The sequence below is a fragment of the Siphateles boraxobius genome, unplaced genomic scaffold (genome assembly GCF_051911475.1).
Source record: "Siphateles boraxobius isolate OS27281-9 unplaced genomic scaffold, OSU_SipBor_1 130, whole genome shotgun sequence".
Classification (NCBI taxonomy): domain Eukaryota; kingdom Metazoa; phylum Chordata; class Actinopteri; order Cypriniformes; family Leuciscidae; genus Siphateles; species Siphateles boraxobius.
In genome coordinates, this window is record NW_027508734.1 from 36325628 (window position 1) to 36569420 (window position 243793).

At 39.9% G+C, this 243793-nt stretch overlaps 9 protein-coding genes and 3 long non-coding RNA genes across 13 annotated transcripts; 6 read left to right on the plus strand and 6 right to left on the minus strand.

Moving 5' to 3' along the window:
* Positions 1-33480: 33480 nt before the first annotated feature.
* Positions 33481-53565, minus strand: shcbp1 (SHC SH2-domain binding protein 1). The gene is made up of 13 exons (XM_077229297.1): positions 53244-53565; positions 52804-52992; positions 52605-52720; positions 52266-52474; positions 50314-50409; positions 49609-49839; positions 49096-49273; positions 48042-48162; positions 43579-43710; positions 42257-42375; positions 41914-42000; positions 41058-41199; positions 33481-34413 (listed from the first exon to the last, which is right to left on the minus strand). The coding sequence occupies exons 1-13, from the start codon at positions 53437-53439 to the stop codon at positions 34067-34069; spliced, it is 2163 nt and encodes a 720-aa protein (XP_077085412.1). The 5' UTR covers positions 53440-53565; the 3' UTR covers positions 33481-34066.
* A 631-nt stretch (positions 53566-54196) lies between these two features.
* On the plus strand, positions 54197-59542 carry pop4 (POP4 homolog, ribonuclease P/MRP subunit). The gene is made up of 7 exons (XM_077229298.1): positions 54197-54289; positions 54472-54524; positions 54912-55132; positions 55253-55330; positions 55436-55497; positions 55652-55753; positions 58065-59542. Exons 1-7 carry the CDS (start codon positions 54283-54285, stop codon positions 58199-58201), a joined length of 660 nt encoding a protein of 219 aa, XP_077085413.1. The 5' UTR covers positions 54197-54282; the 3' UTR covers positions 58202-59542.
* A 2088-nt stretch (positions 59543-61630) lies between these two features.
* On the plus strand, positions 61631-63075 carry plekhf1 (pleckstrin homology domain containing, family F (with FYVE domain) member 1). The gene is made up of 2 exons (XM_077229299.1): positions 61631-61736; positions 61942-63075. The coding sequence occupies exon 2, from the start codon at positions 61951-61953 to the stop codon at positions 62821-62823; it is 873 nt and encodes a 290-aa protein (XP_077085414.1). The 5' UTR covers positions 61631-61736; positions 61942-61950; the 3' UTR covers positions 62824-63075.
* Positions 63076-71035: 7960 nt separating this feature from the next.
* LOC143737625 (protein C19orf12 homolog) lies at positions 71036-74519 on the minus strand. 2 transcript variants are annotated; one of them, XM_077229344.1, is made up of 3 exons: positions 74308-74519; positions 73871-74053; positions 71036-73076 (listed from the first exon to the last, which is right to left on the minus strand). In XM_077229344.1, the coding sequence occupies exons 1-3, from the start codon at positions 74372-74374 to the stop codon at positions 72808-72810; spliced, it is 519 nt and encodes a 172-aa protein (XP_077085459.1). In that variant the 5' UTR covers positions 74375-74519; the 3' UTR covers positions 71036-72807. The 2 variants fall into 2 exon arrangements, with proteins under 2 accessions (XP_077085459.1, XP_077085460.1); XM_077229345.1 differs by having other exon boundaries at positions 74326-74515.
* Positions 74520-76826: 2307 nt separating this feature from the next.
* On the minus strand, positions 76827-79042 carry LOC143737626 (protein C19orf12 homolog). Its single transcript, XM_077229346.1, has 3 exons — positions 78922-79042; positions 78518-78686; positions 76827-78414 (listed from the first exon to the last, which is right to left on the minus strand). Exons 2-3 carry the CDS (start codon positions 78675-78677, stop codon positions 78149-78151), a joined length of 426 nt encoding a protein of 141 aa, XP_077085461.1. The 5' UTR covers positions 78678-78686; positions 78922-79042; the 3' UTR covers positions 76827-78148.
* Positions 79043-86362: 7320 nt separating this feature from the next.
* Positions 86363-87326, minus strand: LOC143736649 (protein C19orf12 homolog). The gene is made up of 2 exons (XM_077227313.1): positions 87154-87326; positions 86363-86841 (listed from the first exon to the last, which is right to left on the minus strand). Exons 1-2 carry the CDS (start codon positions 87311-87313, stop codon positions 86576-86578), a joined length of 426 nt encoding a protein of 141 aa, XP_077083428.1. The 5' UTR covers positions 87314-87326; the 3' UTR covers positions 86363-86575.
* Positions 87327-89152: 1826 nt separating this feature from the next.
* On the plus strand, positions 89153-99570 carry LOC143737611 (uncharacterized). Its single transcript, XM_077229302.1, has 4 exons — positions 89153-89306; positions 90615-90779; positions 97961-98096; positions 98764-99570. Exons 2-4 carry the CDS (start codon positions 90650-90652, stop codon positions 98990-98992), a joined length of 495 nt encoding a protein of 164 aa, XP_077085417.1. The 5' UTR covers positions 89153-89306; positions 90615-90649; the 3' UTR covers positions 98993-99570.
* On the minus strand, positions 99568-105565 carry LOC143737610 (uncharacterized protein F13E9.13, mitochondrial). The gene is made up of 6 exons (XM_077229301.1): positions 105067-105565; positions 104914-104996; positions 102256-102436; positions 102008-102158; positions 101768-101895; positions 99568-99801 (listed from the first exon to the last, which is right to left on the minus strand). Exons 1-6 carry the CDS (start codon positions 105137-105139, stop codon positions 99611-99613), a joined length of 807 nt encoding a protein of 268 aa, XP_077085416.1. The 5' UTR covers positions 105140-105565; the 3' UTR covers positions 99568-99610.
* A 16-nt stretch (positions 105566-105581) lies between these two features.
* On the plus strand, positions 105582-113772 carry ccne1 (cyclin E1). Its single transcript, XM_077229300.1, has 12 exons — positions 105582-106027; positions 106487-106540; positions 106680-106767; positions 106859-106921; positions 107853-108016; positions 108165-108300; positions 110954-111100; positions 111258-111353; positions 111450-111584; positions 112409-112520; positions 112641-112798; positions 113015-113772. Exons 2-12 carry the CDS (start codon positions 106524-106526, stop codon positions 113129-113131), a joined length of 1233 nt encoding a protein of 410 aa, XP_077085415.1. The 5' UTR covers positions 105582-106027; positions 106487-106523; the 3' UTR covers positions 113132-113772.
* A 3399-nt stretch (positions 113773-117171) lies between these two features.
* LOC143737628 (uncharacterized) lies at positions 117172-230806 on the plus strand. Its single transcript, XR_013203685.1, has 3 exons — positions 117172-117286; positions 124352-124533; positions 230580-230806. It is a non-coding gene; the product is annotated as an uncharacterized LOC143737628 (long non-coding RNA).
* LOC143736650 (uncharacterized) lies at positions 181028-182473 on the plus strand. The gene is made up of 2 exons (XR_013203533.1): positions 181028-181296; positions 182306-182473. It is a non-coding gene; the product is annotated as an uncharacterized LOC143736650 (long non-coding RNA).
* LOC143736651 (uncharacterized) lies at positions 227477-229833 on the minus strand. Its single transcript, XR_013203534.1, has 2 exons — positions 229494-229833; positions 227477-228906 (listed from the first exon to the last, which is right to left on the minus strand). It is a non-coding gene; the product is annotated as an uncharacterized LOC143736651 (long non-coding RNA).
* Positions 230807-243793: the final 12987 nt, after the last annotated feature.

The following is a 243793-nucleotide window of genomic DNA, read 5'->3' on the forward strand; positions in this document are numbered from 1 at the left end:
AGATTAGTTAGAAAGAAAGAAAGATTAGTTAGGAAGAAATAAAGATTAGTTAGAAAGAAAGATGGATTTGTTAGAAAAAAGGAAGATTAGTTAGAAAGAAAGAAAGATTAGTTAGAAAGAAATAAAGATTAGTTAGAAAGAAAGATGGATTTGTTAGAAAAAAGAAAGATTAGTTAGAAAGAAAGAAAGATACGTTAGAAAGGAAGAAAGATACGTTAGAAAGAAAGAAAGATAGATTCGTTAGAAAGAAAGAAAGATTAGTTAGAAAGAAAGAAAGAAAGAAGGATTAGTTAGAAAGATGGATTTGTTAGAAAGAAAGAAAGATGGATTAGTTAGAAAGAAAGATTAGTTAGTTAGAAAGAAAGAAAGAAAGAAAGAAAGAAAGAAAGAAAGAAAGAAAGATGGATTAGTTAGAAAGAAAGAAAGAAAGAAAGAAAGAAAGAAAGAAAGAAAGAAAGAAAGAAAGAAAGAAAGAAAGAAAGAAAAGTTAGAAAGAAAAAAATATTAGTTAGAAAGAAAGATAGATTAGTTAGAAAGAACGAAAGATAGATTAGTTAGAAAGAAAGAAAGATGGATTAGTTAGAAATAAAGAAAGATGATTAGTTAGAAAGAAAGAAAGATTAGTTAGAAAGAAAGAACGATAGATTAGTTAGAAAGAAAGAAAGATATATAGATTAGTTAGAAAGAACGAAAGATAGATTAGTTAGAAAGAAAGAAAATATGGGTTAGTTAGAAATAAAGAAAGATGATTAGTTAGAAAGAAAGAAAGATTAGTTAGAAAGAAAGAACGATAGATTAGTTAGAAAGAAAGAAAGATATATAGATTAGTTAGAAAGAAAGATAAATTAGTTAAAAAGAAAGAAAGATAGATAGATTAGTTAGAAAGAAAGAAAGATTAGTTAGAAAGAAAGAAAGATGGAATAGTTATAAAGAAAGATAGATTGGTTAGAAAGAAAGATAGATGATTAGTTAGAAAGAAAGATAGATTAGTTAGAAAGAAAGAAAGATAGATTAGTTAGAAATAAAGAAAGATAGATGGATTAGTTAGAAAGAAAGATAGATAGATTAGTTAGAAAGAAAGAAAGATAGATTAGTTAGAAATAAAGAAACATAGATAGATTAGTTAGAAAGAAAGATAGATTAGATAGAAAGAATAGATAAGTTAGAAAGAAAGAAAGATTAGTTAGAAACAAAGAAAGATAGATAGATTAGTTAGATAGAGAGAAAGATTAGTTAGAAAGAAAGATGGATTTGTTAGAAAAAAGAAAGATTAATTAGAAAGAAAGATAGATTAGTTAGAAAGAAAGATAGATAGATTTGTTAGAATGAAAAAGACAGATTAGTTAGAAAGAAAGATAGATAGATTATTTAGAAAGAAAGTAAGATAGATAGATTAGAAAGAAAGAAAGATTAGTTAGAAAGAAAGAAAGATATATAGATTAGAAAGAAAGAAAGATTAGTTAGAAAGAAAGAAAGATAGATTCGTTAGAAAGAAAGAAAGAAAGATTAGTTAGAAAGAAAGAAAGAAAGAAAGAAAGAAAGAAAGAAAGAAAGAAAGATGGATTAGTTAGAAAGAAAGAAAGATGGATTATTTAGAAAGAAAGATTAGTTAGTTAGAAAGAAAGAAAGATGGATTAGTTAGAAAGAAAGAAATAAAGAAAGATGGATTAGTTAGAAAGAAAGAAAGAAAGAAAGAAAGAAAGAAAGAAAGAAAGAAAGAAAGATGGATTAGTTAGAAATAAAGAAAGAAAGAAAGAAAGAGAGAAAGAAAGAAAGTTAGAAAGAAAAAATGATTAGGTAGAAAGATAGATAGATTAGTTAGAAAGACGAAAGATAGATTAGTTAGAAATAAAGAAAGATGATTAGTTAGACAGATAGATAGATTAGTTAGAAAGAAAGATTAGTTAGAAAGAAATAAAGATTAGTTAGAAACAAAGAAAGATAGATAGATTAGTTAGAAACAAAGAAAGATAGATAGATTAGTTAGAAAGAAAGAAATATTAGTTAGAAAGAAAGATGGATTTGTTAGAAAAAAAGAAAGATTAGTTAGAAAGAAAGATAGATAGATTAGTTAGAAAGACAGAAAGATGGATTAGTTAGAAAGAAAGATGGATTAGTTAGAAAGAAAGAAAGAAAGATTAGTTAGAAAGAAAGAAAGATAGAAAGATTAGTTAGAAAGAAAGATAGATTAGTTAGAAACAAAGAAAGATATATTAGTTAGAAAGAAAGATAGATTAGTTAGAAAGAAAGAAAGATTAGTTAGAAACAAAGAAAGATAGATAGATTAGTTAGAAAGAAAGATTAGTTAGAAAGAAATAAAGATTAGTTAGAAACAAAGAAAGATAGATAGATTAGTTAGAAAGAAAGAAAGATTAGTTAGAAAGAACGAAAGATTAGTTAGAAAGAAAGATGGATTTGTTAGAAAAAAGAAAGATTAGTTAGAAAGAAAGAAAGATGGATTAGTTAGAAAGAAAGATGGATTAGCTAGAAAGAAAGAAAGAAAGAAAGATGGATTAGTTAGAAAGAAAGAAAGATTAGTTAGAAGGAAAGAAAAAGAAAGATAGCTTAAGAAAGATTAGTTAGAAAGAAAGGAAGATAGATAAGTTAGAAAGAAAAAAGAGAAAGAAAGATAGATTAGTTAGAAAGAAAGATTGATAGATTAGTTAGAAAGAAAGATAGATTAAGTAGAAAGAAAGAAAGAAAGAAAGATTAGTTAGAAAGAAAGAAAGATAGATTAGTTAGAAAGAAAGATAGATTAGTTAGAAAGAAAGAAAGATTAGTTAGAAAGAAAGAACGATAGATTAGTTAGAAAGAAAGAAAGATATATAGATTAGTTATAAAGAAAGATAAATTAGTTAGAAAGAAAGAAAGATAGATAGGTTAGTTATAAAGAAAGAAAGATTAGTTAGAAAGAAAGAAAGATGGAATAGTTATAAAGAAAGATAGATTGGTTAGAAAGAAAGATAGATGATTAGTTAGAAAGAAAGATAGATTAGTTAGAAAGAAAGAAAGATGGTCTGAAGTCTGAAGGTCTGACCCGAGTTTGGAGTTTGTAGAGTTAAAACTCTAGGAGGAGTTATAGTCAGAATATTTTGGTTAAGAAAAAGTTGGTTAGAACCAAGGTGAAGTACTTAAACATCAGTGTACCCTCTGATTTTAGGGAAAAGTTTTGGGTAGGGTTAGGTTAAGGGGTAGGGATTGGGTAAGGACTTCATTTTGGGACAGGAATGTTGATCCAGGATCAACAAAATATGTTGATCCAGGACCATGTCTAACTTGGCAAAATCATGGTGACCAAGAGCACACCCAGGTTCCTAACCGAAGACGAGGACTTGACAGAGCAGCCATCAAGTGTTAGACAGTATTTTAGGTTATTACGTGAGGACGTTTTTTGTCCAATAATTAGAATCTCTGTTTTTTCTATATTAAGTGGTAGGAAATTACTAGTCATCCAATTTTTTATATCAGCTATGCATTCCGTTAATTTGGCGATTTGGAAAGTTTCGTCAGGGCTTGAATAAATATAGAGCTGAGTGTCATTGGCATAACAGTGAAAACTAATGCCATGCTTCCTAATGATATCTCCTAAGGGTTCCATGTACAGAATGAACAGCAATGGTCCTAGTACTGAGCCTTGTGGTACGCCATACTGAACTTTTGATCGACAAGACATCTCTTCATTTACTGCTACAAACTGATAATGGTCAGATAAGTATGATTTAAACCATGCTAATGCAATTCCACTAATGCCAACATAATTTTTGAGTCTATTTAAAAGAATGTTGTGATCAATAGTATCAAATGCAGCACTAAGATCGAGTAACACCAATAGTGAGATACAACCACGATCAGATGATAAGAGCAAATCATTTGTGACTCTAATGAGAGCTGTCTCAGTACTATGGTACGGTCTAAATCCTGACTGAAAATCCTCCCAGATACCATTTCTTTCTAAAAAGGAACATAGATGTGACGATACTGCCTTTTCTAGTATCTTTGACGGAAAAGGTACATTTGAGATCGGCCTGTAATTGACTTATTATGTAGGATCAAGTTGCGTTTTTTAAAAAAGTGGTTTAATTATAGCCAGCTTAAAAGTTTTCGGAAAACTTTATTTTTCGTCAGATTAGCAACTGTTTCGAATAAATACCTAGGGTTTTGTTTATTTTCTTCTAATAGGGTTGAAAAATAAGCAGATCTAGCAGTTTTTAAGGCCTCCCTGTATGCAATAGAGCTCTCCTTCCATGAAATACGAAATACCTCTAGGTTTGTTTTCTTCCAGTTTCGCTCCATTTTTCTGGCTGCTCTCTTAAGGGCCTGAGTGTGCTCGTTGTACCACGGCGTAGGACTATTTTGTTTGATCTTCTTTAAGCGCAACGGAGCAACTGTGTCTAAAGTGCTGGAAAAGTAAGTAAGTAAATAAGTAAGCTTTATTTCTATAGCACCTTTCACAGACAGAAGGCCACAAAGTGCTTCACAACAGAAAAATTACATCACAAATATACACATAATATAAAAAAGAGAGAGTTAAAAGTTTCTGTCGCAATATTGAGTTCTTCTAAGCTATCTGGGATGCTGAGATGATGAAACTGATCAGGAAGATTATTAATAAAGCAATTTTTAGTGGCAGAAGTGATAGGTCTAACATATTTGTAACACGGAGTCGGCTTTCCAGCCTTGGCTAAATGAAGTTTACACGAGACTAGATAATGATCTGAGATGTCATCGCTCTGCTGCAGAATTTCAACGGCATCAACATTGATTTCATGTGATAATATTAGATCTAGAATATGATTACGACAATGAGTAGGTCCTGACACGTGTTGTCTAACTCCAATAGAGTTAAGAATGTTAAGAGTTAAGAATGTTAAGAGTTATAGATTAAGAGTTAACGCTCTGGGGACAAAGCTCTTTTTGGTCCGTTTTCTCTATTTTTACATTTGGGCTTATAAACTATATGTAATGGAGATGGAACACTATGTGTTTGGTATCTATGGATTCAGAAGACCCTAATCTAACATAAGCACTCATGTAATATGTTTATAAAGGAAGTATGAGTGAAAATGTATTATAAACTAGAGAATTTCAAAAACGGAAATTCGATTTTTGGCATTTATTTCTGAAAATCACACATCACACAACAATAGTGAATAGTTTTTGAACAAAAAATAAATTTGTCAAAGCCTTTGCTTGACAGACATGTGTAATTGTTAAATAAAATGTGTAAAGAACAATGAAAATTTTAACTTTATTTACAAATAGTCCCAGGCGTTTTTCTTAGGAATGCTTAGAATTTTCTAAGCAGTGCTTTCTCCCCGTCACTCTCCAGTAATTGTTCCAGAGCTTGTTCGACCTAAATCGTTTACTCCTTGCCAACATAAAAGTGTTAAAACAATAAATAATTCTATAATTGTATGTGTATGTTATAATTGTTCTGTCTCTCTCTCATATCTCTGTGTGCTCTCGCTCCGTAAAGCCTTGTTTATGGTCGACGCGTCCGTTCGCTTTCTGTAGTCTCTGCCACTCAACGCTGTTTGCGTAATAGTATATAGTACCACCCCTTGCACGGCTACAGAGTCCTCCGATTTGCTAGAATACGTCATAGTAACCTTCCTCTGATTGGGTAAGAAAAATATTCCTCCATCGGCAATTTTTCCATTGGTTGTTGCTCGTGAATCTGCCAAACCACATCGATTTCATTGGCCTTTGAAGTAGTGGTATTGCGCAACAAGGAAATGTGTATACAAGCCGGGTAAGTTTGTTATCACTGTTTTCAGCGGAATCTGAGGAAGACGGCAAAAAAGGCCGCACATCTCTATCATTAATAGTTTTTAAGATAATGACACATTTGTAAAAGTATGCCATTTTGGGCGGTACCGCCCAATCCGTCCCCAGAGGGTTAGGAAGCACTACATATATTTACATTAAGCACCAATATTTTTTTAAAATATATTTTAATTATATTTGAAACTAGATGTCACAGGTGACAAAAACGCTTAGCGAGCGTAACCCCCTTGATGAGCCACGAGTTTCCCGAGGGAACGATTTGTGTGCGACACATCCCACTCCGGTTCCGGGTGTGGCCGAATCATTGCCCGGCCTGATTAGCGCTAATGCACTACAGGTGCGAGAGAGAGAGAGGAGCGTCGTTTACACGAGCTGTTTGCTTCATAAGCCATAGATAAAAGGGCTATTGAGAGAGCATTGTGGTAAGGTTGGTCTGTTGTTGGTCCCGTGCTGTTCTGTGGTTCTGTGGTTCTGTGGTTCTGTGGTTCTGTGGTTCTGTGGTTCTGTGGTTCTGTGGTTCTGTGGTTCTGTGGTTCTGGGTTTCTTGGAGCAGTGGTGGACACAAGCTTATTCTGGGAAGTTGCCTGGGTGTGGAAGCTGCTCATTGAAGTCTGCTGGATTGGAGTTCGTCTGTGGGAATCTGCTGGACTGAGTTATCAATTGAATCTGCACTGCGAAGGGAGAGAGAGAAAGATAAGTGAATTGGTTTCATCTTACGAATATTCGAAAAGCTCAAGGAGGATGCAGTGAATGTAAATCCGACTGTTGGAGAAGTTATGTGTTCAGAGTGTGCTGAGGAGGAACTGAAGAGTAAATATCTCCCCCGAGAGTGTAACGAATGGATTGAAGCCTCTGATCGGCCCTATTGTGTGAGTGAATTGCAGTGCTTTTGCCTTATTTATATACATTGATTCATTGCTGTGGGTTTGAAGTGAACACGAGTGTGATGTGTTTTTGCTGAGAAGTGGCCCAACCCCTGCTTACACGAGTGTGGCCAGTCATTATATCTGCTCTCTATCAGATGTCTAGAGTGATACAGCTGAGCGGACGAAAGTATTCTGTACAGAGAAGAATCCTTACTTTTCTACTTACCGTCTGGGTCTGGAAGTATGCAGCATCGCTGGTGAGGTAAGCTTTTAAACCACTGTTTCACTATTGTGTACCGACGAAAGTATTCTGTACTGAGAAGAATCCTTACCTTTGTACTTACCGTCTGGGTCTGGAAGTATGCAGCATCGCTGGTGAAGTAAGCTTTTAAACCACTGTTTCACTATAGTGCACTGACGAAAGTATTCTGTACTGAGAAGAATCCTTACCTTTCTACTTACCGTCTGGGTCTGGAAGTATGCAGCATCGCTGGTGAAGTAAGCTTTTAAACCACTGTTTCACTATAGTGCACTGACGAAAGTATTCTGTACTGAAAAGAATCCTTACCTTTCTACTTACCGTCTGGGTCTGGAAGTATGCAGCATCGCTGGTGAAGTAAGCTTTTAAACCACTGTTTCACTATTTTGCACTGACGAAAGTATTCTGTACTGAGAAGAATCCTTACTTTTCTACTTACCGTCTGGGTCTGGAAGTATGCAGCATCGCTGGTGAAGTAAGCTTTTAAACCACTGTTTCACTATTGTGTACCGACGAAAGTATTCTGTATTGAGAAGAATCCTTACTTTTCTACTTATCGTCTGAGCCTGGGAGTATGCAGCATTGCTGGTGAAGTAAGCTTTTAAACCACTGATTCACTATTGTATACCGACGAAAGTATTCTGTACTGAGAAGAATCCTTACTTTTCTACTTATCGTCTGAGCCTGGAAGTATGCAGCATCGCTGGTGAAGTAAGCTTTTAAACCATTGTTTTACTATTGTGCACCGACGAAAGTATTCTGTACTGAGAAGAATCCTTACTTTTCTACTTACCGTCTGGGTCTGGAAGTATGCAGCATCGCTGGTGAAGTAAGCTTTTAAACCACTGTTTCACTATTGTGTACCGACGAAAGTATTCTGTATTGAGAAGAATCCTTACTTTTCTACTTATCGTCTGAGCCTGGGAGTATGCAGCATTGCTGGTGAAGTAAGCTTTTAAACCACTGATTCACTATTGTATACCGACGAAAGTATTCTGTACTGAGAAGAATCCTTACTTTTCTACTTGTCGTCTGAGCCTGGAAGTATGCAGCATCGCTGGTGAAGTAAGCTTTTAAACCATTGTTTTACTATTGTGCACCGACGAAAGTATTCTGTACTGAGAAGAATCCTTACCTTTCTACTTATCGTCTGAGTCTGGAAGTATGCGGCATCGCTGGTGAAGTAAGCTTTTAAACCATTGTTTTACTATTGTGCACCGACGAAAGTATTCTGTACTGAGAAGAATCCTTACCTTTCTACTTATCGTCTGAGTCTGGAAGTATGCGGCATCGCTGGTGAAGTAAGCTTTTAAACCACTGTTTCACTATTGTGCACCAACGAAAGTATCCTGTACTGAGAAGAATCCTTACCTTTCTACCTACCGTCTGAGTCTGGAAGTATGCAGCATTGCTGGTGGATCTGAGCCTGAAAGTATGCAGCATCGCTGGTGAAGTAAGCTTTTAAACCACTGTTTCACTATTGTGCACCGACGAAAGTATCCTGTACTGAGAAGAATCCTTACCGTCCTACTTACCGTCTGAGTCCTGAAGGAAGCCATATTATGGGTGAAGTCGCCGTCAGGGCGAAACTGTGACAAGTAATCAGTATCTACCCGTAGCTGAAGAAGACCTGGAAGACACGGAGGTCTATTACGTCAATGCTCATTGATATATTGTGTTCAATAAAGATTGTTATTCCTTTGAAATTATCTCTGGTCTCATCATCTATCTGTTTCGTGCCCGTGGTGTCGGCTCCTCACGGTGGTGTGCAAGGCAGGGGCAGCTGGTCATCCGGGCCCGCAACGGTGACATAAAAGTGGCGTAGTCGGCAGGGTATCCCACCGTGAGTTGTAGCGGCCACGGGTACGCGATGGTGGATGAAGAGGCACCAGCGGCTCGTCCGCAAGTCATGCCAATCTTTATGGGAGCTCCTTGGGCACAGCGCTATTGAGGGCCAGGATCGGACTTGGGCTTGCATGAGTGGAAGGCGCAGACAGAATATCTGGCCGGATTACAGGGACTGAGTGCATCACAGCAAGTACAGTTTGTGTTGGGATCTTTGGAAGGAGAAGCCAAAAGAGAAGTTCTTGCTGCATCGGGAGCCACACGGGCTACCGCGAAAACTATCTTCGACTTCTTGTCCGGGTTGTATGGAGACCCGACCCCGGTGGCCACTCTTCGTGCCCAGTTTTTTAACTATCAACAGGGGCCTAAGCAGACTCTTCGGGCATACTCCTTGAAATTGCGGGAGCAGTTTGGCCGGTTGAAAGGACGGCAGGACCATGGATTAGGTGAGGGAGATGTCTTGTTACGAGACCAATTTGTCTTGGGGCTCCGTGAAGGGCTGTTACGTCAGGGCATACGACTCCAGCTTCGACGAGACCCCACTGTGACCTTTGAGGCTCTGCGACAAGAGGCCTTGGCGTTGGAACTAGATCAGGGAGAGACGACTCGTACACCGGTTTGTGTGGCAGCAAGTAGTGCCAGTGGACCCGCGCCTGTCGAACCGAGTGATTGGAAACAGAAACTGAGAACTGAACTATTAGAGGATGTCAAGGGACAGATGGCGGAACTATCTCGGAACCTGTTGGGTGAACTTCGTCGGGGTCGAGTCGAGGCGGATCGATGGTGAGAGAGAGGTCGTACTCGGAGGAGGGGCGAGGTCCTGTACGCCGCCCCCTACGCCCTGTGGGGCCCCGGGTCCAGTGGGACGACCAGGGAAGGCCCATTTGTATTAATTGCAAATTAATTCTCGGGGTTCTCAGGGGGGTTTTTAGTCCCACCGGCCACTGTGGGTCAAGTGGCCGGGACCCCTTTGTGTGACCATTTTTCTGTCCCCTCCTTTTATCATCTAATTTTAACTTCAGCAAATCAGCACAGTGCTCAAACGCTTGGATTACTACAAAAAAAAGCAGAATTATTTTATTCGACCAGCCTCCCACTGAAAGCTTACATTCCGGGGAAGAGAAAACACAGCTGCCTACATTCATAAGGATAAGAAAATGCCTCCTCTGGAATCTACTTGCTGCTCCAACTGCCACAGACTTTTACAAAGGATTGCAATTCTTGAAACAAAGTTAATTGCGGGACCACCAAACCAGAGGGAACACGCAACAGAGCTTCGTCATGGACGTCCTCAGCATACAGCAGGTGAGTCCCATGAATCTAGTGTTTCTCGACCGGCCATACTGACTGTAGAGAAACAAGCCGATCGTTTTACTAATCGATGGCACAAACAGGGTGCGAGACCCAAAGGCACTCGAGACATCAGATTGTCACGAGCATCACATATTACTGCAGTAGCATCCTCTACCCCAGATACGGCTCTGACAAGGACTGCAAACACTGGTCTCCTACCACCGCCTATACATCTTGAGAACAGATTTGAAGTATTAATGAATGAGGAATCCCCAAATTTGATGAATGTGATCGCACACAGACTGAATCAGCCAGTAGCTAACACTGATGCTAACTGGGGCTCAAGGTCGACCAGACAGCGGCACTCAGCTCACAGTGCAGCCGAGCCCAGGACTCTGATAGTGGGCGACTCCGTAATCAGAAACATTAATAGCAGGGATACAACAACGTGCTGCCTTCCACAAGCAACAACATCTGATGTAAACAGGGAACTTGAGAACATTCTGATGAAACATAAGACTGCAAATCGACTCATCATTCATGTGGGGAAGAATGATATTCATAAAGAGCAGTCGGAACTTCTTAAAAAGGATTTCAATGAACTTTTTGAAACACTTAAAAGACTGAAAGTTCAAACATTCATCAGTGGACCACTCCCAGCAAGAGGAACAAACAGGTTTTCACGGTTGCTTGGGCTTAATACATGGCTGCAAAAAAACCTGCAATATAAAAGGAGTGAACTTTATTGACAACTTCAATCTTTTCTGGAGTCAGAGGCAACTGTTTCAACAGAATGGCCACCACCCAAACAAACTTGGTTCAAGAGTGCTAAAGGACAATATCTACTTCTCCTTCCGTCATCCTTCTGCAATGTGTGCCAATCCACTCAACCTGAATGGCACACACACACCTGGATACAGTATGAATGACCACAGGATTTCACTTCAGCACCTGAATGGACATGCGGTTGACACATCACACAAGGACAGTGATAACACCACTCAGCCACAACAACCTCTGCTCACGGACACAATCTCAGCTGAGCCCTGCCCACAGAGCTCACCACAGACAGACTGTGACATACCAGCACGGCTCCAAGATACAGCACCCAAGGACGACTTTCTGGAAAACAGCCAGGGAAACCAGGACAGCATATTACAGCCTCCAATAACACCAGAGCAACAATCCCTCTCACCGGAAACGTTATCACTCTCTCCAGCATCTCCACTTCTGTGCTTCTCAGAGAAAATGGAACAACTGGTGCATGCTGGAACTAGACTATCCCACTCTTTTGCTGCGAGCCCCCAGATACCAACCAAAAAACGCCAGGCCCCACAACCACCAAAGCCTACGGGCCCAGCTCGCCCGCTCCCTCCCCCTGTGAGAGCTCTTCGGCCTCTGCCACAGCGCCAGGGCCCACACCCTCCTCCAGCGGCTCGAGGTGAACCAAAAACAACTGATACCAGCTCTCAGTGATATGTGTCGGGTCCCCGCTATGATAACAATAACTTTCTCAAATGTTTACAGAGCAAGCGGGAACCCAGTGTGCCTGTATCTTTTTCTATTGCTGTTAGATTACATGATAGAAAGTCTAAGGCCTTCAAAAGCCGTACAATAAACCCATCTAATCTGGTGCCTATTACACGACATACCAAGATTGCTGTGGGGACAAAAAGTAAGACTGTTAAGTTAGCACTTTTAAACATCCGTTCACTTAAAAATAAATCACTTTTAGTCAACGACTTAATAACCACATACAACCTGGATTTTATGTTGCTAAATGAAACTTGGCTAGAAGAAAGTTGCAGTGCAACAGTCCTCAATGAAACAGCCCCTCCTAACTTTACTTTTATGAGTGTCTGCAGAGCTGTCAGAAGAGGCGGAGGTTTAGCTGCTCTTTATAAAGATGTCTATCAATGTAAGCAAATATCATTTGGGAATTACCCGTCTTTCGAATATCTGGGTATTGTGTTAAAAGGTGCTCCACGCATTTTACTTATCATTGTTTACAGGCCTCCAAAATACTCTCCAGCTTTTGCTGAGAACTTAACAGAACTGTTATCAACAATTTCCTCAGAGTTTGACTGCTTTGCCATTGCTGGAGATTTTAACATTCACATAGATAATGCAGAAAATGTTGTGGTTTTCAATCTTTCCGAAAAACAACTTTGCAGAGATCTTTGATGCCAGAAATAATTAGACTTTATTTTCGAACGCCGTCCCGTTCCATAGAACGGCGCTCTAACGCTCTGGCCCACCGGCCCACTGGCCCTCTGGCCTTCCAGCGCGCTCCCGAGTACATTTTGGTTCAGAGTTATATACATGCATCTTCTTCCAAAGAAGGTAACACACCCTATAGATAGTTTTGGGTAAAGGTCTTTTACCATGTGACTTCTCAGAATAGAATTTTCTGCAGCAAACAACATTCCATTCAAGGTCTTTCACATACACAGAGGAAATCCAAAGTCACAGACAGAAGAAATAATTGTGTCCAAATATATAGCAAAATTACTTGTTTTCTAAATAATAAAATCTTCGACATTCCCTCCTCTGAGGCTTATTAAGCCTCACTTTCACTAGCCTTTTCCAGAGTGTAGTTTCAAAATCCAGCTCCCTCAGTTATGCTACCTAGTGACTCATTTGAGTCACTCATTCTCCTTTCCAATTACTGGATTAAGCCACCACACTCCGGAGGAGCATTCGAGCCAAACATCTCTCTCCATTTTCTTTCAGTTTTTTTTTCTTTTTCTTTCATTGGAAAGAGTAAAAAACTTGAATTCTCCTTAATCAAAAATTAAACCAAAGAATAAGGCAGTGTTATAAGTGTGTATACATTTGGTTCAGCATTGCCTGTTATTGACACAGTTATGTAGAGCATATCAAACATAAAGTTTTCTTGCGGTGTAGATATCCTCTAGGGTCTGGCTCATCAATCATCTTCTTCGTCCTCATTCCTCATTTACTGGAATCAACATCCAGGGTTTGTAAATATCAATTTGGTTGCCCTCTCAAATTAGTTTTCATTATCTTTTTTCCGCATTTCCATTTGTTTAACCTTGGTTTTCCAACTAGTGATCTTAATATACAAAGTACACAACAGAATATTAACCCACTTTTAATACTGCATCTCCAAAAACATCTCTAATTGAGAAAATCATAATTTTCCAGACTTTACATTAAGTTTTCCTTAAGTTCTGCTCTTAAGGTTTTTTAACTCAATCGTAATCGCTAAATTTTTCCTCCCTGCGCAATATTATTCAGTAAAAGTGCAACACTGATCTTTAAGCATAAGTCATTCTACTTTTTTCACATAATTGTTTTTCTCCAAATGCAGACAAATCATTATAATAAATCTCTGCTTATTATAGTAGTCTAATTGATTTATTATGCATTTTTGTTTTGCATGATCCATATGACTATTAATTCAAAATATGGCTTGGTAATAATCGCTTTTTATGAAGGAATATCAATTCTTAAATTCGAAGAATCCATCTTTTAGTCAGTCAATTTTTGTGAACAGAACACTTACACCTATCTAATAAATTGCAATACATTTCAATTACTGTCTATTTTATTACCAAATTTAAACAATAAATACCATTTTGACCTTTTTAATCTTGCATGTTGCTTCCTATTCTCATTGTAGCTCCTCAGTTCAAGACTAAACTGAATAAATTTTCTTTGTTTCTACTAATTTCTAAATAAGCTATCATGAATAAACTAATTATGTCTCATGTAATCACTCTAACTAAGAAAGCTTCAGAGCAATGTTACATTTATCTCATAAAAGTCATTCAATAAACTCATTAGACAATTAGAAAAATAACTCTAGAAAATAACTATTTGCACTATCTTACATATTCCTTATATGTACATTTCTTTTTCTGTATATCTAAACGTTTTTCTATCAACCATTTAAACCATTAGCATTATATCTTAATTATTAATAAAACTTCCTTTTGTTCGTATGCAACTTATTTTCAATCTTCAATACTTCTGTTTAGTTGACATATAATCTGACTTTATTTCTGATAGACTTCCAATCCAAGGATTACTTCTCTGTTAGAAATTTAATTTCTGTTCCTGCCCCTCCTCTGTTGATTTCATTGCTTTTACCCATCTATATCATGTCCACATAATCCATTACAAAGTGTTTTAATAGTTCTTCTGGTATACTGACATATGGCCTATTTTTGTCGCTGTTCTTTTCTTAACTTTGTTTTTGCACAAATTTCACAAAACTTTGCAAAAAATGCATTTAATTTTAACTTCATTTTAATTTAATTTCCTTATTCTTAATTAATTTTTGCCTTAATTTGAATTTCCTTACTCCCCCCTTTGCGCACTGGTTTAATACTATTGCGCATCTGGATTGAGAATATTCAAAATTATTGTTGGTTCAATAATCTGTCCTTCATGTGAAATGCCAAATATTTATTTTTGACCCCCCCTCTGGTGCCATTTAGATTGTTCATAAGGGCTTGTTTGTTACTGAATTTCAATAACTTCTTGTAAGTCTATAAACTTTCTATAAGTACTACTTAATATTAGTCAATTGCATATTGAATCAAATCTTATAAATTCAATTTTGACATTGAATATTTGTTAATACCCAGTGTTAATACTTGCTTTAATTTCAATAGCCTTAAATTAAGTATACCCTTGTATTGACAAGTTACATCTGAGTACCAATTAAGATTTATTTAAAAGTTCTTTTTAGTTCTAATTTTTTCCTTCATGAATTGTCTTAATTCCCACTATGCTATATCAATTTCTTAAAATAATTGTTAACATTATTTTAGTTTCTTTTCTTTTTTTCATTATCATTGTTTTCTATGTTGCTTTAATATATTTTTCTCTTCAATCATTTTTGTTATTGTGGGGTTATTAAGTTGCTACTGAATCTATTCAAGGACTGAACATCCATTCATAGGAAAGTTGGTTGATGTTGACTATTGTTTGAGCTTGTACTCATCTGTGTTGATTCTCTTTTCTTTGCACAGTTCTTCTCATTCCTGTGTTTCTGGTTAAGATTGTCTTTTCTTCCATTCATGATTTGATCATTCTGTTAACCTTGTCATCAATCATTACATCTTTCGCCAGGGTGTCTCCGGTGAGTCGTTCATTGCAATGGACTCTCTCTCATTGTCAGTATGTCCTTGATCCCTCACTTCAGTTGTGGGGGGTTGCTGAAGTTGGTTGGTGTATTTTAAGTTGGACTCAAGGCATGGACTCAAATGTCAGTCTGTTGATCACTTCCTCAGAAATTACAAAGCACAGTTACTGGTTCATTTTGTCAGACTCGTCCCAGAATCCTTCCTGGAATTGAGCTGCTGCTATCTGTAAATTAAAGCTTAATTATTTTTGTTAGTGAAAATAACATGTGATTTCAATCATCTGCTCATCTGTCCCATTGTACTTCTCGATGTTACCTGTAGAAAGGTCATGTGGGCTGAGTGGTGTCATTTCTGCTTTTATTAACAGCAGTGCTTTAATCCATATATTCTCATTTGTTTTTCATAAATTTGACTTTTCATCATTATTTGCAACTTTTTGCATTTTTCTCACAATAAATGTCCAATGTACTCTTAAAATTAGTCAATTCAACTCAGTTATCTGATCTCTTTGTCTTGAGTTCCACTATTAGCACATTATTTATTAGGCATCTTGGACAATACTCAACCCACTTTGACAAAAGTTACAAGACAATATTTCATACTTTTGACAAAGATCATCTCCATCATGAATGATATGCTGAAAAGAAAGTCAGACGTGTTATGCTTCAAAGAAAGTCAGATATGTTATGCGCTGCGCAAATGTGACACTGGTTTTTATTTTTATTTTTCTCTTATCATTCTTTGTTTTTTCATATTGTTACTTCAGTTCCTGACCAGGAAATTTAACCAAATCCATCCATGGTCATTATTTTATTGGGCAGAATTTGCCCTGTGGGCCCACATGTTAAATTTTAAATACAGCTGTATTGGCAAAATAATTGATTTGCCTTAGTGTTTCTTCAAACACCATCTCTCACTCATTCACACTCAGTGTCTCTCTCACACACACTGGCCAGCATACACTCTTGCAGGTTGTGCTCTAAATGTGGCATCCTATAATTTTAGCCAAGGGTTGATCAGGTCAACACAGCTATGTCAAACACTATTGAGAAGTGTCAATGATCATAAGGTTTAGTTTAACACCATTGTTATAATCCTTTTGTTTCTTTTTACAAATTCTAATAGACTAAGTATTTTAGAATAATAGGCCTGCCAATTGTAATTTTTCAAATACATTTTGTCATTTGTTTTTCTGATTTTTCCTATTCTTTTTGTTTTTTGTTCATGAGCTGCTTTAAGAAATAAATTGGAGATCTCTGCATAATCTTGGATCCATGGCCAACAACATTTCCATCTCATTATCCCAGTTTTGACAGCATTTTTTGCGATTTCGTAATTTTGGAGTAATTTTCTCCAATCTATATCTCTAAAACTTACCAAAACAAAATGGAGTGACCAGTATCATTGTTTTGCAAACAATAATAATAATCTTTGACATTTTGCCTCTATCTTTTTCTTTTCTACAGATTAATTTTTCTCATGCTTTTAGCCCTATAGTTGTTTCATATAATAGCCCTCACTATACCAAATCCAGCCTCAGTTTGAACTATTTAGTGAGTTGAGCACCCACTTGTCTCTTTCAGTGTATTTTCTTTCTTTTTTATATGGCTGGACTTGAACCTACTGAAAAAGCAGAGAGGGTTAGTTTAGCAGAGAATATAAAGAATTGCTTATGAGACCAGTGAATAATCAGAATGAATAAAGTTAATCTAATGATTAACTAAATTTGAAGCAGTCTCTATAGAGCGATCATTGAAGTTGCCACACCTGTGTTGCCTGTAAGGGAAGGATGTCGGTCGGTTTTACTGTTTTGAGATTATCAGTCTGTTGAAGCTTCTTGGCTGTCGCTCTGCATGTGTCGTCAGCCTGTCACTCAAAGGCTTGGTGTAGTAGACTGGAATATAGGCTCTGTTGTTTCTCTGCCTCTTCTGAGTTTGGGCTTTTGATAGATTTTGCCTCAGCTTTGCATCTCAGGATTTTCCTCTTGTCCTCAGGAAAAAGTCTCCAGTGAAATAGTGAAAGTTTCACCTTTTCCAGTATTAAACAGTCTTTCTCCATGCTGAGTTTTCCAGAGAGTGGTCATCTTCTGAAGGGGAGCTGAAAGCCCCTCACCCACTCTTCTTCTTCTCTCTGCAGTCGTCTTTGACCTTTGACCTCTTCCATTCGACACTGAAGCCATCTGAAACTTGAACACTCCGAGAGCTGCATAGATCAAATTAATCTTTATAAATATTTGTTCCTGAGCTATTAGCTTTTTTTTCTTTCTAAATTCCACTTTTTAACCATCTTTTTCCTAGTTCTTTTATAGTATATAATAATCAATGGTTGACAACAGCAGTTCTCCCATTCTGTTTTTAGTAAAGCAAGTTCTTCGTTGCAGGAAAAAGCAAGCTATCTCTTCTTTGCAATATCAGCAATAATCTAACTTTTGACTATCTGAGTATAATACAATTAAATAATTTTCCCTATCATAAAATCAGACTTCAATCTTTCTCCTATATTTGCATGCTGTGCTCAAAATAATCTAACATGGTGAATACAATTTTGCTCAGCCATTTCCAACAATTCCCATTACTACAATTCTAAGATTGCTGTAAATTATTTATGACTGTTGAAACTTTGTCACTCAATCTTGTTCACTTTTAGCACACTGCACAAGTTATTTTTTCCTTAGCACAAACTTAATTATCTACAATGGAATCATTTTTCTCTCACTTTGTCTTCAGGGATAATGAGATACAAATTTTAGACGTCTTCAGATATAAGATATAATATATTAAGCATGTGCATTCTTATTTATCATTATCTATTCATATATATCATTATATCAGTCCATTTATCAATTAAATATATATTTTATACTTTAACTTATTTCATACTACAATAATCTGCAAGATTATTATATTGAAACAATTGTTTTCTTTTACTATTTCCTTTATTTTATTACCCATCATTTATACAGTACTTGTCCCTCAAGCTCATTCACACATTCCTTGTCTCCTATTTTTAACCACAGGCACAGTCAAGCACACACACAGGATCCCACATACACACACACACAAGCTATACTCTACTTACAGTGTTACTCACTGTCTTTATAATCAATACATCACTGATACACTTCCCCAACACAGTGAAAAATAACTATATAAAACTTAGCCTACCCGAGCAGACTTTTGTCAAACCTATGTTTGACAAAACGGTAACCGCAGGCTATTAGCTTCCCCGAGCAGTCTCTTGTCAAATCTTTAACAAGACGGTAACCGGAACCTAAACTTGATCTGTACGCATGCTATACTTGTATCCGTCCAGGCCCTCTTACAAGTAAACACAGATCAACACTGATATCTTATCAGTACTTATAATCCTCTGTGTACATGCTATCTTATTATCCGTCGAGGCCCTCTTAATAAGAAACACAGAAAACTAATACTAAACTTCATCTGTGTACATGCTATCCCACTATCCGTCAAGGCCCTCTTAATAGGAAACACAGAAACCTGATACCCTATACCAGTTTACTTAAATCTATAAAAAACTGATAACCTCTACCAGTACACTTGTCATCCTCAAGGTCCTCTTGACAAGAAAAAACAATAACTGTTAACCTTTAACAGTAAACATAAATTCTTACGTACATACGACAAAACCTTTAGCGGCACATCAGCATCCTACCAATATTCATACAATCTGCATCAGATTATATAAACACAGGCAAACACTAACGGGAGCTCCGCCGCGCTATAACACATTACTTGATATCGTCTACAACAATAGACACTTATTTATAGAATCAAAGATCCTCTTATCAATTTTATAGTTCTTTAAACTTGGAGAAGCATTTTAAAGGGCCTTACCACTCTGGCTCACTGGTGACAACACAGCAAAAATTTGCTCACCTCAAAGTACAGTGGCCACTGTTGTCTGTGTCGGTCACCATAGTCGCCTTTCGTGGTTCCTTCTGCTTCAAAACCCAAGCCCCACGTTGGGCGCCAAATGTTGTGGTTTTCAATCTTTCCGAAAAACAACTTCGCAGAGATCTTTGATGCCAGAAATAATTAGACTTTATTTTCGAACGCCGTCCCGTTCCATAGAACGGCGCTCTAACGCTCTGGCCCTCCGGCCCACTGGCCCTCTGGCCTTCCAGCGCGCTCCCGAGTACATTTTGGTTCAGAGTTATATACATGCATCTTCTTCCAAAGAAGGTAACACACCCTATAGATAGTTTTGGGTAAAGGTCTTTTACCATGTGACTTCTCAGAATAGAATTTTCTGCAGCAAACAACATTCCATTCAAGGTCTTGCACATACACAGAGGAAATCCAAAGTCACAGACAGAAGAAATAATATTGTCCAAATATATAGCAAAATTACTTGTTTTCTAAATAATAAAATCTTCAACAAAAACAACATGGCAAAAGAAATCAAAACTGTTTTAAAAACTTTTGATCTGACTCAGCATGTACATGGACCCACACATAATCGTGGACACACTCTAGATTTACTTATCAGTAAGGGTCTAAACATTTCATCAATTGTTATTAAGGATGTAGCACTGTCTGATCATTTTTGTATTTTCTTTGATATATTGATCTCTCCTGCCATTGAAGCTAGATATGTGTCTGTCAAGAAGAGATGCTTAAATGAGAACACTAGTGTACTATTTATGAAGGCTGTATCTTTAACACCAAGCATATCTGCTGACTCTGTTGATTTTCTCCTTGATTCTTTTAACTCAAAAGTTAAGAGTGTAATTGATGATATTGCTCCTGTGAAAGTCAGGAAGAAGAGTGGCAGACAAAAAGCACCTTGGAGAAACTCAACAGCAGTGCAAAATATGAAAAGACAATGCAGAAAAGCAGAGCGCATGTGGCGGAAGACAACACTTGTAGTCCATTATAACATCTACAAAGACAGCATCCATGCTTTCAATAAGGAACTAAGCAAAGCTAGACAGACTTTCTTCTCGAAATATTATAAACAGCAATATAAACAACACACGCACTCTTTTTGCTACTGTAGAGAGACTGACAAACCCCCCAAGCCAGATTCCCAGTGAAATGCTCTCAGTGAGAAAGTGCAGTGAGTTTGCTTCTTTCTTCTCTAAGAAAATCAATAATATCAGAAAGGTGATCTGCTCATCCTTGAGTTGCGCTGGGGTCAGGCAGATCAGACAACAGCCTGAGAAAGTAGCTACTATGTCTGATTTCGAAGAAATTGATGGCAAAATTTTGGAAGAAACCGTACAGCACCTAAAAACATCAACCTGCGCCCTTGACGCACTTCCCACATCATTTTTTCCCCACATTTTTTCAAAAATATGTTACACAGCTTAGAAGCAGATCTCCTAGAAGTGGTAAATGCCTCACTTCTCTCTGGGAGTTTTCCGACCTCCCTGAAAACTGCTGTTGTCAAGCCCCTCGTGAAAAAGAGCAATCTGGATAAGACCATATTAAACAACTATAGACCGATCTCAAATCTTCCTTTCATAGGCAAGATCATTGAAAAAGTTGTGTTCAATCAGCTGAACAAATTCTTAAGCTCGAATGGATACTTTGACCATTTTCAATCTGGTTTCCGACCGCACCACAGTACAGAGACCGCGCTCATAAAAATAATAAATGATATTCGCTTAAATACTGATACAGGCAAATTATCAGTGCTGGTACTACTCGACCTCAGTGCTGCATTTGACACTGTCGATCACAAAATACTTCTTGACAGGCTGGAAAACTGGGTCGGGCTTTCTGGGATAGTCCTAAAATGGTTCAGGTCATACTTAGGAGGCAGAGGTTATTATGTGAGTATAGGAGACCATAAGTCTGAGTGGACATCCATGACATGCGGAGTCCCGCAAGGCTCAATTCTTGCGCCACTCCTATTCAACCTGTACATGCTCCCAATGAGCCAAATAATGAGAAAGAACCAAATCGCTTACCACAGCTATGCAGACGACACACAGCTCTACTTAGCCCTATCGCCTAATGATTACAGCCCCATTGACTCCCTTTGCCAATGCATTGATGAAGTAAACAATTGGATGTGCCAAAACTTTCTTCAGTTAAACAAAGACAAAACTGAAGTCATTGCGTTTGGAAACAAAGATGAAGTTCTCAAGGTGAACGCATACCTTCAGTCTAGGGGTCAAACAACTAAAAATCAAGTCAGGAATCTGGGTGTGTCTCTAGAGTCAGACCTTAGTTTCAGTAGTCATGTCAAAGCAATAACTAAATCAGCATACTATCACCTGAAAAATATTGCAAGAGTTAGATGCTTTGTTTCCAGTCAAGACTTAGAAAAACTTGTGCATGCTTTCATCACCAGTAGGGTGGATTATTGTAATGGACTTCTCACTGGCCTTCCCAAAAAGACCATAAGACAGTTGCAGCTCATACAGAACGCTGCTGCTAGGATTCTGAGCAGAACCAGAAAATATGAACACATCACACCAGTCCTCAGGTCTTTACACTGGCTGCCAGTTACATTTAGGATTGATTTTAAAGTATTATTACTGGTATATAAATCATTCAATGGCCTAGGACCTCAATACATTGCAGATATGCACAGTGAATATAAACCCAACAGATCACTCAGATCATTAGGATCACATCGGCTAGAAATACCAAGGGTTCACTCTAAGCATAGCGAGTCTGCTTTTAGCTACTATGCAAGCCGCAGCTGGAACAAGCTTCCAGAAGAGATCAGATGTGCTCCTACAGTAGTCACATTCAAATCCAGACTCAAAACACATCTGTTTAGCTGTGCATTTACTGAATGAGCACTGTGCCACTGTTCGTCCGACTGTTTGCACTGTATTTTATTTTATGTTTTAATTATTCTGATTTCATTTGATTATTTCTGAATTTTATCTTTTATTCTAAACTGTTTTAATTATTCTGATTTCTTTTGATTATTTTAATTTCTTCTATGTAAAGCACTTTGATTTACCATTGTGTATGAAATGTGCTATATAAATAAACTTGCCTTGCCTTGCCTTGCATTCCAGGCTGACTTTACGGGGGGCGAATGGCCTGGACATCCTCTATACTGGGTACATCGTGGTATACTTTCTGGTCCGAGGGGTCCCCGTCCAACAGAAAGGGGTCGTTATTGTCCGAGATCATTGCTTGGGCATTCATTGAGCACTCCTAGGGATGAACGTTATACTGGATTGCTGGGAGGAATTGTTTCGGGGCCGGCCGGCTCGAACGCCGCTGTCATCTGCGAAGGGGGACTGGGACCGAATTCTGGCCGATTGCCGAAGAGTGCACGCGACTAGCCAAGTGGAGGAGAGAGAAGGCATCGGTCGAGTTGTCTGTCGGTACGCTATGTCTGTCCCAGCCCAGAGCGAGACCGTTCTTTGGGTCCGAGTGCCTGCAGGACCCTGTGGGTCGGGTACCTGCGTCTTGGTGGAGCCCCATGAGGACTGTCAGCCCATTGAAGTGGCTCACGGGCTGGCGGTTATCCATCGAGGGCGAGTTTCAGTAAAGGTATGGAACGCCAATCCTTACCCTGTGCTCCTTCGTCGACACCAACGTCTGGTCCGAGTTTCCTCGGTACGCCCTGTCCAGGTTCATGAGCATCAGGACGTCTGCTTCAGGCAGGTGAGCTCTGCGGTGGTAGAAGTCGCCGTCTGCCCAGTGGAGGCAGAACCAGGCCCTGTGGGAGGAGGGGTGCCGACCCATTTGATGGGAGAATCCCTGAAGGGTGAGAATCTGGAAGAGGAACAAGGGTTACAGCTCGAGGAGTTCTTGAGAAAATGGCAACATGTTCTCGACCCACGAAGAAGACTATGGCTGCACAGGGGTAGAGAAGCATCAAATACCCACCGGTGAGGCGACGCCTAGCCGAGAGCGGTACCGTCCAGTGCCACCCACCCTCTATGCCGAGGTCCGCGCTCTGTTGAAAGGGATGCTGGAGGGAGGCATCGTTTCGAGAGAGCAGTAGTCCGTGGGCGGCGCCAATCGTTCTGGTTCAGAAGAAAACGGGAGCTTGGAGGTTCTGCGTTGACTACCGCAAACTTAACAGCGTAACGAAGAAAGATGCATTCCCGTTGCCACGGATTGAAGACTCACTCACCAGTCTCACCCAAGCGGCGTGGTACTCAACATTGGACCTGGCGAGTGGATACTGGCAGGTGCAGGTAGACGACCGAGATAGAGAGAAAACAGCTTTCACCACCCCGTTTGGGTTATCTGAATGGGACCATATGTCGTTCGGCTTGTGCAATGCTCCCGCGACCTTTCAGCGCTTGATGCAGCGCTGTTTAGGAGGACAAATGGTCGACTCAACACTGGTCTACCTGGACGATGTGATTGTCTTCTCCCCAGATTTCCGCACTCATTTGCACCACTTAGAGGAAGTGTTCAGGGCCATGGAGAAATATGGGCTGAAGCTTAGGCCAGACAAATGCCAGTTATTTCGGAAGGAGGTACAGTTCTTGGGGCATCGTGTCAGTGCTGCAGGGATATCTCCCGACCCGGAGAAGGTGGCGGCAGTCCAAGGGTGGGAGCCACCCCGGACCGTGAGACAGGTGCGGTCGTTTCTGGGGTTTGTGGGATATTATCGACGCTTTATAAAAGGATTCTCTGGGCTTGCTAAGCCATTGAACCAACTTCTTGCTGGTTTCGGACGTGCCCGTGGCAAAGGCTCCCCGTCAGTGCACTGGGATTCCACCTGTGAGACCGCTTTCCAGAACCTCAAGCAAGAACTTTTGAGGGCTCCTATCTTGGCCTACGCTGACTTCACCCAGCCGTTCCTTCTGTATACTGACGCCAGCAACGCAGGTTTGGGAGCCGTGTTGGCCCAAGAGTACCAAGGAGTGGAGAGAGTGATTGCATACGCAAGTCGAAGTTTACATCCCGCAGAGCGGAACGCTGCAAATTACAGTTCCTTCAAAATCAAACTACTGGCAATGAAGTGGGCCATGACGGAGAAGTTCAAAGATTACCTGTGGGGAGCCAAGGTGACGGTGATTACGGATAATAATCCGTTAGTACACTTGCAGACCGCCAAGTTGGGGGCAGTAGAACAGCGTTGGGTGGCACAACTAGCAAATTATGATTACCAGCTTAAATACCGACCCGGCAGAGAACACGTGAATGAGGACGCCCTGTCCAGACTCCCAGTCGCCTAGAGGGACGACCAAGTTCCCCTTTGTACCCCTGGCCCCGAAGACGAGTTGCTGGTGGCAATGGTGGAAGCTCCCGGGACCCTGGGGGCTGTTCCGTCCAGTTGGGGGTGGGACCCCGAGCGGTGGAGAGGGCTGCAGCAGGGAGATGCAGACCTGTGTCAGGTTACGTTGTACCTTAGACAGGGATACATGCCGAGGGCAGAGGAAAGGCGGGCTCAGACGGTGGGAGTACAACAGCTCCTAAGGCAGTGGAAGAGGCTGCGACTTCGAGAAGGGGTAATTTGCCGTTCGATACGAGATCCCCGAACGCAAGAGACAGTACACCAGGTGGTGGTACTGGAGGGCCAAGTCTCGGAGCTATTGACTGCATACCACACCCTTACTGGCCATCAGGGCCAAGAGAAGACGCTGTCACTGCTGAGGAGGTATTTCTACTGGCCTAGGATGGAAAAGAAAGTTGAGGAGTTCGTTCAGAGTTGTCCACGGTGTACGTTGTTCAAACGCAGGAAGGAAGTTCAAGCCCCATTGGTCCCCCTACGGCCCAAAGCCCCTCTGCACATCATAGGAATCGATTTCCTGACGCTAGGTCGGCCGACGGATCAATTTCAAAATATCCTGGTGATGATGGACCTATTCACTAAATACGCCTGGGCCGTCCCCACTGTAGATCAGACGGCAGTTACCACAGCCAGCATCCTTTGAAGGGCAGTGATACAACCCTTTGGCTGCCCGGAGACCCTACATTCAGACCAAGGTCCGAATTTTGAGTCCCGAGTCATCCAAGAGCTGAGCCACCTTTATGGGTGCCGGATGACCCATACGACCTCATACCATCCTCAGGGTAACGGGGGGTGCGAAAGGTTCAATCAGACCCTGTTGGGGTTATTGGGGACCCTAGAGTGAACAACAGGGCCAATGGGCCGAGAGTCTCCCCTCGCTGTTGCAAGCCTATAACAATAGTGTGCACAGTATCACCGGGTATGCTCCTTCCTACCTTATGTTTGGGCATGGCGCTCCGCTTACCGGTGGACTTGCTCCTGGGGACCGAGGCTGCGGAAAGAGGGTATAGTACCACCGACTGGTTGAATCGGCACCACCATCAACTGCTCGATGCCTACCGACGAGTCTCAGATCATCTGAGTGCAGCAGCCGCCAAGAACAAGCGGCTATACGACCGGACGGCCCGAGAGGCCCCTTTGTTGCCTTGGTAGCGAGTGCTGGTAAGGGACAACAGGCGCTCAAGGAAGGGGAAGCTCTGCGATGGCTGGGAGTCGGCGCCATATGTGGTGGAACGACGACAAGGGCCTGATGCTCCAGTTTACTCGGTACGGCCCGAGGGGAAACCAGGACCGATACGGGTGCTCCATCGAAAGTTGCTCCGTCCCTGTCCGAACTATCCGCAGCTAGCGGCCGAGGCCCCAAGTGTGCCACCCGCCCCAGAGGTACCCATGGTAGGGTGGGCTGTGGTCCCGAGGGACCCCGAAGTTGAAGCCAGAGTGGCTCCGCCCTCGCAACCCCGACGATCTCAGCGGGACACCAGAGGACAGCCACCTGAGAGGTATGGCGAATGGAATTGAGGAACACCGGTTCTAGGGACTAGAACCGATTGGCAGGGGGGGGATGTCACGGGTGACAAAAACGCTTAGCGAACGGAACCCCCTTGATGTGTCACGAGTTTCCAGAGGGAACGATTTGTGTGCGACACATCCCACTCCGGTTCCGGGTGTGGCAGAATCATTGCCCGGCCTGATTAACGCTAATGCACTACAGGTGCGAGAGAGAGAGAGGAGTGGCGTTTACACGAGCTGTTTGCTTCATAAGCCATAGATAAAAGGGCTATTGAGAAGGCGTCGTGGTAAGGTTGGTCTGTTGTTGGTACCGTGCTGGTCTCGTGCTGTTCTATGTTCTGTGGTCTGAGCAGTGGTGGACACAAGCTTATTCTGGGAAGTTGCCTGGGTGTGGAAGCTGCCCATTGAAGTCTGCTGGATTTTAGTTCGTCTGTGGGAATCTGCTGGACTGAGTTCTCAATTGAATCTGTGCTGCGAAGGGAGTGAGAGAAAGATAAGTGAATTGGTTTCATCTTACGAATATTCGAAAAGCTGATGTGAATGTAAATCCGACTGTTGGAGAAGTTATGTGTTTCAGAGTGTGCTCAGGAGGAACTGAAGAGTAAATATCTCCCCTGAGAGTGTAACGAATGGATTGAAGCCTCTAATCAGCCCTATCGTGTGAGTGAATTGCAGTGCTTTTGCCTTATTTATATACATTGATTCATTGCTGTGGGTTTGAAGTGAACACGAGTGTGATGTGTTTTTGCTGAGAAGTGGCCCAACCCCTGCTTACACGAGTGTGGCCAGTCATTATATCTGCTCTCTATCAGAAGCCTAGAGTGATACAGCTGAGCGGACGAAAGTATTCTGTACTGAGAAGAATCTTTACCTTTCTACTTACCGTCTGGGTCTGGAAGTATGCAGCATCGCTGGTGAAGTAAGCTTTTAAACCACTGTTTCACTATTGTGTACCGACGAAAGTATTCTGTACTGAGAAGAATCCTTACTTTTCTACTTATCGTCTGAGCCTGGAAGTACCCAGCATCGCTGGTGAAGTAAGCTTTTAAAACATTGTTTTACTATTGTGCACCGACGAAAGTATTCTGTACTGAGAAGAATCCTTACCTTTCTACTTACCGTCTGAGTCTGGAAGTGTGCGGCATCGCTGGTGAATCTGAGTCTGGAAGTGTGCAGCATCGCTGGTGAAGTAAGCTTTTAAACCATTGTTTCACTATTGTGCACCGACGAAAGTATTCTGTACTGAGAAGAATCCTTACCTTTCTACTTACCGTCTGAGTCTGGAAGTATGCGGCATCGCTGGTGAATCTGAGTCTGGAAGTGTGCAGCATCGCTGGTGAAGTAAGCTTTTAAACCACTGTTCACTATTGTGCACCGACGAAAGTATTCTGTACTGAGAAGAATCCTTACCTTTCTACTTACCGTCTGAGCCTGGAAGTATGCAGCATCGCTGGTGAAGTAAGCTTTTAAACCACTGTTTCACTATTGTGCACCAACGAAAGTATCCTGTACTGAGAAGAATCCTTACCTTTCTACCTACCGTCTGAGTATGGAAGTATGCAGCATTGCTGGTGGATCTGAGCCTGGAAGTATGCAGCATCGCAGGTGAAGTAAGCTTTTAAACCACTGTTTCACTATTGTGCACCGACGAAAGTATCCTGTACTGAGAAGAATCCTTACCGTCCTACTTACCGTCTGAGTCCTGAAGGGAGCCGTATTATGGGTGAAGTCGCCGTCAGGGCAAAACTGTGACAAGTAATCAGTATCTACCCGTAGCTGAAGAAGACCTGGAAGACACGGAGGTCTATTACGTCAATGCTCATTGATTTATTGTGTATTAAGATTGTTATTCCTTTGAAATTATCTCTGGTCTCGTCATCTATCTGTTGCGTGCCTGTGGTGTCGGCTCCTCACGGTGGTGTGCAAGACAGGGGCGGCTGGTCATCCGGGCACGCACCGGTGACAAAAGACTTCTTAGTAATTTTTAAAATATTACTATAAATTACAGCAACACCTCCCTCTTTGCCTTTCAGATGAGGTTCATGTTTATAACAGTAATCTTGCAGGGTGGACTCATTTAAAGTAATGTAATCGTTTGGTTTTAGCCAGGTTTCTGTCATACACAGCACATCTAGGTTATAGTCTGTAATTATATCATTAACAATAGGCCTAAGTGCTTTTGAAGTAAGGGATTGAATATTCAGCAACCCAAGCTTTATCATTTGTTAATTTGTATTATTTCTGTTTTTTAATTGTTGAACATCAATAAAAATTTTACCCTTAGATGGGTTTGGAAGTTTTTTGTATTTCCTAATTTGGGGAACAGACACAGCCTCTATATGATGATATCTAGGTGAAAGAGCCTCTATGTGATGGGATTTATCTGACCTTGGTGACGTGAGACAGCTAGCAGACGGTCGGTTCAGCCAGTTTGTCTGCTTCCTGACCCGAGCCCCAGACTGTCATGTTTGAGCTCTAAGACTATGTGCCATATTACTAGAGAGAAGAGCAGCACCATCCCAGGAGGATAAATACCATCTCTTTTCAACAGGTCAGGTCTGCCCCAAAAACTTTTCCAATTTTCTATGAATTCTATATTATTTTGCGGACACCACTTAGACAACCAGCCATTGAGTGATGGCAATCTGCTAACTATCGAACAGGGGGCCAGAGCAAATTAAAGTGCCTGCCACCGTACTTGTGAGTTCACACACCTCTTTAACATTAATTTTAGTGATCTCCGACTGGCGAAGTCGAACATCATTAGTACCGACGTGCATAATAATCTTAGAGAATTTACGATAAGCATTAGCCAGTACTTTTAAATTTGCTTTGATGTCAGGCGCTCTGGCACCCTGCAAACATGTGACTATGGTGGCTGGTGTCTCTATTTTCATGTTCCGTGTATTTGAATCGCCAATAACTAGGGCACATTCAATATGATTCTCAGTGGGTGTCTCACTGAGAGGGGAGAATCTGTTTAATGTTGTAATCGGAACCGAAGAGCAGTGTTTTGTCCCGCGACTACAGCGCCTCACCGTCACCCAATTGCCCTGCTGCACGGGCTCTACTTCAGCTAGAACCAAACAATGTACAGTGTTCTCTAAGCTAGTCACATCCAAAGCAGAATCTAAAGCCCTTGCACTCTTACAATTAACCTCAATTAAAGTTTGGATGCCTGTCTCTAGTTCTGAAATCTTCTCAGTCAGCCTGACTATCTCCCTGCATTCATCACATGTAAATCCTGTGCAGACAGAGAAGGCTATACTATACATGTTACATGAAGTGCAAGTCACAAGAAGAGGAGAAGATGACATGACTTACCGTGTTTGTTGACTGATTCTACTTACCACAGCTTTGATGGATTTGTAAAAGGCGCGAGCTAAATAAATAAATAAAGACGGCACGGATGGCACGCTAACAAGCTAGCGAATTAGTAGCTTGTTGTCCTAGCAACGATTTAGACTGAAGCTAGCGATGTCAGGTTAATATGTGATGTTGAGTAAGTTGTATTTAGCAGTATAAACAACAGGGAATGGTAGTAAATTATGATTCAAAACAAAAAGATATACGAAGCTACAAATTCAATGAGCCTATAACAGAGCTGCTTTTTTTTTTTAAAGTCACTCACACATACAAAAACAAATGAATTGAATAAGCCAATGACTGAACCTTTTTTTTGTATGTTCAAATCAATCACCTGTCCATGCACACACAAACAAACAAACAAACACATGATCTACTACTTTGTCTTTTCCTTATAGTATGGTCATATCTGTATCCTAACACAGATATATATATATATTTTAAATGACAATTTTTACTTGTGATAAAGTCAAAAACTTAAGAGGTTAAATTCGTAATTCGTAATTCAGCCTATATGCAGCCATTGAGTACTACAGCCATCTGGTGGCTACTGATATTATTGCTTTTTTGTTAATTTTATACCAACATAAGACACCAGAAGCAAGTTTATTTATAAAGCATAATGCATAAAGTGGCAATTCAAAGTGCTTTACAAATAGTCAGATGAAAAAACACAGAGAATGTGCGGTAAAAGAACATAGAGAAATAAAAGATTAAAGTGGGCCTATTATAATGATAAATAAAAGATGCCTAAAGACTTGCCTTACAAGGCGGTAATGTTAGCAGTGAGCTAAACCATCTCTCTCAGTTTCAGCAACATTCAGTATACAATAAGTGAGCTGAGGCATGGAAGCTCATCCTTGTGCTAGGTTGGATTAATGTGGTCTGTTCTTGTTCTTTACTGATTGGGTGATAACCATAGACATCATATAGATAGGCGCCCTATCGACCGCTACTGCCTATTGGCGCAGACGAGCCGTGGGGCCGCCATCTTAAACCGGTCACCCGCTCCGCGTAATCTGTTTGGCAGGTGCAATTAGCTGTCTCACTGAATACCGAACTGATTTTCATGCGCGTTGTTTTGCTGCAAAGGTCATACATGTAGCTACGTACAGGACACATTGAATATTTTATTCACAAATACAACCAATAGTACGGTAATGTTAAATGTTAAATCTTACTTGTGAAAAGTAATCCTCGAGTGATGGTCCGCCGATTTGAGCAGGAATATGCTGCACAGTGCTCTGGCATCTACTGCTGCTATGCAACGCAAATAGGAGTATGACCAGTTTAAGATGGCGGCCACATTTCTTCCGCCATAGCAGCCAATAAGGCGTCTAGCTCTATATGATGTCTATGTTGATAACAGTTCAAAATTATTGGCTTTGGAAAAGACAGGGTGGAGATCATTATCATTTACTACGCGTCTTGTGAAGCGTGATATACGCGTCATTGGGGACACTGTGCCCCGTAAAAAGCGGCGTTACATGAGCATATAGAGCATCGTTTTTTTCATAAAAAGCAGCGTCCTGGTCATTCAAACGGTGCTTTTTACGGCATTTTTTTTACAGAACGAGGTAGGAAAGTGGCTCATTGTGAGCCTTTTAGTGTTCCATACTATAATGCATGATTGCCGTGTGTGTATCTCTCGCGTGCATTCGTGTATGGAAGGCCAAGGGTATGGCGCTCGGAATGTTCCATTCGGCGACAAGACTGACAAGCACGACAGATAACGGAAGGCCAAGAGGGCCAAAAACACATGAATTTTAACGCGTTAATGCATATTTCCATATTATTGTCCTTACTCACATTGCTTTGCTCACAATACACAAATGCTCATCTGTACCTGTAATTTCATGCACAGCAAATCATGAGTATTTTGCATTGGTGTTCTGCCCCATATGCTCTTTTGTATCTGTGGAATCTTTTGAGACTGTCGTTCCGCGGCCTTGATTCACAAATGTACACAAGCCTATCTGTCCCCATTACCTGCAAAGATGCGATATTGTATCTTCCTCCAGAGGGCGCTAACCGGACTTCGAGCTGCATCTTTCAAAGGGCTGGATTCATTTTGTTTTCTGACTTGGCGAGACAACTGAAGTCTAAACATTTTTCACTAAATATCATATACTGTACAAAAATGCAAATATAGAGTATTTGAGGACTGGAACTAACTGTTGTATAAAATGTTTGGGGGTCATTGCAGCAAGAAAGCAGCATTGGTACATCAAGTGTGTGTAAATACTTTACTAACCTAACACTAGATATTGTTGAAAACGAAAGTAAAAGCATGACGCACGCTCATTGTTTTACCGGGAAATGAGAGTTCAGTCTCCTTATTAAAATATTATTTTTTTTCTTATATTTATTTAAACATAGTAATGATGTAGGCTACCTCTAATTCACCCGCAATTCATTGGAATATTATTTTGTAAGTCTCTATATGATATCTATGGTTCAACCCCTACCCCACACGTGATTTTTTTAAGCTGTTATGTGTCTTGAAAAAGGCAGTTGCCTTATCATGCAAATTGTGCTCATAAACTATTCTAATTCAGACTTTCTGGGGAAGCTTATTAATGGTGACGTTGATGTCATGGGACCGTGGTGTAGTTAATTTATATCCTACCTTTCGCTTTTTACTTATGGCGACTGCATTTATGTTTCAAAATTCATAAAAGTTGTGTTCATCTGTGACAATTATCTTGATGGACAAAACGTGCAATCACAGAGCTTGTTTTTTTGCGATAATCCAACAGCCTATAGAAAAATCATATTGTTTTTTGTTGTTGTTGAGGGAACCAGGGTTATAATAAACTGCCGATTGGCCTACAAAGACGTCATACCTGCACCACTTAGGTCAAGCAAGAACCCAAAACAAAAACTATCTGACAGAATTTTATTAATGACTTTTTCAGATCTGTCACTCATATCCACACTTCTTGAATCGCTCTAGCTCCTGTTTAATACTTATGTCCAGTGTAAATAGAGTTCAACAAACCTTTATTTTGGTCAAAACTTTATATAACACAGCCTCTCTCACTGTTTTTAAACAGTGTATCCTAAAACTCCAACCTCACGAGAAGGACAATGCTCCTTGACATATAATAAACAGACAGCACTGCTAATTAACAAGACTGTATTCACCACTATCTTGTATTTAAAGACTACAAGGGCAGCTTGTTACTCTAGCATTCAAATGCACCATCACAAACTTTGGAAGGTGAAACGCTCATTGTCATAAATTAATGAGCAACTGGTATGTTGTAGGTCACCTTAGTATTGAGGCAGAAGACAAGGTGAAAAACAAGGAGAGGGTGGTGGTTTAGTCATAGCTCAAACTTACTGCACCTTCAGTGGCTTTGACAGTCACCCTTACCCTGAACAATAGATGCCATTGTTCCCTAGACCGCATGCCAGTGTGAAGGACACGACTTCAAAATGGGACACTTTCTAGAGTCATCCATGGCTGCAAGCTCTTGCTTTAGTCTGTCCAGAATGTGACACCTCACTTGAAGATAAAACAATCGCCACAAAAGAGGCCTGTCACTTCTTTTCTTTTCCCCTCCATTTCTAAAATCTAAAATATGCCAGAAGAATCAGTAGAAGGAAAAAAAAAAATCAATAACCCCCAGGTCCTTTTTCTCCTTCAAAAAGAAAGGTGTGTGTGGTTGTGTATCTCATCGATTCCACTCAAAGACTTTGACCTATACAACACAGATATCTTGTGAAACTAAGAAAAACTTATGAATGGGTTATAAACAGGAAAATGATTCCTTAATTCCCATACGTCTCCTTAAAGAGAATAGGCCTGTATGCTGCAGTTTAAAGCGACAGTTAAGTATAAAAAGTAATTAGGATTCATAAATAAATTTTGGTGTAATACTTAAATTGACATGGAGGGTATAAGGATGAATAACTGAACAGACAAACCATTAGCATTCTTTAATTGTTCTCCATCTCATTTTATTCAATGAATTTGTATTGTTATATTTCACATTTATGCACTTCAAATATCTCATAATGCTTTTTTTGCGGTTCATTTATTTCCCCATTTAAAATAAATTAGTCTCACTGCTGGTTTTAGAGAACAAGTTTGGCTAATGCAGTTCAAACTAGCTCCTTAATTCAGACTTAAAACGTAATAAGGTTTACCTTAAATTTCTGAGAATTATTAAAAGTTTTTTTTAATCAATTAATTGGAATACAATTTCTAGTCACAAAAAGAACCAGCAAAACCAGTAACTTACTCTTCAATGCTTTTTTTATTTTTATAAAGTAGACTAAATAAAGCAGATTTTTGCCATTTGGAACAATAACACTATTTCTACAAAATTAAGAGACAATTAAAAAAAAAAAAAAAAATACTGCTTTTGTCCTTTACTTTTCAGAGACCAAATGCTTTTTAGAGCTTATTAGTAACAATAGTAACCATTAAACTATAGTGTGGACAAAACATGAACTGTGAACTCTCAAAAAAAAAGAAAGAAAAAAACAAAACCAACGATTATTTTGTCTGTGAACATGTTTGTTCTAAAACAAGTTTTAGAAAATTCCCAAGGTGCTGCTCTTTTTGTGTTATATGTACACGTGTTTCAGTGTTAAAAACTTTGATAATCAAAAAATTAAATCCCCAAAAAATGCACAGGTTAAAAAAAGAGACATTTTTAAACTCCTACACGTTTTAGCACACATTTAATTCATTTTGCATTTCACTCACAATGAAATTATTAAAAATCTCTCAAAGTAAACTTGTAGCAAAATTGAAGAAATAACAGAATAAATAGTTCAACAGTAAAGTGTGTCTGTGCATGTCTGCTATAGAGAAGCCTTCAGTATAGGAAGGTACCAAAGCTGCCTTTGCCATTGAGCTTGAATTGATTTCCATGAATGGAAATAAACATTTCCTGTGAGAGTAGATTCTCATCAGCCTGCATGGCCCCTAGTGCCTTTATCCGGCTCCTCTGAAGCCCATGTTTTTTGGCTGACGTGGCAACCAACTCTTGCTTGATGGCATCATTTCCCTCAGTGAAGTCTGGAGGGATGGAGTGGCCATGTTTGATGGCTGGACACTCTTCCTCCACCACAATGATGGGCACATCACAATCATCATCATCATCCTCGTCCATATCTGCCTCTGGTTTTACTCCTGTGTCCTCAGATTCTTCCTCTTTCTCATCTGACAAAACAGAAGAGACAGGCTTCAGAATAGATTTGGTTGAAATTGTTTTTGGTGATAGCATTTTTAATCTAAAACCTTAAACTTTAAAGAAAATGTGATTCATAACTAGATATAACTGGAAAAAGTGTGAAGTGTGTATGGGTTTGAAACAACATAAGTGAGAATGAATGATAGAATATACATTTTTGGGCAAAATATTCCTTTAATTCCTGACCAAAAAGCAGGCACCTCAAAATGATGCATCAATACAACATGCTCTCATTCAACTTTACAGCGGAGAGCAATATGAATGGTTATAGTCAGCCAGAAAATGATAGGGTACAATAAAAGGATGTGTTTGATACATCTACGACTCTGCCCTAAATGGAGGGCTTTTGCACTAAAACTGAACCCTGCTGTTCCTGGAAAAACAAATGACGCAAGGGACAATTTTAGTATAATACTAGACAGAGAGAGACTTTATTTTCCTATATTCTAGGGAAAAAAAGAAAGCGTCTTTAGAAAAGCCAGCTGTTACACTACGAGCAGTGTAAAACTTTTTCTTCACGCATTGCTATATAGATAGAACTTAACATAACCTACTTTTTCCTTCCAATGTTTTATATCCATTTTAGCTGGACTGAATAAGATAAATCTATTAATTCTGAATTCCAACTCTCAAACAAAAACACTCGTCGACTGAAATGCCTCTCTTACATAAAAAGGAGTGCTATTTAAACAATGCAGAACAGAAAGTCCCTATGCCAATGCGTCCATTAGACAAAGGCAGATTGTTAGAGGCAGAAACAAAGGAGCCAGAGGGAGAAGTAGGGTCTACTTGTATTTTGAAGCCGAGATGCCTTCTGCAAAGTATTTTGAAGCCGAGATGCCTTCTGCAAAGCATTTTTCAGAAATTAAGCACACTACATTTACAGCTGCCCTTCACTGAATGTCAAGCGTATTTCCATTCTTTCCTTTTCTCAAAACGGAGCTGGCTGAGAGAGGGAAAAAAGCCAATCATGCTGAAGAAAAGTACCGTGGGGATGGCAGTCATTACGGACAGGCCTTCCAACAGCCCCAGGGGGGCATTTTTAACAAAAATTTTATGCAAGTGAATATATTTTCACAGATATTACCGCAGGAGAAAGTAGGGCACTTTTCCCATAGTTGGACTGATTCCTGCGGGTTCCTTCATGATCTATATAGGCTTGTGATGTACGCAGGCACACACAGAACCATTTACATCAATGGGGAGAGTGGTCGTGGCCTATTCAATTTGTGGCAAAGAAGACGAGATGTGTGAAAGCAAAAAAACATCTAGGTTACAGTATTGCCCATACAAAAAACACCAAAGACACAAAGCAGAAAAAAAGGAGTGGATTGGCCTTGGACACATGAATGTATTATTTGCAAGTTGAAGCACATTTTCGTATATTTCCCAATAAATTAAAATAATTACTGCATTTCAAAATTCAGTATAAAAAACATGTGAATGAATCATGCTCCTATTATGATATTTTAAAAGTTCCTAATTTTGTTTGGGAGGTAAACAGGTTAACATGCATAAAAGAAAACGCTTTCATTTTCTCATAATACTTTGCACCATCACCGCTTTTCTCACAGTGTCTAAAACTGTTCGATAAAGGATAAACCTCTCCTTACCGAGAGCCTACACTGCTCAGATTGGTCAAATGACCCAGTCTGTTGTGATTGGTCGACCGCTTACAGTGCATGTTGGAAACGAAACACTCATTACCAAATCTGAATTTCAGCTCTGTAGGCTTCAACAGTAACGATAGCATTGGTTTTACCGTGTCAATTCAAGCCGGAGTCCTCATCCTTTGGAAGCGCATGCAAAGTGGATTTGTTTTCACAGAGCAGGAATCAGCGTCTTCTCAACATGCCAACAACACAAACCAAACTGTTCCAGGCCTCAGCTACAACTACAGTGTTTGATGGCGGCTAAAGGTAGACACTGTTTGCAGGCAACCAATGAAGACCATAGAATGGCATTATGCATATTTGTTACAAGCCTACAAAGAGGAGGGCCGAGAGTTGTGGGAATGGAGCAAGGCCGGTGGCATGAGTGATAATGAGCGTAACCTGCGCACCACACCGGTCTCAAGTCCCATGGAGGAGCTCCGGAAAGATAAAATGAGGAGTGACAACAGAGCAGGACGCGAGAGGACCAGGTCTGGGACATTTATGTTGCGTTAGTTTACAGTATATGCAGTCGTCCATGAGGGTTTGCCGCTTTACTTTTTTGTTGTTTGTTTATTTTTGGATTAAAGTTTGTTTAGCGTTCTACGGTTCCTGCCTCCTCCTTCCCTGACCCTTTAACACTCATGTGGTTTCAAAATCAAATGCAGTTTTTTTCTGTGAAACCAAAAAAAAAAAAAAATTATCTATACAACGACAGTTCATGCTGACCACTTCTATCAAGATCCAAAAAGGTCAAAAAAAATTTTTTTTTATAAAAGTAGTCCATACAAGTCATCTCTGAAACCATGTAGTTTATCTGGTTCACGAATTGGACTGGACCCAATGACCAGTTGCAGTGATCTGCAAATGTATTGTTAAATTATTTAAATATTAACAGAGTGTATTCACACCAGGAAAGTACGCTATAGTTCACTTGCTTTGGTCCGGACCAAATACAATGTTGATTTTTTTGTTTGGTCTGGTTCGCTTTCACACTGCCCTTTTTGCAAGTGAACCAAAATTTGTAAAAAAAACCACACTTGTGCTAAGTTCATCCATTCATTGGACAGAAATTCTCAAGCAGGGAAAAGCAGGAAGTGCAAAAACAGGCTAATCATGGAGATCTTTTGTAGGGCAATTTCTATTCTTTTACTGATTTGGTGTTATCAGCTACTAACGCAATATGAAGAAACTTATGAGTATCATATGATACAATGTCATCTATACAATGTTGAATTAGGATTTTGCGAAGACGAAGATGTGCTGTAAAACGGTTCTGTAACTTTGCTTTTCATTTATTACTTAAAGGTGCTGTAAAACATCTATGAAAATGCTAACTTTAGCCTGATAGCAGTAAAAGCGTACGTCAAAACCTCTCTGCAAACCATCGTCCAAAGCTACGCCCCCTGAAAGCATGAACGCGCACAGCCATGAAGACCGGAGACAACGTTACTGCAAATCATGTGTCATTCACCAGTGAGAAAACTGTACAGTACAGTGAATAACACTACAATACCAAACGTACACAAATTCTAAAAAATAGAATTAGATGCAGTAGGGCTGCAACAACTAATCGATAAAATCGATTATAATCGATTATGAAAATCGTTGTCAACGAATGTCATTATCGATTAGTTGGTCTGCTTACGTCACGGGGAGCGTTTACTGGTACGCACACACACGCAAGGTCTCTCTCCCTCAGGCGCTCTGCCGAGCGCGCGCGCTACACGGTTTGGAGCAGTCTCTTCTGTCTCGCTTGCGCGATTTCGGGAGTTTGAACTAATTCGCGGGCATCAGGGAGCCGCAATCAATATGCGGGAGACTCCCGGGACTTCCGGGATCTTGGGATGTCTGTATTTTGTCTCGAGCATCAGGTTGCGCAATCAGTTCGCTCGCAACGTAAGTGATGGATTAAAATAGCGCTACCGCAGAAATAGGTTAAATTAAAACGGTCTTTACAAAGCGAAGCACTAAATATAAAGGCAGTTAATAACAGCAGCAGTAAAATATTGTTTTTTAGTCACTGTACTCAGTGGTTTTCAGCGAATGCTTGTGCACTAATGCATAATTTCTCCTGTCCTTTACTCAAGCCTGGTAACGTTACCTCCATTCCGTTCTCTTTTTATAGCATTTGTCTACTAAGTTTTAATTGTTTTTCAAACGCGATCTACTGCGGCTCTACGTTCACACAATTGTTTTCAGTCTTTCTATATTTATTTAATCAATTTATCCTTATATTATTCTTTTATATATTATATATAATATATATTATATTCTTTATCCTTATATTCCTTATATATAATTAATTTTAAATAAAAATTAAATGAATTAGATATTTTAGATGTTTTTAGTTTGTTTTTAGTTCAGATATTCACATCTGAACAACATGTCTGTGTAAATTTGTTTTAACAAAAATTGTGTTAAAACATAATATGTTGGATATCATTTTTTTAACAATAATCATGTTTGTCAACTTGCCATCAGCAATTATCATTAAAAACAATGCAAATATTGATATTAGTAAAACTCAATGTGTGGCTTTTGCACTTTTTAAAGTACACTTTTACACATAAATACCCTGATTTACGGTTTTATTTAGTTATAATAAAAAAAAATCTAATTTAATTTCTATCCGATTAATCGATTAATCGAAAAAATAATCGTCCGATTAATCGATTATCAAAATAATCGTTAGTTGCAGCCCTAAGATGCAGCAAGTTTTCGGTTTGTTTAGCTAGCAAAACTTGTCAGTGTGTAATCATATTTCTTGCATGACAGGGTTTCCACAATGAGAGTTTGCCTGTTTCAGATGAAGATATATAGATTGTAGATACTTTGCCAATGCCACTTGTTGTCGGTTCAAAAGGAAAGTTAGGTTGTTGCTGCTTGCCTCCCATTCTTGCTCTGTCTGCACAGCGTACGTGAACGCGCTGATGACTTATGTCTGCATGAACAGCCTGCACAGTGGTATGCAAACACACATTTAACGACATGGAACACATGCAATAGGACCGTTCGGACCGAACGCAACTAGTGAACGAACATTTTATGGTCCTACTTCTTCCAAAGACGACACATTTATAAAAATGCATTTAGACCGCTTAACAGAGTGATTGCTATCAGGCTAGAGGAGACTTTCAACCAGGATAACAAAAAAAAATTCTGCAGAGAATCACCTACGGCACCTTTAAAGCTCGAAACCACATAAAAAAAAACTACTAGCCTAACTGATAAAGTAGAAACATTCTTAAAAACAAGTGAACAGTCAGTAATAAAATAAGAACAAATACCACAGCTGACAAAATAAAAAAAGTTTAGGAATTACTGATGTGGAGTTTAAAAACTTTAAAGATTAACTTTTTTTTTGGCTTTTTTAAAATATCGGCATTGGCCGATAAGTTTTTCTGATTGGTAAACGGTGACAATGGCGTCGTTTGGTATTGGAAGTGGGACTTTTATTTTGGAGGCGCTGCAGACTTATTTTGACGGGCGGCACTGAGAACACCACACCTGAGAAGAGAACGGCAGCGCCGGAATCTGATCACACAGCGCTCACTCACATTCTCCGTCTCTCTGTCAGTCATATCTAATAGTTTGTTAGACAGAACCGGTGGCTACAGAACTGGTAATCAAAGAAAGTAAATGGTATGTGAAAAAGTAATGCGTTTGCTTTTATATTATTTGTAACCGAAAAGCCAAACAATCAGGCTAAAATACTTTCTCATTTACAGTCAACATTCAGCAAATGCGCATCTACATCATTTAAACAAATCTCTGAATATCTAATAAACATTAAATTTCACAAACCTTGCAGATTTAATCGAATCCAACTGTGATATCTTGTGAAGTGTGCATTTGTAGCCTGCATAAACGTGTTCCTGCGAGTGACGGTCCGTGCGAAGCGAGTAAATGTGAACAGAAGATCAGCTTCACATGAGACACGATCGAAAAACTTTAAATCCTTCATTTTAAAATATGCTGTGCTATATCCAGTTGCCCACTGTGTCACATTCATGTCGTTTTCACTGTGTGCTGTATGTAAAATTAGCGTTTGCCTACCTTGTCAAAAGTCAAAGTAAAAAAAATATGATTATCAGTGCGCATGAAATTACCAGATTACTGAGTGCCCTGTTACAGTTTACTTCCTTTTTATTCACATATTCATATATTTTTAAACAATTACTTTATTTGTGAAAAATACAGTAATATGATTGCAGATTCAAGAAGTTGCCATCTGAAGTATAGGGCCTAAGCATGTTTATTTTAAGTATTTATTAAATTTATCCAATTTATTAAGTATTGATTTAAATAAATATAAAGTGTGTGTATATATATTATATTATATATGTGTCTGTGTGTGTATATATATATATACACATGTTTGATATATAAATATAAATATCGGCTTTATATCGGCCACCCTGCTCTCTAAGATATCGGCAATCAAAAAACCCATATCGGTCGACCACTAACTTTAAGTGAGCATTTGATAATGGGATTTAATGGCAATTAAATGTAAAAATAGGGGAAATGAGCATGTGTACTATTAAATATCCAATATTGACCAACACCAATCTCTAATATCAGCTAATAATTCAAATATAATCTATTTATCATGCTTCATTCAGTGCTGTCATTTTTGAAGCTTGACAAGCTAGACATTATCAACGGTAGTTGTATAAAAAGAGCTGTGAGAAGATTCTTCAGAATTGTACTTTTTTGCTCTAAGAAAGTAAAGTAACTTTACTTTCGAACCAAAAAAGGGGGACATTTTTATTTAATGCTTGCAGCAATTTGTCTGCATAAAACCTAGAGCAGATGTTAGCGTTTCTACATTTTCAGGTGTTGCTAGGTACTTCAAGATTACCGCTCTTTAATGAACTAGCTGGTGTTAATTTGAGAATATGCCCTGCTTTTGTTGAACTGAAGCGGCAGGAGCAGACAGAAGAAGAGAGAGGCACCTGCGGCATTGGGCTCTGGGGGCAGATCAGCCACGGTAGCGTCACCTGGCTTGACCAAGATAACGCCGTAGCCTTGATTGTTGTGGATCACGTTATTCACCATGGTGATTTTAGGCATGGCATCCAACTCATCTGCAAAATCCTGCCAAAGGGGAAACAGAGGGTGGTAAACACGCAGCATGCCTACACAAATGAACATGCATGCATGCACGCACACACTCACATCTCTTTTTGGTCTTAGCGACGTGAGGAAGAATGAAAGACTGAGGTTGGGAAGGCGCAGCATGTACACAAATGCACAAAAGCTTTAGGAAGGTAGATAAAATCCAATTATCCCGCTAGAGTTAATTACGGAAAAAAACTTTTGGGATGCTGCTACCTGTGTGTGAATCTAATTTGCTCTCAGGTGAAACACTAACACTGACTTGAGAAAGCTATCACATAATACATCAGCTCATGAAACACTTTCTCAATTGAAGCCGATCTGCAAGATTTTCCACAAAGATGTGTCTACAACTGCAGGGTGCTCACTGGCTTTTCTAAACTTTCCTCTGAACTGTGTGAGCGTACTGACCTCTGGTGACACAGCTTAGAGCTATTACCATCAAAGACGCCCCATGGCGGCCAGTGAAGTCCCACTCCACTAATGCATTAAAGGGGCTAACTTCCCTGGAGGTCTTCTAAATGCATTAATCCACTAAGGACATTAATATGATACCAAGACAGCTCTAGAGTCCGCCACTGTTCAGCAGGTAAAATACTTGCTGTTGCCTGGGCAACGATTAGCAGTAACCAGGAGCTAGACGGGCTAATCCATAGGCATTTAGAAGAGCAGAAGCTCATCCATCTTGCTCACCTTAATCAGGATCCCCTCCTTGCAGTGATGGATGCCGTTGCCCACCAGACTGCATACGCTCCCAGGGTAGATTTCCACACCGGCCCCCTGAAGCAAGCGCACAGCGACCATCAGAACAAATGATAATGGTATTAGTAAATGAAGAAGCTCTTTAGTAACATGGTTGGTGGTAAATCTGTCAAAGAATGTTGCTGGCGTGATCTTTCACACCTGTATCTCATACTGTAATGACTATTGTAAAGGATAGATGATGGAGCTATACATTCAAATGATAATACGCATTTCAAAAGTGAAGAAGTAATTTTATAATTTACGTGAGGTACCTTGAGCCAGTGCAGCTTACCTTGGAGCCGTACAGGTCACACATGTTCATGGAGAGCTGGGCGGCCGATCGCACAATAACACCTGTGGTCTCACACTGCATCACACAATTTTCCATTTCCAGCTTCCCCTGGCGAACACCTGATGAAAGATAAAGGGTGACAAATTGAAAAGACATTGGAAGACGGTGGCAGGACATGCAATGGTTTCCGGTCACATATAAAGGTTGAAAATATTGCTGGGATATATTGACAATATAAAATTAAACAAACTTGACATCACAATGATTTTTAAGACGTTAGATTAGATCCATGATCTTGACTTGTGAGTATGAACGTGTTAAGACAAATTTTTAAATTGCATCTTATTTACACTTTAACTGCAAGAATGGCAGGTTTTATTCATATATGGGAATCAGTTCAAAATGTCTGTTTTGATTGATACAAAACTTTGATTCAAAAGTTTGGTTCAGAAAAAAAATAAAAATAATAATAAAAAAATGTCATACTGTAAAAAATTAAAATAAGCATTTTCTATTTTAATATATTTAAAAATGTAATTTACTGTAAAAAGAAGTTGAATTTTCAGCATCATTACTGCAGTCTTCAGTGTCAACTGATCCTTTATTATGATCAATGTTGAAAACAGTTGTGCAGTTGTTGCTGCTTAATATATTTGTAGAAAACATTAAATATATTTCAGGAATTTTATTTTTTGATAATAGAAAAATGTCAAAACATCAGCATTTATTTGAATCAGCATTTATAGAATTTTTATATGTAAAAGTATTTACTGTCACTTTTGAACCAATTGAATGCATCCTTGCTGTGCATTAATTTCTTTGCTGTGCTGTGTATTCATATATATATATATATATATATATATATATATATATATATATATATATATATATATATATATATATATATATATACACACATACACACACAAGTCTGAAAAATAGTGATACTTTTTTTTTTTCGCTCTCTCCCAGACTTAATACTGTAGGAAACATTGTTTTGTAAGCAAGCAGGATATCTAGTAGATAATAAACATATCTCTAACATTTCTCTGACCACATCAGAAATCCCGCAGGAAACAAACCTTTAGTGTAGCTGCACACGGGGATACAGATTTAAAAGCTCCCTAGGCTAGACATGCCAGAATGGCTCACCAATGAAATGAAAAGGAAAACACAGGATGACTCGTCAATGGCCAAATGAATGCACATCAGGTCTCGGGTGGATATACTGCTGCCCATTCAACAGCAGCAGTCCCACAAGACTCTTTGACAAACAGCTGGAAAGAGGGGAAAGGGACAGGCCAATTTTCTTTAAGACTCACACAAGATGCCTTCAATGGCGTCGCGCTGTATGAACTTTAGATTTGAGAGTTTTACGTTTGACCCCGTTGACTCCACAAAAGAGTCACCCTTGTTACGCTTCTCGATCACCACCTCATCCGGCAGACCGTATCCTGAGGAAAGACAGGGAGAGAAATGGTTTAGGAAAAAGTGCTTTTAAGACCAACCCTTAGATATTTGGCAGAATGAAAAGTATTTAAAAAAAAAAAATAGAACCAAAAAAGATTAAAAAAAAAAAACAACAACACAGCAGCGAGATTTTAATGTTTTTATGTCTCTTTAATAATCTAAAATACCCTTATAAAACAGGCCAGTGATGGCATATTTTCGACAGTAACAAGAACCTGTTAAAATGGCACTCTTTGAATAAAACATTTTCTGAAGCTGCATGACAAAAACGCAGAAGAGAAATTGACAGGCCCTTAACCCTGATGGATCACTGTCATTTACCACTATGCCTACCATCCAGCAAAGAACATCTCATTATAGAGCCTATAATGGCCTCTCCATAATTTCTATGGAAATTAGACCGTCTCTCAGTCTAGACACATGGTTTCCAGGTAACAATGTGCCTAAATGATCATCAACTATCTTGTTGAGTCTATTGGAGTCTGATGACTGAGAGGTCAGCTTAGCACCATCTCAGTTTGAGATAGTGGTGGCAGGTCAGCGAGAGCAGCGGTTCAAAGCCGCAGAGCTTGACAGCCCGGCTTCATTACACACTGCTCTTTGACAGATGGTCCTGAAGCAGGTTTCTTCCAGAGTTTTCTAACAATGCTCAGATGAACTTCAGCAGCCAGGTCAGCTCTCACACACTTCTTTCAAATGCCAAAGGCTGAATATAGACCAATAAGGTCACAGCACCATCCACACTTCTACGTCTGCAGGTAATAAGAGTGATTTGATGGAAGATCTCACCGTAATTGACAGCAGTGAGATGCTTTAAATGGGGAAAACACAATCACACGAAACACTGTCTGTTGCAGGTCTCAATGGATCTTTTCACATTTCCAGGATTATAAGAAGCGGAAGTAGTCATAGTTGGGTATAATTCTATAGTGGTAAGAAGAAAAAATACCAAAAGATTGATTATGTTGGCAAGAAGAAAGCAGCACTCACGCAGCAGCGCTAATGTGCGTGTGTGTGTGTATATATATATATATATATATATATATATATATATATATATATATATATATATATATATATATATATATATATATATATATAATATAAAAAATTATATAAACAGCTAAATGTATGCTATTAATAACTGGAAATGCATCATCAGTCTGTGAAAATGGTCTTTATACTCTTATAAACATGCAAAACAATTTACAGCTCCAGGGCTCCAGACTGCGACCAATTGGTCGCATTGTGCAACCATTTTTCCTGCCGGTGCAACCAAACATTTATTGAAGCGAATGCAAACAAAATGAAAGCGGAACGAAAATGCGCTACTCATTTATGCTTCACGGACCGTTCATTAGTTCGGACCAATAATAGACTCGAACTCACCAGTCGCGGGGCAGATCTCAATTACGCGACACTGTTACTAGGAGATCCAGTGAAGAATTCGCCTCAGAATTAATAACATAATCGCACCGAGATCCAGTGAGAAACATTCCGATTCGGTGCAGAGTTCTCTGTTATAAACCATAGATGTCAGATCAAACAGCACTGACATGGAAACCAGGAGAAACACTTAAAGAAGGCTTTCAGTCCACAAATCAGCAACATTCACCATGGATTTAGGCTAATGTAGTAACTCAGACCATAACAATGGTATCGTGACAGAAATAGTCAATCGCTTACAAGTACTATACATCTTTTTTCCAGGATTTCAAGACTATATCATCATATATAAATGTTATTTCTATTGTGCTGACCAACACGTTTTTTTGTTCATCCTTCAAAGATTGTCCTAAAACAAAAAATTTTAAGATGTAGGAAAACTCTTATTTAAAAAAAATGAAAATAAAAAATTACCATTGTAAACAGTAGGATGCATATTGGATACGTTCACTCCCTAATATCAATTTTTTCACTCGTTTTGCTTTTTAACTAATATTAAGAAATTACGAATGATAATAATTAAAGTTAATTTCATCTACACCCTAAATTAAGCTTAGTGCTTTATTGTCAGCCCCAGTGCTTCCAGATATTTTTTGTAGAACTCAGAACACCGGAGCGGTGCTGCTGCCCTCAAATGTTAGTCTGGAGCCCTGTGAATTTAAAATAAAACTGCACATTGTAATATCTATACATTAACTATTTATTATTAAAGAATTTGTCAGTATTAGTTATTTTGGGGGAAATTTGAATAATTGCATTGCTAGCTGATTTAAAGTGTTGCCCTAAATGTTCTGCTTCCGCTCCTAAAATTTTCAGTCAGGGGCTACAGCGTTCCTAGTAAAGAAAGTTAGTCTGGAGCCCTGAGCTCCTTCAAATAATCTTGGCGATAAAGCCATAGCCTGAGACACAGGCACGTGTGACATTCTCGCTAAATACCAAAGAGTTCTTTTATGGTAATCTGGCAGTGGTCTAATTGAGTTGCTCTTCTCCTGTAGTAGAGCCAGCAGCCGGCTGTGTGTTATCTCCTCTTTCAGGGCTTCCCTGACGCTGCAGGAGGGGCTGCCAAGCACACAAAACCTCCATATTTAAACAGCGGCCTCCAGGCCTCTTCCTCATTTGACTTCTTCACTATCTGACTTTGCAGGTCAACCATTTGCATAAAGAGACTCGACCCTGACCCTGTGCTCTCTCTGCTCGCTTGCCTCCACATTCCTCATGAATTGATTTCCTCCCCCCATCATTGGAAGATGGTTATTGTTCCATCAAGCTCCATTACTTCGGAAAGCTTCCTAATATCATGCACCGATTGCGGTGTTCGTTTTATACACGTCCAGGGAACCATTTTAACAAACACGGCATGGTGCCATACTAGTGACTTACTGTTATGAAGCATGCTGTTTCACAAAGCTTTATTACAAGGGAAAAGAATAGAACAAAACACAGGTGATTTCCTCTGATTTTTAGATGAAGGTGGATGCAAAAAAAGTAAAGTACCAACTTCCAATCAATTTGGATGATAAAGGTAAATGTCTCTACATCACTGCAGCTAAAACTGGCCAAACCATTGATTTCTGATCACTAATGTCACCAAATTTTAAAGTGATGGTACATCTATAAATCAGGTGCATTTTATTGATGGCATTTTGAATGCACAGAGATACCGTGACAAGATCCTGAGGCCCATTGTTGTGCCATTCATCCACGACCATCACCTCATGTTGCTGCATGATAATGAATGGCCCCATGTTGCAAGGATCTGTACACAATTCCTGTGCTGCGTTCCAGTCCAAAATTGACATGCCCTTCACTCGCTAACTTCCCTCTGTCTCGTTCACTCGGATGTGCGTCATTGCTTACGTTGCACGAGTGTCCACTTCTGGCGGAAACTGCAATGGGCTGAACTGGAACGTCCTAAGCCCTTGATCACTTGGAATCAGCTATGGAGTCGATTTATTATTTTTTTTTTTTTTCCATTTACGAATTTGTTTAATGCAGCATCCAAATATATATAGGTGTGTTTGGATTATTTTATATAAAAAAATTTAATTAATATATCAGAGTTGTTTGTGGTGGTGGTGGTGATCAATTGTACAAGTGTGAAGTGTGAAGTGTACATATGAAGTAGACTCGCTCCCTCAGTCAAAATCGAGGGAACGAGTGTCTGTCCATATAAACTTCCCTCGTCCACTTCACGAAGTGGAACGCACTTCAAAATGGCGGCAGGGATTCCCCTGAGGGGAAGTGCTTAGGGAAGTTCGCAAGTGCATGTCTAAAGGTAGAGTGGAACGCAGCACTGGAAGCTGAAAACATCCCAGTTCTTGCATGGCCAGCATACTCAACATACATGTCCCCCACTGAGCAAGTTTGGGATCCTCTGGATCGGCGTGGATACGACTGCGTGTTCCAAGTCCTGCCAATATCCAGCAACTTCACACAGCCATTGAAGAGAAGTGGACAAACATTCCACAGGCCACAATCAACTTTTTGCGAAGGAGATGTGTTGCACCGCGTGAGGCAAATGGTGGTCACACCATTTTTTTTATATCATTTCGGAACTTTTTTCATTGAACTTTAATTTCAGTGAATTGATTTTCAAATGAACCCCAATCATTTTCCATTAAATTTGGCAAAAATCAGCACAATTGAAAAAAAAAACATGTAAAACTGAAAACCTCTATTGTGGCTTGAGAACTAGAGAAGCCTTGCACACATCACCAGAGAAGTCTGTAGTTTTCACCAGAAGGTCCAGTTATGACATTTTGATAAAACATTACTAGGTCAGAAATATATATATAAAAAAAGAAAATGAACAATTCATCTGTGAATACGTTTCAAAAAGATCAATAACACGGTGAGTCACGGTGATTACCTTCAACCTCGATAGAGTCGACGAGACTGATGGAGCTGTTGATGATGTAAAGGCCTGGGCATATGATGACAACATCGCCCTCATAGCACGCATTGACCGCAAGCACCGGGTCACTGTGAAACTGGGATCAAAACACACACACCACATTAGTCCAACTCATCTTTATCCTGAAGAGAAAGCAATGAAAACTGAATTATAAATCACACAGAGTAAAAACAGTCTGACACACACACACACACACACACACACAAACACACACACACACACACTTAAGTGGGGTTGAACAGAGGCATGCGAGCACACACATCTGCACCATTTTAACAAGTTCTTGAGGGATAAACTGGCTCACAGAACAAGAGAGATCAAACATGAGCTAGTACATGAACAGTGCGCTTTACAAATCCTACATTACAGCACCTTGACACATCAGTGATCATATCGTCCTAACAACTGCTTTCCACACAAACCGCTCTTTAATCGCACTACTCGAGCAGAAGATGACGAAGCGAGCACACATGTAAGATTTTACGGGCCAAACCATTCACTGAGACCTAGCAGGCATAGAATTATACTAGCACAAATTAAATCAATGATTTTTTTTTTTAAGAGCTCTGAGGCGGCCAGAGCGCTCTTACCCAGATATTAACCTTTAGGAGGTAAACCCAGGAAATTAAAAGACAGTGATCAGAGGCGATGGGAGAGGGGGGCATCAATATCACCATTTGTGCAGGATTTGCGCGCAACCTGCCTTGTCTGAAACTACTTTATTTAAAACGATCAGACCATCCCCCATCAGGATTCAGCTCTTGGAATAGGGGAAGTGACCTTTTCCAATTCAAATACCATATTTCCCACCCAAATGACCTGTCATGGCTTAAAACGAAGAGGGTCTCCCATTCTTTCAGTCCAGATATCAGATAACTCCTCCTAAAATCCCCAAATACAAAGCCAGTACAGATGAAAACAATACCCTTATCCTGAAAAACTGAGTGCTACAAGGTCTTCTGACAAGCATGACAACTGCACCCTGAAAAAGAGAAAGGGTTATACACACCTGCAATTCAAACTCTTCACTCGAATAGTGGGGCATCAGTTTGTCAGTTATCAAGCTTTGAAGCTGGTGAACTGTGGCCGAGGCAGATACCAAGTGGACCACATGGCCGCCGGCAGGACGTGGCCCCTTTGCCCTGCATGACTGCTGACCAGAGTTCACCTTGTAGCCCAGAACATACCTGCAATAGATGACCAGGTAGCGCGGGTAAGCAAATCAACGAACTAATTGGCACACATGCTCAAACACAGCTGTTCAGATTAACACGTCTTCGATCCCAGTAGATCTGAAATCTGGTAACTAGGAAAGACTGATGATTAATTATGGAGCAGCACGTATGGATCCACAGGTTTGGAAAACGTCAATACTTCAAAAACCATGAATGCCTGATAGCAATATTAATCACATTTATACTCATGTTCCTCTCCTGATTAACTTGGGGGGTTGAAGAAAAAAGGTGGGCACAAATATACATGACACTTCTCAATCTCAAACACACACAGCAGTAATAATAACCTGAGCAGTGGGTTTTCGATAATACGCAGCTTGCGCTTAAGTGCTTCCAGCTGCTCGTACATGCGCAACCCTTCCACCATGGAGACGTTGTCTTGTTCAGACTCGGAGTCACTGTTCAGGTCACTTCTCAGGCTGGAGAACTCCTGAAACTTCCCCGAGCAGAGTGCCAGCACCGAGTGATACTCAGCGACAAGACCAGCTGGAACACGATCTTCCAAGATATCATAGTAACTGAGGAAAATACATGAAGGGACAGATGGGGGAAAAAATGTAAGAGACAGAAAACCATGATCTTATTAAGGGTGATGACGCATTTCTGTATTACAAGGGGAACCATTAAAAATTGCATTCAAACTTAATAAGTTCAGTAAGTCACAGGTGTGCCATTAGACTAATTTAATTTGTCTGACATCGTATCCACTATTTTTTATGCCAATGTGAGTTTAAAACTAGATGTCCCATGCTTAAATTAACATCTAATTTCATAATAACTTAAAAAATTCCAAGAGTGAATATATTTGGATTGCTCAAAGGAATTTATAGTGTTGTCTTATAATGAACTGGTTATTACTGAGTACACACTGCCACCTGGTGGTCACAGATCTTTTATAACTAAAACAGTGCATGGGATACTACAAGACTTTGATGAACTCTGTGTTTGTTCATGCTTCAGGGGAAGAGACAGGAGACACAGAGGACACTTACAGCCTTAGACGAGGCTCCACACACCGAACAAAGTAATCAAAGTCATCATCCTCATCTTCCTCATCCCACTTCCTCCAGATATGCTTATAGAAAAACCTGTGGGGATTAGACAGAAACGTGCAAGAGTGAATGATGGGAGGGGATGGGGAGAGAGACAGTGTGGGGGAGATGTGAGTAACAATGACAGGAAAACCTGTTTAACCAGTCAGTTCGGTATAACAAAAGGAACCTCATCAGAATCACAAACCAAACTCGTATACAACAGCATCAATGTTTGGATGCACAAAATATGGCAGATTTGAATATCAAATGGCACGATCCATTAAATATTTAAACGTCCCTTTTGCCTACAGTACCTCACCGGCTCATGGTCACTAAACCACACGTTTGGAATATTTCAAGCTGTGTAATTAATATTAATGTATTAAGAACAGTGCTGGGTAGAAACTGATTACATGTCATCTGGATAACGTAATCGGATTCCAAAAATTAAGTACTTAACTACATTTTAAAATACTCAGAATCAGACTAGTTACTTTTCTACAGATTAGATGTTGTTCTCACAATGGCAATAAATGATTCATAATTCTGTGTTATATTTTAAAATTTCCTTTCTAAAAAAGCCTATTGTTTATATGTTCAGAAGGTCTTCCAGGTTTGTGGAATTGCACACACAGACAAGATAATAGTGATTTCTGATTTACAGAAATCATTTCACTTTTAAGAAGTTTCTCTCAACATTGCATATCTAATCAACTCCTGACACTCTAATTATTATTTTAATTATTACTCAGTGAATCATTTAACCATGTATTACTGTCTTCGGAAGGCATTAAAATACAAATTCATATAATTTCATATTTACATGCCACTTATCCATGCACTTCCATCACTGTCTGGTTTGGTTCAGCTACCAAATCAGACATCAGGAGACTACAACGGACAGTCCGGACTGTGGAGAGGATCATTGGTGCGAACCCCATAATCTGTAAATGTTTATTCTGACAAAACCCAACTGTGACCATATATTTTTATAGTATTTTCATTTTTTTTTATAATTTTATTTGTAGAATTTGTATTACTATGTTTCTTGTTGTATCTGTATTTGTATATGTGCACTGGAAGCTTCAGTACCAAGGAAAATTCCTTGTGTGTGCAAGCACACTTGGCAATAAAGCTCCAACTTTTTTGTCAGCTGAACCACTTTGACCTTATATATTTACTTGAAGTAAGAGCTTAGATTTCAAGTTAATAAGTTAGGTCAATAATAAAATTAAGTCAATAATAATAATAAATGATAATAAAGTTCACGGTTCGCTGGTGTCGTTTAAAGGGATAGTTCACCCAATAAATGAAAATTTCATAATTTACTGACCCTCAAGTTGTTCCAAACCTGTATAATATTTTTTTTTTCTTCTGCTGAACACAAAGATGATATTTTGAAGAAAGTGTGTAACCAGGCGGCTTTGGGGCACCATTGACTTACATAGTTGGGAGGGGGGGAAAATACTATTGGTGCCCCAGAAATGTTCAGTTTCCCACATTGTTCTAAATATATTCCCTTGTGTTCAACAGTACAAATAAATTATACAGGTTTGGAACAACATGAGGGTGAGTAAATTATGACAGAATTTTCATTTTTGGGTGAACTATCCATTTAATAGTCACATCACATGACACTGAGGTAAACAAACATTTGTAATATTTGTTTTAAGTTTTCAGTATTCAAGCATAAGCAGATGCGAAAGAGAACCCAATCCAGTAATTGTAATAATTGTTTTCACGGCACGCATGCACTCATTCGCACATGGGGAAAAAATGTGGGTGGGAAAAACACATGTAAATGATCAACTTTCGTGACAACACAGCACAGGCCCAATCGGGCAGTCTTTACTGAAGAGCCCTGAAAAGGAAAAGAAGAAAAAAAAAATGCCTTTAATGGGTTAACTAACCTGAGGTGTTCCAGGGCCAGAGCAGTCTGATCAAAGTCCCCAGACTCATCATAGACAACCGAGAGCTCTAGAAGAGGTACTTTATGAAGTGTAGCTTCCAGCAGGGACTTCATGGACTCTTCAGTAAGATCACAGCTTCTGGTCTCACACTCCATCGGTAGCACCAGCTCCACCTTTGCCTTTAGCTCCTTACAATCAACGTCAACAACCTACAACAACAATCCTCAGCCTTTTAAACATCCTTTTGTGTGAATGCTTCAAACATACGCATTGACCTTTTTGTTTCTTGACAGTAAATACCCAAAAAGCATTTTCCACCATATGCTTCAATGAACTTACTTCAACCAGCACGTCAAACACATCCGTGTGCCATATGGCCTGCCAATCACACGGCTCCACTATCTTCTCCAGGTACTCAGCGGTGAAGGCTTTTACTTCAGACGTTTTACAGTCACCTGTCAAACATTTCAGGTTTTTAAATACACTTATTGACTCGTATATTGTTGTGGATGACTTTCAAACGTGTTTGAATGGTTACCAAGCATGTAATCTTGATATGCCTTGAATCTCTCATAGTACAAAAGATGATCTGTCTGGAAGGTGTCCAGCAGTTTTCCATGTCCTGGCCTCTCTGCTCGCCTTAAATGAGTAAAGGGTCTTTCATCACAACTCAGATAATGGGTGCCGCTGTCGTCGTCATCATCTTCTTCTTCTGTCTGAAATAACTCTGAAAACATCAGCACTGTTAGTTCAGTAATTTGCTAGACCCACGCAAGTGACACAACCAAATGTGTTTTGGCCTATGTGATATTGTTAAAATATCAGTGTCAAAGTCAAACGTGTGACATTAGATTAACTTTTTTGGGGGTGTGTGTGTGTGAATGGCACATGGTAACTTGACATAATGGAGGATTTCAATGCAAATTACAACAAAACACACAGTCAGTCATATAACGTTAGCGTATAAACATCACAAACCTTTAGAAACTCGACTATGGTTTGGTCTGATCTCAGTACAGAGAGTCTCTGTGTCTCTTTCAGTCTCTTGGTTGACATTATGATCATGATCGTTTAGTGGATTTTCGCTGGTCAGTTTGATGATGATTTCAACGTTGTTTTCAGTCTCAGCGTCTCTCACCTCCTCCGGCTTTGAACACACAATCTCCTCTGACATCACTAAAGCTTAAAACTTTAATTGTGCTACAAAAAACGAGGTAGATATAAATAAAATGTATTTTGTTAACTAGGTTAGTAGCCAACTGACGGTCGGTCTCCACCCTTCTCTTGTATTTTCAAAAGCTACCCGGGCTGAGCAAAGAGCCCAATAAACTCACAGGGCGGGGCAATCCGAAACATTCATAAAGGGACAGTGCACAGTTAAAACCTTTTAAAGTCACCATGAAATTAAAATTGACAATACTTGTTTTTTTTATGGAATATTGTTTTATTATTATTATTATTATTATTATTATTATTATTATTATTATTATTATTATTATTATTATTATTATTATTATTTTTATTATTATTATTATTATTAATGTGCCCTCATGTGGTTAACATAACTTAAGTTAATCATCGCAACTTTAAGGCCGACCCGCCTAGGACCACTTGGTGGATAAAGACATTACATAAATACTTGTAAATACATATGTATTTGTACTCTACATTTAAATGCATTTTAATATAGTGGACCAGTTAAACATAGGTGAGCTTTAGCTTTTTAACATTCTCTTTGGTTGTTAGTTCATTCTTTTTTTTATTTTAGATAAAAAAAATTCTAAATTAAATGTTCATAAATAATCTTTTATAACCCTTACAGAGAAATCGAGAAATACATCACCCTTTTCACAGGGTTATTATTGTTATTTTTGGACTGTAATTATGTGGTGAATGATGCCGTGCTGGATTTCTTCGGTCTGAATCGGTGATCAGCTTGTCTGTCCTGTATGTCACATGTGATTCTAGCCGCAGCATTTTTTTGGATCCTGTGTGTTAACTTACTGTGTTTTGAACTATGGAGCGTAAGTTTTATGGTGGTATTATATTGATCAAGATCCTATTAATCTTATATTTTAAAACATTATTTTGTGACCATCTTGGATCCTGATTCTGTGTTAAACATACATAAAATTAAGGAAATTTATCAACGAAAACAAAAGGAAGGACAAGCCTAATGCTATTAGATCTTTTTTCACGTTCACAGATGTGGTGCAATCCTCGATCCCATCAAAGGAAAGCGCTCTTTTGGGAGTTGAGGTGACTTCATTGTCATTAACATTAATTTCTTAATTCAAGCTGTTCCGTGGTTTACAGCCACGGTTTTCGACGTTCTAATTAATGATCTGTTTTAAGCATTTCATAATGTATAAATATTAATAATTATGTTAATTCTGCTAATATGTAAACTGTTACTGAGAAAGTCTAGTTTTTTGTTGTTGTTGTTGTTGTTGTTGTTGTTTGTTTGTTTTTTATTTTTTTGAGGTGGGGGGGTCTCTGGGTGGGCTTAGGGTCAGCTTGGGGTCTCTCTGGATCTGTAAAAGTTGGAAATCATGAAATTCATTGTTGCAGATGGGCTCACACTGTGTATGATGTACAGAAACTTTACAAACTAGTCAATAAGATTCTGAATGTCAATTTCCACAGTCTTCAACTACAACGAAAGCGGAGGCTTTCACCAAAGCATTCCTGAAAAATAGCCTTCCCCAAATGAAAGATGCAGCCATTGAGGATATGATGTTGCGCAAGGCGGTAGTACTGGAATTTAAAAGACCGAAAAAGAAGGGAAAGAAAAGCAGGGCCAAGGGACTGAATGCCAAAGAAAGAAGACAGCTGAAAATATTCCAGCTCAAACCTGAACATCAAAAGTATGTGTTAGAGGTTTCATTATGTTTACTCTTTCACCTTGTATCATGCACTACATTATATCAGCAAAACTTCAGCTTCTCACTAAAATCGAATGTTTTTGTCTATGGATTTCATTGTAGATATGAACTCTTCTTGCCTCTGCATGAGCTGTGGAAACAGTACATTGAGGATCTGTGCAATGGATTGAAACCAGAAAGGTCATATTTTTAGGAAGATGCTCTTCAGAATTTCTGGCTCATGGGTATAATGTCAAGTCTTGCTAACGCTCCATCAATGTGCTGCCTGTTTTTTTTTGTACACAGCAACCCACAGATGATCCAGCAGAAGCTCTTGAAAGCTGATTTCCATGGTGCTGTCTTAACAGGTACAACTTCATGCATATTTAAAAACGTCTGCACACAAAGGCACGCATTTTTGGTTTAGTGGCAGTATATCCAGATTTCTGATTTATTGTTGATATTTTGAGAGTAAATTAAAACCGTATGTTCTCTCTCTGTCTCTCATTTTTTCCCCCATAGTTGTCAGATCAAAGTGCCCTTCGTACGTGGGTCTAACTGGCATCTTGGTACAGGAAATGAAGCACATCTTTAAAATCATAACAAAAGAGGACAAACTAAAAGGTATGCTTAAATATAAACTATAGGTTTCAAAGCAATTCATGAACATGAGTGAGTGTGTCAAAGATGCCAAGCTTCTGTCCACTAGATAAAGGAAGGAGAATTATATCATTATAGATACTGATATAATTGGCTATTTTTTTTCCCTGTGCCTTGATGCGTTGTGGTAATCAAGTCAAAATAGCATTATGTAAAAGTTTGCTATGCTCATCAATTGTCAAAGTCTTTTGTCTTGCATGCAGCTGTCTGGCTGTTTTATCATTGTCCAGACTGTGGCACAATATACCGGTTCTGACAATAACTAGCTATGTTTCCATCCATCTAATTTTACATAAACCTTTGGATATCGCATTGAAAAATGTTGTATGGAAACACTAAAATGCATTTCAATTCTAAGAATGTGCAAAAAATGTATTGAGGTGATACTTTTTTCATCTGATGAGAAGACATGCCTCAATACGCAACAAAGAACTCGTGTGACACTGCCTCAACAGTAGGGGTGTGAACCTACACTGGTCTCACGGTTCGGTTCGATTACGATTATCATGTCATCGATTCAGTTCAATTCGATATCGCGGTGCACTGCATCTGCAATTTAAATTTTTACTCCAAAAGTGATGTGTGCGTGCGCGTGTTCGCCCGTTCGGGAAGTCGCACTGACAGTAACAGTGACATTCCGGTTTAAGTTTCAAGGGAGTAAAGTCTGTTTATGCCATTTAGTAAATTAAATTGTGTCAAATCAATTTTGTTGTAAAGAAATGTTCATTTAAGGTAACGATCATCCATTCATAATCACGCGTAACAACACAGAATAATTGTATTAATTTGACCATCGGGTTCGGATACTTAAATCAGCTCTATGTGTGCGTGACATGAGCGCACAGCGCGTGTCTTCTCCAGGTCGTGCTTACCAGGTTGTTCATTAGAGCCGAAATGTGCCCAGAATAGATGTAGGCTTTTAAAGTATTCGGAGCATTTTTAATTACTCGCACTCGCGTCTCGCCTCCTCTGCCATTGTATGCTACCGCGACTAAGCACACACGCGACAAATGACGTCAGAAAAGCGTCAGTATAACCGGTTATAGTCTATTACTGAACCGATACCGAATCGTCCTCGTCTGCATCGCGTTGCATCGTAGAAACGATTAATTTCGACACCCCTACTCAACAGAGGTTGTGATTGGATAGCTGGAATAAGCTACAGACCAATTTCATTATACTGCATCTCAAATGTTGGTTTAGTTATTCTGAAATGCAGAATAACTAAACAAACATTTAGTCTATCATCAAAATGGTTAATAATGCCCACCCAGAACTCTCACGTTTTCATTTCCAAACTCCAGGTATGTAAACACAAGATAATGCGACAGACAGTGTGTATTGCATTTAGTCTGCATGCTCTTTATGATGTAACAAAAAAGATCCACAGTGGATTATTCCCTGATTGCAGAAACTTACATTTTTATTAGAGATATTTTTGTGCCAATTTCTCAGGAAGTGACGATTTTGTTCTCTTGTTTATTCACAAACATTTTATACGATATTCCAATTTTGCGTTTAACTCACAACTTTAAATAGAAACATCATGTGTGATTTTTAAATATTGATATCACGTTACGCTGTACTTAATATTTTAAATAATCCAGCACCAGTAATGACCTTGTTGACACCGACACTGGTGAGGTTAGTGTGGGAGTTTTTTGGGTGGTGGGGGGATTTGGTAAAATGACGTAGCCTTAGACAACCCAGTCTACAAAAAAAAAAAAAAAAAGCTGATCAACTAGGTTTTTGTTTGTTTGTTTGTTTTTTGTACAGTTATGGTTACAAATTCTCTCTTCCCTACACTCATGTTTTAGTGATTCAATGGCTAAAAAAGAGAAAACGCAAAATAAACAAAGTTAAAGATGTATTTGTCTGGTAGCATCATTCATTTTTTTTGCAACATTTCTGTAGATATTGCTATAATATTGTTATTGTGAATTATGTTGGCAACGATAATAGTGTTGTGAAAATCTGATGATAAGACAACCCTAGTCCAGATTGTCAAATATTTTACTGTGTCATGAACACACTTCTCACTTCTTCCTCATAAGTCATTAGCCACCTGTCAGAACCCTCTTTTCCAAATGAACCTGAGAACAAAGTCTTGTCAACAGATAGTGTGTAAAAAGATCTGTTGCAACCATTTTGTTTGACAGTTGCTTAACAGAGGCCACTTTAACCTTTCAAATGGTGTTGATTATTCATTATAGAAATGTGCTCTTCAGTAATTCCCTCTGGATTTCTGACATTTTTTCTCTTTCTCTCTCTACAGTAATTCCGAAGAGGAACAGTGTGTTCAGTATGGAGATTGGTGATTTCGTAACTCACATCTATGGCAGCAAGTTTGAACTGCGCTCCAGTGAGCGGTCAGCAAAGAAATTCAAAGTAAAAGGAACTATTGACTTGTAATGGAAAGTCTTAAACATCTTGCCAATTTTAAATGTGAGCTGATACTGGAGCCTGGGAGACTATGAAGAGCAGATGCTCAATCATTATGGATTTGGCCAAGCATGAAACTATAATGGGGATGTAGGAAAAGTAGTAGCGTTTGACTGTCCACCAGAGGGAGACCTTTTTTCTCTCTCTCTCTCTCTCTCTCTCTCTCTCTCTCTCTCTCTCTCTCTCTCTCTCTCTCTCTCTCTCTCTCTCTCTCTCTCTCTCTCTCTCTCTCTCTCACTCTCACTCTCACTCACCTGCCACTTCCTTTTATTATATAAAACTCTTTGGTTATGACCTCATTTAGTTAACAAGGGTAGTCAGCACTGCAAATGCAAAATGGCCCATTACTTCTGTAATAACATGGTATGAAAATAGATCCACAAGTATGTTTAGTTTGCACATTTATTTCCCATGGTGGGAGGTATTTAAGTAAGTTCTAAAGTGTTAAAGTTTTGTAAAATAAGCAAAGTATTGTTAGTTGAATGAGCAGGATCTCCATTTCAAAGTGTATACTGAGGGGAATTGGTATGATTTTGAAGTTATTTGGTTCTGTTTCAGTGGTTATATATTTTGTAGTCTTTGCCTGCTCACAAAACAAGGAACTTGTTTTTCCCATCTTAAAAGGGTGTTAAGTGACTCATCAATGCATCTTCTGGTAATGCCAGGGAATCTCCACATTCCTAGACACAGAACTGGTTTGGCAAATAAATACGTAAGAGTTTGTTACTAACTATATTGGCTTAGAGAAAAAATCTAGATTATTTGGCATTTAGTGCTTAGTACTTTGTACAAATTTTGAAAACCGTGTTTGAGCTAAAGTAAGCTGAAAAAAAATCGACTGCTTATGTACCAAAAAACAACAACAATGTCACCATTCTTGCAAATACACATGATGTCCTTTCATCATTCTGATGTGCAATGTCTTTTATGAGAAAAGAGATTCTTTACACTTAATATCTCCTCTGTGGTCAATGTGTAAATAGTGTTGCATCATAAGGGTGTGCACTTCCTCCACATTTTATATTTTTACAAGAATTAATACGTAGCCTATTAATTGTCACATATACATTTTCAGGTTATATGTATTAATTGGCTGTGCTGTGCTCATATAACCAGCCTGTTCTTTGCTGTAATTTTGCATATTGTTCTGTTAAAAGAAAAACTTGTTAGACTGGCTTTGCCACCCAATTGGTTAAAGGGACAAAGTTCTGTTGTTGTTTTGAGGCTATTGTTTACTGAATCAGATAAGGAGTTCTCTGCTATCTGAGCCCATACTGTTAATCAGATGAACAATAAATGTTTTTACTCTTAGTAATATCCTCTTCACATACAGTGGCCAAAAGTGATGTTTGGCCTAGGAAAATTGACATCTTATATTATATTGAATAAAGATTCAAATATTTCAAAAAAATAAATGATGCCAAATTGTGCAAACATAATTTTTGTCCAGGCAGTCACACAGAAAGTATTAACGCATGTAAAAAAAATGAGAGAACCAACAAAATATTAATAACTGATTAAGTTGTGAGTTTTTTGTTTTTCTATGCATTTTTGCCTATAGTTAAAATGTGTCGCTGTAGTTTGCCTGTTTTGCCAGGTATATACCTTAACCAAGTTTGGTGTTTTACTCTTCCCTCATATTTAAAATATATTAAAAAAAAATATATATATATAAAATATTTTCCTCATATTTTGATGGTTTAATCAAACTTGTAGGGTCATTAACAAACATTCCCTCTGGATATTGACCACTACTGTACTTCCTTCATTGAACTTGAAAATAATGTAATGGAAAAAAATCTGAATGAGAATTTTTTTTTTCGTCATGCTTTTGTATTGTTTTGTTTTTTTAACGTAATTTTTTACATGATTACCCACTACAGTATATTAAAAGCTTTACAAATTTGTATAAATGTTCTCTTAGTGTGCATGGTTTGTGCGCAACATAATGAAAATTTTGTGTTATTTAGATGAAACAGCTGGGCCATAAGCACACGTGTATACTATTATTTAGATTTTTAGTGCATCTTTTTAATATACAGAGCTGCTTCTATATCTACAAGTATAACTACGACAGCCTTGTGTAGAATATTTATCTTTTCTTAGTTTTAGTGTTTATTTGACTTATTTTGAAGTACTTAATTTTACTTGAGTTTCATGTCATTATTGCTCTGCAAATACTATGGGACTTTTTTTACTACGTCATGCACTGCACCTAAATCTGCTTTTTTTAATGCCTTGTCTTTTTCAGCCTGTAGTTGGGTATCTCATATTATGTTTCTTCCACATTAACCTTTGATATTTTCCTCTCATTTGCCTATAATTTCCACCTGTTCAAGCAAATGTTTTTCCTCTTTTTAACTGTTTATGTGCAAAAGCCTCAGCTAATATTTCCGTGACAGGGGATTTGAGGAACATATCTGTTTTTTTGTTTTGTTTTGTTTTTTTCTTTGGCTATGAAATATGTCATTATTGACATTTCTAGGACGTTATGCATCAGTGTTATTTTAATACTTCAAATACCTGTTTGCTTCTCAGATGTGTTTTAAATTAGCTGTCCTTTTAATACAATTATTTTTTTTGACAGAAACTTTCCTTAAGTCTTTGATCGAGCTCTTCTTTGCTCTAAATCACTCACAAATCTTTTAATAATTTGATCATTCTTATTCCGTTTTTGCAAAATATTAGTTGTTTTAATACCTTTTGCAAGACACTCTTTCATGTTTTTCTTCTTCAGAAAAATCTTTCTTCCTCACCATATTGCATTAGAACTCTGGCTTGCTTAATAATGTGGAACAAAATATTTTACAAAACTGTCTGCGATTGAGACCAGATATCTAAAAAGATATGTGAAAAGAAATAAACTAAAATCGGAATGTTTATTGTGCTAAAATCCTACTGATATGTCACTTGCATAATAATTTGGAACAGTGTTAGTTCATGTAACAGATTTTAATATTTTTCATTTTAGTGAACAATATCGACACATTCATTCTTTCAAACACATGAACTGTGAAATGAATTAGGCAGGCAAGCAAAAATACAGCACCAATAATACCAGTATTATCATAAATGTTCCATTCTATTTGATGAACATGAGGCTTAAAAAAAATGGCATGACTTTTTATATATATATATATATATATATATATATATATATATATATATATATATATATATATATATATATATATTAATTATCTCTACACTCTTTGCATCTAGTAACTTGAATCTGACATGTCATTTGTTTTCAAATACTCATATTGTACTAGTATGTCTACAGTACATGTCTGAGTTTGTTCCAGTCAAGAACAAGGAAGGTAACACTTCTAGTAGCAGTTCTGGAATTTCCCCCTTTTCAAACAGGAAAGACAAGCTTATGACACGGTATAAATGGTCTGTCTCAACCAACCTGCAAAGAGAAAGAAGTGTTAGTGCTTGAACACAGAGGAGTATTTTCATAAAGTTTTTTTGGAACGAGGGAACTGCTTTCCACGCCAATCAGGTATTTGGTAGCTCCTTGGTTAATTCATTTTTAAGATATTCAAACATTTATTTTGTGTCTATATTGTATAATTTAATTTATTAGCGTAATCAGGGGTGAAACCTTGACTTAAAGTGTTGATTTGAAAGTACTGTAAAAAAACAACAACAACAACAGCAGCACATTGAAATCGATTTGACCATGTCAATACTTTGACATTTTACAGGCAGCAACAATGGAAGATCTGGCCTTTACTATTCAGAACCGTGAGCGAATCAGGGCAGTGGCAAGCTCTTTTGGCCGCACTGGGAAGATGCTTTTAAAACCCGGGCGTATTCTTGTGGGAGAGGGCTGCTTGTTGAAGCTGTGCAGGCGTGGACCCAAACCCAAAGTGTTCTTCCTCTTCAACGACATCTTGGTCTATGGTAGCGTCATGGTGTCTGGTCGCTGGAACAATAAGAAGAGAATCGTTCCTTTGGAGGAGGTACAGCAGGAAGATCTGGAAGACGGAATGGCCATGGCCAACCAATGGCTCATCCGCATGCCACACAAGTCTTTCTATGTGTCGGCAGCCTCGCCTGAGGAAAAAATTGCATGGATGGGGCACATTGAGAAGTGCAAGACCCTCCGCATGCAAACTAAGGACCTCCCCACTGACAATAATGCAGAGAAGTTTGCCTCCACCTGGATCCCTGACAAGGCTTCAGCCATCTGCATGCGCTGCACAAAGAACTTCAGTGTCGCCACTCGGAGACACCACTGCCGGAAATGCGGCTATATAGTATGTCAAGCTTGCTCGAAGAGCCGGGCCTTGCTACCAAACATCTCCTCTAAGCCCGTGAGAGTTTGCCGGCACTGTGTGAGCAGCACACAAGAGGGAAAGGTGCAGGGACAGAAGAGAAAAAACGTAAAGCACTGGAAGAAGAACTCCGTAGAGGAATCACCAACGCTACCTGAGTTTGAGACGTCCAGCGATGAGGATCTCGAAGACAAGAACGGGTACCAGGTGCCCACCAAGTGGTTCAACAACCAGTTGGAAAAGGAGGATTACTCCCAATACTGCTACATAAAGCCCGAGCACATGAATCCTCCCCTCACCGGACTGTGAACGTGATGTGAGTGAGCAACTACTATTATGAACTACGCTGAAATTGAACATATTTTGACCACGGTTGTACAGAGACGAATACCAGCAGTTATTAAGTATTTTGCACTAATGTATGAGTCACTTCTACGACTTCTGTTTTGCACTTCTTTTTAGTATTTGTATGTATATTTGAATGTATAATCTATAGCATATGTATAAAGGGAACTGTGTAACTTTTGCAATCAATATAATAAAAAAGCATTATTTAATAAATATTTTGGTATTGTATTAAATACTTGGTTGGAAACACACACACCAGTTTTTTGTAAATGTTTGTTTATAAACCGAATAAATAATTACAACATTCCGATATTCTAACAGTGCGGATCATATTAAATTCAATATTTTCAATAGAAGCATCCTCACTAAAGACAGCTTCTTACTGCAGACCTATAACGTTGAAGGGCAGAAGATATAGTGTTATAAGAGTGGACAGTGATTTAGCATACTGCTTCTCGGATGGATACAATTGCAATAAACAAAAACATTGCATCCTTTTTTGGGACATGATTTCCGATTTTACTGCAGAGCAAGTAGGCTACTGAAGGCAGTCAAATATTAGTTTTGTCACTTGATGTTGGATCTGGTGAAGCTGTCAGCGAACAAAATATTGATTCTGAAGATGTTAAAAAATTATAGTCTTGAGAATATGAGATTGTGAATATGAGCCATTTGTTTGAAAAAACAGCTCCAATCTTGTCGTTTCAGTCATAGCCTACTCCGTGGATAAAAACACACACACCCACACACACACACACACAAAACTGCACACTCGGGTTTGATTTGGGTTGTGCTAGCCTATGTAGTTGTCTGTGTATTTCATAAACTTAAAAAGAAAGTTTATGTATAATATGTTCTGCTACTATAGCCTACTATATATATAGCCTACTTTCTATAGCCTACTTTATATATATATATATATATATAATAGGCCTACACCATACTACTTTCACCCAAACTGAATAATTAAGTACAAGTGGGTAGCTTAAATCTTCTATAATATTTTTGAGTCTTCATTTTCTTTTTATGCCTACTCCAGTTCTTGTTAAAACTCACTAAACATGCTTAACTATTCTGTGCATTTTGGGCACTTTTTGTGTGAAATCAAATTTTATTTTGTCCATCAAAAGTGTACTTTCACTTTAATTGAGCGTGAGCAGCGCAGCAAAAGTAGACTCCTGCTTGACGCTCAGGCACGCTGCTCATGCTCCCGGTGTGAATGCACTCATTGATTAACATGCACGCTGAAAAAAATATGCGCTGTTCACTCACCGTTGACGCTTGCGGCATGTGAAACAGCCGTAGGCGTTGACGTTACCCCTTATTTAGTGACTCCAGTTGGAATCTTCACCCAAAAATGGCGGCCGCGCTACCGAAGCGCCACCTAGTGGCTGTTATCAAAAAAGCATCAGAGTTTCACCTCCTGTTCTTCTATACTCTTTGATAGACAGTAAGGAAGAAACCCAAAAATCAAGAAAAACCACGTCGGACAGGTAAATCACGTGGTCTCGCGCATCCAGTCGCTTCGCTTCTGAAATGCTCCTGGTGTGAGTTGGCACCGCGTGAAGGACGGAATAAAACCTTGTCGGAGCCGTAATGCGCCGCAGATGTGTGCAGTGTAAATAAGGGGTCAGTAGACTTTGCACGGCCATTTGCCGGAAGCTAGTTATTTTCGTTGTAAAGTTTTAAATATGGATATTTTTCTTACACGAGTCATGGGCTAATTGTTTTTATTGTTGGGTGAACTATCCCTTTAAGGGTTAATGAGCTAAGCCAGAATCAACATTCTCTTAATTGTCTTCTTTCATCCTAAAAACTAAATCAGTTCTTTGATAAACATTAGAGGAAACCCACAAGTTTGTTAAAATATAAACCACTTGATCAGAGACTCATTACCAAAGAAACACCACCGTCTTACATTACGCATTACAGTCGTAGAGCTTGATTCTGGGAACTAGTGAAGCAACGTTCATTCTAAAGTTTAAAGAAAAGTTGTGTCTAACTACAAGCTCCATTTCTTTGCATTACAAACAAGACACGATAATGTCTTCAATAGAGCTGCTTATAGCTGAATTGAACTCATTTCGTAATTGATGAACTTTACAGTCAACACTGAACTGACTTCAGCAGAATAATGACATAATTGCCTTTTTCAGAGATGCTTTACAGTAGAATTTAATTATTTGCATCATTGATCATTATGTTCCTGTTAATCACTTTATTGCATAAAGTGTTAGGCTAAATAAAAGTGAATTGACTTTACAAAGGGCAGTAGGACAGACAAATACACAATAAATGTGACTAATGCCCAAGATGGGGTAGTAAATTAGGTAGCTGTAATAGTCATAGACAAACCCCCATAATTGAATACTGTCAAAAGGACACTGGTCAAAACTTGAAGAAAGACAAAATCAAACATTGAAAAAAATTAGATTTGGAATGTTTTGTTAGTCCACCCAAACCTGAAAATCCTGTCATCATTTACCCACCCTTACGTTGTTCCAAACCAATAACTTTTGTTGTTCTATGGAACACAACAGAAGATATTTTGAGGAATGTAGGTGACCATTGACATCCACTGTGTGGAGAGAAAGAAAAAAATATTAAGCCATATCTAATAATATTTACTGAAGAAAGAAAGTCATTCAGGTTGGAAGTGACATGAGGATGAATTAATTTTGAGGGTGAGTGGAAACATGACTGAATTGACTTTTTTTTTTTTGGTGAATATTCCTTCAAGGTAAGGTCTTCATTGAGTCCATGTAGATCTAAAAGGGTTTAATGTGTCTTTTCATGTTTTGCCTGAAAACATGCGATGTGTCCCATTTAGACGAAAGACAGCGGATGCATACACACCTTAGTATGAGGAAGTAGCTGTATTTTTCTTGGCTAACAACTGATGTTATACAACCACCTTGACAAAACCGTTTTGTACTAAAGATAAAAAACAATTGTGCTGCCAAATAAAATGACAGGGTTGAGACAGAGGGTTTCACTGCATTCTTCTGTATAATGTTTGAAGTATTTCATTTCATTTGTTTGCACTTATTTGCTCATATTTGCAGTGTGGTTTTCAACTCTTAAGTCTGTTAGTTTCTCACGGTGTGTGAGTGTGGTCTGTAGCTTATGACATCAGAGAGGCTATTCTAAGAAAAGCAAAGACCAGCTGCTCTCCAGCAAATCACAGAAAGATTGAGACCCTGTGGTTCAATGGCCAACCTTTTTTCAGTTTAAAAGCATTTTCTAAACATGTTATTACCTAGTAATAGTAGCATTTTCTAAACATGAAAACATCTTCAATTTCTTGGCAGTCCACATACCTCGTAATATGAAAAACTCAGTCAATACAACACCCACAAGTAAGGGCCCTATTTAAGGGTGTATTCACACCAAGAAAGTCCGTTAGTTCAGTTGCTTTTTTGTTTGTTTGGTGTGGTTCGCTTTCACACTGCCCTTTTTGCAAGTGAACCAACATTTGTAAACAAAACCACACTTGTGCCAAGTTCATCCATTCATTGGACAAAAATTCTCAAGCAGGGAAAAGCAGGAAGTGCAAAAACAGGCTAATCATGGAGATCTTTTGTGATCAATATGAAGAATCATTTTATTTCTAAAGCACGTTTAAAAACGACACGAGTTGACCAAAGTGGTTTACAGACCCAACCTTATAAAACATAGACAAACACACCTTAAAACAAACAACAACAAAAAAACTAAATTAACCACATATAGCTAAGAACAGTTAAAAGCAGCAGAGAAGATATGGGTCTTCAACTTAGACTTAAAACAGTCAATGGAATCACAGGATTTAATGTGTAAATGGAGACTATTCCTACAATGCGGTGCTGCTACCGCAAAGGCATGATCTCCCTTAGTTTTAAACCGAGATTTTGGAACATTTAAAAGAAAGCTATGAGAGGATCTTAGTGATCTAGCAGCAACATGATGCTGTAACAAACTATATATATATATATATATATATATATATATACAGGGGCAAGCCCATGTAAACCTTTAAAAACCATTGAAAGGACCTTGTATTGCACCCTATACTCAACAGGGAGCTAGTGCAGAGAAGCCAGCACTGGAGAGATACTGGAACATTTCCTGGTGCCAGTCAACAATCTGGCCGCAGCATTCGTACCAGTTGCAGGCGTGAAAGCAACTTCTTAGAGAACCCCAAATAAAGAGAATTAAACTAATCCAATCTGGACGAAATGAATGCATGGATCACAGTTTCCATATCTTTGAAAGACAGGAAGCTTTTCAATTTGGCAATGCCCCTCAATTGAAAAAAAGCTACCCTTAACCACAGCATTTGTTCACTGTAGAAATTAAATAGTTTCATCTTTGTTAAAGCTGTATTTTGTTGTTTTATTAAAGTTACAATATGTAAGATTTTTGTAATAAAATATCCAAAAATCACTTGCACAGTGTGATATATTTCATGCAGTTGTGTACTTACAATATCCCAAAAGTTCCCAAAGATTTTTAATTTCAGAGAAATTCCAATTTTAAATAATGGTTCATCCATTTAAAACATTTAAATAATGTTTGGTCCGCATGTGAGTGAGATTGCTGTATTCACACCTGCCCAAAAGATCTAGTCTTTCAAGCCAGGCCCACATCAAGATATTAGGTCTGGGAACTCACCACTGGCATGCCTCAATCCGAGGGCCGGGATAAAGGGTTGTCTTTCAAATTCCCTCTGCACGTAATAGGATAGTGCTACAACCAACCAGAGCAACGAACGGTTGTGGTTCAGTGAGTCCCCTGCGTTTTTCCACCAGCGGAGCTAGTTGATATATTAAACTTTTGCCGTATCTGGTCGGCAAAACTTCGAACACATCTTCCTTTTTTAAGAATGACTTAAGGCACTTAAGTCTTTGTTCTTTTCTCAAAACTCCAAGTCCTCCAGAGTCGCGATCAAAGACGATTCGAAAGACCACTGTTCGCCAGCAGCAGCCACCATCTTCTTTATTTTCAAGTAGCAGGGAATTCACGCGGAACCGTCACAACTCTGCAGTCATTATCTTATGCCCGTCAACCAACTCTATACACGATGTGATTGGCCTGACTAGAGTTCGTTTTTTCCAGCTCGAAAGCCAACTGAGAGTTGCTAGACTACCCTGGTTGCTATACTAGGCGGTGTGTAGGCCTGCGTTCCAGTGCACTTTTAGACACACACTTGCGAACTTCCCTAAGCACTTCCCCTCGGGGGAATCCCTGCCACCATTTTGAAGTGCGTTCCACTTCGTGAAGTGGATGATGGAAGTTTATATGGACAGACCCTTGTTCCCTCAATTTTGACAAAGGGAGCAAGTCTACTTCATATGTACACTTCAGCGCAGTTCCATATACCACAATGCAACACGATTGTGACGTCACTGCAGACCACCACCAAAAACAACTCTATGATATATGAATTAGATTTTTTTTTTATACAAAACAACCCAAACACACCTAAATACATTTGGATGCTGCATTAAACAAATTCTTAAAGGGAAAACAAATGTAAATAAATCAACTCCATAGCTGATTCAAAGTGACCAAGGGCTTAGGACGTTTCAGTTCAGCCCATTGCAATTTCCGCCAGTAGTGGGCACTCGTAAAACGTAAGCAATGAGGTACATCCGAGTGAACAAGATGGAGGGAATTTAGCAAGTGAAGGGTATGACAATTTTGGACTGGAGCGCAGCCTAGATTTCCGCACCAAGGGGGGAAACGTACTTTCAGGGTAAATCATTAAGGGTAAATACACCCTTAAAGGTACTATGTTTAGTTTTTTAGATATTATATTATCTAAAATCAATATTTTTTGTCATAAATATGTCCTCAATGGTGTACAAATACCTCTGCCAATTATCTGACTTATCCTCGTAAACGAAGAATTTAGAATTTGGTAGGTCCATGGAGGCTTCCATGTCGTTCCGCCATCTTGAAAAACTATAGTAGCAGAGAGGGTCAAAAAGTACTAGGCCAACGCGTTTCCACAACGCGTTTTCGTTCAGAGCCAGCGTCACGTAACTGAAAGCAGCAGAAACGGAGGAGCAGAGCAGTGAGAGGCGCTTGTCACTACCCCGGCAAGTTTAAAAGGCTGCATTGCACTGTTATTATTCATACTGTAACATTCGTTTGTATGTTGTGTCAAGTTGCAGTTTGTTTGAAATAACAAACCTGTTCAACCGAAGGAAAACTCGACGAAGTGCTATTAGAAGACATCCTGTCATAGCTTTTTGGTACATAACAGCGACCGTAGATGCAACATGCATTTGAAAAAGCGAGGCGCTGGAGAGCACAATTCGTTTGAATGCAAAATACAATTTCACCGCTAGATGGGAGACATTCCTACACAATGTCCCTTTAATGATCTAAGCGCATGGTCTAAAGTGCAATTAGGGCCTGACCAAATCCAAATGTATTTAATGGTGCGTTCACGTGCTATGGTAATTATGGTAAATACCAAAAGCCGACGTGGAAAATGCACATGAACACCCCCTCATGTGGCATTTTCCACTGGCCAGCTCGTAGAATATTTTGATGCACGAGTTGCGAGATGACATAACCTTTGACCTTTTCAAAATGGCGGAGAGTAACGCGAGAGTCGTTAATGGTATAAATATGTACTATTCATGATCTAGAAAATATACAGCATATTATTTACTGTTTGAGTTTTGATAAATCTTCTTGCTGTAGCAGATGACTTAAGCAATCTAAAATAGTTAAATAACAGGTCTGGATTTCCATCTTTTTACCACATTACAACAACAAAAGCACTTGAACGCAACACAATGGTAAATACCAGTTCACAAGTGGAAAATATCATATTTTCCATTGCACGTGAACGCACCATAAGCCCTCATGTTTGCCCTGTGTCTTTGTTGAGTATTGAATGTTTCCTGTAATTTCCTGTAAGTTTATGTTCTTGTTTTGAGTTCCATGCCTTTGTTTTATGTTTGATCAAGTTTTGAAATAAATTGCATTTGGGTTCTCACTACTACTTGCCTCCAGTGGACTTCAATGAATCGTTTACACAGTGTCTTATCTCCCAACTCCCATTCCTTTTAAAAGCCAGTTGCACTGGTGCCATGGCGGATTCGCTATTTACATGATGGAATTTGCAAGCGGAAAGACCGAACACGTCTCCGGCGCAATCGGATCTGATGATCGTGCGCGAGGTTAAAGTGCGCAATAATAATATTTTACATTGTAATGCTTTTATTTTTAATATTTGACATTTTTGTGTACTGCTGTACATCCCTGTGTGTGTAATAAACAGAGTACGGGCGTTGTGCACCCGCCTAGGCTCATAGTTAATGTGCCTTTTAAATAAAAATAGATAAATAAATAAAACACTGCTACATTGACTTTAGACCAGGTTTTTGTTGGTCATGGACTCAAAATTCAGTGGCCTCTAAATTGCAACGTACCAACAATGCACCTGAACACACCTTTTTTTTTTTAGAACAGCATGCCCATGGAGTCGCACAAGCATTTGCTATTTAAACAACGTGACGAAGGACATGAAAATGATTCCTGTTCCAAAACTAGTAAAAAACACTTGCGTCATGCATAGTAGAGCCCCTAAAGGTGGTGGATTTTTTTTTTTTTTTTTATCTTTTGCGTTTCCCCGAGAAAGTTTGCGTTCCCTCGCAAAACTTTTGCGTTCCATCTTTTTGTGTTCCCACACAAAAACTTTTGCGTTACCTCGCAAAGATATTTGCGTTCCCACTCAAAACCTGTTGTGAGCTTGGACAGACACTTCCTGTTTAATGTAGGCCTACCGCTGGCAGTGCTGAGTACGTTAATTGAGCGTTTCATATTGTTTGAACTTGGTTGGACTCAAATATAAAGAAATGCAGTCAGTGATTTACTCAAGGAGTTCAGTTAAGTTGATACATTCATATAGGCTATTCGAAGTTCCCGGATATCCGTGAGCTAAACGTTGTTAAAACACAAACAACCTATTTACAATCACAATCCAGTTTTCCTCAAAACGAGCTTTATAATATAATACAGCCGATTGAGAGACACATCCGAATAAGGGGCCGTCTGCAAAGTGCAAATCCCAAAACCCTTCTGCACATTTTATATTAGGCTATTAAACATATTCAATAACTACGATAGGGCCTGTGATATCAATCTACATGACAAAACCAAACATGAAATGCAGTGTGTTTACATTCTTTTATTTTCTGTTAATTACTTCATTAGGTACATTAATATTCTACCATGCAAAGGTTGGTGTCAGTGCTATTTAAACCATTTACGGTTTATGATTTTGTTTCTTTTGAACTATGAATCCTGGAAAAGTATCATGTTGTCCACACAAAAAATTAAGCAGCATAACTTTTTTTAACATTGAAAACAAGAATAAATGTCCTTGAGCAGCAAATTAGCTTATTAGGATGATTTCTGAAGGATCATGTAAAAATATATTACTATATTTTTTTTACTTTTTAAGAGTTAAAAAAAAATTACAAAATCTTGCTGGCCCATAACTTGATTGGTTGTGTATAAGATGTGTTAGGTAATAACAAATGGAAAAATAAATTAAAGATCTTAAAAGACTTTGTGATAATGCACTACACTTTGCACAGTGTAGCCTTAAAATAACATTGAACTATTTCATCATTTTTGTGAAAATAGCTATGTGTAAATAGTTATCAATGAATCAATAAAGACAAGAGTCATTTAAAGGTGCAGTGTGTGATTTTTAGCGGCATCTAGATATTGCAACCAACAAAAGTTACTACGGTGGCCGACAGGAAAATATGTCATCGTCTGAGACAGCAGAGAGTAGTCAGTTCAGCAATGAGGTTTCTTTACAAGGATAAATTAAGAAATTATGTTTACTTAATTATTCAGTAAAACTATATGTTATTGCGAATATTATTGTTACTTGTTTCTTATTGTTATTATTGTTACTTTTCAAGGTAGTGACAAAATGCGTTCTGTAGCGATGTTTGTTCGCTGTTGGCTACGGTAGAAAGATGACGAGACAATATGTCGACCTCCATAGAAGGGGGTGCCCGCGGTTATGGATATAAATGGAGATATGGAGATACCTCATTCTAAGGTAATAAAAACATAACGGTTCATTATGCAAGATCTTTATACGCCAACATATATTATACATGAAAACATAGTTATGGATCTTATGTTGCATTTCTGTCAATAGATCCTCAGAAATATTACACATTGCACCTTTAAGTCACTGTTATAATGATTAGTGCTCTCTTAGGTAAACCCTGCTCAGTTCATCCAAATTCCCTAATGCTAATACATAGCAAACAAATTGATTTTAGCATAAATGATAACAAAAATGCTGACTCTAATGCAGGTCATAACTTCACAAATTTCTCTAACCTATGTTTTTATATTAATAGCAAATCTAAATCTACTAAAACATTGCTCACCAAAGAATGAAAACTCATCATCATTTACTCACTCTAATGTAATTTCAAACCTGTATGACATTTTTTCTTCTTCAGAATACAAAAGAAGATATTTTATATTACGTTCTTTTAATCCATACAATGCAAATCAATTGTAAACAAAACTGTTTGCGTTCCAACATTCTTCAAAAATATATTATTTTATGTTCCACAGAAGGAAGTCAGACAGATTTGCAAAAACATAAGGGTGAGCAAAATTATGTACTACTCTTTTAACTGTACTGAAATGGTACATCAAGTGGTTTTGATTTCACATTTTGGAAATTTCTCAATTTCTTTGAGTATTTTAAACATTAAGGTTTACTGTGAAACTGTTACTCTGGTAAAGTGGATTAAAGAACAATGTGCTAACATCCAACAATTGTTATTGTAAGGAAAATAAAAGTAAAAACACAGATTTCAGAAACAACAACTAAACCTAAACCAGAAAAAAGCTTCATGTAATGTAGTCAAACTTGGTTAAGACTAAGCAGGTAACATTAACCCACTATTTTTGTCTATACTCCACTTTGGCTCCAAGCTCTTTTGTGGCAAAAGATATTAAAGTAGTAAGCACTCGCATCTGCAGAGAGGAATTACCCATTACAAGAAAAATTAATTGAGCCAGGTCAACCCAATCCAGATTGCCCAGTACTGCCATGACCTCAGAGTACAGTTTATTCTTTTGTTGAGGAGGCATCTCCATTATGATCTGATGAAGAGGCTGGAATTTGTCATTAGTCATCCACCATCCCACAGCACCTCCCAGAGCACCACCTACATAAGATAATAGAAGATCAAATTTGAAGTTGGTCTAACTAAATGGTCTAAACGTTTACTGTAATCTTTTGTTTTGTAATTCCAACTTTTTCACCATGCTTTAGTCAAACTTCATTAATTTTTCAAATAGGCCTACATTGTGTTTATATAGCCTATATTGTTACAAAAAGATCAACATACAGTGTTATTTTAGTATCATTGATTAATATTTTTAATAAATTTTATATAATTGTTACATTTTTTATGTTATAAATAGGCTATTATAAACTAGAAATTATACATTTATATTATAAAAATTATAGACTATTAGCTATAAATTAGTTGTAAAAGCCACTTTTACAAGCCACGTTGTAAAAAACAACAAGTTTGATCCATGTTGTAAATAACTCTACAAAAACATAAATTACAAATGTCCATTGAGGAAATATTAAAATAAATATCTTATGGACTAACCGTTTTATAAAAGCAAGCCAGTTGAAGCTGCGGTTTACAGTGAATTTAGAACAGCTGGGGTTATTTATTGCTTTATTTTAGTAGCCTAGCCTACAAAAAGTTAAACTAGCCTAAATAAAAATGATTGTTTAAAAAATGAAAACATTGACTTGACAAGTAGGCTGGCTAAAGTAAAATAAATTTAAGTAGGTTTTGTTTAAATTTTATTTTTTGTGTTAGGTAACGCTGGCACCAGATAACAATTTTTTATAGCTACATACCACCACCTTGTGGTTAAAAACTGCAGTAAGTCAAAGTTTGTGGATGACAAGAAATCAAACACACAAGCCAATACATACCAATAAATATACCGGGTGGCCCTCCGAGTAGCCCCCCTAAAAGCGCCCCTCCGCCCGCGGTAGCAGCTCCTTTGGCTGAGTTCTGTACTGCTGCTTTAATCTTCCTGTTATCTGATATTTTACAGCAGAGCCCCATTACATCGTCTATTTGACGGTTCATTGTGTTGTGTTCAAAAACACAGCCTGGGGAGGAGAAACATGAATCAAAGAAGTGTCTATTCTCAAATGTAAGTTGATTTAACACTGCGCGTCACATAAACGGTTTCTAAAACAAATAGTCTGTAACTGCAACTGTCATAGTAGTTGTGATAAAAAAGTAAAGAATGTTAAAGCTAAACAAGTTACATAAAAATATGTACATTTTCATGGCCTACATCTGCTTTTGACAATAATTTAACTACGTTTTGTAAACTATATTACTACAGCTTTCATAAAACTTTTGGTATTAACATTACCTCCGTTTCTTCTGTTGACGTTACTAGATTGAGAAAGTGAAAGTGACATCACTTCCGCTCTTTGCTCCACTGCTATGTCATTACACTTTTAATTTGATATCGATCGGAGCATCACCTCAACATACAATTGTCGAAACAACCAGCATGGCCCCAATAGGTCCACCTGTTGGACAGAGTAGAAATTACAGAGAACAAAAGGTGTGTGTGTGTGTGTGTGTATGGGGGTGTGTGTTTTCACAGAGGTTAAGTCAGTCAATGCAAGACATCTATCCATCCATCAATTCATCCATTTCCCAAACCGCTTGGTCACAGTTAATGAAAGACATTTAACATTTATATGGGGAATATGGGGGGGAAATGTCATGTTATTAGAAATGTTCTAAAAAAATGACAGATTGAACAAATGTTAGACTTCATCTAAAAATAAATAAACAAAAAATAACAGACTTTGTTTTTGTTTATAATTATTTTTGCCCAAGATTATTTTAGATATTGTGGCACTTTGGCTGATGATTCTATGTCGTTTTGTAGACATTTTAACAAATATTTAGGTACATCCACCTATTACAAATATCAGTCTTCAAGAGATACTGATTTTGAATACATTATTTTTCCACGGTTATAGCATACATTACGAAAGTGAAGGTGACATTTGAAGGCCAAGTATGTACCCTACTTGGAATTTGTCCTCTGGATTTAATCCAAGTTATTGTACACACATTAGAAGTAGTGAGTGGTGAAGGGGTCAAGGGCACCTCATTCATTTCCTGCACGTATGTGAATCGAATCCTTCTTCTTTTTTCTTATTTTCTTTTTTAATATCTGAGTTAGTTACTATGGTTGTGAAAATTTGTGAGCCAATTGTGAAAATTTGTGAGCCAAAAGAAACAAATATCAGATATTTTTTTAATGGAATATTACCTTTTTGTATTTACATATTTTGCATCTGTTTGGCTTGGGATAAAAAGATACTCGCATTTATACAATCGACATTGTGTATTTCATGCATGTATGTCCATTCAGCAGTGACACAGTAAATGACACATTTTGCATTGTGACAACTTAAAAAAAAATATCTACATGGCCATGTGTGTATTTACATGAGGCTAGGCTACATGTTTTAGTTGCCCATTTGAGATTTGTCAAAAATGTAAACTGTCTGACTTCGTTCTATTGGCCTATTGCAAGTTCTACTGTACATGCTTATATAGCCTATAGGCCTGTAGTGTTTCATCCTTTCCTTGCATTTTGTAAAAAATCCTTTCCTCGCTGGTCAAAATGACAGAAGGCCTAAAATTATACTTTTATATGTATAATATAATTCTTTGGGGCTTTTATTTATTTATTTTATTTATCTTTAAATTACTAGATTTTATAAAATAATAGTAATCATAATTTAAGCACATTCTTCAAACTTTTTCAACTTAAATTCAAAATAACTAATTTCATGCAAACCCCTTTTAATTCAGCTCAAAATATCTCACATTGGGGGTCTTTGCCGATCTCTTCTGAAAAAAAAACAACAACATGATATTTCAGGACTCTTGCCATTGGATGGCCGTATAGCCCTATATGGAGCAAATGGACTGTTCTCCTGTTCTGCATTGTAAATGTGTTCAAATCGAACAATTGATTTATATTTTTTTTAAAATAAAGAAAAAATCATTGCCCCCATTATATGTTCATTTTAATGGGAATTAGTGTGTGTGTGTGTGTGTGTGTGTGTGTGTGTGTGTGTGTGTGTGTGTGTGTGTGTGTGTGTGTGTGTGTGTGTGTGTGTGTGTGTGTGTGTGTGTGTGTGTGTGTGTGTGTGTGTGTGTGTGTGTGTGTGTGTCATGCCTTGTGTATGTGTTTGTTCTAGATTGTGCGAGATTTATTATATTTCTTTTGACAAGTAATTAAAAAAAACTCATATTCCATTAATTAATGGAGATCAAATTGACCCACAAGGGAATCTTTTTTTTTTTTTAAGCCACACTAATCCTTGCATCCAGTAAATGATGTGTGTGTATTTCAAGTTCAAGTGTGACAAAGGTCCTAACATAGGCGTAGCCACGGGTGTGCCAGCTGCCACTGTGGGTGACACCGGCACACCCGTGGCTACGCCTATGTTAGGACCTTTGTCACACTTGAACTTGGAATACACACACATCATTTACTGGATGCAAGGATTTGTGTGGCTTAAATAAATTTAAAAAAAATAACAAATCCTTCCCTTGTGGGTTAAAAATAAAAAATATATATTTTTAAGTCTTGATAAAAAGTGTTTTCTAAACTTGCCTATTGTTGTTTACTTACAATTTGTTATTTGAAAATGTAATTTAATGTTTAAATTATTATTGTTAAAAAAATATCTGCCGACATTTGGACTGCCAAGTGCCAACCAATCCGTAAACAGCCGCTGACTATCTGACGATTTCTAAGGTTGCTAGAGAAATTGAAACAAATGAGCGCAGATCAAACAAAGAAACTTAATGAACATACAGCGGTAAAAAAATCAATGTGGAGTTCTTATATTTATAACATATGATAATAGTTAAGCAACATCACACGACCACGAGTGCTGAATAGGCTACCATCACAATTTAAAATGTGTCACTGATTTCATATGTTTAATAAACAAGCAATTAATATTAAGTCACTTAATGTAATTACATTTTAGACACAATATTGACGTTTTTGTTGTATTTGAGCAGCGAAAATAGTTCCAAACAAAGATCAAAGGAGAACCGCAGCACATCTCACCGGAACACATATCTGGATTACTGAATGATTCAGCGCTTTGAATGAATCGGTTGAAAGATGAAATGACCTACTGCCTCATTCTTGAACGATTCAGCCGTTTGAACGATTCGTTTGAATTAATGGCTCAATGACTCAATCATTAAGACGGTGATCTGCCGCCACCTATTAATGGTTTAGTTTCGTGTTTAAAAGTATCATTCTTTCCAATATTTCATATTTGTATATTCAACAAATTTTTAAAACAATCTGATAACATTATTTAATGCCGTTGTAATTTTTCACTGTCAATTATTTAATTTGATTGTTAGCCGCCATATGCGGTCTTATTATTCTAATTTAATTTATTGATCAAATTTAAGAATTTAAAATGAAAGATTAAGCATAAAACGATTAAGGAAAAAAGCTCTTTATAAAGGTTAAAATATAAATATGCAGATTTAAATATGTCAAAGTTAACTGAACACTGATGAGAATATTGCTTTATTATTGAATTTTTTTCTGGACAAGCAATTTTTTTGCTTGGACAAGTGATTTGATTGACCGATTTACTTGTTCGAAGGACAAGCACATGAAAAGGCTTAATGTCGAGCCCTGAGTTAAATTTTATATAGTATTATGGTTATGTGGCGAGCCTCAGTATAGTTTTACACATCAGCCCAATCTACTCTGTAAAGTTAGTGATGGGGGTTTATTGCACATTAATCTGACAATAAATGTGGCACACACAGTTTTTCTTATGCACACCCAGAGACTCTTTTCTGGCTACGCTAGGGGTTCCTCAGGTCTTGGACCACTCCGATTAAAATTTTGTAGCATACATGTGACATCAAGAAAACTGTAGCAACCACATTATTCTAGCTTGTCCCAACACTGGACTTAGTTCTGTTACAAATAGCCCAGTGTTTCAACCATTTTTAGTCCCACATTATCCCATAACAACAGTTTCTAATACATCAGAAGATATTTTTATCATACTTTTTGCTAACAAAATGCCACTAAATCCTTAAAGAACCAGAAAGACTAATCGAAAGTTGTAATTTAAAAAGGTAACTAAACCAGCGACATTCCCCCTCAGTGTTCAATCTTCATACTTCACATCAGCATTGAGCTGGGTTTTAGTGTAGTTGAGTATAGCAGCTAGAACCTGCTCATGTAGAGTGGTATTCCCATTAACTTGAGCTATTAACTGAGGGAGGTCAGTCCATTTCAGTGTACCCATTACTGCCATGATATCAGAGTACAGTTTCTCCTGCTGTGTAGGAGCCAACTCCATGATGATCTGAGGAAGTGGCTTGAACTGGCCACTGGTCATCCATCCTCCCAGCGCTCCTCCCAAAGCAGCACCTGTAAGCAATATAAATAAATAAAAGCAATCTATAGCACCATCTTGTGGTTAATAAGTGAACTAGACGTTTGAGTATTGCATGAAATCACGGGTAAACATTACCAACAGCTATTCCAGCTGGACCTCCGATCAGACCTCCTACAAAAGCACCTCCACCAGCAACTGCGGCTCCTTTCGCTGAGCTCTTGAATGCTGCTTTTATCTTCTTATTTGCGGAGATTTCACAGCAGAGTTTCATAATATCATCTTTTCGATTTGTCATTTTGACGTGCTGTATACATATCAATAAACAACGATACACATGTAAGAAGAGGAAAAATTGCAAACGACACACAAACTTCTTTAATCATTTCGGATAGGCTATTTTTGAAGCCTCGCTACTTTTCCTGTTTGAGAAAATAGGATCGACGCACTGCAATTTTAAAAAAAGTCTCTACTCTCTAGCTAGCCTACTTTATAAACAACATCTCTGATTTTACTCAACAAGGCTTAATTGCAGTTCTTACCTTAGTGTCTTTCTTTAAACTCGAGCAGGTTTTAATGGTAAAGTTACTTTCGGTATCACATTCATGAATGCCTATATTTACATGCACTTCCGCGCTCTGCTCAGCTTTTTAGGCATAAAGGACCTATTGTCTCTGCGCTTAAACATTTGAATGTTGTTGACTGTTGACTAGTCAGATGGACACACACTTAAAATAGGCTACGTGTCACAAGCTATTAAATTGATTTTCAGGTCGTTGTAGTTGGCTAAAAACTGAATTGAATTATTAAATAAATAATAAATGTTACCATTCTTAAAACTGTGACACCCAAGAAGACAAACATTGCAGGGAAAATATATAAAATTTCGACCAAGTAGAAAGTAAAAGTAAAAATGACTGCATTCGTCAAGCTGAGTCATTCAAACCCTGGCTGATATATATATATATATATATATATATATATATATATATATATATATATATATATATATATATATATATATATATATAGCCTAGGTCTATAATTTTCAGGCAAGGTTTGAATAGTACCAGTCAAAAGTTTGGAAACATTACTATTTTTAATTTACATTTTAATTTTATAACATTTTTATGGCATTTTTTTCTTTGACAAATAAAAAGTTAAAATATATTTAAAATAAAATTTTATAACAATATACACTAGGCTAATATTTAGTCTATTTTGTAGCAATATACTTTAGGCTATAGACCTTATGCACCAGAGAAACGTGGGTGCCGTCATCTTTAGAATATTGTCTTTGAACTTCCGTTTTTGCGGTCGCTCTGTATATTTCTATGGCATCGCTGTCCAGGAGTAATTAGCTGGTGAAGTGGATTTACTTTTTGTAGAGTTAACAAAAGTTCTCATGAGCATTGTTATGTTTATCATAAGCATTGTAAAGCAGGGGCCTATACCATGAAGCAGGTTTAGGTCGCTAGCCAGCTATGTTTCAGTTTAATTTGTATCAACCCTGGGTTTTAGGGACCATGAAAGTGGTTTGGCTTTTAGCAGTGTTCATCGCCATAGTAACTTACGCTCCACGGCTAACCTGGTCCGGGGCAGGTTATGTTCCAGGTAAGAGGTTGCAAACCGAATTTGGACCAATCAGCTGTGAGCAAAGTGACACATGCCTGATGCGATAAAGTCACTCCACCTGTTTCTACTCCAAATTAAAGGTAACTACATAGCAAATTATTTTTTACAGACAATATCGTCTGGTTTTTAGTGATGCTTATTTAGAATAATAAATTTGTATGATTTAGATATTATTTATGCAATTATTATACCCTTTATCAATCACACATGTACAATTTTAGTTCATCAATTATTATTACGCAGTTTAAATGAATAAATATATAAAGGTAATATAAATACGCTTTAGCATCATGAAGCAATAAAATGACTACATGTGAGCTTAAATGTTCAATTCTCTCTATACCTTTATCAGCTGTATAAAATAACTTCAGAACTTTTACTTGCACTGATATACAATAGCGAGACTTTTTCTTTTAGTTGTCCTCTTTCATAGACAGCTGTTTTCTTCTTGCTGTGTAAATTTGTTTAAATTCTTAATATTTTTATACTTTTATTTAATAAGTGAATTGCGCTGCTTCTCTCGCGATAAATTAATCTCAGTTTCACTCTCTCTCAACATGTGATTGGCTGTTCGCTACTGATGTCACACTTAAACTCCTAAACTCAGGATCAAAGCCTGAGTTGACAGAGAAAGTTGATGATCAGCATCATGGTACCAACAAAGCCTGGTTGGACTGGTTTGGTTTTGTCAACTCTAAACTAATCCTGTAACCCTGAGTTTGTTCAACTACCATCATGGTACAGGCCCCAGATGTCTTAGCAAATGTCTTAGCAAACCTATGCAAGATCGCTGTGAAAATACAGACCGGAAGTCAAAAGACAACGAGCGGAGCGATGAAAAGGGGCGGGGCTGCATAAGGTCTATCCATAGTCTCTATATGATATCTATGGGTCTATCCACCGTTTTGCTGGTTAGCGAATTTACCCATGATTCATAGCGGGTTTGAACAGGAAGTCGGTTGTCCTTTTCCGGTTCGAAGCTTTATGAAGATTAAGCGCTGCTTGCTCAGAACGCCGCAGTGATGTGCTGGTTAGAAAATATGTGAAATAAGTAGGGCTGCCCCTGCCCGAGGACGACTGAAGTTGGGTTGGAAGTTATGTATACTATATGGGAGAGAATGCTAAACCATAATGAGCATCCCCTTGGCATGATTGGGTCGTGTCTTGGTGGACGAGGGGGCTGGACTGGCTGAGGAACTCTGAAAAACACACAAACATCCTGTAACACGTGCATGTGTACACGCGCAAAGTCTGTTGTGCTATGTAACATCACTCACTGTTTTTACTTAGATGGGCAAACTGGAAGGCACAACGCAGCAGGCGTAGATAGCTCGCTGAACCTTGTTGTCCCCGCATTAAAAAAAAAAGATGAGAGACGTTCTCATTGGCCATTTCAAGTGTCTTTAAAAATGACAATGTTTTATTGATTGTAATATACGTCGTAATATAAATAATAAAAATTGTTTCTAAAAACCTGTGATATATATATATATATATATATATATATATATATATATATATATATTGCCTTTTCAATCGACAAACAGTGTGCAAAAATTAGAATTACATTAGAATAGAATGCATAAGAACGGGTGGGGGATGGAGAGTAAAAATATGTGCTTGAATTCGGAAAAACAGCAACATCCAGATGCAGTGGAAATGGCCCCTATATATATCCTATATATGTATATAGCAAACAGTTTGAAATATCATTAAATATTGGAAGTTGATCAAAAATATATATTGTGGATTCAGTATACTTTAGTTACATTTATTTTAATTCCAATATTTTTATTTTAATATATATATATTATATATATATATATATATATATATATATATATATATATATATATATATTGCCCTTTCGATCGACAGTGTGCAAAAATTAGAATTACATTAGAATAGAATGCATAAGAATATACAGAACAGGTGCATAAAAGAAATACAATACAACAAGAAAAAAATAAGGCTAGGTTTTTGAGTTTTTTGTTTTCTAAATCGTATTCTTCTTTAATACAAAACTATTTATTGAATTCTTCTTTTTCATCACTTTAAGGGCTTTTATAAAATACATAAACTCATTAAGAAATGCACAAAACCTTGGTTTCACCTTGTGTATAAAATGTATCCAATGTAAATCATTTCTAAGCGTGAAGAGATGAGTCCCACCTAGACAGGACCTGAAAGGATGGCCGCCACGATGCCCGTTCGCAAAAATCCACTGAGACAGAGTTGTCACGAATCAATCAAAGCATCAGTTTAAAGAGTGCAGAAATAATCGAGTGATTTTTTTTACATGTATGTCGTAAATATGATGGTGTGTACGCTTTAAAAAAAACGCTTAAAAAGAAATTCGCGCACAGGCAGTGCAATGTCTACGTCTCGGGTGGGGGATGGAGAGTAAAAATATGTGCTTGAATTCGGAAAAACAGCAACATCCAGATGCAGTGGAAATGGCCCCTATATATATCCTATATATGTATATAGCAAACAGTTTGAAATATCATTAAATATTGGAAGTTGATTACAAAATTGTGTGGATTCATTATACTTTAGTTACATTTATTTTAATTCCAATACTTCAAATGGTGGAGAATGAAAATAAAGATGTGATTAAAATTATACCTAATCATACACTGTAAATGTTAGAAGCACTTTACCCCTGCTGAAGGTACTCCTTTGCAGAGATCCCAACCCTAACCTAAGCATTTTGTGCACTCTACAATGAACTACAAATAACAGCCATGTTTTCCCATTCCATTCATAGAATGACAGAGATTTATGGGTAATGTAGTTGAAAGCATTTAGTAATGAAACAGTCATTTTTAAAAAAATAATATCTTTAATGGACAGGTTGATATCTAAATATGTGTATTGTGCAAACCATTATGACATATATGAAGGACAGCCTGAGATGTTATTTTTTTTGATAGAGCAAGAGCAGGTGTCCTGCCAATTTTATCCTATTCATACTTTGAGTTACAGCCATTTGAAATGTGCATTTGTGTGCTCTTCCAGGGCTGTTACTGGACCCCTGTGGAAGGGCAGTACAATCTAATTGTCTTCATCATGGACAACAAATTTTGTTAATTTTTTGCCAAAATTTCATCTTCACCCCCTCTTTTTGTGCCTTACATTTCTGACATCAGTAATGTGCATGCTTCCATTTTTAATAGATGTAGGATTTTTTGTTTGTTTGTTTATTATGAAATAAACTCGTATGAGGCTAGTAAAATGTTGTATTCACTGTACAGGACACCACGTTCACACCATATTCACCATACTTTATTGCACAACACTTTATTGGAGGATACAGCATTAAGTTGATAAATAGCATATATTAAAAAAACAAAACAAAAATGGATCATCAAAATACATTTAGGCCTACATCCATTCACCGCTGCTGAAACCACACAAATGAGTGCCACAGAATCCCATACAGTCAACTACGATACAGAAAACAGATTTGATTTTGCATTTGTAAAATAATTATTATATTATTAATGATTATTATACTTGTCTTGCTCTTCCCTGTACATGTCTATATCATGTTCATGTTCTATCATGTTCTTATTCGTCTAAACAGTTCGTTCAGTTGTACCCTAACTGATGAAAAGAAGATGTGATCACTGATGTGGTGTTGCTTTTTCTCAACAAACAGAAAAAGAAGTTGTGACAGCCCATTGCCAGATGTTCTTCAGTCCTAAAAGTAAAAAAAACAACAACAAAAAAAACACAAACAATTCAAATTAAGTTGTTTTAAAGGAGAGTCGGGTCAGCTTATGTTCTGCATGATTTAAAGCAGAGGTGGGCTACTCTGCCATCCTCAGCATCCACTGTCCTGCAGGTATAGCTCCAACCTCAAACCCACCTGCCTATAATTCTCTATAAGTAAACCTGAAGACTTTGGTTAAAAAAATGTAGGTGTACTTGATTAAGGTTGGAGGTAAACTCCACCTCAAAAGGAGACCTAAAAAAGGGACCGAGTTGCCCGTTCCTGATTTAAATTTACAAAGCAGCAAAGTTCATTATATTATATACACATTGAAGTATTATATATTTAATATTGCAGTACATCATATTAGCTAAGTACAGAACAAAAACTTTGTTTACCTACATTATCAACAGCAACCTGTTTTTAAAAGCTCTTAGAAAGGCATGGTCTCTTTTCAGCCTTTGCCAGTAATGCTTGATTTCTTTCAAGACAACATACTCTGAAATTCTTCCCATTCCATACATGAAAAAATACATGACGTGTTGGTGATATCATATTTTATATATATTAAAATATTCTTACATAGGCTATATGAAATAAAATGACACAACCCTGTCTCTTTTTGTTAAATTTCATTTTATTGATCAATAATAGCCATTATTAAAGTACAAGTAGCCTAAAAGGTATAAGAAGCTATACAAGTCAAGAAATAAAGCAAGTTAAAAGATTCAGTCAAACTAAGTCAGCAGGCTACAACGTTAAAGTTAAATAGCCTAAATATATAAAGTTATGAGACTTCACTTTGCCCTCAGCCAAAACGATTTGCCACGGAACAAACTATAGATTAATGAGACCAAAGATCGATTTATACAAGCCGAATTATATCTCATGTTCAACCACTAGACTAGAGACATCAGAGCCAGCGGCAAACGTCAGAAGGACTAGCCTAGGTAAGGCTGTTCCAGTTACATGAGCGCTATGCGCCCGGTTATCGCCTGGATCTCACAACTCCGAAAACGTCAGATAAAAATTTTAAATAGGCGCTATCTTTATAAATAAACCACAGATTTGAGCTTTAAGCAACTACATTCTCGACTGAAAAACTCTTAAAACTACATTTCGTGACACAATAAAAGTAGTATTTTTAAATTTCGCGGCCTTTTTCCTCTGCTATTGACGCAACCTACTATGAAAAGCGCTATACAAATAAATGTATTACTTGATGGCAACAAACTGCTTTTATCTTTTATTTTTCATCTTATCTTGCACTCTGGGGTACTACCATGCGTGATTTTTTTTCCCAAACCACTTCAGTGGAAATCCCGCCCTGCAGCCGATTTAAAAGTTTTCATTGGTCATGTCAATCACTGTACTGATTGCCTACACCAAACACTGATCCCTAAACCTACCCGTCACTGTAACCTAAACCAATGAAATCGGCTGCAGGGCGGGATTTCCGCTGAAGTGGTTTGGGAAAAAAAATCACGCTACTACCATAGCAGCGGGATTTAGCATTCCACATAAAGCTATAACAGTTCACGTTAGCTACAAGTTATCGCGAGAACATATTTAGATCAGGAATACTACTAGCATACTAATGGGGTCCTAAGGTGGACTCATCCATAGACATCATATAGATATGATATCTATGGACTCATCTCTTCACCACAGCGGCGCCCATTGTTAAGAGCAGAATAAGGTGGATACCGTTGAAAAGTTTGGAGTCAGTAGGGTTTTTCTTTTTTTGAAAGAAATTAATACTTTTATTCAGCAAGGATGTGTTAAATTGATAAAAAGTGATATTAAAGATTTATATTGTTAGAAAAGATTTCTATTTAGAATAAATTCTGTCCTTTTTAACTTTTTATTCATCAGTGAATCCAGCTTTGCATCAAATAAATAAATTAAATTTTAAAGTATATTAAAATAGAAAAACATCATATTAAATTGTAAATAAAATTTTGATCAAATAAATGCAGGGTTGATGAGTATTTGTCAGAGTGTCTGGTTTGTGTTCCCTGGGTTGTCACTAGAGGTCCTCGTTCTCACGGTGTCTTTCACGATTGACTTCAATTCCCAGCATTCTGTCTGTCACTCGTCAGTTCATTGCACTCAGCTGTTTCCCATCACCTTGTTAGTTCTGTGTGTGTAGGCTATATATACCCTGTCTGTTTTAGTGTTTGTTACGGAGTCGTTGTTATTCGTCACACCACTTTGTAGTCTGCCTGTTTCTGTTTGGTGCTGTCTTGGATTGATATTATGGAGTTTGACCCATGCCTGAACTGTTGTAAATACGGATTACCCAAATAAATTACTGCTTTTGGAACTTACCTGTTTGTGTGTGTACGTAACGTGACAGTATTAGATACTTCTTTCAAAAACATAAAAAATAGTAACGTGTTTTAAACTTTTGACCAGTACTGTAAATGTGTATATATATATATATATATATGAGAATTAAAAGTTTATTGGTTTAAACTCCATATAATTTACTAATCATATAAAATAATTATAATTTAGTGTATTAGTATATATTATAATAATTAGTAAAACGTATAAAATGAATAAAATAATAATCCATCCCAAAGAAGAGGTATAAATTTATTAGAGAATATGTTTTAGCCACAGAAATGACATGCGCTTTATTAGAGTAACCTGCATTGTACAGAAATAGCTAATGGTTTAAATGGCACTGATATAGAAAGACAGAAGATTAAGAGGAGCCTGAACAGGAGTTGCAGAAAAACATGAACATTAGTACAAAAGCAACAGGATTATCTAATACATAACCAAACAGTACCAGGATCTGGAAACCCTGGCTGTTGACCTTAATCCTTTAGTGGTCATTTTGCATACTGCACTTCGGCCTTGAGCTCTTTCGTGGCATAATAGAGTATAGCAGCAAGCACTCGTTCTTGCAGAGTGGTACTGCCCATAACCAGAGCAATGAGGCTAGTGACGTCTGTCCAGTCCAGTGTGCCCAGTGCAGCCATGACATCAGAGTACAGTTTCTCCCTATATTTAGGAGGCAGCTCCATGATGATCTCAGGAAGAGGTTTGAACTGGCCACTGGTCATCCAGGTTCCCATGAGACCTCCCAAAGTACCACCTATCAACATATTCATACACAGAATAGGATTAATTTCTGTTTATATTAAAGCTATACTTATAAAGAGTGTTAAACTTTAAAAAAAAAAATTGTAACACAAAAATATTAGATAATAATATAGATTAAATTAATCTTGTGTTTATAATACATGTCTATAATGTAACATATATATATATATACATAGGCCTATGTTTTTAATTCTTTTTTGGTGTTGACGTCACCTTACTAAAAAAAAGACAAATTCAAGATAATATAACACCACCCCATGATGAAAGTTTGTGGATTGCATGGGAAACAGAGGCATGATCCTACCAACAGCTATACCGGCGGGGCCTCCAACCATTCCCCCGACAAAAGCACCTCCGCCAGCCGCTGCAGCTCCCTTTCCAGAGCTCTTCACTGCTGCTTTCATCTTCCTGCTGGCTGAGACCTCACAGCAAAGCTGCATAACGTCATCCACTCGCCCGCTCATTGTGATGTCAAGAGAAAAATAAGAATTCCCCCTTAAACGAGAACTGAAAGTCACGTTGATATTCTAATGCTTTGCCAGTTCACGTGCAGTATCTGCGAGTATAACTAGACCTATTTCAATTGATTTTATGATAGCAAATATTATTACAGACAGTTCTACATATTTATATTTCACGTTCTGTAATCAAATAATGTAAAAATAATAGAAACTAAGGTTAATCTTAGGACAATTATGAGATATTTGACATTATGGATTACACAATATTATCTTTAAAAACTAAAATTATTAATGTCATTTTAAAAACAAAACAGTCCATTTCATTACTGTTATAAATAATTTTGACACTTAGGATACATAATGTGCATTAATATGATAAAAATTAAATTAAACTGCCATAATGCAACTCGGTTTTTAAAGAGCTTACCTTTTGTTCTATAAAGAGGAGCTGTAGCAGACGCCTGTTACAGTCACTTTGGGTGAAATCAGAGTGGGATTGCTCAAGTTACTTGCACAATTCTGCAGTCTGCTCATCTGACCTCTCGCTTTAATTTGTGTTTTCTATCTCTATGACAATATCAATATGAACACAATACATGAGGCATCTCACTATAGATTAGTTTATGCATTTACTCTTCAAGATCAAGTCAGTTCTCAGCAGACACCTGAATCAAATTACTGTAGGCCTATGTATAGCCTAAATCATTTACAAATAATGTTTATCATAAGGTGGGTCTTTTCTGACATTTTGAGATTAAAGATAAATGAGTAAAATAAGGAACAATTAGTTGAAAAGCAGACATTTCTCAGGCTCAGGTTATTCAAAACTGAGGGCCACATAAAGGGATAGTCAACACTCACTCACCCTCAATTTGTTCCAAACAGTTTATTTCTGTTGACACAGTAGATATTTTAAAGAATGTTAGTAACCAGACAGTTGTTGGCACCCATTGATTTCCATTAGTATTTTTTGTTCCTACTGTAGAAGTCAATAGGTGCCGTCAACTGTCTGGTTAACAATATTCTTCAAAATATCATATTTGGTGTTCAACAGAACAAAGAAACTCATGCTGATTTGGAGCAAGTTGAGGTTGAGTAAATGATGACATAATTTTTATTTTTGGTTGAACTATTCCTTTAAGTCACAGTACCAACCTTCAAGGTGAAATTTTGAACTTATTTTAACTTTGCTTATTTTGAACAAGCCAATTATCATAATAATTTCAATTTTCCAGCAGGATTTGCACCTGCCCACACTGCCAAAATAACCGAAACCTGGTTCAATGACCCTGGTATTCCTGTCTAATTACTGTGTGATTTCATGTAATATTCAAATTTTCTGGGATTTTTATTTTGTGGGTTTCATAAGCTGTAAGCCATAATCATCAAAATTATAACAAATAAAGTCTTGAAATCTCTCACTTTGCATGTAATGAGTCTATATAATATATTAGTTTCACCTGTTAAGTTGAATTCTTTAAATAAATCAACTTTTTGATGATATTCTAATTACATGACCAGCACCTGTAATTTACAGAAATATTATATTAGTTGAGACTGGGCTAAAGAAAAAGAGTTAAAGACTTGTGTTGTTAGAGTTAAAGACCTTGCACTTGTGTTTTAATTGTGAATTATGCAGCATATAACAGTCAATTTGACATGTAAGCAGTTTTTTAGATAAAGGTCTTCCAATCAGCGTCTGTGGCTTTGAATAGATGGATGTTTTTCTATAGTAGGCTATTGTATATGAAAGCCTATCTGTGAACACCTGTGAGACTTCCGATGTAAATAAGATCATCCGCATTCGAATGCCATTGACGCCCCGCCTCATGGGTGGAGCTTGTTGACGTCAGGTCGAGTACAGTGAAGAACAAGGGGGAGGAGCCTCGGCTACATAAACAAGTCCAGACTGTACACAGACGGCAGTGACTACAACACATTAAGATAAAGCAGAGGCATTTAAGCTGCAAAAACTACTTTTCTGACAGCTAATAAGGTGGGCAAAACTAAACGTTGTTGTTCAGATTTTACTGCATCTTTTTTAAATGTCAAATTTGTGAATGTGTTTTGTTTCTTCGTTGCCTATAGATAACTTCGGCTAATTGTTTTGTAGGCTTTTTAAAAACTCAAATCTATTTAGACACAGTTTATTAGTTTATCCCTTGACAATGTTTGAAAGAGACTATAATAGGCTATATAGCCTATACAAAAGCAGTTACCTATTATTATTTTGTTGTTCCTTTATATCATTACTTTCTTCGATAATCCGAAGAAACAATAATTGTTGTGTTTATGGTAGAGCTACTTCAGTTGCTTTAAATAAATTTACAGTGCATTCAGTGCTTGACTGTAAACAAGTCTAGATGCTTTACATGGTCAGGGCTACAGCTGATCACTGCTTCCTGTCTCACTTCACTGACGTATATTGGGGATTATTTTAGGATATTCAAAAATAAACATAACAGTGTTGAAATTAGGCTAGCTTTAACTCAATATATATATATAGGCTAAAACAAAAAACAATTATCAATACACATTGTAAAGTCGTAAAAATTAAACATTATTACTAGCATAAAGAAACAGCGCTCCTTTTCTTTGAAAAGAGTTAAAAAATAAACCGTTTAATTGTCAAACAAAAACAATCATCACTAATATTTCCTATAACATTTAACTGTTGCCTATTTAAAAGGGAGCTACGATTCAATAAAATGTTTGAAATGTTATGCTGGTGTGTACAAACAAGTTATCTTTGTAATGGGGATGCTATTCAAACCTGTAAAAAATATATCAGTTCTGAGTCTCTACAGTGGTACAGTGGGCTCTCAGAACTCAGTTTGCAAGGTTTTTTTTTGGTTGAAATTTGTCTTTAGCAGAGTAGGCCGACATGCCTGGACATATCTGATCCTGTACATGAGTCTATTGATGATCTGAATCATATATGAATTTAGTCTAAAAAAATAATAAAGAAGCTAAATTTAGAAAATAATTCCAGACGGTGTTAAAAATAAGTGATCTGTGTAAAGGAACACCATGTCTCAGTTCAACCAACTGGTACATACCATGTGCATCAGCTGAACCAGGCTAGCAGAACATGACCTTACATTTATTGTTACATAAGGGTGTCTAATTTGACACCTGAAACATTCTGCACGTTACTTTCCACCAACAGCTTATATAAACAGCAACAGCAGAAATCTGCATGCTAAATATGTTCATTACAAAATCTTTTAAAATTGCAAAAGGGAAAATATTGCAATGGAGGTCCATTCCTCTAGAGGGCAACATAACTCTTATTTTTTTACAGATAGCAGTCTGGCTAAGGCTAAGCCATAAGAGAAAATGATCAGCAGAATCCTTGCACAGCTGGTGGGAAGAGAAGAGAAGGACAGAGATGTTGCAGAGGAAACTGATAACTGTGCAAACCTCCTTGAGTTTGATGATGGAGAATGGGTTATCATAAAGATACATGGTAACCAATTATTGATAAAAGTTAACTTTTGTCAGTTCAGTAACTCTTCTTTTGATGTTAATAGTACATCTTAAAGCGCTTAAAGTGTGACAGTCATTACTTAAATGTCTAGTTATACCTGTGGTTCTCAACCATGGGGCTAAGGCTCATTAGGGGGCCTTAAGATGACTTTATTATTTAAAATAAGAAAAAACGAGCATTAAAATAAGTTAAAGCAATTAAAAAAAAAAATATGTCTTAGTATTGGTTATTTTTATGGGAATGGGGGACCTTGAAGTCCAAAAGGTTGAGATCCACTGTAATAAACAATAGAGACTGGTGCAGTTCACCGAAACAGACATTGACGTTTTGTAACGTTTTAAAATCATGTCATGTTGTCGCAGTGTATGGGGTAAACGGTCAAAGAAGCAATTGACCATTAAACAGCCTATTTTAAATATTCAGCATAATTAAAACAATTATGAAACAAAACAATTCATGAAAAATGCAAACATTAACATTATTCAAGATATACAGGTCCTTCTCAAAAAATTAGCATATTGTGATAAAGTTCATTATTTTCCATAATGTAATGATAAAAATTAAACTTCCATATATGTTAGATTCATTGCACACCAACTGAAATATTTCAGGTCTTTTATTGTTTTAATACTGATGATTTTGGCATACAGGTCATGAAAACCCCAAATTCCCATCTCAAAAAATTAGCATATTTCATCCGACCAATAAAATAAGTGTTTTTTTAATACAAAAAAAGTCAACCTTCAAATAATTATGTTCAGTTATGCACTCAATACTTGGTCGGGAATCCTTTTGCAGAAATGACTGCTTCAATGCGGCGTGGCATGGAGGCAATCAGCCTGTGGCACTGCTGAGGTGTTATGGAGGCCAAGGATGCTTCGATAGCGGCCTTAAGCTCATCCAGAGTGTTGGGTCTTGCGTCTCTCAACTTTCTCTTCACAATATCCCACAGATTCTCTATGGGGTTCAGGTCAGGAGAGTTGGCAGGCCAAATGAGCACAGTAATACCATGGTCAGTAAACCATTTACCAGTGGTTTTGGCACTGTGAGCAGGTGCCAGGTCGTGCTGAAAAATGAAATCTTCATCTCCATAAATCTTTTCAGCAGATGGAAGCATGAAGTGCTCCAAAATCTCCTGATAGCTGGCTACATTGACCCTGCCCTTGATAAAACACAGTGGACCAACACCAGCGGCTGACATGGCACCCCAGACCATCACTGACTGTGGGTACTTGACACTGGACTTCAGGCATTTTGGCATTTCCTTCTCCCCAGTCTTCCTCCAAAGTGGCTTGACCTGGGGAATGCGGCACCTGTAGCCCATTTCCTGCACACGCCTGTGCACGGTGGCTCTGGATGTTTCTACTCCAGACTCAGTCAACTGCTTCCGCAGGTCCCCCAAGGTCTGGAATCGGCCCTTCTCCACAATCTTCCTCAGGGTCCGGTCACCTCTTCTCGTTGTGCAGCGTTTTTTGTAGTGATCGACCGATGTATCGGTTTACCGATATTTTTCCCGATATTTAAGCATTTTCCCATAATCGGGAATCGGTTTTGTAATATCGGATTTTCCGATAAACGGCGCTATCTTGTGGCCGTTTTGAGAATTCGGCCATTGCAGCCCGCGTCTGAGGAGATCAGTCAATAACAACTCTGTGCACAGGTAAAGTATATGTTCTACTTGCTTTGCTTTAATTATTCAACTTTATTTAACATAACAGACATGCAGAAATGAGATTTGAGACATAAATGTCTGATATAGTTTATTTATTCAGCTTGGTTCTAAAAAATTGAGACGAACTCATTGAGCCACGTAGCGTAATCCGTCATGTCCTTCCCCAATAAAGACGTAACTTTACATGAATTAAATAAAACAGACATGAATGAGTGCATGTTGAAAATAAAAGCGCTGAATTTAATTCTCTATCTGTTGTATTTGCTCACCATTAGTCTCGAAAAAAAAGTTCGTTCATATTGCTGAGCACTCACTGGGTTGATGATCAGGAATGCTCAAGCACGGCCACTGAATGAAACTTTTGACAAGATTATCTTGTTTAAACACCCTAGATTATATTATCATTTACTACATAGCAATTATTTCGCTAATACACATCTAAATATACCGCTTTGTGGAAATTAATTATTTATTATCTGCACTCGCGATCGCGGTTGAGTAACGTATAGCCTAATGTTATAGTTATGTGTAAATGCATAGATAAACAGCACTTTGTCATAAAGCATTTCATGATCTAGACCGACAAAAATATTAATAATAATTAATAACATACTAGTTGGAAAATGCAATGATGTATATGCTGTTTTGTTTGTTACTTTCCTGATGTTATAGGCTATTCCAGCTAATATTATGCAGTGAATTAATATTACCCAGTGAATTATTCCTCACTCTTAGTTTAAACCTATTAAACGGCACATAAACCTTCTAAAACTGTTTAAAATGAATTACATTTCTGCAAAGGTGATATGACTCCCCTGTCAATTATTTTTTCCATATGAAAACATTAGACTTTTAACATTTATTTTGCCTATTGTTAACATTGTTGCTGCTGATGCTTATAAATGATATGTATAATTTAGATATAAGTTATATAATGTAATAATATAAATGTTTTTATTGTAATTTGATTAGTTTACCATTTATGAAAACAAATAAACATATCCCCCCCCCCACCCCCACCCCCCAATATGTTAGAATAGTTTTTGTGCTTTATTTTTTACCTCATCAAAGCTTTTATTTTTAAACAAAGACACTTAGTAACAGCGCACTTTATTTTTTAGACTCAGACCCCTCTATTTATTTGTGTATAAATATAAAGGTTTTTTTTTGTATGCAAGGAGGGAGTGATTGTTATAAATAAAATGGTTTGTTCAGTTCATTTGTTTTGTAATAATTGTGTCAAAAACAGAAGTATAACAATAAATAAATATCGGTTCTGCATATCGGTTATCGGGCACATACACATGCAAATAATCTGTATCGGTATCGGTTATAAAAAATCAATATCGGTCGATCACTAGTTTTTTGCCACACTTTTTCCTTCCCACAGACTTCCCACTGAGGTGCCTTGATACAGCACTCTGGGAACAGCCTATTTGTGCAGAAATTTCTTTCTGTGTGTTACCCTCTTGCTTGAGGGTGTCAATGATGGCCTTCTGGACAGCAGTCAGGTCGGCAGTCTTACCCATGATTGCGGTTTTGAGTAATGAAACAGGCTGGGAGTTTTTAAAAGCCTCAGGAATCTTTTGCAGGTGTTTAAAGTTAATTAGTTGATTCAGATGATTAGGTTATTAGCTCGTTTAGAGAACCTTTTTATGATATGCTAATTTTTTGAGATGGGAATTTTGGGTTTTCATGAGCTGTATGCCAAAATCATCAGTATTAAAACAATAAAAGACCTGAAATATTTCAGTTGGTGTGCAATGAATCTAAAATATATAAAAGTTTAATTTTTTATCATTACATTAAGGAAAATAATGAACTTTATCACAATATGCTAATTTTTTGAGAAGGACCTGTATTGTAATAAATAAATTACATAAACATATAACGTTTAAAAAATAAATACCCTTGTACTGAGCAGCTAGGATTCAATTCAAATTTCTCTGTATAGCGCTTTTCACAATACATATTGTTTCAAAGCAGCTTTACAGAAATTGCATTTCAGAAATGTACAGAGAAAAATACTGTTAGTTAATCATGTATTAATTTAGGGCGTAACATATCGCCGGCGTTGAGTCGTCTCTTCACAGGCGTTTAGTCATCTCATTGCAGGTGTTGGGGGATCTGAAGTCTCCGTGAGAGGCTGGATACAAACTGCTGGTAGAGCTACGAACGCTATTTACCTCGGGACTGGCGTCCCGAGATAACAGCAGAAAAGCAAATGGGAAATAATTAGCATAGCTGCTGTTCATAATATTAATGCATTCGATCCGATTCAACAGTGGTATAAAAGGTAAGCATTATGTGAATGCTTGGCTAAAGAGATGCGTCTTTAATCTAGTTTTAAACTGGGACAGCGAGTCTGAGCGTCGAACAATATCAGGAAGGCTATTCCAGAGTTTAGGAGCTAAATGCGAGAACGCCCTCCCTCCTTTAGTGGACTTAGATATCCTAGGAATGACCAGAAGCCTCGAATTTAGTGATCTTAAAGAACGCGATGGATTGTAGGGCGATAGAAGGTCCATTAAATAGACATGAGCTAAACCATTTAGGGCTTTATAGGTCAGTAGTAATACTTTGTAATTGATACGGAACTTAATAGGTAACCAGTGTAGAGATGATAAAATTGGTCTTATACTGTATGATCATATTTTCTTGACCTAGTAAGAACTTTAGCAGCTGCATTTTGCACTAACTGTAGCTTGTTTATTGAGGATGCAGGACAGCCAGCTAATAAAGCATTACAGTAATCTAGTCTCGAGGTCATGAATGCATGAACTAACTTTTCTGCATCAGAAACAGATAGCATGTTACGTAGCTTAGCAATATTTCTAAGGTGGAAAAAGGCTGTTCTTGTAACGCATGAAATATGATTTTTGAAAGACAAGCTATGGTCTAGTATAACACCCAGGTCTTTTACTGCAGTGGATAAAGTAACAGGACATCCTTCAAAATTAAAGTTGTATTGTACAAGGTTTTGTGGGTAGTTTTTTGGACCAATAAGTAATACCTCCGTTTTATCTGAATTTAATAGCAGGAAGTTACACATCATCCAGCATTTTATATCTTTGAGACACTCTGTCAATTTAGATGAGTTAGTGTTTTCATCTGGTCGTGATGAAATATATAATTGAGTGTCATCAGCTTAACAGTGGAAATTAATTCCATGTTTTCTTATAATATTACCAAGTGGCAGCATATATATTGAGAATAGCAGAGGGCCTAACACCGATCCTTGCGGCACTCCATAGTCTACTGACGTTATCTTTGATTTTTCCCCATTTAAACAGACAAAATGGTAACGGTCTGATAAGTACGATCTAAACCAGCTTAAAACCTGTCCCTGAACACCAGTGTAGTTTTGTAGTCGATCCAAGAGTATTTTATGATCGATAGTGTCGAACGCAGCGCTTAGATCGAGTAGAACTAGTATTGAGATACAGCCTTGGTCAGAAGCTAAAAGTAAATCATTTGTGATTCTAACAAGCGCAGTTTCAGTGCTATGATGTGGCCTGAATCCTGACTGAAATTTTTCATAGATATCATTTTCTTGCAAGAAAGAGCACAATTGAGCGGACAAAACTTTTTCTAGTATTTTAGACATAAATGGAAGATTTGAAATGGGTCTGTAATTTGCTAGGTTATTTGGATCTAATTGCGGTTTCTTAATGAGAGGTTTTATTACTGCCAGTTTTAATATTCTTGGAACATGACCTAAAGATAAAGACGAGTTAATATTGAGAAGAGGCTCTTCCACTACAGGTAACACTTCTTTCAGTAGTTTAGTGGGTATTGGATCTAATAAACATGTTGTTGGTTTCGATGCAATAATAAGTTTATTAAGCTCTTCCTGTCCTATAGTTGTAAAGCGGTGTAGTTGTTCTTGAGGGGTGATAATTGAGGTTGAATCCTAAGACACCATAAAAGATTGTACATTTACTGGTCGATAACGTGGCGCAACATGACAAATTTCAGAAGTACGTATTATGCAAGTTACCATGTAATGATCAGTGACATCATCATCACTTTGCGGTACAATATCTATATCGGTTGGATTGGTTCCATATGATATAATTAAATCTAGTGTATGATTTTGACGATGAGTGGGACCACTGACGTTTTGCTTGACCCCAAAGGAGTTTAATAAATCTGTAAACGCAGCCCCTAACGCATCATTTGTGTTATCTATGTGTATGTTAAAATCTCCAACAATTATTGCTTTATCGACATTGACCAATAGATCTGAGAGAAAGTCTGCAAACTCTTTTAGGAAATCAGCATAGGGCCCTGGAGGTCTATATACAGTAGCCAAGGCTAGAGATAATAGGGATTTCTTTCTTCCATCTAAGAGCGTAACATTTAGCAAAAGTACCTCAAACGAATTAAACCTGTGACCTGTTTTCTGAGTAACATTTAGAATATCTCTATAGATTGTTGCAACACCGCCGCCACGACCGATCAGACTGGGCTCATGCTTATAACAGTATCCTGGTGGAGTGGACTCATTTAGACCGTAATAATCATTTGGTTTAAGCCAGGTTTCAGTAAGGCAAAGTACATCGAAACTTTTATCTGTGACCATTTCATTTACAATAACTGTCTTAGGTTTGAGCGATCTATTGTTTAGAAGACCTAGCTTTAGAAATTGTTTTTGTTCACTGATATTGAGATTTTCTGGTTTAATTACAATAAGATTTTCCTAGATCTTAGATCCTACAGTAGATTTATTGTTTGGCCTCACTAAACGAGGAATAGACACAGTTTCTATAGAACCTCCGTCTGCCGCAGCCTGATGTCGTTCACTCCCGTGTGCAGCACAACAGCTCCGACGCGCTCGTCACCGTTCAGGATCAGTTCAGTTTCAGTTAAAATCAACCTTCATCATCTTAAATCCATGCTAGTGTGGTTGTATCGTTATCAGTATCCAATAGCTATAGCAAAACTGTATAGAAATAGCTATCCAGTTATAGCTATAGCAAAACTGTATAGAAATTTTCATAATAAATTCCACTGACAGAGAAGCCGCGCATGTTTAATTCTGATTTTAAAACTTAGATTAAACCAGGATTAGGCCTTAGTACAATTAGGACATTTAAGTAGCTTGTATTAAAGTGCCTTAAAAATCATTAACGTTACTGGTGTGCATCTCGTGACAAAACAATGGCTCTGACATATTTTGAGATATGACAGTGCAATTTGCTTTCAGTTAAGACAGCTGACCCATGCATTTTAGTTTGGGACTAGGCTTAAGACTTGTCTGTGAAACCGGAAGATAGTTACTGAGCTTTCATCTTTGTGGCAAACACCCCTGTGTGACATCTAAAGCCTCAGTATCCCTTATTGTATAGGTTACTCATTGGGTCTGTGCAAGAAAGGAAAATAAAAATGTGCCCCATGAATTTAGGTGCCGACCCTGCTTTGAATCATGCCTTATTGGATCATTAGTAATGTTGTTTACTTAAAGTAATTTATGCTTCCTGTGCAGAGAATCAGTCAATTGGCTCAGCTGACACAAACATTCTTGAGAACCTGTTAATCGAGCACCCCAGCATGTCTGTGTACCAGATGAGGCCTGATCAGGGAGACCTCGGTTTGGATGAAGAAACCGAGGACGTGGCTAGGTAAGTTTAAAGACAATTAGGCATTTTCAGCTAGAATCATTTATTCAGCTAGAATCGAGCTAATATTGATTATTTAAGCTACTTAAAATGTTAGGTGTTTAATAGTCGATAAGATTTGTAATACTTTTAAAATAAGTATCATATCTCAAAAAGGCTGCATTTATTAATCAAAAAAACAGTAATATAGTGGTTGCACTTTATTTTACAGTGCACACACTTGCAGTGTACTTACCCACAAAAGTACTGAGTAGTGTAAGGTAACACTTCATGAACTGTAAATTAAAGAGCTACCAATATAGTGAAATGTTATTACAATTTAAAATAACCGTTTTCTATTTTAAAATGTAATTTATTCATGTGATGGCTCATTAACTGCTCAAAAACACTGATCAATGTTAAAAATGTTTGCCGCTTAATATTATAATATAAACCATTTTCAGCATTCATTTAAGACTGCAATCTTCTGTAAAATGATATATATATATATATATATATATATATATATATATATATATATATATATATATATATATATATATATATATATTTTTTTTTTTTTTTTGTTTTTACATAAAGAAAACATGTCCATTGATGTCACATGTAACTTATATTTCCAAGTTATAACTGTGGTAATGTTGGCTTGTGATTTGTCAATCTACCCCTTTAGGCCAGTGCCAGTCAGCCGTCACGTTTCTTGGCGGTTAGCAGCATGGGGCAGCCCCTTGCCCTGCAGCACCATTCTGCTCTCAGTGCAGCGTGCCAGAGTCTATAATGAGCACAGGAAACTGACCCGTGGCGCCCTCAACAGGCAAAACCTCTCAAGAACACGCTATTCACCTTCTGAGCGCCGTTATGGCTACTTCAAACAGCCCACTCAGCGCCTGTACAACAACTGAGAAAGATCAACTGTATCTGAAACCACTGAACATACAGGATTTGATAAGTGAATAGTAGTTTAAGGGGGTACGTTTGCATATTAGGAAATGAAACCATTCCCCTTTAAGACTTGGATGGATTAAGAAAAATGTTTCATTAAATGCTGTGTGGTATTATTATCTTCAGGAAGAAGTATCAATGGCAGTGTGACACTGAAATAACTCCGTACAATCACAAGTAATTTGCATTATTAGTCCTTTAGTACTTTAAAGTTTTTAAGCAATGTAATGATGTTTGAGTGCTTCTATTTTAGCTTAGCTGTGACTTGAGCATGTATATTAAAAGAAAAAAAAAACATTGTTTGAAAACAATTCAGTGTTGAAGATTGTACTGTACAAGGCAATGCATTTTTTCATCAAGTATTAAAGTGAAATTGTATCTTAATGTTACTCGCATGACAAAGCGATATGTTGTGATTTACTGTGATTATTTGACTTTGTATATTTAAATGCCTTTTTGGTGTTGCTTTTTTATCTTCATGAATATATATATGATAAAACTTTTTAAAAAGTGAAAAATAAATATTGTATCTTCACAATTGCTCTTATTTATTTATTCTGCAATTTTATTCACAACAGTCACTCCCGAAGTGTGTGCATCTTCCCCATGAACCTTTCGATTCTCTCAGCATCCACACCATTTGCCCAGTGGCCTCCTTTCTTGAAATGGGAGCCGATGATCATGGCGCTTGCATGAAGGTATTGCTCCACGTTATCATGTGTAACTCCAGAACCGATGAGAACAGGGATCCGTACAGACTGGGTAACCTCTGTTAAAACAAATAGGACTCAAAACAGTGTGTGAGGACATCTTTCTGCTACATGTATGCATAAAAATACAAAAACATGTTGTTCCTTCATTGTAATGAGGATTTTGGCAGACTGTGCCTCATCCTCCATCTGACAGCTTCCCTAGTCCAATGGATCAGAACTAAGGAAGGCAATAGGCACAAGTCCAAAGTAGGCAGCAGGGCAGTAGCAGACTAGACTGGGCCTGGTTTTTCATGCCTATGTTTACAGCCTTCCATGATCACTAGCCATCTGGAAGTGGGATTTAAAATAGCTGGAAGGGCTGGTGTCTATGTTAGCCCATACAAGGCCATTGGGTTTGGGGCAGGGTAGAGCAGGAAGCAGGCCATCTGCCCACACGGGGCAGTCACCAGGGCCAGGAGACTGCGCAGCATCCTCTCTTTCCAAACCACACCACTATCTTTAAGCCCTTACACACGTGGCTGCATGGGCTCTATTAGATATTAGAAGCAGATTAACTTCAAAATTAGCAGATTTACCTTTGAAAAGGATTGAACGCAGAGAGTGTCACATAAGTATCGAGTTTTAACACTAATGATTCCTGGACCTTGCACAAACATATACAGTAATTGGACAATTGGGGTCTGTAAGATTTTGTCCCTCTAGCCTTTTATGCTGACCAAGGCTACACGAAAATACAGTAATACTGTGAAACTGAAATATTATTACAATTTAAAATATCTGTTTTCAGTTTTAATATTTTTATAGTTTTATTTATTCCTGTGATGGCAAAGCTGTATTTTCAGCACCATTACTTCAGTCTTCAGTGTCACATGATCCTTCAGAAATCATTCAAATGTGCTGATTTGCTGCTCAAGAAACATTATTATTATTATCAATGATAAAAACAGTCATGCTGCCTAATATTTTGGAGAAAACCTTGAACTTTTTTTTCGGGATTCTTTGATGAATAGAAAGTTTTAAAAAAACAGCATTTATTGCATTTATATAAATGTAAACGTATTTACTGTCATTTATGTTTAAAAGTGTGAATAAAAATATTAATTTTCTTTAAAAGAATGTGTAGTAAAGGGAAAACATGAAAAAAAAAAAGGTTTAAGTCATGTTACCTCAAACATCATGCTAGTCACATACTGTATATCAAATTTTAATTCAAATTGTTTTCCTGTATGATAAACTAATCACGATAAGATACCCTAACAAATTATGTTTACATTTCTAGTCACCAATGGGCCTAGTTTGATGTTATTTTGTGAGATGTTAGGAAGCTGCAGAATGTCAGGATGACATATGAGATGGTTGTTTTATACTGAAGCAGATTGAAGTTGAGTGACTCAAACATGCATACATAGCATACTAAGAATTGATCACTTTATAGCCCTAATACTTTTTATCAAACACAAAAGGTACACTACCGTTCAAAATGTTGGGGTCAAGCATACGTTCATTTTTCATTATTCAGCAAAGACTTTAACCGGATCAATACCTTAATAATGTTACACAAGATTTCTATTTCGAATGAATGCTTTTCCTTTGAACTTTCTATACATCAAATAATCAAAATAAAAAAAATGGATCACAGTTTCCACAAAAAAAACACTATTTTCAACATTGATAAGCACCAAATCAGCAAATTAGAATGATTTCTGATGTGACATCACAGAGTAATGATACTGAAAACTCAGCTTTGCCATAACAGGAATAAATTGCATTTAAAATATATTACAATATTTTAGCTATAATATTTGAAATTGTAATAATATTTCACAATATTACTGTTTTACTGTATTTTTTTTTTAATAAGCCTTGTTACCCACTTACCAACTAAGAGGACATATTGGATAGCATAATATCTTAAAAGTTGACTTAATCATACACGAAGACTAAGTATAGACATTAAAAAATACACACATCACTTTTACAGTCAGACTAAAGTATATTCTGACATCAGGCAGCCAGACTCACCCCTCAGTTCCTCTGGATCAGCCTGTGCTCCAGTGGCAGTTCCTGTGACGATGACTCCATCAGAGAGGAAGAACTCAGCTGCTTGGGCTGTCTCAGCTATGCTCACATCTGAAGTCAGGGCATGAGCACTGTAACATTATCAAACATATCACACAATAAAGCAGAAACCACCACACTGTGCTGTGCCTCTGTTCGAGCTCTGTGGTCAGCCAGCACGTAATGCACTCAGATCACAGATACCTGTGCTTCTTCTTGATGTCTGTAAAGATCTGAACGTGCTCTGCTCCTATGTGTCTGCGGTAGCGCAGCAGCTCGCCAGCGCAAGCGTTTAACAGGCCTTCGTCTGCAACATGTGAGAACACAAACCCCTCTGCACGGATAAAATCCAGCCCTGTGGAGGGGCAGAAGTAAACATTCATTAATGTCTTGTCAGAGAATACCTCGGTTTGAAATGGCATTCATGATAGCTTGTACAGTCATGTGAACACCTGAGGCCAGGGCAACAGCCAGTGCTGATTGGTTTGCAGCTGAGAGAATCTGAACACCGAGCGGCCAAGATGGATAAAGTCCCCTGACTGCTGCACACACAGCTGTCATTGATGCGCACACTTCTGGACCCACCTCAAGGGTGTAGGGAATATCATGCATGTTTTCAATGATCAGCCCATCCTGTCATACAGAGAATGATCTGAAATGAGCATTCACACATTGAGCACACTGACCAGAAGCATATCTGACAAAAGAGAAATCTGATAACATTTACCAAATAGACTGGTTTGATGATGTAATTTCATTCAGTCACATTTAAAGAAAATGGAGTCATATCTCCTAGTTATGACCCTTGCAGGCACTCGTACTGGAAAGAAGCTATTAGAAATCCGAAGACTGATCTGACTTGTTTCCATGAATCGGTTTAAGAATCTGATTCAGGTCTTATTTTATGTCATTAAATAATGACGTGGTATTTGACATCATGGGGTGATATTACATACTCTAAATGAAACATTCCAACAAAGCCATGCGTCTTTTTCGACCATAATTTTAAAATATTTATTCTAATTTAATGTTCATGTTAAGGGCGACGACAACTATACTGACGTTTACACCAACGGACATTGTTTATTATAACTGCCCACTGCAGTCTGAGCTTTAAAGTCCCCATGGTATCAAAATTGAAGGTTTTTTTGGCTTTTAGTATGAATACTTTAGCCTTACTGTCTTCTATAAGCTAGTGTGTTCCAAAACAATGACAAAACTTGCATTTAGAAGATATAAGTATTCAAAACTTACAGTCTCTCACTTCCGCCAATATGGATCAATGATTTTGATGACATCACTCTGCACTTCAGCTTCTCAACAGATTTTCTGTCCAATAAAATGCTCTCTAGAAACTAAAGCGTCCCACCCCCTACATGATAAATAGACACTGAAGCTGCAGCGGCAAAAATCGGTCACTTGTTCACACATTTACTATTTTCTACATGGTGAATGGCACTAAGTGCACTATATAGGGGAAAGGGAACAATTCAGACAGTGTAAATATGCTTTCCATTGGGGCGAATCAATTTAGTGTTAGGCGAACAGGCACAGAGCACACACAGTTTCCTGTACATATGTGCGAGTCGGCGCATACCAGAAAACGTTTCGGACTCATTTGAATTCTGTACAGAATACTATATTTAAAAGCGATAAGGGGATTAGGAGGACGATTAGAGAATAGGAGAAAACTGCAGCTTTACCGAGCTCAACAGCTCTGGCCAAACTGTGATATAAACTAAACTATTGGTTATTTTAAAAAGGAGGAGGAGCTGATCGATGTCTCGCCCTGTCTTCCTGTTCAGTGGAAATTCCAATGATATCGTTCCCCTGTGTCGTTATCCTTATAATGATTTCTCATAAACACGATTATTATAATTATGCTTAACATTATGCTAATACGCAATTAATCGGTTCACTTCAAATGTTTTTGAGTCATTACGAATCAGACATGTCGGATACTACCTTAAACAAATCTATTAAAATTAATTGTCTTAAAAATGTCCTTAAAAATCCCTCTTCACTTTGGAATATTATCCCTAATTATATTTTCTCTAAAGTTGGTGGTCTGAATTTTCTCTTACTTTTAACTATAATGTTACAAAGATCCCTGTCAAACTTTCAAATTTTAATACGCAGATGCTCTTGGCATGGTCCCTAATATACAAACACAACTTTTCTCAGCACATATATTACTTATGGAACAATAAGGACATTCTCTACAAGAATAAATCACTTTTCTCTTACAACTGGTTCCAAAACGACCTTTTTTTAGTTGGACAGCTTTTTAACTCACAGGGCAGACTTGGCAAACTATTTAGATTATTTACAGAAATATAAAATTCCTATAACTGCTAATGGATATGCTATTGTTTCCAATGCAATCATATTATACCTTGTAAGTGACTTTTCTTTCTGTTTTAAAGATGTTTTCTTTGGATTTTTTTACTACTCAAAAGAGAAAACAGGACAATATTACATGATCAATTTGTGTTTACTATAGCTAAATTTCACATAGGCTACAAACAAAAACATACTGGCTCTAAACATCTGTTTTCTCTATTCAAAGTTGATCTAGACAAGTACATGGAAACTATCCAAAGCTCTGTTAATCCCAAAGCAATGAAAACTGTATCTCTATATTCAACCTTTTTGTCCCCATTTTGTTATACATTTATTTCAGTGTTCTTGTTTTTTGTTACCCTAGCAACTTATTTGTGTCTGTGTATATTTTTGTCTTCTTTGATTTGTTGTTCCATATTATTCTGTATTGGTTAAATGCTTTGTAATGTTTAATAAAAAAAAAAGTAAAACAATAAATACAAATCAGACATGTCGGAGATGATTCTCGGTTCAATGAGTCAGATGACTCGAGAACCACTCGAACCGGTTTATGAATCGTTCAAACCGGTGCAATCTATGGTGCCAGGTATACAAGATTCGACACAGTAATTCATTGAAAAGATCCGATTTAAAAGGATGATTCGTTCGCGAATCAATAGCACCGCTAACATTATAGCTGATTATTATATGTTAGAAAGAGCGAGATTATTGTAATTCTAAACAAAGACATAATGCTAATGATACGTTTAACTGTATTGAGCACATACAAGTCCTGCGTGGTGGTAAATTTCCGCCTCTCGACATGCCTCCTCTGTGATCTCTGAGAGAGTAGCGCGGTTCAAAGGGGTTCCTGTAAAAGAAAATAAATTAAAAGTTTAGTCTTTCAAATGTTAATTTTGTTCTCCCGTCAAATGCGTTACCTGGCAAGGCTCGGACGTGAATCATGCCAATGACATTTGATTTTAAGCGTCCGAAAATATTTAAAAACTTCATTTCTTAAGCCAAAAAAAAAAAAAAACAGATTTGTGTGCTTTTTGATGTCATGTGACTGGTCAAAGGTTAACTGACAGAAGTGTGGATCTAATGACAACATCCAAGCTACATTAATCATCTGAACATGTAAAAGATACACCTCTATTATTTTAAAACGCTGTTGTATATTGAAAGTTTGGGGAATTTCTAAGGGGGGCGCCAGTCAAATACACTGAAACTGATTTGCCTGCGTTAACCTAATCAGCAAATGTAACAAAATAATGCATTATATTAGCTTGACAACACTTGAGATCTCAAACGGCCATCAGAGTACAACCAAAACATTCAATTTCATGTCTCACTAACACTATAAAGCGATTACATCCATCAATTTAACCTGATCAATGGGATTGTTTACTTCTCGAGCCTGCTAGCCATGTGCTCAACGCACTTCCGCTACCTCATTGCCGTGACGTCAACAAACACACGCCTCGTTTTGCCGGCAAATTTTTCATGTTTCTAAACTTAGTTTTATTGAGCATCATATGTTTGAATAATAACGCCTGGATATCGCATGCTCGCTCCGTGCCGGTGTCAATCGCACTACAGCGGTATTGATCGCACTGCTTCGCGGTTGTTAACGTTGTAGCAGAGCGGGGATTTTAAATGACCCGCGTTGACGGCCCCTTTTAACGACTGCTGGCGGGTTATAAGACAAGGCGCAAAATTACTGGCGCCAGCTCAGAGCGAGCGGACTGCGGAACACATCACAGCTTAGCCATATGCTCACTGCTTACGCACTCTTTGATCATTTTTTAAAAAAAATAATGCTTTATGTCACACCATCCTAACTTTTGCGTTTGAGGATATCCGTGGAGGGAACGCATTTTCAGAGAGCATCATATTAAGGTACGTGCATTGCACAATAATTTGGTTAAAGATCGATAAAAGTGACATCAGACAAGTAATATGCATTTCAAGGGTTTGGGGAAGCAAACTTTACAATGTTGGATTGCCTAGACTTTAGGTTCTGTTGCTAGAGTGGGTTCAATGAAATGAGAAATAATGATTGGCTCGGCCATTTTCTGGCTCTCTTGGGTTGAGCAATGCAAACGTGTAGCTTTATTAAAAAACTAACTGAAATATCGGCACGCACTTGGTTTACTTTGAAAATATATACTTTTAAGTGCACATATCTTTGGTTTTGAAGTGGTCGGTTGTGTTTTTCGTGTAGTTTTGACCTCTTGAACATCGCGCCCGGTTCTACTTCCCCGCGCCTAAAGCGCATTGTGAAGATTTACATGATGGGGGTTGGGATTAAAAGCCACAAATCGGACATTTTTGTAAAGTAACACTTTTATCTTTTAGGCTCTCGACACTCAACAAGGTCACACGTGTGGATACCATGCCAAGCAAGAAAGGGTAAGTTTCGCTTTCGTGTCATTTTAAGGCTTTGACCATCAGTGTGCATGCATGGAAAAGTTGCAGCAGCGAGTTGGCGCAGTTAGTCACAGCGTTTCAGGCCAATGTGGAAATGTAACAATATTTTTTTTCGACGCAGGCTACGAACAGAGCAGATTAACACTACAGATGAAGCTCCTAAAACCAATTCTGTGCGTCCCAGGAAGAGGAAAGCAGACGTGGCTATTGTAAGGAAGCTATTCAACTTTTTATAATGTGCCTATATTAATAAAATAATGAGTGATGAAGTCACTGACAGTTTTGTTTTTGAATTCACAGCATTTACAAGATCTAGATGAGGAAATCACAGAGATGACCAGAAAGAAACCATGTGCATCCCAGGTATGGATGAATCCTGACTGTTGTGTGTGTGTATAATATCCATAGGCCTCACCACGCATCTCATATCAGTGATGCTAAACCCATTGGCACTTTTATTTTAGTCTTTTCTGTGGATGCAAAGTGGTGTATGAGACTTATGGTCTAAAATGTGCTGAAATTATTCATATATACAGAGACATCGAATTTAATATTAAGGCCATAAATGTCTTGATTTCAAACCATTTCCTATATATATATTTATTTATTTATTTTTGAAAGATGCACACATTTACTCAATTTGTACGTCTAATGTTGAAAGTGCATGTTTGTTAAGAATTACATGAATCATGTAAATGATTTGGCCTATATTTTCACTTCAGATTGAAATTTGACAAAAGTTGAGTAGGTTGTTACATTTGGTTGTTTAACATTTCTATCATAAAACAGTTGCCAATTATTGTTTAGCTACATCTCTTCCTCTGGTAAAAACTGAAGGACTATGCTTGAATTAATGTTCAGTATCTGTTAACCGCAATGGCCCGCAGCCTTTGATGTAATTTTGACATTTGGCAAGCACTGTTAGACCACTGAGGCAGACCAGCCTATAAATGTAATTTAAAACGTTTTGTAATCGTAAGAACAAACAGAACAGCATCAAAAATATTACATATTGGAGGGGTTTGTCCCTCTCAATGTCTGTAGTGGTTACATGGTTATCATTGCTGCCTATGCCACTTTAGTGTAGTGAGTGGTTAGGGTAAATGTCATGGCTTGAATTTACACAGGAAGCTTTTTTGTGCCATGGAAGGTCCTTTTCAAAATGCCTTTGAAGCCTGTCGTAGTTGCAGAGGGCGGGCTTTTGTATTTGTTTATATCCGTTAGTTTACTTTGTTTCTTTTTTTTCTTCTTCTTCTTCTTCTCTTTTCTTTTCTCATCTTGTCCTCTTGCTCAGGCCTGCTGGAATCCTGACACTGGTTACACAAGCCCATGCAGGCGGATCCCCACACCTGATGAAGTCGAGGAACCGGTTGCTGTTGGCAGCATGGGATTTACACAGTACGCCTCAGAAAGCATTTTCATCACCCCCACGCGCTCTACCCCTCTGCCGGCCCTCTGGTGAGATTTGACTTTCCAAACTGCAGATTGACATGATTTAATGTTTGCCAATAGAGCAACTTGTATGACAAGACATCTTTGTTGATGCATTCTATGATATATGGATGTACATGAAAAAGTTAACGTGTTCCCCTGTAACTTCTCACAGCTGGGCAAGCAAAGATGATGTGTGGAACAACCTGCTTCGAAAAGACAAACTTTACTTGCGAGATACGCACGTTATGGAGAGACATCCAAATCTCCAACCCAAAATGAGAGCGATTCTGCTGGATTGGCTTATGGAGGTTTGTAATCATTGTTGAACCATTCACACGTCTTAATCTAATCTCATTAAGAGGGGTGGGGACACCGCAAGTTCCTTCATTCTTGTCTAAACCTCAAGTTGTTTACAAAAGCTGTTCCTCAAGTTCTCAGGTTTTCTTATAATTAAAAGCTAACTGCAAGTAGAGCCCAAAGTACACTTGAATTTCTTTGTGACTGCTTCATCTGTTTGATAGCGTGCGTGATCACAGGCGATCGACAAATGCGCACTAGAATGTTTCATATTAGTAAAGTGTCTGCAGCATTTCTCTCCAGATATTAAAACATAAGATATATTTTCTGTGCAAACTACAGTTTCCTGTATCTCTCACACAAGCACTCCTCAATGTTGCCGTTTCTAGAAGTTTGTTTTTTCATCTCATTCATTTATATTCAAAGATGTATGTGCGAGTTGAGTGTGCAGTATACGCGGTTAGAAAAATCTGACTGTGCTCATACAGTACACGTGTGCTGACGATGAAATTTACCTTACACTGGCGGTGTAACTGTACGTGGGTTTGTCGGTTCGGCACGCATGTGTACCAAGCAAATGAGTTTTAACCACTGCGTGTGCAAAAGATCTGCATGTGCGGAACATAATTTGAAACTCCGATAGAGGCTTGGAAATTACCGTTAATATCAATGTTATGTTGTTGTGAATGCATCTGAAAAATAACTGCAACAACCCTTTACAAAGCGAGTTAATCACTTGCAAAATGTGATCAAATTTCACGCCAGGGCAGGGATGGGCAAACTCAACCCTGGAGGGCCACTGTCCTGTAGAGTTTAGTGTCAACCCTGATACAACTCACCTGCCCGTAGCCTTCTAGTAATCCTGAAGACGTTTATTAGCTGGTTCAGGTGTGTTTGATTCGGGTTGAAGCTAAACTCTGCAGGACAGCGGCCCTCCTGGACCAAGTTTGCCCATGCCTGCGTTAGGGTGACTAATGTCTATCGCTGACCATTTGATGATAAATTGTTAGATTTCACTGGCCAGTGATTGAGTTGTAGGCTAAGAACAAGTTTAGCACATAAATATTTGTTTTTTTCTTTCCTACATTTGAACACTGACTGAGCACTTGAAAGTTTCACACTCTTTAAAGCGCACTATTCATTCATATCAATGGATGCGCAGCATATTTGACTCACCGAAAACTGTAATGTGAAGGCGCCCGGCTCACTGTCTCTAGGCTGGGAGCACTCTGCATTTCTCACTCACGCAAAGAAAGAGAGAGTCTTCAGAGTTTTTTTTCTCATTTGGAATTAATTTTTAAAGAACAAGCAGAAGCCACTGCCTGTTCCTTCGATAGTGGGCGGGAATAATGCAGAAGCGGCAAATCTCATTGGCTAGCGCTCATCTATTACTGTCCGCATTTTGTTTTCAGCAAATCAGTTCGAGCGAACTCTGACAATGTAATTATTCAGGAGCCCAGCAGCTTGTTAGCAATAGTAGTTGTAGAATTTTATTATTATTTTACAGAAACACTGAAAAATCAATAAAGTGTCAAACATTACCACCAACCCATAAGTTCTATCATAAAAAGTTAAAAAAGCTTGATTGACTTTTGTTTAACAGTGTAGTTGTTGTTCCTTTAAATCAATGGGAAAAGTACACAATCCAATTTGACATACACATGTTTACATAACAGGTGGGATGTATTTTAAGACATGGGCGTTACAGGTGGGATGTATTTTAAGACATGGGCGTTACAGAAAGTTACATGCTGTGCTTGCACGCATTGCGTCTTTTACTGAATTTTATTGATATAGCTTTATTATTTATTAAACGCCTATTTAAATAAACTTAACACAAGTTTTTAGAAGTAGCTGTTTATAATAAACCTCACAAAAGTGAGCAGAGACATCAAAACAAGTATCTTATCTGACGCTGATTTTAAAATGGGCAGTCTTCAAGCTATTGATACACCTTATGCATTTGCATATTTTCACATTTTTATGTATATTCCAAATAAATGCATCTTTACAAACTCTATTTTATAATTATTATTTTTTGTCGGATACCATTCGTATTGAAATGATAGCATGTGAAAGAGTGGTGTGGTAGCTCGGGTTGGACAAACATGTAAGGAGAAGCGATCATATAATACGATATCGTCATTCACATTGGGACGGGATTAGATTTCTCAGAGGAATGCTGAGTTTACTGAAAAACTGTAGGTAATTTGTCCTAGAATTTTTACAGAGTTTGTGTGAGAAACGCAGACGAGGTACACCTGTGAAACCCAAACGAATCCCCTCTGAATAGGGCCATAGTTTGTACAGTAAACCGAATAGAAAAATAATCAATCGTCTTATCTTCCCCCCTCCTGTACCGGAAAACATAAACATTAAACACACCAAACAGTTAATTTGAAATGGAGGTACTTACTGAACTGTAATTGATGTGCTGCTACACCTCTGTCACACACACTGACTGAACGTATACCCTAGCATACAAATAAATATCACCGTGTTCTCCAGATTTAGTATGCGATGTCTGTTTTCATAGAATGGATAACTAAAAATGAAAAGTAAAGCAAGTAGGTTTTTTCTAAAAAAGCGATGAGTGGTTGTTTCTATTTCATAAGCACTGAAATGTTAAATGGTGATCTTTAACACTGACATCTACTGTCTTAGGTTTGTGAGGTGTACAAGTTACACAGAGAAACGTTTTACTTGGGTCAGGACTACTTTGATCGCTTCATGGCCACACAAGAGAATGTTCTTAAAACAACACTACAGCTTGTAGGCATCTCATGTCTCTTCATAGCTGCCAAAATGGAGGTAAGTTTTACTTTCAGTTGCCCTTGTACTTCAGCCTGAACTTTTGATAAGGACTGTAATATCCTATCAGTGTAATTCCATGTTTTAAGACTGTTTCAAAGTTAAGGTGCACCACTTGAACCTGAAATGTAATTACACATTATGTTCTCTTTCAAAGGAAATATACCCTCCTAAGGTGTATCAGTTTGCTTACGTCACTGATGGGGCCTGCTCCGAGGATGACATTCTTAGCATGGAAATTATCATCATGAAGGTAGATTATCATCTTTTAACCTCAGTACTGTGCCTAAACCTGCTGCTTATATTGTGTTGTGGACTATTGTACTCTATATTTGTTGTTGTTCTTCAGGAGTTGAATTGGAGTTTGAGTCCTTTAACCCCAGTGGCTTGGCTCAACATCTACATGCAGATGGCCTATCTGAAGGAGACTGCTGAAGTTCTCATAGCCCAGTACCCACAGGCTACATTTGCGCAGATTGCAGAGGTAAGACTTCACAATTAATCGTGTTGAAATCACAATATGGTGTCTGACTATATTTACCGCAAAAAAAGCTGTGATTCTGCACGTGTCGTGTCCTGCAGTGTGAAGGCCTGGCACTCTTTTGTTTTCTACTACACATACCGCAGGTGTACATGGTGTTTCTGATTTTATCTTTTTCAAAGCTGCTCCCAATATGTGAATGCACTTTTCTGTGAAACTATGTTTTAAAGGCATACTAGTCTAATCAAAAACTAAAAAATTGTTTACTTTAATTTTTTCTTCTTCTGTGGAACACAAAATAAGATATTTTGAAATGTTTCTTTTTTTAAACCTAAATAATACAGGTTTTGGAATGACATGAGTGTAAGTAATGACAAGTTTTGGGTGAACTATCCCTTTAGGAACACTACTTTCATATTCATGTGATTTGACTAATTTAACTACAAGTTACTATATAAATGTAATGAAATAAAACCTTGTTTTGTGAACGGAATAGGAGATTGGAGCTTTTTACCAGAATTAAAAACCTATAAGAACATATTTAAAAAGTACTGCGAACTACACGCATAAATTCCAAGGTCTTTCTTTAGTTTTTCGTCGAAGGTGTTGAGTTGAATGTCAATGATCATATTATTTGTTTAGTAATTCTAATAATCTAGTATATAAATTGTCTGGGTTTAAAATGGAGACAAAAAGCATCCCTAGTAATACTTCTTTGCTTAAAGTTTTTGCATACATGTTTTTTTTTTCTGAGCAGATGTCTCTGTGGATGTCTCTTTCTTTACTTAGGATTTAGAATCTTAATTTGTCTTTGTCTTTTTGTGTAGCTCTTGGATCTGTGTGTACTGGATATAAGAAGTCTGGAGTTCTCTTACAGCCTCCTCGCAGCTTCTGCACTCTTCCACTTCTCTTCTCTAGAGCTAGTGATGAAAGTTTCAGGTATGATTTTAACAACTTTTTTTGTATTTCTTCTCGATAGCTTTATTAAATGAAGTATTTATATTACAAAATGTAATTAAAAAAAAAATATATATATATATACATTATGTTTTGTTCAAGGGCTGAAGTGGTGTGATTTGGAGGAGTGTGTGAGCTGGATGGTCCCTTTCGCCATGTCTATTCGTGAAGCCGGCAGCTCAGCCCTCAAGACATTCAAAGGAATAGCAGCAGATGACATGCACAATATCCAGACCCATGTGGCTTACTTGGAATGGCTGGTAAGTTTTGTGCATTTGAAGCTAGGCCACAACTTAATTGTCTCAGGCCAGTTTTTATATATGCACACTCGCACGCACAATCAAAACTTGGGTTTCAACACTACTGTCTATCTTGTTCTGACTAAAGAATTGTACATTCATTTGCCCAAGCCACAAAATTTGTTTCTTTCATCTCCTCTTGCCTAAAGTTTTGTTGCTTCTTTTCTTGTTCTTCAGGGGAAGGCGCACTCATATCAGCCAGGGGACATCGAGAGCAGTCAGAGGTCTCCGATTCCCTCTGGAGTGCTCACACCACCACACAGCAGCGAGAAGCCCGAGAACACCGACTCCTGACTTCCTTTACGTATGGAATAGGACATAGCCCTGACTGATGAATTGAAGTGAAAATCAACAAATGAATGGCATTACAGGACAAACCCAGCTATCAGTTCACATGCATTGGCATTAGACTCAAAAGACCAAAAATGTCTAATGCTCGTTTTTTTTTTTCTTACGAGACTTGAAAGACATCTATATTTTTTTTTTTAAATGGTCAAAAGGGTCTGTTTTGTTTTTTATTTTATTTTTTTTATTTTACAAATGTAGACTACCTGCCAAAATCTCAGAGCTGTAACTGGCTCTGGTTGCTGCTAAAAGAGGGTGGGACTGGAGCAGATGGGAAGATGACCACAGAGATCCCCACACAAATATGGGCATGGGTTTCTGTTGCTCAGGTTGCCATTTGGACCAGCAAAACCCTGACAGGTTGTCACAGGGACTCAAGTCTCTACTGCCAGAAAGGACCAGAGAAATCACCAGCTTCAGAAGCTTGGACTCTGATTTTTATATTTAAGATTTTTGCTTCCTGTGTGTTTGTAACCAAATTTGACCATTCACTTTTTATAGGTATGTTTTTAAACGAGATGCTGCTACATTTCTCTATATCATATGTCTAAATAAAGCCACTGTCTCAGACAGTTTTTATGATTACCATACTTATTTGTTTCTTGAGGTTTATAAAATACCACTTAACATATTTATATATATCTCTATTATATATGGACTATATTATATTCCAATTAACTTTTAAAATATTTTATAATAACCTTTTGTGAAAATTGTTTTTAACATGTTTACAATTACCATTTCTATATGAGAGATGAATGAGCAGCCAAAGAGATGATGCATTAAAAAAAAAAAAGTGCTTTAGATGACAACCATTTAATTTACTAACAAGGCTACACCCTGTAGTGCAACGCATTTAACTTCATGGGAAAAACTCCAGCGTGTGTAATTTGACATGCATGCACAGAGGCAGCCTAATTTTCCTTTTAATGGAACTGGAATGGTTCTTATAATAAGTCGTCTAATTACCAAAAAGCAATCTATGTAGTTTGGGAAAAATATGTGCACTTGCTGGCTGTTTTACAATAGGAGTCAAAAATAGCAGATGTACTGAAGTGGAACATCATGTATGAGATCTATGAAACAAAATGGTGAACAGGGCCTGTAATGGCTGTCTCACTCGTGCATCTACATACACAGTGCCCTCTGCTTGCAGTCTGAGAACGAGTGTTACGGAGAGACCAAGGACATGATCCACTAGATGTCAGTGTGATGCTTTGTCTGTCACGATCAGAAGGCTGGACTTGAGGTCTGTGAGCTCCTCAACAGCTGCTGCTGAGACTAGGGTAATTCATTACATTGCACACTGACAATCGCTCTGCTGCCTTGGTCTGGCAGTGTTTGGGTGCTGTGTTGGTGACTGGAATCTGCTTAAGGCAATTTTGGTTTGGGCTTTAATATTTCAGTTGTTGAAAATGTGATTGGTATTGAAACATTACACACGTACATTGTTATTCTACAACTGACCGTTATACAACATGCAATGCAGATCGGGGTAATTTAAAAACACGTTTTGTGGCAGGTTAAGCAGTTAATGGCAAAAGGGATTGGAGATGAGATAGATGAAAGCTTCTCAACCTTAAATGGATAGTTCACCTAAAAATGAAAAATTTGTCATTGTTGTTCCAAACCTGTATGAGTTTCTTTCTTCACACAGAAGATATTTTGAAGAATATGGTTGCCCACAAAGTTGACGACACCTATTGACTTGCATAGTAGAAAAAAAAAGAAAAACAAAACTATTGAAGTTAATGTATGTTGTCGACTGTGGTTGCCAACATTCTTCAAAATATCTTCTGTGTTCAACAGAAGAAATAAACTCATACAGGTTTGGAACGACATGAGGGTGAGTAAATGATGACAGAAATTTTGGATGAACTATCCCTTTAACGATCAATTAGCGCAGTTTGTGTCCCTCATGCTAAGATCCTAACCTTACTGAGGTTTACAGTGATTGGAGTCCCACGTCACTGTTCTGTATTTAACATTGTGGCAGCAGGATGGCTACCATGCAGTCTCTTAAAAGAGCTGTATGGAGGTCAACGTTGAAGAGGAGGTGGTGGCTTCCCCCAGCAGACAGACCCTGGGGGCCGGGGGGCCCTCAGGCAGGCAACAGCGCAACAGCTGTTATGTGCTCAATGGCCCCTTTTGTTCCCTCCGCACAGACGCTGGTGGCAGCAGCAGCAGGTGCCCATTGGATGATCTCCCAGCCATCACCGCCAAAAGTCACACCTAGTCGCAGCTCTGTGCCCCCTGTCTGCCACTAAAATTCATAATGCCGTGGACTACTACGACACGATCCAATAAAAGAGTTCTCAACAAAGTTCTGGTTAAAATATGTATGAAATGCTGATTATATTGTTTTACATTTTGATTTATTTAGGATTACGAATTTTATGAAGCTAATATGTTTAATCTTGGATTTCAGAGCATCTGGTATTGGTCTAATGTCTAAAATATCTGTGTTTATAGTCTAAGGCCTGGTTTCACAGACAAACCTGGATTAGACCTTAGTTTAAGTAGCTTTTAAAAACGTGCCTTAGATAACATTACTTTTTGAATTTTGTCAAAAAATGTCACTGACGTATTTTAAGATATGTCAGAGCAAGTTGCTTTCAGTTCAAACATGCATTTTATTATGGGACTAGGCTTAAGCCTTGTCTTGTTAAACCAAGAGTAAACCAGGGGTAAGGCACTCCATGCCATACTGTAGCAGACGCAAGAAGGGGTTTCTTTTCAGACAAACCAAGGGTAAGCTTTCCAGTCCTTGAGTGAATTGCTTGTTTGTAATTGTTAATTGAGTAGTTCAGGTGCTATCAGGGTTGAAATGTATAATCAGCCTACATGCATTAATGAGTATGTGTTGTGTTGTTCTGTCTCCTGTACGACACGGGGTGGGGAGTAAATTGTTTTAGATAATTCATTTAGATGACTCAGTTTTAGGCAAAATAAGCGGGCTTTTCTCGGGTTGTTAGTGAGCCATCTTCATCAAAAGCACCCTACGGTTCTAAGAGGTGGCGGGGGCTAAAAAGCTATATTCACACAACTTTTCTTCAGTTCAAATGAGAAAATTCAATCTACACTGTCTCATTTTTCACCTAGAATAGTTCAGCTAATGAGGTGATTGTGTGTTTTTAACACAATACTGTTTCAATAAAAATAGCAGGATTAAGTGATTTCTTTATATTATAGAACAGTGACGGAACTGTTCAATAATCCTTAATATCATACACAAATAGTAAGACTTTATTCAAATAATTTATCATTTATAAAATCAGGATTTTCTTGCTTATATATATATATATATATATATATATATATATATATATATATATATATATATACTGTAAAAATTAAATAAATGTTAATTTAAATTAACATTTTTGAACATTAAATAAAACAAACATGCATATTCAAAGATAACAGCAGTGTAATCCCAGTTGCCAGTCAAAACTGTTAAACAAAAAACTTATATGTAGTTTATTGTATATTTTGTATAACCTCATGCTGCTAGAGACACTGAACATTAATGTTTTTATTTATACCATGAATAAATTGAAATACAAAAAAAATATATTTTTAAATAACATATTTATGTATTAATAGTGTTACTATTGTATTTTTTGCGATTTATTGTTGTTGTTCCTCTTTGGATCCAAAATCCCACGACCGTTTGCTGTGTGTATGTGTGTAAGACAAGGAACAGGCAGTGGCTAATGCTAGTTTATTTTTTAACCCTATGTTCTTTTCTTTTCTTGGCTACAAAATAAGTTTCTCGTGACCTCATTCTCAGGACTATCTCACTTATTAAAAAACGCTATATTGTTTTAAAAGAATGATATCAATTTAAGTTTCACCAATCTTGTAGCACTGTGTCTCTCATGAGCTGTCAAGCTCAACTGTCACAGAAGCTTTCCCGCCTGACCACGTGGCAGCAACTTTGTTTACACACGTGACTCGCTGAGTGGCGCCCACTTGGACGTCATCAACAAAAGTCGAGCTAGGGGCGACGGTTAAGTTTGAGCTCAAATCAGAGCGTCATGCGCAGAAACTCAAGTAATTCACAGTTGGAAGAGATTTTAGCGGGTTATTTGAATACACCAGGTTAGTGTTTTAATACAGGGACACACACACCCGTGGGTCACTGCGCTTAAAAAGTAGGCTATTCAATATTTTCTTATGTAACGTTAGGCTAACGTAGACACATTTCACACATTTTGGGAAACTTCAGAATGAAAAGTGCAATCTAGCAATTTAACTGCAGTAACATTCAATCATGCTTTTGTTACTAATCAAGATTAATCGCATTTTAACAACATAATTTAACAACTGACTTCCATTTGTTTTTGCCAGGCCTAACAGGAAGTTGAATTGAGATTTTAGTGGAATGATAGGAATAGGAATTTACTGAATTGCGTCAACAAAAGTAATGGCGTTCTGGCAAATTATGTTCTTTCACCAGGCATGGTCTTTAAAAGAAATTAACCTTATTTTCATTAAAATTATATTTGACATTAAACAATCAACGCTTAAAGTGGTATACAATATTGTCTATATATGCATCTAGAAATAATTAACATATTGTTTGTTTAGTTTATGATAATTGGTAATATGTGGATTTATTTTGGCTTCATGTCAATTTCGATCTGAAATTCCAAATCATGTGTGCTACCTCAATTCAAATGCAGCAACCCTCTGATTTATGAGAAAAGGTCTGAATGTGTAGGCATAATTTGTGAAATATTTCCTTGTAGTGAAAGGATGCTGTTGCAGCAACCAGGCTTCAAAGTCTTGGCATACAAAGCTCTTGTACGGTACAGACTAGACATATATTACCATACCCGTACCCTGAATAGATTCATAACTTATTAAACCGTGTTTCTGGTGGTGAAAGCTAGTCCTTCATCTTTACCCTTGTTTGATTTTCCCGCCCCTCCCTCTAATACTCCCCCTCCTGTTCAGTGAAGAAAATACACTCACAGACTGCAATCGAAGTTGATGTATAGCGGTGTTTGTGATACAATGGTAAAATGTATTTTGGAAATTATGACCTGTAAGTAAACTACAATCCAGAATGCTTTTTCAACCCGTATTCTTCAGTCTGTCAAGATCAACTTTGTTTTAGATGCATTTCCACAAGAGTTGTCGCATGTGTTCTCTATTTTTCCTCTAAACAATGGCACATTCTGTGAATCTTATGAGCCAGAGAACAACTGTTAAGCCTGTTTTTAAACATGTGCAGTCCTTCTGTATTGAATGCAGAAGATGTTTATGTATGTGTTGTTGTCACATTTCTTCATTTGCATGTTATTTGCTTGTGAATTAATTGCATATGTCCGGGTGAGTTTGCGTTTGCCGCCCCCTTATGGTTAAATAGACAAACTGCTCCACTGATCCGGCATCAGCTGGGCTGAGCTTACCCCAGCTGTCTCTGGGCACTGCTCCCAGTCTATTTAAAACAAGAAGAGGAGGGAGAATATAATCATGGCTCATCTTTGTTGTATATCAGATTAAGAGGAACCCTTCGTCTGTTCTATGGGGGTGGACAGTAATTTTGCTGTTTTGTTTGCTTGCAAGACAGCATGATATTTCAAAAGTATACAGACAATTGAAAATCTTTTTTGCCGCAGAATGAACAATTTGCGGTTCAGTGTTCTGCATCCTTATGCTGATTTCTTTTAATGCTTAAGCATTTAGAGTAAAAAGATTTTGCGTGGTCTCTGGAAGTCTGAAAATAAATGATCTGATGTCTGAACGGCAATTAAATTTCATAAGAACGCAAAGGCCTCCCACCCCAGATTACCTGATAATAGAAAACACCAGGAAAGATATGTGTAATGTAATTATGTGTGTTTTACTGTAATTGTTGTGCTTGATAGCCTCAGAAAAGAAGCTGCGGGCTTTTCGTTTTATTGTGTTTTGATCATCTGGGACCTCTATTTCTTTTAGGTATTATGCCGCTTTGGCTGTGTGTGTGTGTGTGTGTCAAGTAAGAGGGCCGTTTCCTGTCGACTCTGCCGCGTATATTCTCTGTTCATTGTAATGCCTTTAATTAAAGTGATTTTATTCACAGGCACACAGCTGGCATCGGCGACTTTCCATTAGGCATCTGAGTGGCCGCCTCGCTGGTGGGAGGACCCGCACTGGGGCCGCTTCCTGGGGAACACAATACTAGTTTCATCTCCCCTCTGAGTTTGTTGTGTGTTTTGAATTTATTAATCATTGATTTTAATGCGTGCCTCTTGACAGTGGCAGCTACCCATGCATTAATTAATTCCTGAGATCCTCTTTTACAAAATGGCATTTAGAAACAATGCAGGGTCGGCCAGGGTTGCCTCTGACCTATAAAGAGATGTGCTGAATGCGAAATGTCAAAATTTGCTTTTATTTGTTCGTCGTTGTGGCGCTTCTTCACAGGTTTTATTGGCTCTTTTTTATGTTGATGGCATGGTGATATAAAGGCCTGTTTTTGTAGCCAATGAAACACCAGTAAATAAAGTTCTTTATGATTCTGTTGCTCAGGCGTTTTGCTGAAAACGCTTCTTAAACTCACCTGCTTTGCATGTGCTGGCAAGCAGTCAATCTTAGAGCGAATTGTTGGTCTTAAGTTGGGAAGAAAGGTGCTTTGCCACTGACAATAGCTAGACTGTGTTTATCCGTTCAGGTCTTAAGGAAGTATGTTAAAAAATTGCCCTCAGTCAATTGTGTGGATTAAAAAGACAGATTAGATCTCAAATGATGCATAAGGGAGGCGAATTTGAATTTGGAGCAGGATTTGAATGCATTCAAAGTCTTTTATTTTTTTATTTATCGAAGAAGGGGGAAAACACTTATTCATCCATTTAAATGAGTAAATAGTCTGTGCGCTTGAAAAGATAAAAGCTATGCTCATAATCCGTATTGACACTCGGAGGTGCGGAAAGGAAGATTCCTAAGACCCATCTGCACCCTGCCCGACTGAAAGGGCCTGATCCTCATTCAGGTGGCAGACCTAATGCTAAAGATTTCCTGACAGATTTCTTTCACTGGATTGATCAGGACGTGTTGCTAGTAAGCGAGCGCGCCCAGAGAGACGTTTAGGGGGGTGTTGGGTTAGCAGGTGCTTATCACATGTCTCAAGGAGCTTCTACCAGCCTCCGAGAGCCTGATTGTGTCTGACGTCGTTTGTCGTGCTTATGTGGCAGAACTGTCGGAGATGCTCGGTTGTCCTGATACGAAAGTCCTGCAGATCTCTTCTTCATTCTGGAGAACTTAAAGGGACAGTTCGCCATAAAATTAAAATGACATTTATACATCCAAATCTGTATGACTGTCTTCCTTCTGTGGAAAGGCTTCCTCTTTGTGCTCTGTCTTCAGGTTTGTATTTCCACTGCATAAAGGCAAGATCTTACGCATTTGGGATTGACCCTCTCGTTTTGTACAAACAAAAAATCCCCCAAAAATTACAATGCTAATAATAACGTTCATTAACTCTACAATAAGTAAATCCACTTCGCTAATTACTTTTCGACAGCGATGCCATTCAATTGAATATAGAAATCTGTCAGCTGGTCGAGATTTTAGACTATCGTCTATTGTGGTTACGCTCAAGTGACGTTGCTGTGGTACGCAGTTGAGTCACGAAAGCTTATCGTTTGCATGCGCTTTTAAGTATTGCGGTTTAAAAACAATGACATTAAACCATTGAAGCGAATAGGACAGTAGGCAGCGAAATACAAATTATTTCGCTATATGCGCAAGCTGTCAGAGACGCACGCGCATGAAGCTGCTGATCATAAACCACTGCTCATAAAGCATGTGAGAGTGCTTTTTGCCGACTAATTGGGCTTGATGGTTAAATACACGTGTCAAAGTGACCATGTCTTTGCAAGTAAACAGTCATTTATGTCTTAACTTAAGTGAACGTTAACAGTTAACAGAAAGAAAACGCATAAGTATATTGGATCCGTGCAGTCGGTCTTAAACAGACAGAATCCACATTTTCCTGCTGGCGTTATTAATGTTAATCAAACAACAAAAAAGAAAATCTTTCACTGCTCTTGACTGAATCATTTTTCTAACTTTAATATGAAGAAATGTATAAATTTAATTTACACCGTGAAGAAAATTGTTTTTTATACATTTGATAATCATGTTTGTAATAATTTGATTACAAATAATTTCCTATTTCTAGTGCTTGAAGTTTTTCAGGTAGGTCTGTTTCATTTGTGTCTTTGTTCTATTATAGTTTGTTTTCTGCTTGTAATTGGTTTCTTTGTTCTTTCTTTATCACTGTTAACTTGGCTTCAGTAAGCTTGCTTTTTTTTTTTACTAGTATTAGTTTTTTGTGATTTTGAAAATGGTGACAAGAATTATGAAAAAAAAAAAAAAAAACGTATTTAAAGCAAAAATAACTATATTGTGATATATATCATTATCGTGAAATAAAATTACTCGTATTGTGATAAAAGGACCCTAGAGTGCAACAGTACCTGCCCACATTTTGAAAGTATTTTTCCCATGGGGATTAATACAAATTCTTAAATTAAGAGTTACCTACCTGATAGGAGGTGAATCACAACATTGCAAACTTTTGATTTGAAAATCAAACAAAAAGTCAAAGGTACTAGACTGGGTACTTAACAGTTTTAATAATGGAAATAACTACGTTTCCTAGAAGTATTGTAAATGACAAAGTTTAATTAAAAATGGAGTATATTTAATATTAATATAATATCATAACAATGTATTTAGCATAGGGAAACTGACTGTCATTTGCAGGGCTTCTTTGGTTCTTTTGGCATGGTTTGCTTGTTGCGAAGTGGTGGGCTTTTTTTTGCAGAATCATGGGTAATTATGTAGTTTCACTAGAAATTTTGATTTTTTTTAAAATGATAATTTGAAATAATCCAGACTGATGGCTTCAACAAAGGATATGCCATCAATAAACAACCTAGTCGCTCACAGCAGGGGCCTGTGCCATGATGGTTGTTGAACAAACTCAGGGTTGCAGGATTATTTTCGAGTTGACAAAACCAAACCAATCCAACCAGGCTTTGGTAGTGCCATGATGCTGATCATCAACTTTCTCTGTCAACTCAGGCTTTGATCCTGAGTTTAGGTGTGACATCAGTAGCGAACAGCCAATCACATGCTGAGAAAGAGTGAAACTGCGATTAATTTCTCGCGAGAGAAGCAGCGCAATTCACTGATTAAACAAAAGTATTAAAATATTAAGAATTTAAACAAATTCACACAGCAAGAAGAAAATAGCTGTCTATGAAAGACAACAACTAAAAGAAAAAGTCTCGCTACTGTATGCAGTGCAAGTAGAAGTTGTGAAGTTTAAAGTTGATAAAGGTATAGAGAATTGAACATTGAAGCTCACATGTAGTCATTTTATAGCTTCATTTATTGATTCTAAAGCGTATATGTTACCTTTATATATTTATTCATTTAAACTCTGCGTAATTATAATTGATGAACTAAAATCGTACATGTGTGATCGATTAAGGGTATAATAATTACATAAATAATATCTAAATCATACAAATAAGCATTACTAAAAGCCAGACGATTTTGTCTTTAAAAATCGTTTGCTATTTAGTGACCTTTAATTTGGAGTAGAAACAGGTGGAGTGACTTTATCGCATCAGGCATGTGTCACTTTGCTCACAGCTGATTGGTCCAAGTTTGGTTTGCAACCTCTTATCTGGAACATAACCTGCCCCGGTATAGGCCCCAGGTCTGTCTGTCTTTAAAAGTTTAGAGTTATCATTAAAAATCAGTTTCCCTATGGAGAATATGAATGGGTTTTTTAATTCCAAAATCTGACTGTTGTACTCTATTTACTTTCATTGTAGAGAAAAAGTTATATTTCAAGTGTATTGAAAAACACTCCTCAAAATATCTTCTTTAGTGTTCTAATGAAAGAATGTCATACAGGTTTGGAACGACTCGCTGTAAATGTTGATGACTTGGCCTTTCGATATCGTATATGTGTAAAGGATTCTCTCAGGATCTTTTGAGGATCTCACCGATTGATATCATTACAGTCAGCCATTTTCACAGTGTGCCTGTCCTCACCATTTTTCCCACTCTTGTGTGTTTAAGGACCTCCTAAGCTCTGCTAGCCACAAAGCCTAAACGATGCTGCCCTTTCTTTTTTCCCTCCATCTCTAAAGAGGGAAGAACAGAGGCAGAGCCCGAGAGAGAAAGAGTGAGCCATCGATCAGTGACGATCGTTACACGGCCCCGCACCCTGCCTCTCATTGTTTTTTATCTTGTCTCTCAAGCAGGGTGAACCCTTGTTGCCATGGCATCCCCCACACATTGGCAATGGCACTTCAACCCTTTAGCTTAATGATCTCTTGGCTGATAGCCTACTTGTCAGGCTGACTCGCTCTGTCAAGAAGCAAGGAGGATATTTGAATCGCTAGCATAACCATAACATCTCCTTACAAGCTATTCCCACTTTACTTTCACAAAAGCGGGGCAGCTTCTTCCCCCTTCGCCCCGATCACACACAGTATATTGGCCCACATTGATTTTTTATTTCAGGATCCTTGTACTTCAGCATTGTACAAGTCTCCCGATGCCGAGCGAAATCTTATTTTACATGGAATGAAGCCAATTCGCATTCATTCTGTGTCTCTTTTGTTTTTTAGTCATTACTTTAAACCATCTCAGCGCTTGCAGATCAGAGCCGGGTGAAGGATTACCGTTCATATAAATAGCTGGCATTGATTCGACAAAAAGAGAGACTTCTCTGTCATTATGGAGACAGAAAATCCTAATTTAGAGATGTGAACAAAAACGCTGAGCGTTCAATTCAATTCAGTAATCCTCCATATTGCATGAAATCAGAGGTGTCGTGTTACAATGCGCAGTTTAAGTCAGTGTGGAGATTTAGACAAAAGGTAGCGCCTGGAGCTATATCATGATGTACTGAGCTAGAAAATGTGTTCTTAGTCAGTGTTTCATTTCATCTCATTCAATTTTTTTTTCATATTTGGAAGTACCCTCTCTGTTACCTTTTTATTGGGGTATATGTACAGATCTCATTTAAATGTATGCGGTTAAGGCCTTTAATATTGAATCAGAGACACAGAACCGTGGATAGGCCCTCGTTAATTAACGTATTTTCCTTTTCTGGCTCGCTCACTGTTTCTTTCTCATTGTGTCTTTCAGGCGTGCCTAATCGTACATGACTTTGAGCAGACGATGTGCGCTACAATCCCAGCACGTCGTATTTGAATATGGACAGAAACAGATCAGACATTAGCCACTGCTATTGATCCTCAAATAGGGGCCGAGCTGTCTGTTTTGAACGCCGCTGCCTGGTCGATCCCATCTGACCTACTGTTCACAAGGTAAAAAAAAAAAAAAAGAAAGAAAAGAAAACAAAACGGGGAAGATTCTGCTCATAATTGGGTTGCGGCTGCAGTTGCTATTTTCATCGACATGAGAGGCTCATCATCTCCAATAACCAGTATCATAAGATGGAGAGTTCAGACTGCCTCGTTGTGCTAAACGGATGTTACACAAAGCCTGATACTTCTCTTTGAGAATGTACAGGCGGCGTGTTGTAGATAAATATTCTAGGGCAGTAAATATCAACATACACTATAGTAAGTAAGATGTTTAAAATATTTAAAAGTCGAATATTATAAGAAGTCTATTATTCTAACCAAGGCTGCATTTATTTGATGAAAAATACAGTCAAAACAGTAATATTGTGTATGTATGCATGTATGTATATACATACAGTATATATATATCTCATAACATTTCAACCATGATAATAAAAATAAATGTTTCTTTCATATATATATATAAAAAATGAAAGAAACATTTCTTTTTATTATCATGGATGGAAATTTATGCTTAATATATGCTTTTTTCAGGATTATTTGATGAATAGAGCATTCGGAAGAATGGCATTTATTTGAATCATGCTTTTTTGGGTAACAATGCAAAAATTGTTTTGATCAATTTAATATATCCTTGCTGAATAAAAGTATCAATGTCTTTAAAATAAAAATAATCTCTGATGCCAGACTTTTGCATGTTACTGTAAATATATAATTAATACAAAAACAGCTTAACTCAGTTGATTAACATATAAACATTACTCTGGCAACATACTATAACAGTACAGACATTATGCTGAGCTTGTAACAAGATGCATATTGAACATACAAAACCCAAAACACTCTTTGCAGAATGTTATAAATAGAAAATAAGTTTACATTGCTGGGAAAATGCGGTTGGATATTGTGTTAAACAGCATTACTGCTTTTTAAAAATATTTTCTATTTCTCCATGCTTGACAAGTCTCCATGCATGTCAAGAAGCCCACCTGATTTCCTACCAGCTGTTGTTATTTATGTATGCATTTTAAATTTGTCCAAGCTCACATCTTCAGATTTTAGTCCTTCGACTCTGATGTGATGTAAATATTAATGGACGAAATATGCCTGCCGACAGCTTAGGTAAAAGGATTATTTAAAGTCAGATTTCCATTCGTATCCTTTGGTATGAATGCATGAACCACTCGCAGGTCTGTGGGATTCGTCTGTCTTTTGGACTTTTTGGCCCACAGCACACTAATGCATAAAAGTTTTTTTTTTTTTTTTTTGGTAAATCAGGCAATAAAGCCAGTATGGTAAAATGCCCTGATTTTTGCAGGATGCTTGAGACAGGGGCTGCAGATCTTCTTTGTTGCTTTGGCCATGTGCAAGCCTTGCATGTCTTGCAAGTTGCAACTCAAATTCTCTTTATTTGTCGAACCTTTTTATGCACTCCTCCACTAGTTAGTTGTGATTGTGACAAGGAACCACCAGAGGCGGACAGAGTACACAGCTTCATTACTTGAGTAAAAGTACAGATACCCCTTGCTAAATTTTACTCAAGTACAAGTGAAAGTACTACAGTCAGATGTCTACTTAAGTAAAAGTACTGAAGTACTTGTTTTTAAAAGTACTTGATTATCAAGAGTACAAGAGTACATTATCTAAATATTGCATTACTGCTGCGTCAGTGCTTACATTTATGTACAGAAACATCCTACATGGAGTTATGAAAAATGTGAATGTTAATACCTTCGAGAATTTAAAAGGAATTGGAAGTAAAATCAAGTCATTTTCATCTTTTTACCATGTTGCTTTATTTAACATTTAAGAAAATTTAAGAAAATTGAAATAGTCTGGCGAGGTGGGGCCAAGGTTTGGCACATTCCCGGGATGGACCTGCTGCGTCTTCATCCATTGATTCGTCCATGGTTTTGTCTCTTATCTAAATCTGACCATGGAGTTGACTTTGGCGGAAAGCTGAAGGTGATTGCTGATAGGCTGTCCCAATCAGTGGCGCCTGCACAATCCAATCACGTTTGAGAGGGAAACAACAAATCGAGGGTTTCCGAGAATTTTTTTCTTTTTCTTTTTTTTTTGAAGAAACGGGTACTCACGGTTATGGATAGAAATGTAGTGGAGTAAAGAGTACAATATTTGCCTCTCAAATGTACTTGAGTAAAGTCATGAGTACTCCCCAAAAATGATACTCGAGTAAAGTACAGATCCCTCAAAATTGTACTTAAGTACAGTACTCAAGTAAATGTACTCCGTTACTGTCCGGCTCTGGGAACCACCCATCCAAATTAACCAACCCTGGTAAATGCACAATTTCATACTTCGTAAACCTTATTTTTTCATCCAGTATAAGGAAACATTTAACAGTTGAATGCATGAAGCGTGCAACATTTCACACTTAGTTCTTTTTGTTAATAAAGTGCATCAGTAGGCCAGGACAAGCGGTCAGTCCGTGAACGAGACAAGAGCGCGCAAGTCGTTTTTTTTCGGAATATCCAGTTCTCCTGTTGTTTCAGTGTAGTATCTACCAGCAGGAAAGGTTGTTTTCGATTCTCTGGTTATTTTCTTGTTTTGCCTTCTCACAAATTTGTATTTTAATTAGACGCGTTCCCACTTTATATAACAGCCGCTCTGAATAATATTGCAGTTTAAATTGTATAGCACTTAAGTGAGCGCTGTCCAACAGCTAGTTTCGATTCCTCTCCCATTATTCGGGTGATTTGCGTTTGCTGTGTTAATTGCTGGGCAGAAACAGCTGTCCTCACTCAGGCGTTAGTACGCATTATATCAATGTAGTGCGCGCGCTGTCGCGGAAGCGCCAGCGGAAGCGCTCAGCCTCCTCGTGTGAAGACCGACTCGGGTAAAGACCATCGACTCTACCTGTGCGACTCCACCGAGCAACGACACCAGCTACGCACTTAAGTATCTTCTTCTCCCTTTCCTTTCCTACTTGTACTCTATTTCCCTTAATCAACATGTGCTTTCAATACATTCCTGTTGTCTCCCGACAACGCACTCTCATCACGCACAGAAGGCAGCGCAATACTGCTAATCTGCGTCCCGTTCTCTCATCCACACACACACCTCTCTCTCTTTCTATGGGTCTATGGAATTGTCAGTCAGCAGTCAATAAAGCTGACTTCATTCCTGCCTTTGCATCTCTTTCAACTCTTCATATCTTGGGCTTGACTGAGACCTGGATCCGTCCAGAAGACTCAGCAACCCCTGCTGCTCTCTCTAACAACTTCTCTTTCTCTCACACCCCTCGCCAGTCTGGTAGGGTTGGGGGGACTGGTATTCTCATTTCTAACAATTGGAAATACTCAACTCTCTCCTCTCTATGCAATAACAACTCATTTGAATATCACGCTATTACACTTACAACTCCCTTTAAGATCGAGATTGTAGTCATTAATCGCCCCCCAGGTCAACTGGGAAGCTTTGTTGAGGAGCTGGATGTGCTGCTGTCCTCTTTTCCTGAGGACGGCACTCCACTTGTAGTCTTTGGCGATTTCAACATTCATCTAGAGAAGCCGTATGCTACAGATTTCATCTCTCTCCAAGCCTCATTCGATCTCAATCGGCTCATCACCACAGGTACTCACAAGTCAGGCAACCAACTGGACCTGGTCTACACACGCAACTGCATCACAGACAACATTTTGGTGAAACCTCTCCATGTTTCAGATCATTTCCTCATTACTTTCAATCTACAACTCACTATCCACACTCCACCAACTCCCCTACCAGTTACCTTCAGACGAAACCTGCGCTCACTTTCTCCCTCCCGTCTTTCCTCTGCTGTGTCATCTTCTCTTCCCTCACCCTCACAATTCTCATCTCTAGATGTGAATACCGCAACGGATACTTTATGCTCCACATTAACTTCTTCTTTAGACACTATCTGCCCTCTCTCCTCCAGGCCAGCACGCGCTACCCCCTCTAACCCCTGGTTATCTGAAGTTCTTCGGGAACACCGGACTAAACTCAGGGCAATGGAGAGGAAATGGCGCAAATCAAAAGATACATCTGACCTGAGTATGTACCAATCTCTGCTCTCTTCCTTTTCTGCTGATGTTCATGCCGCAAAATCTTCATATTTCCACAACAAGATCAACTCCTCCTCTAACACACGAACACTTTTCAAGACATTCAACTCTCTCCTCTGTCCACCTCCACCACCACCCACCTCCTCGCTAACTGCTGATGATTTTGATAACTTCTTCACTAACAAAACAACAACCATTAGCAGTCAGTTCTCTCCTCCACACACACAGGAACCTAGTCCAACCTCTCCCACAGCCAATAACCTTCTCTCCTCCTTCTCTCCTCTAACCGAGGAAGAAGTATCTAAACTTCTCCTTTCCAGTCATCCTACCACCTGCCCTCTAGACCCCATCCCCTCACACCTTCTTCAAGCCATCTCTCCCACACTTCTACCAGCACTCACACACATCATCAACTCATCCCTCCATACTGGCATTTTTCCTACAGCATTTAAGCAGGCTCGGGTAACCCCACTGCTTAAAAAACCAACTTTAAACACATCACTTCTAGAGAATTACAGACCTGTCTCTCTCCTACCTTTCATTGTCACTTTCAGTCACAGAAGCCCTGCGGATCGCCAAAGCTGCTTCCAAATCATCAGTTCTCATTCTCCTAGACCTGTCTGCTGCCTTCGACACTGTGAATCATCAGATCCTTCTGTCCACCCTCTCATCACTGGGCATCACTGGATCTTCCCTCCACTGGTTTGAGTCCTATCTCACAGGTAGGTCATTCAGGGTCGCATGGAGAGGCGAGGTATCCAAAGTACATCGACTGACCACAGGGGTTCCCCAGGGGTCAGTCCTTGGACCCCTCCTCTTCTCCATTTACACCACATCACTGGGACCCATCATACAGGCACATGGCTTCTCTTACCATTGCTATGCTGATGACACCCAGCTCTACCTCTCATTTCAACCAGACGATCCCACAGTAGCTGCACGTATCTCTAGCTGTCTGGCGGACATCTCGGCATGGATGAAGGAACATCACCTGCAGCTCAATCTGGCAAAGACTGAGCTTCTTGTTCTCCCTGCCAATCCGTCTCTACAGCACGACTTCACTATCCAGTTAGACTCATCCTCAATCACCCCATCAAGGTCAGTCAGAAATCTTGGAGTAATCTTTGATGACCAGCTAACCTTCACAGATCACATTTCAAAGACAGCTCGATCATGCAGGTTTGCAATGCACAACATCAGGAAGATCAGGCCTTTCCTAACTGAGCATGCAACACAGCTTCTTGTACAGGCCCTGGTTATTTCTAGGCTTGATTACTGCAATGCTCTTCTAGCTGGTCTTCCATCATGTGCAACTAAACCCTTACAATTGATCCAGAATGCTGCTGCTCGTCTTGTATTCAACGAGCCCAAAAGGGCCCACGTCACTCCGCTGTTCATCTCCCTGCATTGGCTACCACTCGCTGCTCGAATCAAGTTCAAGGCGCTGACACTTGCTTACAGATTGTCCACCGGCTCAGCTCCCTCCTACTTTCACTCGCTCCTACGGGTCTACATCCCTACCAGAAGCCTACGATCGGCCAAGGATGGACGGCTCGTGGTGCCTTCACAGCGAGGCACAAAATCACTGTCCAGAACATTCTCATTCACGGTTCCATGCTGGTGGAATGACCTACCCACCCTCGTCCGTAATGCAGAATCCCTGACAGCATTCAAAAGACAACTGAAAACTCATCTCTTCCGTGAGCACTTAACATAAAAAACAAAAAACAAAAAAAAAACCTTTCTCTTGAAATCTTCGCTTGTCTAGTTTATGCTACTCCGAGCAATGTTTGAACTTTGTATTCTGAGCACTTCTTGCGTTGTTTTTGCCTCTCCACGATGACTCGCTTGGTTTAATCCTCAAATGTAAGTCGCTTTGGATAAAAGCGTCTGCTAAATGACTAAATGACTAAATGTAAAAAAGGTAAATGTACACTGATCGGATAGCTCATGACGTTCTAAACTGCCATCAGGCAGTGAAGCCACCGGAAGTGTTCGAGCGGCCATCTTACGATTCTCTACCAGCAGAGGGCTCCAACGGACGTTATACAGATTTTGGTAGCTTCGATGGTACTTTTAAGATGACCCGCTGTGCAGCATGCAAAACGACGTTCACAAAAGGATGTAGAAAAACTGCGCACAGGTTGTATTTCAAGCCCTGTAAGTAGGAATTTATATGTAAGTTACAATTGTCCCTATTCCTGTGTTGTTTTCTCCGAGGCAAGAGTAACTTAATTCTTCTACTAGTGTTGTCAAAAGAACCGGTAATGTTACTTATGTAAGTTAAGTTACCAAGTCGGTACTGAAATTTTGAAAATGGGACGATACCAGCATTTCTGCAGTACCGGGTAACTTATATTCCCTGTACCCACTAATGGCTGCTTTCAATCGCTTCAGTGTTTATCTAAGCGCGATCGAGGCTCCGGACTAACTTTTTTACTAGGAGCACTTTAGCCAATGTAGCCTATACCACGATGTATTATACTAGTGTCTGTGAATATTAAACCGCAAAAAACTTGGCTATTAACCCTGCATGTTCTGCTTGTCTCTGTGGGAATGAATGGCGCAGACGCGCAGTTTAAATTACCACACACACACAGAAGCACGCGTGACGCTCGCGCAGGTTTCAGTCTCTGCTGCCTCACGATATGAGGACATGATGAACTTCCTCTCCAGAGCCGATCTGAGAGTCACTTCATGAGCATTTTACCGCTTCATTTGAGAAAAACTATAGTCATATCATAACACACACAGAAACTCAAAGGTCTTCACGGCAACCCGTCAAAATAAAATTTTGGTTTAGCTTGAAGAAATTGACTGAAATAATTATATTTGCCTACTGTTGTACAGTAGATTTAGCTACATCTTAATGTAATGCAATTTTTAATTAGCAGGAAAATTTTTCGACTTTAAACAAATATCAATTTAAATGCTTAGAGTGTTTGAGAGGTAAGAAAGTACAGGGAGACTTTAGATTTTAAAACGGTGTCTCCTTAGGCAATCTTTTCTCAGTCAAATTCAACTTCTTATTGATTCAATAGAACCCGTGAGCTCACTAGGGAATACCAAAATGGCGGCGTGGTGGCTTCACTGTTTATGACGTCATGAGCTATCCAGTCATTCTATATAGATCAGTGGCTGGGTACTTAAAGTGCTTTTTTTAAGGACAACGAAAAGGACAAAGAAATCAAGCATAGCGTCAGTTCTGACAGGTCACGTCAGTCATACTCGCATCAGCTGATCCACGTCTATCTCTTGGAATACGACGCCTATCACAGTATCCCTATATATATTGCACATTCAGTATTATCAGCAGCTTTATTGCTTTATTATCTTCCTCCATCCCCAGCTCCTCCTCTCGTCCTCAGTTAGGACTTGGCCTTCTGATATTCATTTTCAAATCAGACTGTCATTTATCCTGATTTATGTTGTCACATTAAGTTATTGTCATTAAGAACATTAATGACATCTGCAATACATCTATAAGGTTCTTTTCTGTTTACCCAAAGGGGGTTCTTGCCCAGCACGGAACCACACTAGCGATCCACACACTGTATTCAAATTGTTAATCATCTTTGATGATAGTGGAGGGAATAGTGAACAAGCATGCAAAATGCAATGCACCTCTTCATTTGTCTTTTCTTACTTTTTGAAGTGTGAATATGGGGCAACGTTGCTTCATCCAGCTTCTCTGCGTCATTTTGAGCTCCTGTGATGTCCACAGCTGGTTATGAATAGTCTGTCAAGCAGAGAGTTGAATAAAGTCAATAAGGAATAACTTCTCCCATTACTATTTGAGGCGGTTATGATGGATGCCTTGCATTTACCGCTAAGCGCTAGCTAAAGCACTTATAGCCACTTTTCAACCCCCAGACAAGGCAAAAGTAAGCTTGACTTTTTATCTGCTTTTATCCCTGTGCATACTTGCCGCCTTTAAAAAAAAAAAAAATCCGTTTTACTATTTTATCCTCCCATAATGTGATATAGTGATCCAAGCACTTCCTGCATATCATAAGGTATTGAAAGGTACAATTGAATTAGACTAAAGAGCTCTGAAGAATGGAGGGTACTCACATTCTCTTTTTTTGCTGTAAATTGACACTGAAATGGTCTGTCTCACGCCCTCTCAGATGGATAACTTGCATATTAACTGGCTTGAAGCAAATTGTGTCAAAATGGGGCAGAATGCAGTAAATGAGATATCTATCGCTTCAGATCGCATTTCCTCTCATCAGTGGCCTTCTTTATTTCCTCACTCCCGTTAATGGGAGTTTATGACGTCTGCTGATGACCTGACCTTGACTCCTTTTCCACAGCAAATGTACTTTGTTCCACAGAACTAGAGCACGGTTAGTATCCGCCAAATGAGCCGTGAAATTTGTGTTGCAAAACATCCCGCTTCTGACACCTGTGAACTAGTTAAACCAAGGGGCAAAAGCTTGCGGTTCCTTCTCTCTTTTTTTTTCTTTTTACTTCTGACGTCTTTCAGCTTATATTTTTCAGAGTCTTCGACTTAATCAGGGCCTCTCGTCAGATTGAGACTGTCTGGGAATATCTAACACTCCCAAAAAAAGAAAAAACTTTGAATATACATATGATTAATAATTAATTCCATACTTTATTCCCCTTTGAAAGTTATTATGCAGAATAAATATTTCATTTGAGTACAAGTCTTACATGACAAGTGCGCTAAGACATGGGATAGTAATGGCACGCAGTTTGACAAGTCTGTGTAGGATTGCGGTCTGAGAGTTGGCCTCCATTTCTTATAAATATAGCATTCAAGAGACGCCTCTATTTTTGGTAATTTCCCATGAATGAATTCCCTTTTCCGACTCCTTAAACATTAGTGGCACAGAGTGTTTTCAGATCAGTCGATCGCGAGTGTTGTGTTATTAGCAAGCTTGTATCGGAGCGTCTCTCCCTCATGAATTGGTGAAGTTGTTCCAACTTTAGATGGCTTGATCTGCGGTGATGTGGTTTTTGTGATTGTAAATGTTAGAAGGGTTCCTTCTGTTCTGCTTGTTGTCTGTTGATATCTGTCTTACACCTCTTGATCCATCTTTCTTTCCCCCTCCTCTGCCTCTCTCTCTCTCTCTCTCTCTCTCTCTCTCTCTCTCTCTCTCTCTCTCTCTCACTCTCTCTCTCCCCCATTTCCTGATGTGCCGCAGAGAGACACAATTATCCACTTCATTTGAGTCGCCGTGATAATGGTTGGCCCAGCCCTCTCGGGGAAATAGGTAGCAGTAATTGTGAATGGTGTAATGAGTGTGGAATTGTGAGCGTGCTGGGTGACACCATTAGAATCGACCCGCTCCTGACCTCAACCCCAACAACAAGTGAGACCCCAAGCCCTCAAAGCACAGTAACTGCACCGCAGCCATTTCGCTTCTCGGACAATTAATCCCAGACTTCCTTCCATTTGTATTCCCACTATTCCTCTCCTTCTCACCTCCTCTCCACTATGAATTTTGACACACTTAACTGGGCTTTTATCAAGTGCAGGGCAATAAATCAGACAGGATGTGACTTTTAAGTTCTAGGGTTCCCACTAGAAAACATTTGAAATATCAGGGATTTTGTAAGATTCCATGCTTGGAAATAATCATGAAATTAAATGAAATGATAACACTTTACAATAAGTTTCAGTTTTTTTAACATTAGTTAATGTATTCGATTTCATAAGCAGTACTTTTACAGAATTTATTATTTATTTTAATGTTGATTTCTACATACACTATGTGCCAGATTTATTAACAGCTTGGTCCAGCACAAACCATCTTTTGGCATTAAAAAAAAAGACCCACAGTGAAAAATTAGCGCTGAATATGCGTGGACAGGGTTATTTTTTAGGCTGACCTTATTGCATATGCATTTGTTGGAGTTTCCCTTTCAGAGGCAACATTAATGGGAGTAGATTATTTAAATGAATCATGCAAGGCGATTTACTAAGGTTTGCACTAGTCAATTTACTGGTATTTACGGCATTATTTACCGCACCAAAAAAAAGCAGACACTAATTTGCGCTGTTCTTGGTAGATTGCGTCGGTCATTATTGAAATGATCCGGCTGCGTCTGTGCTCATTAATTTGCGCATCTTCAATAGATCACACACTGAACTTTCCACTCCCATTGGCGCTTTTATGGTATTGCGCTCTCATGCTATTTTGCCCTTTTTAGTAAATCTGACCCTAAACTGTTTAAACGTTTGGCGTTGGTAAGATTTTTATGTATTTGAAAGAGTCTCTTATGCTCATCAAAGCGGTAGATATTTGATCAAAAATACATTAAAAATTACAGCAAAATATTAAAATTTTAAACAACTGTTTACTATTTTATTTACTTTTTAAAGTTTGCTTTATTTTTTTCCTGTGATGGCAAAGCATCATTACTCCAGTCCAGACTTAAGTGTCACATGATCCTTCTGAAATCATTCTAATATGCCGATTTTGTGCTTAAGAAACATCCTCGCTTGTAAAGTTTTGCTTTCAGTGAAGTTTAAATTAGCATATTTTTTAAATTATAAAAATGATTTAAAATGACCTAGATTAAAATATGTTGTGAAAAGTTGTTCATTGCTAGTTTATATCATCAAATGCAAAATACTTAATTGATTAGATATTGCTTTTTGTGAGTGCAATGCATCTTTAATAAATTATTATTATTTTTTAAAGTTTATCCGGTAATAAAGAATGACTAGAAAAGCAATGGAAAAGTAATTTGTCAAAGCGTGGGACCCCTGAAGACCAAAAAGAAACGGGTTTGCTGTGGGTGGCACAGGTTACAGGTTTTTACCAGTTGCCACATTGAATCTGACAAATAAGAGGATGGTTCGCCTCTCTCCAGCCTCCATTTAATCCTGCTGTAGGGTTTCAATTCACCTTTACCTTCCAAAAGCTTCTCCTGCTGCTTTCAGCTGCACGCTACAGCATGTAAGAGGATGCATGTTAGATTTCACCGTCGGAGTATCTTACGTGTTTCCCAGAGGTTTTGACACTTTCGCACCTGCAAGCAGACAGGTGAGCGGAGCGGAGCGCAGCGACGTGCCCCAATTATCCACCGTGGCAATGCGTCAGTGAATGATCTGGCTGGAGAGAATGGTAGTGTGCTGAGGAACCGCAGGGGGCCTCCTGACCTGAGGTGCTATTAATCTGGGTGCAGAACAGCTGAGAAACAGCTCCACTTGTGTGTTTGATGAGCCGCTTATTGCGGAGCCCCGCTGCTTCTGAGTGCGGATGTGTTGGGTTCTCTCTTAAAAATGCTTTGTATTAATTAACCCCCCACTCACGGCTCCCCTGTTCAGGCTGATCTCTGCTTGACTTTAGTTCTTTATATATTAACTTGAGGTGTGCGTATTTTTGCTCGAGAGTAACCGTACGGAGTTACGGCTGCATTTGTGGAATGTGCGAGTGGCTGGAAGATTTGAGGCTTTAACTATAGTGGTTATGTTCCCCAGCACGAGTCAGTTTGTGTCAGTAGTTCCAGTTTCATTTTAGGATTATATAGTGCTCTTTCAGTGCATTTGACTTCTCAAATCCTTCAGTACTTGTACTTTTTACATCCAATTATCATTAAATTGCCATTAAAAGAACAGTGATTGGGGCTTGTCAGATGCCTAAACCATTCACATAATTTCATATTCCTTTTGCTCAGCAAAACAGCTTTTGCTTGTGTGTAATGCTTTTGTGAATCAGGGCCATTTTCTCAGCCTTAATTAAGGGCAGACAACAGGGCCTGTCTTGTAAAACTCAGCTGTACACTTAGACCAGCTGTCACAAAGCTGACATCAGTGTCTTAAATCCCCGGCGAGGAGGCCAGCGGTGACAGCGTTGTGGAAGAAATGTCCTTTGGTGGAAAGCATGATGTAGTCTTAAAGTAAAGCCGTGGCATCTTGTGGCAGCCACTAGCCTTTTCGTTTTTAATGAGAAGTCCATATCTGATTACGAGGACACAGATATCCAGCGAACTATTCAATGTCATATGAATAGAAATACTATGAAACTGGAATTAATGTGTGACCTTTGTATAATAACATTTAATTTTGACTGTTTGAACGAAAGCTTAAAGGTGATCTGGACTGCCCTGTGAGGGGCTAAAAGAGATTTTCACTATAAAATTGGTTTCAAAGAAAGGTGATGTTAAGTCCACCCATATGATTTTTCACAGTTATTACTGTCCTTTATGCCGATTTTATTATAGATGAAATTGGAGAGAAGTCTGAAAATAATGGGGAGAAAGGGAGGGAAAATGGGATTTTTCTGGTGTCGTGAGGCAGACTAAAAGTTCTGTCGTCTGCATAAGCATCACAGCTCAGCGCCGGAACTGCTCAGTTAGGTTTGTATATACAGTTCAAAAGTTTTGGGTTGGTAAGATTTTTTTTTTAATGTTTTTGAAAAAATGACTTTATGCTCATTTATTTGATCCAAAATACTGTAAAAAATAGTGTTGTGGAATACTATTACAATTTTAATTTAAATATAATTTAAATATTCAAATGTAATTTATTCCTGATGGCAAAGCTGAAACTTTCAGCATTATTACTCCAGTCTTCAGTGTCACATGATCATTCAGAAATCATTCTAATATGCGGATTTTGTGTGTAAAGGTGCTCTAAGCGATGACACGCGTTTTTTAGGCCAAAACATTTTTTGTCACATACAGCAAACATCTCCTCACTATCCACTAGCTGCCTGTCCCCTGAACACACTGTAAAAAAACACGGTCTCTGCAGAAACCCCAGGCTCCACAAACGGCAACAAAAACAAACTGGGCTAACCACAAAACATAACAAACTGTTCCAGCCAATAACCGACAAGAAGGATTTGGGGGTGGGGTTTGGGGGGTTAGTGCGCGGATGAGGAGGAGGGAGGGTCTAGCTAGCCTCCGTTTTGTTTGACAATACTTTAAACGTCAACAAGAAGTGATGTCACCCGACATCGCTTAGAGCTCCTTTAAGACACATTTCTTATTATTGTCCATAATGAAAACTTAATAATGCTTAATATTGGATTTTATCTGGATACCATCCTACATTTTTTTGGTTCAGAATTCAAAATATTTTATAACAGTATAAATGTTTTCATTGTCACTTATGGGTTATTTTTATGCATTATTGGTGAATAAAATAAATTTCTTAAAAAAATATATATTTTTAATGATAATGCATTCTGATCTTGTGACTAATATGAACTAACAATACAAGTTTTATTTTATTTTATCCAAAAAGTTCATTTCAGGTATTTTTTACACACACAATTTGAATGAACTTTAAAGTGTTTTGGATTAAAAAAAAGTAAGATGTTCTTGATAGTAGTATTTGTGTTCCCTGGAATGACCTTATGTTGGCAGCACAAAGTAGACTAACAGAGGCTGAGAATAAAAAGAGGATAAAGGGTGAGAATTGAGGAGGAAAGAGTCAAAGGGAGGAGGAAACTAGGAGACAGAGATTGAAGGGGACTGAGAGGTAGACATCTGCTGTCCAGCTGAGCCACCCTCACATTGACTCACTCAAGTGCACACTCTCATTGTCACGCTTTCCCAAGGGCCCCTGATATCTAGGTCTGGAGACAAGGATAGTATATTTCAGTCAAAGACAAGCAACTAGGCTCTTACACACACACACACACACACACACACACACACACACACACACACACACACACACACACACACACACACACACACACACACACACACACACACACACACTGAAACTTAATTACACTCAGGCACAACATCTTTTATCCACCTCTTTTTTTTAAAGATCGCACAGGGTAACGTCCGAGTTCCTGCTTCCGGCCAGCAGATGGCGCTGTTGTCACTGCTTTTTTAGGCACCTGTGGGAAAGACAGCTGAAATGCCAGCAAAGCCTACAGGGGAGGGTTAAGGATTACTCCTAAAATCACACTCAAATGCCGTTAGCTGAGTAAAGAGAGCTTATTGTTCCCTCAAAGTTTACATGTCAAGGTCATTAGTGAGTCGAGCTCATAGATTTTAGCTTGATGCCATCTTACACTAAGCTGCTCCTCACAATTCCCCAACCATATGTGTGTGTGATCGGGGGTGTGCGACATCATCTAAATAAATCATGCTAAATCATTGTATTCTCAACAGGCTGCCATTGCTTGCCAGCAGTTCTCTTCCTTTCGTTGCCTCAGCCGCGTTCAAACACCACTTTGCCATCTAAAAAACTACAGAAGGTCCATCCGCATTGAAACGAGGGTGCGCGGGCACAGACGCATGGCGTTTCTGTGGATTTAAATGCAGTCAGGCACATTATCAGGCTGTGCTCAGTCAAGCTCAAACATTCCATAACCTCAACCTTCTCCCTGACCCCTCCCTGCTTTTAACAACTGCCGACATAGTTTTGTGCTGTTATGTGATCATGCTCGGATGAAATCTGTCAAACAGCCCCCTGAGTTATTAGGCTGTCTACGTCTGACCTTTCCGCAATCAAAGATATATGACTTAAGGGCTCAGATTTGCCATGGCAACGGGTCCAATTTGCCGCCGTGAGAAAAGGTCTAATTGTTGCAGAAATTTAATGATCTAGCGCGACATTGGGGGCTGTGAGATTTTATGAACTGTTTACGCTATAATTTTCTTTTGTTAATGCATTCCCTGCTTAACCCTTCCGTTGCTGGCCGCCTAGAGCGGAAAGGGGGAGGGGGGGGGGGGGGTGTTCGGAGCGGGAAAGGAAAGGATGCTGTGTATTAGGAGGGGAGGTCTGTGCCTGCATGTTTGTATGCATGCATGTACTTCAACCTGTTTGCTGCTACTGCGTTTGGAAGGTGAAAATAGGGCAGCTCGGTTTCAATGAAAAAGCTCAGTATTATCACCCCACCAATGTAGACATCAGTAATATATTCTACAAGGTCAAAGACAAGTGAAATTAAAATGTCTAATCAGTTAATTTGTTTTATTGCGAGGGACTGGTGTGTGATTGGACACAGGCGAGGCGCCCGAGAGAGGTTGAGAGATAGATGGAGGGTGTGCAGATGCTTAGATATGCACACTGATATTTTGACTGCTCTTGATGCGGGGAAGTATGGCTGTGTTATTCTGTCAGTGAATGTTGATTAACTTCCGACTCCCCTCTCTCTGTCTGTCTTTTTTGTTTTCCGCCCTTTCCCACCTTCCTTATTTTTTTCCTATCTATGTTACATTCGTACAAGACTGATTTTATTAGTTTGCTGAAATAGACTTATATTTTATATCTCATTAAATATTCAAAATAAATTCAGCATATTTGATACGTTCATACATATTCAGATTTTGTTACAAGGATCAGAATATTTTGATTGAGCCTATAGAGCGAAGAATAATTTTGAATTTTCTTTTTCCGTGCTGATAATTCTATTCAGAGGAACGAGTTGAATTACAATTGATCTCATTGTCGATCTCAATCTTACTGCTCTTTAGATTTTTGCCGGGGTCCCAGCACCGATCTGTCATGAAATATTTTAGCTAGTTGAAGCCTTTGGATGCGTTGTTGTACTTTAGGTTGATGTATTTTGTATATTGTTTCAGTGAATTTAGACTTGACTTTTTAATATCTTTTCCCAGTCAGTTTTGTCCAATATAATGCAAAATGGTGTTTTGGTAGGTAAGACTTTTATAGATATTTATTTGTCTTGGAGCATAATACCATCCCTTTTTAAGAAATGGTATGAGGGAGAGAGCTTTTGTTCTGTAGTCTTTGACTATTTAATTGCATGGTGTGGGTGAATGTGACCTCCATTAGGTCCAGTAAAGAGGAACAGACCTCTGCTGTTTGTTTTACTTTAATTCTCAGTAGAAGAGTATTGGCCTTGATTTATTAGCGCTCAGTGTCAGATGACCATGATGAAGTACATTTCCATTTTAAAAGACTTCAGCACTCAATCTGGAAAAGTTACGATGGAAACAAACAACATGATTAGTCAGTGAAGGAGAGAGGGGCACTATATTGAGATCTGAGGGAGAAAGAGAAATGACCATGTATTAATGTGAGAGATACTGTCACGTTTCATAATTTATCCATTTACTGTCTGTATACAATATGCAAATTCATACTTCATTAGATTCAGAATAAAAAGGACCTCCAGACTAAACAGGGCTTTAATTAAAATACATGTTTCTATATTATATTATATTATATTATATTATCAAACGTTTGGGGTCAGTACATCTTTTCATTCATATTTTTATTTAGCAAGCCTGCATGAAGTGATCAAAGGTTGAAATCAATTTCTCGAGAAAAATTCGATGAAAATTCGATTTCTATTCATCAAAGAATCCTGAAAAAAATTGTTTTCAACATAATAGATATAGATAGATGATAATACGTTTCTTGAGCACCAAATCAGCATTTTAATAATTTGTGACACTGAAAACTGAAGTAATGGCGGCTAAAAATTCATCTCTTGGCATAAATTGCATTTTAAAATATATTAAAATACAAAAATTCATTTTTTATTTGTAATAATATTTCACAAAATGTATTTTTACTTTGTTTCATTGATATTTTAGTATAATTGAGATAGGCCTACTATTATTTTTTATTAATACTTTGAATTTGATTTTGTTTGGTAAAAAAATATAATATAAAACAGTCATACTGACCCCAAACTTTTGAACGGTAGTTTATATTATATTATATTTAGAAAATGTCTGAATAGATGCATGCATATGTTGAAACCGAGCTGTAAAGTTCGACTAGTGCATGGAATGACCATCTGATGGTGGTTAAAAAGACTTGTCTATTTGACAGGCTTGCAAAATCCTCACGCTTTGCTTAAAGGGGTCTTTTGCAGTTTACCTTTCAAGTTTACATCAGCCCACACAAACTTGTCATTGTGAAGCATGCAAGGTGAGGAGGTGTATGTGTGTGTGCGCCGGCTGCTCTCCAGCACAGTGATGAAGTGATTTTTAAATGAAAATACACCTGTCTTTAGGACAAATACGTGGCACTAATTACTTGTCTAATCTAAATCTCCTACTGCCAGATGTTGCTAAAATACAGAGAGACAGAGACAAATTGTGCGCCACTCTTTCAGCCAGTGCACAAATATAGACGTTTAAATCATCTTTTCCTTGACCCTGTTAGAGAGGCATTCAATGTGAGCACTAAGTCAAGGCTGAGACTAATTGTAACGGTATGGTAGGTATCGCCTAATCTTGTCTCTCTCCAGTTTGTCCCTGACATAAGAGGGATTATACTCTTATCTACCCCTCCTCCTTGTGTTCCCCTACTCTCCAATTCACATTTCTATTTTAGTTACGTCCTTTTCACCTCTCCTTACCCGTCCTGCCCTCCTCTCCTTTGCGCCACCTTTCCTCACAGTCACTGACTGTGCTGAAGAATTTCGAGGCATGCGTTAGATTCGCAGAGGCCCTTGAAAAAAAAACTTGCGAGGTGTCAGTTACAGTAGCTTGGAAAGAGCCAGCCAGGAAGATGAAGACGAATCTTTCTTGTGACTGCTCACAACCAACAAAAGGGCCTGATGGAGAAATCAACCCCGAGTTCTCAATCTCATTCTCATTTTCTCTTCCTTTCGGTTCCTCTTTCCCATTTCCTAACTGTCTATATTTGAATTCTGTATGAGGGAGAAATTACGTTCGGCCGCCACAAACAGCCTGCCTCTCCTTTACTTTAAAAGACAGGATAATGAGAGAGAATATCTATTTGCTCAGCGTAATGTGTGTGCTCACACTGATGTTAAGAGACTGGCGCGTCAGCCTGCGTGCACGTTTCTGCAGCGGGAGAGAGGAGTAGGATGTTGTCTTATATGCATTCTGCAAGACTCGACTGTTTGTAATGGGCTGGGTGGAATATTTACTGTATTTATTTATTTATTTATTTAAAAAAGCGATTGTCATTTAGCACAAGAACACTGAAAACTGTGTCATATTGTTGTGCCCGTGGAGCAAGTTGAGTTTTAAGTGCTTTGCTCAAGGCGCAACAAACATCACTCAGATGAATAGCGGGACATTAGAGCCTGGAGCCCTTCGATTTTAAATCAAAATACAAAATCGGAATTTAAAGTAACCTTGCTCTTATTCCGGGTGTGGAGCTGTTACCTAGTGACTCGGTGTACCCTGGCTCATGAGAAGGCTTGTACTAAATCACAGAAATTCTGCAGTTTTCCTTAGAAGTCTAACACTTGTCATTTAAAATATGTGGTCTAATTTGATAATGCATATATGTGTTCAGCATTATCTACCAATCAGATTACAGTACTACAGCTCTGTTTAACACTTTTTTTTCTTTAATTTAATTTAATTTTCTATATTTATAAAAGCCGCTAAATTCAGTGCATTTCCCACTACAATTGATGGTAAAAAATGAGTGTTCAGAATCTATGCTGGCTTTAAAAAAAAAGAAAGATTCAGTTTAATATATTTTAGTTTAATATATTAAAAGCTGGATTTTTCTTTCAGTAGAATTCCACGTTTCCACCCATATTTGGTTCTGAAAAACATGGACATGTGCGGATTCTGTGTGGGCCTACTTAAGTGAAGAGTCTCAAATGGTCTCAGTGGTCTCAAACGCTGAATTGCCTTAAATACTCTGATTTTGGATGTACAGTGCTAAAAATACATCTTGTCTTTAAACCCTTACAATTACCCTAGATATTTTTTGAAGAAGTTATAGGTTTATAGAGTTATTTGATGAACAATTCACAAAGTGTACCTCAAGGGAGAAGTTGTCTTTCTACTGTCTTTAATGTCATCTGTCTGTCTCATTTCCTATTATCAGCATATGCTCAGAATGATGATTTCAGATGGACCACCAGTAGTCTACCCTTAATGGCAGACCATCTCTATTTGACATGTCTCCCACGCCTCCCTGTGAAAAATCAATCAATCATTCTAATTATTTGTGCAAATGTACTAATTAGTTATCAGGTGCCCCCTCCACTTGCCTCCCCAGCATCCTCTGTATTCAAAATAAGCTTCAGCACATGGGAATAGTACAAACCATCGGCAAATATTTACTATTCCCATCTCATTACTTCTGGAGTGGCCACATGTGCTAAAAAGCTGACCATGAATATTTTAAAGCTCATTGCATGCTCTAAAATTTACCTTGACCTTTTCCCTTCTTGGTTTGACCAGACCAGAGCAACACTGGGGGTCTGTACTGTCCACTGCATCCAAGCATGTGCCTTCATGATGAGTCCTGATGCTGTGCTTTGGGGTTTTGTTCGGCTGCATGCATTCAAACAGACAGAAACACACACACATATAGGATTTATTTTCTCCTCACTCTAGTTCTCTGAGATTGGCTTGTTAAAGACAACTGATGTATTTCAGCTTTAGTGTGCCCAGGGGGAAATGCTGACCATTTTTATTTCTCAAGCTCAGTGATTAGCAAGTTGGTATTTGTCAATACAATGGTTATGAATGATTGGAAGGAACCTGAATTGGGGCTATAATCTTTTTTTCCCCGCTGTGCTTTGATATTGCTAGTCTGCATTTTTGTTAAAAAAGAAAGTGATTAATCAATAATTAATTTGAAACTTTGGCATTGACAGAGGCAAAACGATGAAAATATTTTCCATAAATCTGCTGTTTATTGCAGGTGCAATTGAGCAACGCTTGGCTGAACCTGGGTACTCATGGTGTGCAACGCTTTCCATGCATAGCAAAAACCTGCTGTCTTTGAAATGTGAGACACATTGGAGTTTATAACCGAACGTCAGGAAAGTCCTCAGAGTGCACTTCTTAATTGTGCCCAGGAGTTAATCTCCTTGTAAAGGAAACAGAGGAGAGAGTATGTGGCATGCTCCTGGCGGCTGGATAGGGCTGGTTAGAGGTCTCTCGGTCCTTGTTGTCTATCTAGTGCTCTGATAAAGCAGCTCTCCTCACTGCCTCTATTCCTGACCTTAATGACACACAAACATACGTCATTGATGGCTGTTGGTCTTTATTATCTGTGGGTTTGTGGTGGTTTGGATGCTAAATTATCATTTAAATTTACCTTTTAAGACAAATCTTGTTTGTTGACTTTTAGCTTCGAAGAGATAGGTGAGTGAAGAAACAACAGGAAAGCAGGGTTGTGTGCTAGAATTAATTTTCTTTATGCCTTTTAAATTCCAATTCAATTTCTAATTTTGAATTAATGTAGCAAAAATGATGCAGAATTACAATTTGAATTTCAATGTGAGCATGCGTGAATAAATGGATTCAAAGAAACTGTAATATTTAACTAACAAACTTCAAAGAAACTGTAATATTCAACACAAACTTTGAATATTGTAGCCACGTTGTAGGTTTAGAAAATAATTAATTTTAAATGTATAGATAGATAGATAGATAGATAGATTATGCCATGAGTTATTCATGTGTTGTGTTTACAGTCTGGATCATTTAAAGCCAAGCTTTGATCCCTGCGCCAGCTTTTCTTTTCCCAGCGGTATTCACCCCAGCCCTTCCTGCGGTATTGTTCAGGTGTACCTCCAAAGAGATTTTTTTTAACTTCATTGTTAAAAAATAACCCTTCAATCGACATTTTTCCCCCTTTCCACAATGGACAGTTTGCTTTGTCCTTTCACCCGGAAATGTTGGAGTTGTTATTTTAAACCTGGAAGTCTTGCTTTATAGTGAGACATGACTTGCAAAGACACAACATCCTCTTCCTTAGGGGAGAAAGGTGGTGACCGCCAATGTCTGGTAGTAGCTCCTCAAACAGCTGGGTTTGTTTCAGGTGTTTGAGTGCGTGTGTGTGCTCCAGTCTGGAGTCCAGGCTGGACAGTAGCATTGACCAGGAGGAGGAGAAAGACCAAACACAGAATGATTTAAGGGAGGGAAGAAGATGAGAAGGGGAAGGAGTAAAGCAGCTGTGCTGGGGCCATATGCCAGCCCCTCAGAAGAAGGTAAGGTCTGTCCCTTCACATATCCCTGGCTGAACATCAGAAGGTGGTCACTGGCCACGCCACACACCCGACCAGTCAGTTTGATTTAATGAGAGGAGCTTGGGATGCCATCGTCTGGCCAGAGTAGAAAAAAGGGAGGAAAGAACAGGAAAAAAAAATTTGTGGAAAAGAGTCCACATGCCCAATTGATACAGCTGCCCGGTTGACTGACAGATACACACAGAAAGTCCCATGACCCCAGAAAATGCCAGGGTAGAGAAAGAGGAATAGATTTCTCCCTTGTTGGATCTGCACATTATTGTAGAACGTATTTGAGATACGGAGGAGAGACAGAATAAAGAAGATTGCTAATGATGACGAGAGTGAGAATGGCTGTGGTGTCTGGCACAGGAAACTGCGCGTGTGGCAAGGTTTTAATGATGCATCTGCTCATGTCAAATGATTCTGGACACATGGCAAACCCTTGACTGCTGGAGGCTTTGATGTCATCACACACATATACACAAATGCATGCTGGCACACTCTTTTTTTCACATACACACACATGCACTCACTCACACGTGCACACGCATGCTCAGCTGTGTACCGGGCACTGGTTCACTTTTGCCCCCTCTGGTGCTGCGGTGGCTGATTTTAATGTCCCTGCCTAATGATTTGGCAGCACTCTAAAGGTAAATGATAATTTGCCTTAAGTGGAGCCTTTAGGCGGAAAAGCCACATAGTACTTTTCCTTTTTTGAGTAAATTTGGTCATTTTCAAGATGGAATTATTGACGTGCCATGCACAGATTTGGTTTCAATGCTTGATGTAAGCATCCCAACCTATTCACTCTCATTTCAGGCATCTGATCAGATGATCTTTTACAAAGGGAGGCAGCGACGATTAAAGAAGTTTCAACCGAAGATGGACTGATGGAAACCACAGTAGCGGGGACTTAAAACTGATTTTAGATAAGACGCCCCCTTTGAAGACTGTGCACTGGCTTTGTGAAACAAAGTTCACTGGAGGCTTCATACAGAATATTTGGCGGGAAATAACTGGTGTTTCATCAGTCAAAAGAACTGTTGCTGCTGCTCTCTGTTCAGCAGTCTTTAGAAGTAGAAAGTAGTTTCCTAAATGACATGTCTTTATATACAACAGTTTAAAACATCAGTTGGTCACTGGATCACTCCTTTTGTAATGATATCCGTTGTCTTTTTCTTTAGGAATGCTAGGAAACTGACACAGCACGTCACAGTTTCCATAGTTGAGTTGCAATAGTTGCAGCAGCAGCAGGCTCAGATCCATTGCAACATTACAGGGCAGTGATAAAAAAAGAGTAGACTTGGCTTGGAGCGGTCAGGGACTTGTCTCTGGGGGCTTGTAATTGGTTAGGGTGAAGGGGAGTTCAGGGCCTGCTTTTGTCTCACCAGTAATGGGAGATGAGAGCTTAGGAGTCAGGCTTTTGGCAGTGGCCTATTGCCACCGATCAGTCGGAAGGTTGTAAGCACGTGGTGCTTTCACAGGATCTTCCTCCCTTTTTCCATCTCTTTCCTCTCTGGGGGTATTAGAAGCAGCCAGATGCTCCGGTATCTGTCCTGAGGGGATGGAGGCTAACCGCTGGCTCGAGTGTTTTTCGCCAAAGGCACGAGAACGCAAGGAATCCTTTCTCCGTTCATTTCCGTCACACCGTGTCTCTCGTGCCTTTCTATCACTTTCCTCATCTTTACATGTGCAAACAGTGTGCTGTTAAAGATCTCTTACTCTTTCCCTGGGTAATGACCAAATTCGCCACTTAAAAGATGATGTTTCTCCCTTCTTTTACCACCTTTTTATTTCTCTTAAAGTTGGAGCTTTAAAGATAATGCAGCTTTTTAGTGATGATGGCGTAAAGTGAGAGCGGAAATGTGATTCGGAGACATTAGGTATTAATGCAGTGGTTTAGCTACAGAAAAGAATATTAGCCGTTTGATCTTTGAGTGATTCTTCGATAGGGGAGCCCCAGGTGCTACGCCTTAGAAAACATCTGAAATGGTTAAGAGCACTCTCTTTACTGTAATGGAGTGAAAAGACTGGATATCGTATGTGCATCTCAAATCTAAAATTCCTCCAGGAGCACAGACTAACTGGAATGTAACATTAACTCCTAGCTTGCACTCAAGAAGGCTTAACTGGTAAAGGCATTTTCAGTTGGGAAAACAGGTCTTGTATCCCAGGCGCCATTGTGCTTGTCTGGATGCAGAGTTGACTATCCCTTATATTGTCTCTTTTACTAGTTTAGTTCTTGCTGCACTGTTTCTTTCAGATCTCAGTGGGTTTGTGCCCATCTGCTAGCCTGCTAACTCATCCTAACTTTCATCTGCATGTCCTGATCAAAGCTCATTAACACTTCTGCTAAAGCTAACCCTGAGCGGTCTCTCAAGATCATGTGGATACTGGGTTCTCTTATGGCCTGTGATTCTGTCTCTTTGTTTCCAGACTTTGACTAATGACAGTAAAGAGGGCCACTTCTTTGAAATGTTGTTTTTCTTTCTTCGGCGGCAATCTTTGATTCCTCGGGCAAGCCATCCCACTAGTGCACAGCTGCTTGCTTGGCTTGTTGTTCTTGGCACAGCTCTGGTGTTAGCACGCCCGCTACCGGCTTTGTGTAGCACACTCTGAGGCCCTGGCACTTCAAAAAACCTCAACAAGCAGCCGCCGAAACACCATTTTAAAACCAGGACACTCGACTGGAGCAAGCAAGAGCTGGATAAATGTATCTGGGTGTTGTGCAGAACTGGGTGTCCTCTTTCTAAGAGCACAAAGACCCCAAGGTTACCTGGAGGAGCCACTGATCCTGTTCCAGGATCTGAATTCCTGTTTCATTCCATTCCATTCCTCAACACTTCATGTCTGCCAGTTGCGGTTTGCCTGACCTTGGCAGTTTATTGAGATTATATGTTTACCAGCTCCTCTTGATAAATGCTGTCTTGTCTCCTCTTCCCTATCTCTCACATTCCCACAACAATGCTGCATTATTCCCCAGCCGTGCGTCTCTCCTTCACTGGATTACCTTGAGGATGGATACGCCAGAAGTGGAGTAAGCTAATAGCTTTGAGTAACACGCAGCCAATGGATGTGTGTGTGTATGTGTAGTGCATGAGGGAGTGAGAGAACATGTTTGTGCTCGGCCCAACAGATGTCAGTCATGTGTTTTTGATGGGATCTCAGTGAGAGTTCACACAGTATGGCAAGATTGTTGATTAATTTGCTGCTGCAGAGGTTTTCAGTTTGGAAAAAGTTTTGGTATATTCATAGCCAAAGTGCTATTGAATTGCATTTTTTATTGATTAGGAGTGCGATGTGTGGGATGTTTTAGTTTCTGCATTAATTGTTTATTAAATGGTGAAGCTAAACAGTGAACATGTTCAGCAAGCTGTTAGATTTTTGTCAGACTGTGGGTGTGAGTTTAGCAGTGTCTGTGTTTTGTGAGGTGCTGTTGGTTCTAACATTACATCATGTATTTTCTTCCTGTTAAGTGTAGATCGGTCAATACGGTTAAAAAAGCTGAGCTGACACCTAAATGCTTTAGAATTGATATTTGGGTTTGGCTTCCTGTCTTAAGCTTTTCTGCTCTGAACCAAATTTGAATTTAATGTTTTTGCCTGTTTGTTCCTGACACTCTAATAAATCAACTGGAGATATTAGACAAACATGATGTTGTATTTTAACTTCATCATTGTGGTTTTATGTCCTCAACTCTGTGTTCAAGTCACCTGTGTGTATGAATGGCAGTATTTAGCTGCGTTCTGCCCCTGTGCTGTGATATTGTTGCTGGCAAATATGGGGGCTGGGAGTTAGATTTTGTGCGTGTTTGTATTTGTGTGTGTGTACGTTGGCGAGGACAGGGGAGAGGGGCACGGTTACCACGGAAATGGATGTGTTGGCCTCATCAGAGGGCTCCCAGCTGGTGTGGGTTCGGAAGCTCGTCTTGGCAAGCGCACGGTCAGGGGGGAGTTTGCATCTGTGCAGCCTTGGCGCTCAGCTGGAGGGGGTTGGGGGGGTTTGGGGCTTCTCCCCCCCCCCCCCCCACGTCAGGTTTTAAAGGGGACCCACCCACTGCCACCGCACAATCCCAAAAATCTATAAAGTTGTCCACTGCTGTTCCTCATAGAGGTGTCAGTGTGCCTCTTTTGTCTTCCTTTGCCTTCTTTAGGATCATCAGCACACTTTTTCTCTCCTTCTTTCCCTTCCTCACCCTTACTTCTTGTGTCCTCATTTCTTACACCTTTCTTACTCTATTCTGTTGTCATCAGCAGATGGAGTTTGTGTCCCACAAATTCTTTCTCTTAACTGGCTTTATTTAATTTGTCCTCAATATACGGTAATGCCTTGGTGCATATGCTTCCTATTTAGAGGGATTTAAGCATGTCCTACCTTCACCGTCTTGTGTGACGGACAGAATTTGGCCTGCGTACAGAGTTTAAAGGTTTCTGTATTTTGCTGAACATCTTTCAGTACATCTAGAAACAGCAGTCAATCTACAGGTGTTTAGAGAGTTGACCTGTTGACCTGTGCCCTCTTGGACTGTGTTGTGCGTTTGTGTAAGGCTTGTGTAAACATGGGTTGTTGAAACACGTGACCTGACCTCTCAATGGGGAAGAGTTGTTGAGCTTGTGCAAAGGTCACTGATCTAATTATCATGTATTTGCCCCTTGTTCATCCATGTACAATTCATTTGCTCTACTACTTTGATATTTGGAAGATATTTAGTAATGGCAATGAAAAATAAACTTTTTAAACATTCATGCAATTACTTGATATTACCAGTATCATGTCAGTTGCTATTGTAGTTCGCATTATTATTAATAATATACCAAGTATTTATTAATAATAATAATAACAATAATGGTCTGTCAATCGTTTCACATTTATTCAAATGTATTGCATGATGTGATTAATTCAGTCATTAATTGCCGTAATTATATGCCTATATTAAATATATAATATCTGTCTGAGGTTGACTTAAAAAAAGAAAAGAAAAAAGGTTGCACTTTATTTCGATAGTCCAAATTAGATGTTCTACCAACTAACAGTAATTTTGCAACTACATGCCAACTAACTCTCATTAGAGTATTAGTAGACCGTAGTAGATTGTAAGACTGTTAGGTTAAGGTTTGGGTTAGTAGAATAAGTTGACGTGGTTGCAAAATGACTTGTATTCAGTAGAATGTATGTTGAAGGACCATCAAAAATTCATCAAATTGTGTTAATTTTTAAGTTATTTTATTTATAATTAATCACAATAAATTAACATGTACGTTTGACACCTTTCATCACTACACATTTTTACATTTATACTTTTGGCATCCATTTCCTCCCTTCCATTCTTTCTGTCCATCCTTTTTTTTTGTGTGTTCTAAAAAGAGACAACCAAAATTTGCATTCTCGCACACCTAATGAGGGCTAGAAATTGCTGACCATTGCAATCATGAACAGGTATGGAAGGCCCTGAGAACCTGTCTGTCTGTCCACACAGTCATGTTCTGATGGTTCCAGTGGTGCTGCCTGACTGCCAGTCTGACAGGCTTTGAATCTTTCTCTTACAGTAACACTGGAGGGGACAAGGGCAGCTTTTGTTCATGTTCTGCTTGCCCGCATCTGCCTGCAATAGACAAGACCACTTCTGTGTCCCGGCATCTGCTGGCTTTGATATGGCGTTCAGATTCAGTTAAGTCAAGGGTCACGCAGGCCACATGTCTCTTAATGCGATGGTTTAAATTAGAGTTTTCTTCTCTTAAAAGAAAGATGCTGCATACTTGGTACTTGGGTTTTGTTTTGCTCAAATATTTTACTTTTGTTTCCATGTGTTAAAAAGGATAGTTTTTAATTAATTTGTAGTTATTAATATCCATGGCGACTCAAGTTTGAATTGTAATTTCCCGATCCCAGTGATCTTTTCTATCATTTCCTCTTTAACGGTCTCCTTCTATAAAGTGACAAAAAAGCAAAGCAGTTTTCTACATGTATGCTTTACATGTGTAATAATGGTTCCTTCGTGCTTCAAGTATCTGGGTACTGATAAGTGCTGTTTTGTTCTCATCTCCTCTAGTCCTCCCTGCAGTGAGCAGTGTCTTGCACACGTTGACCTTTGACAGGTCTCCTTTCAGCTACTTGTAGCAGCTCGACACAGCGCTACATTAAAGAACACAGCTGCCTCAGAAACGCTGTGTGATAGTTCAATGAAGAGCAGGAAAAGGCACGAGTGTTTATCAGTCTGACACACTGTATCAAATGCTCCACTGCTGCATGCTCATCTTATCTCTTATCTCCTCTTTCATTTACCTCATGTTTACTTACATTTTTACTCCCTTTTGTCACTTTTCTTTCTTTCTTTCTTTCTTTTTTCCTCCTTCCTTCTCTCCTTCCCTGCTCAATTCATGTAGTCCTTTCTTTCTTTCTTTCTTTCTTTCTTTCTTTCTTTCTTTCTTTCTTTCTCTCTTTCTTTCTTTCTTTCTTTCTTTCTTTCTTTCTTTCTTTCTTTCTTTCTTTCTTTTTTCCTCCTTCCTTCTCTCCTTCCCTGCTCAAATCATGTAGTCCTTTCTTTCTTTCTTTCTTTCTTTCTTTCTTTCTTTCTTTCTTTCTTTCTTTTTTCCTCCTTCCTTCTCTCCTTCCCTGCTCAATTCATGTAGTCCTTTCTTTCTTTCTTTCTTTCTTTCTTTCTTTTTTTTCCTCCTTCCTTCTCTCCTTCCCTGCTCAATTCATGTAGTCCTTTCTTTCTTTCTTTTTTTCTTTCTTTCTTTCTTTCTTTCCCTGCTCAATTCACTTTCTTTCTTTCGTTCATTTATTCCTTTCCTCCTTCCTTCCCTGCTCAATTCATGAAGTCCTTTCTTTCTTTCTTTCTTTCTTTCTTTCTTTCTTTCTTTCTTTCTTTCTTTCTGTCTTTCTGTCTTTACTACTTTTTTCAGTCTTTTGTTCTGTCCTTAAATTTTGCCAATTTTCTCTCTCTCTCTTTCTATATTGCTCTCTTTTTCCTTTCTATGAAAGGAAGAAATATTCAACTCTTCTTTCACACCCCTCTGCTCTCTGTCTCTGCTCAGCATGGACTGGGATTGCTGTCCTGGGGCATTATAACATGTTCAGCAACTTGCTTAAATGCATATGTAGCATCCTAGTAATCTCCATTTGTGTTGAGTTATAATAAAACGAGACCCAAGCTTGATTCCCTCATGTGTCAAATATGCACCATTCTTTTGATTTTCTTTTTTTGGTAGCTTTGAAATGCCCAGCTGCGTGGAAGCTTATTTGCATGCAGTATGTCTGCCTTCTTTTTTTCATCTTTCGTTACCTTTGCACACCAGTTTGGTATATCGCTCCCCTCTTTCTCTCTCCCTCTCCCTCTCTCTCTCTCTCCCTCTCTCTCTCTCTCTCTCTCTCTCTCTCTCTTTACCTCCGAGCTGATCTAATGATTCATGGAGCTACATCGAGCTGCTTGTCGGAGATCAATCATCTTGGTCAGAGCGTTCTGCCGATTGTTTGAGTAGGGGGCCATTAGAGGGAACTGTTTGGAAGTGTTTTGTGAACCTAAGCTGCTTCAAAGGTCAGAGAATGAAAAAAAAAACATTCTTTCTGAAAAGTGCTGTAGTGTGTATGTGTGAGAGAGAGAGAGAAAGAGAGAGAGAGGCCTTGTCAGCCTCGTTGTGACTCCGCTGCCCTTTGTTAGTATGAATGCTTAAACAGCTCGCAACGAGCTCAGAACCCAGGATAAATAATTTCCACTGTCTGTCATGCCGATCTGAAATATGCACGGCTACAGCTCAGGCGGAAAGATGAGACAAAAGGAGAGGAGAGGTGAGGTGAGCCGAAATAGCTGGCATGGATAGCGGGCACACATAAGAAGGCTGTTTTATGTGGCTTGTCAATACCTACTAATGAGAATCTCCACTATGATTTGCATTGTACAGTCTGAATCTAACATATTGCTAACATGCCGTAAACCTCTGTGAGCGGGGGGGCTCTTGAAAGTCTCAGAGTTATGTTTTCAGAAAGTTGTCAAAGCTGTTATAATTTTTCCAACTTATTCTTGTTATGTAGGAGCAGCAGTTTCATTGTTTTAAGATCTGAAAGTTTTGTTGCAGCATAACTTTCCGTGCATTTTTATGCACAAGAGTCGACTTTAAAGATCAAATCCTCACACAGCCTGATGACCTTGTGATTGTGCAATTTGAAACCGATGTGCGTTCATAGCAGAGCCACATTTGGCATTAAAGAGCAGCGTGCACTTTTTGAGACAAGTGGAGGAAACTTGTCCATGATTCACATGAAGTTAATGAGTGAAAATGACACAAGACTCCTAGCTGATTAAATACAGTCAGATGTTTTTGTGATGCACAAAGCCACTTGTTCTCACTCCCCCTCTCTTTCCTTGAGCAAAATAAGTGGTGTTTGTCAGCTTGGTACTCCAGAAATGTAAAAAAAAGAATTAACTTTTTTTTTTTATTCTGCCTCTGTGGGTGCCAAACCTCAGCATCATGTGTTTGATTGAAGAAGGCATGGCAGAGTAGACGTCCCTCCACCCCTGAACTTGCAGTGCCCTGGTAAAAACCGAGGGGGCGGTGGCTGCAGGAAATGTTTACATGTGATAGCTGGTTTAAGACCCAGCAGTTTGCCAGTAATTGGGTAAGCTGGCACAGCAGTGAAGACCTTTTGTTGCACATTCGTCTTGAATCAAAACCACTTTTCCACACCACAAAAGGGGAGCTGAATTAAAATCAGCTGTATTTGGTTGATTTAAGACAGTTTCTATTTCATGGAACTGCATTTAAGGCAGCTGTAGCCTCACCATCATGTGTCTGCTTGCCAGGCATCTCCACGCTGTCCAAGTCCCATTCACTAAATCATTTTAAGAGACCGAAATGTTTAAATGTCCCCTCAACAATGGAAGAGCTGTCTCATTGTCTATCAGGATTGGACAGTGTGCACAATTTATTGAAGTACTCTATGAAATGAAGATGATCCATGCTGTTAATTATCTTATTTTCCTTTTTGGCTGGTTGCTTAAACTTAATGATGCTGCTATTTTAGACTTTTTAGTTTACATTTATTTATTTATTTATTTATTTATTTATTTATTGCCTCCCAGTTCTTGGGAAGAGAGAAAAGTAGGACGCTCACTTTGCAAGTATTGCACAATCCCACTTTCTTGTTTGTTTTTTTAGTTTTTTTTTCTTAAAGGCACAAATTATTTTAAAAATAAACAAACAAAAAAGCATTTCTCAACTGGAAGAATATTTAATTGTTTTTTGATTACTTAGGATATGGCCATGGGATTTCCTAGTTTTAAATATTTAAAGACATGCAATCCTGCATGAAGCCATATTCCAATTGGCGGTTAACTGCATTTTTTCCACTCTCAATAATTATTCTCTGAAAACAGTCTAAAAACATCAAATACATAAATATTTGAATTTCTGTTCAGCGGAGAGCATAAATTAGAAGGCGCTCTCAGGGTATTGTCGGTTCTCTGACACACACAGACAGCAGGGACAGAGAATGGCAGAGATGCTTTAGCCAGAGGGTGGCAGCAGTGAGTAGCCCTTGCCACAGAGGTCTGCCAGTCTGATTATAATTTATGATCCATTTCTATTATAGGTGGGGTGTGCAGAGATAGTTACAGTAATAATTATCAGAGTGAAGTGTTTCCTAGGCAACTGGAATCTTTTTTCTCCTCCATTCATGCGGGCGTAGCAAAAAGTGATTGTCTGTGTGTAGCATGACATGACTAGTGGGCCTGTGCTACTGGTATCACCACTTCAACTGCTGCGTGTGGTGGTTTCACTATGTTCTACTACTGCAAGCTTCAGGCTATAGTCCCTGCAGGCCAGAGCTGGACCACACACTTTTTTGTGTGTCTTTTTCTCTCTTAATTTTCTTCTTTTTTCCCTCCTCATTTTTCTTGCATGTTTGCAAAGATTAACATTTAATGTGCTTTTCATGGCATTTTGAAGTACAACACAACTATCTTTGCAAACCAATCTTTTTTTTTTCTCGCGCTAAATGCAATAAGCAGATGATTATGAGAAATATGTTAAAGGGTTAGTTCACCCAAAAATGAAATTATGTCATTAATGACTCACCCTCATGTCGTTCCAAGCCCGTAAGACGTCCGTTCATCTTCAGAACACAGTTTAAGACATTTTAGATTCAGTCCGAGAGCTTTTTGTCCCTCCATTGAAAATCTATGTACGGTATACTGTCCTTGTCCAGAAAGTTAATAAAGACATCATCAAAGTAGTCCATGTGACCTCAGTGGGTTAGTTAGAATTTTTTGAAGCATCGAAAATACATTTTGTTCCAAAAATAACAAAAACGACGACTTTATTCAGCATTGTATTGTCTTCCGGTTCTGTTGTCAATCCGCGTTCATGAGTCTGCTGACGTAAGACGAGCTGACGTCTTATCTGGTGCGCCCGAGCTTCGTTTACAGTCTGAGGGAGACGCACGCTGTAAAGAAAACAATCTTTGCAAACATGTCTAAGGATTTCGACACAGGGGAAGACTTGCATTTTTTTTTAACCAGACACATTTATTTGAACCCGAATACACGGGCGCACCAGATACACGTCAGCAGCGTCTTACTTCAGCAGCGTCACTGGCCTCGTGAACGCGGATTGACAACAGAACCGGAAGACAATACAATGCTGAATAAAGTCATCGTTTTTGTTATTTTTGGAACAAAATTTATTTTCGATGCTTCAAAAAATTCTAACTAACCCACTGATGTCACATGGACTACTTTGATGATGTCTTTATTGCCTTTCTGGACAAGGACAGTATACCGTACATAGATTTTCAATGGAGGGACAGAAAACACTCGGACTAAATCTAAAATGTCTTAAACTGTGTTCCGAAGATGAACGGAGGTCTTACAGGCTTGGAACGACATGAGGGTGAGTCATTAATGACATAATTTTCATTTTTGGGTGAACTAACCCTTTAACTAGACTGGCTTTCTAACATCTTCTACGACTGGCGATATTGCTGTAATTTTTCTGTATTTCTCTGTTTCCTTCATGTTGGCAGTAGCAAGAGTGTTATCCCTGTCTTCACCTCAGCAACCATGTCCTCTAGGGTCCTACACAAGCCCCCTGCTCAATTACAGGACAGCCCTAATTCCTTATCATAAAAATCCAATGGTGTAATGTTGGAGGAATTGCCGTGTTGAGGCCAAACAATAGGGCTCACACACTACACTTTGTGTCATTAAACTCAGCATGCAAGCTTTGAAGTGTCCCATAATTCGGCCATGCTGTGCTTCTTCCAAATGAAGATATTGCAAAGATATGAAGAAAATGGAATGAGAGAGACATAGAGACAAATAGAGATGTAGCCATCACCTTCACCATGAACCACTTTTATTTTCACTCCTGTTAGGTGTACTACAGAGATTACTTAGACCCATTACCACAGTTATGGTTAGGCGGAGCACCAGAGCAATAGAGAAACAGTGTTCTCCTGGTACTTCATAGGCAAGTCAGACGTCTGCTTCGAACCTGAGCAATACTCCCATTGGGGCTCTAGTGTTCGCTTTTACCACAAAAATAATACACACTCAAAAAGTTTGCATCACCAGACAGCCGCTGCTTAATTTCAATCACATCATTTGAGTGGGAGGGAAGAAATCAGTTAGTGGAGAGGAAACATCATTTGAGATAAGATTATTTGAGTGGACATTTTTGCTATTACTTTGATGTTAAAGATAATTTAAGGGATAGTTCACCCCAAAATAAATGTATCTTTATTTATTCACCCTCACATCATTCTAAAGGACGGTTCACACCAAGAGAGATAACCATAAAAAACTATATAAGTGTCCACACCAGTGGACAATATCATTCTGTTTATTTTGAGTGTGCGCTAAGTTGTGTTGTCACCCTCTTTAAATGCTCAAGCGCTTTAAAGCAGGATAGATTCTGATTGGCTGTCAATGTATTTATCATTCATCAGCTAGAAAAAAAAATAGTTCTAAAAGTGATTCCAATTATATTGTTTCACTGTGTCATTATTGTTATAGTTGTGGTGTGGACTCTATTCTTTTTTCATTTTTTTAGAACGATTTTTAGAACTATATCTTTATAGTTACAGTGCTTGGTGTGAACAGGCCTTAAACCTGTATGAATTACTCATATCTTTCCTTGACCCCTATTCATGTTCAATTTATGAAAAAAAAGAACAGCTTGAACATTGTGCTAAACATATTCTTTTGTTTTTTACAGAAGAAAGAAAGTCATATGGGTATTAAATGACATTCGGGTGAGTTAATGATGACACAATTTTATATTTTAAGAAACTGTCACTTAACCCCTGCTGGAAAGTCCAGCTTAAAGGGATGGTTCACCCAGAAATGAAAAGTTTTTCAATTAAAATAACTAGCTTTCGGCCAAACGAACATACGGATTTCACTTAGTCTAAATTGCAATTTATGCGAGTAATGCGATGTACTGCTGATATTTACGCTACTTCTGACGTCACAAGTTGCGTAAGTTGAGCTTCAGGCGTAAAGACTGTGTATGGTATGGCCGTTTGGGCGTAAGCTAGAATTTTACTTTGTAACGTGTGAATTATGAATATTTTTCTTACACAAACTCATCGCTTCGCTTCAGAAGGCCTGTAATAACCCACCGGAGCCATTTTATGATGGATAGATGGACTTTTATGGACTTCAAAACTGAAACGGCCATTCACTGTCATTATAAAGCTCGGAAGAGCCAGGACATTTTTTTTTATATATAACCCCGATTGTATTTATCTGAAAGAAGCTGCTAGACCAGCTGCTAGACCAACAAACAAACCAGCTACCCAGTGTACCCACTAGTCACCCACAGGAACATGGTGGTCAACCATTTAATGACAAGGGCTATCGCAATATCAGATTTTCACTACACGAATATCATAACCGAAAGAAGTCATGGTAATGATATTTATCTATAGGCATGTTGCATTTTTTTCTTTTTTTTAACTTTTGTGTGTTTTATCTTTTTTGGCCAATGGATCACACTTAAAGTATGAGTTTAGGGAGGCAGAGAGAAAATTTGGCAGTTCCTGGAGACCCGTCATATATACAGAATCTAAAAGTACTCTCACACTTTTTTGGTTGCGGGTCCAGTGACTTGCTTTCGTCTGTCATTTCCTTCATCATGATTTTTTGTGGCAGTAGTAGCTATACTAACTATGCTGTTTTCTTCTTTTTTGCATTTTATGAAGGGCAACTAGCATTAAAATGCCAGAGACCCGAGTTACTGATGCTAGATTATACACAATCTTATATGTGTATTATTAACATGATATCAATATTCCTTTTTTTAAATAGCATGATTATTGTGAATGAACTGGTATATTACGCCACCCTTACTAACTTGGACCAACTGGAAACCTGTTACTATATTATAAAATACAGGTTAAACTTTTGTTCCCCCACAACTAAATAGTCCAGATCATGTGTTAACTATTAAAACACACATTTGGATGTTGTCTATTCTGGTACATAGTTGACCCTGGCTACAAAAGTTAATGCTAAATGAGACCTGCATGGTTGCTGCGGTCTCCCCCATGTTACAGCAGGGTACGTAATGGATACGTGGAAATCTTCTCCCAGAGATCTAGTAGGGACTCGGGAGGTGCGGGCTCTGTTTCACCTCCTGCCCCAGAGAAGATTTTGTGGTGACCATGATGGTGGCTGGCATTAGTGCCGCTGGGAGTTTGAAAGCGGATCTGTTACTTGCAAGGGGTTAAAAAGCTGACGTGGCGGGCTCTCAGTACCCCCAGAGTGTGTCATTGATTGAGGCACTTGGCTGATATGTCACCACCAGGCACACAGATGGATGAAAACACAAACAGTGCAGCCGTGAACACCTTAGCCGAGCCGTCGCATATGCGCATGAACGTGTGTGTTTGTGCGATTTGCCTGTGAGTAGCGATAGTGTGAAAATCTCTGGATACGATGGAGTAGTGTGTTTTGTCCACATGCTTCCAGTAATCTGTTCCACACGATCCTCAAGTGTCTTCCCTTCTCGTTCTCCCTCGTCCCTCCTCATTCTCTCCGTTTTGCTCTCTCTCGTTCCCTTTTCTTTTGCCTCTCTCCACCCTGAAGTGCCCTTTTTAATTGAACAGTCATCTGTCGGCTGTTTTCCCCTCACCCCTCCTCCCTTTTCCAACATCAGTCCATCCGATGGCTTCAGCCACTCTCTCTTCCCTTCTCTCTCTCTCTCTCTCTCTCTCTCCTCCATCATGCCATCTGCTTACAGCCGAGTGACTGGCAAGTACTATGCCATCTCTCTCTACCTCCTTTCATCTGTCCCTCCCTCCCTCCCCTCTCTGTTGGCATTGTTTGTTTGCACGGGTTGCTGTGCCTTTAAGACCGCTGCCTGCGACTCGGGCCTAATATCATTAATCTGTACAAACTTGGTGTGACAGAAGCAGGAGGCACCGCAGATTGATGACATTTTATTGTTATTGCAGTGCTACTATTAACTGTTCTGCGGTTCTGCTCGCATTTTTTTTTCCCTCTACCTCCACACACGCCTGGCAGAGAGAGACCAGGGAAGGGGAGAGATTTGCAAATTGAACACTCTGCTGGTCTGATACTGAGAAAAACTGATTAATTTAAGTGTAAAATTGCTGTTTTGATATTATATTTCAGTGCCTTTTTTTTTGCCAATAAATGCAGCTGATTCATTGCTCTTGTTTTCTCTCAAGGCCTCTTGAAGATTACAGAGACAAGTGAGAAGCACTTAATTTGCAAACAATGGGGATTCTGTTGTTCTCTTGCAATATATAGCTGTTATTTTTATAAATACAGTATGTATATTATACTGGATGTTTATTATCATGGACTGTATAACGGTTGATGCACGGTGCAGTTTTATTGATCCACAACACCTCTTTCATTTGTAATGGCTAGAGTATTACAGCCTAAATATTACATCAACGGCTATATCTATTTATTACTGATGTTTTATACTGAAAATACTGCTGTTACTATATTACCACTATTACAACTGCTGTCGCTACTATCACTAAGTTAAGCACAACTGTTGGCACTTTTGGTCATTTAACACCAATTTGATGTTATTCTGTGAAACACAAAATGAGATCTTAAGCAAAATGCCTGAGCTGCTTTTTTCCGTAAACAGAATTAGATGGTGAATAATCCTGCTAAGTTTAAAAGGGAGTCAAAAACAATTGTTTATGAATAATAATAACAATAGTAATGCTACTACTACTAATAATAATAATAATAATAATAGTAATTATTATTAATAAATAATATTAGTATTGTTTTGTTTTTCATTCATATATTTCCTCTGTTAACTTTTTTTTACAAAGAAAATTGCTGGAAATTATACAAGAAATTTTAATTCTTATCTTATTCTTATCAAATTCATATATATTAATATATTGAAAAGAAAAATTACTATTGGTTTGCATTTTTCAATCTCTTCTGAAATGTATAGAACCTAGCATACAAGTCTTATGGGTAACTTTTATGATACTTTCATGGTGGCATTTGTTTGGACCTTGGCTGTATCAATCACCATCCGCTTCGACATTCTGGATTTTTGTGTCTCCGTGTTTCATGGAATAAAGAAAATAATACAGTTCTGGAATGATATGGGGATGGGTAAATGATGAATAAGCAGGATTCTCATTGTTGGTTGTTTAGTATATGTTAAAGTTGTGAGTGTGACAGGACAAGTCATGTTTAGTGGAAGTTCAATTAGTAAAAAAGGCTGGGCATATGTGTGTGCGTGCTTCACTGATATACCAGGGAGTGTTGGCTGTACAAGGTCAGACCCAGAGCTCATTAAGAACCGAGGGGTGGGGGGGTCCCAATTCTCCCATTCTCACTAACCTTATTCTGTAATTAGCCATTGTTTCCTCTTAACACTCTGATCAGGGAGGGGAAGGACAGGAAACCTATTAAAGATCAGAGCTCCCAAGCACCCAAGACAAAAAGCTACAGTAGAGTACACTTTCTCATATAGTATATGGGATATTTTCCACAGCACTACCATGTTCTGGAGCACCAAGTCCACAGTTGGGTGATCATATTGCAGGCTCTTTTCAGGGCAAATTCAGTGCAGGCTCTTTTCAATGCAGGCTCTTTTCAGGGCATGTCATGTATGGCTTCCTTCATATGGCACGTTTGGTAGGTTTTAAGAGCCCCTAAGATCCAGGGGCTTCAGTTAAAGTCAGTCCTGCTTAATGCTGATTGATGGGTGCACACTTTTCTTCTTCTTAACCATTCTCTCACTTTTGTTAGATTCCATTGGTACAGTTGATATGCAAAAGGAGCAGAACATGTAAGTGTGCATGTTTTCTGGGTCATTTAAACTTTTCTTTTTTTGCCCTCTCCATTAATTTCTTTAAAAATGCATAACACACTCATTTCACACCCAACATGACTTGCAGCTAAAACATATCTATCATTTAAATTTAAACTTTTAAATGTTTTACAAAACCGTTTGAAATCAACATACAATTATTATTATTATTATCATTATTATTATTAATATTATTATAACTTGGTGCATGCATTTTAGTCTAGATTTCAGACAAACATGAGGAGTGAATGAGTCTGCCAAATATTTTTCCTGTTATTCGGTAGAATTCGTTATTTGTTTTGAAGCCAATATACGTGCCTCTCCGAATTAGGTATTCGGCTTTTGGCACATCCCGATCCAACAACCATTAAAAGAAAAGATGCAAGGCAGAACATTACTGTTTGGTTTGTAATTTTCAGTCTGTTTTGTGGAACTTAATTACAGAACATTTATATGCTAAAAAAGGTGCTCATAAGCCTTTAGGTTACAGGTCACATTAAACGTATTTACGCTGACAGTTATATAAAGTGAGAATGCGCTCAGAGACGTCCGATTAAAGTCTGTTGTGTTGGTGTATTAAGCAATCGAGGATGCGAATGTGTTTGACAGCATTGCAACTTAGTTTCTCAGTCTCTTCCCTGCCTTAGTCTTTGTCCCACTGCAGGCTGGCGGTGGTCCATCCATCTGATGAGAACTTCTCTCCTGTCCAAATCAACCTGCCACCTGACCATCAATCAGTTCCCAACAGCTACAGCAACTTTCATTTTGCGATTTGACAATTACACAAGTTGGACAACATCACTCATATCTACCCTGGCATCAATGAGCTTCAATCTCCGCACATGAGCCACCCTTAAACCCCTTAACAGTTACGCAGCTTAATGTCATCTTGGCTGATGTCGAGACAACATTTACCAACACGTCAGCCTGGCATCCTAAAGCGTTCGCAATGTTTCCGAAACCGTGTGACTAAATTGCTGCTAAATTGCAGCCTTCATGAGCACTATTGCATTGTGTGCCACCGTCGAGGCCTGTCTGTTAGACGAGTAAGACTTTATGAGGTTGAAACGGATGAGGACCGGGACGAGGACAGTCAGTCATGTGGGATCGGAGATGCGGTGAAAACAACGTCAGGGGGACAGACTTGATGGGATTTCCGAAATCCATGTGGGCCATGATGAATGTCTGAAATTGGTTTGTCTGGAGCTTGATAAGTCATTTGTTTTCATTAGCCTGATGGTAGCCTAAGTCCATAGTGGTAGACTGATTGGTGTGTGGTTGAGGGGGCTTGGATGGAGATGAGGCCTCTCTGCTGTCCTGGTCTTCATCCCGCTCTAAGAGAATTATATCGGCTCAAGGGCCCGCACCCCTGTGGACAGCTGCTGATCAGATAGGCTTTGACAGCAAAATATCATTCACTCCCTGTCGCCACCGCTCTCTCGTTGGAGCTTGTCCATTAAATATTGACGAGCCGTTATCTCCGGGGAACTGAGGGATACGTAAAAATAACGCAAAGAATAGAGAGGGGATGGGGAGCGGGAGATAAAGTCAGACGTGAGAGTCTCACCTTACAAGCCGAAGCGGCAATCCCCCGCGGTCTACTCCGCCGACCGTTTCTACTCTTAATAATTAGTCGCATGTAAAACCGATCTCTGACTTGTCCTTAAAGTCACACGGTAGTTAAGTAACTTGGCTCGCTTCTGCCTTTAAATGTCAGGTGCTGGTTAAAATAGACATGTCGCTTGAACTTAATGGAGGGGATTGTATGCTGAACAATAAGGCAGACACACGGTTGCTAGGCATACTCGTTTAATAGGCTCGCAGGTGGCACTTAAATGCATCTTTCAGCTGTGGATTTGTGTGTGTGTGTGCATTTTCCTCTATTGTTCCTGAAAAGGAAAAGCCACAAACCATCCTTTTTTTTGTGTAGAGCCTGAAGTTACCTTTCATAAGGCCTAGTCACCGTTCACTCAGTATAAACACACACTCACCCTGCAGTCAAATCAGGCGCTGACATACTGCTGCTGTCACACCAAACATAGCCCAAAGCATCAGGAAATAATCCAGCAGAAGAGACACTTAAAATAAGCCTGTGGCACTACTGAGAGTAGGAGCGAGGGAATGTGTATTAGAAAGAGGGTTAAGTTGCCTGTAAACCACTTGATTCTGTGAACACAGCGTGTGTATGTTTGTCTGTCCGAGATGTCGTTTGGGGGATGGGTTCACGGTCACACATGTGACACAAACACATACAGATAGAGAGGGAAGAGCCACATGGCAGCAATGCTAGGGGGCCATATGAGGCTTTCAGGCCTTGGTTAATTGGGAGCCTTCACTATTGATTAGGAGATTAGGAGTGAGCGAGCATGGCTCCTATAAGCCAGCACACACTCAGCGGGAGGGAAAGGGTGCTGTGTGTGTGTGTCTGTGTGTGTGTGTGTGTGTGCGTGTGCGTGTGCGTGTGTGTGTGTGTGTGTATGTGCAATGAAACGAAGCTTGTCTGAAATATGCCGCTCTGTCAGTAGTGCAAACACAAGGCAGGAGAAGATGGTTGATCGTTACCTGATCAGAAGCAAGTTGATTGATTCGGATTGTGTTCTGGTCCTGATAAAATGAGAAATTTGTCAGGTTGATTGAATTGATCTGCGGGTGCCAACTTGTTTACCGATTAAAAGGTCATTCCTCAGTTTATTTTATGTTGGCTTCAAGTAGAGGAGTTTGCTCGGCGCAGAAGGGGTTAACCTCTCTGGCCATGACAGTATAAAAGCAAGCAAAATCAATAGGAGGAAAAATAGGAAAATGACATGCCCCTCCAGTTGGGAGATCTAATCTCCAATATCCATTTACAACACTAGGACTCGCTTTAGCAATTATAGGCCATCTCCACTGGCGGCCTCTCCTCTGGAGCACTGTGGAAATGCCTTTAAAATCTGCATTCAATAACGAAACAGTTAGTTTCATTCTCAAAAAGGCACATTTTCATATCACTGAATGATTTTGATTGAACTTTTCTCTTTTGTACATGTTTGGTTATTCCATTAATAATATTGTATTAGTTTTTAATTTATAGTTACTCAAGTTTACTATAGTTATTAGTTTTTTTAAATGCTTACATTTCTGTGAAATATTTAATCTAGATTTTACACTTCTGTCACAGTTTTTATTCCATTATTTTGAATTGCAATGCAGCAACAATTTAAATGCAATATATAAATAAAACAATCACCACATTCTCCCAGCTAGGTGTCAAGACCAAGATAAATATAACAAAAAATAAAGTAAATTGGCACTGTTTATTATTATTATTATTATTATTGTTATTATTATTATTATTATTATTAATATTATTATTAATGTGCTTTTATTTATTCATTTATTTATTTTGTACAGCTATTAGCTGTTCATTTACTTGATATTATATACAAATGTCGCCCTCTACTAGTTTAATCCCTTTCATTAATACACATTGACATGACTGCATTAAAACTATTTTACAATTGAAGAATGCAGACCCCTTCTTTTTTCCCCTTTCCTTCTTTCTTCTCTGCTTCTCTCTTTCCTTCCCTCTTTTTAAAGTCCTCTTAAGGAGCGCTTTGTAGTCGCCCGTCCTGTCTTATCAGCGCTGGCACGAAGCACTTGCCTCTGTGACTGTCCTTATGTTCTGACTGAGCTCCTGCTTTTGTGCTTTCTAATGAACTTTGACCAAAATTAGACATACTCTTCAACTTTTTAAAGCGGGGCCCCCCTGAATGGCTCTTTTGTTGAGGCAGCGGCGCAGCGCTGGGCTGCTAAAGGAATGCTGGGTTTCTCACTCTCTTTCCTTCTTTTTCTCCTCCTCATAGACATGAGGAATTTCGGTCTTAATCTCAGAGAGAGACAGACAGAGAGCAGAAGGACTGAACTCCCTCAGGCACTTTAGTGGACGCCTCTGCTCTCACAGATTCAGCAGTGAGACAAACCACTCTTCATTTCTCTCAATCTCCCTCTGTCCAACACTCGCTCTGTCCCCACTTCTTATGTTTCATGTCAAGTCTCTCACTTTTTCTCTCATTTTTTTGTTGTTTTTGCAGTCTTCATGTCTTCAGTCTTTGCCCTGGTTTACTAACTGGTGTTTTTTTAATGCGTTTCTATTTTTTTTATAGTTGGATTTTTTTTTTGTACAGCACTTTGGTCAGACTTGTGGTCATTATTATTATTATTAATATTATTATTAATGTGCTTTTATTTATTCATTTATTTATTTTGTACAGCTATTAGCTGTTCATTTACTTGATATTATATACAAATGTCGCCCTCTACTAGTTTAATCCCTTTCATTAATACACATTGACATGACTGCATTAAAACTATTTTACAATTGAAGAATGCAGACCCCTTCTTTTTTCCCCTTTCCTTCTTTCTTCTCTGCTTCTCTCTTTCCTTCCCTCTTTTTAAAGTCCTCTTAAGGAGCGCTTTGTAGTCGCCCGTCCTGTCTTATCAGCGCTGGCACGAAGCGCTGGCAGACTTGTGGTCAGACTTCATCCAGTCAGGTCAGGGATGTGACATTTTTATTTTTTCCAGATCTATTAAGTAATTTAAAAATGTAGTGCATAAGAACTTGAATGTACCTCTTCTACGATGAACATGTATTCAGTTCCCTTTCATTGTCACTCCGAGTTACGTCGGATGACGACGAATGGGGTTTCGCTTAGAAAGCCTATCACCTTCGAGTATTACAAAACGAGCCAATGGCAAAGAAATGCGATGAGTCTGTGGAATTTGCATGGCGTAACTCCGCCCCACCTCGTGGGTATAAAAGGAGGAAGCCGGCAACATGCAGATATGTTTTCGCTTCGGAGCCAAGTGTATTCTTATCTCCACAAACCATCTTTGAATTGTCAGCTTCACAAACGAGTACCTCGAGTGTTGGTGTGACGGCGATCTACGGCGAGAGCGTGCTTCCTGCTGATCTGTTGCAGTGGTCTGCCAGTCGGTGCGTTTCTCCCCGGGTGCTTCAACACTTGAGTTTTCTCTCACTAAAAGAGCTTACACGTTGCACGTCTTTTTAAAGATGTCTCGCCCGTGTACTTCTGGTTGCGGCAAATTGATATCGGACTCTGATGGGCACGAGCGTTGCAGAGTATGTTTGGGCATTGATCATGCTAGAGCAGCGCTCGTGGATGAGTCGTTCTCTCTTCGGGAACATGACCATCGCGTCATTACGGTCGAGACTCCGTGAACTCGAAAGAGTGAGAGTCCCCTCATCCACCCCCCGCTCTGTGGCTCTGTGGCCAGGGTGCCCTGAGGGTTACGGTCTGGAACAAGGCGCCGACTATGTGTCCGCGACCCCAGCCTCCCTCTTCAATGACGGTGCCCGCTAGCGAACTGCTGATTCCCGCGGGTCTACCCTCTGGTGGCCCGCGTGTTTCAGTTGAAGCTACAGAGGAAGATGCCATGTCTGTTGCAGCATCACTAGGTGGGTTTGAGTCTTCTGGAAGTTAGGGCTCGTCACAGCTGCCACCTTCCGGTGTGCATACGGCTGTGCTCGAGTCTGATCCGGAGATGACGGCCATGCTTTCCCATGCAGCCGGACTTGAGTGGAGGCCTCCACCCTGTCCCAAGCGCTCGCGGCTGGACGATTGGTTTTTGGGTAAGGCCGCCGACCCTCGTCCTCGGCAAACCCCAATACCTTTCTTCCCGGATGTGCATGATGAGATCTCGAAGTCCTGGAAGACCCCCCTGTCTTCTCGGGACCGCTCGCTGGTCTCATCCGCCTTTCCTCCCCTCGATGAGGCAGCTGCCCGTGGGTACACTGGGCTTCCCCCGGTTGAACGCTCTGTTGCCATGCAACTATGTCCTCAGAGTGCTTCTTCTCTGGGCGAGCCTAAGCACCCATCCAAGGCCTGTATATTTTCGTCGACCCTGGTGGCGAAGTCTTACAGAGCGGCGGGACAGGCAGCTGCTTCACTGCATGCTATGGCCACTCTGCAGGTCTACCAGGCCCAGATGCTCAAAGACATGCACGAGGGTAGGACAGACCCAGGGCTTTTTGAAGAGCTGCGTGCCGCGACCGACCTTGCAATCCGGGCGACGAAGGTTACCGCGCGCTCCCTGGGTTTGGTGATGTCCACAGCTGTGGTCCAGGAGAGACATCTGTGGCTGAACCTGGCTGACATGCGGGACGCGGAGCGGACCCGTCTGCTTAACGCCCCCTTGTCCCAGGCCGGCCTCTTCGGCGGTGCGGTTGAAGATTTTGCCCAACAGTTTTCAACTGCCCAGAAACAGACCGAGGCCATCAGACACCTTCTGCCCCGCCGGCCCGCTGCTGCCTCCACCTAGCCGGCCGGGCAGACGCCTCGACCTGTTTCCCGCCGACGGCGCCCTCCTGCGGCTCCCGCCCTGACCACGCAGCAGCCTCCACCCAGGGACGGTCGCGGAGGAAGCCGCAAGAAGGCGCCACAGCCCTCTCCTGCCCCGCCCCCCGCTAAACGCCGGGCCAAGCGGCGCTCCTGAGACGGGCTGCTCAGGGATGATGATTGTTTCTCAGGAGGTGGTAGTAGGACCACTCCTTCCCCCGGTGGAGGGCCGGGGGAGAATCTTTTGTTCTCCACTCCCCGCTGCTCACCCACGGGTGGGCAGCACCCTAATGTGGTTAAAAACAGAAACAATCCCCTCTTCCCTGAGCTCACAGAGTTCTCGGGCGACACAGAGCGCCGCCCACAAGCCGTGCTCTCCTCGCCCCTCTCTGTCCCAGAGGCGGTTGACACGGCGTGCCGTCCACGGACCGTTTCGCCCCTGTCCCCCTCTGTCGCCAGACCCCTGGCAGAGCAGTCCCCGCGGGACGACCAGCCTGGTCCTCCCCTGGCCCCCTCTGCCAGGGCGCGGTTGCTAACTGTGTTGCTAACACATCGGGCCGCTATGCCGTCTACGTCTGGGCCAGTTACTCCGCTTCGCTGCCCCTCCGGGGGGACGCCTGTGGTTCGCATGATCCCGCTGGTTCAGTTCCTGGGAGCCTGGCTAGAGCTTCCCCGTCTGTCCCTCTGGATCGCGTGGACCGTCAGGCTCGGCTATGCGATTCAGTTCGCACGGTCTCCTCCCCGCTTCTGGGGAGTCCGCTCCACTTTGGTCGGTGGCAATGCCCCCATCATGAGAGCAGAGATTGCCACCCTGCTGGCGAAGGGTGCAATCGAGACTGTTCCTCCAGCCGAGATGAGGTCCGGCTTCTACAGCCCCTACTTCATTGTCCCCAAGAAAAGCGGTGGGTTACGGCCAATCCTGGACTTGCGCGTGCTGAACCGCTCCCTTCACAGGATGCCGTTCAAGATGCTCACCGCCAAACGCGTTTTCCATTCTTCCTCGACACAGACCGTTCCTTCGGTTTGCTTTCGAGGGGCAGGCATACCGGTACGCAGTTCTCCCTTTCGGGCTAGCCCTGTCTCCTCGCATCTTCACGAAGGTCGTCGAGGCTGCCCTTGTTCCCCTGCGGGAACACGGGGTTCGCATCCGGAGTTATATTGACGACTGGCTGATCCTAGCTCACTCTCGAGATCAGGTTTGCGAACACAGGGAGCTAGTGCTTCGGCACCTAGCTCGTCTGGGCCTTCGGGTCAACTGGGAGAAGAGCAAACTTTGCCCCGTGCAGAGCAGTGTTAATTTCGTTAACGAAAACTATGACGAAAAATATTCGTTGCCGACCTTTTTTCCCCTGACTAAGACAAGACGATGAGAGACGACACCCACGTCATTAAACGATAACTGTGACTATCAACACATGCAATATCGTTGACGAAAAAAGACGAGACTCATCGGTTAAAACAAAAACAAGACTTTACCAAAACCACTTGTTTTTGTCGAATAAAGGAGAAGACAACACATTGCAGACTGTGTTTGCGAGCGTTCATGCTTACGGTTGCCATATTTCAATAATTGAATCCCCAGTTAAAATTTTCTTTTTAAATAACACGTTTTCTACCCGGTCTTTTCAATGGTATCTGGCAACCATGCGCGCGCGCTCTCTCTACATGCTGAAGAAGTGCGGATGATCTGAAAAAACAGAGTACAGCGATCTTCATTTGAGATTTTCTACTTAAATTAAAGTGTCATTCAGTCTGTCTTTTTTCTGTCACTAGCCGCTTGCGCTGTTTGTGAGACTAAATCTGCGGTCAAAATTCAGGCTGATATCCAGCAGTGTTTTTAATGTTGATCATATTAGCCCTATACGAGCAAGAATGCAATGTTTCCCGAATATCCACACGATTTCAAATGTGACATTGATTTTATACAACAGTTCAACAAACAAAAGGGTAACATTAAGTGATGTAGGCCTACTACATTTAAAACTGTATTGTCAGTAGGCTATTATTGCTCTATTTTGCAACAAACGCCACAGCAGAATTGCAGCACACAGCAGTGATTCGTGAACGAATCTGTGGCTTTGAACGAACCGTGAGATTCAAGGATCCGTTCATAATTACAGCAACTTGCTTCGTTACTGAATGAATGAATGGCTCGATGACTCACTCATAAACTATAGACAGACTTACCGCCACCTAGTGGCCATTTTAATTTAATATTTAAAAGTATAACTTCGTTTTTACCATCATTGCATATTTATTGAACATTGTTTTATTTAAATCATTATTTATTTTATAAAGGTATTTATAAAGGTAAAAAATAAACTGGAAAAATCGATTAAAGAGGGCAAATATTGTCCCTTAATGGAAAAGGTGTGACAGCAGTCTAAGTGGAAGAGGGGTTACGGCACTCTAAAAAATTGAAGAACCACTGGATATGTAGAATTGCACAAGTGCTACTGCTAGAGTGCAATGTCAATACAGCCTGTTACCTTGATTCAAATTTCTCATAAGCTTAATGAACTGGCCTAGAGAGAAAAATTATGACATTTTTTGTCTAAAGACTAGGCTACATATGCCAAAATTTCGGTAACTGCAATTTGACTAAAAGTAATGACAAAGTTGACAAAAAATACAATGACTTTTCGTCAACTAAAACTAGACTAAAACTATGAAAGACAAAATGACTAAAATGTGACTAAGACCAATAAGCATTTTCGTCTGAAGATGAAAACTAAGACTAAATCAAAAATTGCTGCCAAAATTAACACTGGTGCAGAGGATCGCTTTTCTCGGTATGGACATCGACTCGGTCGCCATGTCTGCGCAGCTTACGAGCGAGCGTGCGTAGTCACTGCTGACTTGCCTGAGACAATTCGAGGGCAGGAGTGCGGTTCCACTGAAACTCTTTCAGAGGCTCCTGGGGCATTTGGCATCTGCAGCCGCGGTCACGCCGCTCGGATTGCTTCATATGAGACCGATTCAGCTTTGGCTTCGCGACTGAGTCCCGTGGTGGGCATGGCAACTTGGCACGCTCCGAGTACCAGTTATTCCGACCTGCCGTCAGTTCTTCACCCCGTGGTCGAACCTCAGTTTCCTCAGGGCGGGTGTCCCCCTGGAACGAGCTTCCCGGCATGTTGTCGTCTCAACAGATGCCTCCACCACGGGCTGGGGCGCCATGTGCAATGGACATGCTGCTGCGGGCTCCTGGACAGGACCCCAGCGGCTATGGCATGTCAATTGCCTCGAGTTGTTGGCAGTACACCTTGCCCTGCACCGCTTCCGGGCGTTGCTCAGGGGTCAACACGTACTAGTCCGTTCAGACAATGCCGCCACTGTAGCGTACATCAACCATCAAGGTGGTCTACGCTCCCGCCGTATGTCACAACTCGCCCGCCACCTCCTCCTATGGAGTCAGAAGCATCTGAGGTTGCTTCGAGCCATTTTCATTCCCGGAGCGCTGAACTGTGCAGCCGACGAGCTCTCACGGCTTCAGCCACTCCCTGGAGAATGGCGACTCCATCCCCAGTCGGTCCAGCTGATTTGGGACCAGTTCGGGCATGCACAGATAGATCTGTTTGCCTCCCACGACTCGACCCATTGCGCCCAGTTTTATTCCCTGACCGAAGGCACGCTCGGCACGGATGCTCTGGCGCACAGCTGGCCGCAGGGCCGCAAGTATGCGTTTCCCCCAGTGAGCCTTCTTGCGCAGACCTTGCGCATGGTGAGGGAGGACGAGGAGCAGGTCATCATGGTTGCCACTTACTGGCCCAACCGGACCTGGTTCCCCGAACTAGTACTCCTCGCGACAGCACCTCCCTGGCCGATCCCTCTGAGGAATAACCTTCTTTCTCAGGGTCGGGGCACCCTATGGCACCCTCGTCCAGGTCTCTGGAACCTCCACGTGTGGCTCCTCGATGGGACGAGGCAGGTTTGAGTACCCTACCACCAGCGGTGGTGGCTACCATCACTTCCGCTAGGGCGTCGTCCACGAGACACGTGTATGCATTAAAGTGGAACCTCTTCGTCAGCTGGTGCTCTTCTCACCGAGAAGACCCCCGGAGATGCTCGATCAGCGTTGTGCTTTCCTTCCTTCAACAGGGGCTGGAGCGAAGGCTGTCTCCCTCCACCCTGAAGGTCTATGTTGCCGCTATTGCCGCACACCATGACCTCATCAAAGGTAAGTCGGTAGGGAAGCACGACCTGGTCATCAGGTTCCTGAGAGGAGCGAGGAGACTAAATCTGCCTCGCCCTCCTCTCGTTCCCTCTTGGGACCTCTCAGTGGTTCTAACTGCCCTGAAGAGTGCTCCATTTGAGCCCCTGCAATCAGTCGAGCTTAAATTCCTGTCTATGAAGACAGCGCTCCTGGTTGCACTGGCCTCCATCAAGAGGGTAGGGGACCTGCACGCATTCTCCGTTGACGAAGCGTGCCTGGAATTCGGGCCGGCTTACTTTCACGTGATCCTGAGACCCCGGCCTGGATATGTGCCCAAGGTTCCTACCACTCCCTTCCGGGACCAGGTGGTGAACCTGCAAGCGCTGCCCCTGGAGGAGGCAGACCCAGCCTTGGCACTGCTCTGTCCAGTACACGCTCTCGGCGCCTATGTAGACAGGACGCAGTGTTTCAGGACCTCAGACCAGCTCGTTGTCCGTTATGGTGGGAAGCTGAAGGGAAAGGCTCTCTCCAAGCAAAGGTTGTCTCACTGGATAGTGGACGCCATTAGTTTGGCTTACCAGCAGCATTGTCGACCGTGCCCCCTTGGAGTGACTGCCCACTCCACCCGGAGTGTGGCGTCCTCTTGGGCTCTAGCGCATGGCGCCTCGCTAACAGACATCTGCAGAACTGCAGGCTGGGCGACACCTAACACATTCGCCAGATTCTACAATCTCCGAGTGGAGCCAGTGTCCTCTCATGTACTCGCTTCAACCAGCTAGTACTGGACCCGCTCAGGTGTCTTCGCTTGCTCGCCATTCCACTCCACAGACTGGATACGTGCGATATTCTCCTCAGGTGAGCTTCCCCGAAAGCCCTGAGTTCCTCCAGCACTCCTGACGTTGGCGCCAGTGTCTATTGCCTGCGCGTCGGCTAGGTGCCTCCCGTGTGCATGTTCCTTCCCCTGAGCGACCCCCACATGTGTATTTCCACTGTAAGCCTCTCTGCGCATGTGTCTTTCCCTTGGCAAGCCACCTTGCTACCCCTGGGGTTGAAATATTCCACCTGCGGCTGGACACCCCAGTGTTCTCCATATGTTCCTTCGGGTCATATGTGTATTCTCTAAGCCCCCCCCCCCCCCCCCCCTCCGGGTTGGCATTATTTGCATACTTCCCCTAGCTTGGGATATGCTTCCCAGTGTACCTTGGTATTCCTGTGTTAAATGGAGTCCTTCGTCCTTCCCTGAGTCAGGAGCGGAGACGTTACGTCTGCCTGCCACTCTCCGCTGTACCGAGGGGATCGCCTGAGCTCAGTCTTGGCTCCTCAGCGAAGAAACATATCTGCATGTTGCCGGCTTCCGCCTTTTATACCTACGAGGTGGGGCGGAGTTACGCCATGCAAATTCCGCAGACCCATGGCATTTCTTTGCCATTGGCTCGTTTTGTAATACTCGAAGTTGATTGGCTTTCTAAGCGAAACCCCATTCGTCGTCATCCGACGTAACGTCTCCGTTCCCTACTCAGGGAACGAGGGTTACATGCGTAACCATAGACGTTTCTGAATTAAGTGAGTTTAGATTTTTCTTTTTTGGTCTTTTAGTTAAAATTGTTAAGGTGGTGGTGCAACTGTTCAGAGATAAGTAATATTTCAGTAGGCTATTTTTTAACCTCAAGAAAATATCATGATATTAGTAATCTTTAAAATATGTTTGAAAAGTTATTTTGGAAATGCAATGAATGATATAATAATGTGTTGTTTATACACTTTAATAATGTGTATAGTGATTATAAGGTTTTCAATTTGTAAACTGAAAATCTATTTAAACTTTATTCTATACTGTCCAAAAGTTAATAAATACTAATTAATATTTTTATTCTGCAAGGATACATTAAATTGCTAAAAAAATATAGTAGTCATTTAGAATGTTACAAAATATTTATTTTTAAAATAAATATATAAAAACATATATCATGGTTTTTCATAAAACTATTAAGCAGCACAGCACTGTTTTTAACATTGATTAAAAAAGGAAGTTTGTAAAGTAATGACTGCTGAAAATTCAACTTGCAGCCATCGAAAGAATAAATAAAATATATTAAAAATAGAAAAACAGTTAATTTAAATTGTTATTTTGTTAAATTGTTAAATGTTAAATTGCTAATTTAAAGTGTTAACACTTTGCAATATTACTGTTTTTGATCAAATTAATAGAACCATGGTTAGTATGGAATTACTTTTGTGCCAATAATAATGAACGTAACTTTTCAAGAAACTGATGAAAATATAAATTGAAACTGAAAAAAATATCTTTGAAACTGAAAAAGAATAAATCGCGGGCACAATTTTTTACTTTGTTCTTAATACACAGAATGTTTTGCTAACTATTTCTCATATTTCGTTCGCTGATCTGAACTTACAAATGCGCTTCCAGAGTTCTCTTACGAGAGGTTCTCTCGTATTGCGTAAGTTTAGCTTACGCTACGGGAAAGATTCATCTTCTCGAGATACTGAAGCCAAAAAATTATCCTTAATTTTGTATTCCTTGTCAACGCAGTGCAGCAGCTAGCAGACCTAGAGCAGGCCATCTCGCTTGCTCATTGGCTGCCCTGCGGGCAACTGCTGCAGCTTACCAGTGAGCCCGGCGTGACGTCACGCCCAATGAAGGGCGCCCGTGCCTTCATAGCGTCACAGCCCGCCAGAATGGGCGTGGCTTAGCGTATAACACTAGGGGCTGTAGGCTGAATTCCCTGATTTTCGTCTCTTCAGCGAGCTCTTCGCATCGCTGGATCTGAGAGAAGCCACCGCCGCCGTCGAACAGTGGACAGCCAGCTTAGGAGAGCGCTGAGGAAGCCGGCCGTCTTCGCCACCTTCAGCCATCCGTGCGAGCTACGCTATCCGGCGACGTATCCTTTACCTTGCTAAAACCTATTCTAAAACCTATTCTAAAAGAGCAGCGAGTGTCTTTTTTAAGACGCCTCGCACTTCCGGCTGTGAAGCGCTTCCGCTGTCGACCCTGCGGGCTCGACTCGAAGCCTTCAACACCCCCCGCCTCTCCTCACCGGCGCGCAGCTGCCGCTCACGAGCCTCACTGCCGTCGCATCTGAGAATGAGGCCGAGGGACACGTACGAGCACGCGGCTAGCTCTCTTTACGTTACAAGAGAGCTACCCCGCCCTCGTGTCCCCGTTCGCGCGTCATGCAGAGCCCTCTCGAGCTCTCTGCATGACCCGGACGGGCATCATCTGTGTTACATGTAGGTCCCGTGCCCACTACTCGTGCGCGCGCCCTCGTACAAACACTGTTCCAGTTCTGCTCCCGAGCACGCGGCTAGCTCTCTTTACGTTACAAGAGAGCTACCCCGCCCTCGCGTCCCCGTTCGCGCGTCATGCAGAGCCCTCTCGAGCTCTCTGCATGACCCGGACGGGCTTGCGCGCCGCCGTCGAAATGTCTCGCCATGTCAGTCCCCTTAGATAAGGCTACTGCAGTGGTGTATTTGGCAGCCAACGAGCCGGTAATGCAACCCGCTCGCCTGCACACATCCGCCGTTCTCGCGGCGACCCAGAGAAATCTCAAATGAGTATAATGTCAGATTAAGAATGTAAGTTACGTGCCTACTCACGAGCGCTCACGCTTACTAACAGACACATCGCCTCCGAAAAGACGTGCGTGTTTAAGTTTATTCCCTGTCAGTCCCCTTCAAACAGGCTACTGCAGTGGTTCAATTAGCAGCCAACGAGCCGGTCTGCTGACCCTCTCGCCTGCACACAAACGCCGTTTTCACGGCGACCCAGAAAAATCTCAAAATGAGTAAAATGTCTGGTCCGGCTCATGCCGTCGGTGTTGTAAGTGTAATGAAAGTGCCCACGCCCCAGTGTTCACCACTACACATAAGCACTCCGAACCTCGCAGAGCACACTCTCATGAAGCGCAGAAAAGCCGCTCGAGTGTTGAATGTAAGAAATGTGTCCACAAGTCTGTGCCCACTATCTGCCCGCTCTGTTACACGATCAAGAAAGCAGGTTATGAATGTAAGTCTCGTGCCCGCCAGAGTGCGTTCACGCTTGCTAACACAAACCTCCCCCCGGGCTCCGCCCGCGCGTTTAAGCGTTATCACAAAACGCAAGGCATTAATAAAACGTTCCCCATCCATTATGATCGGGGCGTCAAATACACTTGTAAGTCTAGTGCCCGCGCTCACGCTTACAGGAAGCTTTTCCACCCGGAGCGCTGCTCGCGCGTCAAAGAGTGAAAAAAGAATGTTCCCCATCCCTCATGATTGGGACATCTCGGCGGCGCGCGCGCTCTCGGCTCCGGGTCAGTTTCACAAAAGAAAGCAGGTTATGGATGTAAGTCTCGTGCCGCTAGAGTGCGTTCACGCTTGCTAACACAAACCTCCCCCCGGGCTCCGCCCGCGCGTTTTAAGTGTTATCACAAAACGCAGGGCATTAATAAAACGCTCCCCATCCATTATGATCGGGGCGTCAAATACACTTGTAAGTCTCGTGCCCGCGCACACGCGCTCACGCTTACAGGAAGCTTTTCAGCCCGGAGCGCTGCTCGCGCGTCAAAAAGTGAAGAAAAAAAAAAAAAAAAAGAATGTTCCCCATCCCTTATGATTGGGACATCTCATATAAATCAGACGGTCTCGGCTTTCAGCGAGCAGCCATTGCCCAGAACCGAGAGCGCGCGCGCCGCGCTTTCGGCTCCGGGTCAGTTTCACAAAAGAAAGCAGGTTATGAATGTAAGTCTCGTGCCCGCCTGAGTGCGTTCACGCTTGCTAACACTAACCTCCCCCCGGGCTGCGCCTGCGCGTTTAAGTGTTATCACAAAACGCAGGGCATTAATAAAACGCTCCCCATCCAGTATGATCGGGGCATCAAATACACTTGTAAGTCTCGTGCACGCGCTCACGCTTACAGGAAGCTTTCCCGCCCGGAGCGCTGCTCGCGCGTCAAAAAATGACAAAAGACTGTTCCCCATCCCTTATGATTGGGACATCTCACATAAATCAGCCGGTTTCGGCTTTTCAGCGAGCAGCCATTGCCCAGAACCGAGAGCCGCGCACCGCGTTTTCGGCTCCGGTTCAGTTTCACAAGCCCGCAAATGGCGATTTCCCCCCTAGCGGCTCACATAGCTGCGTGGGAAACTATCCCAGGGATTTCAGAATGGGTGTTGAGCACAATAAAGCAGGGCTATACACTTCAATTCATTCGCCGTCCCCCGCGCTTTCAAGCCCGGACCGCGACGATTGTGAATGCGTTAGTAGCACACCTACTTCACGCAGAAATAGCAAAGCTGCTGTGCAAAGGGGCTATAGAAAAGGTACCGCCTTCTCTGAGCGAGTCAGGCTTTTACAGCCGATATTTTCTCGTACCCAAGAAGGACGGAGCCTTCAGACCTATCCTAGATCTGAGATATTTGAACTAAGTGCTTGCGAAAAGACCGTTCAAAATGCTTACGACCAGGAAAATCCTCACGCACGTTCGCCCGAGGGACTGGTTTATTTCTCTAGATCTGAAGGATGCCTATTTTCAGATTCAGATAGTACCCCGTCACAGGCAATTTTTGAGATTCGCCTTCGACGGTCAGGTATATCATTACACCGTCCTGCCGTTCGGCCTGTCCCTGGCACCCTGTACATTTACGAAGTGCATGGACGCGGCGCTCGCCCCCCTGAGAAGTCAGGGGCTGCGAATAATGAACTATCCGGACGATTGGCTGATATTGGCACAGTCAGAGACAGAACTGCTATCTCACAGAACAGTGCTTCTCAGTCATCTGGAAAGCTTGGGTTTCACGATCAACTGGACCAAGAGCTCATTACTGCCCAGCCAGTCAATTTCCTTTTAGGAATAGCACTGGACTCGGTGACCATGACGGCTCGTTTATCGACACAGCGCGCGCGCCGTGTTCGCCACCTAGCCGCATCTTTCCAGAAGGGCAGCTTTCTCCCTTTGAAAACATTTCAAAGGATGTTGGGCTGTATGGCATCAGCTGCAGCGGTGCTCCAGCTGGGTCTACTGCGCATGCGCCCGCTCCAACGCTGGTTGAATGCTCGCGTGTCCCGCCGGGTGTCTGGCGGCCAGAAAATCAGAGTGACTCAGCCCTGCATAGCAGCTCTGCAGCCCTGGTTAGTGGCCGACTGGTACCAGCAGGGAGTAATGATGGGAACCATCTCTTATCGTAAAGTCATCTCGTCAGACGCGTCCAACTCGGGTAGGGGCGCACTGTTCGAGGGCAGACCGGCCTTTGGCCAGTGGTCAGACCAGGAGAAGGGTTTTCACATAAACTGTCTGGAAATGATAGCGGTCGAGAACGCGCTGAAGTGCTTCCTCCCGTTCATACAGGACCAGCATGTTCTTGTCCGCTCGGACAACATGTCTGTGGTATCCTATGTAAACCGTCAGGGCGGTGTCAGATCCAGAAATCTCTGCAATCTGACGGAACGCCTCCTTATTTGGTCTCCGATGCACCTGCGCTCGCTGAGTGTGGCGCATGTGCCTGGCCATTTGAACGACGGCCCAGACAAACTGTCCAGGGACAACGTTCCCCCAGGGGAATGATCCCTGCACCCCAAACGGTCCAGAAACTGTGGCGCCTATTCGGCAGAGCGGAAGTCGACCTATTTGTGTCAAAAGACAACGCTCAATGCCCGACGGTCTGTTCGAAGGATGAGGATGCGCTGGCCCAGGTTTGGCCCAGCCTCCCGCTATATGCTTTCCCTCCGGTCTATCTGTTGCCACAGGTGATCAAGAGAATCAGGGAAACGCGCCACTCGGTGCTCCTCATAGCCCCGCGTTGGGAGAATCAGATTTGGTTCCCGGAACTAGCAGGGCTGTCACATACAGCTCCGTGGCCGAATCCGGTGAGGGCAGATCTCCTCTCTCAGGCTCGCGGCACGATCTGGCATCCCAATCCAGAGCGCTGGTCTCTGCATTTATGGTTGATCAACGGGTACTCGTTGCCCTGCCAGAAGGAGTGATGAACACGATCACGCAGTCTAGAGCCCCTTCCACGAGAAGGCTCTACGCGTCTAAATGGTCGGTGTTCTCTGGATGGTGCACCGACAGAGATCTGGAACCGCGGACATGCGGGGTGGCGCATCTGCTCACCTTCCTACAAGAGCTGTTGGATAAGGGAAGTTCCCCATCCACGCTCAATGTATACGTGGCGGCCGTGGCAGCGTTCGCAGAATCGACGCACGGCCAGTCATTGGTAAGACACGAGTTGGCCATCCGCTTCCTTAGAGGAGCTAGAAGGATGAATCCGCCGCGCCCCCCGTCGGTTCCCATGTGGGATCTTTCATTGGTCCTCGAGGCCCTGAAAGCTTTTCCATTTGAACCACTAGACACCGTGGGGTTGAAATATCTATCACTGAAAACCGTGTTTCTGACTGCACTGTCGTCAGTAAAACGTGTAGGGGACCTACATGTGCTGTCTGTCAGCGCGTCGTGTCTTGAGTTCGGACCGAATGACTCTAAAGTCATCCTCAGACCTAGACATGGCTATGTCCCTAAAGTGATGGGCACTCCATTCAGAGCGCAAATGATTTCGTTGTCAGCTCTCCCAGCATCTGACAGCGAAGGTGATGTGAATCTCCTCTGCCCTGTCAGTGCGCTGAGGTTTTACATTACGCGCTCCGCCTCCTTCAGGCGTTCGGAACAGCTTTTTGGTTCGTTGGTGGGCGCACCAAGGGTCTCGCCTCCTCGAAACAGAGCCTGTCCAGATGGATAGTAGACGCTATAGTGGCCGCTTACGCGTCAAAAGGTCTGCAATGCCCTCTGGGCTTTGGCGTGGCCTCTTCGTGGGCATGGTCCAGTGGAATTTCTATCCATGACATATGTGTAGCGGCGGGCTGGAGCTCCCCGTCTACCTTTGTCAGGTTTTATAACCTAGAAGTTCCTGCCTTGCAGGCTAAACTGTTGTCAGTCTGAAGGAGAGGTGTATTCTGCCCAGATCTCCTGCTCAGATCACTCTCACATGACTCAGCTTTCCTGGTTGAGCTGCACTAAGTAGGGTATGTGCCATGTGCCTATACAGACCGGCGCGCTGCTCTGTATTCCCTATGTGTGCTTATGTACAAGTGATGGCCCGCGTGGCTGGCCACCTTATTTTTTCCACTTATGGGGTTCCCCTGAAAGCTCGGGGTCTCATGTGGATGCTTGGCGCGCACGGCGTTGACAAAGTGTTCCCGTAGCGTAAGCTAAACTTACGCAATACGAGAGAACCTCTCGTAAGAGAACGATACTCGGTTCTCTCTAGAGAGGGAACGAGTATTGCGTAACCGGCCGTGCTCGCGCCACGAGCGACTTCGCTTCAGTCGACGAAAACCAGGGAATTCAGCCTACAGCCCCTAGTGTTGTACGCTAAGCCACGCCCATTCTGGCGGGCTGTGACGCTATGAAGGCGCGGGCGCCCTTCATTGGGCGTGACGTCACGCCGGGCTCACTGGTAGGCTGCAGCAGTTGCCCGCAGGGCAGCCAATGAGCAAGCGAGATGGCCTGCTCTAGGTCTGCTAGCTGCTGCACTGCGTTGACAAGGAATACAAAATTAAGGATAATTTTTTGGCTTCAGTATCTCGAGAAGATGAATCTTTCCCGTAGCGTAAGCTAAACTTACGCAATACTCGTTCCCTCTCTAGAGAGAACCGAGGTTACGTTAGTAACCGAGTATCGTTTTCAGTTACGCTTCTCAAGTTTTCGTTTACACTCCCTGAGTTTTCGTTCGCAATTCTGACACATATCTCTTGTGGGGGCGGGGCTAGTAGCAGTGTGTTCTCATTGGCTACTGAGTTTTTGATTGACAGCTTTGTGACCTGGAAGTGAAGACGTCAGTGTTGTGTTTACATGTTTGAATGTGAGTGTCTGTAAGCGCAGCTTTCTATTTCATTTTACTGATATTAAGTTTGTATCTGTATTTATTTGCTGGTACACTATATTGTTGAGATGATTTCTTATAGAAGGAATAGTAGCCTACAGACGAATGATATCATTATCATTAGTCATCGTCACTATCAGGATACTGGATACTCGTGGTAAGTCTTTTTTTAATTTTATTTTTAGACAATACTAATACTATTTATAATACAGTACTTGCTTTTTAAGGTGGTGAGGCATTTTAGAGCTCAGTGAGCCCATAACATTATACAGTGTTGTCTTGATTCAACTGTTAGCCCAATCATTACATGACTTGTTTATCCACATATGATTATTTCTTTGATTAGATCATAGTTGCTTCGATTAGATAATATTCCCCCCAGCCAGCCCAAACAACATTGGGCTAGAATACTGTACAGTATCTGTACTGTGTAGCCTACAGTACAAAAAGTACTGTATCAGACAATGACCAATGCCATTGGACCAGAGCGCTGTCAATCACTGCCTGATTCAACTTTGGCAATTTAAAGCCTTTTTTTACCATGCCAATAAAGCTATTTAAACCTGAATTTCTCAATTTCTGATTAATTTGTGATGCAGAGTTTTTGAACTCAGACCACAGACTCTGTTCATGATATGTAAACACACAATTATTTTGAAGTATCACCCTGGTGACAATATTTATTCTGATTACTTTTGTGTGATAAAGATGACTGATAAAGCTATTATATGTAGCTAGTATGAGTAACAAAATGCTTTTTCTGTGTCCATATTTGACTAATAATAATGCAAAAATGTTCACTTCAAATGAACATTTCTCAGAAAAATGTTTAATCTTTAATACTCTTTAATAATAAATATATGTCCAAATTCAAAACTTAATACATGCAAGTAATTATGACTGAAAACATCCAGCAACTAGGGAATACACAGCCATGGATATATGTTTATATATAGGGCTATAACAGCCATCTACTGGTTACACAACAGTATTACAGATGATAAATGGTGCATGACTCAGATGTAAATATTTAGTACTGTAAAATCCCTTAAAATATTTATATAATTTGTTTGAAATAAATATTTTAAGTCTTCAACTTGTTACTGTATGTGGGAGTTCAAATCAGTTTGTATTGATTATAATATGTTTCCTTTCTCATTTTCCAGGGAGTTGAGCAACTTTTCCATAAACAAAATTCTGATGCTGACACAGAGGATGGAGTGATAGTACCAGAGATACACTGTCCACATCAGACAATAATCTTACTTTGTTCAGACACATCACATTTGAATGACTGGGATCTTGATCTTCAGACACCTGATTTATTTTGTTTTTATAAAATATCAAATATTTTAATTTCCTCTAGATCAAAACAAACACAGTTAACAAGTAAACAAGAGGTTGCACTTAATTTATATTAGTTTATGCTGATCATGGATTAGCATACCAACAGCATATGAATTTTAAGGCGATAGTTCACCCAAAAATACAATTCTCACTAATTTTACTCACCCTCATGCTGTCCCAGATGCATTTTACTTTCTTTCTACAGATAAACACGAATTAAGATTTTAAGGAAAGTAATCCATCTCTGCGAGTCCTAAAGATGCTTTAAAAACCACACACAGTGACCGTGATGTCCATGCGACCTCAGTGGATGAATCAATGCCTTCTGGAGTGAAACAATAGGCTAGACAGGAAAAATACTAATAATATAAACCGTTTAAAACTATTAAAACTCACTTCCGACCAACTGTCATATGTGCATGAATTACAATCCATTTGTATTATATGGACTCACAGAGATGGATTATTTCCTTAAAAATCTTTGTTTATGTTTATGTGAAGAAAGAAATTCATATACATCTGAGATGGCATGAAGTGAGTAAATGATGAGAGAATTCTCATTTTTTGGGCGGACTATCCTTGTACCCACCCAGTCACTGCTTTGTTACTTTTACTATAACAGGAACTGTTCAAAGGATCATAGCATCATTTAAAATGTATATGAATTTTAAATATGTATTCTGTATTTGTAATTGTGCATTTTGTATAGTAATGTATATCATGATAATACTGTGCATTACATGTATAGTATGCAGGTAATGTTTTGTGGATTCTGGTCTTTCCTGTCACAACATTATTGCATCCAAGACTTTCACTTTGATACTTGTGTATATGCCGTATTGTTAATAAAGAATGTACATTTATTTGAATTCATGTTTTTAATTACTTTTATTTAACTGGTTGTATAAGTCACAATTGAAACTGTTGATGATTGTTAAAATTTTAAATTTACCATTTTAAATGTTAGAAGATAATATTAACTAAATTAAATAACTAAATAAAATTATCAGCATGATAAAAAACATTCTTTGTGTCACATATGTAATGAAATGCCCTTTGAGGTCTGTATCATTTGACAACAGGCCACGATTGTAATTTTTATATTGTTTTAATTCCTCTTATGTAAGTGATCATTAATGTTGATGGTGTAAATGCATCTGCTGACAATGAGTAATGTGATGGACATGGTTGCCAACCTTGATTACCTGGTTGGAAGTGAAACTTTCTTCTTGACGGCTGAATATATCACACACTATGCTAGTATTATTTTTAAATTGTAGCAGCTCAACCTAATCAGAGCCTAACATGCAAAAGAATCATCAGGAATAAACAAATATTCTCCGAAAACAGTGGACACTATACAATATTTTCAGTATTATACAGTAGGCCTATTTTAATGTACAATTACACCTGAATAGTGAATAGACTCAATAGATCTCTTGCGCTCCTAAAAGCTTCTGTCGACAAAGTAGTAGCAGCAGGTAAATACAGATAAAATTAAAAAACAAACATAACTTAATATCAGTAAAATGAAATAGAAACCTGCGCTTACAGACGCTCACATTCAAACATGTAAACACAACACTGACGTCTTCACTTCCAAGTCACGGAACTGTCAATCAAAAACTAAGTAGCCAATGAGAACACACTGCTACTAGCCCCACCCCCACGAGAGATATGTGTCAGAACTGCGAACGAAAACTCAGGGAGCGTAAACGAAAACTTGAGAAGCGTAACTGAAAACTCTGGAACCGCATTTGTAAGTTCAGATCAGCGAACGAAATATGAGAAATAGTTAGCAAAACATAATGCGTATTAAGAACGAAGTAAAAAAAAAAGCGATTTATTCTTTTTCAGTTTCAAAGATATTTTTTTCAGTTTCAATTATATTTTCATCCGTTTCTTGAAAAGTAACGTTCATTATTATTGGCACAAAAGTAATTCCATAGCATTATTTCAACACATTAGAAATTACAATTAATTGCTTGTTTTTTAAATCTGGACTTAAAAAAAAAATCTACTTGTCAGCGTCTCACCATCCTTATTTCCCATTGACAATTTCACCCTCCCTCTGTCTCTCCCTCTTTTTTTCTGACACTGGTGGAGGATTATAAATCAAGGTAATCGGGGCCTGTTTAACCTCCGCTAGGATGTCGTCACCAACCGAGTCCTCATGCTGTTTTACGTTTCCGCTCTCCTCTCATCTGCCTACCCATGTCACTGGGTTGCTTTATTGCCCCTCATGCTGCTTTTCTGCCTCTGCGCCGTGAGTTTGTGTATATGTGTGTCTCACATGCTCACTGTCGCACTCCTGATCTTTACAACGCTCCCAATGCGCTTGACACACGACTGTTAGGTAAGGTGGCAAGGGAGTGTAGGCTTACAGCATTTAAACCACATTTTCACACACACACACACACACACACACACACACACACACACACACACACACACACACACACACACACACACACACACACACACACACACACACACACACACACACATACACACACACACACACACACATTCATTGTTGTTTGTGCTCCAATTACATATTTATGTTAGTCAAGCTGAGCAGAAGGCAAAGCGGAGGCACGTCAGTAAGTTTAGCAGGTGGGGGCCGATTGGTATCAACTCCCAGAGGCTGAGAGAAGATAGACACATAGACTGAACCTTTTCCTTGCGCTAGAAAACACACACACCTCTCAACTTACACCTCTAGCGCTTCCGCTATGGAGAGAGAGAGCAGAAAGGGGAAGGAGACAAGTCGAAGCGGCCTAGTCTTTTCAGAGGCAGAGTGAATGTGTACATTGAGTGCTGAAAGTGGAATGAGATAGATGATGAATTTGCTTGATTCATTAGCATGATGAATGAGCGAGTGTTATCAGGCAGAGAGCAGAATCAGAGGCTGACTGATGTGTGTGTTAGGGATGCTAGAAAGAGAGTCAGGCCCTCAGGTCGTTGACATTTAGAAACCCCAGAGACCGGGCTGCCCTAGAGCCCAAAACACAGCACGTGGAGTCAAACTCATATGCACACACATCCTCCACAAACTTTATCAGGGGATCCAGTTTTTTACATCATTCACACATAATTTAATAGGGAAAAAATATGCTTCTAAATTAGGGGTTTTCATACTGGGGTCGGGGGACCCCCAGGGGGCCGCAAGGGAATGCTAAGGGGTCTATGGAAAAGTTTAGAGAAAAAACATTTAAAAAATGTAACAATTTTAAAAATGAACAATAAAAAAACAAGACTAAAGTAAATAAATTGTTTTAAATAATACATCAACAGTGTAGTACTATCTTGACTAGAAAATAACATTTAAAAACTTCTATTTCATCATCTCACACATTTTTATTTGCCATCGACCCATTCACTGTCTCGCCCATTTTTTCTCTGTTGAAGGATTATAAATGAAAGTAATCGGAGACTGTTTAAATTCCGTGTAAAAATTGAGAGAAAAATAATTAAAAAAACATTAAACTAACTAAATAATAAAAATTATTTTAATTGATAATATATCAACAGCATAGTACTGCAGTACGTAAAAACAAACAAACAAACAAACAAATAAAATCAATAATGTAAAAAAAGAAAATGTCTCAGGTTACATATGTAACCCGGTTCCCTGAGAGGGGAACGTGACCCCACATCATGGCTTGCCGCTATGGAAAACACTTTGTGTGAGCGAGTGTCTGAAGCGCGTTTACACATGGCAATCTGTGATTGGCTGAGGGTGATGACGTAGGGTTGTAATCATAAAGAGATGCCATGTCAGAGTGGTACCAGATTCTTATTGTCGGAAGCAGGCGTGGCCAGGGGCGTGACAGGCCAATGCGGCAGCTCGTTCACCTGAAGAAGACCCGTTGACGTGGCCGGTGGCATGGCAGTCCTACGCTGTGCTTCGTTCCCTTGATAAACACGCGTAGACGTGGCCGGTGGCATGGCAGGCTGACGTGGTGTTTTGTTCCCCTGAAGAAGACGCGCAGGCATGGCTGGGGGCATGGCAGGCCGACCAAGTTCCACTCTAAGAGAACCATGTTACATACATAACCTGAGACGTTCCCTTCTAATGGAACTCAACGCTGGGTCATGATAATGTTATGAGGACTTTAATGCCAACGTTGCCACGCCACTGGACAATGCCTGCCCCACATGGATGTGTTTCTGCACTGGATTAGACCTGGATTAATTCTGAAGGACCTGAGGCCCTGGCTGAATCAGTGTCCAGACTGTAGAACCTGATGAAAGTGTGCGGACAGGACCAGCCTGCCGCAGCACAAACATTTTGCAATGGTGCACCCCTAGCAAGAGCTCTGGATGACACGATACTCCTAGTGGAGTGGGTCCTAACTCCTAGAGGTGAAGCCGTTCTGCACGCCTCATAGGAGAGGGAGGTTGTGTCAGCAATCCAGTGCGAGATACGCTGTTTTGCGTTCCCTCTATTACGGCTACCAAAGCAGACCAGGAGCTTAGAGGACTTAAGCCACTGGTCTGAGCGGTGGACGTAGATCCTCAAAGCATGGACTGGGCATAACAATTGCAGACTTTCTCGCTCTTGCATAGCATGAGGAGGAGAGAAGAAAGCCTGCAAAACAACTGGCTGACCAGCCATAAATGAACAGGTTGCATGGTCTGTCTGTTTTCGTCAGGTCACTCTAGATTGAGCTTGGCCACAGATGGATTCACAACCTCAAGCAGCTCCTCAAACGTGACTGACTAACAGGGCTGCCTTTCTAACGCACCTGCCTGTCTGTCTGCATCTAACCGAATTTGAATTTGAATTTTTTGAATTTTATTTCAGGATAGCCCCTTGAGATGTAACATCTCATTTTCATGACTCCTCAGAATCAGATGCAGACAACATGTTCTTTTTCTGATCCAAAATAAATCTTAGAGCGAGCCTCAAGATCCAGAATGGGGTCCTTGGAGTTGGTAGAAAGGGCTTGACCACCAATCTCAAAAAAGTCACTAAACCATGAGACCCGACACATGGGGTGCAGGAGCTTGGCTCTCATCAAATAGAGGCAAGTGACATCAGAACTTGTGGAGATAAAGCTTGTCACAATGAAAAATAATCGCAAGCCTTTGCGATTTCTTAATCGCGATAAGCCAAATCGGTTTAAGTGTGATTACATGTAAATTGCTATTTATCGTGCAGCCCTACTCCTCACCAATGCAGTTACCTTTCAGGAACGTAGAGCTGCGTGAAACGCTGCGGGAACGCCTCTTGCGTTGTGCGTCATGAAGCACGTATGGAATCAGCCCAATGGCGAGACGGAACGTCACGAGTGACGTCATCGACCAGGAAACTATAAAGCACACCCCTGAACACAATGGCTACAGCTTCTGTTGTCTTCAGCAAGCGCTCTGTGTGTGAATCTGTCCCTGTGTTTTTGTCTGTTCTTAGTGATTGCTAGGCAGGAGTTTTTCACTTAAAAAAACTATATATATATATTCACATTTATCAGTATGACGAGCGAGCAGCAATACAGAAAGTGTGTTCCCCCCTGTACTCGTTTTCTCACGGGTGGGGATACACACGATCTGTGTGTTGTTTGTTTGGGAGTGCAGCATGCCCAGTCAGCTCTCGAGGGGGCTGATTGTGAGCATTGCAAGCGTTTTCCATTAAGAACGCTCCGCTCACGCCGATCACTCTTCGAGGAGAGTGGTTCGGTTCGCGCTCCCCACGGCTCGGGTCCCGCTTCTGTCGAGGCAGAGCGGCGGGGCCTGTCATGGGGATCGCAAATGGATCTGTCAGCGGGGTTTGAGACGGGCTCTGCCTTATCTCAGCCTTTACCTGCCAGTTCCAGTGCCTCAGTTCCGGGTGTGGAAGCACGCATTGCGGTTTCTTCCCCCCAGGCTGAGGCACCAATACTACAGCTATCCAGTTCTGAGGAGCTGGATGTTGTCAGTATTGAGACAGGGGATGTTGAGGACTCGTCACTCTTTTCCCCTGAACATGAGGAGCTTATGGAGGTGCTCACTCGTGCTGTATCAAAACTAAGCATTGAGTGGCCAGCTGTTAGGCAGGAATATGTTTCTAAAAGCAAGCTTGACGAACGATTTTTGCCTTCCCGCTTTCAGCCTCCACGGCGGTACCTTCCGTTTCTTCCCGATCTCCACACCGAGGTGTCGAGGTCGTGGAAGAGACCCGACTCTTATCGTGTGTTTAGCCCCCAGACTTCCACATATTCTAATATATCGGGGGCTAAATTATATGGTTATGGGGCGATGCCCAAGGCGGAGGAGACTATAGCTAGCCATCTTTCTGCTGAGTCTTCCTCGTCTCTTAAGAAACCAGCTTTACCCACCAAGCCTCTCAGAAATACTTCGGCTCTGGTGGGTAAGGCTAATTCGGCGGCTGGTCAGGCTTCGGCGTGTCTGCACACAATGTCAATATTGCAGGCATACCAAGCCGATCTTTTAAAAGATATGAGTGAGAGTGAGGAGGTAAGCACTGACGTGGTTCGAGAACTGCGTCAGGCTGCAGATTTATCTCTGCGTGCCACCAGGGAATCGGCTAAAGTAATGGGCCGTTCTATGGCAGCCCTGGAGGACGCAGAGAGACACTTGTGGCTTAATCTGTCTGATATGAAGGATAAAGAGAAAGCTTTTCTTTTGGATGCTCCACTTTCTCCATCTGGTTTATTCGGTGACGCGGTAAACACAGTCATAGATACATTTCAGGAAGAAAAGAAACAAGCTGCAGCTTTTCAAAAATTCCTCCCATTTAAAGTTCATGTCCCAGGGTCTGCTGGGCGAGGGCAGACCAAGCCGTCGACTAGCTCCTCACATAGGGCGCAACAAAGGCAGAGTGTCGCGTCTCGTGGCCCCCCTTCTAAACAGTGGGAACAGACGCGACAGTCTCAGGCGAAGCCTTCTAGTGGTAAGACTGATCTGAGGACAGTCATTATGGCTAGGAAGGCTTCGTCTAAGAAGTCCTGACGCCACTGGTGTCAGGATGCTGAGGGTGGTCCCCACCGTGAGAGGGAGGTGTTCACCGCTTCAGACGGTGCCCGTTCTCTCACGGTGCCCTCAGGGGTCCCTTCTGCCAACCCCGCCTTCGTGTCGGGGCGCAGACGGGCCCAGCGAGCGCTTTCCCGAGGGACGCTCGCCCCCTCTGAGGAGGGGTTTAGAGCAGCCAGACCAGTCGTCCCCTGCCGGTGCGCTGTTACAGGGCGCTGTGTCTGCTGCTCAAAATATTCCCTCGAGAGGCTGGTACCCTTAGTAGATTTTCTGGCAGAGTGGAAAAGTCTTCCAAAAATATCTCAGTGGGTTCTGCATTCGATAGAAAGGGGTTATGCCATTCAGTTCAGATCTCCTCCAGGTCCGAGGACTGGTTTGTCACGATAGATCTGAAGGACGCATACTTCCACATCTCCATCCTTCCGCAACACAGGAAGTTCCTGAGGTTCGCTTTCGGGGGCGAAGCGTACCAATATCGTGTTCTTCCGTTTGGGCTAGCTTTATCTCCCCGCACGTTCATGAAGTGCATGGACGCAGCGCTAGTCCCGCTGCGTCTCCAGGGCATTCGTATACTGAACTTTCATAGACGATTGGTTGATTCTCGCTCAATCGCAGCAGCAAGTGGCTCGGCATCGAGATGTCGTCCTCGCACACATCAAAAAATTGGGGTTGAGGCTGAATGCCAAAAAGAGTGTTCTATCTCCATCACAGATAACATCCTTTCTGGGGGTACTATGGGATTCTGTGGCAATGCGGGCTCGCCTGTCGCCTGCCCGCATCGCTTCGATTCTCTCAGCTGTAAAAAGAGTAAAGCTAGGCCAGTTGCTCACTGTAAAGCAGTTCCAGAGACTGCTGGGTCTGATGGCAGCAGCGTCCAGTGTTATACCCTGCGGCCTGCTGTACATGAGACCATTACAGTGGTGGCTCAGGACCAAGGGGTTCTCCCCGAGGGGAAACCCCCTCCGCGTGATCAAAGTTACACGGAGTTGTCTCCGTGCTCTGGTCATGTGGAGGGATCCTTGGTTTCTGTCCCAGGGACCTGTGTTGGGAGCTCTTTGTCGTCGTGTAACGCTAACGACAGATGCTTCCCTCACAGGCTGGGGGGCGATCATGAGTGGTCGCCCAGCACAGGGTCTGTGGCAGGACCATCATCGATTTTGGCATATAAATTGTCTAGAGATGTTGGCAGTGTTTCAGGCTCTGAAGCACTTCCTGCCAGACCTGAGAGGTCATCATGTTCTTGTCCGGTCCGACAACACATCGGTGGTCTCTTACATAAACCATCAGGGGGGTCTGCGCTCTCGCCCGTTATACAATCTGGCTCGCCGGATCCTTCTATGGTCCCAGGGGAAGCTTCTCTCATTGAGGGCGATCTATCTCCCGGGGTATTTAAATCGGGTAGCGGACATCCTGTCGAGGCAGGGGCCGAGGCCCGGGGAGTGGAGACTCCACCCCGAGGTGGTGGAGCTCCTTTGGATGCAGTATGGTCGTGCCGAGGTAGACCTATTTGCGTCCAGGGAGACATCACACTGTCCACTGTGGTTTTCTCTCAGTCATCCAGCCCCGCTGGGGTTGGACGCTATGGTGCAGGCGTGGCCGAGGTCACGCCTGTACGCCTTTCCCCCGATTGCTCTGCTCCCAGGAGTTCTGGAGAGGGTTCGCCGGGACGGGGTCAGTCTATTATTGGTAGCCATGTTTTGGCCGGCCCGAGTATGGTTCACGGACCTAGTGTCTCTTCTAGACGGCTCTCCTCTGGAGATTCCGATCAGGAGGGACCTTCTCTCTCAGGCGAGCGGGTTGATACTTCACCCCCGCCCAGAGTTGTGGAAGCTATGGGCTTGGCCTCTGAGGGGGCCCAGCTCGTAGGGGCTGGTCTCTCAACCGAGGTTGTTGAGACCATCCTTCATTCCAGAGCTCCTTCCACGAGGAGGTTATATGCCTTGAAGTGGAGGCTTTTCACTTCTTGGTGTGGAGAACACCTGTTGGACCCAGTTAACTGCCCAGTGGGTGCAGTGCTGGAGTTCCTGCAGGAGCGTTTCTCCTCAGGGCTATCCCCCTCCACACTAAAGGTGTATGTGGCGGCACTTGCTGCTTACCATGTCCCTTTCAGCGGAGTCTCTCTGGGGAGACACCCATTTATAACTCGCTTTCTTCGTGGTACTTTGAGGCTGAGGCCTGTAGTCCGCACGAGGGTGCCAGCATGGGACTTAGCTATCGCCCTAGAAGGTCTTTCCCTAGCTCCCTTTGAGCCTATTGAAGAATTTGCTGATAAGTTTATTACTTTGCAGACTATTTTTCTCCTTGCCATTTCTTCTCTTAAGAGATTCGGAGATATTCAGGCTCTCTCGGTTGCTCCTTCGTGTTTTGAGTTTTCACCTGGGATGGTGAAGGCTTTTCTCCACCCCAGGCCAGGTTATGTCCCTAAGGTTCCTACCAATGTGGCCAGGCTGGACCGGCAGGCTGGTCCTCACCGCATACTTTCGTCAGGTTTTATGACCTAGACCTCAGCTCCACCCCTGGGGCGCAGGTGCTTTCGGCTGAATTTAATCTTTGATTCACACAGTCGGTCACTTGCTCTTATGGCGACGTGGGTGTTAGCGTTCCCGCAGCGTTTCACGCAGCTCGACGTTCCTGGAAGGGAACGTCCCGTGTTACGTATGTAACCCTAGTTCCCTGAAGGAACGAGACGCTGCGTGTCGTTGCCATACTCCCGGCATTCCCTTGATCGACTTGCTTCAGACTTTTTCCAGAAGCTGTCGCCATTGTGTTCAGGGGTGTGCTTTATAGTTTCCTGGTCGATGACGTCACTCGTGACGTTCCGTCTCGCCATTGGGCTGATTCCATACGTGCTTCATGACGCACAACGCAAGAGGCGTTCCCGCAGCATTTCACGCAGCGTCTCGTTCCTTCAGGGAACTAGGGTTACATACGTAACCCGGGACGTTTACACACGTTGTGTGAATCGTTGCCCGTAATGTATAGCGGACACGCCGTCACACAATCTCTGAATTTATTTCCTGACATGGTGGAATTTAACTCCTATCTTTTTTAAACACATACAAATCAGCAAACACGTGCCCAAACATGCGACTTCTGAAAACAAAGAAGCTGGCGACTGAATGGCATGGCGTCTATTTATGGTTTTGGTGCCGTACTATGGTATTTCACTATTTCGCTAAATCATCACACTCAGCCAATCGCTGATTTCGGCTCACTCAAAGCGTTCCTGAAGCATCATGCCAAGACACTTCGAGTTCCACTCGAAAGGGAACAAATATGTTTCAAATAATATTTTACATAATTATAATATTCATTCTAATTTGGGTATTAGTATAAATTGGTTCTTTATACATGGAAATATATAGCTGCCTTTTAAATTTAAATCATATGATCGAAAACTTTTGTTCATAATAACAATAAAAAATCCTTAAGAGTGTCTTAAGCAGTTATAAATGAGCGTAATGTGCTGTATATGGCCTGGTGCCATTTTTTGAGAGCATTGAATACAATTAAGAGAAAAAATAATCTATGCTTCAATGATTCTTGGCTTTTCACATTGTTGTTATTAGTGTCAGATTTATTGTTTTCTTATTTGAAAAACGTTCTGAGTTGCTTTTGGTCATTGGCTACTAATATTAAAAATTATAAGATGCACTTATGTCCTCCATTAAGTGTTGAAGCTCTGTTGTTGCATATATCTCAATCTCCTCCTCTTGCAGCTGATCGGTACTCTACAGTAAAGCAGATGTTTTTTTTAGACTGTCGCTTGTCATCTTTACCGCTAATTATATAGAGAAGTATGGAGATTTGGATCATTAGCAATGCTAATAGTAGCATCCAGTGAAACAGACACACCTGGATTGGGGTGAGACAGCTGGGGTAGGTATGGATTATAGACACAGGTGCACTATTCAACAAGCCTGGCAGCTTTAGACGAATGTTAAAGTATGTACTTTAAACTAAACAAAGATGCTAAAACTGGTCCCTTTTCACACCCAGGGTGAAGTTCAAAGTTCTCAGAGGGGTTATCACTGGATTTTAATACATATTCAATTATGTGTTTATAACTGTTCTGAATGAGTTTGATAGGACTTTTCGATTTTTAAATAAGCTAAAACCCTCAGCTTTTAAATAAGATTTTTCAGCTAATTTTTTATTTGATCTATTTTTGCTCAGATCTTGATACATCCACATAAATAGTAAAAAATGTGCATCTAATTTGGTGCACTAAATTTGATATGTATACTACTGTTCAAAAGTTTGAGATCAACTCAAAACATTTTTTTTTTTTTTTTATATTTTTGATTCACAAAATATTAGGAAGCACAACTGTTTTCGAAATTGATAATAAGAAATCTTTGTTGAGCACCAAATTATTATACATAAACATTTCTGAAGGATCGTGTGACACTGAAAACTGTTGAATGGTAGTCTTTATAAACTATTTAACGTGTTAAACTGAAACTTTTAAACAGTATATAATCTGATATTTGATCTTATTCTAAACACACTCATATCTGGTTATCTCTATTATGCACTTTTTTTTTTGCAGGACAGATACAAAAATCTGCTCTGAAATCATCACTTGGATGCTAGCGTGAATTGAGTGGGTCTGAGTCATGGAGAAATGCAAAGATTGCCATTGTAGTATATTATTATTATTACAAAAAGCTTAACAATTTGTATTAGAGATAGTTGTACTGTTCAACTTAATTATTATTATTATTAGCATTTTTGTAATATTTATTGACATGTTATGATATTTATAAGAACAGGAAAATGCTAAATAAATATCCAGTGTCATTCATATTAAAAGCGTATGAGTATTGCTACTAAAATGCTATACTAAACTAGTGACATTAGTGCTGCATTAGAGATGGTTTTGCAATTCCTTATTTTTTTGCACTTCTTAGAAATATCATAATATGTTGGTGTCTGCAAAAGATTTAACAAGAAAGTGCAGAATAGTTTTATATTTGGTGACGTTTGTGTTAAACAATATCGGTACTAAAAAGTACAATCTAATGACAATGGATATAGTACAACCAAAGATACAATTTTAGTATTTAATGTTGTTATGCATGTGTTATGTTTTTGTAATATAATATTTCTTAAACAAAAAGAAAAAATATTTCAATATTTGGTGATATTCGTGTTAAACACTTGTGAGTATTGCAACTAAAAAGCAAACTAAGGACAGTGTTGCATTCGAGATATAGTTGTACAATATATTTTTCTGTGCATTTGTGTAATGTATTTGTTAACATCTTATGGTATTTCTAAGAACAAGAAAATGCTAAATAATTTAATATTTGGTGACATAAATGTTAAACAATTGTGAGTATTGCTACTAAGAAGCTAACTAATGACACTACATAGTGTTGTTGTCAGCCTAGTTCGTCTCGGCGGGATATTAATGCAAACACAGTTGGTTATATCTTAAGTGAATGTACACAGTCGGGAAATGAAATCGCATACACGTCAAAATATATGATCTGTGCATTAGGCTTTAGCATAAATGCAGGCAAGTGAATTGTGACAGTTTTTTACCTCTTGCAGAGAGGCAGTTTGACAAACAACAGGTCTCAGAGGAGTTGCATATGTCAAGCTATGGTACACATGCAGGGCCTACCTGCACACGTGGCTGGGTTAGAGATTCCTTTGACTAGTAGCAGGGCACATCAAGTGTCTGTTTACAGTAATGGCTCTTTTATGGTGGCAGGATGCTGGCTGCAGCAGTCAGGGCCAGGGGCACTACTCTCTCTCTTTCTCTCTCTCTCTCTCTTTCTCTTTTTCTCCTTCAATGATAAATGGTCCTATCGCTGGTTTAAATTATTTCCTACAGATCTCATTTAGGGCCTTGAAGAAGAGATCCACCCTGTTTATTCATTTCACATTTGCACCCTGCTTCAATATCTTTGTCTATGCCTGCAAAGAATCCCCCCCCCCCCCCCCAACCCCCATTCTCAAGAAAAGGAGGGGAAAAAAGCAATTTGCCCAATGTACATAAAATGATGCTCTCACAGTTTTGATAACCTGCATAAATTATAAAGCGTAATTAAATATTATACCCTGTGAGTTGCCAAGGAGAAAGACAGAACGAGGGAGAGACAGATAGAAAGAGAAGACGAATGGAGGAAAAGCGGGAGGTTAGAAAAAAAGGAAGGGGAAAAAGATAGAGGATAGAGAGACAGCTGTGTGTTGTGTCTTCTAATAATTGTTCTTATTGATTCTTCCTTAAGGTGAAATGGTTTAAAGATAACAATAGCATGGAAGGTAAGAGCAGATATCAGAGCGTGGCGCCGTAGTTTTGTTTGGCTCACATAAATCAGAGGGGCTTTTGGCATTGTGAGATTGCCGCAGAGGTGGCCCATATATTTAAATGGAGTATTAAAAATTTAAATTGTTCAGCACATGGAAGGCGTGGATGTGTCTCTTGCGAGCACGCGATTGACCCAAAAATATATTCAAATTACCACAGCTAAACAGCATCTGCTCCACCCAGTGTGTGTGTGTGTGCGTGCGTGCGTGCGTGTTTGTTTTGTTTGTGTGCGGGAAAGAGAGCGTGAATGAACTCTTTAAGCGTAAAAAAACATATCCTGAGCTCAGCAAAGAAGAATCACTGATTCAGAGTCAGAGATATGTTTTGGTGACTTTTCAGCTCTGTCTAAGATTACAGGCTGCAGGGAGGCGACCTACAAGTTGTTGTTGCAGTAGATTACTCCTTATGAAGGAAGTGAGTAAGTCTTGTATGAAAAATGCATATTATACAATATTAGTCTATAGGAGAGTTAAACTGGGAGAACAAAATATGCACCTTGCAAGTTGCTTTGTATATACACTACCGTTTAAAAGTTTGGGGTCAGTAAGATTTTTTTGAATAAATTAATACTTTTATTCGGTAAGGATGCATTAAGTTGATCAAAAGTGAAATGAAAGACTTTTATATCCTTAAACAATCTATTTAACATAAATGCTGTTCTTTTGAACTTTCTATTATATTAATATTTCCTAATATTACTTTTTTAACTGTATTTGATCAAGTAAAGTGAGAATAAGAGACTTCAAAAACAATTTTTTTTTTTTAAATAGTACCAACTTGTGTCTGCTGGCTGGTAAATGTAAAAGTATGAGTCTGGCTCATAAATATTAATTGGGTGATGTAACATTAGCCAAATAGTTGTAACTGACTTGCTGAAAAGCAGGTACAGTATGTGGCTATATTAGAATTGCTGATAACATTGACTGCTGATGCAAACATTTGGCAGAGGATTTTATCTGGCAAAACTAAGCTTAAATTATTATTATTGCCCAAAAAGTGGAGTTAGAAATGTCTACGCATTAATAACTAAGTCCCATATTACCGCACCAATCTGAGGTGGCATTAATAGCCAGTTGGAGTAAAGAAAGATGACATGGTTCTCTCTTTTCATGGATTGTCCTCGGCTCCTACTAGCGATATCCTGCCATCATGGTTTCCCACATTTAACACCCGGCTCACAAGCCAGGATGTGTGGGTGTCAATCCACGTCACTGTGTGAGAGTATGTGTTTTCTGTAAGGGTGATGTGGGGAAAAGCAGTGAGTAACAGTGTGTAATATGGTTTTGTAGATGCATGAATCTGCTCCGTGGGTGTGTGTGACAAAAGATGTCCAGACGTGTTTACAGTGTGCCTCAAAAATATGTTTGCCATTAGAGGACGCTTTATCTTTGGGTGAAATGATTTAAAAACTGTAAGCCTGTAAAATTAAAATTACTCTCAATGAAATCATCATTTACTCACTATCATGTCTTGCCAAATTAAAACGACTGCCCTCCGTCAGAGGAACAAAAAATTAGATATTTTGTTCTGTGTCCTATATTCTAAAACTTTGCTTTGAATGAGCAAATGTCTAAAATGCAAGTAGTTATTCACTAAGAAACAGCATTTTCATGGAACAGAAAATCATATGGGTTTAGGACAACAGGAGGATGAGTAAATGATGTCATGTCTCATTTGTCAGAACACATGGGCTAACTGGCGCATGGCCTCCGATTTGACACTGTATAATTTTAAGTTTCATTTCAACTCGTAGAGTTCAATTACAGTCAGCTACATCAATCAGATGTGTAACCATTCAACTAGAGATGCACTAAGGTGCTTTCGAAAGGGTTTTTATTACTTAAGTATATTTAGTCTGTGGCATATAGTTCTTGGTTACAATAATATGTGTTTAAGTCCACAATTAATGGAACACACCATAAGCGTACTTGTACAGTGTTCTCATTGGGTCAGCTGTGTAAGACTTGAGAATTATACAATGCTGGGCAGTCTGGTTGAGGAACAACCACTTCCTGAGAAGACAAAGGATCTTTGTGGAAATTAACATTTTAACTCTCTCTTTTGTTACATGAGCATCCCCAGGTCTCACCTAAGCATCATCCTAATCTACACAGGGCTCGAATTTCGGTGCGGGATTGCGGGTATTGCGCATCATTTTAATCATTCCCGCAGGTCTTGTGTTTATAATGCGGGAAATTCCCGCAAACAATCTAGCATGTAGGCCTATGAGTGAATTTAACCTAACAGATTATAAAATCAAATCAGTCATTTTAAAACTTTATGCGAGACGCAATTTCACAAACAGCGTGAGTGACTCTGCCAATGCCGCGTCTTCTCTGTCTCTTAAAATAGGTTACACAAGGCAAGTCAATCGCGCTGCAGCTGCAGGCGGCGACTCTAGACTCTCGCGTTTCAGGAGTCGGGACATATGATGGAAATGTCACTCGCACATCTCCAGTAGCACCTCAATGCAGTACATGAGATCCACGGGGAGGAGTCGGATCAAGATCCAAGGGGTGGAGATGGGTAGGATTAGGGTTGGGTTTAGGGATTAGGGGTGTGTTTAGGGATCAGGGGGCGGAGTTGGCTAGGTTTAGGTGTACGTAAGGTGGGAGGAGTTGGATCTGGATCCGACTCCTCCCCGTGGATTTCATGTTCCGCAGTGAGAACCATCTCCACAATCGGGCCATTGCATCGTCACTAATGTTTATAATTTGTGAGTCTTTTTAAATCTTACCTATTTAAACATTCAAGCGATTTTAAACCGCAAAACAAACAGCTCGTGAGTAAAACTGAGTTATTTTTCGCGAATTATAGCGCTTTAACGGTCAAAAGCACACAACATTGTCTTAATTCTGGTCTTGGGGAGTATCCTCTCAAACACAATCGGTTATGTCTTAAAAAAATAATACAAAAAGAAAATGCATGTGACACTATAATGAAAACAGTATGGGCCGTTCCCGTTACGTCTTTTGCGCGCTCATCCTTTACTGAAACGTCTTCGTCTTCGTGGAGAACATGGCTCATGATTGCTAAGCAACAGGGAGCCCTTTTTAAAAGAAGAGAAAGTGGCGCGGACTGCGCTTTACACGCAACATGTGAACGTTGGATCCGTGCACTAGCTCTTAAAGTGAGAGTAGCCTAAAATGTGTCTGTCATTATTGTATATAAAACAACAAAAGATAGCATTAATTGGAAGGAATCAGGATTAATAGCCTATGTATTCAAATTATACAGGACTAAAAGACTATTCCGTGTTATTTTACATTTGATTACTTTTTTCAGTTTCTGTAGTATTTCTGAATATGTTATTAGACCTAAACTTTTCTCTTTATTTCATGCATTTATTTGTGCTACTTTTTTCAATTTAATTCAAAGATTTAAATCAAGCTTTCTTTTGTTGTGTAAACTAAAAAAAATTACCCCATTGTAAAAACACAAATACAATGAGTGAGCAAACATTTAGCTGAACGTATTTAAAAAAAAAAAAACTCCCCCCTCAAATTAAAAAATCCCCCCCCCATAAGAATAACCTAAAGGGGGATTTCCCCCCTATTTTCCAAAACGAAATTCAGGCCCTGCTACATCTCTTTCTCTTGACCCCCCATTCCCCCATTCCTTCTCTCTCTTATGCTGAGATCACCTGAAATTCACCCAAAAATCTATATTGTTTAATGTGAACAATTATCATACAACACTATACATGTTTGGTATCATTTGAAATGTCTCAATGCGACTGATACAACGGTCTCATTCCCAAAGAAGTAAAACAAAAGGTAATAAAGTTTTTAAGAGTTTAGAGATATCTTGCTTACAGAGGAGGGTGGGTCCTCCAGGCAAATGGCATCCTGCCCTCAAAAGGTGTAAACTCTGAATGGAAATTCCTATTGTTAGCAAATGTTTCCATGTGAAAGAAGTTTCTGTCTCGTTCAGAGTACTTAAAGAAATACAGCAAGAGGCTTGGGGCGATTTGTAATGAGATCTGACCATCTTCCAGACACTCAGCATTATTTATTTCTTGAGTTAGGTACATCTTTTACTCTTTATCTCTGAGCATTTGATGTTATTGTATTGATTATCTTTGAACTGACTATGAAATTGGCATGATACATTTACCTGACATAATAAATTGTTACGTTTGAATTTGTTCTGAATTAATCTGAAATTATTTACTTTAGTAGATTACCGTTGTATCAATTGTTGCCGCAAATATGCGTCAGATTAGTAATGGACTAGATTCCAGTTTTGAGTGAAGCATATGGCACGCCAACTGTTATTTTAGAGTTCTGGCTTATATTTGGCACTAATTCAAGTGTACTCGGTTGTAAAGGCTAAAAGGGAATGTAACATAGTTTAGATGTTATGGGAAGAAGGACGCGGGAACTGGGGAACATTTAAAGAATTTAATATCAAACATAAAACAAATACAAAATGAAAGTAAAAACGGAAGTCCCTCATGGTCGACTGGCGCCACACACAATAAAACAAAACATTAAATAAAATCCCGTGAAACAAGGTATTTTCTCTTGAGATACGAGACCGGTGCGTCGCGGAGGTGTCGCTCATCATTAATCACGCCACCGGCCTGTTGCCGCTCTCTCACGGCCCTCGGCCTCGTCCTGCTTGCCACAGGGAATTTCCGTTTAGGACAGCAAACTGCTGATCGACCAACCTAAATAGGGCGAGTCTTACCTCTGTTTAATGTAATGTTACTTTAGTCAAGTGTACGAGGGAAACCATGGCATGACCAAATCAAAGCTACTATCAGATAAGTATATTGGTCGGCTTATATCTTTAGTAGTGGTCGTGACCTCTGTCTAAAGAAATCGTTACTTTAATTCAAGTGTATACAACCGAGGGGGCTATACAAAAATATATATAATTATGTAAGCATGAATGCGACCGTCTAAGGTATTAGCCAATTACCTCTGTTTAGTGACCTGAAGCCAGCGAGTTTGTGATAGTGGGCCTGCATAATATTTTAACGGCCGGTGCGAGTACCCGGTGGGACTTTGGTTAAATAGAACAATAAAATGTATTGCTAAAAAACTATTATATATGCTAAATGACCAATATCAAATTGGCATTCCAACGTAAATTCGAGGTTGTGGTAAAATGAAGTCAGATAAAAGCTTAATTGGAATCAAATTTCTTTGCCACGCGGAAAAGACCGTTAGACGCAGAGACCTTCACCTGCTTATCGGAAACTGTCATTGGACCGATTGTCTTTAAACGTACTACACCACGGTCCCACGACTTCAACGTCACCATCACTAAGCTCCCAGCAACTCTTTCAGTTTTTATCGAAAAACATTTTCCCAGAAAGTTCGAGTTAGAATAGTTTAAGAGCACAATTATATGCATGTAAAAGCGGACTGATTTACGGCGTGATGGCGCTTAATGTCCCCAACATGTCACAGTGTTGGGTTTGTGTTCCCCAGGTGTCCACTAGATGTCCTCCTTCCCCACGGTGTCATCCACTTTATGAACTGCATTCCCCACAATCCTTTCTGTACCCATCACTGCATCATTGCACTCAGCTGTTCCCCATCATCATTGCACTTAGCTGTTCCCCATTATCATTGTTAGTTCTGTGTTATATATACCCTGCCTGTTTAGTGTTTGTTACGGAGTCCTTGTATATTGTCACACCACTTCTGATAGCCTGTTTTTGCCTGTTCTTGTTTTGTTTTCATGTTTTTGGATTGCCTTTTGGATTTGACCCTTGCCTGGACTAGTTTGTGAGTATGGATTACCCTTTAAATAAAACTGCAATTGGATCTCTGTTTCCCGTGTGTGCAACGTGACAGAAGGACTCCGTCACAAAGAGATCCAGCATGATGGGTGTTACGGTGTTTATTCATTTTGTCATGTTTCTGGTTTGTGGTTTCTCTGTCTTTGGTCTTTTATTCAGTTTGTGCCTTGTTAATTGTAGTCTGTTATTCTAGTCATGTCATTATTAGGTCCCTTGTTTCAGGTGTGTTGTCTTGTTAGGTTTTATGGTCCCGCTCGGTGTTCTGATTTGCCCCAGCTGTGTCTTGTTCCCTCATCCCGTCTGTGTATTTAAATCCTGTCTGCTCTTTTGTTCGTGGTCAGTTATTGAATGTATGTTTTAATGTGCGTACCACGAGTATCTTGTCTGTATCTGTAATTAAAGTCTACTGCTGCATTTAGATCCGCCTACTGACTTTGCTTCCACGCAAATTCGTAACAGAATAACTGACCCCTAGGATCTAGCAGCCATGCCTACCTGGAGTCCTGATGTCCAGATCCTCCGTCTTCGCCAGGAGAATCGCGCCATCGAGGATTATGTCGCAGAATTCCTCGAGCTGGCATATCTCGCGCAAATGAACACCCACGGCTTGAAGATCTTCTTCCGCGGAGGATTATCGGAACCACTCCGGTCTCTGATGCCTGAACCTGGTCCTCACGGATCTTTAGAATGGTACGTTGACCTGGCCCTGTTGTGGAGCGGTTCCCCGTTTACTGTGGGCGTGGAGGAGAAGCTGCGAGAGCCTGCGCTTAACGTCAGCCCGGTCGCGCCCGCGCTTCACTTCAGCTGCTCAGCCGAGACCACGCTCCACGAGCCTGCGCTTCACGTGAACCGAGTCGAGCCCGCTTTCCACGACATGCCTGAGCTTCTTCCTGCCGAGACCGACATGCCTGAGCTTCTTCCTGCCGAGATCGACATGCCTGAGGCTGAGCTTCTGTCTTCCGAACCCGCACGTCGCTTCAGCCTCGACGAACCCGAGTCAAGTGAGTCTAGTGCCGCCGAGTCAAGTGAGACCGCGCTTCCCGAGTCAAGCGAGTCAATTGCCGCCGAGTCAAGTGCCGCCGAGTCAAGTGAGTCAAGCGCCGCCGAGTCAAGTGAGTCAAGCGCCGCCGGGTCAAGTGAATCAAGTTCCGAGTCAAGTGAATCAAGTTCTGAGTCAAGTTCCGAGTCAAGTGAGTCAAGTTCCGAGTCAAGTGAGTCAAGTTCCGAGTCAAGTGAGTCAAGTTCCGAGTCAAGTTCCGAGTCAAGTGAGTCAAGTTCCGAGTCAAGTGAGTCAAGTTCCGAGTCAAGTGAGTCAAGTTCCGAGTCAAGTGAGTCAAGTTCCGAGTCAAGTGAGTCAAGTTCCGAGTCAAGTGAGTCAAGTTCCGAGTCAAGTGAATCAAGTGCCAAGTCAAGTGAATCAAGTGCCAAGTCAAGTGAATCAAGTGCCGAGTCAAGTGAATCAAGTGCCGAGTCAAGTGAATCAAGTGCCGAGTCAAGTGAATCAAGTGCCGAGTCAAGTGAATCAAGTGCCGAGTCAAGTGAATCAAGTGCCGAGTCAAGTGAACCGACCGAGTCGGGTGAGTCTACCGAGTCTACTGAGTCAAGTGAGTCTGCCGAGTCAAGTGAGTCTGCCGAGTCAAGTGAGTCTGCCGAGTCAAGTGAGTCTGCCGAGTCAAGTGAGTCTGCCGAGTCAAGTGAGTCTGCCGAGTCAAGTGAGTCTGCCGAGTCTGCCGAGTCTGCCGAGTCATGTACGTCCAGTAGTGAATCAAGCCCAGTGAAGCGTCGTCGCAGAAGGAGGAGGAGGACTCGTTTGCTTCGCCAGGCTACGGAGGGCGTTCCCAGACTCCTCGCCCTGCCGGCCCCGCCTCTGCGCCTCACCCTGCCGGCCTCGCCTCTGCGCCTCGTCCTGCCTGCGTCCTTCAAGCTCCGGGAGGCCTGCCCGGAACCCATCTACCACCTGGAGGTTCCTCCCGAGGATTTCCCCAAGTATTTTTTGGGGGGGGGCAGAAGGTACTCCGTGAGGGCCATGGAGACGACGTCGACATGGTCCTCATCCTCGTCTGAGTCTGCTCCGACCTGGCCACCATCTCATCGTGCTCCGCCCTGGCCTTTGCCACGCCATGCTCCGCCCTGGCCTTTGCCACGCCATGCTCCGCCCTGGCCTTCGCCTCGTCCTGCTCCGCCCTGGCCTTCGCCTCGTCCTGCTCCGCCCTGGCCTTCGCCTCGTCCTGCTCCGCCCTGGCCGCCGTCACGTCCTGCTCCGCCCTGGAGGCTTCCTGTTCCGGGCAAGCCACGCCCTCGTCAGCCTCCAGGGCACCCACCCTCCCGCCCCTATTTGATGTTCATTCGGCGCGGGGTCGCGCCTTATGGAAGGGGGGGATAATGTTACGGTGTTTATTCATTTTGTCATGTTTCTGGTTTGTGGTTTCTCTGTCTTTGGTCTTTTATTCAGTTTGTGCCTTGTTAATTGTAGTCTGTTATTCTAGTCATGTCATTATTAGGTCCCTTGTTTCAGGTGTGTTGTCTTGTTAGGTTTTATGGTCCCGCTCGGTGTTCTGATTTGCCCCAGCTGTGTCTTGTTCCCTCATCCCGTCTGTGTATTTAAATCCTGTCTGCTCTTTTGTTCGTGGTCAGTTATTGAATGTATGTTTTAATGTGCGTACCACGAGTATCTTGTCTGTATCTGTAATTAAAGTCTACTGCTGCATTTAGATCCGCCTACTGCCTTTGCTTCCACGCAAATTCGTAACAATGGGGTTGCGTATCCTCCCTCCTACCACGGAGAAAGAGAGGATGGGCCGTGTCCTAAATTTGATGAGCTTTGATGAGCACCTGCCGGTGGGTTGCATAGCCCAGTCATTTTGGACGCTCTCGAGGGGAATGGGATACAGTGAGGCAGCATTAAAATACATTTTTAATACCTGTCTTGATGACCCATTGCCGGGGTGGGAAATGAAGGGTCTGGAAGTCTTGGACTTTTGGAGTTTTACCAGATACCTTGAGCATCAGAGTCAGTGGGATGTATTGGAGCCTCGCTATGCCGACGCCGTCACGAGTCCGGTGGTCCCAGTTCCGGTGGTCCCGAGTCCGGGGGTCCCCAGTCTGGTGGTCCGAAGGCGGAGGAGGAGGAAGAAAGAGACGTCTACCGTCACTTCTGCCGATTCAGAGACTGTTCACGCTCTTTCTGCCCAGTCAGAGACTGTTCACGTCACGTCTGCCCAGCGAGAGATTGTTCACGTCACGTCTGCACAGCGAGAGACTGTTCACGTCCCGTCTGCCCAGTCAGAGACTGTTCACGTCCCGTCTGCCCAGTCAGAGACTGTTCACGTCCCGTCTGCCCAGTCAGAGACTGTTCACTTCCTGTCTGCCCAGTCAGAGACTGTTCACTTCCCGTTTGCCCAGTCAGAGACTGTTCACGTCCCGTCTGCCCAATCAGAGAATGTTCACGTTCCGTCTGCCCAGTCAGAGACTGTTCACGTTCCGTCTGCCTTCATGGACCTGGACTATCTGGAGCGTCTGGCTCGGATCCTAGACATGCCCGTGTCTGCCGTTCCAGAGCCGAAGGCAGAGCCAGTGCCCGTTCCAGAGCAGGAGGCAGAGCCAATGCCTGTTCCAGAGCCGGAGGCAGAGCCAATGCCAGTTCCAGAGCCAGAGGCAGAGCCAGTGCCCGTTCCAGAGCCAGTACCCGTTCCAGAGACGGAGGCAGAGTCAGTGCCGTCTGCCTTCATGGACCTGGACTATCTGAAGCGTCTGGCTCGGATCCTGGACATTCCCGTGTTTGCTGTTCCAGGGCCGGAGCCAGTTTCTCCTGTTCCAGGGCCGGAGCCAGTTTCTCCTGTTCCAGGGCCGGAACCAGTGTCTGTTCCAGGGCCGGAGCCAGTGTCCGTTCCAGAGCCGGGGGCAGAGCCTGTGCCCGTTCCAGAGACTGAGGCAGAGCCTGTGCCCGTTCCAGAGCCTGAGGCAGAACCAGTGCCCGTTCCAGAGCCTGAGGCAGAGCCAGTGCCCATTCCAGAGCCTGAGGCAGAGCCAGTGCCCGTTCCAGAGCCTGAGGCAGAGCCAGTGCCCGTTCCAGAGCCTGAGGCAGAGCCAGTGCTCGTTCCAGAGCCTGAGGCAGAGCCAGTGCTCGTTCCAGAGCCTGAGGCAGAGCCAGTGCCCGTTCCAGAGCCTGAGGCAGAGCCAGTGCCCGTTCCAGAGCCTGAGGCAGAGCCAGTGCCCGTTCCAGAGCCGGAGCCAGTGTCTGCTGTTCCAGAGCCGGAGGCAGAGCCAGTGCCTGTTCCAGAGCCGGAGGCAGAGCCAGTGCCTTTTCCAGAGCCGGAGGCAGAGCCAAGGCCTGTTCCAGAGCCGGAGGCAGAGCCAAGGCCTGTTCCAGAGCCGGAGGCAGAGCCAAGGCCTGTTCCAGAGCCGGAGGCAGAGCCAAGGCCTGTTCCAGAGCTGGAGCCAATGTCTGTTCCAGAGCCAGCGCCAGTGTTTGTTTCTGTGTTTGTGTCTGTCCTTGTGACTATTTCTGTTCTAGTGACTGTTCCTGAGCCGATAAAATGATGCATTTTATGTCGTAGAACAAAACGTGAAAGTGTCTTGAGCTTGTCCTCACCACAGACCTTATTTTAGCCATTTAACCAAAACCCCATTCAAAAAGCCCATTGACTTCAGGACGAATTCCTTGTTTTGGCCTAGAAAGTGATGTCATACTGGCACCACTTTATAGAATGTATAGAAATTAATACTACTATTCAGCAAGGGCACATTAAATTGATCAAAAGTGACAGTAAAGACTTCTATAATGTTACAAAATAATTATATTCATTTCAAATAAATGCTATGTTTTAACTTTCTATTCATCAAATAATCCTAAACAAAAATATCAGTTTCCACAAAAAAATACTAAGCAGCATATCTGTTTCCAACATTGATGGTAATAATAATAGTAAATGTTTCCTGAGCAGTAAATTAGCATATTAGAATGATTTCTGATGGATCATGACTTTGACACTGAAGCATAAGAGATGTCTTTAAAAAACAAAAACAAAAAATAAAACTTTTACCAACCCCAAACTTTTGAATTTTAGTGTAGTCCCCCCAAACATTTTTACAAAATATTATTTTTTTCTTACCTTTGTATATATGTAATATGCAAGTGGTCAGACCTTCTGTTAACCAAAGCAAATTCACACAAGGCAATGCCATAGAAAAGCTGATGATATTCTCCTGTCTTCTGTGCGTTTATTCAAATTTTACAGACGGGGGACTTTTTCCAGTTCAGCACCTCAAAACACTCCAGTGTGAGAAAAACACATTATGCCCGTGTTATTATACAATTCATCACCAATAATAGATTTGTTTACAGGGCCCTGACGCAATACGCTCACAGCGCTGCTTTTCCAAAATAATAATGATAATAGTAATAATAACCCAAATGTTGGGGAGAGGCTTTGGAGAGCATGTGCGTTCACTGAGGGGGGTGGGGTGTGGGGGGCGGGGGACTGGGTTGGTGGAGAGAAGAAGGTACTGGGACATTTTCAAAAGAGTTTTTAGAGAGCAGCTCTAGTGAGGCCTGATAGTTGTGTTTACCATAGTGATTAAATGGTGTAGGCCACTAAAGGTTGTAGATCCAAACATCAGTGGACTATCACTTTCATGCGAAGGCATTAAACATCAGTGTGTTACATGTAGGCTGTTCCTGTAATGGACTCTTTTCACATTTTCGAGGTTCTCAGAGGTGAATGGAAGATGACAGCAAATATAATTTTTATTGTAGCATTTGCTCTAAACGCAAAAGAAAAAATCTGTGATAGCTTTTCCATGACTATCCAGAGGGAAAAAATATAGAGAGAAGAGAGAAAGATATCAAATTTGCCATCACTCCCTCAATCGTTGTATTATAAATACACTTGCCATTTTTGTAATGAACTTCCAAGGTAATATAACATAAAGTATTGCGCTATAAATGTGTATTAATAAAAATAACGAAATATGTATATATATATAAAAAAGCTTTACTAAAAAGCTTTTAGAAAAGCTTTACTTTTCTAAAAAGTTTTTAAATACTTTTTAAAAGCTATTAAAAGCTTTACTAGATTTGCGATATTGATAACTGTGAAATGGTGTCATCACAGTCCGTGAAAAGGTGAAAAGGGTCCATATGTTTCATTTTATTCTGGTGAAAATGTCATTAATGTAATCACTATATTATGATGTCATGTTCATTCATTTCAATATTTATAATATTTGTGCTACTATTTGTGTGTGTGTGTGTGTGTGTATATACAGTATTTTAATATAAATTCTTTCTACAATTGTTTTCTAAAAACATTGTTTGTGCAATTTATTACACTGTTACCATTTTCTCATCAAATGAGCATGGCACTTTTTTTTGCCACCAAACATTAACAGTAATTTTGTTGATGAGGTTAACAATGAAAATGTGCATTGCACATCGCTCTGGATACAAGCATTTGCTAAATGACTGGTTCCTGTTGGTCATTTTGTTGGCTTTGATAGTTGACAGTCAGAAGTGCACACAGACACACATACACACATTTCTACTTCTACACATTAAATACAGTTTATCTTGCATGCTTTCAGTTATGTAAAAAAAAAGACCAGTCAAACCACACATACACTCACACTTCCACACAAAGCTCCTTGGAGGAGACTCTGGCAGTGATATGAATCTCTTAAAACCCTCCCTTGGTCTTTTGTCTCTGTTGAATAAATCAGCGCTTTAGCCTGACTTTAGCAGTTTAGCGGCGGGTAATTTCAGCACATTCGCCCCTCCTGCTCTCCTCCGAGGCCTTAAATGAGTTCTCAAGATGCCGTTGAACATAGCATAGCGTGTTTAAAAGATCACAGGGCGATTAGCTACTCCTCTGTGCTCATGTTTAAGAGCGCTCGCCCGTGCCTTTAAACAGACTCCACTCATTCCTGAAATCCTGCAGCACTGTACCACTCTAACTGCCCTGTACTGCCTCACAGGGAAGATATAGATTTCCCCATGAGCCTCTGTGTGTGAGAGATTGTTGAAACAGCCCGTCTCCACTGTGTGTTGACAGACGTGTAAGAGCTCTTGTAGCTCTGCCGTCAGTTTTGAAGGCTTGCCTCACAGTGACATAATCAGCTATGACAAGCTCATCAACTCAGAACTCCACCTGCTGCTCACACACACACACACACACACACACAAACACACACACACACACACACACACACACACACACACACACACACACACACACACACACACACACACACACACACACACACACACACACACACCGCATGTGCATGTGGATGGATTGGCCAACAGTATCTTCATTTGCAGAGTGAAAATATGGAATCATAGACATGACAGAGAGGTTTAGATACAGGGCAGACCTGTTTGCAAATATATTGTTATAGAAAATAAACCTTTTTTCCATTGGAACCATCATATTCATATGTGTAAACACTTATAGGTTATTATTATTATTTCAGTTTTTGAGATTGAAATGCATTTATTTATTTGTTTATTTATTTATTTATTTTTGTAATGCACCAGTGATCACTATGGATTTTTGATGTAAGATAAAGAGCAGCTTTTACATTTTGATAAAAAAAACAAGTTTTGAGTGACATGAGGGTTGGTAGATGATTTTCTATATAAAGCAAATGTTCTACAGAAGGTGTGACTCAATTGGATGGACCAGATTTAGACATGTGAATGTTCTTCCACAGCAAGAAAGAAATAGTACATTTATTAAAGACATAATTATTTTTTAAATTTTCAAATTATACAATTGTCTCCTTTTCTAGAGGGTACATTAAAAGTCCACTTTGCTCAAAAATCTGAAAGAGCTGTTTACCTTTTTATCTTTTACATGGTCATATTTTTATCACCTAGTGGCAGTTAACACAGTGTCACAGATTTGATTTCAAGGTGCACTCAGTAATTATTTTTACACAAAGAAGAAAAGAAAAAATTTAGTGAGTCACCACATTGAGTGGGTCACCTCATGGGCGCTGACATGTTGAAATCACATGACCAGCTTGGTTTATCTCTGTAATCACGCTTGTTTGTGGACAGTTCCACTAACTGAATAAATTAATTATGGCTCACTGCAAAGAGAGCATTTCTATATTGTCATTGGAAGCATGATGCTACATTCACAACGCTAGGTGTCAGCCCAAGACCAAGACAACTGTCATATCGGCCAGTGCAACATAAACAAAAAATGACCAAATATGCATCTTTACGATATATCTGTAGACCATTTTAAATGAGGAAGGATGTTTGCTGATAGTCTAACAACCCTAATCTCTGTAACTCATTGAAGCCACATTCAAAAGCCACTATATAGTCTTTTGTTGCCATCGTTTTTCTTTCAGTGGCACATTTACTGTGCTTTGATGTTTGTTTAGGACACCGTTTGTGTTATATTATTACTTCCTCCACATTATTACCGTCCCATTCATAAATGTTTCCTCTGTAAGTCACTTGTCTCTTGTGTGTTTTGCTGTGTTTGACAGCCACACTCAGCTCATTCACTCTCTGTAACCTGATTTCACGGCTGCAAGTACACCATGCCCTGCGGCCTGAAGGGAGCTCTCACCTGTGTGTGTGTGTGTGAGAGAGAGAGAGAGAGAGAGAGAGAGAGAGAGAGAGAGAGAGAGAGAGAGAGAGAGAGAGAGAGAAAGATATGAGTCCACACATTTGATGTGGTGTAATGACGGCTGTGGCTGAACGTACTGTAGCAGGAGTGTGTGTGTGTGTGCGCGGCCACCATATGTGGCCAGGTGCTGTTCCCGATCCCACCTGTCCTCAGCATTACCATAATCAATTTAACAGGACAGATTAATAATCAAATATTCAGATGCTGATTGCTTTTGGACTTAAGCTAATCTCTTAATGCCAGTGACCATCCTATTCTGTTTTATCAGCCTGTTGCTGTGGTTGTCGCATACGTGTGTACGTACAAATTGCTTTTGAGGTAGTATTTGCATCGTATGTGCTTGTGTGTCTGTACTTTTTTGGCAGAATACCACAAGTCGAATTGCTTTTCTTTTTTCTTTTTCACAGCCCTTAGGTGCGTGCGTATGTGCGTGCGTGCGTGCGTGTTTTGTGCGATTTTGTATAAATCTCTCAGAGCACATCAGTTATGCTTATGAATGCAAAAACAGCTCATTGACTCTGAATTGTTTTCTTAGCAGTTTGGTTAGGAATATAAATAGCATTGCATCTATAGCAGACCCCGAACCGCTATTCATTTAGACTTGTGTGTTTTGTTTGCACGTACGTGAAAGAGTTAAACGGAGGAGCTAAGAGAGAGAGAGAGACATCTCTTAGCGAGGCATTATCAAATGTTTTCACTTGAAAAATCCAATGCGCCTTTCAGCTTTGAGTGGAAAAGAACATGTTCTGACTCTCACCCTGCCCGCTGGAATTAGTCAAAAGACCATTTTTAGTAATAAATTATGCATTGAAACAAAGAGATAGCCTCTTTTTTTGTTCCCTGTGCGCAAGGGCCGCCTTGGCAAATGCCTTTAAAAAATCTTTAAAATTGTCCATTCAACTCAAACTTACTGAGTGTAGCAAAAATGTCAAAGGCATAAAGTCAGCGAAGATTGAATAAAATAATGGGAGGAGACAGATTAGTCATGCAGAGAGCCCACACAGTCTTTCAGGCCGGCACAATACCACTTTTTATAAGCGCTCTATCTACACAATGGCGCTGTTCAATATATCGAGGATGATACATGGTCAGACGTGTAATCTCCCTTTGATTCCTTGCACTCATTCATTCTGGAACCTTTTCAGGACTGACACTGATGAGCTCCAGGCTCCTGCGGCTCTCCGCACAGCCGGCAGCCTTCTTTAAGAGTTCATTATGTAGGAACATGGAGGATAGGTGTCTTCCTCCTCGACCCCTCCTTTCGCCGGGCTACTATCTGATGCCGTGCTGTTCCCTCGTCATTTGTCGTGGACGTTAACGACGGGCCCATCGGTGGATCGTCGGCGGTACCGGAACATTAGGTGCCACAGGCTTTTGGGTGAAGATGGAGTAAGCGAACACTCCACTCAGAATAACACAAATCAATCAATCCAACCCGGCCTTCGAAATATTCCAAGATGGAGTCATTTCATACATGACGAAGCTCAGACGGAAGACCGACGGGCGCATTGATTACATATGGGGGATCGTTCATGCCCTATACATACCCGTTCCGGCTAAGCGTTTACCGTGTGTGTGTGTGTCTCGTGGCGTTCGGATGATGGAGGAGAGGGAGGAGTGAATCAGTTTCCCTGGGAGACAGTGGGCTGAATTACTGACGGGTTTGTGCACCACTTAACCTAATCTAGCATATGATTATGAGACTCAGTCAGGGGCGCCTCCCTCATACGCTTCAGTGCCAGCCTCCTTCTGCCTGCCGGGCGTGGCATACACACACACACACACACACACACACTCTTCCTAAAAATAAACCTCACTTCCTGTATAAGCAGTTTGAGCTTACCTGAGCAGAGTGAATGAGAGCCGCTAAATATTATGACTGCCTTGTGTCCTACAATAATTGATTCCCTCACCCCTCACACATATATATATATATATATATATATATATATATGCCTTGTGTACATACATTCACACACACACACACACACGTGCGCACACTGCCATTTACTTCCTCCGCGCTGTTCATTTTACAAATTCTATAACCTTTTAGAATTTCTTTCTGTGGAGAAGATTGCTGCCTGGCCTCAGATTCATTATGGTGATTGAATCCTCTTCAATAGAAAACTGTTTAAAGAAGAGAGAGGGAGAGAGCGAGCGAGAGAGAGAGAGAATGAAGGTAACATGGGTTAAAAGCTTGTCTGGGTGACATAATTCACCTCCACTGAGGCAAACAATCACATCGTATTGTGACCTTCATATGATAGAAAAAAAGGGCACTTTTTTCTGCCTCCCTCTATCATGTCTTACCCATCCCTTCATCTTCCACCGTTTTTTTGTCTTTGGTAACACGAGCTATTTTGGATTACAGATTAAATATCTAATTACGATCACTTTGCGGTGAGGAATATACTGTAGCGTAAGCCCTCGCTTTAATCATGAACGCAGTTTAAAATCACCCGTGTGTACAATGGGAGATGATATACATATATAATTCTCTCTCCTCCTCTACCCTCCTTCTCTTTCCCTCCGCTTTCCTTTTTTACACTCATAGCACCTGGACCTACACTATTCATCATGGGGATGACTCCGAACATGAATTAGTTTTCTTTTTTTATGTCAGAGATGAGAGGGCCAGATGGTATAAAATAAAAAAGGCGAAAAAGGAAAAAAAAGGGGGGAGTGAGAAAGAGAAAGAATCGAGGACATAGTCTACACTCTATGTTATCGTAGAGGCACATGCTAGCGCGGGATTAGGCTGGATTTTTAATGCTGTTTCGTTCTGAATTATAGCTTTTCACGTGCCCTCCTTTGTCATTTCTTTATACTTCAAACAAGAAATGGTCCAATTCTAATTAGTCGATATAATTGCTGCTGGATGAAGCGCCGCCAATCGGACCCCAAACTCCTGCAAGGTGGAGTGGTTTTGTTCGTCTCTCGTCTTTTCAATGACAGTCTGTTTTTCCCCCTCTCCCCTCTCATTTTTCCCTTCTTTTTTCCCTCCTTTTTTTGAAAAAAGCCCTCTTGAGAGGTTACTGTCACGTTATTAGTGCATCACTTGTAGGCAATTACAAGCCCCTCCACATCAATGTACCTGCCGCACGGCTTACTTTATGAGGGACAAGTGCCGACACGACCAATCTGTTTTTCGCCATGATTGTGCTGTTCACAGTCTTATCATTTTAGATTTGTATATTTCTGTCTCCATTTTAAAAAAAAACCCTCTTGTGATCATGAAAGTTTGCATTTTTAGGGCCAGAGCACCGAAGGTGCAGGAATTTCTCACCTGCAGAGAACTCACTTGTTTTTGAAAGTTTTCATAAAACTTTGCAGACACATCAGACCTGCAAAAAATGTAAAAGTTATGCAGTGCTTGGGCTTAGGTGTGGTCGGGGGGCTCTATAGCGCCCCCAAATGCAGGGTGTGGTCAGGAAAAAGTTATTCCGATGTGCACGAAATTTGGTATGGTCATTGATGACATCATACAGGACAAAGTTGACTTGGTTTTATCTGACTCCACCCAACAGGAAGTCAGCCATTTTGGACGGAATGTGTGATTTTTACATTTTCCTGCACTGTTTCAATGGTCTTTCCACGGCTAAAAAACTGAAAGTTAACAGATACATTTGTCTTAGGACATCTTATGATTTGATACTGCAATTCTCGAGAGACATGCCTCATTGGCTCCACAGCGCCATCTAGTTCTAAAATGCATATTTGGTCCCTTTGGAATGCATGAAAACTCACAATATTTTGTCACTCATACGAGCTTAGCAACATTTAGCAATTCTATGGTCACTAGGTTTGGGTGTGGCCAGTGGATTCCATAGTTCCCCCCTAACATTTCCAAATTTATTTATCACTCTGGTTGCCACAGATTTTGTCTGATATTCACAAATTTTGGTAGGGACATTGTCCTCAACATGCCAACGATACTTCCTAATAACTTTCATTAGCTGTGCCCAACAGGAAGTCAGCCATCTTGGATTGTTTGAAAAAAATATATATAAATATATAAATATATATATATATATATATATATACACGCGGCTCTCTCTGGTTCTTGGCTGAGAGCCTTTTCCAGCTGTGCTATATTTGCGCAGTAACAGCACTCTAACCGTTTCTCCGTTTGTATTAATCCACTTGCGGCGACTGTATGGCGGTCGAGCAAATCCACCAAAAAAATACTACTGTTGTTGTGTCATGAAATGTAGTTTTAAGAGGTTTTTTTTAGACGAGAATGTAGTTATTTAGACCTCAAATTTGTGACTAATATATAATCATAGTGCCTATTGTACGATTTGTTGAGACTTTCGCAGAGCTCCAGGCCGGCCGTTCAGTGCTCAAGTAGGCTACCCACAGAGAACAGCGTCATCTCGGCCAGTCCTTCGGGAATTTGCTGCTGGCTCTTATGTAGAAAGTGGTTAAACATGATATATAATTAATTTGAGGTATATCAAACGGCCAATCTTTGGTCTTATTAATATATGACTTGTTCCAGAGCAAATCGATTTTATATTTAGGTGATTTTTCATTTAAATCCTGTACAAGGTGTTTATTTCCTATTGTCTTTTATAATGGCGATTTTTCATTTAAATATGGTTGTTCAATAAATATTATTCTATATCAATAATATGCCGTATTTGGTATGGAGAAAGGGCCGTGATATGGACTTCAGTGAAAGTCACATTATTACGCCATTAGATGGCAGCAAAGACTGCATTTATGATTGAGTCAGAACAAGTAGTTTTAGCGCTGTCATGGGAAGGATAAAGACAAACATATCGCTTTCCTCAGCGGACATTCAAACAGATTTTTTTTGTATTATGGACATCGACCTAAAGAATGAATGCTATATCAGATGCAGGTAATACACTCATTTAGTTGATCTCTCTCATAATACCATAATACTGTACTCGACATAATACAACAAGCATCAATGAAGCGACTCAACGTTCCTTTGTTGCTATTTCTAAAGGGACGTTTTAGAATCTTAGTTTTCTTGGAATCCATTGAATTTTAGAAATTAGTTCTGCACAAAAGAGGGGTTTTAAAGACACTCCATTGTTGTTTCTTATTTATTTACTCACGTGTGCCGTCAAACTGTTTTATAAATGCAATATCACACTCGTAGTTGTGCGATATGGCTATATCAGCACGCTGTGATTACCCATGGCCGAATCACAGCTGATGTAGCCTACAGCCGTATCGCACTGCTACGAGTGTGATATTGCTCATATATATATATATATATATATGTATGTATATATAACATGCAAACTTTCTGTATTCCATCATTTATCGGATATGATGTCCTCATAAGCACAGAGGCCTGTTAAACCTCAAAAATCCACTTTCCACAGTTTGCGTTGTGCACTGTCTGATTCGACAGGCATGGTTGTGTGTCTGTGCCGATCCTGATGTCAAACCTGTCATGTCAGACAAGTTGAGCTGACTGGCAGGAGGAAGTACATAGGATCCAGCCCTCGTTAGAAACATCTTTCCGGTCCATCCACAATGTCGGACCCACCAGCGCAGAGCGCTCATAGTCAGACCGGTGCCGTCACACCATCAATCATCATTATAAATCCCGCATCGTCCCTGCTACATTAACTTGGCGACCTCCGCACCCTGTCTCAATTAAACATCTGATGAATATACGGCTCATCTACGCGGACTGTCAACCACCCGTCAGTCAGCCTCCGACGAGAATGCGCTTTTATTTTTGGACCGGATGCCAATAACGGCTCTGGGACTTAAAACAAAAACATCTTCCTTCAAAGTTATTATGAGCGGGAGGAGATAAACACTAAAGGGGGTTAAGGCAGGCTTTGGCAGGGAAAGAACGGGCCAACAGAGACCCAGAGCCCCAAATCAGGAAAGTTTTGAAGCATTGTTTTGAATCTTAACAAGAGGACTGAGACATGCAAAAATAATTTGCTGTCTTTTTCTTTTTTCCCCGGCTTTGCATTCTATGTATCAACGCGTGTAAATAGCATCTTAACACTTGATGCTATTTTGAAAAGCACTCGGCCCCTGAGGATTTCTAGTGAGTGAAGCAATTTATCCACGAACAGGTGCATTTTTAATGCTTTTATACAATCAAATGAGCATTTTATATACAGACACTAGTGTTTCTCTGTCTTCATTTTTGATTGCTGCACTCCTTTTATTCTTATTTTGAATTGGTGTAGCCTTTCTAATTAAACTTGGAGAGAGATGTTAATTACCTAACAAGGTCACCTTTTTCTGCCACCATATTCTGCATTGCTCTCCTATACTCTTCTTCTCCCCTGTTCCACAGCCTAAAGGAGATTTGAAGAACGGTGTTAATTGCCTCTCTGTGATCCCATTTCAACTTTTGCATCTAACTCTTCAAGTGCCATATTTAGACTTTAAAGGAGGATTATTGGTATGTTGTGCTATTCTGCGCTCCTGTACCTCACACAGTGTGTCCAGTCATCACAATCTGCTGCTTTTTATGGGAATTCCTCAGATGCAAAGAGAGAGTGTGAGAGAGAATGGGACAGGATATGGAGCATGATGGTTGTTGTAAAAGTTGTCAGCTGTAGAAGCATGCAGCTGGTGGGCTTGTATGGTGGGAGGATGTAACATGGGTGAGATATGGTCATTTGGAGAAAATGGGGTTTTATCATATGATACAAGGATGCATGTGTCTAACTCATAATTTCATATGGCCCACACACTTTCCTAAAGCACAGAACTGCCAGCACAGTTTTGATGGTTCTCACAGGATGTTACATAACTCTTTAGAGGTATCTAGGCTATATTTTAAAAGACTAAACATAAATAAAAGCCACACGGATTGTCAAAGATGGTTAATTCTGGTCAAAAAGGCTCTTGTCTGCGAAGTGCAAACTCCTATAGTAAGGGAATTGTGAAGGTGGCTGTAACACTTTTTGTGTAACTGTGAACAACTCTGGGAGTTTGGGTGCTAAATATCTTAAATTGTAGCTATATCTGTCTACTACAAATATTGTTATGTGCAATATGTATCCTAGAAAATTACAGTCAAATACATTTGAAAATATCAGGCTTCATCTTGTGGCTGATACTGTATCCTACAGAGAATAAAGATGTTTTCTGTCAGCTGCTGTAAAACTCTACATCGGTGGTTCCCAACTGGTTGGTTGTGATACAAAAAAATGCTTTAGGCTTGTTTTGATCGAGTCACGGGCTGGAGGGGGAAAAAAGCTACATGCAAACCATACAATTCTAAGAACTAGCAATGTCAAAAGTAGTGGTTGGTAATAAAATGGAACAAAATACTGATAATTAAAAACGAATTATATGTTTTGTTTGTTAAAATATTAAAATTATTATGATATAATTAATAATGTTAATATTTAACATATTTAAAGTAAAGGAGGAGTGAGTTCCATAACATATTTGTTGTTGCTGTGGTATTGAAATTTGTAGTGAGAATTTGGAAATTAACTATATAATCATGCATAATTAGTATATTTGAATTGGTTTATCAACTTCCAGTCAAACTTTCTGCTTGGTAAAATGGTGAATAATTAAATATGTTGCCCGTGTGTTTCTTCCATCTGGTAAAACAAACTTCTAATTTTGATAGCAAGTCTATTTTTTGAGCATGTTTATAAGCCTGTGCAGTACATGGCAATACAAATTTGTTTCATGTTGAATTTAACAACATTTTTGTTGTTTTGGGCCATTACTTGTCTAATGTAAAGTATTTTCCTGAAGCAAAATCATTTGAGAACCACTGATTTATAGTCAAAATTAGAAACAAACAAATGAATTTTCACTGCAGGTTTATTTTCACATATATTGCATTCCTCACTTCTCAGTCAGGTATTATATTGCTAGCTGTTGTAGAATGTTGGTATGAGATTGTCATGAATTTAATAGATCAAAAAATACTTGAACGGCTACTTTTTCCCATAAAAAATAAAATTTAGTTCAGTTTAGTAAGCTTTGCTAACAAAAACATACCATTGTTTTTCTACAAGCAGGTGAATGGCCTGTTTTAAGTCAGGTGTGGAAGGCTGGAGAAACACAAAGAGATGGAGGAACAAAGCTGCTAGGGTGGAAATTAAGTGTGTAATGTGAGGCTGATGTGATGAGATTGTGTGTGGTGACCTCCTTCGACAGGTCTCCATCCTTCGTCAGCCTGACTTCAGCCGCCATCACCTCTGTTTTTTTTTTCCATCCCACCATTTATCTATTTCCCCTTGGCCCAATCTCTCTCTGCTCCCAGCTAAATAAATGCAGAATAACAATTATAGAAAACACAATTAAAATCTGTTAATCAGATTATTTGTTGTGGATAAAACCTTTTTGATGGCTTTGACGGCTTAAGGGGTGGAAAAATCTGCCCATATTTCAGCAAAAATTGAAAAGATTATGATATGTCCATCCTGATGGCATAATCTCTGCATTGTCACATAACCAAAAACCAAACAAACTAATAATTAAACGGACTTAGTACTGAATCAAGGGCATGGGTAAGTATGGACAACACTGTTAATCATATTCTCAAGGGGTTGCCAATAGATTTTTTTAAGTTGTAGGATTTTACTGTAAAAAAAATAATTGCAGTCTTAAGAGAATACTCCAATTTAAAAGGAAGTAATCACAGAATTCAGGAGCCAGTGCACCTGCAGTTTGGATGCAAATGACTTTATTGCACTCACGTATGTGTTGTCAATCATGTGACAAGAGGCTGAGAGAAAATAAAGTAGACCTCAGCTGGGTATTATTTAGGTTTTAATCCATGCTTTGTTTGGAGCAGTTGGTAATTGCATATTGTGGGGCAATTAAGATATTTAGCATTAAGCAGAATAAGCCAGGTCAAGCACCCCACCCTCTCTAGTCTCACCACCATCAAATCAAAGCTGTGGGCATCTCTCTCGCTCTCACTTTTGGTATGTATCGCCGTGTTTATTTCTGCTGAAAAGCCGGTTTAGTTCAGTCCGCTGTGCAGAGCAGGCCCATTTCTTTTCTTTCAGGCATTTTTTTTAATACTATTATTAATATTAAGATCAGGCAGTGCCAAACAACAGCCGATGAATCTATTATTCATTAAGTGTAACCAATATAAAATTTAAAACAGTGTTTTTTTATTGTTAAATTATGTGAGGTCAGCATAATATTCTGCCTATTACTTATATCTATATCATCTTTGCCTTAGTCAGCTCTATTTAAATATGCAATCATTTACAGCTTTTGACTCTATGTGTGTGCGCACCCAATTTCCAATATTCCTCTACGCACTTTTTATGCTGACATCAATGGCAAGCTATTAAAGACAGTATTTCATTATTGGTTCCTCGTCCCCAGTGGTTATTTACAATCCTATATATACTAAGCACTGATATTAAAGGAGACCATTTTAATGAGGTGCTATCTGCCTTAGCAATATGTCTTTCTCTGAATGAGATTGTGTTTAAAGATTTTTATCAAGAAATGGCTGTTCGCTGGGGTTATGTTTTGTCCATGAAATATGCATTTCATATCTCTTTCATTTCATTAACATAATTTAATTTGTGCTTTGCATTCTGTGCATAATACATATTTGATTTACAAAACAAATATTTCCATTAGAAAATGAATTTCATGCAGGCATAAGGCAGAACTGAATGATGTATTGTAAAGAAAGTAGAGAGAGCGAGAGAGAGAGAGAGAGAGAGAGAGAGAGAGAGAGAGAGAGAGAAAAAGAATTGTATTATCCTCAGAGCGCCTTGGCAAAGAAGAAAAAAATACTCAATAGACTTCTAGTGCGTACGAGTGTGTGTCCCAGCAACTGTGTGTGTTTATGGATGTCTGTATGTCTTGGGATATGTACTCATACGCTGTATACGCCTGTGTCCCCAGTATGTAAATGCACATTAGGACGGCTATACTTGCAGTGAGTATATTGCATTAAGTTTAAAGCAATATTACTCAGATTGATTTACATTGTTTTCTATGGCCGCCTCTCAACTCTACGTTTGCTAAGTGTTCCGGTGGCAATGTGGCGCTTTGCTTTTTATTATCAGTAAAATATGGTGGATATTATAAAGATATATTTCTCGGCTCGATAGCACAAAGGAAGAGCACACATCCATTTTCATTTGGTGCCAGTTTTAAGGGTTGCGCCGGAGAACATACTACAAGTAGTATTTCACAGCTTAGCGTATGATGTACATCCTCAGGGACTTTGTTTCTTTGCCGGCCCGTTTGAACGCAGAAGCTCGCCGCGTGTCAGTTTAAGAGGTATTAGCCATTGCTTTAGTTCGCAAAATCATTTCCTTTTAACTCCAGCCTGTGATAAATTATGGAGTCCACCCCTCTACATTTCCTTTCCTCCTCTTCCAAGGGAATGTTACTAGTTTTAATTAAAGGGCTGCACCTTGCTAGTTTAAAGGATATCAGTGGTTGTGTGATAAGTTGCAGGAGCTCAGGGCTTTGGATAACAAGAAGCATTTTAAGTGGCCCTGACGAGTTCATATTAATTTGGCTTATCGCGCCTGTAAAAAAATCCAGGTAGCATTGAGGCAGATCCCAGCTTTAATGAGCTCAAAAACGTAAAGTCGGTGTCAGAACACTCCACTTTTTTATTTCAAAGGGAGTAGGAAATAACTTGTCAAAGCTAAAAGCCAAACAGTAAGATCTATGTTTCAGAGGTAACTAGTATTAGCAGGGATTTTGGGCTCGTCTGACATGCCGTACGGAAAGGGAGGGCTTAAAATAGAAGTCTCAGGTACGCGGGAGTGGGGCTTATACCTGCGCACAGTCTCTGCTGCCTTCGCTGACGGTTAAAGAAGAGTGATGAGAGGATCTTTGAGCTTTTAAAAATCTCCTCTTTTCCATCTCCTCTCCCTACAGTTGTGCCAGAGAGGTGATCGCCTGCCCGGCTACTGCTGAGTCCCCGCTTTGAATCTGTGACGGGTGTTTTTAAACTTCGCTCGAGCGAAAAAAGAGAGATGGAGATCACACGATGGCTCTGAGGAGTTGACGAGAGTCTTAAGATGGCTCTGTAAAGTTAAGCCTATTCTCACAGCAGTTCGAGGCCAAATCCAGCAGGAATATGAATACATAAATCCAAGATGATCATTTAGGTTCTGCGAGTAAAAAATCTGCTCTCTGTAAAGTTTGGTGTCAAGGAATAACCCACAACCGTGAGCGATTTAGCCTTATTCTCACATCTTAATCTGTTGTTCATGACAGAAGGGACTGTGTTTCTATCTCAGCAGATGGGGAGACAGGTAACTTGGCATGTTTGTTAACGTCGCCAATGGTAAGAAAGCAGACAAAGAGAGCGAGAGACAGGGAAAGATGAGAGGAGAGAGGAAAATCAATCTAATACTGCAGAACTATCAGATCACATGAGATGATGGATTCTTGGTCGCAGCATTCAGCCGATGTCTGCCGAGCTGTGCAAATCAATTCAAACAGACACAAAGAGTAAACACACATTCTGCACCACAATAGGAAATTGAAGCAGAGCCTCCCTTTTTAAAATATGCCTCTACATATTTGTTTTGTGGATTACCATTCTGAAATGAAATTTGAACAGTTACTTAAAATAATATGCAAAAGATATTTCCTGTTTTGCCGTCCTCCCCCTCCCCAGTGTTTGTCGGAGATGTGGGATAGCTGCGACACTGGCGTCAGTGTAAACACTACATGCGTGTGCTGTCCTGGTGATTATTTTTCATAAACATTTTCCGAGGTTTGTCCTTATTGCTGAAGGTTTAGATATCGTATTTTATTTGTTTTTGCACTGTTGAAAAAATATTTTTCGAAAATCGAGCCTGTGTTTGTGTGCATGCCAGTGGACGCAGGTTGGAATGGACTGCATTTTCCTGGGACAAGAGGCCATTTAAGTTCTCTTATAAAGTTTTTGTACTAGGAGCCATACATATTTGAAACAGATCTACTTGAAATGTGTATGCTTCTTGTTCACATTACTGTTTCAACCAGTTTTGTAAGGTCAAAATTTAGCAGACACTCATTAAAAGTCCTTTGACATTTAGTGAAATATTTCTTGCAGTTGGCCTACATGTCTGATGCAAAAAACATTACGTGTGAACACCAAGACAAGGTTCTTTAAGTCATGAAGTACAACGTGACTTAGTCAGGCAGAGCATGAAATATATCAGTGTGACAGACAAGTCAGACATGTTTTTTAGTACAGCCGGGAACCAAGAAGACACGAATAAATTCACGTTCGAGAATGTGCACCAAGTTCCATTAAAAAGCACATAAAAAAATGCGGCAACACTTTACAATAAGGTTCATTTGTACGGAGCCCCTAAAGGGACCTTTTCAAAAATAAAAATATACAGATAGTTTCTCGTTTCTTGTGAGAATGCGATAGTTTCTGGTGAGCACGCAATAGTTTCTCGTGAGCAAGCGAACGTTTCTCGTGAGCACGCAATAGTTTTTCGTGAGTAGGCCAACGTTTCTCGTGAGCACGCAATAGTTTCTCGTGAGCACGCAATAGTTTCTCGTGAGCACGCAATAGTTTCTCGTGAGCACGCAATAGTTTCTCGTGAACATGCAATAGTTTCTCATGAGCACGCAATATTTTCTCGTGAGCACGCAATAGTTTCTCGTGAGCACGCAATATTTTCTCGGGAGCACGCAATAGTTTCTCGTGAGCACGCAATAGTTTCTCGTGAGCACGCAATAGTTTCTCGTGAGCACGCAATATTTTCTCGTGAGCACGCAATAGTTTCTCGTGAGCACGCAATATTTTCTCGGGAGCACGCAATAGTTTCTCGTGAACATGCAATAGTTTCTCGTGAGCACGCAATATTTTCTCGTGAGCACGCAATAGTTTCTCGTGAGCACGCAATATTTTCTCGGGAGCACGCAATAGTTTCTCGTGAGCACGCAATAGTTTCTCGTGAACATGCAATAGTTTCTCGTGAGCACGCAATAGTTTCTCGTGAGCACGCAATAGTTTCTCGTGAGCACGCAATGGTTTCTCGTGAGCACGCAATAGTTTCTCGTGAGCATGCAATAGTTTCTCGTGAGTACGCAATAGTTTCTCGTGAGCACGCAATAGTTTCTCGTGAGCACGCAATAGTTTCTCGTGAGCACGCAATGGTTTCTCGTGAGCACGCAATGGTTTCTCGTGAGCACGCAATAGTTTCTCGTGAGTACGCAATAGTTTCTCGTGAGCACGCAATAGTTTCTCGTGAGCATGCAATATTTTCTCGTGAGCAAGTGAAAGTCTGTATATTTTTACTGTTGCAAAGGTCCCTTTAGGGGCTCCGTACATTTGTTAACATTAGTTAATGTTTTAACGAACATGTACTAACCATGAGTAATACATTTGTTACTGTATTTGTATTAGCGTTAGTTAATAAAAGTACAGCTGTTCATAGTTTGTTCGTGTTAGTTCAGTGCATTAACTAATGTTAACAAATACAACTCTTGATTTAATAATGTATTAGTAAATTTTGAAATTAACAAAGATTAAAGCTGCCGTCAGCAACATTTTTTGATCATATTCAGTGAAATCGACACTATAATCCTTCAGAACAACATAAATAAATTGGTTTTAGGAAAAAACCCGAGCTTCTAACTCCACCTGGAGCGTGTTATTTGTTTTGCAAAAATCCACCGCTCCAGGATCATCAGGTCCAATCAGCGCAGGGGCACTCCTGAGATCTGACTGTCAGTCACATGTCGTGCACACGCCACCCTTCACGCACGTTACAATCACATGCACACGCCTGAAGTTCGCGCAGTTAAGGAACGGTGGTGGCGGAAAAGATTCCAATTCCTCGGTTCACCTCAAGAGATAGGAGGTCAAAAACAACACAGGAAAAGAGAACACCTGCTGAAAAGAAAGAAGTAAAGAAAGAAAGCGACCTTGCCCGTAAATGAACCAGGATCAACATCGGATCGGCATTTGAAAGGTGGAGAGATTTACGTGATTAAATTGGGTTCAAGCTGAATGCAGAGCTTGCAACATTTCTTCTCGACAGGTAATTGTGCTTGATCAACCAGTTACTTTATTTCTTAGTGTTATGTTAGTAATCTAAGTATGTTTTCCCAAATGTGTTGGTATGGATAGCTAATGTTAGCACTTGTTGGGCCGGTTCGTTAGCTTTGTTTGCACTGAAATCCATGTGAAGGTAACGTTAGTTGGACAAACATGTCCAGATGAAGGGAAAAAGTTCGGCTTTTTGGAAGAATCAATGCTACTCTACCTTTCTTACGAGAAGAACAGTAGTAAAGCTACTGTTATTGTATGTGCTATCTGACTAGCTCCAAATACTCCATGGTGTTGATGGATGCTGATGAGACGCGCGTTCAAAATCTGTTGCACACGCACTGACGAGCACGAACTCGGTGGGAGGGTATTTGTTGATAGTGGGGGAGGGACATGAGAGTTGTAAACATTCAAAATTTTGCCTAAGTCCACTCAATCTGCCAAACTTGGCGACTGCAGCTTTAACAAATGCTGTTGACGTGCAGTTCATTATTAAACTAATGTTGTTACTTAACTTACACCTTAACCCAAATAAACCTACCCGATACCACCAAACAGCCTATTTAATTTGTTGCTTTTAAAAAAAGATGTAAAAAGTAATAAATATATATATATATATATTAAAACCTGTTAACCTTCAAGGCCACTTTTGAAAAATCCCCAGAAATGGCATACCCAAACTTAAACAGATACAGTTCATGAACCCTTTGCACTAAAAGCACAAGTATGATCTCATTTGAAAGCTGACACCTAGTAGTTTATTGTAAATGTAGAAATAATTATTGTCATAATGAAAAAAAAATGTTTAAATAGCTTCAAAGTTTTGTAAAGTTATTAGAAATTTACTTTTATGAAACATCTTCATAAAAATAAAATTGAAGTTGGCCCTGGAGGAATCTAGAAATGCACTGCAGCTAAAGCCATATGTGTGACCATTTTATATTTAAAATCTGAAAATGATAAGTCTAAAACTCTGTATTTAGTTAAATGTTTTTCAAGATCATGTCAAATTACTTTATTTTGATTAGACTCTAAAATGCAAACTGATGTTTAGTCATCTTCTGAGTCATCTATTCAGTCTATTGTCTCTATTATTTTGTGGTGCAAACGAGCCCCATTCAGAGTCAGTCTCTCCCTGCACACATTTACACCTCTCCAGACTGGTTATGGCTCTAAATATGCATATCTTTTGTCTGCATTATAGCTACTAACGACTGGCTATTCACAGGCTATTCATAGGGTTTCAAACCCTAATTTCTTTTATCAAAGTTCTCACTAAATATTTGAAACTGGTATCAAATGCACTGAAACATTTCAGTAAGCATTCCTATTTAGAAAAAAATCATAAAACAATAACTGCTGGTGGCAGGTGCACCTGGGCTAGCTAGCATGTTAGCTTAGCACACCATCAATACACGACCATTTATGAGATTAAAACCATGTTTGTGCTCCAAACTTACTTTATAACGCAAGTCGAGTGTTTTAAATAATCTTCTGTGATCTAATTTGGCTTCAGATAAAAAAAAATCCGACAGAAAATGTATTATTTATAGTGTTCTGCACGATGATGAAATCTATATCGATTAGCATTACATTATAAATATAATCTATTATTATGAAATACCTGGCATGGCTTGAAGAACACAGGTAACTCAAATATCATTGCAATCATGTTTATTGTCTTCAAAACATCTTTATCTGCATGTTACAGCGATCTCTGTCAGCTACTTTCTGTATCAGTGACGTCCTGGAATGTCACATGACTATGGGTCTTCTTCGTGATCCATATATGGAGTGTTATTGTGCATATAGCGCCCTCAGGCTATTGGTATGAATTGAAAACACAGCACATCTCAGTAAGAAGCGATCATAATGATTACATCGACGCATTTGGGTATAAATTCAACAAATATTATTCCTGTCTATAGAAATATGATGTGAATCTATGAGAATATATCAATATTTCTCCAAGTCTGCACATTTTTGAGCTAAAGCCCTGAGGGACGATGTTTTGTGAATCGCTGTCATGACGACAGCTTGGAGTGTTTTTTATGAATGGACCAGCTGACGCTCATAATTCATATTAAAGGTATCGACTCATTTTTTCATTTCATAACTCCTGACACAAATTAAGACATAACTGTCACTATAAGTTTCTCAGAATACAATAGTGGTCAAATACTGAATCTTGAGTATTATATCTTTTTAATGATGTATAGTTTGTCAAGGTATAACATTAAATCTGATAGTAAATTTGAACTAAATAAAAAAAAAACCGCTTCAGTGCGCCGACGCTCTGGAAACGGTTAACAGGTTAAAAAGTATCTCATTATTTGGCAGTCTAATTTAATTTAACCTTTAAAAGTACTACAAGAATTATCAGTGGAATCTGTCTTAGGCTATGTTTACACGGAAACGATCTGAAGAGAAAACGCAAAAGTGGCGTTGCGTTATCACTTTTTATTCTGCGTTTAGACGAGCGTTATGGGGGGGAAATCCGTGTGCAAAAGTGTGTGCAATTCGATGTAGTATGCACTCCAGACGGCTAGGGGGAAATGTGAAGCACTGCCACACAACAACACCAATATATGAGAATATTTTGTACAACTGCTGAAAAGACTCTTGTACGCTTATCAGAGCTGCTTGGGCAACTTGAAGGTCCGACGTGTGGAAATAATCCGACATGTTGGTTGTTATTTTCCTGTACTGGCGCATGCCTGTGACGTAAACGCGTATGTGACGAGAGCAGATTTGCGTTTTTACCCTTTAGACGGGAACGCGACGGTGGAGCGTTTTTAAGATTTCCACTCTGGAGGGTGGTTTCACACTCTTAACCCGAATTAGTTGACTTTACTCGCAAATCGCGTGGAAACCCGTTGCCTTAACATGTTTAGTTTCAGCTTGTGTAAAAACTAAAGGTTCCATGTTAATACAACTCAACATGTTTAGTTTCAGCTTGTGTAAAAACTAAAGTGGTATGAGTTGTATTAACATGGAACCCTTAGTTTTTACACAAGCTGAAACTAAACATGTTGAGTTGTATTAACATGGAACCTTTAGTTTTTACACAAGCTGAAACTAAACATGTTGAGTTGTATTAACATGGAACCCTAACTTTTTACACAAGCTGAAACTAAACATGTTGAGTTGTATTAACATGGAACCTTAAGTTTAGCTATTATGACTTGTTATTGCTACTCATCATTTAACACAATTACTGTATTTTCCACTAATTTAATTAGCTTTTGATTTTTAAAACAAAAATATGTTATAAAACATTTTCAATTAAATTGGATGGAAAAAAAGAAACACCTCTTAATGCTTCCATGCATTTTATTTTATTTTTTAATGGCAAAACACAGCCAAACATCAGGTAAACATCAACAATCAAAACATCAATTATCCAATCTAAAATGATGAATCTTAAAAAGGTAATTTCAAATCATTGAAACAATTGTGTGTGGGTGTATATGTGTTTGTGTGTGTGTGGGTGTTGTCCGTGTCTGTGTTGTTTGTGTGTGTGGGTGTTGTCCGTGTCTGTTGCCTTGTGTGTGTGTGGGTGTTGTTTGTGTGTGTGGGTGTTGTCCGTGTCTGTGTTGCCGTGTGTGTGTGTGTTGCCCGTGTCTGTGTTGCAGTGTGTGTGTGGGTGTTGTCCGTGTGTGTTAGCGTGTGTGTGGGTGTTGTCCGTGTGTGTTGCCCGTGTGTGTGTTGCCGTGGGTGTGGGTGTTGTCCGTGTGTGTTGCCTGTGTCTGTGTTGCCGTGTGTGTGGGTGTTGTCCGTGTGTGTTGCCCGTGTATGTGTTGCCGTGGGTGTTGGTGTTGTCCGTGTGTGTTGCCCGTGTTGCCGTGTGTGTGGGTGTTGTCCGTGTGTGTTGCCCGTGTCGGTGTTGCCGTGTGTGTGGGTGTTGTCCGTGTGTGGGTGTTGTATGTGTCACAAATTTACAAGATAAAACCATAGATGTCCCCTGAGTGGTAAATCCATAAACAAAATAAAATTTACCAGAAACACCCACTCAAATGTACAAGAAAACGCAAACAAACAGGATCTGTTTCATCTGGCTAAATGAAGGGAGGACAGAGCATGAACCAACAGACTATCATATCAGAACAATCTACATAGACTGGTGAAGAACTGGAACAATAATGTCTTAGGCCTATGTCTTTCTGCTACAACTCTTCTCAGTTTAAATTTTCACACAAGTCACATCCTTCAGCATGATTCCTACAGCATTAAAGTGTGTGTCAGTGTTGTTTGTGTGTGTTGTGTGTGGGTGTTCTACGTGTGTGTCTGCATTTTACGTGTGTCTGTTCGTCCGCTAGTTTTACAGAAAATAAAAAGGTTTACCCCACAGGTAAGAAAGTATTTTACTAGTGTGGCAAAAAGAAAAATGTAGTCAACAGCTTCTTACAGTAGACTTGACCTCTCTTTTTACATTGCGAGCTGATTTTTCAAAGTCTGTATCTTTGGCTTTAGGTCAGTGTGGCCTAACAATAGCAATACCTGTTGGATGAACTGAAATGTGAGCTTCATGGTCTTGGGGTAGTTAAGATGGAGTGCATACATCCAAACAGAATGCACATTGCTTTTGGCAGATCTTGAATGTTCTCCATTACAACTTCTCCCTCAATGATGATTTTCAACGAGGCTGGACTGAGATGCTGGGAAGACGTGAGCACAGCACCTTCACGCGCAATAAGAAGTATCCCAACGTCAAGGTCACGAAAATAATCATCAACATCAGATTCCTAAATAAAGAATAACAGAAGAGCACAATCATTACATTATATTTCTCATTTGAAAAACAACTTTAATCAATATAAGAGTGTCATGGTGAAAAATAAATAATGGTAAAAATTATTACAGCAAATTTGATTACAGCAAAGACAACGTCGGCAGTATTGACGGCAAAAAAGGCTACAAAATATTCCGTTCTGTATTCACAGGAGCAATATTTGAAAATCGATAATTATTCATTATTATTTACACCACCACAGCGAGTGCTAATTTACACTCATTTGCCCCAACAGCGGTTGAATCGCTTTTCTATTTTGTAAAATGACATTTATATATATGATACAGTCGAGCAAACTCGCCGGTATGTGAGCAATCCCTAGACTGTTAACACTAAGCTAACTTAAACATTCAGATGACACTTTTTTGATTAACTTAGTTAGCTAGTGTTAGCAATAAGCATGTATTAACACCATGCACAAGTTCAAACAGTAACATTAGACGGGAAAAAAAGTTGCGTCAACAAATTATCTGCAAGCTTTTGGGAATTAAAAATTCCCACAAATATAACTAGGCTACAATAGTTATTTTAAATACTAACCATTCCAATTGCAGTAATGTTGCTTCCTAGTCAGGGTACCGTCTGCTGCCGAGGCCTGTGCTCGTCCCGCCAGGTGTAGAGCCTCTTGGACGCACGTTAGACTCGCGGCCGGGTCTTTTCACGTTACCAGGCAGGTTTTTGAATTAGCCCCTCCCCTTCCTTATGAAACTAAACATGCCAAGTTATCTCTACTAAACATGATTAGTGCAATTAATCTTTCAGCTAAATAGTACAAACAACTAATGTTGTTTAGTAATGATAGCAGGTTTTGACAAAACATAAGAGAATAAGTAATGATCACTCGTAAGTTTAATTAGAAACAAAATCTGGGTTTACAGTGCACTTTTTTGCGTTTTTAAGCCCCCAAACCGCGTCGCCGTGTAAACGAAAGGCACATCTGATAAAATATTTTTATGTTTTCACCCGGAATCGTTCTCGTGTAAACAGGGCCTCAAAATCTTCACAATTCCCACCCCTATTCTTTTTCCGATGCTGTTGTTAGCATCAGAAATCTGTCTCCACTAAAGCCTGTTTAGCAGTGCACTTTCTGTTTCAGTGGGGCACTCCACAAGTCCCCAGTCTGCACACATAATTGGAGAGCTCCTTATGGGAGAGTGAGAAGGGCAGGGAACAAAAGCGAACGATGACTGGGACAGTTGGGGCCAGTGTTGACAGCTAGCTGAGCTGCGTGCTGCGGGAGCGAAGCGGTGGCCCTGTCCGCATGCAGAGTGTACTGCATGCAGGTGTCAGGACTTAGAGTCTAATGAGCCTTAATTAGCCCATTTAAGTAATCAGTGGCTTGATTGGTCCTGTGTGCTTAAGTAAACCAGCACATGTGAAGAGTGCTGACGGGATTCAGGGCATTTCAAGAACATTGGTTCACTCAATGTATTCAGTCAAAACAAAAAGGGGTTCATCTATTATATTCGTTTCATTTGATACAACTTTATAAACATGCATATTTATCTGAAGTATTGTTGTAAATATGTGGATATGCATGTTAAATGTATTAAAATATGGACAGCTTGGAGATGACGAGCTAGACTATTGCCATAATGGAGCCTCGTGTCTCTCCTCTGCTCCCAGCACTCACCTCTTCATTCAGCCACCACTTGACAGCACAGACTCTTCAGAGGCCTGCCTGATACCCATCAGCATGAGAGACTCAAGTCTTCATCCTCCATCATCACAGCACAAAGACATCTGGACGATTGTCAAGGACATCACAATCTCTGATAGCTGACGTATCCCATGGGGCTTTGCAGAAAAAGGAAAGGGAAGTTACTCTTGCGTGAGCAAGTACAGTATGGGTGGTGAGTGGCAACATTATGTATGAAGTAGTAGTGCCACAATGTATCTTTAAGATTGATTATAATCTGATAATTTTGCTTCTTTTAGTCCTTTCAAGCTCTGTTAATGCAGGTCCCTTGCAGGTGCTGACTGCTGTGCAGCTGCTTAGAGACTACATGTTTCTAGACATCTACACTAGCCCCTTTCACACAGAGATTCCGGAAATTACACTGATAATTTGTCCCGGGATTTGTTTGATTTTGGTTCATTCACACTGCCAGTGATTTTCTGGAATCTGTGTGTGCGTTCACATTAGAGATGTGAGAATATGAGAATATAGAGAATATGAAATTTCTCAGCCGATACCGATAGACGATTATTCAGAATGATATCGGCCGATGCCGATAGTTTTTCTTCTTATGGATAAACATTCTCCCAAATAATGCTGCAAACTATACAGAGAACCCTCTCATTTGGTACACTATAGTATTAGAGGTTAAAATTAACAACAAAGCTATTATATTCAACTGCTTTTTATTCCAGATATAATGTTTACTCTCAAATTAAAGCTGAAATGTTTGTATAAAACTCAGTTACACATATAAGGTAGTTTTCATAAGCACTTGTCTTCATGGCAAATGTATTCAAACATAAATGTATAATTAACAGTAAATAAGCTGTAGTTTTTTATTGTGAAAGCTAACTAACAAACGGATGACTTTCCTGAGGTAAATGCAACATTAAGTGATATTGTTCACAAGCTTCACAAGCAAGTTTCAAGTTTCACAAGCAAGTTTTATTGACATCTTTCCATGGTTGAAACACTGATTGAGTACATGAGCCATGATATGGATTTCGGTAAGTTGTACTGTAACTTTCAACTTACCTTCTGATATTCATGCATGTTTTTCTAGATATAATTTGTATTAAAGTGGAAGAATAGACTCGCGCTCCGCCCTGCTGCTTGAACTGAGGCGCTACAGCGATCTGTCCCGTCACATTTAACATTTTTAGAAGAAACAAAGCACAGAGCTATTTGCGATTATTGGGTGAGAGGTGCGCTACAAATAAGTATAGGGAAAAACGGCAGATCTGGCAACCCTGGCTTGAACTATGGGTGATTCATAGGGACAAATAGAGCCTGCTTTTATCTAGCTGTTAATGTGTTATTTTCGCATTAACTAGCCTTAACTAACTCAACACAAGAGATTTTCTTCACGCACAGTGTGAGTTGCTGTTTGTCATGTTTTACCACACCCTTTTGATTGACAGAATATAATCGGCACTGATCATCAGCTGTTTTTGAAAAGCGGCCGATGGCTATCAGTGAAAAATGATTGCTTTTATTGGCCGATACCGATTGTTGGCCGATACATCGGTGCATCTCTAGTTCACACACATCCCGTAAAGATCCCATGAAGATACATGACACCGATACGACGTGTAATGTCTCCACAGCGTCTTAAGTATACTTATGATCTGCGAGTTCTCTCTCGAGAAACCACGCTTGTGCATTTTTTCTGATTCGATCATAAACTAGAGCATCGCTAAGCTGGTGAACGATCACAGCTTCAGCGGCATCACTGCGACGCACCCCTTATGGCATTGGTCCTGCCTTTTGTTCACACAGGGCACGTTCCGGGACTGATCCCGGCAATGTTACTGGATCAATCCCAGGACGTGTTTGCGTTCACGCAGAAGGCACTCTAGCAATTTTATGGCAATTTTCTGGTATCAACCCTCTGTGTGAAAGGGGCTACTGTTAGATCAACACTTTAGGGGTACAACAGAATGACACTGAGTACCCTAATACAGTTTCTCAAGTGTCCCTTTATCAACATCAGATCCCCCCCCCCCAAATTCACTTGTATGGCATAATTTGATTATTGTTGTTTATATTATTATTAGTAGTATTAGTAGTAGAAATAATTGTTTTTGTTTATTAATAATCATCATAATTTCTATTTGTTTATAATTAATTTTTAGTTAGTAATTGATTCATAATAATAGTTGATTTATTGATTGCCTATTATTATAATAATTGTTATCATTGTAGCACACCTACAATTACTAATATGCACCCTTTTAGTGGTAGATGAGTTACAAATGTTTCAGGCTGATGTTAAAGGGTACCCTGGGTAGTGCTTGTACAAGTGCGAGCACCAATCATAGAATTTCAGTGTTTGTCTGATGAAGCATTGTTTCAATACTTGTCTGCCCTCAAACTGAGCTTTTCAGCCTCTCTCTCTCTTGTGTCGCAGTTTTCAGGAAAAGCAAGAAAATGTTTTGCTCTATAATGAGCTGAAAGCTGTAGATTTACACTTCCACCTTTTATTTAGATGGTCATATCTTCTCCCAATAGCCAACAGCATAAACTAATCCTGTATTGCGTTTCAATATAATGATATATAGAAATGGTGATTACCCTCTAATTCAATTGCATGGTAATCAAATTGTAGTAATGGTGCTTATTTGGTACCCCAATTTATAGTTTTCCCAGAAATCATTAAGCAATTTACCCTTCAAATCTACTTTAAATATGCGTGAGCAGAGACGCACACACACAGACTAGTATTATGATGTATTATATGAAGCCCCAGCTGTTTGAGATGATGATGGTAGCAGAAGGACTCTTGTGAGAGTCATGGGTAAACAGAAAGAGTCCTGGCTGTCTTCTTCTGGACACAGACTCCTTCCTGTTTGCCAGGATTGGGATAAAGATGCTGGAATCAAAAGACGGCACTGAAACATATCCAAAGTTTGAGCCACATGTGTTTGCCCTTAACCTCAACAAAGCCTGCTTCCGAATGTCTGGAATATCGGCCTATCTGTACATTTTGGAACATTGTGAGGAGGGGCTAAAGTCTACAGAGTCTTTGCAAGCACACTTGTTTTGTTTGTGCCATTTACTTGGTGCGTGACTGCAGCATGTCAACAGCCTAATGTAATCACTTACTTTCTGTTTGCTTTCATAAAGGGTTTTACATGCATTAAATGCTGTAATGAATCAGGTCCACGGATAGAGTTGCCTAAGACCCTCCCATCTGCGCCTCTTTTCGAACTTTCTTAATATTGCCGTCACTTTCAGGCGATCATTTTGGATGCATTTATTGTGTACAGCTGTAAAGCGTTACCTACCGTTCAGTGTTACCTGAATAGCACACCGGGTGCCAATGCCACTCTCAAGCTGTGAAGAGCCCTCATAATACTACTGGCATTGTGGATATTCACGAAGTGCCATTCGGCACAAAATCAGTGGTGTGATTTTCGCTCACAATAAGCCCGCTATCCCAGATCTTCCAGTCGCCGAGGCACGGCCGGTTCTCATGCTCCCTTAAAAGCCACACATGCAGGCTAAGAGTCTTCTACCGCCCAGGGCTGCGCAGCATCCACTTAGGCACTGACAGTGCTCGATAACCCAATCTCTAGGGGGCTTGTGGCGGAGACTGATCTAACAGGCTAACAGTGATGTGATGTGAGCCTCATGTCTGTGTCCATGGTGGGCATTTCATTTCTTTCTCTCTCTGTCTGTAACTGCCAGAACAGCTGTATGTCTTTTGGAAAGCTCTTCCTTTGATATGTTTGGAGTGAAGGCGAAGCCACTCATTTCTCACTAGGAGGATGGAGAAGGAGCTGAAAGGTCTCTGTCTGCACTTCATAGAGACAGAACAGTAATAAAGAGCTTGGAGTGAGTGAATGTGTTCATGTATGATGAAATTAGTTTGCTGTTAGGGATGAGTGGACTGCTAGTTTCATCAATGACATTTGGGGAAGAAATTCTTCAGGAGTCATACTAATTATTAGCTTTAGTGTTAGTTTTTGAATGTTTATTTAGGGACTTCTTGTTTCTGTAGATAAGCTTGCGTTGTACTCTGGGTCTAATCACTGTCCCACCGCTAGACACTAGTATTTGGTGTCATCTGTGAGATGAAGCTTTTTATAACCTCTATAAAACCTTTTTATAAATTAACCCAGGTTCTGCCAACCCAGATGTTAGCATTACCATGGGGCCGGAATCACAAAACATTCTTAAGAATAAAATTCTTCTTATTTTCTAACTTAAGAAAAGATAAGAATATTTTGTATTCCCAAAAACTTTTCTTAAGATTGTTTTTAAGAACACATTTAATAAGTATTCATATTCCTGAAAAGAAGGTTCTTAAAACTAATCGTGAATAACTTTTTAAAGTTAGGATAACCTCCAACCTGTCTTAAATCCCGAAAAAGTAAGATGTTAAATTAATGTATTTGGTTCTTTCAAATATTATGCATTACAACATAACACAACCTACTTATAATACATATTACTAGTTGCAGGAATGTAGACAAGTGACACAGATCACTAATCTAGCTATCATTAAACATTACCATTAACCCCAAAAAATACATACAAATTTAATTCTGAACGATGGAATAGTTCAAATATGATATCTCATTTCTGGGGTTTAGGACTCGTTCCAGCATGCACTCTATTCTGTATATACAGTATATTACATGATAGATATAATATAAATAGTATGCCTAATTCTATTTTATTGTAATTGGTATTTCTGTTTTGATAGATATTTATGGATCATCAAAAGTAGGTATGTAATATAGTTTGTTAGACAAAAGATCTCAACAATTATCCCAAAAGCTAAACAGTGTGCTAGCTTGCACCTAGGAAAAAAGGCACCCCATGAAGGGCCAATAGTCATCATCTTGTTCTGTATGTGTTCTGAGGTACTGACTCCACTGGCATGGTGCATAATTTACCAGGGATTGACGGTAATGATGGTCCATGACTAAACTTGCTGCTCCCATCCCGTTCAATTCCATACTTTGAAAATGAAAATGCACAAAAGTTAATAAAAGACCCCACAAACAATTTTTATCTCTTGCTCCCTCTTTCACACACTAACACACATAGGCATACATGAAATAGCTGAATGAAACAGAAGCGGGAACCTTCACGCCACTTGGCCGGCAGATGTGGACAAGCCAGTGCCGACTGGCTGCTTCACTGTCACCGGCTGATAGCCAGACTTTAATGGAAAAGATACAACCCAGCCAAAGACTGGGAATCATTTCTACGATAAAGTTATATGTTCAGCCTTGAACAACTGAGAGATAATGTTTGGCTTCATTATAATTCCCAGTGTGTTTAAACAGGCAGCCCAGAATGCAAACAAAAGCAGATGAAATTTGAAAAGTATTATCAATATTGCAGATAGCGGATGCCCTTTCCAATCAGAAAAAACGTATCTCGCATAGCAAATTTATGGTTGACTAGTTCATTCGTTTCTATTAGCCTGTTGTATGTTTCTCTCTTCCTCATATATATTTATGTGGAATTTATGAGTGGGCCAAACAAACTGTCATTAGATAGTCCTTTAATTCACTAAGCTGGCCTGCTAAAGGTAGCTGGGTACATTTAAAAGGCATTAGTTTGCTTTGACTGATATTTTTCTGAACTCTCTCCAAAGGACCATCCGTCACGTGCCCCGGCCATAGTCCAGCAAGCTTGTTGCATCACTCTGCGTTTAAGTGTGTGTGTGAGTGTATGACGGATAGAGACCCTGTGTGTGTTTCTGTGAGTAATTCTCTCTGTGTGCACCACTGCGGCTCCTTCACACACACACACACACACTCAACGTATTCTGCGAGTCTCTTAATAGCAAGCTGCTGGAGCAAAATAATTGTCATTTTCCAGCCACTGGGCCTAAAGTCATATAGCATAATGTAATGTCTAAAAAAGTGAGGGGGAGGGGGTGGTTTGTGTATATATATTTCTACGTGGTGCTTTGGCTTTGTCTCAATGCATGGGAGGTCTGCTGAATCAAATGCTGTGTCACTTGAATAATTTACTGCATACCTTGGAAAGGGGGTGTGCATGTGTGTATGGGTATTCAAGAATGCCAGCAAGGTGAAATGTCTAAATATTGTATATGACCACTCCAAAGCGTGTTTGTGCTGGGGATCTTGATACAACATTCAATACGGTCCTGCTGGACAGATTAGGCTGCTAACAGAAGAAACCAATGTGCAGCAGGAACCGGTGATATGTGCCTTAGCTCTAAGTGTTCTGGGACAGACTTATGGGTTGATTTAAGCCGGGGTGGGAGCAAGTGGAGATAAATGTTAGTGATGCCCCCCTCATTTTTTTCTACTTCAGCAGATCCATCAACTGGTATTGAGGGTAATGAGTAAGGGGTGGAGGTGAACACATTACAGAGTGCTGACCTTGCCAACAAATAGAAGGAGCATGCCCCATGAAGCCTGTCCCCCCACCTGTAAAGTCATCATTGGCATTGTGTGAGGTTGAAAGGTTCTTTTTTAAATGCAACAGTAGTTGAAAAAATGAATGCGATGAATGCATTTCAGAGCATGTGTAGCCTGACATTTGGCCGACCGCTTCTAGACAGACAGTTTTTAGGAAACCTTTTTCAAAACAATCAATATTTTTGTAATGTAATTTGGTACCAGAATCACCTTTAAAGATGCATCAAATTATGTTGCAATTACATAATGCGTGAGCTTAGAATTATACGGTTCTATCTCCACTTTTGGTTGAAATTGGGTGTTTTACATAATCTTATCCATTAGGTGTTTATTAATGCCGGTGTGGTGTTATTTTTGTAAAAAAAAATATATTGTCAGTAGTTATTAATAAAATAGAAAGGTTCCATCTCACAGCAGGGATGTAAAAACTTTGATGCTCAATTTCTCAGAACTACCCTAAACGGAGATAGAACTGTATAATTCTAAACTCACGAATTGTAAAAGCATATATTGGTAAATTTCACAACACCTGTCATGAAATGTTTATTTTATATGTGAATCACAAAACCAAAGGGGAAAAAAAATATAGAAAAATACAAATATTAATAAAAAAAAATAAAAAAAAACGTTGCATAAATAAAATATGTTTTGATTAGTTTTATCATAGGGATATATTGATTGTCAAGTTCACATTTGAAATATTGGCTGTATATATGTATATATATAATTTTTATTTTATTTTTCACATTTTCCCATTCTGACTATTTATTGTAATGAAGGGTTGCACTTTATTTTGATGGTCCACATTAGACATTCTACTAATTATAGGTCACTTTACAAATACATGTCAATTAACTCTCATTAGACTGTAGTAGGTTACACTTTATTTTAAGGTGACATTGTTACAGTATACTTATATATTTAAGGACTGGGTAATATTAATTAACAACATATACTTACTCTAGGGTTAGGTTATAGGATTAGGATTTGGTTGATATTTAGTTGCATGCAATTATGCATAATTTACTGTTTTTACTATGGTAAGTACATGTGACATATGTAACAAAGACACTGTTAAATAAAGTGTTACCCTGTAATAGACTGTTAGGTTAGGGGTTTGCTTAGTACAATAAGTTGACATGTAGTTAAAAAGTTACTTATAATCAGTGGAATGTCTGTTGTGGGACCATCAAACTAAAGTGTTAGCAGATATTAGGCAGACAGTCTACTTGTACTCTAATGACTGATAGTTGACATGTAGATGCAAAGTTACTTATAGTAAGTAAAATGTCTTAAGTGGACTATCGAAGTAAAGTGTTACCCAATTAAGCACATCTTTCTACATTTTCATTACTGTAATGCATCTGTATTGTCTTTCTCATTTTGATAGGTAGTACAACAAATGTAAAATGTATGAATTAATTGTTTATATGTTACAGTTAGTGAGAATGAGACTTTTGCATTACAATAATGAGAAGTGGGTTGTAAAATTAATACACAATCCAATGGTCCTAATAGAAGACTTTATTTGTTTTATGATTTTTCTTTTGTTTTGATTTTGGGTTAAAATGAAACTTAGACGCATCTTCATAACATTCACCTATGGATGTGTTATGTATTCATAGAGTGCATAGCTTTGTGACAAATGTAGTTATTCACTGGTTGCTGGTCTTGACATCTGTGTGTAGGTGTGCGGGTGAGGACTGAGAGGTTGCTGCTCTAATGGAGACACAGGTTTATTGACAATGAAACGGTTTGGCTGTATCTGCAGTGGGCTGCCTGCTGCCTGTGATATACTGGAGCCAGAGTCTAGTCAAGGCTGGCATACACCATCCAGTGCTGACAGCAGCAGACACACACACACACACACACACGCACGCAAACACACATGCACGCACACAGCTGCTCTGGAGCAGCATAAAATTCTAAATCACTGTCTTACATACGCACACATATATACTCTTTCAAAGATTTAGGCTAACCTGCTGGTCATTAACAGAACAATTTTGGGCATAAATGTACTTTCTTCGGCTGTGTTGACTATTTCTTTGAAATGTACCACTCTTGCATGGCAAAACACATCCGTCAGCCTAAGACTGCTCAGTTTTAGCAAGATATGAAAACAATAGATGCTTTGTTCTAAAACTTAGTGAGGCCTACAAGGGCAGCATTTTAAAGCAGCATAGGCGCAAACTGTAAAGTTATGTTTTATTGTGCCTATATAGGCAGCAAGGCGACACATAGGTTTTGAAGCGGAGCTAGTTTCAGAGATCTAAATGATAAGTCATAAATTTAGTTTAGGAATTCACAAAATATCATCACCACATCAGTTGATTTTCGGCTATATATTGGTTGACATTGGATATTCATGCATTCATGTTTATGTATTAACTTTGCTGCCATCTAACACTCTAAATTATTTTAAAACACTATTAATATAATAGCACTTTTACATAATTTTTTGTACGGTGCATTATAATTTTGTGATGCCTTAATTCACTTAAAATAATTAATGTTTCTTTTCGTTTTCTTCGTAATTTATATAGAAGAAATAAGTATAGAATTCTAATATTGACCATTTATCAAATTCATCATATTGACCAAATATATATATATTTTTTAAATCACTGCATCCCTAATATTTTAATTAATGTTGCCTCTGCCAGGTTTCATGCACTGTTTGCTTAGTTTTGAAACATAGAATAATTTCATAAGTTATGTACTTCATCAGATCTTCATAGTCTATGCACTGATTAAAAATATTGCCAATTTTTAATAAAGATATTTCTTAATAATAATAATAATACCAAATAATTGAATAGTGTTGAGTTGTTGTTGTTGTTATTACCAAACACAATAATATGCAAAGTAAAGTCAGGATTAATGACAGAGTAATGGTTAGCAGATGTTTATTGCAGGCAGTATGAGAGGGATACATGTGGAATACGTCAGTGACTTGTATCATTTACAAGTGTTGTGCAATAGCAGCTTTATTTTCTTTAAATATAACAGAACCAATGAAGGCTAGCAATGTTTTGTGGCGACTGCCCTTGTAATCTTTATTAAAGGTCATCTTTTACACACACGCCTCACGCTGGGTGTTCTTCATATATATAGTCTGTCTCCATGTCAGATTAAAAAGGAAGTAAGGGCTTGCAAGAAGAATAAAGAACTCTTTCCAAGAAGTATTAGTTCCTTTTTAATTTTAGCGGGATGAGGAACCCAGAATTTAAATGAAAGAATCGGTTTTCATCCAGCTAATAGTAATCCATAATCCAGCCAACGTGTCTTAACCACAATGTGGTTGGTCTGATTAACTTTAATGCTTTTCCTCTCAATTTATTGAAATGTTGGAATGAGCACATTTGGTTTGAAAGTCTCTCTCTCCCTCTGCTGCTCTATCTCTCTCTGTGAGTGAGAGAAAGATAGACTGTGAAAGTGAACGAGAGGAGGGGTGGAGAGGGAGAAAATATAACTTTAAGAGCAGGATGGCACAGTCATTAAATATGTTTCATTCCCTCAGACAATGGGGGGGGGGGGGGGGGGGGGGGGGGGTATGTGAGCCCATCGATGATGCATTTTAAGGATAGCGTTGGCTCTTTAATATTTCAACCGATTTAAAAAAATAACGTCACAGAGAAAGGCCAAAAATGCTAGTTGAAAAAAAAAATAATTAAACAGGCGAGTTTCATTTTCTGCCACACTTCAAATGAATTTCTGTAATGATCTCAAAACCTGCGAAAGGCAAATCCAATCAAACAATATCTAGTGGGTTTCATTTTCCCCTGCATAGCGATGACCCCCTTTGTCAAAGGGTGAGCCAGAGAGACTGTAGGTCGCCATAGCCATCCAAATGAAGGAGACAATTTAGCGTAGTTAAAGCTATTATCCCACTACTGTGTGTGTGTGTGTGTTCGTGCTTCTACGCCTGTGTCGACGCTATAGCTTTAACATTTTGGGGCTTTGATATGAGTCATTGTAAATGATGCCACGGAAGGTCAATTGCTGAGTTCAAAATGGCTGATGGAGGGAGGGAAAAATATTATGTTGTTTTTCTGATTTCATGCTTCTGCTTTTTCACCCCTCTCAGTCTCTCCAGACACAACAGTGCATTTATTTAAAAAAGCGAACATTTATTCAGTCAGCCTGTATCATTAATATAATACTGCATAAATAACACTCAGGTCTCTGTGTTTGAAGAGTGACATGAGCCCATTGTTTTTACCTTTAACCATTTGGCGGGTAATCACGCATAAGAAGGAAGAATAAGCCACGAGTGAATGAGCAGCAATGGTCCACTGACCTTTTACTGCTCATTATTGGACAACCCGAAAAGAAAAGAAAAAAGAAAGAAAGAAAAAAAAAATCTCCTAAATCTTCAGGGAATCTTGAATCAGTGCACTCAATGACCGTTATTTTTCTTTTTTGATTATTATTATTTCTGTGGCCATTGTCCTATGGCTGTGCAACTCACAATATTGTTGTGTTCAGTGTAAGGAGGAGAGGAAGTCTCAGGACGGATGTTGGAGGTATGACTCTGAGGTTGTGGTAATCTTTGTCACCGGGGGGCACTCTGCTGCGTTTGGCCTTTAGGCCTGCAGGTGTGCAGTCCTCCACTCTCTTACAGGAAGCATCTAGAGACTCATTGCACAACTACGCACGCCCCCATATGTATATATGTAGATGCTTACAGAGATTTAGAGAGAGAGAGAGAGAAGGTCTGTGGTTCTAGAAACTTTCGAGATCACATTACTAGAAGTACTAAAACTTCATAATATGACAGCACACGCACACACACACTGGAAAATATGCCAAACAAGCATTACACTAATCACTACTTTGAAATAGGGAGGCTATTTATATATTATGCATTGTGCACTATGTGCAGTCCTGGGAGAGAAGAGAAAAGAGAAATTGATATCAGATGAAAATGAACACTCTGTAAAGCACATTAACTATCTCAGATTTGGGAGCACATGCTGACTGCCAAATGGGACACCCCTGTGGAAAGTAAAATGGTCTCTCCCACAATTAATGTGGCGCACCTGTGATGGTTGATAAAGACTGCCGCACTGTGCACAGGTGTGGAACATTAATTCTGGGGGTGTTCCTTGAAAAGACGAGCCCCCCTCCACCTCTACCACCAGCACCTCTCCGCCCTCCACCCTCTCCTCCCCCACCTTTGGAGAGCGAAAAAGCGAGAAAACAACGCTGCCGTTCATTCGGAGTGATCTGTTTGCAAAAGTATGCAAATGAATATGCGGCATGCTAATCAATCCTGTCCTTCACACAGACTGAAGGGGAAAAAGAAGTATGGAGAAGGATGGAGTGAATCGGGCCTGAGAGGGAATATGGGACGAGGGAAATTAGCTAGGATTTGCTTTTTTCAACACGTTTATGTTGCAATTTCACCTATTTGCATTTTGCATTTGTCATCACCTATTCCAGATAGATAGTGATCAATGTGGCCAGATCCATCCGATTGTTCATACACTGCCGCTTGGTGTCGATAAGAATTTTTTTAATGTTTTTTAAAATAATTATCTTATGCTCACCGCATTTAATTGATTAGAAATACAGTAAAAACAATAATATTTTGACATTATTATAATTTAAATATATATATATATATGTTCTTTTTGATAGCAAAGCTTAACTTTCAGCATCATTACTCCAGTTTTCGGTGTTACACGATCCTTCAGAAATAATTCTAATATGTTGATTTGGTGTGCAATCATTTTTTTTTTAAAATATATATACATATATATATATATGTGTATATATATATATATATATATACAGGTCCTTCTCAAAAAATTAGCATATTGTGATAAAGTTAATTATTTTTCATAATGTAATGATAAAAATTAAACTTTCATATATTTTAGATTCATTGCACACCAACTGACATATTTCAGGTCTTTTATTGTTTTAATACTGATGATTTTGGCATACAGCTCATGAAAACCCAAAATTCCTGTCTCAAAAAATTAGCATATTTCATCCGACCAATAAAAGAGGTGTTTTTAATACAAAAATAAAAGTCAACCTTCAAATAATTATGTTCAGTTATGCACTCAATAGTCAATACTTGGTCGGGAATCCTTTTGCAGAAATGACTGCTTCAATGCGGCGTGGCATGGAGGCAATCAGCCTGTGGCACTGCTGAGGTGTTATGGAGGCCCAGGATGCTTCGATAGCGGCCTTAAGCTCATCCAGAGTGTTGGGTCTTGCGTCTCTCAACTTTCTCTTCACAATATCCCACAGATTCTCTATGGGGTTCAGGTCAGGAGAGTTGGCAGGCCAATTGAGCACAGTAATACCATGGTCAGTAAACCATTTACCAGTGGTTTTGGCACTGTGAGCAGGTGCCAGGTCGTGCTGAAAAATGAAATCTTCATCTCCATAAAGCTTTTCAGCAGATGGAAGCATGAAGTGCTCCAAAATCTCCTGATAGCTAGCTGCATTGACCCTGCCCTTGATAAAACACAGTGGACCAACACCAGCAGCTGACATGGCACCCCAGACCATCACTGACTGTGGGTACTTGACACTGGACTTCAGGAATTTTGGCATTTCCTTCTCCCCAGTCTTCCTCCAGACTCTGGCACCTTCATTTCCGAATGACATGCAAAACTGAGCAACAGTCCAGTGCTGCTTCTCAGTAGCCCTGGTCAGGCGCTTCTGCCGCTGTTTCTGGTTCAAAAGTGGCTTGACCTGGGGAATGCGGCACCTGTAGCCCATTTCCT

Excerpts from the sequence above, each read along its gene's own strand:
- shcbp1 (XM_077229297.1), bottom strand. The coding sequence starts at position 53,439 with ATGTCAGAGGAGATTGTGTGTTCAAAGCCGGAGGAGGTGAGAGACGCT. Across the intron at positions 52,993-53,243 it reads CCATAGTCGAGTTTCTAAAG|AGTTATTTCAGACAGAAGAA; the intron begins GTTTGTGATGTT and ends TGATGTTTTCAG. Across the intron at positions 43,711-48,041 it reads CGACTCTATCGAGGTTGAAG|GATACGGTCTGCCGGATGAG; the intron begins GTAATCACCGTG and ends GTCTTTCCTCAG.
- pop4 (XM_077229298.1), top strand. Across the intron at positions 55,498-55,651 it reads CCATGGTGCTGTCTTAACAG|TTGTCAGATCAAAGTGCCCT; the intron begins GTACAACTTCAT and ends TTTCCCCCATAG. Across the intron at positions 55,754-58,064 it reads AAAAGAGGACAAACTAAAAG|TAATTCCGAAGAGGAACAGT; the intron begins GTATGCTTAAAT and ends CTCTCTCTACAG.
- plekhf1 (XM_077229299.1), top strand. The coding sequence starts at position 61,951 with ATGGAAGATCTGGCCTTTACTATTCAGAACCGTGAGCGAATCAGGGCA.
- LOC143737625 (XM_077229344.1), bottom strand. The coding sequence starts at position 74,374 with ATGTCACTTTCACTTTCTCAATCTAGTAACGTCAACAGAAGAAACGGA. Across the intron at positions 74,054-74,307 it reads AGGTAATGTTAATACCAAAA|GCTGTGTTTTTGAACACAAC; the intron begins GTTTTATGAAAG and ends TCTCCTCCCCAG. Across the intron at positions 73,077-73,870 it reads GCCACCCGGTATATTTATTG|GTGGTGCTCTGGGAGGTGCT; the intron begins GTATGTATTGGC and ends TATCTTATGTAG.
- LOC143737626 (XM_077229346.1), bottom strand. The coding sequence starts at position 78,677 with ATGACAAATCGAAAAGATGATATTATGAAACTCTGCTGTGAAATCTCC. Across the intron at positions 78,415-78,517 it reads TCCAGCTGGAATAGCTGTTG|GTGCTGCTTTGGGAGGAGCG; the intron begins GTAATGTTTACC and ends TATTGCTTACAG.
- LOC143736649 (XM_077227313.1), bottom strand. The coding sequence starts at position 87,313 with ATGAGCGGGCGAGTGGATGACGTTATGCAGCTTTGCTGTGAGGTCTCA. Across the intron at positions 86,842-87,153 it reads CCCCGCCGGTATAGCTGTTG|GTGGTACTTTGGGAGGTCTC; the intron begins GTAGGATCATGC and ends ATATGTTGATAG.
- LOC143737611 (XM_077229302.1), top strand. The coding sequence starts at position 90,650 with ATGATCAGCAGAATCCTTGCACAGCTGGTGGGAAGAGAAGAGAAGGAC. Across the intron at positions 90,780-97,960 it reads GGTTATCATAAAGATACATG|AGAATCAGTCAATTGGCTCA; the intron begins GTAACCAATTAT and ends CTTCCTGTGCAG. Across the intron at positions 98,097-98,763 it reads GAAACCGAGGACGTGGCTAG|GCCAGTGCCAGTCAGCCGTC; the intron begins GTAAGTTTAAAG and ends CTACCCCTTTAG.
- LOC143737610 (XM_077229301.1), bottom strand. The coding sequence starts at position 105,139 with ATGAAGTTTTTAAATATTTTCGGACGCTTAAAATCAAATGTCATTGGC. Across the intron at positions 101,896-102,007 it reads GACATCAAGAAGAAGCACAG|TGCTCATGCCCTGACTTCAG; the intron begins GTATCTGTGATC and ends ATAATGTTACAG. Across the intron at positions 99,802-101,767 it reads TGATCCAGAGGAACTGAGGG|AGGTTACCCAGTCTGTACGG; the intron begins GTGAGTCTGGCT and ends TTGTTTTAACAG.
- ccne1 (XM_077229300.1), top strand. Across the intron at positions 111,585-112,408 it reads CATTTGCGCAGATTGCAGAG|CTCTTGGATCTGTGTGTACT; the intron begins GTAAGACTTCAC and ends CTTTTTGTGTAG. Across the intron at positions 112,521-112,640 it reads GCTAGTGATGAAAGTTTCAG|GGCTGAAGTGGTGTGATTTG; the intron begins GTATGATTTTAA and ends GTTTTGTTCAAG.